General features: G+C 36.4%; 10 protein-coding genes across 29 annotated transcripts in view; 4 read left to right on the top strand and 6 right to left on the bottom strand.

Moving 5' to 3' along the window:
• Window positions 1-57851: 57851 nt before the first annotated feature.
• On the top strand, window positions 57852-69904 carry LOC126759645 (venom carboxylesterase-6-like). Its single transcript, XM_050474607.1, has 8 exons — window positions 57852-58162; window positions 66359-66502; window positions 66564-66903; window positions 66966-67168; window positions 67239-67586; window positions 67650-67815; window positions 67899-68034; window positions 69491-69904. Exons 1-8 carry the CDS (start codon window positions 57869-57871, stop codon window positions 69702-69704), a joined length of 1845 nt encoding a protein of 614 aa, XP_050330564.1. The 5' UTR covers window positions 57852-57868; the 3' UTR covers window positions 69705-69904.
• An 8037-nt stretch (window positions 69905-77941) lies between these two features.
• On the top strand, window positions 77942-81770 carry LOC126759649 (juvenile hormone esterase-like). Its single transcript, XM_050474612.1, has 8 exons — window positions 77942-78237; window positions 79666-79809; window positions 79879-80218; window positions 80288-80490; window positions 80551-80898; window positions 80962-81127; window positions 81192-81327; window positions 81400-81770. Exons 1-8 carry the CDS (start codon window positions 78019-78021, stop codon window positions 81611-81613), a joined length of 1770 nt encoding a protein of 589 aa, XP_050330569.1. The 5' UTR covers window positions 77942-78018; the 3' UTR covers window positions 81614-81770.
• Window positions 81771-84147: 2377 nt separating this feature from the next.
• On the bottom strand, window positions 84148-113093 carry LOC126759626 (ubiquitin carboxyl-terminal hydrolase Usp2). 4 transcript variants are annotated; one of them, XM_050474530.1, is made up of 10 exons: window positions 112962-113093; window positions 111197-111381; window positions 110567-111132; window positions 99469-99631; window positions 90271-90417; window positions 89996-90209; window positions 89614-89936; window positions 89400-89549; window positions 87816-87894; window positions 84148-87758 (listed from the first exon to the last, which is right to left on the bottom strand). In XM_050474530.1, exons 3-10 carry the CDS (start codon window positions 110963-110965, stop codon window positions 87686-87688), a joined length of 1548 nt encoding a protein of 515 aa, XP_050330487.1. In that variant the 5' UTR covers window positions 110966-111132; window positions 111197-111381; window positions 112962-113093; the 3' UTR covers window positions 84148-87685. The 4 variants fall into 4 exon arrangements, with proteins under 4 accessions (XP_050330487.1, XP_050330488.1, XP_050330489.1 ...); XM_050474531.1 differs by lacking the exon at window positions 112962-113093 and adding an exon at window positions 112797-112900; XM_050474532.1 differs by lacking the exon at window positions 112962-113093 and adding an exon at window positions 112350-112426.
• LOC126758052 (dentin sialophosphoprotein-like) lies at window positions 103694-110426 on the bottom strand. The gene is made up of 3 exons (XM_050472047.1): window positions 110379-110426; window positions 107477-108649; window positions 103694-103814 (listed from the first exon to the last, which is right to left on the bottom strand). Exons 1-3 carry the CDS (start codon window positions 110424-110426, stop codon window positions 103782-103784), a joined length of 1254 nt encoding a protein of 417 aa, XP_050328004.1. The 3' UTR covers window positions 103694-103781.
• Window positions 113094-114016: 923 nt separating the features above from the next.
• On the top strand, window positions 114017-118870 carry LOC126759640 (kelch-like protein 5). 2 transcript variants are annotated; one of them, XM_050474590.1, is made up of 8 exons: window positions 114017-114760; window positions 116174-116537; window positions 116603-116989; window positions 117051-117352; window positions 117417-117624; window positions 117680-117802; window positions 117866-118096; window positions 118536-118870. In XM_050474590.1, the coding sequence occupies exons 1-8, from the start codon at window positions 114513-114515 to the stop codon at window positions 118611-118613; spliced, it is 1941 nt and encodes a 646-aa protein (XP_050330547.1). In that variant the 5' UTR covers window positions 114017-114512; the 3' UTR covers window positions 118614-118870. The 2 variants fall into 2 exon arrangements, with proteins under 2 accessions (XP_050330547.1, XP_050330548.1); XM_050474591.1 differs by lacking the exon at window positions 114017-114760 and adding an exon at window positions 114791-116102.
• Window positions 118871-119377: 507 nt separating this feature from the next.
• LOC126759655 (dual specificity mitogen-activated protein kinase kinase dSOR1) lies at window positions 119378-121223 on the bottom strand. Of its 3 annotated transcripts, none has more exons than XM_050474622.1 (4): window positions 121027-121223; window positions 120054-120684; window positions 119666-119992; window positions 119378-119594 (listed from the first exon to the last, which is right to left on the bottom strand). In XM_050474622.1, the coding sequence occupies exons 1-4, from the start codon at window positions 121134-121136 to the stop codon at window positions 119478-119480; spliced, it is 1185 nt and encodes a 394-aa protein (XP_050330579.1). In that variant the 5' UTR covers window positions 121137-121223; the 3' UTR covers window positions 119378-119477. The 3 variants fall into 3 exon arrangements, with proteins under 3 accessions (XP_050330579.1, XP_050330578.1, XP_050330580.1); XM_050474621.1 differs by having other exon boundaries at window positions 120054-120693; window positions 121027-121222; XM_050474623.1 differs by having other exon boundaries at window positions 120054-120704; window positions 121027-121122.
• Window positions 121224-121903: 680 nt separating this feature from the next.
• LOC126759635 (ecotropic viral integration site 5 ortholog) lies at window positions 121904-206577 on the top strand. Of its 12 annotated transcripts, none has more exons than XM_050474580.1 (16): window positions 121904-122621; window positions 160074-160121; window positions 189425-190188; window positions 190261-190393; window positions 192299-192560; window positions 192665-192829; window positions 192947-193141; window positions 193342-193622; window positions 193703-193817; window positions 194106-194123; window positions 196110-196622; window positions 196699-196844; window positions 196913-197030; window positions 198266-198364; window positions 201018-201106; window positions 205772-205843. In XM_050474580.1, the coding sequence occupies exons 3-15, from the start codon at window positions 189975-189977 to the stop codon at window positions 201084-201086; spliced, it is 2328 nt and encodes a 775-aa protein (XP_050330537.1). In that variant the 5' UTR covers window positions 121904-122621; window positions 160074-160121; window positions 189425-189974; the 3' UTR covers window positions 201087-201106; window positions 205772-205843. The 12 variants fall into 12 exon arrangements, with proteins under 12 accessions (XP_050330537.1, XP_050330536.1, XP_050330538.1 ...); XM_050474579.1 differs by having other exon boundaries at window positions 189425-190194; XM_050474578.1 differs by having other exon boundaries at window positions 121905-122621; window positions 189425-190194; window positions 194106-194159.
• Window positions 166578-169638, bottom strand: LOC126759636 (sphingosine kinase 2). Of its 2 annotated transcripts, none has more exons than XM_050474582.1 (2): window positions 169177-169638; window positions 166578-169107 (listed from the first exon to the last, which is right to left on the bottom strand). In XM_050474582.1, exon 2 carries the CDS (start codon window positions 168838-168840, stop codon window positions 166837-166839), a length of 2004 nt encoding a protein of 667 aa, XP_050330539.1. In that variant the 5' UTR covers window positions 168841-169107; window positions 169177-169638; the 3' UTR covers window positions 166578-166836. The 2 variants fall into 2 exon arrangements, with proteins under 2 accessions (XP_050330539.1, XP_050330540.1); XM_050474583.1 differs by having other exon boundaries at window positions 169194-169638.
• Window positions 206578-216882: 10305 nt separating the features above from the next.
• Window positions 216883-245992, bottom strand: LOC126760330 (glutamine synthetase 2 cytoplasmic). 2 transcript variants are annotated; one of them, XM_050475895.1, is made up of 6 exons: window positions 245694-245992; window positions 242203-242387; window positions 218523-218863; window positions 218267-218458; window positions 218103-218206; window positions 216883-218018 (listed from the first exon to the last, which is right to left on the bottom strand). In XM_050475895.1, coding segments are annotated over exons 1-6 (1113 nt in total). In that variant the 5' UTR covers window positions 245696-245992; the 3' UTR covers window positions 216883-217729. The 2 variants fall into 2 exon arrangements, with proteins under 2 accessions (XP_050331852.1, XP_050331853.1); XM_050475896.1 differs by having other exon boundaries at window positions 245716-245992.
• A 24971-nt stretch (window positions 245993-270963) lies between these two features.
• The window catches only part of LOC126758130 (cubilin homolog), a 23471-nt gene continuing 6076 nt past the window's right edge, over window positions 270964-288358 (bottom strand). The window contains exons 11-23 of the mRNA XM_050472200.1: window positions 287090-287401; window positions 286014-287010; window positions 284911-285073; window positions 284258-284628; window positions 283731-283940; window positions 283163-283649; window positions 282926-283092; window positions 277561-281736; window positions 277309-277485; window positions 277025-277241; window positions 274272-274730; window positions 271272-271375; window positions 270964-271205 (exon numbers count right to left, since the gene is read on the bottom strand). Coding sequence (XP_050328157.1) covers window positions 271062-271205; window positions 271272-271375; window positions 274272-274730; window positions 277025-277241; window positions 277309-277485; window positions 277561-281736; window positions 282926-283092; window positions 283163-283649; window positions 283731-283940; window positions 284258-284628; window positions 284911-285073; window positions 286014-287010; window positions 287090-287401 — 7984 coding nt within the window. The 3' untranslated portion in view covers window positions 270964-271061. The remainder of the gene's footprint in view (window positions 271206-271271; window positions 271376-274271; window positions 274731-277024; window positions 277242-277308; window positions 277486-277560; window positions 281737-282925; window positions 283093-283162; window positions 283650-283730; window positions 283941-284257; window positions 284629-284910; window positions 285074-286013; window positions 287011-287089; window positions 287402-288358) is intronic.

The raw sequence follows: 288358 nt of genomic DNA, 5'->3' as shown, positions 1-288358 counted from the left end.
TCTTCCTTTTCGCTACGTGGCGCCAATTTGAGATTCCAGGTTCCAAGTGTAGCCAGGTCCTTATGCACCTGGTCTTTCCAACGAAGTGGAAGTCTTCTTCTGCTTTCCTGGCATAAATTGAGTCGAATACTTTCAGTGCTGGAGTGTCTTTTGCCTTTTTCTTTTAATTCGCTGAACTATGTCAATCTCGTCGTATATCGAATGCGATATTCGCCGTGGCCAATGCGCAAAGGACCATACATCTGTCGCAGAACTTTTCTCTCGAAAACTCACAACGTCGACTCATCAGATGATGCCATTGTCCATGCCTCTGCACCATATAGCTGGACGGGAATAATGAGTGACTTATAGAGTTTTGTTTTTGTTCGCCGAGAAAGGACTTTACTTCTCAATTGCCTACTTAATCCGAAGTAGCACCTGTTGGCAAGAGATATTCTGCGTTGGATTTCGAGGCTGACGTTGTTATTGGTGTTGATGCTGTTTTCAGGATAGACGAAATTTTTTACGACTTCAAAGTTATGACTGTCAACAGTGACGTGGGTGCCTAGTCGCGAGTGCGACGACTGTTTTTTTGATGATAGAAGATATTTTGTCTTGCCTTCGTTCACCACCAGACCCATTTGCTTCGCTGCCTTATCTATTCTGGAAAAAGCAAAACTAACGGTGCGGTTGTTAAGGCCAATGATATCATCTATATCTGTACACTCTTATAGCAGATGGTACCTTCTCTGTTTAGTTCTGCAGCTCGAATTATTTTCTCCAAAAACTAGGTTGAAGAAGTCACACGAAAGGGAGTCGCCTTGTCTGAAACCTCGTTTGGTATCGAACGGCTCGGAGAGATCCTTTGTGATCCTGACGGAGCTTTTGGTGTTGCTCAGCGTCAGTTTATACAGCCATATTAGTTTTGCGGAGATACAAAATTCAGACATCGCGGTATAAAGGCAGCTCCTTTTTGAGCTGTCAAAAGCAGCTTTGAAATCGACCAAAAGGTGTTGCGTGTCGATTATCTTTTAAGGGGTATTTTCCAGGATTTGGCGCATGATGAATATCTGGTCGGTCCATACAGTTTGTTGACGGTAGACTCTAATCTTTCACACAATAGGCTCCATAGAAACCTTTATGTTATGTTGAAGAGCCTATGAGGCTGATATACCCTTAAGTTTGTCTCAAAATTAATAACGCTTTGAAGGAAACGTCGATGACTCTGTGAAGTATATATAGAAATGATCAGCTTAACGACCAAAACTGATTTAGCCATGCCGGTACTTCTTTCCGTTTGTCTGTATATACACAAACTAATTCCTCGTTTTTTGAGAGATCGATCTGAAATTTGGACAAGTTCTTTTCTCTACAAAGAGTTTCCCTACAAGGAGATACGCATTTGTCTGAACTATTATCGGTTATAATTGCCATAAAAGCGGATCAAGCATTTGTATTGCAAACTAATTTATTTGAAAAATTATCTTCATGAAATTTAGCATACGCTGCCTTTTTTTGAGAATATAAGCGTTTTTAACCATTGCTTCGGACATCAAGATTACTTTAATGGTTTTTAGTATGGTCTGTCAGAGAATTTACTTGAGCAAGAGAGGTACTGGACTCGTATCTCATGTTTATGAATCCAATGGCTTTAAAGCTATACAATCAAGTCGTGAAAAAAGAGTGTTTCTGCCAAACCAAACAGTATGCTTAAGATAATATGCATCTTTTAACCCCTGAACAGGGCATATTAGCTTCCCACAAAGTCTTCCCAAAAAGGAAATGTCGGAGAACATAAAAAGTATACATATAAAAATGATTATCGACACGAGCTACGTCGATTTGCCATGTAGGTCTAACCATCTAAATCTGCGCGAAAATCGTTCTCTTAGCGAAATACTGAACTGAAATTTTGCACGTACGAGTATCCTCTTCTCACTAAGAAGCTGCTTCTTTGTCGGAATGGCTGAAATTGATTCCCTATAGCATATAGCTGTAATACAAACAAACCGATCACAATCAAGCTCTTATACGGATAACACATTTATTTGACAAGCTCTCTTTGTGAAATCTGACAAAGATTATTGTCCATCTGTAATTTTCGAACAGTATTAAGACCAAGATCTACAAGAAATGCACCTGTGAAGCCAGCAATCTTGTATTTATTTCGAAAAAGTATTTTTTTTTAAGCGTTCGGAAAACCCAACCAATATTTCTAATATATAATTAATGATTTAGATTTTTTTTTCGTCAGCAAATATTTATTACAATGTTTATATTCGTATCGATTAAGAGGCTGATGATCGCATTATTGCGATCTAACCAGTTGCAGTCGTTGCTGTCGCTGTTGGTGATGCCGCCGTTGTTGGTGATGTCGGCGAAGGTGAAGTAGATGTTGGCGATGGCGGTGTCGGTGGAGTAGTTGGTGTAGTTGGACTAGTAGGGCTTACCGTTACTGTATAAGTGACGGGTCCGGTCGGTGTTACTATCGGCGCCACCGTTGTAGTTGTACAATGACCAAGTAAGTTACACACCTTTTGCAAGCCAAAAGCGTCCGAAGAATGCATTTGTGTTGCTACAAGGAGCAACAGTAAGACTTTCAAAGTCATTTTTGATAAATTGTTTACTATTCCCCTGTATTTGTAGATTATAACTCGATTGTCATGCAAGACGAGTGGCTATAAGAGCAAACCATGTCTTGCACTAGTATTTATACTGGTGAGCTGGAGTAAAACTTAAGTTGGCAAAGAGCAAAATCGCTGGATTATTCGATGATAGTAGTTTGTTTCGTAGCGAGATACTATTGATCTCCTTGGTTCGAATATAGTGTGGTGCATTGTGAAATATTATATATGCATATATATTTAATACATATACTATATCTACTAAATACATACATATGTAAATGCTCCAATATTTCGAATAACTAAATTTCACTTCATTCATAAAAACTGCTGAAGAAGCAGAAACTCTCAGCGACCCATTTGTGTTTGAACAAGTGTGGACGGGGCACTTCGCGGCAAAACGCGTTTGCCACTTAGCTATAAAAGCTACAAGACGAACCGAATGCAGCATCAAACGCTCCGATCAATTGACGAGCGATCACCTAAAACAGACCGAAGCAGCTGTTTTTTTCCGAAATGTCTTCAAAGATTGTATACTTCTTGGCAGCGTTGCTGGCGATCCTTTGTTTGCTGCAACAATTTGAGAGCACTGCAGCCGCCAACACACAGCTCAGACGCGCCTTTTCGCGTGACACGCTTGCAGCACGTAAGCAACTGCAACAGAATACCCACATCAATCGATTGAATAATAATCAATACAACAACCAAAACAATGAGGACGAAGCTGATGATGATAATGATGATGATGCAGCGGTAGATGGTGGCTTTGCCGTCGATGAAGATGACACTGCCAATTCGGCTTTAAGGAACGTGAACGCGGAGAATGCTGCACAAGCACATGAACAAACCGAAGTCGAGGCGACTGAAGGTGAACTCGCCAACTCTGGGGATGGCGCCGATGATGGCGGCCGCGCACGTCGCCGTAGAAGAGGTCGTGGTAGAGGTCGTCGTCGTCGCGGCCGTGGTCGTGGCAGACGCCGTGGTCGTAGAGGTGGACGTAAAGTACGCAAATCGAGGCGCGGTTAGACATAAAATAATGGGAGTGGCTTAAGAAAAGGTTTTTTTTTTAATTAAATACAATATGCAAAATACATATATACATACACAAAAAATATCAAAGTCTCCTTCTTTTTCTTCTTCAATTTGACTCCAAGCTGTATCTAAACGAAGATCTTCTGTGGGTCTTTCCGATAGCATGTTTTATAAAATATTTGATTACCTATAGCTTTAATTGCAGTATCTAAGTAAAGATACTGCGGCTCTTTCCGATATCATCTTATGTAAAAGATTCGGTTATCTTATGATTTGCGTGAAATGAGAACATTTATTGCACTTTCCAAGATCAGACTAAGCGTATATCTGTACCTTACCATTATTATCAATATGAATTTTGAGAAACCCTGCAAGGTGTATTCACAGCGAAAGCATCTTTTAATATCGGTGAAATCTGCGGATTCGTAACAGTGGAACTTCTCATATTATCTTGAGTTTGTAAATGCTAAAGTCATTTATATCCATTGAAATCTCGCCGTTTTTTATCTCTTTTTAAATTCCCTGAAAGTTGAAGCTACTTAATATTAAACGGAATCGTCGATGAATGTTTAATAGCTATAATACTTAGTTCCCGAAGCGATACAGCTCCGATGTCTTTACTATGTTGATATGTTTCTGGGTTTAGGTCTATATACTATATCTATTGCGCTCTTTTCGAAAGGACAAAAGTCGAGTAAATTTGAAAAACCTGAAGTCTTAGGTATGAATTCAACTTTACTTCCGAGCGGCTGTTGTTTTGTAAAGGAAGTCTTCAAATAAGTTCAGACGCCGAGATGTAGATTTTTTGATAGATATTTCTAGCTCAATTTTCTTCAAAATAGTTATCTGCGAACATCACCATTTTTTTGGAACTAAGCTCCAAGCCTTTCGAAATAGAAAATTGTGGATGGATTATGAATTTTTTAGTTCCAATCCCTGAAATATGAAGGAATATTATCAAATGTCTATTCCAAATTTTCTTGTGCAGAAATCGCGTGAGTTCTGCAAATTAACTCAACGTACAGATTATCATTCAATTTAAAATTAATAAATAAGGCCTAGTAAAGAAGAAAAGAGAAATCCCTTATATTTCCAACAGATTGCCTTAGTAATGTGTAGCTTGCCTTGTATAATGCGATATATACCAAAGCCATCTCCATCCATCCAAGCTATATGACGATAGAAAGAAAAATTTCCGTACAAAGAAAAACTTCTCTGACGGTTTTATGACTGCTTAACTCATCCATGCTTGATCACGCCTAAAATTTGGACACCAGCAAAGGGAAAATACACAATCGTTTTCAGTCTGTTTTTTCAATAAAGGCGAGAACTCAAGACTGCGACTGAAAATGTGAATAGTGTTTAGGGATCTAATACTGTAACCTCAAATTACTCGCAATTTCTGTTTCGTCGCTTCCGTTCAAGAATATTTGAGGGGTCAGGAGGGTAATCTTTTTAAAATTTTTTTTTTTTGAATTTTCTGTTCCCTTATACCCTTAGAATTAATGTAGAAACCCACTTTACCATTGGAAGGTTTCGAAAAAGGCCCAAAAATAATAATACCGCTCGACGTTCGGAGCGCTCGGAGTGCACACCTTAAACTTTAAACGCGTTTTTCTCAAAAACACACTTTTTTAAACTGGCGGACATGATTCCGATCGAACTACTCAACCGATTTGCTCAATTTTTTTTTTAATGTTCACAAGACGCCTGGCTATCGTCCCTACTAGACTCATAATTTTTTATAATTTATTGACAATGTTATGACAAAATTTATGTAAAAAAAACATGGGAAAAATTAAAAAAAAAAAACGTTAATTACTTTTTTATTTATCAAGATTTTTTCATTATTCTAGTAGGGACGATAACCATTCACGTACTTTTTAAGAATAAATTGGGTTTTTGTGTTTCAAATGATCCAAACATGAGACATCGTGTTCTATTGTGGAATAAAAATTTCTATGAAAATAAAATGTCAAAAAAAAACAGGCCAGATTACCCTACGGACTCTTTAATGTACAAGATCGCCGGTCATGAAGTTTTTGCTATGTGTTTGATGGGTCTAACAGGGCAACATCCACCATAAGATGCTTCCCTGTGGTCAAACTCTTAACTTTTTTTAACCTTTTTATTTTAAATAACCCTTACATCGGCAACCGTCCGTACAAAGCCTTTCCTATGACACTCAGACCCGTGCTGTCAACAATTGAATCGTCTGAAGCAAGTAACTGCTCAGAAGCCGAACACTTTAGCCTATAGAAGAGGAATTGTACGCCAGGCCACACATATCGGTAATAATTCTACAGAAGCGCCGAGAGCTTAGTTGGACTAGCACCAAGTGATTGCTAATTGTTCCTGTCTATCGTGAATGGTTTTGTCAGTGAAAAATGCGGCTCAAGAAAAACTCTGAAAAATGAACTGTATAAGTTTTTTGCTAATGGGGACGATGATTTATATGATAGTGGTATTATTAAATTAGCTTCAAAGGTAGGTGACAATAAAGTATGGATCTCGAGATATCGATGCAAATTCGTCTGACTCGAAAGTACCAAATATGTAATTAGGAATGCAGGACGGACGATTATTGGTATTATTAAATTAGCTCCAAAGGTAGGTGACAATAAAGTATGGATCTCGAGATATCGATGCAAATTCGTGTGACTCGAAAGTACCAAATATGTAATTAGGAATGCAGGACGGACGATTATCATTTAGCTATGAAATATACTGCGGATACCTGGATCTACTCGGAGCCATGGACCCATGTTTGACAGTATTACGAGAATTGGAGAATTGGAATTCTTGCTTTCGGAGTCTGTACTAAGACCCTACTTTGCTAAAAACTAAAACATATAAAACATAAAACAGCGTTGATGGGGTTTTCCCATCTTTTGAGATATGCCAGTTGCCTCATTTAAGCGTTAGAATTTTTTCCAATTTTTATAACCTGAACGGGGCATATTAAGTTTGCCACTATATTTGTAAAAAACAGGAAACGTCAGAGACCCTATAAAGTACATATATGGTACATAAAAGACCGTTGTAACGAGCTGCGACGATTTAACAATGCCCGTGTGTATGTGTGCGAATTCGTCCTTCAGTTTTAGAGATTTTGTTTTGAAGTTTTTAGCTCGCCATTTTCTCACCCAAAAGCTGCTCATTTGTCGGAATGGCCGATATCGCACCACTATAACATATAGCTGTCATACAAACTAAATGATCGGACAAAAATACTGTTATGGAAAACTTTTTCATTTAACGAGACATTTTCCTGAAACTTCGCGAGGATTATTATTCCAACAGATCATTCAGATCGAGTCACTACAACATTTAGCTGCCATACAAACTGGCCGATCAAAGTTCTTGTAAGGAAGCTTTTGTGTTCGTGAAGGGTATTAGACCTGCAGTGCAAGCGAAGTTAACGTTTTCTTTTGTTTTTAGTACAACTATGTATATAAAATCAACAAAAATGAAGTGCTCAGGTATTTCAAATTTCGTTTTAAGATATCTGCTCTTCAAGTAGACTAATCTCACTTCGTACGTTTGGTTGTTGGTAATTTTATTTTTAAATAGATATTCGATTATTTGAAATTAATTTCATAATAAGCATTCGGCTTCTACAGTGAAAGAAAAAAGTTTTTCCAATTTGCTATGACGTCTGTACCGTTGACTCGGTCCAAAAAAAGAAGCTGCTGATGGAAAATGCACTAACAAGCATACATACATACATAAGTACACATATAAGCAACTGAAATACACGGCACGTGTACATACATACATATGTATACACTGCATACTTCATATGTTATATGTATATAGCCAAACTTGCCAATAAAATAAAAAAAACAACTACAACAACATGACACGTTAGAATAATCGATTTAGTACTCCCATCAAATCGCCTCAACTCGGTGGGTGGAGTTTTCCAATGTCCACAATACACCCATAAAAGCTTTGTATGCACACATATGTACATACATACATATATATTAAAATACACACACATATACAAATGCATATGCATGTGTATTTGCACACGTTCGTATTTACGCATATGCGCAACATCGCCAGCGCCAATGTGTAGGCGCTTATGTATCCACACATCGCTGTATGTGTGCGTGAGCTCCACGTATATATGTGTGAAGTCATTTATATGCGTGTATTTGTGGCGCATACACCCGGTGGGGCAGCAAATGTAGCGTCCAATCAGAATCGAAGTTGTACACACGCAGCAAGCGACACACTTTCGCCGACCCATCCCGGCAAACGCTCCCTACTCGGCAACTCATGTGGGAGTACACATGCTGTACCATATCATATACATACTATATTTGGTATATAAGTGACATTTACAAGCGAGAAAAATTCGAATATACCTATAATATATACAACAAGTGAAGCGTGCAACATATAAGACGAACGTGCGAATTGGAGAAAAAGAACTAATAAAAGAAAATCACAGAAAAGAGAAAGAAAAACTTGTATATTTATATAAGGTGTATAGAAATATACATGAGTCTACTTGGACTATGTACATATGTGTGGCAAGTAACAACTGACAGCACCCACATCCGTATGAGCGGCTATATGTAGATGCTGATAGAGAATTTCGGTGTGTACATGCCCTCCAGAGGATCCTATGCTTATTCGTGTGTTATGTGAATTTTAATTTAATTACAGCAATATCTGAATATACATACATATAGATAGATAGTGCTCTTAGCTAAGCCCCATTAATATATTTATAATTGCTTCTAAAAATTAATTGGCATTAATCAATAACTGATATTGTTATGTGTATACAAACTCACAAAGCGCTAAAAAAAGTTAAAAGAATTTCGAATTTTAATTTAATTACAATATTGCAATATCTAGATATACGTACATATAGATAGATAGAAATCCAGCTCTTAGCTAGAGCCCCATTAATATATTTTATAATTGCTTCTAAAAATTAATTGGCATTAATCAATAACTGCTCTTGCGCGATAATCTCAAACATAGCGCGTAATAATTTGGTAAAAGAGGGATAGAAAAAAGGAGAGAATGGAGAGGGAGAGAGACAGAGACAGTGAAAGGGGAGAACCTTAATCTTAGATATCTATGAAATACTAAATTTAACAAACTACGAAACAAAATTTCAACAATAATTGCATCCAATGGTGAATTCCATTTGAGGATGATACTCCAAATACCTTGAAAAATTAAATTTTTTTTGAAAAATAAAATTTTTATGAAAATATCTTTTCAGGCGTTGATTGTTTAATGGGTCAATATCTTCTTCAGAGTTAGTCTTTTCGACAGCTGTTACTGAAGATTTTAAACGAATTGATCGCCCAAGTCAAATGCCGTTCTTCCAGAAGGCCGACAAAGGCCGCACAATCGTCTTGCAGCGCTCCGCGAGATATCCCTCTTGAGGACGCGTTGTTCGGGAAGTGAGCATCAAGGAGCATCCGAAGGGTATTCTTGATGCTCGGGGCCTACTTCCTATTTGCGTCTTTATGATAAGCCGGAGATGCGCGGTTCCTTGCGAAAATACGCCTGAACCTAGAGCACTCATGGCAGGCCTCCACTTTTTCGCAGAAGCTTTTGCATGAAGTTCTCTTTGCTTTCCTTAACTTGCACTTGAACATATATTGCAAGTCCCGTTTTATACAACGTCTCATTCCTGACAGTTCTATAGCCTACTAGAGAGGTTTCTCCTTGATTTTCGGTGTATTCAGTGGACAGGAGCTCTCCAGCGCAGTTTTGCATGCCGAGCTGAAGGCTTCGACCAACCCGTCCACCATGTCGGTGGTGATAAATAAGTCTCCCCCGGCACGAGTGGAAGAGTTGCCAGAGCCAATTGCTCTACATTTCCCAGTTTATGTTCTTAGGATTTCTAAAATACTTTCTAGGTGGACATTCTCCGATTAGATTGAATCCGATGAGTTAATTGTGCAAAATTTATTAGCAACATAATACAAGGTCTGTCGCAAAAGATACAGAACTTTTTAAATATAACTGTTTCTGGTAGCGCCATCTATTGGTGGGTATTTGAAATAAAAAGTTTGATCTCTTGTTGACATTTCGTAAAAATTTTAAGACAATTGGATAACTACAATCGATGTTATCGATTAAAAAGTGACAGCAGCTTTTGGTCATCGGTCGTAAAATGCAAAGAGCAAATATTAAATTTTGTTTTAAACTTGGGAAAACGTTTACTGAAACATTTCAAATGATGAAAAAAGTTTATGGTGATCAGTGCCTATCCCGTAGTAATGTGCATGAGTGGTTTAAGCGATTCCAGGAAGGTCGTGAGCACCTCTGCGACGATCAGAAGTCGGTCGTCTTCAGAAGTCAAAAATAAAGACAATGCAGATTTGTTTTTACGATTCCGAGGGTATTGTACATCGAGAGTTCGTCCCACCTGGCCAAACGATTAATGCTGTGTTTTACCTTGGTGTTATGAAGCGTCTTTTGTCGCGCATTCGTCGTGCTCGACCACAATACCGTGAGGCAGGGTCCTGGCGCCTGTTGCGCGATAATGCGCCGTGTCATCGGTCGACGCTTGTCACTGATTTTTTGACAAAAAACTCCATATTAACCATTAATCACTCACCCTACTCACCTGATCTGGCACCCCTGTGATTTTTACCTATTTGGAAAACTTCATTTGCCCATGAAAGGACACTGGTTTCAGGACATTTCAGCTATCCAAAAGGCGACGACCGATATTCTCAAGAGCATTCCGAAAAATGACCTTAAACACTCAATTGAAATGCTAATTGACCGGGCTAAACGCTGTATCGAAGCACAAGGAAACTACTTTGAATAAAAAAATATAACTTTTGAAAAATATTAATTTTTTGTTGTTTTTTTTTTTTAACAGTCCTGTTTCTTTTGCGACAGACCTTGTATGTTAGTTCGGTTCGCGCGATACATCACGCTCTGTGTACAATATTCGTCGCCTTTTCATTCGCAAAAAGTCAGAGGGAATCATTGGTCCATATTTCTACATGATACATGCTATATAGCCAACGAAACAATTAATTTATTGAAGGAAACTTTTGCTCAACGCCTTACCTCTTCTCGTGGACCTATGGCGTTACCTAGAATATTGTGCGATTTAACTATTTTCTGTGGGACCACTGTACTTTTTTTTGTGGGATTATGTGAAGTCGCTTGTCTATGCAGATAAGCCCGAGATCTTTGACACGTAGGAAAAGAATATTCGACACTTTATTACTGAAATGTCATTTTTAAAACAATATAATAACTCTTATATTTTTTTAAAGCTAAATTCTTGACCTTAACATTAAATTACATGCACTTTATTTCTTCATGAAAACTACATGTCTCAAAAGAACACCCTTTACACAATAACATCAAAGTCTGCTAGAAAGCAAATATTTGATACTCCCGCATCTCTGAAGCGTGAAACCTATTCCATTTTAATACGAAGTCTTAATTTTGGTCTGCGAAATCCTTTTCTCCTTAAAAATAAAATTCGTAGACGTAGACGTTGTCGACTAGGAAAGTAAAAAAACCGACAGCTGATTTTCCTTCTTCATTAATTTTAGATTCGAAGTATTACAAAACAAAGAATCATAACTATTAAGGAAAATTTCATAGAGATGCGAGTAGCAAGTTACCTAGTTTATTGGTGGGACTAGGTCCTTTGGCCTACGGACCTGTCTTAAGGGGGTATTCTAGTCTAGAAGCATGAATTTCAGGTAATTTTTAAAGTGTCGTAAAAAAAGGCAATTAATATTTTTACTATCCATTTTTTTATTAGTTATTTGTTAATTTTAGAAGAGTATAGAAAAAAATTAAAAACTAAAAAAAGTAAAAAATTTCAAAAATTATGAGCTGACGAAGTGGGGGTCTCTAAAAATTTCCACGTGACCATACCCATGATTTCAACCCTCCTAGTTATCTGAAACCAATAAAAAAAAGATTATTAATCTAGATTCTAGAATAATGTCGCAATGGCCGGAACTACGGAAAAGCGGGAAAATTTTTTTTTCACAAAATGGCGACTGCCTGAAAAAAAAAGTTTTTTTGGATCACTTTTTCTGACTATTTCGAATTTTTTAAAAATAATAAAAATAAAAATTTGGCGATGGGGCTAGTTCCAACCATAGACAAGCCAAAAAAGAAGACTCTGTAAAAATTTCAAGTAGATCGGTCCAGTAGAACCTGAGAAATCGTGGGTATCGTTCCGAAAAAGTCAGTTTTGAGAAAAACGCGTTTAAAGTTTCGCGTAAAGTCTTTTGTTCGATTAGTTCCGGCCGAACCAGTTTGAATGCCGGATCAGAAAAATGCCTATATCTCTGAAAATAATTTGAATTTGGCAAAATTCCTCTTGTACACATATTCTTGAATAGTTAAAATTTGAAAATATAAAAAAAAAAATTTCGATTTTTTTAAATTTCTAGACTAGAATACCCCCTTAAAAATATACACGAGCCGCTTGCTCAAAGACAGACGCCCGCTGTAGCTGTCACTACCATGTGAACACACGCTATGACCTCCTTCGCAGAAGGATTGTCTTATGCTTCGGTACTCACTAACCCACATTTACAGATTTGGCGCTCCCTGCCAGAGGCTAAGCTACCGCCGACATTGCTCTCAGGATCATTGTACCTTTTTCGCCGCACGCTCTAATCGGTGTTAAAGAAAATACTATACCATACATATCTGGTATATAATCCATAAAAGCTTTTAAACCTCGTTAGTAATATAGTTGGCTCTCTGTTATGTAACACCAATGCAAATATGTATACGTGCATAAGCTCTCTTTGCTCTAAGCGGCAAAAGAGCACTCGTAAAAAAAAAGACAAATGCTTATAATATCATAAGCTCAATTATTTTTCCAAGTATTGCGAGGTTCTCCATAATTTTTCCTGGGATATAAAGATTCGTATAAATACTATTAATATTTTCTAATAAGCCATGTTATTGGCTCTTAAAAGATAAATAGACGAGGATTGCACCGCGACCTTAGATCTATTGTGCCGTCTATTGGATCTTATTTACTGCAAACCAGTTCAACGACTGCCTCAACAAAATTTGGAAGCAAGACACACACATTAAAGAAACAATAGAATTTATAAAATTTTTCCCAGAAACCAAAAACTAAAACTCAGAAAAAAGTTTAGTTTTCAAAGTCACGAAGAAGAAGCAACAGTTGCAATAACAGCGTCAGCGACCTTGGCTGAATCGCTGAGCCAGAGTCAAAGTTTGCGAATTCGACAGCATTCCGCCGCGGAAACCACCGCAAATTCATTACGAAATTCTTGGCTGCCAAATATACAAGGCGCCGCCCTAATATTTTTTAATTGTTTGACTGAAGTCTTGGATAATATCATCTACATCTATAAATATACATATATATGTTAACCGATTTATGGCCACAGCTAAAGTCAGTAGCGCCGCTACACCATTAGATAGAGGCAGCAGTGCCGTTGTCGCCGAAAACTCCATGCGTAATTTCGAAACTAACTTTTCGCCCCGGTTAGTGGGGGCACGAGACGCAATATAGCTTACCCTTTAGTGTTTGTAGCGCGCTTATGAAAGTTTATTTTATAACTTTTGTTGCACAAATTCTATTTGTGTCTTTAAAGACGCGCACACTCGCCAACACACTTAAAGAGTCTGGAAAATTGGTTAGCAGGCTGCAAAGTTGGCAACCATACCGCCAGACAATCGGCTGCTAGACAAGTTAGAAATTTTAAAACTCATTTGCTGCCGCAACGCAAAAAACATAACCGTACCGCATGACGTCACACGACCCGCATGATGCACAAGCACACGCACTTTACCGTTACTTTGGCAACCCGGACAACCTAATTTCGAATCAAAGTTTCTTTGTACCAGAACAAAGTTCGCTAACGGTTGGGGAAAAAGTGTGAAAACTTTAGGAGACACTAGTTCGTTGAACTTCACTTTCCAGCTTAAAGAGATGCTCAAAGAGTTTGCTGGAAGAAATTTAAAGCGCATGCGGAGGGACGGAATCGTATATAAAAGACTCAGTTGATGCGTTCAAAAATGACATCATGTCTCACACTTAACCGCGCATCATTTCCGCTAAACATTTAATATTCGTCGGTTCATATTTCTAAACGACTTGTTTGTAGGTTTTCGATAAGTAGTACCAGAAAGTATTAGATTAGTTTAGGTTAGATTACTCTAGTAGCTCGTGAGCCACGCACGTACCAATTTTATTCCTTAGCGATGTCAGATGGCGAGCCGTTACTTAGTTCACGAAAAGTAATCATCTCTCTGGATGCCAGCGCTTGACTTCTGTGGTTTCACTATTTATACCTCTTCCTTAGTCTCATACGGAGCCCCAAATGTCGGAAGCGTAGCCTTATTAGTTCGGGACAAATGCATAAGCGATGTCCCATTGTTTCCCTGTTACCTCCCTTTTGACTCAAACTGTGACCAGTGAGCATTTGGGTTTGTCAATGTGGGTCACGTTATTGGATGACGCCATACACCACTCTTGACAATCCCGTCCAGCATCTCATTACCATTGATGCCTTTCTGACCTGGTACCCAGTAGAAGTGAAATCACTTGTTCCTGACGAGACTCTTTACCTCTGCCCTGTTTCATAGGACCCTTCTGTCCGATATGCGAACTGAAGTTACTACCATGATTGCTACTTGCCTGTCTAGCTAGCTCCGCGGCTTTCCAAATAGCAAAGAAATCTGCTTAAAATATGCAGCAATGGTCCAGCAGCTGAAATGCTTGCCTTATGCCTAACTCTGAACAGTATATGCCTTCACCAACTCAGTCCTCCATTTTCAAGCCATCCGTAAAAATGTTTTATGTGTCGCGCGTAGCTAACATTCCTTTACGCCAATCATCTCTATTATAGTTACTTCAAACCTTCTTTCCCAATTGAAAAGTGAAATCATATGTTCCGTGCTCTCCAAACTGTTGTTACCCACTGAGCTATGCCCGAAGGTTCTATATGTAAATTCTACTGCAGCCAGCAGTAGTCATCCGCCGATTTTGTCTCGCAGTTTTCAGTGAAGAATTCTATAAGTGGCAGGTTTAGCGATGGGTCAAGAGCCAAATCGATAAATTTCGTGTACATTTTGGCAACATCTTTAGAGAGAATTGTTACCTTGACACATCTCACATAAACACAAAAAAACCTATCGACTGCGCTGCTAGATCTGTCTGACTTGATCTGTCAACCGCATATGAGTATTATCACTACGTTTGATAAGTATCGGATTCGGTATATATTGGATCTATAACTATATTCGTGCGCTTTTTTCGAAATTTGAACGTTTATTTACCAAAAAACATGTACAATAGTATTATTAGGTATTATTCAAAGTATTTCTCATCTGAAACTGTAACCTTTTACCATCTTTCTGCTAATTTGTGGACTCCATCTGAAAATACAGTGCCGACTTGCAGTAAAGAATGAATCAAATCAATCTTTGATACCATATTCTAATGTCAGCTGTATTCCAATGAGGGCATTCTGCATAGACCGGGATACAATGGTAGTCAGATGGAGCAAGATTTCGCTATACAGGTAAGGCGGATGATGCGCAAAATTTCGGACCGGTTCACTTATATACAGACGAGCATGGCTAAATGGACTCAGCTTGCCACGCTGATCATTTATATACAAATGCACAATATACGTATATAAGATGGTCTTCGATGTTTCCTTCTGAGTTTTACAAATTTCATGACAAACTCTATCTACCCTTTTCAACGTATAAAACGACCCACTTACTATCTAAATCGAGCATTTCACAGTTAGGTAGGATCTGCTCATTCTTCCGCTCATGACGCAGCACGTCGCAGTATGAAATCTATCATTATTGATTTGTTCCCTTCCACTTTAATATCAATCGCGCGAGCAACTCTTTATTTCCACAGAACAGGCTTCATCCACGCATTGTCCAACCTCATTCTCTCTTGTCGCAATTCAGCGATTGAATAGCTATCGAAACAACCGTTATGCAAACATACCGCAGGCGTTACACTTGTCAATTTGTTGTCTTTGTATTTGCTTGCCTGTCTGTTTGTTTGATTTCATCCGAGATCTGGGTGTTTGTTGGGTAAATAAGCGCTGTAATGCCATACGGTATCAATTGATGGCTTTAACTGTCACTTGCCACTTTTTTATTTGTCTTTGCTTTCTGGTATATTTCTTTGTTGTTGTTGTTGTTTTTTGGATGCACCATTGTTTCACAATTTGGATATGTCACAAGCTTAGTCACCTCAACACATATTTGCTGCGGTCTTTTATAGTATTTGATTAGCCCATATTGGACGCGCGTGTAAGGCGAGTAAATTGAAACATATGTTAGAAAGTAAATAGTTACAAAACTTTAAAAAACATTATTCTTCTTCTTCTCCATCATTGCTCAAACAATCTTGTACGTGAATGTGATAATACGGAAGACCTAATCACATCCTCTTAAGTGGCAACGGTCCATCTTAAAACTTATGGAGGCCATAATCAGCAAGTAATCATTCAGAATCCTTAATGTTTCGGCAGTCTTTAGGAAAACCAATTGTCCAAAATATCGATACCAAAAGAAAAATTGCACAAAAATCGTTTGGAACCTTTTGCTTAGGTTTGGCTGATCCGACCATCAGGTAAGTTTTAACTACTTACTGAATCTATTACGAGCTAATTCTATTTCATCATCTTTCAAACAGCTGATGCCGATCCGATCGGACAGTGTTCAGTCATAACTCTTACAACCATTGAAAGGTGGATCTTGCAGAGAGCGGAGTTCCTGAATCACCCGTTCCCATTCCGCAGTTATTGAGATTGAATTACCTGCTCTAACTAGCACCCAAACCCGGTTAATCATAAAAGAACTCGATGCTAAAGATAAGGAGTACAAGTATAGTCATCCTCTCACTAGTTTTGAGCGCACACTTAGAAGACTAAATATCGTTATCACAGTACATAGTCACCGCTCTGAAGTAGGCTGTATGGGAACTGGAAATGATGGAACCACGTAAATCAGATTGGATACGGAACAAAGGTCGATGTTTTCGCAAAAAACTGGATCGAATTTCCATTTGCTGCTGAATGGCAAAAAATCGATGCTTTTCTGAAACGTATGATTGCTGACAATCAAAAGAGAGACGGTCGTACTCGAATCGTGGTAAGCTAAGTCATCAATGAGCTGCTCTTCTAAGGACAAACTGTTAGTTGGGAATTAATTTGTAAGTTTTGCTTCGAATCTAGTCTACTATTTCTATCTATGCCGAAATATTATGTTAGTTAAAGCTTTGTTGTTCGAAAGCTTGTGAAAGTCGACTGTCCCAGCTTTTTTCACAAAGGACTTTAAGATAAGTTATAAGATTACCTGTAAACGACAGCAAGTTATCGAATAAAGTCCTAAATTGGATCATTCTGCGTTCAAGCTATCTGCATCCAATATCAAATACGAACTGACCAAAAATAATATCATAAATCTCCCCCAAAACTTTTCTCTCAAACATTCCTAAGACTCATCAGAAGATGCCCATGCGCACATGCGCACTTATACACTTGTATAGCAGGACAGGAATGTTGAGGGACTTGTAGAGTTTAATCTTTGTTCGTCGGAGGACTTTACTTTTCAATTGTCTACTCAGTCCAAAGTAGCACCTGTTGGCAAGAGTGATTCTGCGTTGAATTTCAAGGCTAATATTGTCATTGGTGTTGATGCCACCACTGTACACTCTCATAGAAGATTATATCTTCTTGATTAGGCTCTGCAGCTCGAATTATTTTCTCCAAGACTAGATTGAAGAAGTCGTACGATAGGGAGTCACGTTTTCTGAAACCTCGTTTGGTATCGAACTCGGAGAGGCCCTGTCTGATTCTGACGGAGCTTTTAGTGTTGCTCAACGTCAGCTTACGCAGCCATATTAGTTTTTCGGGAATATCAAATTCAGACATAGCTGCATAAAGACAACTCCTTTTCGTGCTGTCAAAAACAGATCGATCCTTTTTGACTGGTCTTTTCAGCAACACCTCCAAAACTTAGTTTCAGGTTACACAAATGAAGGCTCGTTGACCAATTTCGCTAAGAAAAAATTGCAAAATATTTATCTCCTTAGATTATCAGAGCTGTCAGACGGTCTTGTAAGCTCGCATGTCCTTGCTTGTTTGTCCAGTTATCCTTGTGTAATTGAACTGTCCACTTTAAGAAGGCATAAATGTACCTTTTTATGCATACAAATAAACACGATTGTAAAAGGTTGTCATGTGAATTGGAACAGCTGATTGGGATCGCAATCGAACTATCAAAAAATGCTGTATTACATAAGTTATTTATGGGCTGCAAATAAGCAGATTTTCTAACGGCTGCCTGCGGACATTATGGGTGGCAAACGATACCTAGAGCACAAAAAAGTACACCACCATTGGAATTAAGTCAAACATTTGACTCAAGCAAACAAATATAAATATATATTTACTTGTACCAATACCTGGCAGCGGATTTGCTGCTTAGCAAAAAAGGACACATAAAATTCACACATGACGGCGAGCAATTTTCTTATGCATGCAAGATAAGCGATAAGCAACAACGCTGCTGTCCCCTCATATGCTTATGTCTATGTAGTATAACTATACCACACATGCGTCTACAAGCTGAACGTTACTTACTGGTTATCCCTTACACATACTTAACCTCTAAGCCACTCGCTGGCTTCCTTTTCTACCTGCCAGCCAATTCTTTTTGCCGGCAGCGACTTTTAACTTGATTTATGGCTTAAAGATGAAGTGTGGATTTTGGGCGTCTATGCGAGTAAGTGCTGATAATCCAAGGGCATTACTAGTGCCATCGTTGCGGAGTGCATAAGAGCAATGTAAGAAGGTGATGGAATTTGTAAAAATTGAGGCAAAGAATATTTTTTTCGAAAGTTTAAACAAATGTATAACTTTAATAGTTTCTAACTCACTCTAGTATGCTAAATTTTCTGAAAATTTTTTGCATAATTTTTAAGATTTGAAATTGTAGACGGAAGAAATCGTATATATCAACTTGAAGTCTAAGTAAAAGCCAAACAGTTATCGGTTATAGTTTTCTAGATAATGTAATAATTTGCGATTCATCAGCCTTTCAAAAATATGCTTTGTTGTCAATTATTAGGTCTATTATAGAGGAAAAACTTTCGGCGCCTTAAAGTATGTAAGTTTATAAAATTCTGAACCTTTCTGAAGTATACTATTATCTGGATATTTTGAGCGAAATTGGACATGTCATGCAATTATAATTACTTAAAACTGAAGATAACATTCGCCTGTAATATATTCTTTAATCATTTCTGAGCGCCTCAAAGTATACCTCCATATAAATTCGGTTTAAAAATAAAAATAATTTTCACTAAATCAATAATTTATATTTTTTGTTGGTTTAAATGTTCTACCTTCCATAAAGTAGTTTCACACGCCTAAAGGTAGGCTTTAAAAACTCGCTACTACCACAAAGAAAGTTATTCCATTGGCCTGGCATGCGCCAAAAAACTGTAGTACACTGTTAATCTACCATTTTGATCAATTATAGCTATACAAAACTGGATTTTGCATTCGTCTCCAATATAATTTTAAATATTTTTTAGCGTCCAAAAGTATACGTTTATATATTTGAGTTAAAAATATGAATTATTTCCACTAAATCTCAAATATATATTTCCTATTGTTTTAAATGTGCTATCTGTCATAAAATACTTCCCAACGCCTAAATGTATGCTTTAAAGAATTTGTTACTACCACAAAGAAAGTTATTCCTTTGGCATAGCGTCCGCCAAAGGAATTTAAAACTCGTATACACTTTTAATCTACACATTTAGATACAATTTGCAATTATAATTATATAAAACCTAATATAACATATTTTTTAAATATTTTTAAGCGCCTAAAAGTATACCTACACATATATAATTATCATAATTCGGTTTAAAAACAAAAATACCTCACACTAAATCTATAATATATGATTCATTTGTAAAAATGTTCTATTTTGGTAAAATATTTCCACACACCTAAAAGTATGCTTCGAAAAATTCGCTACTACCTCAAGGAAAGTTATTCCTTTGGCATTGCTTCCGCCAAAGGAATTTAAAACGTGCAAATGTAGCAATAAATTCCAAGCGGAAGGCGTCAAAGGATACCAAAAACTATACATTCTCATTCACGCGCACAGGATGTGAGCATTACTTAATTTGACGCGCAGGAAAATGTGCAAAAGTCAGTTAAAACACAAAAAAAACTATTTGGTATATGTAGAAGATAAGGCAAGCAGTGCCACAGCTTAGCAACATAGACGGCAAAATAAGAAAATGCTAGCCTAAATTCAGTGGAGTGGGAAGTCAACCAGACAGGGCCATAAACGTGCACTAAGCAATATACAGCCAGGCACACACACACACATACACACTCTGACAACTGATAAGGATGCAAACAAGCAGAGCTTTCTGGCGGCCAGCAGCGGGGGTAGCGGTGGCGAAATGGAACGTCTTGTGACTTTGACTTTAATTACTGGATTTATAGGTCCTCGGAGATAATCTGCTTTGTCGTTTCGTGTGTGACGTCAAAAGCGGCAAGCGGATATGAAAAACATGAATGCTCACAAGCTAGTATGTCCTGTATGTATTAGTTTGTGTGTGTGTGTGTGTGTTTTGTTCTCAACGTTCTTTGTTTACAAAGTGATTACTGGTGCGTCAGCAGGACACTCATGCAGCAGCAGAAGTCAGCGCTTGGCAGGAGTAGCGAGCCACCGTGTGTGGGAGCGTCATGTTCATGCGCGCATATCGCAGCTTATAATAAAAGCGAGACGTTACAGGGTAATTAACATCAGCCACTATGCCATGAAGCGCAAATGCAGTGGCTGAAAATAAATATAATAATAATGCGAGTGAAAGCGAAATTGCAGTAGTAAAAACGCTGAGATATCTTTCGGCATTCGCAGTGACTAACTGTGGAGATGTTCGGAGTGAGTGAGTGTGGGAGGCGAGGTTGAAGTGGAAGTGGCGTAACTCATGCTATGTGCCAACTAATTGGTTGCATCTTATTACAACGCACACATGAATGCATTCACAGGCGGATGTGGAGATAAGTATCTATTATAGACCCTGTAGGAAAAACCATAACTTGCCTAGAGACCAGTAGTTTGTATGAAGGTAGACTGAGAATGTATTTTCCTTGCCTTCGTTCTTCGTAATTTGTATTTGAAATTTGTATAGGTTCAGAATGCTAAAAGCAATAGAGCCTTTACCTTCCTATTTCTGTATTCATTAGGAACCATTAAATGACTCCGATGTGTTTCTAAAATTCATTGTACCGACGTCTGCAAATTCGAAAAATCTCATTTGATCCTGGATTCTGACTTGTGGGAGGAGCTAAAGTGAATTTGCCGGGTTCTTTGTAAGCGTCCACAGCCACTTTTTTATTAAATATTAGTTTCTTCAAGTTTTCGAAAGACAATCATAAGCAGGAGTGTTGGAAAAGTTCAGGTTTGAGTTCAGTTTTTATCTAAAATTGTATCGTGGAAGTCATATAGAACAGTGTTCTTCTTGAGAACTGTCGAGTTATAATTTCAGTTAGGAAAATTCTGTATCAAGGCTTTAATATCTGGAGATGCCAATCATCTCACTATCGAAGAATGCATTGGATTTTCCTAATCAGATAGAGGAGTTTTCTTATGAAAAAAGTGGAATTTTGAGAGAAGGACAACTTGAGACGTACCTTCTGAACAAACCAGATTAAAATCGGAAGAAAACGGCAAAATCTTCTATTGGCACAGAAGTCTTACAGGACCTTAATAGTGCTCTCATTGCGTAAATTTACTCATACATATACATATGTATGCTAGTAGTTGTAGCTATGTCTATATATGTGCGCCTTTTACAGCGAACTGTCAACACGCATGACGTGGTGAGCAATGAAAGCGCGAATGAAACATGTTGACAGCTAAAAAGGATATGAAATCCCTACTCCGGTATCCTGATGACAAAGACTGACAGTAGTTAGCAGACAATCAAGCAGCAATGAAAGGCGAATTGCACGTTTTGTGACTCGACACATACATATGTATGCACATATAAGTAAATATATCATTTTATATCTAGAACTTAGGAATGTCCTTAAATTTTTTTTTTAATATATCTTCGTACTATATTAGTGAAAGTATTCTATACTCTTTCTATGTGAACTTTCCATAGTTAAAAGACTTCCATGAGTCATAGTCGTAACAAAAAAATATAATCTCAAGTCCCACTTCGCGAATCGGAACTCATTCGTATTACAAGGTGTTGCTTCCCAGTATAGTTTATCATTATAGACAGCGTCTTTTTCATCTGTGTCGGGAAATTCTTTGTCCCACGGATTACTTTTTCGACCTACAGAAATCCAATAAGCCTTCTTCGAAACGGATGAAGGAGATAGTAAAGAAGCGCGATACAGTTCAAGTGTTTATAATAACGATTAGACAAACAATGGTTTCGCTAATCTCATCATGGAACTTTTCCATCCACCGACATAAGAGGCGGTCATTCTTGGTTTTGTAATTTCCAGCGAAAGCTGTTATTGTTTCTACATGATTATCTACCTGCCGAGCAACATCAACTTTCACAAAAAAATAGGATACCCGAAGCAAGTGATCTTACCCAACGACAGTGTCAATCTGTGTCAATCAATCCGGAAATCTCCTTGGTAAAGCCAAGTTTTTGATATTATGTTAACCTAACCTAACTTGGTTGTTTTCAGAGAATGCTCAGATCTGTTTGCTAACATGTAGTGATGACGTTAAAGTAAAAAACAACAAGTAAGGAAGGGCTAAGTTCGGATGTCACCGAACATTTTATACTCTCGCATGATAAAGTGATAATCGAGATCTACGTCATTTACATATTTTTCAAATACCGTATTTTTGTAAAGTTTTATTCCGCTATCATCTACAGAGAAGGCATCAGATGGAATTCAAAATAGCTTTATATTGGAAGAAGGCGTGGTTGTGAACCGATTTCACCCATATTTCGTATGTGTCATCAGGGTGTTAAGAAAATATTATATACCGAATTTCATTGAAATCGGTATAGTAGCTCCTGAGATATGGTTCTTGGTCCATAAGTGGGCGGCGCCACACCCATTTTCAATTTTTAAAAAAAGTCTGGGTGCAGCTTCCTTCTGCCATTTCTTCCGTAAAATTTAGTGTTTCTGACGTTTTTTGTTAGTCGGTTAACGCACTTTTAGTGATTTTCAACATAACCTTTTTATGGGAGGTGGGCGTGGTTATTATCCGAATTCTTCCATTTTTGAACTGTATATGGAAATGCCTGAACGCAACGACTCTATAGAATTTGGTTGACATAGCTATAGTAGTTTCCGAGATATGTACAAAAAACTTAGTAGGGAGCGGGGCCACGCCCACTTTTCCAAAAAAATTGCGTCCACATATGCTAATGCGATCCTTTGTGCCAAATTTCACTTTAATATCTTTATTTATGGCTTAGTTATGACACTTTATAGGTTTTCTCTGTTGGGCCGATTTTGCCCATCTTCGAACTTAACCTTCTTATGGAGCCAAGGAATACGTGTAAGTTTCATCATGATATCTCAACTCAAGTTACAGCTTGCACGGACGGACGGACGTACGACAACGGACAGACGAACGGACGGACAGACAGACATCCGGATTTCGACTCTACTCGTCGCCCTGATCACTTTGGTATATATAACCCTATATCTGACTCTTTTAGTTTTAGGACTTACAAACAACCGTTATGTGAACAAACCTATAATACTCTCGTTAGCAACATTGTTGCGAGAGTATAAAAATAAACGAAAGGAAAGAAAACTTTGAGGGAAGATAGTTTGATCCGTAGCTAAATCAAGAAAAAACGTTAACTTCGTTTGCACCGAAGCTAAATACCCTTCACAGGTGCATTTCTGTTAGTAACTATGTATTCAGTATGTATCGAAGCTATATGCTATAGTAATCCGATCTGAATAATTCTTTCGTAGATTATATTGTTACCTTAAGCAGTAATTCATGCCAAATTTCGTGAAGATACCACGTCAAATGACCAAGTTTTCCATACAAGCCCTTGATTCCGATCGTTTGGTTTGTATGGCAGCTATATGTTATAGTATTCCGATCTGAACAATTTCTTCTGATATTACATTATTTCTATAAACAATAACTTATACCAAATTTCGTGAAGATATATCGTCAAATGGGGAAGTTTCCCATACAAGTATTTGATTCCGATCATTCCGTTTGTATGGCAGCTATATACTATTGTAATCCGATCTGAACAATTTCTTCGGAGATTACATTGTTGCCTTAGAAAATAATCTATACCAAATTTCGTGAATATATATTGTCAAATGTGAAAGTTTTCCATACAAGAACTTATACCTATATGTTATAGTGGTCCGATATCGGCAGTTCCGACAAATGTGCAGTTTCTTGAAGAGAAAATGACGTTTGCAAAATTTCAAAACGATATCTTAAAAACTGAGGGAGTAGTTCGTATATATCTTATTTCGACAAGATCATTTATATAAGTATAACTTTATAAGACCCTTCCTTCTGGGTGTTACAAACTCCGTGAATAGCCTTCAGGGGAATATAGAAAGAGATGCATGCTGCTTGGATCCCCTCTGTCGTCGCAAAATATTAGCCTTTCATCGGCCTTTCAAGCAAGGAAACAAAAAAAACAGATCGGGGCCACATCTGGGATCTAGGGCGACATCGGGGTAAGCCTACTTGATCATATCAAACGTCTCCGTGGCAGATTTACCGAATTTCACACAGAATTTAACCGCGTACCTCTGCTCTAACGAAAACTACATTTTCGGCTTGCACCACTCGCAGAAGCACGTCGAGCGAAAATGTTTGTCCTGACTCTTCAGCCAACTGACCAGCCACTCGTTCGTTAGGTAGGAACGCCCTCTACCGAATTTTCTATTACTTTCCGGACAAACCCTGTACAGTCAGAAAGAGAGACGAACATGGCTAAATCGACTAGGTTCGTAACACCGATTTAGATATCTATTTTATAGGGTCTTCTTTGGGTGTTACAAACATCGTGGCAAACTTAGTATACCCTGTTCCCGGTAATAAAAGAATGTCCTTAATAAAATAGTATACCTACAAAAATTTGGAGGCGGCGATATGTGACGGTATGTACACCCACTGCCTGTGTACGCTTGGCAGCAATTAAAATCAGATAAGTTACCGACTACTACACACCGTTTCGCAATATCCTTGTTGCATTCATAAACATTACCTTTCATATGAAGGCAAAAAAAAATTTTAGTTTCCCTCAAAAGTCGGAAAACTCCATCTGCCGCACATACACCAAAAAGTCATAAAAATCCTTTGCGAAAACAAATAAACAACAACAACAACAGTCGGCCATAAACCGAAAAATGTGACTAGTTGACACTCAATGAAATTTGCAAATGCAACGTGGTGTTAGGGTTGGGGTTCTTCGAGCCGTGTAGCATTTGTTCGCGCAGAGACGTGTGAATTCACCGCGTGTTATTGCTCACTGAGGCAGCAGCCAAGAGCCAACAGCCATCAACACTCGAGTGGACCCATTTAATCTGCATAATTTCCTTAACACCCCTTAACAGCCACCCTGTGCTCTACCACAGACGGATGCACACCGACCAACACACCCAATGTTTGTGGCTCGATATCAGGAAGTGTCGCTACTGTCGCCTGTCGTCGGCGACTCTTTTATTCACACGTCGGCATATGCGTTGGTAGTGGTTGTTGTTGCTCGTGGCTGTAAGGTCTATTGCCGGAGCGCGTGTGTGGGTGTGTCAGTGTCGCTGTCGCTGATGGTCCTTCAACCAAGTGTCAAGTGTCTGTTAACAGCCCTCATCTTTTGATGTGAATCTACAGTTTTTTATTTAAATAACGGTTTTTTGTGTTTATTTTTTTCTGATTTTTTTGGTTTTTTTATTGTAGCCGCTAACGCGGTGTGAAATGTGTTGGGAGTTTTGTCAACAGCTCAAGTGTTGATTTTTATGCCCTCTCATGATTATTGTTGTTGATTTTTTCTCATTGTTGCTTTTGTTCGTGATGAATTCTATTATTTGCGCTTAATTTTATGACCTTGTTGCATAAACATAAGGATGCTGGTAAAAAAAATGTCCATATAAATGCTGCTGATTACTGGAACTTGTTTTTTTTGGTTGTTTTCATAAGTTTGACTGGGTAGGTAGTGCCCCGCCTCCTACGCAAGTTTACTAATAAAATGAGTATCGAATTTCAAAACAAATCATAACGTTTTTGTAGAAAATATACAAACAACCCTCCCAAGCCCAACATCTCTACTCTTCCTTCATTCCAAGTCTCTTATAATATCTATACAACAACTATTCGCAGGGAGCTAAATCTGCAAAAAATTGTTTTAGTAAGAATCGTCCACAATAATCAAGTTTAGATTGGAAAAAAACAGTTCCCGGATTAATTTGGCAGATATTTCATTTAGAAACAAATCTCCTCCTTTTGTTGTTAAAGAAAAATCTGTATTTAATTTTTCCTACAATCTGTAAGGTATGTTAGGTTAAATGGCTGATCAAAGATCGCATGTGGCCAGTTGTATGTAGTACTTTGTGAAACCATAGCTCTTTGCTAGCTCATTAGTAATTTCCTGCGACTCCGCTAGGCCCTGGCACACATAAAAGTTTTATCACAAAGACACTCGATGCTATTGGTAGCGAGATTAGGCACTCTTCGTCCAACCCTGAACGTATTGTTAATGAGTTCAAGGCTAGTATCGTCGCTCTGCTATCTGTGTGAATGGTCACTTTTCTGAATGAGGCTGCACCCCGGAGCTGTAAATCTGCTGTTACCTTAGCGACTGCAACCTCGGCTTGAAAGACCATGAAATAGTCAGGAGGTTTGAAACTGGAATTTATCCACCAACCTTCCCCTCAAGCTTTGACCCATTTGTAGAAAAGCTCACTGACCTTCTTCTCCAACGACTTCTTCCCAACCTCAACTCACTCGCCGGTATATGGGCAGAAAAGGAGCCGCCAGAGTTCGGTTTGGCGACTCCACGATCCCAGCGATCCGGTATGAAGTCAAAATGTGTGAGGATATCCGAGTGTTCAGACACGTGTTCTTACAGGTACCCCAGGTTCTCTGATTCTGATAGCAACTTTCTCAGCCATACAACTTCCGCCCCGCCTGTTGAACACTTTCGATTTTCTTGCAAGTATGATATTTTCTAGAGCCCTTTATCCCATTAAGACTCCATCGATCATAATGGACTTGATTTTAGAGTTGAAGAGCCAGAGAACCGCTTTTGGTGAGCGACCTCACCTTTTGCCAACGGCTCCTCTACAGCAGTATAAGGAAATCGATGCCTTTTTATATCTCTCTTCGATATTCGGCATCCACGAAAGCTTCCTATCCAGGCTGAGTCCTAGATATTTCGCTGTTTCTGCCGATTTCAGACGGATGTTTCCTATTTGCGGCAGCGGTGCTACCGGGTCAACGGTTCAGTATCCATAACTCCATTGGAAATACAATATTTCGAGCAAACTCGTTGTAATATTTTTTCTTCAGGGCAAAAATCGCAAGACAAAATTTTTACGTCGTAAACAAACGGCTGTTAAAGTGGATCACTCAAATTGTATATGATGGTAATACACACATTTCTTCGATCTATTCGAAGTTTACCTTAGCCTTCACAAAAAATCTCCCTTCTTTTGTTGTTAAAGAAAAACTCTGCGCCGCTTACTTGATTTTTTCCAGACCCTAAACGAAATGAACACAATAAGTCAATATTTCTCTAATTCTAATCCACTGCTCTACGAAAAAGATAGCCGAATCGAATAAAATATTTGCTGCGAGAGCTTGGAGACCCATCGCAAAATCTTATTGGATAGTCTCAACAACATGGTAGGCAAGCAAAGTTCTTCCTTGCGACTTCAAGAAACTCAGACCCCTTAAGTAATGTTTGTCTCCTCAATTCAAACCAATATGCTCTACATTCACTCATACTGCTCTCGCAACACTTAGCGCTCTTGCTCTCTTCGTTTTCCTATTTTTTGTTAGAAATCTTAAAGGTTTTGTTACAACAGCTTGACAACTTGACTGAGCGCCCAGCTTGTTGGCGCTTAAAAACTTTCTAAGCCGATTGTCTAGCTACACCTTGCAACCAGCGAATACTCAAGCAAACGCACAGCATTCCTTGTTTTTGAAGATTGTAACCCCCCACCAAGGGCGGCACCAAGCAAGCAACTTAATTCACAGCAAAGATGAGAGATAAAAATATAAAATAAAATCAAAATATTGCGACATAAATAAAAATTTAATTTGAATGCAGCAGGCAACAAAAGACGAAGAAGAAGCAGCAGCAAAGAGATAGCTGCCCAACACAATACAATAACAACAGGCGTCAGTATGTGCGTACTGTCAACTCCATTGGCCTGCAACTAAGCGCTCGCTGCTTGTGGACTTAGCGGTGTGGGAGGAGGCGCGGCTGGACCGCACCGAGCTCACCGAGGGCACGCGCTATTTTTCTCCATTATTATTGTGTTATTACACCAAAGAAGTAAATGCGATTTTCTACAATTTTCATTTCAAGTACGCACACACACACACATACACGTATTTATGGATATTAAAAAAAAACAATTTTTTTTTGTAATTTTCAGTTATTTTGTTCACCATTTTGCCAAGGTAAATAAATTTATCGCCTTTGCCATGTTTCGTGGCGCTGGCGACAATGCCGCCGGGGTCACGTGACACAAGGAAGGAAGAGCTTAAATCGGACAAAAGTCGTGGGGTGCTTGAGTAGTTGGAAAGCGATGGTGGGGGGTAACGCAAAGTGCATGTAAATGTTTGGCAGGTGAGCGACCAATTTGAGTGGGACACTGTGGTGGTGAGAGGCCGCTTTTTCTTGCGGGGGGGTTGTCGCCGCGGACAGATGTCGCCGTGTGGTGCGCGAAATGAAATCGTAATGAGATTGCCACAGCCAAGATTGCGTAGCGCCGATGTTGTGAGTGCACGCGTTATGTTGTTAGTGTTGTTTTTGGTGTGCTGCGACCGGATGGTGTGTTTAAATTTGCCTTTCCTCTTTGCCACCTTCATTTTTTCCGAGCATATTTTCATTTGTTTTCCATATTTATTTCCCAGTTTTTTTCAGAATTCTCTATATACTTGTTAGTGTTGTTGTTGTTGTTTTTGTTGTCGCTGTAATGACAGCCAAACAAACACCAACTGTATTCATAATTGGATAAAGACGCGATGCTGCGCATTGTTGCGAGCGAACGTGTTGCTAACCACTAGCGTGCGTCTCGAAGCATTCGACTTTGGCGATTATAATTTTTTTTTTATTTTTTGAAATTCCTCTTACTCCCAACTTATTGGCAGTTGTTGTTGTTGTTTTGCTTGTACTTGGAAAAATTCAAACGGCACATTTAAGGTAAAATATGCTCCCACGGGGAATGCGCGCAGGCGTTTCTCTGTCGCTAATGAAACATATTATGCTATACGATTGCAACAACAACAAGTGCACGACAACAAAGTTCAGAAAAAAATGTTTACAATAATAAGTCTAAGGCACATAAATTCCAAGTGCTCAGCGGCGAATCCTGTCCCGAAAGTGGCTTAAAGTGGCCTTAAAGTGGCGCCCAAGTGGCTCGGCTCGCGTGGCAATAACATTTAAATTGGAATGCAACATTCAAACGGCCAGCCAGACGCACCGTTAGCCGAGTTGGACTAAACTAAGCGCATGATAATGAAAAAGCGCGAAAGAATTGCTCGGAAATAATGCGCGCTGTAATGAAATTGCAAATAAAATTTTGAATGCAAATTATTATGAGACTCGGTGGAGAGTTGTGACGTCCGTTACAAAAACAAAGAAATATTATAGACAATGTTTCGTATGTTTCTTAGTGGAAGAAAATGCATAAAATTTAAAATGCAAAATGTTTCAAAAAATCTGGTAATAAAAATAAATTGTATGCCTAAAATATGCAAGAGATTTTTATAAATGAGATTATGTCGTGAGGGATTTCCGAACAAAATGTTTTATGTGTCTACAATAACCACAGGCTGTTGCAAAAGAAGCTATCGTAAGCATCCGAATTTAATGTATTTAAGGTGTTACATGGGTTTTCTAGGACAGCTTTCTAACAGCCTTTTACAACAATTTTTTTCTCATATAAAAAAAGGAAATATTTTATTAGAATTTTTTATTGTTACAAACATACACTATTAACAAAAAAATTCTGAAATTTTTAAATTTTTGAAAAAAAAAAATTTATCTCGGCCATTGCGACGCCATTTCCGATGACCCCTCGGAAAAAAGATGCGCTCGCGTTGGCAGAATAACTCCTTACAGGATCATCTAAAGTGAAAAATACATGTCTTATTTAAACCTTAACTTCGAACTTGAACTGAAAATTGGATTTTCGGCAGATATTAAAAAAAAAACTAAAATTTCTGTGAAATTGTTGCAACATTTTTTTCAAATTTTCAAAACGATCGGTTGAGTAGTTCTCGAGAAACCTTACCAACCGACTTCAAAAACACAGCTTCGAGAAAAACGCGTTTAAAGACGGCGCAGTTAGCTTAGCTAGCCTTAAGCGCACAAGTTCTCAAGGCTGTACCTCCGAAACTAATACTCGGATCAACTTGAATTTGAATTTAGGACAATATTCTATAGTTGATATGGAATTTAATAAGGCAATATCAATTTTTTGAAACCCGCAAATCCATGTAACCCCTTAAATGAATACACCTTTAGGTGAAATCACATATGTATTTCCAGACCTACTTGACCAAATTTTCTATCCTCAAAGGTCGCTCTCATGGTTACTTAGCATTACATCCTACTTCCCACAAAACAACTTTAAAAAACTGATTTTGCCACCATAAATCGGACTGTTCAAGCGCCCAGACATCGAATATGTGGGCCACAGTGCCTATAGTTGACTTTTTACCGAAAATATCGATCAATGTGTCAGATATATATTTTAAATTCTGAGAAAATTCTTTAATGATGATAATATTTCTATAGACCAAAACATGGTTGAATCGAACTTCCGGCTGACTTCCTTCGGTATACATATATGTGACTTGGTCTACGGAAAGGGGGCTTAGGTGTCAAAAAAAAGGAGAACAATTATTTTTGAACAGCTTTTCCCAGAAAACTAGTTTTCGCACGTTAGCTCCCTTTTCGTAGACCAGGTTACATATATTGATCTAGTTTAGGTTAGGGCTGGTTTTAGCTGGTTGTTACACCATTTTTACAGGTTCTTCATAATGCCATATGAAGATGATGATTTTGTGTTTAAGTTTAATAGAAACTTGATATCTAATTCTTATAATTCTACTTAACCCGGTTCCTTGAAATGCAAAGCTTTTAAAAAGCTAAGCCAGGTTCTTAGTAAGGCCGGACATAAGCAGAGGAGATGTTCCAGCATCTCTCTCATGCCTACTTGAACTTTCTATACGTATCATCGTTAATAATGCCCTTACCACTTATGACCCGTGACTAGACCAAAAACCGTCCTGCTTTTCTTCCTTCCTTTGCACATGATCTTGGCAATCCTGCATCCCCATAAGGCATTCCATCTCACCAGTCATCCGTCTGTCAGCCCTTTCGGAAATTTCACGCAAGGACGCAAAAGTACTGACTTCTTCTCTACTTAGATTTTGTACCTATACTCGTACTGAGCTCCATCTCAGGTAGCCACCGCTGCATTCGAAACAATCTGAAGTGACAGTCTTGCAAAAGTTTGATAATGGAGGAGAAAGTCGATGTTTTGCATCCGAATTATGGACTTGCATCCGAAAAGATTTTTAGCCTTACCGTTTGGACAATGTCTAATAGGAACTCCCACGATTTCGGCATGGTAAGATTTGCTAAAGAGCAAGTAGTTCAGTGGATTTCCTGCGTTATACTATATTACAGAAGGAACTCGCAGTTGCTAGGAGCTAGTCATTGCTCAGCGTCTGCTAAGTTCACGTAAGGTTCAATGGATTGGTGCTAGAACGCAAGGGGTCAGCGGAGACCCAGCTCATATCCCTTATCGGTAGGTGAGCAAAAAAAAGCGAGCTGGAGTGGTTTCTGAGAACAGCGAACTAATTTTCCAGATATGCAATCCAAGAAGGAAAGAATTTCAATTTCATACTGTTCCTGTTGGACGCTTTTGTATATTCCCTTCTCTGACATACATACATACATATGTATATTCTATCAATGAACTTGTGTCTAAAATGCCTCTAAAACGGCAATGACTCATACGGCCTCTCTCTCGGGGTACAACTCCATTCCATACTTTTTCGGTATCTTCACTTAAGATAAATAGGTTCTTAAAGTTTTGCTAAATTTTGCAATTTTTCTCCCTAAAAATACTGCTTCTTCAGGGTTTAGTTAACTGCTCATTAAAATTGTCCGCGCAGCTGCAAATCTCATCAATATTGCAATCACCAGACAAACACTGAAAGCACTAACCAACTACTCAGTAGATTCAGCTCATCTTCCGATTAGCAATAATCCTGCAACCCCACACCCACAGCTCTAGCTGAGCTGAGAGGCAGCCAACAACCCCATTAAATCTTAAATACTCGTGCTTTGAAGCACATTGACTTGCTCGCCTCATTCATATCAGTTGTAAAGGAGAAAGTGCGGCGGGAAGCAGTGACAACACAATGCTTTAACGAAATAATCTTGTAAAAACACCACCCAACCCAACGCACAGAACCCTTCGAATATTTCTTCAACCCCTCTAGCCTGACAACACTTCTCCTGGGCATGTGACGCGAAAGCGTCCTTTTCAAGCGAAATTTGTGAGTTCTTTGTCTTTTCGCGCTAGTCCTACAAGCGCATGCGAGTATATGGTATATGTGTATGTATGTATTCATATATTCAGACATTTCAATTTTGGCATTTATTCATAACCCCAATGTTTAGATGTGGGTTCCTAGAGCATTGTCTCTCATACATCCATAACAGTGTAAACTCAAACACACATTCCCATATTCTATTTGGATGAATAGAGACGAAGTCAAATCAGTGATGACAGTTGGCGCGTCGATTTGCTGCTCTTTCCCCTCATCCTTTTTCGCCAATCTTCCCTTCACCACGTGAGTCCTCATGTCGTACATAGCCTTTATGTGTGTGCGGCTCATTTGTCAGCCCATTCGTTTGGATAATTGTCCTGTGATAAACAAAATTAGCAGCAATAAACGCGCGCCGCACAACAATAACAAAAACATAACCATACAACAGCAACACCTAAAGTTTTTGTCTTTTTGCCCTCTCGAAAACTATTTATTCATTATGGCGGCAGCTGTTTCAATCCATTCAGCGTACTCGGCGCGAGCTTCGGAGCAACTATTATCGCGCTGTCAGTCTTACTCAGACCACTGTTGTTGCCGGTTTTCGGAGACGCTGCGCTGATGAGTAGCAATTATGACAAATGCGCAATATGTGCATATGAAGGCTGGGGGGGATATGTGTCTAACTCAACATCGGAAGGAAGGTGGAGAGCGAGCGGTGTGAGTTGGACGAAATTTCATCGCTTAATATATGATTGGCATTGTCAGGCGAAGTAGACGATGTGGACTGTCTAAACGCCCGAGCATGTGTGGCCATTGATGAAATTAATGCATTTTTATTTAGTTTATGAGCTCCGCAGACGTGAGGCGATAAATTAGACTTATTCATATTTATGAATTAAACTTCCTTAACTTTGAATTGAAGACGAATGAAGGCATTAATTTGACATTGGACGCCCACTAATTAGCTTAATAATCACATGAAAACGTGTTCTTCAAACAATATATGTCGTCCACAAATGTAGTGCAAGATAACTGTGGCTGGCCATCTTTCCAAGTGTCTAAAGAAATGTTTTATGCGCGGCATAAGGCAAAGTCAATCTGTGGAACCTTCTAAAAACGGAGCTTCTCTAAAATCCATATGAGGCTACTTAAAAAATTTTATAAGAGTCCAATACTTTCATATAAAGCGAACGGCAATAGAAATTAGTACTGTGAGGATGAAATAAGTCAAAAAAAGCTAAGCATCTGTTCGTTTCCTGTGAGATCCAAACTAAAATTCAAAGAACCTTCTCTAAAATCCCGCCAATTAATGCTTAATTGATTGGCTGAAAGGGGAGTTTGAAAAGTAAGTTGGGTACTTACATCACCATGCTCATTATGATCCAGCCGAACTTAAACCAAACATCACTCAACAACTCGCTGGATTATATAACTAATTTCTAAGTTAATTCTATCTTTTCCGACCGAGAAATAGATATTTAGGGAGGAGGATATTCCGGATTTTCTCAAGTGGGTGAAGGCTGGGCATTGGCAGCAGAGGTATTGTTCTAAAGTTCTATCAACCTCAGTGCATGCTAGACATTCTATCAATTTCAACTTCAGTTTCTGGGCTGAGTTCTCATTAGTATGTGCTTTACAATCTTTTTCTTCTTAATTGGCGTTGACACCGCTTACGCGATTGTAGCCGAGTTAACAACAGCGCGCCAGTCGTTTCTTCTTTTCGCTACGTGGCGCCAATTGGATATTCCAAGCGTAGCCAGGTCCTTCTCCACCTGGTCCTTCCAACGGAGTGGAGGTCTTCCTCGTCCTCTGCTTCCCCCGGCGGGTACTGCGTCGAATACTTTCAGAGAATTCGCTGTACTATGTCAATGTCGTCATATATCTCACACAGCTCATCGTTCCATCGAATGCGATATTCGCCGTGGCCATAAATCTTTCGCAGAACTTTTCTCTCTAAAACTCGCAACGTCGACTCATCAGTTGTTGTCATCGTCCAAGCCTCTGCACCATATAGCAGGACGGGAATTATTAGTGACTTATAGAGTTTGGTTTTATTCGTCGAGAGAGGACTTTGCTTCTCAATTGCCTACTCAGTCCGAAGTAGCACCTGTTGGCAAGAGTTATCGTGTGTTGGATTTCCAGGCTGACATTGTTGTTGGTGTTGATGCTGGTTCCAAGACGAAATTATCTACGACTTCGTAGTAATGACTGCCAACAGTGACGTGGGAGCAAGTCGCGAGTGCGACGACTGTTTGTTTGATGACAGGAGATATTTCGTCTTGCCCTCGTTCACTGCCAGACCCATTTGCTTTGCTTCCTTGTCCAGTCTGGAGAAAGCAAAACTAACGGCGCTTTACAATCACCTTGTCATATAACGCAGTAATTTTTCCTTCTTAAACGGAGGCGTTTTTATCTGGCCAGAAATAATTATGGTACACTCTGCATTGGTTACGTTTCAAAAGCTAAGTTATTCCTCAAATACGCGTTTACATCGCTTCAACATTTAATGGAGCTGAACGGTTTGGGGACTGTGTTACCGACCGCGCCAGAACAGGCTAACTCGACCTTTTCATTTACTACTATGCCAGTATCACTTAGTGTCATTATCTGGTCCTGGAAGTTAGAGTTATAGCCATTGAGCGTCAACTGATTACTTTACTGATTTCCCACCTGCTTTATAGAATATAAATCGAGGATTTCAAATATTTTACCCAAATACACTTCTTCTTCTAATAATTCCTTTCCTTTGCAAATGTCCGCCAATTAAAAATAACAAAGAGGACCGGGCACCGCGTCCTTATCCTCTCCAATGCAGAATATGCTTTCTTCTTGCTCTACAACCTCATATCATTGAAAGCCTCTAAATCACGAGTACTATACAAGTATGTCCATTCGTGAAGGTTTAGGAGAAAATTGTTAATGTAGAACTATCTAGTTTGTGAAGCTGCAGTTCAGATTCAGATTCATATTTATTTTAAGCATATAAATATACAGAAAATAGCAAAATTAGCAGCACTAGCTCGAGGCCATCAGCTGTTGTTAAGCTGCAGTTCAAGTATTCGGGGCGTATTGAAAAGTATATTACGTATTGAAAAAATGTAGAGGCGTCAGTATCGCTGAAGAGCTACAAACAACTTTTAAAATTAAAAAAAAAATAAAATAATGGAAGCGTCATGCTGCCACTATCACAGTTTGTTTGAACGAAATCCCACAAAAGCACAACGTCCGGTGTGTTTAACGTGGGTAACTGCTGCCGACAGCCTTATCCCACGGACCGTACCAATTAGCAGTGTGTAATGGACACATTTACCTCATTGGTAAGGTTCAACGCCCATTAAAACCTTTGCCGTACTTTGGGTCCGGCACCCCGTTGAAATGCAACTCCACATTCAACCTCGTAGCCGAAACTACTACCAGTTGAGCTTCCATACAGCTCTGAACTGGTGGTCAGGGGTTGGACCCCTTACACACATCACATACACACACCACTCATACAAACGCTAACCCTAATTCCCAGCTAAACGCCTTCACCGCTTTAACAACTCACGCGCAAACGACCCTAACTGTCGGTATTTCGACTAGTGGAGATCACATCACTAACATCTAATCGTCCATCAGTCCAGCTAATCCCCATTCCACCCAGATCCCTAATGTCCGAGTACATCGGGCATTCTGCAATTAAAACACCGCCCCACAAAAATCTGATACAAAAATGCATTCAGAGGTTCATGTCCTGTAAGCAGAAAACTCAGACTCAGACGAAATTTGAAGTCTGGGTTATCCTCAACAAACCCAACGTCCCGAATGTACTCATAAGTCACTCGGTCGTTAAGACTCTAGCCCGTTCTTAGGGTGCTCCTAACAGAACCTGCGTAGCATCTGTTGAGTCGGTGCGACATACAGGCAAACATCATATAACGCTGAATTGAGAGGAGTTTTTGGGATCCCAAGACTGTCATGGCTGCTTCCCACCATACAGCAGCTACATATGTAAGTGGCACAGGCCAAAAACAAGCCACGTTATATGGTGCGGACAGCGCGACGTCCGAGACCCCAATCGCTCCTCAAAATGCGTCGTATTTTGCCAACGGTTGCCTACAGTCGCTCCTTTACATTCGCCACCCACAAAAGGAGAGACAATCTTTGTGTCAGTTTTCTCAACGCAAAAAGCTTCTTTTGTAGTTTTTTATTCTTTTTTTTCAAAACCGAGCTCAGAGTCCGCCGAATAGCCGTCAAATTATGCGACTATTTTTTCAACTATACATTCCTTATTTTCATTATATCCTTAAATTTCTCCGCGAAACATACATATGTATATTAAGTTCTATTTAACACCAAATCGGATTCGGTCATCAACTATTTAATATAACAAGCTGTGCATATCCTGCACTATACTTATTAGATTAAAGCTACCGTTACTTTTATGTAGTACATACATATTTATATAATTCAAGCAAACGGTGACGGACCGAAAGCTTTGCAAAAAACAAATTGATATGCAGCAGCTGTAGTAATTGGCTTGTATATTGGGTTTTAATGAAAGTGCCGGCAGTGGGGTGTTAAGTGGTAACAAACCCAGCAACAGCAACAACAGCAAAATCACAAGCAAGTATATTCCTGTCAATCGTTCCAGCAACTCTAGTTCGACAAGCTTTATTGCGTACACTGTGTGACGTCAGGATTAGCCGAGATGCGCGTTGTACACGAAGGATTAACACACTTGATTGGTTGGCACGGCATGGTTATTTGGTTACCGTTGGCTGATGCCATCAAAGATTTAACGCAAACGGAAATGGAAATTTTCCCTTCAGCTGATTTTGATTACGAGGTCACGAGCGTTAAGCGGACACGACGCGCAAAAAGAGCGTTTGGGTATTACTGAGATTAGTTTGCGTTAAGTGCGAGCCAAGTAAAACGTCTAAGTTTGTCTGTGCGTTTTTGTGTATCAGGAACCTCAAACGCACGTGCTGTCAATAACAAATTAAGCAGTAACCAGAGTCATGACCGCCCAAATGCACCGTTTTGAGTGCTTGCCAAATATGAGCAACAATTTTGAAGGAAAGAATTTTGGTATATTTAGATGAAGGCAAATCAGTTTGAAAGGCATTTAAAGACTTTCAATATCGGTTAAGTTTACAGGAATGATAGGACTGAAATCGCTAAGGTTTTAAGGTTCTCTAATCTGTCTCTGACCTCGTCTTTTAGGCAAGATTAATTCAATGTCGATTGTAACTTAATCTCAACGGAAGATAACCCAATTGCTATTATTATGTCTCTCGGTTATTTTTGACTTACCGAAATAAATCTATTCTTTTTAGCAGAAACTGTCTTACCAGATTTTGTAATCTGTTAAGTCTGTGAAATTTCGCAGCACACTGTGAATAGTTCAACACTTAGATAGGCTTGCACCTTGAATAGGGCATATATACGTTTGTACCACCTGAAAGGAAACGGCTGTTTTCAAGAATAAATCAAAATCCCGCGACTGGCTTGATTAAATTCCAGCCGAGAGGTCCAATTTTCAGCTACCTCTGCAGTAATGGTGGCCATTTTTCAGCAATTACACACTGAATATTATTTTCCAAGACGTCATTCACCTCCAACTTATATGCGTCGACAAGAGACTCACTTAAGTCCTCAAAAAATAGTCCAGCAATCCTAAATTGCTTGATTTGGGAGTCCAGGCCCAAGAAACAAGATAATGCTTTCACCAAAAGATTCCTTTAATAAATGGGTTCGTTGGCTGTATGGCATGTACGCTGTCTTGCTGTAACCAAAGGTCGTCGCCACCAACATAATTCAATTCCGGCAAGAAAAAAATATTATTCATGGCTCTATAGTGTAGCCCATTGAAGGTATCGTTATGGACCGGCTTCATTTTTAAAGAAATATGTACCAATAATCTATCCATAGAGGTCATCAAAGAGTAACTTTCTGGAAATGTGACGGTGTCTTAACAATGACTTGAGGATTATGATTACTCCCACTCAACCAAAACTGAGCTTCATCTCCAAACAAAATTGATATGTGAAAATCGGGATCGGTTGCAATCTCGTTTTGGACCTATACACCGAATTTAACCGAACCGGCTTCTGTTCTTGCACGAGCTGAATTTTGTAAGCCACGAAATGAAGATCTTTCCGCAAAGTCTTCCATAAAGTGGATAGGCAAAGCTCCAATTGTTGCGTGTGATGGACTCATTCAGGTCGTACTACTCCACATTAGCAATAGAGTCTTCGATGTGTATTATAGTAAAGGTGGTGCGAAACCGATCCATGGTTGCTCGAATTACCGACCCTGCTAGACGATGATGTCGACCGAATATGCACTCAGCTCGCGATGCGTCGCACGAAACGAAACATTATTATGGTATTAGATTTGCACGATTTGCAAATGTTGTTCTTTAGTATCTAAGTCTGTTTATTATGAAAGAACAATCAAACTGAGTATGAATCGAGTAACATATTCATACGTTAAAAAATACCCGTTATATTTTAGTATACCAAACAATTTCCTCTTTTATGATTCAAACCTTTATCAATCAACATTATCTTCGTTCCACCATATCTATCAGCTAGTGATAAGATTATTCTACGTCGGATTTTAAAACAGATATGCAATGATCATGCTACTTACTTCTAACACAGACTGATTTAAAGGGTATGACCCTTGTAACCTTGTTCATTTGTGAAAGAAAATAATTTGCTTGTACTCTTGCATCACTAGACCGATTCACTGTTGCTATTGTTCTGGAGATTGCTACTAAAGCTCAAGTCAAGTCAATTGTTCCCTCGGTCGACAACATAAATAGCAAGGCTCAATCAAGATTTGAGCGATTTTTCATTGAATTTGGTGATCCTTGATCTTAAAATCCATAGGACACAATTTTAAATACTGTACAGTGCATTCTAACACAGACCTTCGTAGGTTGGTAAATCAACATAATGAACTTACTACGCTTTAGTTGCTCCAACCAGGAAGTTACACATCTTCCAATGAACTACTCATCTCTACGAAGAAGCGCAAATGCCGATAGAAGACCAAAGTTTGTTTCTAAGCCACACTATACCTTTATCTACAACATAACTATGCAGATTGCCGAAGCTTCTTCGCCAAAGTAATAGGGCCGCAGGCAATGACATATACAATGTTACTTAAAAGGGGTGCCGTTACAACCGGAAATTAACTAATTTTGCGCTTCATTACATCAAATGTCAACGCACAAATGCGGCAAATCACGGCAATTAGTAATGCGAGGTGAAGACACAACCCTGATGATTTAAACGACAGCTGTTCAGTCCCAACAACATTAATCTTTGTATGTAAATGTAGTATACTAAATAAGGAATTTATGTAATAAGAATGTGGATAGATGCAGTAGGCAGTGAAATAGTTAAGTGGAATATTAAACGATTCGATTAAGCTGACTGACTCATTGTCAAAAATCCATACCCATAAGGCAATCTAGTTCGTTGGAGAAGTTCCCCTGTTATAAATTTCTGTGGAATACGTTTGGATTCCATTTGAATACGCTAAAGTCCCCAGAAAATTTTAATAGACCTGAAAGAATAACTTTAGAAAACTTACAAAAACTTCGAAGACGAATGAAACAAAAAACTGGAAGCACTTTCTCATTCGCTGCTCCGCATTTCTGTCTCTCTTAAAACGCCCAATTTTGTCAGTAATTTAATTAACTGACTGAAAATTTCGAATATAGTAATTCTTCATCGAAAATATTATTTTCTGTTTGAATTTATTTTGCTAATTACATTTTTTGCAATTTTTTCGCTTTTCCATAATTACCAATACCGCCACAAATACTCGACCCACACACAAGCACTTGAAGTGCTCAAGTGGCTTCTCCAATTACGAACCCCGATCTGAGCGCAAAAAAAAATCAACTTAACCATCGCCCTGCCATGCAGTCATAATGAGCCCTCTGAGCATGGAAATATGGGCACAAAAAGCGCAATCGACAGTCCTCCACATCCGCTCGGTTGCATATGAATGACAAACTAAGTGCTTCCGCTTCGTAGACAAGTAGTAAGTAGCACACCGCCGAGCAGTGGGCGGCACGCCAAAACGCAATGCAACGCCCAAGGAACGGCGAATTGCAGAATTCGCGAATTGCAAAAAGCAAAGAGCGCACAGGTAGCTCTTCTAGCGTGCTTATGGTGCACCGAAGCGTGAAACGGCAAAAAGGCCCAATAAAAAATTATTTGATGGGTGCGCCTGTAAGGCACAAAGGAACTGCAACATCTGCGAGTTTGCTGTGAAATTTCTGGAGCAGTGGCTCCATTTGTGTCTTCTTTGGCAAAAAAATTTCCTGCGTATAATGAAAACTTTGTATTTCGTTCTCAATTTTGCACAAAAAATTTACTGAAAGCTTAAAATATTTTTAGTTCACAAGTCAGACTAAGGTCTTGAATCGCGATCGGGCTAAAAATCATTACACTTCTTCTTAGAGTTTACAAAATTAATCCAAAAATTACTCAATAAAATGCAGTAGTCTAATTTTTAAGATTCCTTCAATGGTTGCCACACTTTTGTCATAATGAATGTTAACTTTTTTATAAAAACCCTGTGTCTTTAAACATGGCTGTCGAAAAGTAGTGAAGTTAGGTAAGATTATAACAGCTGATCCCCGATATTCCTCTTGGACAATTTTAATCATGGCTTTGTGATCCCATACAACTCAAACGATAGAACCAACAAATGAAATCCCTATCTTAGTTTATCACACCCCATCAGGATGGAAATGAGCCGGTGTTTCCCTGGCTTTTTTGAAGCTGGATCTATGGAACTCGCCGAACTTAGCAAGAGTTGACCAGCAACCAGCACATATGCAGTTGCGAAATCTTTCTCGCCTAGAGTAGAACGTATGAGATTTATTAAACCAATTGCTTTTAGAAAGGTTCAATGATATAAGTTCTAACTGGACGCAGTCCTATTGGTAATCACGTGGTGAAAATTTTGGAGGATGCTACTTGTCAAAGTTACTTGGAGATTAGATAGATAAACGGGGAATACAGAGAGGCATCTCTAGATCTCTAAAAAAGATTAATCGTATCTCCACAAATATCAGCCAGTGAGTCATTGAGTATATAAAGCACGAGGTTTTTGTTACAGACTCCGCTTTACAGACGACAAAACCTTCAAAAAGTTTATAAAACTTAAAGATATCTATTTTCTATACAATGACCTAACTATAAAAAACTAACAAAATTTCCTATAATCCAATTCAGATAAAGCTTTGTGAAGCCATATATTCATATGTACATACATGGTATACAGGTCGTATATACAGATTAAAAATGTCACATAAGCGTGGCACAGCGAAAATACGCTTTCAAGCTTCATCAGACGAGTAGCCTTAATAAATTTGTGGTGAGCTCTAAACGCTTCGTGATGTACTTAAAGAACTATGTAAGTGAAAGCTATCGATTTTGGATCATCCCTACGACTTAATCTAACCTAGGTGACAAATAATCCCACTAAAAACGTATAACACTTGGACGGTAACCGCGATTTTTCGCACATAGCACCATTGATGTTGCGTAATTTTCATCGGGGTGTTTTTTTTCACGTGGCGGGTCCCAAACTTATCGCAGAAGGGATGATTCGCCTTCTCACTTAAGCTCACCTTCAAACTGATGTTTTTTTGGCTACCTAGGGGATATTTGGTCTAGGACCACAAGTCGGGAGCTGCTTGAGCCATATGTAAAAGAATCGTTTCTTCAAATTTGAATGGCGATCAGAGAACTTTCCTCACAATCGTGAACTTCTAACATTATGACTCCATTTGCCGTCAAGCGAAGCAAATAGGTCAGGTAATGAACAAGGGCAAGACGAAATATCTCCTATCATTAAACAAACAGTCGAGGTATTCGTGACTTGGCTCCCACGTCACTGTTGACATTCAAAACTTCGAGGTAATAGATAATTTCGTCCTCGAAATCCAACGCATAACAACTCTTGCCAGCAGGTGCTACTTCGGACTGAGTAGGCAATTGAGAATTAAAGTGCTCTCTCGACGAACAGTCCAGAGTCACTCATTATTCCCGTCCTGCTATATGGCAGAGTCATGGACGATGTCAACATCGTCGAGTTACGAGTTTTCGAGAGAAAGGTTCTGCAGATCCTTTGCGCATTGGCGACGACGAATACCGGAGTCGATGGAACGATGAGCTGTGCGAGTTATATGACGACATTGACATTGTTCAGCGAATTAAGAAACGAGATTACGCTGGTTAGGTCATGTCGTCCGAATGGATGAAAACCTTCCAGCTCTGAGAGTATTCAACGTAACACCCGGGGGAAGCAGAGGAAGAAGAAGACCTTCACTCCATTGGAAATACCAGGTAGAGAAGGACTTGCCTACACTTGGAATCTCCAACTGGCGGCACATAGCAAAAAGGATAAACGACCGGCGCACTGTTGTAAACTGGACTATAACCGCGTAGGCGGTGTCTACGCCAATAAAGAGGAAGAAGATCCATTCCGTCATCAGCATATGGTAGATGGGGGAATGCATCAGATATTTCATTCAAGTCGTTATGTTCAAATATACTTCGGTCCATAAACATAAACGCCTTTAAAAGCGTTTTTTTTCAATTATTTATATGTATAATAAGAATTTCATCAAAAATTCTCTCACAGAGTTGAACATAAGTACATCAAACGCTTTTAGAAGCGCTGACCGCAAACTGTGAAACATTAAACTTTAAATAAAAACTCCAGTTTAATTTTGCGGCAAAAAATGCCTAAAAATGTTTGCACTTACAATCAACGAAATAAAAATAATTTTTAATACAAAAATGTGGCAAACAATTCGTTTAAAATTCATTACCCAAATGCCACAATTGGCTGTCTGACATAACAGACCGACCCCGACCACAAGCGGTAGACAGCACGCCCGTCCGCTCCCCCAGCACACGAAGGCTGATCACTTTCAACATTGCCAACCCAAATTTCCGCTAATCAGTCGGCCAACTGACTGGAAATTTAAACCGCGAATATAAATTCGCTTATGAATGTGCATATATTTGTGTGTATTTTTGTATACATGTATGTATATATGTATACGGGTATGCGTGTTTATTGCCGTATACCCTGCTCGCTTTACAAAAATATTTGTGATTTTGTTATGATATTCACCTGATCCTAAGTAAATACGGGCAAATAAACGCGAAGAAGTCGCGGAAAATGCAAAAACCAAACAACAACAACAATGGCAAGAGTATCAGAAAAATTCAACAAACCAAAAAGGGACATGGAAATATTTTTTTAATTAAATGAAACCAAAAGAATTGACCCGAAGGAAGTCTAACGATGAATTTTGCGCTAAATAAATAAGCGGACGGCGGCAAGGCAGCGAAAAGCGATGCTGTGGCCGGGGTGGCAAGGGAGCGTTGAGTTAAGCGCTAAGGAGCGCGGAAATATGGGCAAAAGCGCGGAATTTGGGAAAGTGAAGCAGCCATAAAGCAAGCCTTATTTTTGATTTTTCAGCCTGAAGAAGGCGAGAGCGGGGTCAGTGGTAGCGGCGAAATTTGGAATTTTGCTGTAGAAAAATATGTCGAAAGACCAAACGGCGGAAGGCCGCGTGAGCTCAAAAGACTTTTGCTGGAATTTCGTATATTTCATGTATATGCATGTATGTGTGTTTCAGCCTGCTGTTTACATTTATACCCATTGTTTTTACGACTTTTCCCATTGTTTTGTTATTGTTATTATTGTACACACACACACAAAATTTTAGCGAGAAAATTTGTTTATATGAAAGCACAATAAATATTTGGGCCGTCAATAAATCATGTTTTTCGCCAAAAAAAAAAAAAAAACAAAAACAAAAAAGCGCGAAATTCGAAAACAATGCGCGTAACGGTAAATGCACGAAAAAAACAACAATAATAGTGGCTGCTTTCAAGACGGTTGAGCGCCATTGAAGCGCCTGTTGGCTCCACTCCTCGGCATTTGTGTGTGTTCAGAAGGCCACTTGCCGTGAAAAGGGTTAAATTTGCTGTCGCAAGCGCCGCTGATTTATGTTATTTTTAATATGTAATTTCGAAACATTCGCCGGTAAAGTGAAATGGATTTTTTAAAGTAATATTAGCTTTGGGAAATTTGTGAAAATTCGAATTATAAATACAAATCAGCAACTTCGTGCAGCGAAATCTGTGCAAATATTTTCGTAACCAATAAAAAATGAATACGAAACGCATAAATTATTGCGAAAAGTTTCGCTGACAAGCTTTTCACAACACACACACATAAGCGCACATGTATGCAAGCCTCGTACGTGCCACACCCATCGAACACACCCAGCAGCAGCCGCACGCCCACTTGCGCGCCAAAGCTAAGCTAATAAAGTCAAATAGTAGCTTGTGTTAACTAGCCTTCGCCTGAAGTGACCAACCAACGCGCGGTCAGTTGCTCTACGCGTGTACATTTATATGTATATGTATGCATGTGTGTATGTGTGTGACATATCAATTTGTGGACGTGGCATGTGTTGACAAATCGCCACTCAACTGAATTAAAAACTAGCAAACTGATATGAAAGCCCTAAATCAAACGCGTTACATCCACACACGCACACACACAGCCTCACATATCCATATAGCGACTATATTTTCATACGTTGTTGATATATTACACACATAAATATCGGTAGTTGCTCTCCTCCCACTGCCAGCGCCATTTTTCATTTATATATGCACTCGTATGTCTGCCGTCCAATTAATTGAAATATAAAAGTTCTACTGGACAGCCAGGCCAGGCGGCGCACACATTTGGCGGGGTAGCCTAACTGGTGGCGCATAAATCAACGTTGAATGTTTTATTAAGTAAGAAGCGCTTGGTTATTATTCCGTTTACGGCCAGCGCCATAAATCCTCTCGCTTGTCAATATTTTATCGCTGCGCTGCAAAAGTCCAGCGGCAAAGAGACTGCTCTGTTATATTTATGATATATTACAAGCGTAGCGTAATTGACAATTGACAATATTATTTACACACACCCCTTATTAATTTAGAAATGCATACATTATCGAAAAACTATATATCGTCACCTAAAATGCAAAACAACGTATCTTCAAAAAAAAAATCGAAATTGCGTTTTTTGTTGCCTGCGACTCACTACATCATATTATTCGGCTTCCGCCGACAGCTATAACCAATATATAACCATTTTATAACGAAAACTCAAATTTTTTTTCCATATGAGTGGTTTCTATTATATCGTTTTTCCTTCGTCTGTCAACTTATGAAAAGTGATGTTACGTTATTTTGCATTTTAGTTGACGATATACTCTATTTTAAGATATATGCATTAGTTTTCAACGATATTGCTGGAACTCGTCGTTTTTGCCACAATTAAGAGACGCTTATTATTAGCAGATCACTCCTTCTCTCACTTCCTTTTTATCTCTCACAACCAAGATCACACATAATTTCTCCCCTTTCACTCCTTTGTCTCTCAGCATTTATCTGTCGCTCTCTCATTTGTAGGGATGGGCACGACCAAAAGCAAACGTCGCGCACTAAATTCATCTGCCGATCTATTTACGCCTTTTTGCTCACCCTTTATAAAATCAAATAAATTTCAATATTCTTTCTACCTTTCCAGTGCATTTATTATATATGAAGTTCTTAAAGTTCTGAACAGACTATGTTAAGTTTACCACGATGTTTGTAACACCTAGAAGAAAACTTCGGAGAGCTTCTAAAATATACATCTAAATGCTCGGTGTGACGAGCCTAGTCGATTTACCATGTCGTGAACTAGTCCTTCAGTTTTTAAGGCATCGATATAGAACTTTGTATACGTCCTTTTCACTCAAAAAAGTTGATCGATCAAACTCAAGTTTTTTTTTTATTTATGAAGGTTGTGTATTACAACTTCAGTGCAACCGAAGCTAACATTTTTCTTGTCAGAAATAGATCATTGTACTCATAAAAGTTACAACTTTTCATGGGATCAAGCTCATGCTGGATATTCTTGTAGTTTATTTGACCCTTCAGTATATTAGGAGCGGATTCAGAAATAGGTTTTGGGAGGGGAAATAAACATTTACTTGTAGACGGACGAGTGACATACTTTATGGCAATGTATAATACTATAGTCAGTTCGTATATTAAATACAAAAATTTCACAAAACAAAATGATGTGGGCCAAGTTTTCAAAATCTTTCGCCAGGCCGATCAATCTATCTTGACGAACATGCTGTCCTCAGCCACGTTTTAATGCGGCGAAGTGACGAAAAAGTGCATTCAGAGCTCGCATTTCTCACAGGTAGTGTGTAGTAGATGCGAAGAAAACTATGAATTATGGGGTATAAGTCTACATCGCAGTTCTTCAACGTTTCAATAGCAGTAGTCGGTAACTTGTTGTCTTTTAACTTTTGCTTCTGCTCCCAATGGCATAGCCAAGTTTACCTTTAAGCTTCAAACGTCGCATGACGTTGACACTATCCAAAAGGCCTTTGAATTTATCTATCAGGCAGTCAATAAGATTTTCCATTTCATTGGTTTTCAAAGCACATAATTTTTCTGGAAGCAGCAAACTTAGTTGAAATCCATTCAATACTTCTCTTGAAAAGCGCATCTTCAAATCTTCGCCGATTGTATCCAACAGAGAAGTGTACACTGAGACCATGTAGTATTCTTCTCAAGTTCTCACGCAAAACTTTTCGCGTTTTGTTTGTCGGCCGGAATTGCTTGGGTACTCTTCGTCAACTTTCTTTTTTTCGGGTCTGAATAAATGTATGGAAAATGTTCCTCAGCTTTTTGTCTTCGATTTCGGAACTTCCTTATCTATCATATTTGATGCCTTTACCAGATCGATCTGTTCTTTCGGAAGAATCACGCTGTTAGAGATAGAATATCACATGGGCAAAAAATCCCAATACACTTTATAACTTCAGTGGTATCATAGCATTGTTTATTAAAAATGGAGACAGTCTTTAATTTTGTTTCTGAAATAAAATGGCGAATTTCTGGATTATACAAGGTGCGTTCCAAATTAAACAGAATTAAAAAAAAACAGAACAAATGGTTTTTTCGGCAAAATCAATTTATTTTACTCAAAATAGTCTCCTTCTGCTTCAATACAGCTTTTTGCACGGTCCAAAAACATGTCGAACGAGTGTTTTAGCTCGTTGGCCAGTATGGCCGCCAGTATGCCGGTGCAAGCCTTTTGAATGGCCTCTACGTCTGCAAAACGCATTCCTTACATGGACAAATGCATTTTTCTGAAAAGGAAGAAGTCGCACGGTGCCATATCAGGTGAATAAGGGGAGTGGTTAATGGTTAAAACCTGATTTTTGGTCAAATAATCGGTCGAATGTTGGATTCTGAGCAATTTTTGGTCGTCAGTCAATTTGTGCGGATCAAACCGTGCACACACTTTTCGTAAACCCAAATGTTCGGTAAAAATCCTATACATTGATGTTTTGGAGATGTTCAATTCCATTTCCATGAATTTCAATGATAATTTCAGCTGATTTTTGATGAGGTCACGCACAGTTTCGATGGAATTTCCGGTGATCACGTATTTTGATTGGCCCACATGTTGATCGTCATTTATGTGCTCACGACCACTTTGAAAACGTTGAAACCACTCGTGCACTCTGCTACGGGATTGGCAATCATCGCCATAAACTTGTCTCATCAATTGAAGCCTTTCGGTAAAAGTTTTACCAATTTTAAAACAAAACTTAATGTTGGCTCTTTGTTCGAAGCTCATTTTCGCACCGATAACACAAACATACTGACACTTAAAACGCAATAACTTCACTTCCAATCAATGAAATGTCATGAAATTCTCACTGAACAATCGATAAAGAAAGCAGATTCTAACGCACCAGACATATAAATGGCGCTAGATTCAAAAAGTCCTGTTTACTTTGGAACACACCTTGTATTTCTGTTACTTAATATTTTTTCAGTGTAGTAAAATTACTTATTAGCCATTTAACCCTTGGATTTTCCCATTTTTCCCCTCTGAAACCGCTACTGAGTGTATACCATATATATAAATAAACATAAATCTGTCAGTGGGTTGGTAGGTGTTTATCGTAATATTAACTGTAATTACCCAATGTTATGGGAATGTTCACTGCGCGAGTATATTATTTTTTATATGAAAAACCTTTTTGGCACCGCAAACGCGGTTCAAAATCATCAAATTACTTGAAATCAAATAGACTTTCGGATGTGTGTGTGCAAACCAAAATTGCGATAATTTTTAAAGCAACGGGGATACGGTTGGCTTTCTTTTACTAAACACTTGAAGCTACTCTCTTTAAGGAAATCTAGTTTATTAGCCATTTTTTATGGAGAGCATAGATTTTAGAAGAAAGACAAAATCAATATATTGTCCAAAAAATGTAATTTAGAAAGTAAGTTCGCAAAACTTAGAAAAAAGTTAGATAAATATATTACGCTATGAATAAACTCTGAAAAAATAATTTTTTAATGTTACTAATTTGTCACCCTCGTTAGCCAGCAAGAAATGTTGAAATAATTTATTTATTTACTTGCAACATTGTTAACTTAACGAATTAATCACTTGTGGGTATGTACATATATAATAAGTATAAAACACACCTTTAAAATGTGTTTACCTGTTTAAGCCGATATTAGATATTCAATAAATTGTTAATTAGTTTTTAATGGGCCTTTCTGATACTAGTAAGATGATTAATTCAATCGTTGACATACGAACATGTGACAATTATCAAAATCAAATCTTTGTATGTATTGAAAAAATATCGATAAAGTTGTCAATAGCGATAGTAAAAAGACGCGCCCCAACTTAATTGGGAATTTGTGAATATTTGTTTATAAAAAATTAATTATAATTCTGGTAGAATAGAGTCTGAATAAAAGGTGGTAGGTATAGAGATAAAATAAATTTTGTTCTATGAGAATGTGTTCCACAGCTGTTATATTGCACATATAAACTGAAAAATTTTCGAGGATTTAAATTATTTCGTTCCTATTGGGGCACATAAGTCCCGACAGAGGTGTTCTCACTATAAATGAAGACTTTGCATTGTATTTATTTTAAGTACTACTGTGAGCAAAAAATATTGAGACTTTGTTCACACTAAAAATCTTAATTTATTCTTCAAAATTTATGTCTTTTCTTTAAAGTAATTCTCCTTGCCCCCAATACAATTTTATCGAAACTTTTTCCAATCCTCGAAACAGTTGTTAAAATCAATTTCCGAAATAGCCTTCAAAGTGCGTACCGATTCACATTTATTGTGTTCAATTGACTCAAAACGGTTTCTTCGGAGCGTGGTTGATTTTGCCGAATAGCCAAAAGCCACACGAAGCTAAATCAGGAGAATACGGTGGTTGCGGTACGATATTGGTTGAAAATTTCGCGAAAAACTCATGAAGAATCAATGCAGTATGCGACGGTGCTTTATCGTGGTGCAAAAACCAAGAATGGTCGACGCATAATTCCGACCTCTTTTTACTAATAGCTTCGCGCAAACGACGCATAACACTCAAATAGTAGTCGTTGTTAACACTGTAGCCGATCGGAAGGAATTCGGAGGGCACCACAACTCGGTAATCGAAGAAAACTGTCAATATAAGCTTTAATTTTGACCTGTCTTGAAGTTATTTTTTGACATTCTGGTAATGGGAAAGCATTTTTTCAGGGTGATTCAGTGATTTTGGAACAAATCATGCTTTCGCTTTTTCGCTGATCCTTCCGATATTCCAACGATGATTCTCAAGCACCAAATCCTTTATTGTATTGACATATGGATCATCAGTTGATGTTGATGTCCGCTCTGGACGTGGTTCGTCATCATCACGTTCTCGACCCTTCTTTGAATAATTTCCACTAATCAAGAACACTTGCTGCTTGGCAAACAATTATCACCGAACCTCTTTTCCAACACTTTGACGCTTTCTGTACCAGAAATTTGATTCCGCACACAAAATTGGAACTTCTTTACGGATTTATTCGTATTGAATAATTTCTTTTGTCGTAAAAATCGCCGAATGCACTCTATGTACTTCCGAGAGACAATGTCACTCGTCGTTCCACACGACAGTCCGAATTACTGCGAACGGCGCCGAATCGACTCTCCACGGTCTTCGTGTACACTCTCAGCTTTTGCTGCTATATTTTCATCACTGAGTGCTGGACGTGGTCTATTCGATCGAATATTATCCAATAATGAATGTTGGATCTCAAGTTTAAGTTGGGTGATGGTGTCGCGAATAGTACGCTCAGTAGGCCGAATGACGAACAATACTGAACAAAAATAACGTGACAGCTTGACACGACTCACACGTGATCTTTTAAAAAAGGCTATTGAAAAAGTACCTGTACTAGGATCACCCGTTATATCATATCAAAAAGATTATCTCTAACATAGATCAATGCATCACACATTACCGTTGATTCTGAAAGTAGTTTTAGTGTTTTTCGAAATCAACTTGACCTCCGCACACCAATGTGTAATACGCATTATGAAACACACCGATTATTTGATAATTATTGGCTGACAATTCAGACCGACACGTACTACGGAGCGCGGCATGGCATGGCACAACATAACAGCATGCAGCACCGACTTAATCGCCGACATCTACACAATTTATAATGAACCGGGTGCAATACAATGATTTCGCTGGTCAAAACAATCTCTCAATCTCTGTGCAACAAATGCAAGTGGCAATGCAACAATGTGTTTTTGGGCACGAACAGCGAACCGCTGTCATTAGAACGGCGTTTTTGGTAATATACGCGTTGATAACAATATACGTATATTATGTGTATGTGTGGCTGTGTAAAAATTTTGCACATAAAACATGTTGTTAAATTAAGTTTATGCTGTCAAGACTCTGTTGCTTTTGACCATTTTCGGTTTCACAGTTAACGGTCCACCGGTGAACGTCATTAACATTGAAGTTTCGCCGATGGCTTTCCATGCAACACTAGGTCATCGTGCGGTTGCCAACGTTTACGACCATACTCGCTAATGTCTGTACGTAAGTAGGTGTTGTGTCTGCCACAAACGTAAAGTCTTGGAAAACGTGTTTTTTCTTCTTTAGGCGGGCATTAAAAGTGTCAATAATGCCTAATAGTAATAGAGTTTTCAATTTTCTTGCGGTAATTATGCATTGCAATTAGCAGTCAACTCAAATTGATTTCGAAAACTATGGCAGTGAATTTTTCAAATATTTGTTCTTGTACAAGCACACATAATTACCTTTTTTGTTCACTGTGAAAAAGTGTTTGCCATGTTTTGTGAGCTATTAATATAGCTTGCCATAATAACCTCGTAATTATTGTGCAATAAAAACTGCAGGTGTTCAGCCGAGTTCCTCTCCCACTTTATGGTATGCGTCTTGACTACATGACTATGTTGATTGGTGGCAATATTCTATTTTTATTACAAAAAATATTCAAAACTTGTGAGTGTACTCTTCGAAGAATATAATATGTTATGAACTGATGTTTTTTGTAATATTTGGTAACCACTCTCAGCTTCCTGTGCATTAAATTCATTCCTAATTCTTGTCAAATTCAATATTTGGTATACTCGCTAGCTGCTTAGCTCGTTAATATCTTCACATAGAACTTAGTTAGAGTTGAGGTCCTCACACCTAGCCGAAAAATCTAATTTATGAATCCTAAAGGTGGCGGTAAATAGCTTCAAATAGCCTCTCAGGTTACGAATGGATCTGGACCTGCGGGTTTTACGACGTGTCTGATTGACATAATCGCCCTGCAGTGTCGGTAATTCGAGCAACCATGGATCGGTTACGCACCACGTTAACTCTAGTGGATAATGAGCATCCAGAGATGCTATTCAGTGTACACGCACAGTGTTGTTGCGGAGCAGAATATCGAAAAAGACCGAATGAGTCCATCCGCCATCGCGGAACAGTTGTAGTTGTGCCCATCCACTTTATGAAAGATTTTGTGAAGGAATTTTGGTTTGTGAGCTTATAAAATACAACACGTTCAAGAATTAAATCCAAACGGCCATCAAGCGCGCCGCACGTTCGATGAATAGAGCCAAAACGAGATAAGCACCGATCACGGGATTTACAAGAAAATTTTACTTCCCGATGAAGCTCACTTTTGGTTGACTGGACATCGAGCGTAAAAAATTGTCGCATTTGAAGTGATTATAATAGACTTGCCCATATTAATACGCCGCTACATCCTCGAAAAGTTACTTTCTGGTGTGTGTATGGGCAGAGACATTCATTGGTCCACATTTCTTCAAATATGAAGCCGTACAGCATCAGTTAATAGGGAACACTATAGATGAATGACTTTTTAACTGGATTGGAGGATGTTTTTGTGATCCTAACGGTCGCTACATGCCATACAGCCAACGAAACAATCAATCTATTGAAGGGAATTTTGTCGCGTCGTGGGCCTGGCCTCCAAAATCATGTGAGTTTAAAGCGCTGGACTATTATTTGTGGAGTTATAAGAAATCGCTTGCCAACGCAGCTTATCTGCGAGACGATTGACGCCTTAAAAAATAACATTCGATGCGGTATCAAGCAAATTGTAGACTCTTGGATTATTCCTACTTAATTTTTGTTAAGGTCGTAAGCTCAATCTTTAAAATCTTTATGGTAGTCTAAACATTTTAATACTGCGCTAATTTAATCGATGCTGCATAAAATTGTGCAAGGTAAGAAAAAAAACTTCAGGCTAGTACTCTGTAGTAAATAGCTCCCAGAACAAAAAGTTTAAAGTAGACACATTTTCTTTTTTCGATGGAAAGTTTGAGAGCACACATGTGTCGGGCCTCTGGTAAATGGAAAGCTGTCAGCGAAACGTCAGCTTATATATCAGCTTATTAGCCGTCAGTTTGTCCGTATGATAGATAAAAGATGGTTAAAGTTTTTCTCTCTCCCATGAAGTAATATTTAATCCGGTGGTTCCTTGAGAGAGATATGAGTTAGAAGTAAATAAGGTCCTACTCTAAAAAAATACACACTACCACTAAATTACCGACTATCAGAATTCATTGATATATTGATAAAGAATAAAATTACTATCTCTGTACAAAAATTGTCAAACTGCAGCTTTAACACATACTAGGATGTACAAGGTCTGTCGCAAAAGAAACAGGACTGTTAAAAAAAACAACAAAAAATTAATATTTTTCAAAAGTTATATTTTTTTATTCAAAGTAGTTTCCTTGTGCTTCGATACAGCGTTTAGCCCGGTCAATTAGCATTTCAAGTGAGCGTTTAAGGTCATTTTTCGGAATTCTCTTGAGAATATCGGTCGTCGCCTTTTGGATAGCTGAAATGTCCTGAAACCAGTGTCCTTTCATGGGCAAATGAAGTTTTCCAAATAGGTAAAAATCACAGCAGGGTGCCAGATCAGGTGAGTAGGGTGAGTGATTAATGGTTAATATGGAGTTTTTTGTCAAAAAATCAGTGACAAGCGTCGACCGATGACACGGCGCATTATCGTGCAACAGGCGCCAGGACCCTGCCTCACGGTATTGTGGTCGAGCACGACGAATGCGTGACAAAAGACGCTTCATAACACCAAGGTAAAACACAGCATTAATCGTTTGGCCAGGTGGGACGAACTCTCGGTGTACAATACCCTCGGAATCGTAAAAACAAATCAGCATTGTCTTTATTTTTGACTTCTGAAGACGACCGACTTTTGATCGTCACAGAGGTCCTCACGACCTTCTTGGAATCGCTTAAACCACTCATGCACATTACTACGGGATAGGCACTGATCACCATAAACTTTTTTCATCATTTGAAATGTTTCAGTAAACGTTTTCCCAAGTTTAAAACAAAATTTGATATTTGCTCTTTGTTCAAAATGCATTTTACGACCGATGACCAAAAGCTGCTGTCACTTTTTGATCGATAACATCGATTGTAGTTATCCAATTGTCTTAAAATTTTTACGAAATGTCAACAAGTGATCAAACTTTTTATTTCATATACCCACTAATAGGTGGCGCCACCAGAAACAGTTATATTTAAAAAGTTCTGTTTCTTTTGCGACAGACTGTATATGTATAAGCTCACTCTATAAATCAAAAGTTGTGGCAAAAAAATCTTCTGCCATTTTTATTTTAATTTATTGTGGGCACAGTCGTCGCATACCATTTTTTTAGTTTTTTTCTAAAAATATTTTGAATTAGGTATTCATACAGTATGAAATTAATTTTAGCCTCTCAAGTTGACTTTTGCAATGCCTTATTGGTCGGAAGCCAAGTATGTCTAGGTAAGCTAGCAAAGAGACGTCGCCAACTCTTATTGCAGCTGTACCATCTACCGTTACTTTTTTCCACTACTTAACCGCATAAAAAGCTTCAAAGTTTTACAAACATATAACCACTTGTGTTTTATGAAATTTTGTTTGTTTCGCTCATTCTTATTTCTCAAATTTTATATTTTCGTTTTCCTTTGAAATTATTAGCGCAATTGAAAGAATACGAAGAGACTAAGAAAATGTCAAACAAAACCTGCAATTTCGTAATTGCAACTAAAAAGAGAAGCACTGCGCAAGAAAAGGATGGATGGACTGTGTGTTATATCTAAAAGTTTCAGTAGAGAAATTAGGTCCAATATGTGTACTGCTTTCTGATATCTCATGACGCTAGAAGAATAAAGCTGTGATTATTTCATCATTAATCTGGAGTTTTTTTGGAAGTCTTTGAAATCATAATAAAGGAAAGGAAAAAGGAACCAGCAAATGTTTCATTTAATAAATAGTGTGTTTCATTGGCTGTTTGGAATGTAGCGCCGTCTTGTTGGAGCCAAATGCCGTTCACATCCTCCAATTGAGGCAAAAAAGTAGTCACTAGCCATGACCTAATACCGCACCCCATTGACTGTAACATTATCACCGGCTTCATTTTTCAAGATGTATTGTATGTACCAATGATCTTCTCTGGCCACAGAGCGCACCTTTTGAAGCTGTAACGGCTTCTCAGTAATGACAAGTGCATTATGATCACTCTAAATGCTGCGAATTTGTTTATTTACGTACCCATTCAATATTCATGCTTGTGAAAATCGGGTTCACTGGTCATTTCGTTTTGGGCTCATTCACCGAACGTGTGATGCGCTTGATGATCGTTCGACCTCATTGATTCCACACATGTACCTGAATCTCAAATATCCGATCCGGAGAACGAGTATGAGTTATTTCAGTGAATTAAAACAAATCCGAACATTTTATTATATTATTTCAGAAAAGGATTATCTCTGAATTTCAATTGTATATCCCATTTATTGACCGATATTTTCGGTTAAAAGTCAACTATAGACACTGGGGTCCACATATGCTGTACCTAAGGGCTTGGATAGTTTTGGTTGGATTTGAGCAATTTTTGCTCATAAGTTGCCATGCTTTAAATTAATTCTATCTACGAAGTCGACGAAGGACCCCGCATACCAAGTCTCATCCAGATATCTCAATTTTTACTCAAGTTACAGCTTGCAGGGACGGACAGATAGACAGTCACTCGGATTTCAACTCGTCTCGCCAAATTAGTTAAATTAGTCATATACAGCCTTAACTATATTAGCAGTAAAATCCAATCTCATATATCAATAGACTCATTCGTGGATCACTTTTGTAATAAGAATAGTTCGAGAAGAATGTCATTCTTCATATCAATTTATTGCATAACATTAAATACTGTTATCCATTATATGCCAGTTTCGTAATAACAACCCATTGATTTAAAATTAATATATTTAAAAATTGCTTTATATACTTTTCGATAAATAATTATTACGAACTCACAGCACGTATCACCATTTAACACCAGACTATAAAATTATTCTCAATAAGTAATGACGTTTAATAGAATTTAGTATGCCAGGCTTGTATAAATAGCAATTTAAAAATGTTTTTTTATCAGAAAAAAGCACAGAAAACCGGAATTTCATATAATATATGTAAAAAGCCTACAATCTCAGAGTATCATATGATAAAAATACTCATTAGTATAAATCAATCGGATGTCAGTGCACCTCATTTTAATAAAATGTGAAGCACGATTATTGATCGCCCGTTTTCTTGCTTTCCTTTTTGTATGTAAATTCTACAAATACTTATAATACTAATAAAAAATTACACAAGTAGATTCTTCAAATTTTTTGCCCTGCCCCCTTTTAATTATTAACGGATTAGGGTTACCACAAATCAGTTTTCAAAATTGTGAAAATGAAACTCAAGTATTGATACCCACTTTAACTTAGACCTAAATCCGAAATGTAACACCCAGAAGTAAATATATAAAATATATATACAAATGATCAGAGAGGCGAGCTGAGTCAATTTAGTCATATCCGTCTCTCAGTCTGTCTGCATATACGCGGAAATTCCTGTTATTTTTTGAGATATCGTTCTGAAATTTTTTATCCGTTCTTTTCTTCCCAAGAAGCTGTTAATTTATCGGAACCGCTGATGGACGGAGCGATCGGAATTAAACGCTTATTTGGAAAACCTTTTCATTAAAAGAAATATCTTCACGAAATTTGACATGGAATTTTTTTTTAAGACAACAAAGCCATCTCCGGCGAAATTGTTTAGAACGAATCACTATACATGTAGTAGTTGTCGTACAAACTGAACGATCGAAAACCGAGTCCTAAATTTTCAAGTTGATCCGAGTAAGTTTAAGAGACACAGCCTAGAGAACTTGTGCGCTCGAGGCTAGCTAGGCCAAGTGCGCCGTCTTTAAACGCATTTTTCTCGAAACTGTGTTTTTGAAGTTGGTTTGCAAGATTTCTCGAGAACTACTTAACCGATTTTCGTGAAATTTTGCACAGGTCTTTTAGATATAATTCTTAAAGGTTTGAACGAAAGATTTTTTTTTCGATTACAACTCTTTGAAAAAGAATGTCGCGAAGTTACCACTGAAATTTTCCTTTTTTTTTTTGTAAAAATGTCTGCAAAAATCCAATTTTCAGTCTTTTTTCTTTGGTCCAAGTTCTAATCTATGATTTTAACTAAAACACGTATTTTTCACTTTGGATGATCCTGTAAGGGGTTATGCTGCCAATGCGGGCGCATCTTTTTTCCGAGGGCTCAACGGAAATGGCGTCGCAATGGCCGAGTTTAAAATTGTTTTTTTCCAAAAATTTCAGAATTTCTCTTTTAATAGCGTATGTTTGTAACATTAAAAAATTCTGATAGAATATTTCAAAAATTGTTGAAAAAATACTGTTTTTTACCTGAGGGTTACCTTAATCTGGTCACCCTAAAAAACCGGCGACCGAAAAATCTCAGTTATTCCAAACCGAGTACGACTGTATCTATGCACGCATTCACACACAACACCCATACACTCAAGCCCAGCTTTGATACTGTCGCTGTAGTGACTTTTAACCAAACTTGAGAAATGCTTAAAATCGGCAACAATCGTCGCGATCGTTTCAGTACGCGCAGAAATGTCCGATACAAACGATCGTCAATTGGCAAAAGAGCTGCGAACGCGGCGACAGCATCGCACATGCGTCAACGGTTTATTCGGCGTCGCAACTTTAACCGTCGCGTTATTTCTATTTACGCTCTGTCTTCGTTTCGACACGAGCGCGGCGCGCACGGCGGATGTGTTGAAGGTGGAGCTGCCACATGGCGGAGTCCTGGTCGGCCGCCATCGCACCTCGCACAGTGGCCGACACATGCGCGCCTTTATGGGCGTGCCGTATGCGCTGCCGCCTGTGGGCGAATTGCGCTTTAAGGTGTGTTTCAGCACATTTTGTGTGTGTGTGTGTGTATATGTGGTAGTGAAATAAAGAAGGCGACAAAACAAAACTAATTAATTAATTACCTAATTAAAACAAAAGTTTAATGCAAATTGCGAACTTTTGCGTCGATTTCCAAATGCTAATGAAGTGGCGAAATATTTTTTATTAATTTTTGTTGTTTTTTGTGCCATAAAATTTTGTTAGAAATTTGCAGTCCGGTTTTTTCGAATGCTTCGATCAGTGAGTTGCGCACACGCGCTGTTTTTATGTTGTTGTCGTGTTGTTACGCTTGACAGGGCACTTTAATAACGGTCTGCCCAAAAAAATTGCCCACAGCAAATAGATGCTGGGACGTTTAAGGGCCTCCCAAGCATGTGCCAGAGATATATTTTCTGCTATCTCATTGCATTAGGAAAGCACAACAACAACAATAGCAATAACTACAACATTTTCTAGTAATTGTAATATTTTTTTTGCTTACACAGTTCGTTGAACGATAGGCATGCGCAAATATGGAATACATAAACTAATTCAGCAAGCGGTTAGTATTTAATTAGCGGATTTAACAAAAAAAGCATAAAACATATATACAAATTAGCATATTCGACAGTCCAAAGCTTGTGTTGTCAATTTGCGCTGTTGCAGCAAAAACAAACAAGTGCAAAACTACGGCCTAGTGAGTAATATAAGCACGTGCCAGCGCCGTGGGGTGGTCCTCATTTGCATATGCTTATATATGAATATAAACATACATATGTATGTACATATGTACATATGTAGATAGAGAATGAAAGTTTTGATTTCTAGTTTTCAATGGAATGATCCAATGTGAAATAATGATCACTGCATAAGCTTAAATGTAATGAACCAAAATTTTACGATTTTTTTCTTATGATGTTTTTAAACTTCATAAAAATGTTAAAATTTTTATAAAAATAAATAATTATGATTTCTTATAAAAATATTAATAATTTCAAAGATTAATATTGGGTAGTCGAAAAAGTCTTTTCGTATTTTGCCAATAGATGTCGTTGCAGTCGTATATCTCCAGTCCAACCAATCACATTGCGTCATGCCATATAGTGTTGGAAAGGTGAGATTTTAAGCTTCATTTAACCAAAGAAAATTAAATTAAATTCGGGGAAGTTGAAAAAAAAGTTACAGCTTTTCAAAAATAAGTGAAAATAATGAAGAAATACGTAATATTTTGAAATTTTTGTATAAAAAAGGGAAGAATACCAATAAAATTTGTGAAGTTTAGGGAGACGATGCTGTATGAGTTCGTGTAGCACAACAATGGTTCCTCGCTTCCATTCTGGCATTTTCGGTGTGAAAGGTGCACCTCGCTCTGGTCGACCTATCGTTGAAAAAGTCGATGAAATTATGGAAAAGATTGACCAGAAAAGTCACCTCCACAGCCATTCATCATCAAACGGTTTTGAACCATTTAAAAAAGGCTGGCTACAAAAAAAAGCTCGATGTTTGGTTACCACATGAATTGCCTGTGAAAAATTTAATGGACCGAATTAACATCTGCGATTCTTTACTGAAACGAAATTAAATCGAACCATTTTTGAACCGAATGGTAACAGGATACGAAAAGTGGATCAAATACGACAATAATGTGCGAAAAAGATCAAGGTCCAAGCGTGGTGAAGGTCAACAAATAGTCGCAAAGCAGGGCTTTACACCTCGAAAGATTATGCAGAGTGTTTGATTAGATTGGAAAGAAATCATCCACTACGAGCTCCTCCAACCAGGTCGAACGATTGATTCTACATTTTACTGTCAACAGCTGATGAGATTGAAGCAAGCAATCGAAAAAAACGGCCAGAACTGATCAACAGAAAGGACTTTGTCTCCCATCAGGACAACGCTAGACCACAAACATCATTGATGACTAGGCAAAAACTGGAAGAGCACGGCTGGGAAGTTTTGATGCATCCACCATATAGCCCTGACCTTGCACCATCAGATTATCATTTGTTTCGGTCAATGCAGAACTCCCTTAATGGAGTGAAGTTGGCTTCAAGAGTCGCAGTTTTTCGCCGAGAAACCAGAAAAGTTTTACACTGATGTAATAATGTTTCTAGCCGAAAAATGGCAAAAAGTGGTTGACTAAAATGATACATACATATTTGGTTAAAGTTAAAGTTCATTATAAATAAAAAACTAAGTTCAAGTTTGATTAGAAATACGAAAAGACTACCCAATATATAGTACGTGTATATTCACATACAAATATCGATATTACTAAAGAGCAAAATCTGCATTTAGAGTTATTTGCCAATGGAATTTTGCTTCGGAATCTACCTCATCCAGCACACCAATATAATACGGTCTCGGTCCACATTAGTAAATTGTCATCGGTCTGTTGACTGACTGCTACTAAGCAGTCTCTTCAGCTGAACTGTGTCGCTTGGCTGCTACCTGCTGGCAGTTCAAGCTTAAAACGTAGCAAGACTATTTCACCGCTTTCAGTGGATTCTGGGAGCTTCTTTGTAAGCTCCTCATTGATTGGCGGTTGCAGCTGCACCCTTTCCAGCAAGTAGGCAGCACGTCGCTACACCGCATACCTTACTTTCACTGGGTCATCGATCTTGAAACTCGGCCATTTCCTGACAGACGCACTAGAGGAGCCACGCTTTGGCTACAGGATTTGGTTTCGGCTGTCAATTGTATTGTTGCCTTCTTGTAGCCAGTCTTCACTTGAACTACCTTGCTAGTTTCACCCTTTCCTTCTAGACCGAGCTTGACAGCTTTGGCTGTTCTCGAGCTCCCTACAAACGCTGCCCTCTTCTAGGAACAACCAACGTAGCTCCCTCTGGCTTTTTTACAGGAGATCCGGACTCCTTTAAATTCTTTAAATTTGTGTTGTTTTCAGTACGGCTCATATTTTGAGACGCACAGGTATATGGGCGAATATTTCCGCTTACACATAGCTCACGCTACGCAAGTAAGAGCATCTTATTATAGAGGGCGCCCGGTTTCCTTAAGCTCTATTTTAGACTAGGCTATATAAGGACCCTCATCCAGGTTGATCTTCGGCACAGGTCGCATAATAACTTGATCCAGTCGTTTCTGGTTTCCTAGAAAGTACATATACTTTTGTTATTTTGAAAAGTTTATCTGAAACATAAACAAAGCTGTAATGGATAGAAATCTGAATAATTCATTTTTTTAATGTCTTAAAATAATAAAATACATTTCAAATTGTTTGCTTCCAAACACTCTTCAATTTCGTAACGTATGGTCTTATAACACTATATGACTCTCAAAGCTTCAATATTTAAATTCGGTTTAACATACTCCTTCTTCTTTATTGGCGTAGACACTGCTTACGCGGTTATAGCTGAGTTTACAACAGCGCGCCAGTCGTTCTTCCTTTTTGCTGTTTGGCGGCAATTAGAGATTCCAAATGTAGCTTGGTCCTTCTCCACCTGATCTCCCCAATAGAGTGGAGGTCTTCCTCTGCTTCTCCCGGCGCGTACTGCATCGAATACTATCAGAGTTGAAATCCATTCGGATGACATGACCTAGCCACCGTAGCCGTTGTCTCTTAATTCCCTGAACTATGTGAATGTCGTCGTATATCTAGTGAAGCTTATCGTTCCATCGACTGCGATATGCGCCGTTGTCAATGCGGAAAGGACCATAAGGCTTCCGCAGAACCTTTCTCTCGAATATAGTAGATACTATATACTCAATATAAAGAGCCCATGGTGAGTTTCCTTAATATCGGGTGATTTTTTAAGAGCTTGATAACTTTTTTTAAAAAAACGCATAAAAGACATATCATATTGGATTATGTTGACCGCGGCTGCGTCTTAGGTGGTCCATTCGGAAAGTCCAATTTTACTTTTTCCTTCTGCGGGTTGAAAAAGTTTTCCATACTAGAACTTGATTATAATCGGTCAGTTTGTACGGCAAATATATTCTATAGTGGTATCATATCGGTGGTTCCAACAAAAGAGCAACTTCTTGGGGAAAAGTATGTGTGCAATATTTCAAATCGATATCCCAAAAGTTTAGGGACGACTTCACAGACAGATGGACGGATAGACATACGGACTTGGCTAAATCGACACAGCTCCTCTCGAAGTTTATGTATAGATTTATACATTTTATTGAGCCTCGGAAAGTTCAATATTTCAAATCGATATCTTTTTGAGCAAAACGGAACATACGGACCTGGCTAAATCGGTTCGAAGTTTTGTTTACATTTTATTGAGCCTCGGAAAGTTCCTTATCTTTTTGAGCAAAACGGATTTTGGCGGGTTCAAGTTTTTTACAATTTTTTTGATCGCCTATGCTGTATTTTCTGTGACACCAGTCAGAATAATTACTGCGTAAAATAATGAGTTCGTTTCGTTCAGTTTTGAGGTTGAGAGGAATTACGACTTTCACTTTTGCATTTCGTTTCGATTAGTGTAATTCCCTTGTTTTGCTAAATGCAATTATATTGAATAATTTTGCATTCGATTACTAACTGGAAATTATAGTGAAGGCTCGTCGTGGCATCAGCATTAGTATATAAATACAGATATACGCAAACGTCAGTCCAGAAAAACAGCATTTCCGGTACAGTTACGTTTGAATAATATTTTGTAATGTTTACATCGAATGACGGTACTTTTTATTTTCCCTTTCAATGGAAAATTTACTCTTTATAAAGGCGTGGCCGATAAAATGGTAAACAATTCCTGTAAAGAGTCACATTTCATTCAAATTTACATATTTATGTAATTTATGGGACACTATTTTTTTTTTACTCAATGCGCCTGTAAGCATTAGCCACGTGATTCCCACACTCATTCATGTAACACATATTGTACAGGCATATGCATGGCCAAAATCAAATGATGCAAGTAATCTTAAAATGAGGTAATAACTAATTGAGAAAGAGACTGTTTTGGTACGTTATTACTGTTGATCCATTGGAACAGTAAAGAGGTGAAGTGCAGATTTCATTCATTAGTATTCTTACGTTTAATTACACTTATTAATACGAGTATTACGCGACACGCCTATTTCTCTATTTCCTCTACACATCTAAATATGCATATACATATATTGGCTTTATTTTCTACTTGGTTTTGCAGCACATATTTTGAATTTCTACAACTATGCAAATATTTTGTAGTGTTACAAGACACCTAGTTTATTTTTTTTAAATATCATATTGTCTTACATACGTTCCACATACAATACACATAAGACTTGCATATATTTCTTGCAGATTTTATGTTTCTAATTAATTATTCAACATAATTTCTACATTTTGTAAAATATCATTACATTCCACAAGCGATACACATGTGATATATGTTCCACAGCTGCGTAAATTTTTTGTAGTGGTACAACACACTTAAAGTTTGTGTTTATTTTTATTTTGTAAAGTACCAACTTGTTTTACATACATTCCACATACAATCCACATATGTTTTGTACATGTTTCTTGGCGATTTTACATTTCTAATAAATTATTCTACATAATTTCTATATATTTGTAACATATGAATTTGTTCCACATGCGATCCACATATTAAATATGTTCCACACTTTTATGGATTTTCTGCAGTGATAAGACATCTTGAGTTCAGTTATAATTTTGTCGAATATTAATTTGCTCAACATACGTTCTACACACGATCCACATCTTAAATTCAGCAATATTTTTTTTCAAAAAGCAATTTGTTCAAAATCGTTTAACACACGATCTTCTCATACATATGTTTCACGTATATTTCAGAGAGATTTCTTATATCTAATTAAATATTCTATATAATTTATTTCCTGAGCACATTAAGGCCAATATCTTTTTCGTTCCACACAAGATCCACATTTGTTTTACGCATATTTGAGATAGATTTCTTATTTTTAATTACAATCTACATAATTTATTTCCTGAACACATTGAGCAACCAATATCTTTTTCGTTTCGCACTTCTCTTTAGAATGAAAATGAAAGCAGACTGATTACGATTAATACATTTACAGTTAATACATTAACTCCTAAACGCACAAACGCATTATATTCAAAAAACGAAGGCAAATTATGAAAGCAGCTAGATCAAGTGTACTTGTTAATGCTAATTTACACCACATTATAGCAATAGACAAAATTAAATTTGCATAACTGGTGTTACCAAGCGGAATGCAAAAAATTCTGGCTACGATTTCAGTTTTTTTTAATTTTTGTTCGAATTAATTAAAAAAAATGTAAAAATCGCTAAGAATTTTTCAGTTACTCAATCCAACCAAAATTTCTCTAATACCTTTTTATTATTGTTTGTCAATATATTTCGTTCTAGTTAATTCTGCGAAGTTTATTCAATGTTAATGTATGCAAAATTATTCGTTATGCCAATTAGTGAGGCTTTTAACTTTGTTATTCTCGAAATGAAATGTCAATACCGCTGTCAATATGTAAATAAGTGAACCCATTACGAAATGATAGACTCTTATTTACGATATCGTTCCGAGATTATAAAATAACCCATTTACATATAATTTAATACATGTGCTCCAGTTATTTGCCAGTTAGAAAACTCAACTAAATATCCACTAAAGGTCAATTTTGAGGTAAAAAGGTCTTTAGCAATGCTTCATTACTGTACATTTACATATATGTTAGAAAGCAGCTTTCTGGAAGGATGTCTTATTGCCTCTAATAGCCAAACTAGGGTCTGCCAATATCGTGTTGTTGATACCACAATTCGAACCAAATGGTACATTTTTGGGAATGCAATTGCGTTTCCTGAATCTCACGATTAATTGACTCACCCCAATTTTAACAACAATTTCATTTTTTGGCGAAGCCATTAAGCCAGAAATGAGCCTCAACTGTGAAGATGATTTTTCGATGAACGTGAATTCGTGAATTTTTCTGAGAATATGAATTTGCTTAATAATCTTGGACAATTTCCAAGGGTAGAACAAAAGTGAAACGTGAAATGATCTGCTAACCGAAGTGTTCTCTCTATAAATCCATTGATTGATGCGATGTGTGGGAAGGTGCCACGTCTTGTTGAAACCAAATGTCCCCGAAATGACAAACTTCAATTTCAGGCATCCTAGCGCGATAATGGTCGCCATTGACGGTTACGCTCTCACCGGCATCATTTTTGAAGAAATATGGACCGATGATTCCACTGACCTACAAGCCATACCAAACCGTTATTTTTTTTTTTGATGAAATGGCTCTCTTGAATCTCTTCAGATTGCTCTTCGTCCCAAATACTGCAATTTTGCTTGTTGACATACTCTTTGAACCAGAAATGGGTCCCATCACTGAACAAAATTTTGCTCGAAAATATTGGAACTTCTTGGAACTTTTCAAGAGCCCATAGAGCGAAGCGTTGTCGTTTGGGAAGATCGAGCTGCTTCAGTTCTTGCTGAAACTGTATTTTGTACGCTTTCAATTTAAGGTCTCGATGTAAAATGCGCCACGTCGTTCCATGCGTCAGTCCGAGTTGCAGCGAACGGCGCGAAATCGACTCTGGATGGTGTTCGTGAACACTCTCAGCTACGGCTGCTATATTTTCTGGAATGCTGGGTCTCAAGATGGGTTGCGAATAATACGCTCAGTAGCCCGAAACACATTCTTTACAGAACGTGAATTTTCGTAATAAATTTGAACGATTTCTTAACGTTGTTCAGGCGTAAGACTTTCCACGATGAAATTCCGAACAATACCGAACAAAGACAACATGACAGCTTGATACGACTGAGGCGCGATTTGTCAAAAAAGGGCTATTGAAAAAAGTACCTCTACTTGGATCACCCGTTATATATTTGAACTACTGTCTAAGACCGTTATAAAATCAAAAATTGAGAATATTATGAATGAATATTATTAGTTGATTGAAAAGAACCCTAGAAATAAGAGTGACAGATCAAGTGGTACCAATTCTATGTACTTGTATTGGGGCGAGTGTTAATTCCGATCAGTTTCCGTAATATCCATATATTTATGGATCAAATACGAGCCGGCATTATTTACTGTGCTTGAGCTTCTAAAGCGCCGTATTAAAAATAAATAATATAATAATTCCACTTCATTAGTATTCGTGAAGTGAACCGTGACAAGCGCGAAACGTTTAAGCCGTTTGTTTCCTCTCGCATAACACACAAAACACTTAAAGTTATAATTAAATATAGCAATAAATTTAAAACAATTTAACACAGCCACCTGTACCGTATGGCGCATGGGCTGGAGAGAAACATGTCATTAAGGATTCACCAATTTGTATGCAGCGTGATCCTTATCGTCGTGATATGGAAATCGAAGGTAGTGAGGATTGTCTGTATCTAAATGTGTATACGCCGGAGGTAAGCTACAAACTTAACACTTTATATGTGCGTTACTGAGAGAACTTCGTACTCTTCACAGGAACACAATCAGACGGGTCCCTTGCCTGTCATGATCTATTTTCACGGTGGCGGTTTTCAATGTGGTTCCGGCGTTAGCAGCTTTTATGGACCGGAATTTTTACTCGATCGCGATGTTATTTTGGTGATCGGCAACTATCGTGTCGGCCCACTCGGTTTTCTGAGTACTGAAACGCTCGATTGTCCCGGTAATTTCGGTTTGAAAGATCAAGTGGAGATTTTACGTTGGGTACAGACAAATATCGCAGCCTTTGGTGGCGATCCACAAAGTGTAACGATATTTGGTAATAGCGCAGGTGGCGCCAGTGTTACATACCATATGCTCTCGAACTCTTCTAAGGGTAATGCTAACTTGAAATACTTGTGTTAATACATTAGAGGAATTTTACTGTCTATTCCAAAGGTCTCTTCCACAAAGCCATTATACAATCGGGCACATACTACAACCCGTGGGCGCAACCACAGTACGAGGGTATTTCAGCGAGGCGCACACGCCAAGCCGCACAATTAGTGGGTTGTGATGATCAAGCAAAGTGGCCGGAACTATTGAAGTGCTTGCGTGACGCAAGCGCCGAAAAAGTAGTTGCTACCGTCTACCAGTTGTTCGTGAGTTTGCGCATTCCATTAAAATAACATAACCGAATTTGATTAACGATTCATCCATTTAAATTCTAAGGAATGGGACTTTGATCCCATGGTGCCATATCAACCGGTTGTGGAGCCACCACATGAGGGCGCGTTTCTCACTATTTCACCACGCGAAGTTGAAATACCGCACGGCTTCTCGCTACCTATAATGATTGGCGCCACATCTGAGGAAGGCCTACTTAAGACTGCTCCGCTGCTTAATGTGCCTGGCGTTTTAGATGATTACAAACAAAATTTCGATTGGATACTACCAATTCAACTGCAATACGATCACCATGCACCAGAAGTACGTAAAGAGATGACGCGTAAAATTGTAGAGTTCTACTTCAAAGAAGGACATAACTATGACAAATACAATCACCAAAATATAACTGATGTAAGCCATTATCTCAATGATTACATGATTATGTAAACTCCTCGAATATTTGTTATTTGTTAGCTCATCTCAGATGGCTGGTTCATTGCGGGTATCGATGAGTACTTACGCCAGCGCGTGCTAGCCGAAAAATCTGTGAAAATGCCTCCCTTTTATGTGTACCTTTTCGAACATCGCAGTCCAGCAAGTTTCTCTGAGCTCTTCAAAGGCGGCAGAGAGGATTATTATGGTAATAATGCGATGAAAAGACTTGGTTTTATGTCATTAAAAGTACAGTTAATTTAAAAAAATTAAATTATATTTTCTCTCTAGGTGCTTGTCACGCTGAAGAGCTACAATACCTATTCCCTGTAGCTCTAGAGTTATTTGTCAGTGCGTCACCGACAAAATCTGATAGAGATCTGCGCGAAGCCATGCTCGATATGTGGGTTAATTTCGCAAAAGAAGGGTGAGTTTACAAGTTGTGGGTTTCCAGAAGTTATAGTGATATACATACATCGGTTCCATATACCTTTCTCGTTGTTGGTTGCCTAGTCTCGCGTACCTTTTAAGCTACCATTTGGAGCTTTTGGATCGAATACTTTCGTTGATGAAGGGTTGACACCAAGGAGATACCGGTCTTCAGTTCTCTTTGGTCTCTCCTTCTTCCTAGTTCTTCTAACCTCAGTAGTTCGCTTTCTCATTTTTCTCTAGCACTGTTCAGTAATTATTACTAGAGTAGAAAGAAAAACCTTACCAATGACAATCGAATGTCAATGGATAGTACAACATCGATAGGGTCCTCTACTCCTACAAATCTATTGAAGCTTTAAGGTTACGATTGTCCCAGATTTCTGGGTTTTGTTTTGTACACCCCTTGCTTGACATGACCCCATAAACAATTCTGATGAAGTCATGCCAGGTGTCCTTGTGGGCCAGTGAAAAATAGAGTTTCTTGATATTATCATAATTTGTTTTCAAATTTTCGTTGGAGATCCGCTATAACCGGTCTGGCTATGTGTGCAGTTGCTTCATCTTGCTGGAGCCAAACGCTATTGAAAGGTATACGTCTTCGGCACAGTTTTGGGTAAAAAAACTCTTTCAACATCTTTAAATAATGGTGCCCATTACCAGTTACTGTTACATTGTTTTCTTCAAAGAACTATGGCCCGACAATATACCTTGACGAAACTGTGCACCACCTAGTGACTTGTTCTGGATGAAGTTGCGTCTCGTGAATTATTTATGGATTTAATTCACTTAATATATGGCAATTTTGCTTGTTGACATTACCGTTTAGATCAAAATGTCTAATGAGGCCAGACATAAACAGGCAATTTATCAAGCTATTGTCTTCTTCGGTCATTTCAATCTTTTTTTTTTGGCGAATAGGCAAATCTAGAGAGTTTAACCTGCCTGTTCTTTAAACTTTGTACGTAAACAGGTTTAAGTCGTCATGAATTATTCGTTGTAATGACCGTCTGCTAACTCCAATTGCGCTGACAAGTTGCTAGTCGAAACTCTTGGATTTGCCTGAATTGATGATGCAATAGCCGCAATTGTTTCTTGAATACGAATATACGGATATCGATGATACGGTCTTCTTGCGATACTTCCAGATTCGGTAAACATTTTTACCAACCTCTTAATGGCCCATCTGCTCAGGGAAGAGCCGCAAAAATCCCGTCAGAATTCCTTTTGTACGGAATTGACGGACTGCAAAACATGATAACGCAACACTGTCCAAACCCTCTGTTTGGTAACCCAAGCACTCATTTTTTGTTTAATTTTAAACAATAACCTGCCAAAAAATTACGATTTGTTTTTGTAGTACGATTCGTGCATCACTCCGTAATTAGTACTATAAATTTTATAAACTTTCATTCAATAAACATATTCAAATTCTTCCTTACGACCTGAAACAGCAATCCAACTCCTGCTAACTCAAAACTCACACACTGGGACCCGACAACTGGCTATCCGGTAAACTATGCCCGCTTGGGTCACAAAACACCCGAGGAGTTCACCATCCTACAAATGGAACGTGACATTTATGCCGATCGCGTGGAGTTCTGGCATAAACTTAAAGCCCACATTCCAGCCGAGGAGCGCAAGGAGAACCTAAGAGATGAATTGTGAAGTAAAATTTCTACTAAGAAATAAATAATAATAATTAAGTGTAAATATAGCAGCGAAAAGTCTTCGTATAAGATAATTTCGAAATGTGTAAAACCAATATTCATTACTATGTACATATTTTAATGTAAATGAGATTAATAACTTTTTTTATAATTTTGTAAATCAACAGTAAAGTGTGTTAGTTTTTATAGTGGTATATACTCTTTTCGTGTTTTATTATAAATCCTAAAAAGATTTATGTAATATCCACGGTACTTTAATTAACGGTTTCAGTCTTCCTTAGTAACACTACGGTCGTGTGATAGATTCACCGAAATATCTATAAATATAGCGAATGCACATTTTTGGTTTATTTTTTTTTTTTAGAAAAGGAGTCCGCCAAATGCTATTATAACTCTTTTTGTTTACTATAAACTTTAGAGAAAGTAGAACTTTACTTTAGAAGTAATTTAGAAAAAATTGCTATTAGACCTTTCTTTCACTAAAAAATTAAACTGATGATGCTGCTATTCTAAACAAATCTACATGTCTGTTTCCTTTTGGGAAATTGCGATAACTTCGTACACACAGAAAACTCAGCGACTACTTTAGTTAATTATTAGTTATAGCTATTTCTTCGTATAGAATAAACTAAACATAACTAAAATATTACCTACAAATATAGGAACATTGTCTAATCTATTCTCAAATATAAAAAAAAACTCAAGTAAAACAAAAACACTGATAATTATTTGCAAAAAAATTCATTTTTAGACCAGAAGTGGAAAAACACATTGAACATCAACTTTGATTGTCACAGTTACAACCGATCAATCAACATCAACTTTGAAAATTTTTGTACTTTAAACTTCCGTATCAGATTTCTTGTTTTGATAAGAAAACTTTGTTTTAAAAACCCAACCCGTGGCCTGCCTACAGCAATTTCACGTGACTTCTAGTCGAAATATCATATATCAGCCAAAACTCATCCAAATAGAACTAACCTTGGCAATCTTATGTTGGCATAGGCGCGACTTCGGATTAAAACCACGCCTTATTCACATATACCTACAAGTAATATAATTTCAACTTCTATAAAAGGCTTTCACTTTACAATAAGTAAATAAGACATCAATAAAGATTTCGGAACAAAGTGCAAAATGTCTGCTTAAAAATATTGAGATCGGAATATATCTTTTCAAGAACAGATGGCGTTTTTGAGGCCCTTACTCCTTATGGTTGACTTTATATCGAAACTACAGGTACAAGATAACTTAAAGAAAATGATTGGTTTGTTGAAGAGGGAGGTCGAACTTAAGCAATTAGCTGGCCTATTCTGCTCCCAAGTAGTTTAATGAAGCTATTCAGCAACTCGGTGGATTTGATAAAATAACAGATTTTATTACACCCTAACTTATCTTCTAATTAGACACCATAAAGGCTGTTATAGCCGAGAATGATTAAAAGATTTGCTAGCTGCTATATAAATTCCGCGATTTCCTTACTTTTTTTGCTCTTCCAACATGTTGCTGCAGAATAGAATAGTTTTGTTCACCAGACGATTGTACATATCACCTAATAAACTAATCGAGATAGAAATAGGGTTATATATGTATGTATATATAAATGATTCTTAGTAGAAAAAAATTTCTAGTTCGTAGCTCGTAATCAGACCACTGCCACGCCCACAAATCGTCATTAAGCGAAAACATATAAAGTGCCATAACTAAGCACTAAGTTAATATATAGAACTGTAATTTGGCACAAACAAAATTTTTTGAAAAATTGACCGTGACCCCGCCCTCTAATTAGCTTAATGTACATATCTCCTAAACCACAAATATTGTAAGAACTCCAACAGTGTAAAAAAGGATGAAATCGAAAGATAACCCCGCTCACTCCCCATATAACGGTACTGTTAAAAACTACTAAAAGCGCAATAAAATATTAAATACAAGTAGCCAGAGACATTAAATTTAACCTCTGAGATGGTATGATAGGGCTTTATGGGAGCCGGTGTGAATTTAGCTCGTAACGACGGGCGAAACCACGCCTACTTCCCATGTAGCAAAATTTTAAATTCCATTTGATTTACTTTATCTTTAAAATTGCCCAAATCCAACCAAAACTGTTCAAGCCCCTAGGTACCGAATATGTGGACCACAGTGCCTATAGTTGACTTTTTTCAGTGTACAGGATATACAATTGAAATTCTAAGAGCATCTTTTCCTGACAATCTGTGTAAAAATAGATTAAGGTCAATACTTTCCTGAACCTCTATACCTAATATAAAGATTTTCGAAGTTCCGGGTGACTTTATTCTCCATATATCAGCCAATATTTGAACTATCTCAATGAAAATGAGAGAACGTGTTTTACTCACAACAGTGTATCTTTGTGCCTAAAATAGATAAAATTGGGGTAAAACTTGACCTAGCCCCCATATAACTAATATCAGGATTTTCGAACATCCGGCTGACTTTACTCCTTATGATTGGTGATTGTATGTAAGGTGGCTTAATAAAACCCAGGGAATTTATGTTAAATATGTGGCATGATAATAGTTAAAAGATAAAATCAGTCAATATATAACTTACATATTGACTGTGTATATAAAATTGCTTAGATTCCGATCATCCGTTTGACGTTTTTCACCTTAAAGTATTTCTCTGGTTTTGACGCTTGCAAGTTGTATACAATGTTCGGTTGTACTAGAACTCAGCCCTTCTCCACTTGTTTATAATTATATACGTATAAGCGCTTAATTGTACATACATTTGATTATTTGTAGGTAAGTAAGTACTTATTTGCAATAATTCGCTACAAAGCAATACATATTTGCTACATTCGTACTCCGCATGCATATATGTAGTACTATATAAAGGCGCCTGATATGTATTATTATTATATGTACATATACTACATACATATACTATCATATAGAATGTGTTTAGCATTTATTAGTTTTTTATTAATGCTTACATACATACTTTTACACCTACAACTAACATGTTAATTAAGGGGTCAGTAGGGTAATCTGGCCTGTTTTTTTTTGACACTTTTTTTTCATAGAAATTTTTATTCCATATCATGAGTTATATCGTGGAGTATATAAACAAATTTTTTTCGGAATTTTTTGATGACATCTGTCGGAGAAATGGCTGTATGAATGAGATGCGTTTTTTCACTGGCGGACACGATTTCTCATGTCTGGATCATCTGAAACACAGAAACCCAATTTATTCTTAAAAAGTACGTGAATTGTTATAGTCCCTACTAGAATCATGAAAAAATATTCATAAATAAAAAAGTGATTTACGTTTTTTTTTTTTTTAATTTTTGCCCATGTTTTTTTTTATATAAATTTTGTCGTAACATTGTCAATAAATTATAAAAAATTATGAATCTAGTAGGGACGATAGCCAGGCATTTCATGAACATTTAAAAAAAATTAAGAAAATCGGTTGAGTTGTTCGACCGGAATCATATCTGCCAGTTTAAAAAAGTGTGTTTTGAGAAAAACGCGTTTAAAGTTTGAGGTACTGAAAAAGCATACAAAGATGGGCACTCAGAGCGCTCCGAACGTCGAGCGGTGTTATTATTTTTGGGCCTTTTTCGAAACCTTCCAATGATAAGGTGGGTTGCTATATTAATTCTAAGGGTATAATGGAACAGAAAATGCAAAAAAATCGGTTGCACCGAAGCTAAATACCCTTCACAGGTGCATTTCTGTTAGTAACTATGTGTTCAGTTTGTATGGAAGCTATATGCTATAGTTAACCGATCTGAACCATTTCTTCGGAGATTACATTGTTGCTTTAGGAAATAATATATACCAAATTTCGTGAATATATCTTATCAAATGTGAAAGTTTTCCATACAAGCATTTGATTCCGATCGTTCAGTTTGTATGGCAGCTATATGTTATAGTGGTCCGATATCGGCCGTTCCGACAAATGAGCAGCTTCTTGAAGAGAAAATGACGTTTGCAAAATTTCAAAACGATATCTTAAAAACTGAGGGACAAGTTCGTATATATACAGACAGACAGACGGACGGACAGACAGACGGACATGGCTAAATCGACTCAGCTTGAAATACTGATCATTTATATATATATAATAATATATAATATTAATATTATATTTATAGGGTCTCCGACGATTCCTTCTGGGTGTTACAAACTTCGTGACAAACTTAATATACCCTGTTCAGGGTATAAAAATGGAAAATAGATTACCCTACTGACCCCTTAAAAAGTTCCCAGATTGACACATCGATAAATAGCGATACTAGAATTAAATCAATATGATTTTTAGTTAGCACCAACCTTCAAAAGGTGCGTTTATAAATTTGTCGGATCATTAGTTTGTGAATTATATGATTTTGAGTGAAGCCGCTTTTGTTACTGTGAAAAAAATTTATTAAAAGGAATTTCGCATGTTGATAAAATATGGTAATTTTAGAAGGAAAAAACTACAGTTGAAGCAAAACCTTGGCTTGATGACGAGTTTGCGGACATTGCCCCGGGAAAATCAACCATCACGAATTGGTATGCTAAGTTTAGACGTGGTGAAATGAGCACCGAAGACGCTGAGGACAGTGGGCGCCCTAAAAAGGCCGTTACCGACGAAAACATCAAAAAAAGTCCACAAAATAATTTTGGATGACCGTAAAGTGAAGTTATTCAAGATAGCAGACACTCTAGAAACATCAACGGAACGTGTACATCATGTGATTCAGTAATATTTGGGATATGAGAAAGCCCTGTGCAAAGTGGGGACCGCGCGAGCTCACTTTTGACTAAAAATAACGACGAGTTGATGACTCGGAGCAATTTTCGAAAATATTCAAGCGTAATAAAGCCGATCTTTTGCGTCGATATGGGACAATAAATGAATCATAGCCACATCGTTTTACTCCGGAGTCCAAACGACGGTCAACCGAATGGGCAGCACACGATGAACCCGCTCCAAAGCGTGGAAAATCCCAAGCGTCGGCTGGCAAGGTTATGGTGTCTGTATTGTGGAATACTCATGGAATACTTTTTATTGACTACCTTGAAATAGAAAGAACTATCAACAGCGATTATTACATAGCGTTATTGCACCGTTTGAAAGACGAAGTAGCCAAAGAGGCCGCAATAGAAGAAAAAGAGAGTGCGGTTTCACGCAGACAATGCACCGTTTTACTAGTAAGTGTATACGATGGCAAAAATCCATCAATTGGGCTTCGAGTTGCCTCAGCACTCACCCTTTTCTGCAGATCTGGCCATCAGCTGTTTTTTTTTTGTTCACAGATCTAAAAAGAGTGCTCGGGGAATGGAAAAAAAATTTCGGCGAATGAAAAAGTGATTGGCGAAACTGAAGCCAATTTTACTCCAAATTGGCATCGAAAATTTGGAGCATCGCTATAATCGTAGCACCCTTGAAGGGAACTATGTTCAATAAAAACAACAAATTTGCCAAACAAATTGCTTTACTATAGTAGGTCTAATTGAACTGTTATGTATCTTACAAAAGATAATAAAGATAACTATAAATAATGTGTAATTTACTGGCGTTAAGTGCATTCTTTGTATCCCCTTCGTCGGTTGCCTTTGATTCACAAGTGCATTTCAAATGTGATAACGATATGGTAAATAATACGATATTTGCTAACTCAATATACTCATTAAAGATTATATTCACGTATTTTTATTATACTATATAACCATATAATGCTAGAATATACAAGTAAACTTTTTGAATCTAGCGCCCCTGGTGGCGCCATCTACTTGTATATCATTGTACACATAAATATACATATATCCATTATCGTAACAATATTAACACCTGACATGTAACCCGGTTGAAATGCGCTCTCAGCTTCTCAAATGGCTCTCTTTATCACTGAATTTGCATTTATTCTATTTTATAGCTTAAGCTTAATTGAATTAATATATTTACTCACATATAATATATACGAGTATGTTTAATTTGTTTTTGCTAATAAGTTACGTTTTATTGCGATTGATAATCATAAACCCATAATCATAAGAGCCTTTAAGAAAGCGTACTGCGATCTGGCATTTCAGAATTTTAGTTCCAAGTTCATACGTTAGCGTAGAGGGGTTATCACAATTTAATCTTGCATGCAAATTCTCTAATCCATTATTAAACTTCACATTCCTCAGAATTATTCGACTTATTGACCTTACTAATTTGAAATTGACATTAATGCAAATTTAATTTAAATTTTCAGCTCAAAAAACTACATATTCACGTTTTTTAATGCATATTAACGCCTTCAAAATACGGTTCTAAGGCAATACAAGCCTGCCAACGCTTAATAAAATTCTCAATACACTTATTATAACCCTCGGCTGGGATGAACTTTAGTGTCTTCAACGAATTTTGTTTTTTTTTTCGAGTTTTGATTGTTGAACGGCTTCGATGTCACATTCATAAATTCAGCTCTTGTCACCAGTAATGAGGCGTTTGAAAATGGTCTCTAGTTACGTTGTCAAACATCTCTTTAGCAACCTCTCATTGCGGTCATAATTGCAAAACATTCAGATCTTCTGCACTGGCACATCATAACCAAAAGATTAACCATATTCGTTCCGCAAGAGATATTGTGATTTTCTTTTAGTTCTTTAAATCCAACACTATGATTTTCAAACACCTTTTCTTTCATTTTCAATCTTATAGTCATTAACAGAGGTGGATGCACCACACGCATGAGGCAAGCTATCGATGGCTTCACAACCTTCACTCTTCGATCGACTGAAAACGAGCTCCATGGAGCGGCAATTTTAGTTTGGTTAACAAGAAAAAAACACACGGAGCCAAATCTGGTGAATACGGTGGTTGATCGATGAATACATTGTGTTTTTGGCTTTAAGTTCGGTCACAATCGTGGCTCGATGCAGTGGTGCATTATCATCGTGTAAAATCCATTAATTTTTCTTCCACAATTCCGGTCATTTTCCAAGGATGTTCTCACTCAAACGCCTCAATACGGGCAAATAGAACTCCTCAACCCGCGAATATCGAAAAACCAATGAGCATCATCATGATTTTTACGCAGCTTTGGCGTGTTTTTTTTTTTTTTCTTTGGGCTCAGTTTTTCCCTCCATTCCGATGATTTTTGACTTGTTTGCATGTCAAACTCATAGGCCCATGTCTCATTGCTCTCCATGAATGTGAAATCGGAACTCCCAAAGTCTGTTTATGGTGCTCTTTTTGAAAAAAATTAGCTTTATTGGAACAGGTCGAGCAAGAACGCATTTCATACCCAAAATATCCACCAAAATCATTCGAACGGACTCGCAACGGATGTCGAGCTCTCATGTCATCTCTCTAACAGTTGCCTGATTATTTCAAGCACCATATCCTCCACTTTTTTAATATTTTCATCAGCTGAAGAGGTCGACGGTCGTCCAGAACGAGGCATGTCCTCAACAATCTCTTTGAAGGCTTTGATCCAATTGTAGGCTTGTGTTTTTGATGAAATTTTCTTTCCTTTTCCAACATTCGCAACGATTCCGCACACGAAATTTGGTTAGGAATACAAATTCTTTGTTCTACATTTTTATCCATTGTAAATACCGCAACGCACTAAGGAATTAAGCAGTCACTGTAAACAAACTACTTGACAGATCACGCTCATATTTTTTAATTAAGGACAGTCCTACCGCATTTTTAACTTTTTTAATAACAAAATTATCAAAATTTAATAATTACTGTAAAAATATTTAATTCATTATCAAGATCAGCGGATCCTCCTTTTTTGATCTGTAGTGCAATTAAATACAATAATAATAATCGCTGTCAGGCACAGTTTTACTTAAAACTGATTTTTTTGTATGAAGAAATATGTACCCTGTAGTGAAGCATGCCATATAAGTTGAGACTAGGAATATTCTATAAAGATGTAAGCAACTAAGGAATACATATTGTCCAAATCGAATACCCACGTAGAAGTCGCCTGACTGCGTTGCATTCCATTACAATCAAACTAGTAGAAAAATTAATACGAAATTTTACAGCTAGTACCAGTACGATCTGTGGATCCATGTACACATTTCAAGAAATTGTTTGTAATGAGCACATCACAGTTGCTTTACATGTACGGAAGAATCTTAACACTAACACTAACACGGCTCATTGAGTGTCTACTTCACATCGCTCTCAGCTATACTATGATGATGATAGCGGATCTAGGGACGGCGAATTTGGAAAACAGCACTGTTATTTTAAAAGCCTTTCAAGAGCCCCAACAAGTGTCAGTCGCTACCCGATCACCAAAGTGTTAGAAACGTTTGATTCAGTGTATGACTATAAAATAAAAAATGGCTTTGAAATTTTCAGTGTTTGCTGTAATTTTTCTGCTCGCTTTGAGTGAATTATACGTATTGATCGCGGCGCGTACATCGGAGAAGTTAAAAGTCCGTTTGCCACATGGCGGTGTGCTGGTGGGACGCCATTGGATCTCACATAAAGGGCGACATGTACGCGCCTTTATGGGTGTGCCGTATGCGCTGCCGCCTCTGGGCGATTTGAGGTTTAAAGTGAGTGAAAATATTCTGCCTCAAATAGTGGTGCTGTAAAGTGTATGTAAATAGGAAATTATCAGAGGTCACCAGTTTAAAAAATAGCCGTGATGTGTGCAGAAAGGTTGAGTGTTGAAAAGATTCGAATAGCGATCCAGACGAGAGTCAGGCCACAAATTTAAAAATCTCCATTCCCCGAGATGTATAACGTTTCAGCGTTCCAAACATTGTGCCACCGTGAAAATGTCGCTTAACACATGTATTGTTATCACCGATCTCTTACCGACCCCACTGGACCAGAAGGACTTTAAAAACGTCCTGCCAATTCTTGTCCTTCTAGTTTTGCAAATAGAGTTAAAGCGCTCTTATGCGCCTATCCTTGCAAATACAAGGACCTGTAGGACTAGAACTGTCCACATCTAATTAATATTTAAGAAATGTTCGTTTAAGGTCAAGCTAAATTTGGACATTCATTATTTCTTGTCCTAACACCAACGTTGTATAAAATAATCCGACCACAAATAAGGAAAATTCAGGATGTATTCTTGTTTAAGTGTTCTAGCTTTCAAGAGTAGAGCTCGATCTTTAATAGTTTTTATACTCACTGTCCTTTAGCCAGAGTATGTAGCAAAATTTTATAAAGGTTAGTTTAGGTTAATTTGGTAGGCCAATAAGCCGCCACGCATCGACCAGTTTTGGTTCTTTGCGATCCAGATGGAGCTCGATTCTAAGTCCATTAGGATAAGTTATCCTTTAGGATGCTTGCGCTTACTGCGAATTTTAACAGACTCTGCGGCCTGACTGTCGGTACCTCCTTCAGTTTATTACACCGTGCGGATCCCTGATGCTTACGGCGTAGACTTGCCAATGCGGGACAAGTGCTCCATTATTTCCCTGGTGTCTTCCTCCAGACATATCCTGCAGTCTTTTCGATCTGGCAGCCTCATTCTGCGGGCGTGTGTCCCCTCCAGAGATTTTATAGAAAAGTGATTTATATTTGGCAAGATAAATAAATTGTAGTATACGATGAAAATACTAAACAACACATTACTAATGGTTCCAAAAGCGCTTAAGATCTATTTTTCACTCTCCATTTACCTATATAGCATCCCTACATGTCGATTACAATATGCTTGTTCTTATATTTCGCTCACCTTCTTTTGGCAAATACGTCGCGTATCTCGCGCTCTCTCCCCTCATAGGGCTATTTGCAAGACTTCATAGCTTGAACAACTAAAACTTTGAACATGACCTTCATACATTTGACCCTTAAGTTTTTTGCTAATTCCTTTATCAACTTTCTAAACAAATACCGCACGATATGCCATGATAACAACAAATCAGTGTCTTTAAATAGACTGCATTTATTTGGCGCATACCTTCCGTAGCTCCTCCTCTCTTGTTTACTGATTTGCCATTTATGTAGTATATTTCTTTATTGCTTAGCCACCAGTACCGTATGGCTCTTGGTCGGGCGAGCGTCTCGCGATAAGAGATTCAGAAGTATGCATACATCGCGATCCATTCACACGCCAAACACAAATCGTCGGCAGTGAAGACTGTCTTTATCTGAATGTCTACACGCCAGAGGTAGGTTTAATCTTCACGCATTACGTATAATCAACACAAATCCACATTTTTATTGTTTGACTTACGAAGAAACCACGAACATCGAAACCTTTACCGGTTATGGTTAATATTCATGGTGGTGGTTTTATTAGCGGCTCTGGCGTGAGTAGCTACTATGCGCCCGATTTTTTACTAGATCACGATGTTATATTGGTTTCCGGCAACTACCGCTTGGGCACGCTCGGCTTCCTAAGCACTGAGACTTTAGATTGCCCCGGCAATTTCGGTTTAAAAGATCAGTCGCTCATTTTACGTTGGATACAGCAAAATATTGCCGCATTCGGTGGCGATCCGAATAGTGTTACGATTTTCGGCAATAGTGCGGGTGGCGCTAGCGTTACGTATCATTTGGTATCGAGCTTATCGAAAGGTAGTATACAAATTAGCATGCAATTTCTGCATATCAAATATTATACAACGGAATTTTATTTAACTGCAGGACTCTTCCATAAAGCCATAGCACATTCTGGTGCGTACTACAATCCCTGGGCGCAGCCAGAGCATAAAGGTACACCCGCAAAGCGTGCACGGAAGGTCGCAGAATTAGTTGGTTGTAATCCTGAGGAAAATTGGCAATATATATTGCGCTGCTTACGCACTAAAGAAGCCAGCGATGTCGTTGCTACGCTCTACGATTTCTTCGTGAGTTTTAGTTAAACTTATATATTGTGAACAACAAAACTTTTGTGTGGCTACCTTTAGGAATGGGACTTTGATCCCATGATGCCATTCCAACCTGTTGTTGAGCCTCCACATGAGGGTGCCTTCCTTACCGTCTTACCACGTGATGGTGGCATGCCACACGGTTTCTCCTTACCACTTATAATTGGTATTACCTCGGAGGAAGGTCTAATCAGAACTGTGCCCTTACTTACCATACCTGGGCTTTTGGCTGATTTCAAAAACCAATTTCAAAAGATTCTACCAATTTCTCTGCACTACGACCATCACAAACCGGAAGTGCGAGATGAGATTACACATCAAATAGAACAGTTCTACTTCAAAGAAGGACATAACTATGACAAACACAATCATCACAATTTCACGGACGTAAGTGCGCACACAAGTCGAAAATCTAAATTAGCTCCACTATATTGTATGATCTTCTGACAGCTTTACTCTGATGGCTGGTTTGTTGCTGGTATCGATGAGTACATCAAACAGCGCGTTGAAGCTCAAAACTCAAAACAGTTACCGCCCTTTTACGTATATCTCTTTGAGCATCGTAGTCCAGCCAGTTTCTCCGAACTTTTCGGTGGAGATCCTGAAGATTTCTTCGGTAAAAACTTTCTCTCAAAATATGTAGTGCCTTAAAGTAATTGGCAAAATGTTTTTTGTTCTAGGCGTCTGTCATGCCGAGGAATTGCAATACCTCTTTCCCTTGGGTCTTAGTCTCTTCGTAAGCTCATCCCCCACTGAGAACGATATTGAACTACGCGAGGCCATACTGAAAATGTGGGTGAACTTCGCTAGTGAGGGGTGGGTCAGAACCTTGAGTGGTCAACAATTTTTTTTTTATAATTTATTAAATTATTTAATTAATATTCACAGTAATCCAACGCCTGCAGGCTCGAACTTAACACCCTGGGCACCCGTCACGGGCTATCCCGTTAATTATGCACGTTTGGGTCACAAGACACCCGATGAATTTACGGTGCTACAAATGGAGCGTGATATCTATGGCGATCGTACAAATTTCTGGCGACAACTCCAAGCTCATATTCCGGCGGAACAACGGGAGAAGAAATTACGAGATGAATTGTAAAGCGGTTATAATCAGTTGGGATATACTTCTCATTTTCTAGGTCCTACTGTCGACTTGCTTTTTGCATATGTCTTTATAATTTGTATGTAACCTGAACTTCGTGGTTCCGTGGTTTTAATAAATTCTATATACTAGCTAGTTTGCTATATCATACATATATCCACTTTTTTCAAGAAGTCTCGGTATGATTTTCATGATATTGCACCCATATACTTATACATTCATTTACCATTTTTAACCTTAAACCATTTCGGACTTCATTTACTGAATTTGCGATCTTTTCTCCCAAATTAGCCGGATTTTTGATACATTGTTATTTTTCAGTTTCTTTTGTCCGTCAAAATAACACAATTCTTCTTTGCTTCAACGTTTCCCTTTGGTTTCATTCATCATTCTTATAAAGTTACTTACAGTGAATATTTTTTCTATTACCTCGAATTTAACAGTATATATTTAGGTATATTATATGATCAATTTACAGCTAAACTATCTCCAAGGTCCAAGTTTTATGTCATATGTCATCTGCGACAGTGATGTTAGGGGCTGTTTCTTGCTAATTTTGGATTGCTACAATCGAAAATGATAAGAAAATTTTCCTAACTCATAGGCTTTTTTATTGTAGTCAAGGGGTGAAGGGGTCAAACCAAACCACATGACCAAAAATAGCTGTCCCGTGTGGAAAATTTTTGAACTCAAATTCGTAATCAAGGCATCTCAAATGGTAATGACTTTTGGATCTTCCTACTGGAAATTTACATTAAGGGGTTACATGGGCTTCCTCGGGTAAAAAAAGTATTTTTTCAAGAACTTTTTCTCGTATAAAAAATGAAATATTTTATTGTTTTACGATTAACAAAAAAAATTCTGAAATTTTTGGAAAAAAAATATTTTAAACTCGGCCATTGTACTTCCATTTCCGGTGAGCCCTCGGAAAAAAGATGCGCCCTACGTTGGCAGGTTAGCTACATACAAGATCATCTAAGGTGAAAAAAATACGTGTTTTAGTTAAAACCTTAATTTAAAACTTGGATGAAGGGAAAAGCTGAAAATTAGATTTAACAAAAAAATTAAAATTTCACAACTTTTTTTTTCAAATAGTTGTAATCGAAAAAAAATCTTAGTCCAAGTCTTTAAAAATTGTAGCTCAAAGACCTGTGTAAAATTTCATGAAGATCGGTTGAGTAGTTCTCGAGAAATCTTGCCAACCAACTTCAAAAACACATTTTCGAGAAAAACGTTTTTAAAGACGGCGCACTTAGCCTAGCTAGCTTCGAGCGCAAAGTTATATCTCCGAAGCTATTACACTTGAAATTTAAGACAATGTTCTATAGGTGTTATAATAAGACAAAATTTGATTTTTTGAAAGCCATAAACCCATGTAACCCCTTAAGTTCCGAACTCAATGGAATAAGTCTCTTACTGTTCAATATGACATATAAACTAAATATACAGAGGTCAGTCAAAAATATTTCAGCAAAAAATTGCCCAACAGGTGGCGCTACAGTCAAGTTTTTACCAAGCGCATGTCTTCGCTGACTTGGCTCTTTTTTATTATTATTTCTATATTATTATCAATAGGCAGCGAGCTGCCGTTGCAAAAACGCAACATCCGCTAGGTGTCGCTGATGTAAATATTTAATTTTTTTTTTTTGAACTATTCATTTTTTTCAATCCCATCATGAAATTTCCTTGGAAATACCTTAAAAAAAATCCCTGAAAATTTGAGGCCTTAATATTAACATCAAAGACTGGACCAAGGCTTGTAAAAATTATCCATTGAAAATACGGGGCAATCGTGATTTTTTATCCTTAAATTTCTATAGCTCGAAGGCATTTTATGGCATCGCTTTGACTTTAATACATACTCAGAATTGAACACTCTACAAAAGTGCTTATTGCGACATAGTCGAAACTCACACCAGCGAGGTAGTACGGGGCTCTAAACCGGATTTTTGCACGAAATTCGCATTTTTTTGTATGCGAGTATATCTCGTAAATGTCAAGAGATATAGAGAAAATATACCTGACACACTTGTAGGAAATTTTATTTGCTACAAAAAAGAATCCGAGGTCAAAACGGCTATCATTAATACTTCTCGAAATATTCGGCTTTTTAAGTAAGGCTGTATGGACGTTTTATAGATGGTATGTAATAAAAAAGCTATGAAAATTCCATGGAGCATTAACCCTAATCGAACGGGATCAAGCTCTTGTAAGGAACCTTTTGTATTTTTGAAAAAAATCTCTTTTTTTATAAAAATCTGGCTCATTATGCACTATTGTGTTTAGACAGAAATAAAATTCTCCAAACGTATTATTCTTTAGTATTTTAAATATATATTTGATTTTTCAATGAAATGAAGACCATTTTTTCTTCATTTAGTTTCGTTTTTTTCTTATATTTCTTTTCTGATTTAAGTAGCAATTTCCTTAAAACACTAGAAATTATTTTTTTTTTTTCAAATATTTTCCATTTCAATTGCGTTAATTAAATCATTTTAATTTTTAACTATTGTTGCAGGCCTTTTATTTACTTTTTTTTACTAATTTTATATTTTACTTTTATTTGCTAATGTTGTTGTTCTCGCTTCGGATTTTGTATTTATTAAATATGCATTATGCATTTCTAGCAACACGCTGTTAGTATGAGAAATCAATAATATTATACATAAATACATATTTTGTGTTGTATTTCTTTGCATTTGGTATATATTTTTTTACTTTGAAAACATTTGTTTTTTATTGGTTAAATTTTTTTTTTTGTATTTTGAAAATATTTGTTCATTATGTTTTAAGATTTTTTGTTTTTTATTTTGAAAATAATTCTTTTTTAATTTTTTTGCATATATTTTAATAATTTTTGAAATTATTTTAATTTTTTTATTAATTTTATTTTTTATATTTCTAGTTTTTTAATCAAATATATATTTTTTTATCACTTGTTAATTTTTTATACACTCACTATCTAATTTTTAGCTGCAATTTGCCCGCCTACGCACACTATAACACACATATAAAAATAAATAAAACATAATAAATTATTGAAAACAAGTAACAAATAGTTTTAATTGTTGTAATTTTTTTTAAATTTGCATTTCAGATTTTTCAAACAAATAAAAATGTTTACATATACATATTTAAAACAAATAAAAGAAAAGTTGCATTTTACAAATAAATAAAGTTGACACAAAGCACATACACACACTTACACAAAATTTAGCGTTTAACAAAATAAATAATCTACATTTACATATTTGTATGTTAGTGTGTGTATGTGCATGCGTTTTGTGTATATATACAAGCGTATAACTGTATAACATATGTATGTATGTATTTAAAAGTAAATTAACAGCAGCATAAAATAAATAACAAAATTTTTGCTTGTGACACGCACTTTAATAACGATTTTAATTGTTGTTGTTTTACAAAGTTTTCTATACATTTTCGCATCTCATAAGTTACATGAATATTATAATAATAAGCAGCATTTTTATTATAAAATATTTTTTTCAATATTTCTTAAATATTTTTTTTTTATTTCTTTTTATTTTTTTTTATTGTTTGTGTAGTTGAAATTTACATGTATATAAGTGTTGTTTGTGATGTATGTATGTGTAACGCTTTTAGTTGCACGGTAAAAGCTCTTTTCGGTTTTGCTGGTCCACAAATTTTTTGTTGCTCTTGTTATTGTTGTTTTTGGTTGCATCAACTTCTTCCGCTCATTATTGCTTGACCAGCAGCTTCGCTTGTTCTTACTAATACCGTTTTTTTTTTGAATAATTATATTATTTTATTGTTTCTTGTTGTTGTTGTTGTATTATTAATTAATTACATATGCAGCTAACTGTATATGCGTGTGTTGGCTTACATACATAAGCATATAAGCGCCTAGTATTGTTGGTTTATTATTTGTGTGTAGTATTTTTAGTGTTGTTGCTCATTCATTTAGTACAAAATCCCGTTATATCTGCTCTCTCCACTGTTACACTACACTATTCGCAGCCATGCTTGCTTTGTTTTTGTTAAATTAAATTTATTAATTTCTTGTTTTACGTTTTGTAAAACTATTTTGCTATTAGCTTCTGCACTTAACCTAAAAGATTTGTTTTTTTTTGTTCTTTTATATTTTGTTTATTTTTTCACTTTCGCAGCTTTGCAGCTCTTCTGCGTGCCGCATATTTATTTGTTTAGCTACACTTGTCTGCCATAATAAATTTCTTTAGCAATAATAAATAGATTTTTACATTTTTTTTTTTCATTTTTATTTACTCTAATTTTATTGTGTTGTTGTTTTAGGACTAGCTTTCTCTCTTACTTTGTGTTATGCTCTTGTTTTTAACGCGTTAGCATACAATAAAAACTTATTTTTAATAGCAATATGGTTTTCGCTGCACATATCCATATACATATGTATATAAAATATATGTATGTACATATACTTGTGTATATTATTTAATACATATGTATATGCGCGCATGTTTAGTTAGTAGTTAAGGTATGTAAGTAGTTGTTTATACATTTTAAGGTCCGCCGGTGTGCTAAGTGCTATTGCAACATTCGCATACATGTCTGTATGTATGGATGCGTTTAATAAATATTATAAATATTCGCTTGTTAGATGCTTATTTTTTTTACTTAATAGTTAGTATTTAAAACAAGCGCACTCAAGTGTTAGCAGCGTTTACTTTTTGCAATTTTTCTTTACGAAAATATTAAGCCAAACATTACATAAAATAATAAATAAAACAGCTACATACACATATATGCTTTCATTTCGTATGATAAAGGAAGGGGTCGGCTTTAAAATATATGTATATACATATATATAATTCTTCTTTTAAAAAACCAATAACATAACTTAAGCGTCTCGCTCGGCACTCGGCTCCCGACTCGCGGCTTTAACGCCCACTCACTTAACTTACACATACAAATCGTGCAAAATGATAACAAATTTATATTTATACATGTAAATATATATAGCAAAACGATTCGTTTTGGAAAAAATCGCTTATACACACTGTTATTCGATTTAATCACTTGCTTCAACATATCTTTTAAATATATATCTTTTAAATACAACGGCATAAAATTTTTGTTGCTTTCGGCTCTTTTTACATTTATACAAGCAGTACAGTATCTATGTTATGCATGTATGCATATATATACACACATATGTATACATATTGGTACATATCTTTGGACTCGATCGAAAATTGTACATTTTTACATGTAGAGATTTACAGAATTTGGCGTGTAAAAATAATCAGCGTCACATTGTTGTTGTTGTGCGCCAATAGACTTATTGTGAATTGCATCTTTTGTTTTGTTTTGCTCACTTTCTAAACATGTTGCAAGTTGCATGCTGCACGCTGCATAATAGGAGTTGCAAGTGTGTGTAGTTGTAGTTGTAGTAGTAGGAGACGGCGTTAACTGTTCTTTCGATACATTTTTTTATTTTATTTTTTTTAATTTGCTATTTTAGTTGGTTTCTTGTGTTTGCTAGTAGTTAATTAGCAAGAGTTTTAGGTAGCAGCATAAATAGTTTTAGAAATTTACTATATGTATGTATGTAACTATGTGAGTTTTTGGGTTTAGTAATCATCATTTGGGTATGTATGTATGTATGCGTATATGGCCATTAGTATAAGGTAAAAAATAAGAGAGTAGTCATATTAGGGTTAAGTAGCAGTAGCGTGTGGGTAGCGTGTTGCATAAACAATGCGAATTAATGGCTGAATCACGTGTCTTGCTCAATTTGTCCCACTTCACTTCAACCGAACTGGTTCGCATAATTTCGATAGAATTTCGCATTTGGTTTGCCATGGCCGTTGCCGTTGCCGGGCATGTTGGTGGTCTTATGCAGCTTTGTTGCAGTTGTCATCATAGCCAGCTCCATTTTTCTACAGGTTACAGATTTTGTTGTTAGTAGGTGTATCCTTTTTTTGTTGGTTTTTTGTTTTGTTTTTTTTGTACATAAGACTTAAGTTGCAAGTTTGGCTATGAGTGTGTGTGTGTAAGCGTGTTAATGTGAGTATGTTTGCATTTAATTTCTTTACACGCGTGAGTTAGTTCTTACGCTCGCTCATAGAACAGTATATAGGCACTGGATGAAACTAGATTATTTTCGGAGAGCGTGTCGCTTACACTGTAAATAAAGGATTGATTAAAATCAAAAATTTTGAAATTTGTTGTAAATACATACACATTATCGTTGAATTCATGCCATTTTTTCGAGACCGGATGTTTACACAACGCCACATAATGACCACCAGCTGTGGAACCTGTAGGCAAGAGAGTTTTGAATTTTTATCAAACCGTTATTAATTTGTATAATAATACTACAGTAATATACATTTTCCAACATAACATAGAGTTGAAATTTATGCATAGGGAGTCAGTCACTCGAAAAACTATTAACTACAACAGGGCTTTTTCGTAGAAATTATCCCTGCAGTCACCTACTTGAAGCGGAATTGCCTCCTAGGAGCATCAAGAGGTCCCCCCTCAAATATACCGACGACATAAGACACCTCTTTCCCTAAGGTCCCAGCGGGGACTTAATAACCGTTGCAACAACAACAACTCCAAAAACATAAAGTAAAGTTTTGACATTTTTTCATGTTCTAAAAAATCAAAACTAGCTTGGGATTATTTCCAGAACCGAATATTTATACCTTTGACATTTTCATTTCATATTCTTAAATTTCGGGACCAGCTCGGAATTTTTTAGGGATCCCGAAAATTTACAAAGTAATTTTATTTTCATATTCTTAAATTTCGGTACCAGAACGGGATCCCGAGAACGCGATAATGAAAGAGATGCTTAAAAAATATGGAAACTATATACAATGTATAGTATACGTGGAAATTACTTTTCAATTTACTATATAGGTGTATTAAAAATCATATTAACATAAAAATCTCTCTCTCTCTTTACAACAAAGAATACTAGTTTGTTATTTAAAAATAAATAAATTTATTAATATAATCAAAAATAGATATCTATTACTTAAATTGATACAATAAAAATATAATTTTTGATGATTCAGGAAATTTTGAAACTAATACCGAAAGCTCTCCCCTCTCACTCTCTTTCTCTTTGACAAAAAATATGTATGTATGTCTAGTTTATTGTTCAAGAATTTATTAATATGATTCAAAATAAATATTCCTTAAATTGATTTAAAAATCTCAAGTGATCCGGAAAAGTTCAAAATTAATCCCGAAATTTCGGGATTTAATGTTTATTTTTAGAATTTAATACATTGATTAATATAATTAAAAATAAATACGCCTTAAACTGATTTAAAAAATTTCTCAAAGCAATCCCGAAAAGTTTAAAATCAATCCCGAAATTTCGGTATTCATAAAATGACAAACATTGAAATCATTGACTGATACATAAGAATGTTTTCAAATTTTATATTTTTTAGTTGCTTTTCCAACAGAATTGCAAAAGAGAAATTTTCAAAAAATGAGATTTTCCAAGGAAGAATAACACGACAGTATAAATAAAGTTACAAAATTATCTCAAATTAAATTATAACTGGCATGTTTACGAGAGAAATATGTTATAATATGCTTAATTTTTTCAAATAAATTGCTCTCTTTTCCCTATCTCTCTCTCTCCCACTTTTGTCTCCTATACTGATTTACTCAAAAAACGAAACTAGTAACGAGCACATATGTACATACATATGTATGTGTGTTTTTGTATGCAATCTGCAATACATTGCCTCGCCAAAAAGTATCGTTTCGAACAAAAACATAAATTCTCTTCACTCACCCATATGATTCGAAATCGCATACAGCGAATAATATATGCTCGTGCCAGGGTTCGAACCGTATGGACCCATATTCAATTCGCGTTCACCAGTCGGAAATTCGACAATGTTCGACAACTTGCTCCAGCGAGTCTCCGAGAAACGCTTCAAATCTTTAACCAAAAATTACATAAATTATTTAAAAAAAAATGATTATGCACCAACGTCAACACTTACGTATAACCAAATATTTGGGAAATCGTTGTATAGTGAAGCTTTTCGTGCACCTTCTCCTTTGGCGACATTTCGCACAGGTCGGCATCTCATCGCCATCCAACACCTCTTCGCGTATGAATAGATCGAGGCAAGATTCTAGCTTGCAGCGCGATGACGATGGCAACGAGACGCTCAAATCCCAAAACGGATCGAATGTGACGCTCGTATTGCCACAAGTGGTACAACGTAGTGTGCTCTTCAATTGGCCGACGAAGAGATCGCGTATGAGTGAGTTCTCGTGTCGTGTGTACCATTCCCACGTTAGATCGGCTTTTTTATTGTCGCTAAACAGGCGGAAGTATATATTATTATACAGAAATCCAAAATCCCATTGCGCACTCACCTAAGGTTATCGTCGATTTTCAAGTGTTCCCCCTTCACGCCCGTATTTAGTGCACTGTGCAGCGAATCGAGAAAGAAGCGCAGAAACTCTTGTGCATCCTGTTGGTTGTAATCACTATACATGCGATGTTTGGAGGAAAAGGCGCGCTTCAGGTCCATCGGCGTGACGCTGTGTACATTGCTAGTCCACATCTCGCGTATCAACTTGGCAAACTCTGTGGCGTTAAATTAAGAACAGTTAAACTTTCATCATCTCTCTTTTTAGATTTCACTCACCTTGTAGGATTTGTTGATCCTTCGACGATGTTGAGCGTATGCCATTGTGTGTACGCAAGAATTTTGTCAATTCGCTCGTGTGACTCAGGCACTGAATGACCGAGTTCATAAAACAAGTATTTCCGATATTTCTTAGCCCACATAGACCTGTTGTGAAGACGTGCAAGAAAATTTAATTAGCTCCATGTTTTTTTGAAAAATTGTTTTCTGTTAAAAAATTATTGTTTTTGTAAATTAATTGCAAGAAAGTTGAAATTTTAAGCAGATAAACAGCACACCAGGTTCGGCCCGAAATAACATTCAGAGGTAAACAAGAATTTGTACTAATGACGCGACAAAAGTGATATATTTTGACAAACTATCCGACAAATTTAATGACTGCCAACATTTCGGATTTTTTTAAGTGTATGACAAGCACAAAGAAAAGGAAAATACAAAATTCAAATAATTCCAATAATTCCAATATTTTTATAGCCAGGCTAGGGGTGTTCACAAAGTGATTATGGGAAAATTAAAGACCTTTAAAGCGTGTTTCAAAAGTTTATTTTTATTCTGAAATATTGTAAACACATGTAATGAAATACTTATTTGCAGCAAATTCTAATTTCGGGAAAAAAAATTTTTGAGGTTAAGTTTTAAAAAATTCAAAATCGTTAATCTTTTTTATGTATAAATTATTGCCGGTTACATTAAAACGACAAAAAAATTATTTTTTTGGTCAAAATGACCTTTATTAACAAACGTTCTGCTAAGACTAATTACAAATTTTCTTTATCCCTTATTTATAACTTAAAAATTACTTATGCTAGCACTATTAACTTATTTACTTGTGTCGCGTTGTTCCGCGAATGCCGGATGTTGATTTGCAATTGTTGCAATGCTTGCATTATTGTTGGTCAACCTGGCTGTAGTTTGACTGCGCGTGCCGGATGTTATTTGGTTAATTGCTTATCCAGCATTATTCTGCTTATGGCAGTTAACTTTAGTGTTGCTAACTCCTCCGCCGTCAAAAACGAACGTCCTCGTTTGTTCAAACTATTAGGGTTATTGGCACTTGTGACGTGGGAGTTTCCGATGTGTCTTCTTTGTTATTGGCCACATTCACGTTTACATTGTAGCTCGATGGTTCTATTAGTTTTGTCTTGCAATTCTTCATTATGATTGGTGCAGTGCCTATTGTTGCTAGACTGATCAGGCAAATAACTACTAATGAAAAATTTGTTATTAGAGCTGCTGTGTGGGTTGTCTGCAGTGTTTGTAAATGATTGGTGTTATTTATGTGGAGTTCCTTCATCATCTCAAGGCTGAGAATTTCTTCCTCTTTGTTCGAAGGGATATTTGACTGTAGGATTGCGGGTAATGGTTTGCTAGTTAGTATTTCATTAAAGGAGTGTTTTTGGTTGTCGATTAAAACTGTGGAATTGCGATATTGAACGGCGTATGATCCCACAAGATTTATTTTCTGATTATCAATTTGAATTGTGCCATTATACTGGTTTAATAATATGATGCCAGGGAAGATGTTTTCTATCGATGGTATGTGCTGGTTATTTATTTGAGTGCATTCTGCTGGTTCGCTTCTGAGTAGTTGCGGGACACAAGTAGTGTTACTAATATCTATCATATTCTTATAGTTACAAATTCTTATATGATTATTTTCATTACATTTTGTTTTTATTCCAAATACCTTATGTTTACTACATGTTACGATATCCTCATAGGGAATTTTATTAATATATTTATTTTTCTTTATGGGTTTGATTACAATTGAATCGCAAATTTCTTCGTTTATTAATGGTATTCCTATCATATAAAATAACATTGTTTCATTTGAGGCTACTTTTATATTCGCAAATTCTAGCGATTCTTCTACATTATTTAATGTGAAGTTATTTTTTATAAAAATGGATTTTGCTAATGCTAGTTCTTCATTTGATAAAATATACGAATTGACGATTCCGGCTTTGGCCCAATGAATCGCATAATCAATATTAATAATTTCTTCTTTTACAATCTTTAATTTATATTTTAACTCTATGGCAAAATTGCGTTGTACATCTTCATTAGATTGTACCGTTTTTAAAATCTTATTTGATACTCTCGTAATATTATTTATCCTATCAAAAATTATTTTATTTATTACTACTTGATTATTATTATTGTTTATTATATTATTTATTTGATTATCTAAAATTACTAAGTCGTCATGATCGGGATTTCCCGCGATCCATTTCCAGACTTTTCCTATTGTATCTATGGATTTTTTAAATCTTTTGGGTCGTAGTCTATTTAGGTAAGTTTGGGTAAGGGTTAATTCATTTATCAAGATGGGTAGAAAGGGATTTTCTGGTGTTATCTTGGTTTTAATAGTGTTGTCCATTTCGTCGAGTGTCATTTGAAATGCGTCTAGGTCTACTTTATGTATTATTCGGTAGGTTCCTGTTTGTATTCTTGTCAATCCTGTATCAAATGTTGCTAATTGTGAATTTGTGTAGTCTATTATTTTAAAATCTGCGTACACTAGGTGCACAAAAAACCTGCAAAGTAAAAGAAAAAAAAAATTTACTATTGTCTGATGTTGCTTTTATGTACCGTCCGTCCTTTTTCAGTGATTACTACACTGGATTTGTCTTCCTTAACTGTTTCCTTTCTATATTTTGCTGTAAGTTTTGACCCTATTCGTTTGTTTATTCTGACATAAATTACATCTCCAGGAGTATATATTTTCATAGGTTTCCGTGTTTTATTATGGTTTTCTAAATCTTTTGCTTGTCTTCTCCGAAGGGTTTCTATATTTTCCTGTCGTGCATTTTCATACTGCTCTGGGTCTACTGTAACACGTCTGCCAAAAAATGTCTCTATAGGTCGTTTCCCTGTTGCGGAATGTATGGTGTAGTTATATTCGTATGTACATCGGTCTAAGAGTTCTTGGAATGAGCGGTGTGTGCGTTCCGTTTGAAGGCAGCGCATAATTTCAGACAGGGTAGAGTGAAATCTTTCTACTTGTCCGTTAACTGTGCTTGTGTATGGGGGAGTTTTAAAAATTTTAATACCGAGTTGGTCTTCGACCATAAATTGTATGGAAGCTGAATTTAAAGATTTCTCGTTGTCGATAACTATTGTTTTGGGTATACCAAAAGCGAAAAGTATTTGTCGTAAAGGTTCTCTGATATCTTCTATTGATTTTGACTCTATTATTTTGACTTGAGCATATTTGGAGAATTTATCTACTGCTGTTAGAACTAATTTTTTTTCCGTACTGTAAATATCTATATGCACAATTTCTCCAGGGTATTGAGGTATTGGGGTTTCTAATAGTTGTGGTTTATTAGGGTTGCGATCATACTTGTTTTCCTTGCAAACTCTACACTGTTTAATTATATTTTCTATTTTTGCTTTCATCTTTGGAAAGTAACATCTTTGTATTAGTTGTTTTTTATTTTCGTCTCTGTTCCTATGTGCTCGCTTGTGTTCGTTTAATATTTCCTCGTTTTGTGCATCCTCGCTTGTTATGTCCTTTACTTCTGTTTGGGTGTAACGAATTTTATAATTACTAAAGTGAAGTGGGTAAATTTCCTGGATTTTCCCTATTATTTCTTCAGAGGTAAATATACCATTTATCACTGAGGGGTTAAGGTATCGTTTCAATAGTGAAGTTAAATTCTCTGTTGAAAAGTTGGGTTTGGTTATTATATGTCTATGGTAGGTCGGGAATGGTATTTTAAACTGGTAGCTGTCTTCGTCTGCTAACGAGATCCAAATTTGGTTTTTGAATGCATTTATGGGTCCTTCTATTGCTGGAATTAGATTGTGTGATGAGCTTTCGTCGGAATGTGTAGCAACTGATAGGGAGTTTACTTCAAAAGGCCTGGATAATGTATCTGCAACTACATTGGCTTTCCCAGGTTTGTATTTTAATTCATAGTTGTATTCTTCGAGTATGGCTTTCCATCGCTTTAGTTTGGAGTTATTATTTTTATTACTGAGAGCGTATGTAAGTGGTTGGTGGTCTGTATGTATTACAACTTTTGCTGTACCGTATAGATAGTTTCTAAATGAGTTCAGTGCCCATATAATGGCAAGCATTTCTTTTTCGTTGACTGCGTAATTTTCTTCGGCTTTGTTCAATGTTCTTGATATAAAGTTTATTGGTTTGCCATTTTGCTCTAAAACGGCGCCTATGGCATACTTTGAGGCGTCAGTAGTTAGGTCAAATTCTTTCTTGTAATCAGGATATTGTAAAATTACGTCTTTAGATGTCAGTGTGGATTTAATTTTGTTGAATGCAGATTTAGCTTCCTCGTTTAGATTTATTTGGATTTTTTTCGAGGTTCTTTTCGACATTCTTCCTTCCTCACCTCTAAGAAGGGATGTAAGTGGCTTGGCCAATTTGGCGTAATCCTTGATAAATCTTCTATAATATCCGGATAAGCCTAAGAATGATCGTAAGTCCTTGATCGTCTGGGGGTATGGAAAATTTAATATTGATTGTACTTTGGAAGGGTTTGTAGAAATTCCTTTGGAAGATACAACGAATCCTAGGAATTCGACCTGCTTTTTGAAGAATTCGCATTTATCGATTTGAACCTTCATGTTTGCTTTACTGAGGGTATCAAAAATTGTGTCTATGTGTTCGGAGTGTGATTTTTCGTCTTTACTAAATAATATAATTATCTCGTCTATGTATACATAGCATATTTTGCCTATGTATTGTCTTAGTATGTCGTCAAGCGTCCGTTGAAATATGGCCGGGGCATTTTTCAAACCAAACGGAAGTCGGGTGAACTCGTATTTCCCATTGTTCACTGAAAATGCTGTTTTTTCCACGTCAGATTCCTTAAGAGGAATTTGATGGAAACCGCTTTTTAAATCAATCACAGAGAAAATTCGGTTTTCTCCTAGTTGGGAGAGAACTTCATTTATTTCAGGTATTGGATACCTATCTGCAACTGTAACTGCGTTTAGCTTCCTGTAATCTATAACCATTCTAAATTTGTTTTTGCCAGACGCGTCCTCTTTTTTAGGCACTACCCATACAGGTGAGTTATAGGGTGATCTTGATTGTCGTATGATACCGTCGTCTAATAATTTATTTACTTGCTTTTCAACTTCCTCTTTAAGGCTAATAGGATAAGGGTAGGACTTGGAGTATATAGGCGTGTCTGAATTTGTTCGAATTCCTGCAACTACTTTTGTTGTGTAAGTTAGTTTTTCGTCCGGTTCCGAAAATAGGTTTCGGTGCTTTTGTACTAGTCTCCTAATTGCATGTTTTTCTACTGTACTCATGTGTTCGTCACGGATATCTATTACGTTAACGTCCTGTACACTATATTGTCTTAGATAGATTCTTTTCGTATTTGCTACTACCATGTAATTTTCTTTTGTGTGTATGATTGCTGAAAGTGCTTTTAGGCTATCGTTTCCTAATATGGCATGGAAAGTGGTGAGTGTTGGCAATAGGAAAAATTTTAATTTGCAATTTTCCAAATTGAAAAGATTTAGATATGTATGGTGAGTAATTTTTATTTTGCCGCCTACTGAGTTGGCTAGAAAAGGAGTATTGTTCGCTATTGCTTTTTCTACTAAGCTTGATTGTATGTAATTTTTATTGGATCCGGTGTCTACTAATATTTGCATTATTTCGCCGCTCTTCGTCCTGCATCTGAAATAAGGTAGCGAAGAGCTATTTAGTCTAAAAAATGTACGTCAGTGAGGTCGAGTGTTTCTTCAATTGTGTCCTTGTGATTTGGCTCATGGTATATTTGCTCATTGTAGTCGTATTGGTTATTGTGGTTGTATTGGTCATTGTAGTTGTATACGCTTTCGTTGTATTGGTCCTCTGGTGGTTCGTTAGAATTTATGTGAAAGTTTCTTTGCATTTTTTGTGGGGGTTATGTATCATTGAGGCGTTTGATGGTCTTTTACCGAATTCTTGGGGTTTTGGCCGATTTGCGTAATTAACGGCTCTTGTTCTTATACTCTCATCCACGTCCATCGGCTGAGGTGGTTTAGGGGGTCTTGGAGGAGCAATGTTTTGCTGTGGATTATATAGATTCTGGTTTTGTTGCCGATATTGTTGACTAAATTGATTTGGATTCCGATTTGAATGTTGTTGGATGTTAGGGTGATTAAGGTTTAGTTGGTTCCTATGGTAGTTTTGTGGGTTAGAATATGTCAAGGGATTTGGTAGATAAGCTAGTTCAGGATAAAATTTGAATGTAGTTTGAGGGTTTAATGGTTGATGATATCTGGGTTGGATGTATTGCTGTCGTGGCTGTTGCTGATTTATGAGTTGTTGACGAGAAGTTGATGGTGTGATAAAGGTTTGGTTATTAGCGTGAGAAGCTCTGAAGCTTTGGTTTTCTAATTTGAGACAAAGGTGGAGGGCTTCGGGTAGGCTTTTTGGTTCTTTAATGCCAAGTAGCCGGGGAAGATCACCAGAAAGTCCTCTTATAAAAGTATCGAGGGCTTTAGCGCGGTAATTCTCCGTTAACAAGTGAACTGCTTCTTCTCCTATCTCCATACATCCTATCTTGTTCAGAATTAAAGATAAGTGTCCATATACCTTTTGGTAAAATTCGTTAATTGTCATTCGTCCTTGTATGAGACATGTCATTTGGTACTCTAGAGTGCCTATGTCTCGTTTGTCTGCGTAGTGAGTGGTTAAGCAGCGGGAGATTGCTGTCCAGTCTAGGGGGGTGTTGTAGGATTCTAAGGCTATATCTGCCTTTCCAATTATCTTATTTCTGATGACATTTAAAATGCCGAAATATTTAGGTGTGCCTTTTGAGGGTTCGTAGATTCTTAAAATGCGTTCAACACTTTTTCTCCAGGAACTAAATTCTGAGGCATATGAAAAATGCCTGAAAATTCTCTTAGGGATCTCACAACATCTGGAATCTTATCCATTTCATTCATGTTGTTTTGGAATTGTTCGTCTATTGTTTGGTCCGTAATGACCGGGTTTATTTTATTATTAAGAATATTATGGACTACATTAGGTACACTTGCCTCTATTGCTAAAGTTACCATGTTTTTTATCATGTTCGCCAATTCTGGCGGAATTGTGTTATTAGGGCCTGACGGTTCTGTTGATGCAGCCGGAGGATTAATCCCAAGTACGGGGTGTCTAATTAGATTGTTTGGATTTGCCATTTTTAAATTTTATTATTATCTTTTCTTTCAAAATTTTTATACCACTATTTTAGTTTGAATATTTATATTTTTTGTTATCCCTTCTAGGAAGGGGGCTTTTTTACCCTGGAGGGTCCGGTCAACTCCTGAGTTGGCTACGGAATCGCAGAGTTAAGCAATATTATTTTCAGTTTAGTTTATGTTATTGGCTGTACAAGCCGTATTTTATTTTTTGGTTATTAATATTTATACTACACTATAGCTAAAACGATAATTATGTTTGGTTCTTGTTTTATTAATATAAATGCATAAAGTTTTTGATTAATTTAAAAATCTTTCCCTTTTGATTTTCGCAAAATTTACGTTTCTTTTACAATTTTTCTGTAGCTTAATAGTTTATTAAAATTTTCCTTTCACTTAATAATTTATTTAATATTAATAACAAATTTTTTCTAAACTTTTTCTTTCACAGTTTTTTCTTTCTGTTTTTCCTTATTAATAATTATATTTCTTATGCTACTTACACTACATATGTACAGCTTCATGATGATCCTCGAAACCGATGAGTGTGTATTTGTCCTGTTCCGTGTTTGTACTGAGGTACACCTTCTCACACTGTTTTTGTTTTGTAGGCTTTTTGCTGCTTTTCCTTGTCGGTGTCGGTGTCGTTGGAGCGTCCAGGAAGGATTTTCCTATCCTTTTCACGCTCTTAATGTGTTGGTTATTTTTTTATCCTTTAATCCGCTCGGCCTGTGAGACCTCTTGTCACCAGTTAAAGGCTAACCTTGTCTTTTTCGCGGCGTTTTTTTTTTTTTTTTTTTTTTTTTTTTTTTTAACGGCACTTTTAACTTTCGCGAACCGAACAAGCTTTTTCTTTAGCTCGGGCGCCAATTATTGCCGGTTACATTAAAACGACAAAAAAAATTATTTTTTTGGTCAAAATGACCTTTATTAACAAACGTTCTGCTAAGACTAATTACAAATTTTCTTTATCCCTTATTTATAACTTAAAAATTACTTATGCTAGCACTATTAACTTATTTACTTGTGTCGCGTTGTTCCGCGAATGCCGGATGTTGATTTGCAATTGTTGCAATGCTTGCATTATTGTTGGTCAACCTGGCTGTAGTTTGACTGCGCGTGCCGGATGTTATTTGGTTAATTGCTTATCCAGCATTATTCTGCTTATGGCAGTTAACTTTAGTGTTGCTAACTTATATGTATGTATATACATATATGGAATATATTTTCCTAAGGAGTTATATGCACTTGTGAAATTCAAAAATCCGAAATTTGAAAAAAAATATTTTTTTGAGGTTAAATTTGAAAAACTTCAAAATCATTAATTTCTTTTATATAAATGGAACATATTTTCCTATATTATTATTTTTTAACTTAATGTATTCGGTTTTCGAAACTTTAAACGCGTTTATTCGGGACGCTGTTTTCAGAGTCGATGAAGAAAACTTCTTGGAAACAGCAGGACCGATTGACTAGGAAATTTCCCACGACCTTCTTGATATATTGGTCAGGGAATAAGCGAAGGAATAAGTTTTTTTTTCATTTTTTAAATCATTCTGAAGAGCAAATTTTTCTCAAAAACTACTTTTTTTTTAGAAGCCGTCCAAAATGTCAAAATCATAATTTACACAAGTCCTACGATCATTACCTGTATTCATCTATTGTTACATTCATTTTTTTTTTTTTTGAATTCTAAGAGAATTTTAAGTAGAAAAATCTTCCTCGCCGCCAGAAACGTTTTTGGATCAGCTACGGGAACAAGGGAATATAACAGTTCTACTTCTTTTGCAAGAAGTATAATCTTTATTATATTTAAAATAGGAGATTTGTATGTAAAGCTTCGAAAGCTTTCGCAAACTTTCTATGGAAATTGTTGCATTTATGAATAATCAGATAACCGATGAATGGGTTATTTTAGGTTAGGGTTTATTCTTCATCATAAAACCGCATTCAATACCAAAACCCCATTTGACTAGCCACAATTATCTTCCTCGTTTGGCTTTCAAACTTTAGATTTTTACAATATGAAAGACACACACATACCTTCTGCGTTCTCATCCTTCGATTTGCTGGCATCGTCTATGTTATTAGACAGCGATGAGGATAGCACCGATGACGACGTTAAACGGCTATCACGATCCCGGTAACGTGATGCGGTCGGCGATGGCGGTGCTGGCGGGATACTCCGTAGTGCTGTGCTGCGGATCTGTGAGACGGCGCAGGAAGGAAAAAAAAAAACAAATAATAAATATAATTATTTTTTAAATATGTTTAAATTAAAAAGCTACACAAGAGCTGTTTTAGTAAAAGTATTGTGAAAAAAGCAAAACGCTTAGAAACAACAAAAAAAACTGTGAGTAAAGTACAAAGATTTTTGTCGGACACAAGTGAAGGATTTATATTTTTTTATAATTTTTGGGGGTTAATAAGTGGTTAATGGTTGCTGGGAACTGCGCTTGAGCAAAAATTATTATAAAATTGAAAGAAAGTTTGCGACTTACAAAAAAGAAAAAATAAATAAATTCGTCCAAGAATTCATATATAAAATACTGTTAAAGCCGATAGGATCAGAAGTTAGTTGAAAATCAAAATAAAATTAGATTAGGTTATAAAATGGCAGCGTGATTATTGCAACGTGCGTACAGTACATATATTTAAAAAAAAAGGTCTTGTTATGTAATAAAAGCATTAAAACGTAAAATGTAAAAACTGTTAAATCCTTTCACTCAGCTAAACTCGAAGCTGATTGATGATGAGTGAAAACTGATATTCAAACAAAAATTCGACGGCGTCACGTGAAAAACAAAACATAGAAACCCTTAAGATAGCTAACTGAGAGACAGATTAACTGAGAGGAACTGAAGAATTGCCAAATTGATGAGAATTCACGTCGCTTCTTGGGCGAGGCATGAGCAATTGGTGAGCTTGACGGTGCTAATTGTGTAGGTTTTGGTGTGGTGGGAGTGATTAAATGCTGGTGAACGTGTGTTTTTTTTTTTTTTGGGTGACTGATAAATTGTAGCATTTTGTACATTTGTTTTTCGCTATGTGTTTGGTGAGTGCAACTTACAGTTTCAACATCCGCGGCGGCGCCATCACAAACGCCGTTCGTTTCCGCGTTCGCGCATTTCTTTACATCGCCATTCGGCAATTTCATTTCGGCTTGCTTTAGCAGTGGCGATGATGAGGACGATGACGGTGTTGACGCCACATCTTTATGCAGCAGCGCGCTGGGTGAAGCACGCTCAGTAGCACGCAAAGCTGTTGCCTCCTGATGACGATTGATGGCGGTAACGGTAGTTGTATTGGTTGTGGCAGCCAAAACGCTGCCAAGACTTTTCGTTGGCAAACTATTTGTACTGCATGCGCCGCTGCGTATGGACGACGCCGAGGCACCAGTCGAACCGGTCGTCAAGGTCGGTGCATGCATTGTGGCAGTAACTTTGCAGGCGGTAGCCGGTGCGGGCGACACTGTGCGGTAGGGTGCACGCGTCAAAGAGCCGCCACCGCTTTGCGCCAGTCGCAAGAGACTACTGCTACCGGTGGCGTGATCAAATTCACTGCCACTATGACGATGATGTTGCAAATTGTTTGTACTACCGCTGCCGCCGCCGTGCGAACGTAGCGTCACCTGCGCGCCACGCTTCTGCTCGCTGAAACTATCGAACTTCTCAATGGACGCTCTTATGCTATTCGAGTCAATGCTGTGCCGCAGTTCGTTGCGACGCGCGGCCGCTGCTTCGGCGGCAAATTTAGCCGCGCTGCTACCGCCACCGGCGCTACCGTTGGCATACTTATAATTGTTGATCTTCTCGAAGACGAGATTGCTGGTGGAACAGATGATCGTCGATTTGGGACGCATGCGTGTTTTGAGCGACGCGCTGCCAACGCCAACGCCACCGCCAGCAGCAGCACCTGTCAGCGTTGCCGTTGTAGACGTCGCGCAATTGGTATGCGGACAACAGAGCTGCTCACAGCGCAACTGCGTTTTCCGCTCCAACTGTGCGCCGCCACGCGACGGTGTGGTGACCGTAGTAGCGCTGGCGTGCGCCGCCGCTATCGCTGCCGTTGTCGGCGCGTCATCACTATCGATGTACTTGATATCGTCGTGATCGAGCGTATGTTGCATACCGTTCGCGCCACTGCCGCCGTTGGTGTTATTGCTCGTGATATTGTTGTTGCTATTGCTGCTATTGTTGATATTACACACAATATTCACACCGTTATTGTTAATATTATTGTTGTTATTATTGCTAAGACGATTGCTATTGCTGCCGTAGCTGTTGAACAGTTTATTGGAGTAGGCGTTCACGTTGTCGCGCGCAGCGGCCGCATTCGCCGCCGCCACCGCAGTCGATGATATGGTGCGATGCACCAGCGGACGCACCAATTTGCTTTGACCGTTGCTCAACTTAGTCGCTGTGGCTGCCGCGTTGACACCGCCGCCAAACGTTGCAGTGCTGCTCGTTGTTGGCGCGCCCGTGGTTGTTGTGGTGCCGGTGAGCGGACGCGTCACGTTGTATGTATTATGTGGCTGTGTTGGTTTCGCACTTTTTGACGACGTCACGAAACGCCCACCACAGCTGGCTTGCGTTTGCGCGCGATTATTGAAGACAATGTCGACTTTGTGGACGGTGGTACCGGTTGTGGCGTTCTTCGCCGAGACGCTGGCGGCGTTGGCAGCGCTGCCGTTTGTACTCGTCGTCGCCACAGCTGCCGCTGTTGTACTGACGTGATGATGGTGATGATGTTGATTGATATTGACGCTGGCGTTGGCGCTACCGCCGCCGCTGCGTCGCACACCATTCGCTGTTACCGCCGCCACTGTTGCTGTTGCTGGCGCTGTTGTTGCTGTTGCTGTTGCTGTTCGCCTACTACTAATGCTCGCGTGTATGCTGTTAATGATGGCGTACGCGTTGTTGTTGGTTTTTTGGCTGTGATTGTTGCTGTTGCTGGTATTGTTATTGCTTTTGCTTGAGTCTCCGCTGTTGCGCCTGTGGTTGCCACTCGCTTGTTGGTTAGTTTTTGTGTTATTGTTGTTGGTGTTGTTCGCACTATTCTTACCACCGTCACCATTGGCTGTGGCAACTTGTTGTTGTTGTTGTTGCTGTTTCGGTGCCACTTGCGCATGCGCCAATTCACATTCCTCCTTCAGAAAGTTTTGATCCTGAAATTGCGGTACGAGAAAGAATGGCTTATTGGCGGCGCGCACCGGATTCGTGTCGTCGCTGCTGTGCGCCTTACTGTTGTTGTTGTTGTTATTGTTGCTTCTGGCGTTGTCGCTGTGTTTGGTGTTGCGCGTGCTGCCCACCGATGCAGCACGCCTACCAACGCCGTTGTGCAATTTTGTTTCCGCTTTGCCGTTGACACTTAATGGATTTGTTGTTGTATGTGCGCGCGTTTTTGTTGTGGTTGTAAACACGGTTGCTGTTGTAGTTGTTGTTGTTGTTCTTGGCTTGTGTACGCTCGTATAGTTATTCAAGCTGGAATTGGTCGGCTGCTGTTGTTGACGCTGCGCTAATATGACGGTGTTATCACATTTTTCTTGTAATGTTGGAAATTTTTCAAAACTATTGCGGCCTTTTTTAATGTCTATCATTATACTTTACGAATATTCGGGGTTTCAAATGTTTTTTCTGCGCCGTTACACTTCTTGTTTACTGTTTTTTCTGTATATTTTTTATTGACTTTCTTTCTATTTACACTTTTATCACTTTGTCGGCTTGATTTACGTATGTTTGTATGTATTTTATGCGTATATCTGCAAATATGTTTTATATTTAGGTTTCCTTACGCGCTATGTATGACATACAGCCGCTGTGGAATGTGGAAGGTATTCAATTAATTATAAGCCTCGTTAATTTGCTTTGTCGTTTGTGGGTTTTTGAGTTTATTTTCTTGATTTTTTTTTTTTGTTTTTGGCAAATTGCCGTATTTTGAAAGTGTTTTGTCACTTTTTGTTCCTTTTATTATTGTTAGTTTATTTATTTATTTGTTTTTGCTCGTCAGCCTTTCGTTCAATCTATTATTTTTTCGTCGCTGTTCGCCGCGTTTTTGCGCACACTACTAATTATTTCGAAATATCATCAATTCTTTTGCTTTCACTGTGAATTTTTGCCGAAATTTTCGCGTTAAACTTGTTGTTGCACACATCTTGTTTTTGTATATTTTTCTATACTTTTCCTGCTGCTTTCTTTTAGTTTTTATTTTTTATTCTATACATTTTTTTTGTTGCTGCTCTTGATTATTGGTTAGTAATTATTTTTGGTTTTGTTTTTGTTTCGCTTTTTCTTTTGTTTGTTTGTTTTTTTTGTGGGGGGTGAGGAGAGGAGTTCAAAAATACATAGGCGTTCTATTCAGTGACAGCAACAAGGCCTGCGAATATTCATCTAGAAAATACACAGAAGAGGAAACACAAACAAGTTACATGACGATGCTTTTGGTTAGTAATGCGTATGTATGTATATGAATATGACTGTATGTATGTATGCATTAGTATTGTATTTAGTTTGTTCGAAGGTGGGTAAAGGTTGATCATAATACTGAGAATGGCATGATGACGCTGTCGATGATGCTACCGTTCATTGCTTGTGGCGCGTTGCCTTTACCGAACATTCAACTTTATTTATACACTTATTTACACATGTATAGGTACATCCATACATGCCTATCTATGTACTTCGACATAATGTGGGCGTCGCAGTGTCGGCTAATTTGTTTAGAGATTTGGTTACATTCAGATAAACTATACTATATACATGTATGTATATGTATCTATCTATATTTATGAGTAGGTATGTATGTATGTACATTCCGCACTAAGACCTATTTAAGATTAACTACATGCATACATATGTATGTATGTCTGTGTGGAGGCGAGGCTATAAATTTGAATTAAAATTGTTGTCTATAATGTTAAGTTGTTGTTTTTTGTTGTACAGTAGACAAAGTAACAAATTTTGAATTAAAGCTTTTTCTTCAAACCGCCACTTGGGATTCTATTATTTAAACCTGGTATTTAGAATTATTTTTTATTTTCTAATTTTTTAATCCGGTTACCCCAAAAACACTTTTTTAGTTTTCCATTTGGTGTTTGGGATTAATTTGATTTCAATCAGGTAATTGGAAACATTTTTCTTTATTTTTTATTTAATTTTATATTTTATTTTTTAATTTTTTCTTTATTTTTTCTTTTTTTAATTTTATTTTTTACTTTATTTTTTTTTTATTGTTTTACTTTATTTTTAATTATTATTATTTTTTTCGATTTATTTTATTTTTTTTAAATTTACTTTTATTTTATTTCTTTATTTTTTTTATTTTATTTTTTATTAATTTTTTTGATTTTATTTTTTATTAATTTTTTTATTTTATTTTTTATTAATTTTTTTATTTTATTTTTTATTAATTTTTTTTTATTTTATTTTTTATTAATTTTTTTATTTTATTTTTAATATTAGCCCCAAATATATTTTTTCAACCAGGTATTTGAGATTGAGTTTTTTTAATTTTCAATTTGGTATTTGGGATTAAATTTTTATTTTCAAACCTCAAATAATATTATTATTTTTTTAATCAAACATTTGGGATAGAAACATTTTTCAAATCGGTATTTTCGATAAAAAATTGAAAATTTTCTATTTAACGATTTTCGGGATTACAAAATATAAAAATTCAAATATTGATTCAATTATTTTTAATGCATTATTTGCAACCCTGTATGCTCATATGTTTATTTTCCAATCAATCATATGTTTTATTAAAGAATAAACAGAGCTACTCAACCAAAAAATAAGTTTTAGGCTAAAAAACTGAGTTAATTATGATAAAGAATTTCTTTTCGCGAAGAATATTGAATTTTAAAAAATAATTTATAAAAAAATTATTGGTAAAAATAAAAAAAAAATATTTTTGGAAAATTCGTACAAACACCCTCAACTCAAGTTTTTTTCGGTAATAAAATTCTTAAGAATTTATGGCCTATTTTTATTATGTGTGTTTGAAACGATTTTTTAAACGAGAAAATATGTATTTGAAGTTCGCAACAAGTATCGGGTGATTTTTTAAGAGCTTGATAACTTTTTAAAAAAAAAACGCATAAAATTTGCAAAATCTCATCGGTTCTTTATTTGAAACGTTAGATTGGTTCATGACATTTACTTTTTGAAGATAATTTCATTTAAATGTTGACCGCGGCTGCGTCTTAGGTGGTCCATTCGGAAAGTCCAATTTTGGGCAACTTTTTCGAGCATTTCGGCCGGAATAGCCCGAATTTCTTCGGAAATGTTGTCTTCCAAAGCTGGAATAGTTGCTGGCTTATTTCTGTAGACTTTAGACTTGACGTAGCCCCACAAAAAATAGTCTAAAGGCGTTAAATCGCATGATCTTGGTGGCCAACTTACGGGTCCATTTCTTGAGATGAATTGTTCTCCGAAGTTTTCCCTCAAAATGGCCATAGAATCGCGAGCTGTGTGGCATGTAGCGCCATCTTGTTGAAACCACATGTCAACCAAGTTCAGTTCTTCCATTTTTGGCAACAAAAAGTTTGTTAGCATCGAACGATAGCGATCGCCATTCACCGTAACGTTGCGTCCAACAGCATCTTTGAAGAAATACGGTCCAATGATTCCACCAGCGTACAAACCACACCAAACAGTGCATTTTTCGGGATGCATGAGCAGTTGGCCACCAAGATCATGCGATTTAACGCCTTTAGACTATTTTTTGTGGGGCTACGTCAAGTCTAAAGTCTACAGAAATAAGCCAGCAACTATTCCAGCTTTGGAAGACAACATTTCCGAAGAAATTCGGGCTATTCCGGCCGAAATGCTCGAAAAAGTTGCCCAAAATTGGACTTTCCGAATGGACCACCTAAGACGCAGCCGCGGTCAACATTTAAATGAAATTATCTTCAAAAAGTAAATGTCATGAACCAATCTAACGTTTCAAATAAAGAACCGATGAGATTTTGCAAATTTTATGCGTTTTTTTTAAAAAAAAGTTATCAAGCTCTTAAAAAATCACCCGATATTTCATAATGCTTTGTTGTTATTGTATATAATAAAATGTGCTACATACATACATATTTTAAACAGCACGGAACAAATATTACAATATTACAACCATTTTTGGTCGACACGATAGTCCTCCTGACAATTCTATGACAGAGTAAAACCTACGTTTGAAGGTCTCCTAACTAGTTGTTTTAACTACAAAAGTTCTATGTGAAATGTGATTCCAAATTTAATAACACAAATTAATTTTAAAAAAATTTGAGTACCAAATTTTATTTGTTTATATTGAAAATATGACAATTTTATGACATCATGAATGTTAAATGATGTTTATGATTTTTTAATGAAAGTATATGATATGTAAGTCCACTTTGATTGAAACAAAAGCAATGCTTAAAATTCCAACGCAATCTTTGATAAAAAAAATTATTTCAATGAATTTTAAAATATTTTTTAAGGAGAAAAATATCTCATATTCAAAATAATTCATATTTTTTATCAATATCCCAAAAATTCCAATTTTGCAGTTAAATATTAATCTTGATACTACATCTTCCTAAAAAAAGTATCGACCTCACCGATAAAACTTTTCCTCGAACACACTGCAGCAAATAGCGAGCCATTGACTAGCGTCAATGTCCGATGAACTGATTGTGCGTGGATGTCACGTGGTGGTGGAGCGCATGCATTTCCTAACGGGATAATGTGTACTATAAGCGCGGTGCTTGCTATTCGAAAAACAAACCTTAAATACCTTAAACTAGAAGCAAAAATATCAAGTGGACTGCAGTTCTTCCCGCCAAAGTATCCCGATTAAACAAGTATTCAGTTTAGCCAAACATTGTGGTTAGTATTAGACACATGCATTAGCAAAGTGCGCGCTGCCCTTAGCAGGAGCAGCACAAGCTGAACAAGGCAAAGTTAGTGTGCAACGCAGCGGATAATGTGAGGAATAAACGCGTTCAACACAAAAGCACAGACATCTTAGAAGCGACCGCGCACAATACGGCGCGTGGCGTTTGTCGCCTGCGATTTACCTTCTTCGCCGTGATCGGTGTGTCCACCATTTGGAGCGTTGCACTGGAGCACACCTCAGCGCCGCCAGCTGCCGCACTGTTCGATTTAAGTTCGTATGTTGGGGCGCTATGATCGACCACATCCAAATTGTTAGCGCTGTGATTGCGCTTCAGTTCGCTATCGTTGTCGTTGTTTGAGGTAGTCAAAGCGCTGAGATGACCGCTGCTATTGCTGGTGCTGAGCGATTTCTTCGCCTGCAGCGGCATCGTGAAAGTGGTTATGCTGCCGCTACTGCTATCCTTATATAGGCCGCTGCCGCTGCCGGAGTTGGACAACTTTAGCTCCCTCAAGTTGTTTTCAAGGTCATTGGTGTAACTGTTGTTGTTGCTGCTGTTTAGGTTCGTTTTGCTGCCTTGTCGGCTGATGCTGTCACCCTTGCTGCTGCTGCTGCTGCTGGCCTTGTCGCCATTGTTGAGTGTTACGCCTTCCTCTGCCTTTGTCACTGTGGTTCTGGGTGTGCGATTGCTGCGCAAAGTAAATGTTGCGGTCGGCACATCGCCGCTGCTACTGCTATGACTCAGCACAGATGAGGCCGATGTGGAGGGCGCGAGGGCGTTGGCCTGTTGTTTTGCTGACGCTGCGGCGGCGGCTGCCGCACGTTCGCGGTAACTGGAACGGTGCGGCTTGGTTGCTGTAGTGCTGGTTAAGTCGTTATCATTTTTATTGCTGCTGCTGCTGTCACTATATTTGCTGTTGCTATAGCTGGAAGACTCATCACCGGCGCTATACAAGCGACTATAGCGACTGCGTGGTCGGTCCAACGTTATGTTTGTCGTAGTCTCGTTGCGTAAATCGTCATTGTTCGTTGTCGTCGTTGTTGTGCCGCCGATGGTGGATGAAACTGCGTCTACCTCAGCCTCAGTAAGCGCTGAGCTGGAACGTGGAAGTTCACAATTGGGTTTATAATTAGCGGGACTGTATTTTTCATAGATTTCCAGACCAGATGTCGCTACTAAACGTGCTAGGGATGAGGATGAATATGAGCCTGACAAGCGCTTGTTGCCCCCATCCGAACCCGAGGGCGGCTTCTTAGCGCCACCACCGTTCACATCGCTGCTATCATTGCTGTTGTTCGTATCTCTGTCCTTACGCTTGCGCAATGTATCGGATGATGTCTTGGGTGATTTAGGTAACTGAGGCGCGTATGTTTTTTACACGAATTTTCGTTTTATATTTTTTAAATTTTTGTGGAGATTTTACCAATTTTGTTTATGTTCAACATTTACAGATGCATTGAATTTGTAACGGTTTGCCCCATTAGATAAGTGATTTATGATGCAAATAGAAATATGAGTATGACAATGACCATGGCAATTGGACAGATATTGTTGTTGATTGTTGTTGTGATGGTTGATTTGATAGCGGTGTTGTTGTTGTTGTCGTTATAATTTTGTTTTTACACGTTCACATGTGCATTGGTTGTTGTGACAAAAACAAACGAATAAATATAACATAAATACAGAAAAGAAAAATATGAGTCACGTATGTACAAACAGACGTATGTGTGTACAGGTGTTGTTTTTGCAGCCAGTGTACATAGTTAAAGCAAAAGCTAAGGTGTGATTACTTATATATTATATGTATCTACATGTAAATATGTATGTGTGTATCTTTGCAGGTAATTTGTAGCCACATAAGCATATGGGCGCCAAATTAATGAAATATTTGCCTTTTTGGCATGGAACATATGTTTGCATCTATGTACATATGCATGATTTGGTTTATTTAACGAAAGGTTAGAACGAGCGTAACAATTATCACCATATGAGCGTTAATAGCTAGTGGAGTGTATAATTGATTAACCTTATGTAGTATTAAATTTTAGCTTTATAAGCCTCATATACATATGTACAAAGTGAAATAGTGCATTAAACTTTTTCAGACCTTTGGTAATCAGTAGTTTATAAATCACAATAATTTATTTTTTCGTTTTATTATCAACCATATTTAATAGTATTGCCCATAAGGAAGTGTGTGCGAGCTCATTTGAGGTTTTTGAGGTGTTAGAACTACAGATAATGTTCTTTATGTAATCATTTGAACTTTAAGCAACATTCCCCACCTACACATACCGATGATGGTTCACTTAGTTTTTATCATTTAAGGACACGTAAAGTTTATTGGAATTAAGGTATAACACAATTCCACTATTAATTAACACTGGCAAAATTAAATCACAATTAAATATTTTCGCAATAATAATAATACACAATTAACTTTATTATATTATTTAATTTCACAGTACTCTTTGTCGTTTTGTTTCGAAAATAAAAGTATACGCTTTTACACTACCTAACCTAAACGTTCCGCTTAAGCGTTCAAATAAAAACGTGTGACTTGGAATGTGAACGATTATGAATTTAACAACCAAACTGTATGAGTGACCATAGTATTAAGCACTTAAAGCGCTCGGCAAACTAATAGAAATTTTACAATTGAAATCTAACATAGATAAGATGTGATTATGATTGTCACACACGTACACAGTTAACACCAAACTTTTATGTGTGCTAAACATATTTTATAAATACTTTGGATAGCAGCAATATGGTATAAAAATTTACATTGCAATTTAAAGTCACAACTTGACTTGTTAACCAACTACTCTAAAAACACAAAACAAGAATCCCGCCTAAAGGTGTAAGTAGAGCAGTGGGGTTATTAAGCAAACGCATAACCCAATGTAAATACCACACGACAGTCCCAAGGGTTTGTGCGCTTGTACAGATGTGTGTGTGTGCACGAGTGGGTGTGCTGCAAATGAGTAATTGGTAAAAGGTTCACGCAATGTTTACATATGGATATATGTACATGTATGCATATGTTACATGCGTATAATGCAATTCAGCAGATAACACTCACAGCTACACTATTGTTTTTGTTTGCTAATAACACTACTAAATTAGACATTACACAAATGTCCAAAAATGCCCTAGACACTATATACATACTCAATGCATGTATTTATATGGTTTAGCAAAAGCATTTGAATAACACACATGTTGTGTGCTTTTATGTAGTAGTGGTTGTTTGTTTGTTTATCTACTCACTCCATATCTACTGGATGTAATTGGATCATTGCTGCCGGCTGACAAATAAGATGAACTACTGCGATAGGTTCCTAATCCAGAGGAGCCGCCGCTCAGGTACAAAGACGACAAAGAGTTACGTTGCGATGCTGTACGTGGCGAATACGATGACGAATTCGAACCCAAATAAGAGCTATAATAGTTGGGTGTATATTTCGATGCTCCTGACGACGATGACGACCACAATGAACTGCTTGGCGTTGTGGGTTTCGACAAGCTATTCGCACGATTCAAATACGACGATGCACTACTATATGCACTGGCGGTACTAGTGCCTGTACTGCCAGTTCCGGACGACGAGGTGCCGTATAGACTGCCACTGTTCGATGTCGATGATCTGCGTGGCGAAATCACAGGCATATTAGTAGATGTATAAAGAAGGCTCCGACCGTGCACACACTGTGTTGCTCGTTTTTATTGCTACGCTGTTCTTAGCTTTTGTTCTATTATTGTAAAACTATTTGCGGTTTTGTGATTATTTACGTTAATTTGGTTGTGGAAAATATTGAATCATTAATGCTGATCGACTGTAAAATATACAAAAAAATACAATAAGTTAATTTTTTAATTAGATAATCCAAAGACACTTACCTAAGTGGTTGGTACACTTGTTGTCCAGATTATTGGCATCAGTTCTATGCGCGCATCCATTACCTTACATAATTGGTACTAGCTAAACAAAAGCTATCTCAACTGCAATGTCACAGATAAGTTAAAAAGTTAGCAGCTGCCGTATAATTTTTTGTATTTTTCTCTTTCGCTTTACCAACGTTCAACTATTCGAAAAGAAATAAAAAGTAAGTAATTAATGGATCATCTTTTTTTCATAGATACGCGGAAATTTAAGAGAGCAAGTAGTTGATTGACTTAGTGCCATCCTAACCCCATTGTCTAATTTCATGTTTTTGATCTCAGCAATTTGGCTTAGGGACGAGTGCCAAGTAGTAATCGATAAGTGGTAGAAATCAGGGTTGCTCTCGTATTATAGTAATTGTGAAAAAAAAAACAAAAGCATAATGTGACTGATACTGCCACCGTTGCTGCGGTAATTGGCGCTAACTACATATTTAAAAGATACTACGATTTTCACGTGCACAAACGCTTTTCATAGTCAGTTATATCAGTTCATATCATAAAACACTTTGTTAATTTTAGTTTCTTTTTAGTTTACACCATTTATTTTCACTCAACAACAAAGTCATGGTCGGCATGTTCGCATACCCCAAGCCCGCAGAATAAGAATATGTAAAACTATAAGCAGAGTAAACGTCAATGACAACCGCAACGATAGCAGCGCAGTAGGGAGCAATGAAAATATCAACGACGACGTTGACGCATACGACAACAACATTTGCAGCATTTCGCCAATCGTCGTCAACAACAGCGATTACTCCGTTGACCTCGTCGTCGCCTCCTTATCGTAAAAGTGCTTCGGGGCCAGCACCACCCACATTTTACGAAACTCGCCTCACACCTCCACCTTTCTTCCACGAACGGATAGCCAGCTGATCACAATTGAGACTTGTATACGCACATATGTACATACGAACACAATGATACGAGTTGAACGTTAACTCTCATTCATTTTCTATGCTCCAGCCCAACAATTTTACACTTGTCCGTGTACAACACCACTTCGTCCCACTACCACTATTATCACGTTACAACTCCCAACTATCCCAGCCGCCTTGGCGTCGACACACTTTTTTATTCCTTGAATATATATTTTTTCGTCGTGTATTACCGTGAAAATGCGCCTCTATTTAAGATATAAATGCACAAAACGCGCACGAGAAAAAATGTCTCGAAAAACACAAACACAACAGCGTCGAAAGTCAAATCATCATTAAAAAATTCTATTTTTAAAAGCGCTGAATACACCAACCAACAAATCGACCAGTCAGCCAACAGCAATGCGACTCATACATAAAATAAACTACATAAATATTACGCAAAGTAAAATATTTTCCTCAAAATGGAAAGTGGAAATGTGGCGACAACGACGACGACAATGCCTGTGACAGTGGTTGTGTTAACGAGATTTTGTTAGCGTCAATAAGATTGGCTGCTATGGTATCAATAGTTGGCTACATCCAGCTAACCAAAAAAAAATTATTTACTTGGTTTGATTGGTTATGTGTGCTCTTGGAAATACGACATTTAAGGTGGAGGCAATGGGATTTGGGCTCACGTTAGGAAACGAGGTCGCAACGCCTCCTACTAGCATTTTTGACTTTGACTTTTTTCTACCGACGACAATTGACGGCGTTGCATCGATCGATTACTCCAGTAGTAATAGTTATTGAAAAACACTTCAATGTTAATATTTCAACACTTTAAACTTGATTTCACTCACTTTTCTAATTGCACTAACTCTGGGAAGGAATATTCGAATTTCTATTTATTTTTAGCTGCGAAAAAATTTTATAAGCACAGTGCGCTTCTGGCCAGCCTCGTCCGTTCGTCGTATTCGTTTGTAGTACTGCCAGATGAAGTTATTTCAGAAATATAACACAGCTTATGAAATCCACATATTAAATTCTGAAACAGAGCATATGCTCAGCTAAAATTAATCTTTATAAATATGTGTTTATGCGTTTTGAATAAGTTTCGTATGGCGTTTGTTGTATATAGAACAATCTATGCTTAAATAATTTATATAAAAACTAGTTATATTGTAAGAGTTAGTGAAGTTATTCAAGCCGGTAACACTGCGATTGGGAAATTGTCAGCCACTGAACTTTATTGCTGGATTATGTTACGTTAATCAAGATGCCATAGTGTTATGAATTAACGTTACTTAATTCATTTTGCTATAGACAGAAATGAAGATGAATTATTTGAATTCTAGCAAAATCATCCATTTAGAAGAAATACCAATCCATTACAAACGTAATAATTATTTTTTTTTTAAACACCGTGATTTTTTTTTATTAAATATGTTAACAACAATTGAATTACTTAGTGAATTATATGGTTCGGCAACGGTATTTATTTTGTATTTTTTTTTTGTTTTGAAAATTAGTTTTACAATTTTGTAGTTTTAACTTTACTTTTCAGAAATATTTTGTAAGACTAGCTGCGCCGGATATGTATTTTTCTCGGAAGTACATGTGTTGCCAAAGTGCTTCGTTTTTCCGCAATGGTGGCACCACCCTTTGAGAACTTTTATTTTCGTCGGTGTTTACTAGAAGAGTAGTTGCCCAATCTTTGCAATAAAATAGTTTTGATTTTAATCAACGCTATTCTAAGAAACTTTTCTTAATTTTACGTTAATTTCAGCATATTAAAAATCAGAAAACAATCTAAAAATTGTCACTTCACTTAAAGCTTTTTCAGTGATTCTGTATTTATAAAAACATTTCGTACTTATACGCATGTAATTGTTTGGCAACGTCGAATTCATTATTTTTGCACCTGATCGTATTTTGTGCTGGTTTTCGTACGCCATTTTTATCTTCTTACATTCTTCCTGCAACAAATGCAATTAAAAGATTTTAGTCCATATTTATGGAAGCAGGAGTAGCAGTTTCAATAGGTTTAGTTGCCTCAAAAGCAACGCACGTCCAAAATAAATACGCGCAACAAAGAGGTGGACCGTTTATTTGATTAACTCCAACGCTTTGTTAAGTGCATTTAATTGGCAATAAACGATTGGTTGCCATTCCGCTGCTGCAGTTTCAAAGTGTTGGTGCTCTTTTTGTTTACCCTACTGGAGTGCAATCCGGAATAAAGTACATAATAAAATTAAAAACGCAAAATACCATAACCCGTAAAGCAACTATTAAATCGAGAAACGCAAAACTTCTTAAGCACAATTTTTGCATTTAATTTAATTGAGAAACTGCGATTTTACTACAAATAAACATACGGATATACAATTGTTTTGCTCTACAGCGTCGTGAATATGTCTACTAATAAAGATAGCCCTAGTCGTGATTCCATGACATCCTCATCTGCGCCCATATCTCTACTGGCTGATGGTGATTCCCTAACCCGAGACTATAGTTTAGGCAGCCTTACGTCTGCCGTAAGTCAAGATGAATATTTCCGCTGTCGTGACCATGCGGAAAGTGTATTAAAGCGCTTGCAGTTATACTTGGACAGTCATCAGCTCTGCGATGTAGTATTAATTGCTGGAATCGACGGCAAGCGGTAAGTGTGTACTTACATACATATTTACTTATGTATCTCTAAAATAAAACTACAGATCATTGTCAATGAAGTGCATTTCCGGCGCCAGAAACAAAGACATTTCAATTATAAGAGTCTGTATATTATAAAAAGTGCCACGCGAAATAGACAGCTAAGGTCAGGTCGCTTTTTGCATGCAGCAAACAAAAGCAACGATCGAGGGGGAATGTTTATGTGCATAAAGAGTTGAGTACTGAATACTGCGTCACAAACAAATTGCCAGTAAACCGTATACATTCACTTTGCGCCGAATGCTGTTTGTCTATCATCTTCCCGTTTAAATATATACATATAAATATGCGAGTATGTGCAGTTTTTTTTACACTAATCGTAGTGCGCCTCGTTCTTTGTCTGCAAACTGCTGCGCTGTAGGAAAAGCCGCACCAAACAAAGAAGTGCTAGCTAGTACGACAATTGCATAGCCGCATTGCTATACACTTGTCTCCCCTTTTGCACATTTTACTACCCGTTCCATGTGAAATGACAGCGAGCTGCTACTCTATGTGATATATAGATGCCGACTCTTGTAAATTATAAATACATATACATATGTATGTTATAAATATATGGTGTGTAATGTCGCTACAGCTGTGCGTTGGTTGGATGAAGGTGAAGGTGTCGTACGGAAACGGACAAGCGTTTGGTTTCTGTTTTGTTTTGAATTAACTGTTGCTATTACCCGATAACTTGTGTAAATACAAAGGCATAAGTATATATTATATGTATATATACCATATGGTATGAACACATACTTATGATACCAACCAATACACATCGTAATGCTTAAACTCGTCAAAAAATTAATAGCACTATGACTAAACTAAAGTTTCTCCCCCACATTGATAAAATAATGGTGCGATAACGTAAAAAGTACTGTGATAATAAAATAAATAAACAAAATTTAAACTAATACGAAGATATGAATATCAAGTAAAGTCGAAAAATTGCTGACGTTTAGCAATTTCCCTGTAATCAACTTCTTCATTACAAAATTGCATACACCTGGAAAGTTATGCCTGGTTGACTTTGTTTATATGAATCATTAATTAGTGCATGGGGACTCAAAAGTTCATAGTAATATATACTAGGGCTAATATGTTTATATAATTATATATAAATTAGGTTGTTGACGTGTTGCCGATATGTTAATAGCGCGAAGAATTTCGTCAGGTGCTATGAATATAGAAATATTTCTAAAACAAGCAAATACTTTAACTTCGATTGCACCGAAGCTAAAATTCCCCAATAAAATTTTTTTCTTGCAATAACTTTGTTTTGATCGTTCTGCTTTTATAGCTGCCATGTAAGGATACGATCTAAACACCAACTGTGTATATATTAAAATAAAACCTTTATTTCCCTAAATTTGCATAGAGTGCCAGCCCATCGTGTAGTATTGTCAGCATCGAGCGCCTACTTTGCCGCCATGTTCACCGGTTCATTGCGTGAGACCAAAGAGCAGGAAGTCACGCTCGGCGAGGTGCATGGCGATGCATTACAAATACTAATACAATACTGTTATACGGGTTATATTGAGCTGCGCGAAGATACTGTAGAAACGCTCCTAGCCACTGCCTGTCTGCTACAGTTGAACTCTGTAGTCACTGCCTGTTGCAACTTCCTTGCGCGCCAGTTACACCCATCAAACTGCCTGGGCTTTGCCTTCTTTGCGGAACGACAAAGCTGCACAACGCTACTACGTCTGGCCAAATCCTACACATGCCAGCATTTCATGCAGGTAAAATGCGCCGATTTTCTTATCCATTTTACCTTCAATAAAAATTTGTTTTTATTTTTATACAGGTTTGCAAAAATCAAGAATTCCTGCAACTCGACTCCGAGCAGCTGGGTAAGCTAATTTCTAGTGATGATCTCAATGTGCCCACCGAGGAGGACGTAGTGCACAGTCTCAAGATGTGGGTGCAACACGATCCCGCCAGCCGTGAAAAGCACATTCCTGAATTGTTGGCGTTAGTGCGCTTGCCGCTGCTGAAACCCTCATTTATTATGGATCATGTGGAAACGCTGTGTAGTTCCAATGAATGTCAACAGCTTGTGATGGAAGCGCTTAAGTGGCATTTATTGCCCGAACGACGCAATTTGTTAGCTTTAATAGCTTCGGAGCGCACAAAGCCGCGTAAATCGACGGTAGGTCGTTTGTTGGCGGTGGGCGGCATGGATGCGCACAAGGTACCCGTAAAATATATGCAAGCACAAAATAATATTTAAAAATAAAATAATAATTTTACAGGGCGCTATAAGTATTGAAAGCTACTGTCCGTATGCGGACAAGTGGTCGGTGTGGAAGAATATGTCCGCACGTCGTTTACAATTCGGTGTTGCTGTGATGGATGATAAGTTAGTTATAGTGGGCGGTCGCGATGGCTTAAAAACGCTCAATACAGTAGAGAGTTTAGACTTGAATACGATGGTATGGACAGCGCTGAATCCGATGGGCACGCACCGCCATGGCTTGGGCGTGGCGGTATTGGAAGGTCCACTCTATGCGGTCGGTGGTCATGATGGCTGGAGCTATTTGTCCACTGTTGAACGGTATGTGCTGCAAAAATTAGCTAACAATTTTTTTATTATATAAATCTTATAATTTTGTCCACAGTTGGGACCCAAGCACACGTACATGGAGTTACGTGGCTTCGATGTCCTCGATGCGTTCGACCGCTGGCGTGGCAGTGCTTGGTGGTCGCTTGTTTGTGGTAGGCGGTCGAGATGGTTCGGTGTGCCATCGTTCGATCGAATGTTACGATCCACACACCAATAAATGGACCATGCGCGCGCCAATGAATAAACGACGCGGTGGCGTAGGCGTAAGTGCAAACACTTGAATATATGTTAAGACAAAGTTTACAAGTTTTCTCGCAGGTTGCTGTGGCAAATGGATTCCTATACGCGCTGGGTGGCCACGATTGTCCGGCCAGCAATCCCTCTGTTTGCCGCACCGATACAGTGGAGCGCTACGACCCCGCAACAGATTCTTGGACTTTGGTAAGCGTTGAAGTATTTTTTTTTTTTTGCGAAGTAAAGATTGTCACTGTATTATACTTGCAGATCTGTTCGCTTAACGTCGGGCGCGATGCTATCGGCTGCGCTTTGCTAGGCGATCGCCTTATGGCAATTGGCGGTTATGATGGCAATCATTATTTAAAAACCGTTGAAGTATACAATGCAGAGACAAACGAGTGGACTCAAGCTGCACCGCTGACATACAGTCGCGCTGGCGCAAGCGTTGTGGCAATACCGAATATCATACCACCAACACCACCATTACCCAGCGCAACAGTTTAGTTTTATATTAAATTTTTTTTTTTGCTCATCCTTCATCTATCTATATTTTGTTGTTGCGTTATTATGTGAAGTGGCTTATATATAGTATTTTAGCTTTGGAAAGTTGGCAAATAACTTGGTTTTGAAAAGAAGCATGTTAAGTTAATGAAAAAGTTTTTGGTTAATGTGAATACGAAAGAAGTGCGCTAACTGCATCCCTTCTAGCTTGCATATTTCGTTACTGCTGTTGCGCTCAAAACATTCCGTACGCATTTATGCATTCCACATATATATACATATATATTATATATACAATTTATATATAATACTTGAGTTAAGTTCGTTGTTTTCTTTAACTAAAAACACTGATCGTTTTTTCTTTCTTTATCTTTTCTTTATGTTTTCTCACATTGTTACGTTTTCTGATACCTTTTTTGGTCTTTGGAATTTGTAGAAGAAATGGAAACCGGTCAGATTGAATCCGATGTGTTACAGACGCACCGTTGAATTTGTCGATTATTACAACCTTTAAGCAACTACATACATACATTAATACAACAATACATTTTTTTATCATATTTTTTTACCAAACGAGTATTTAGATTTAAGAAGCAAAAAATCAAATTTTACTATTGTAATGGATTCTTACTTTACATACGCATATACATACATACATACATTATATATAAATAGGAATTATGTGTGCTCGAAACTATTTTTTTGAATTTACGAATATGAGTATTTATTTCTTTAATAAAATATACATATTTTGCATGTATAAAACAACAATGCGTTGTATTTCCGTTAACCCGTGCAAATAACAAGAAAGAACGTTAACTTCGGTTGCAATGCCGCTATAATACCCTTCCCAAACAAAAACATTTCCATAGAAAACTTGATTTTGATTATACGCGGTCTATGGCAGCTACATGCTATAGTGGTCCGATCTTTACAATATTTCCCGATATTGCACCATTAATTTCACAAAATTATCTCTTCAAATAAAAAAGTATCCCGTACAATAACTTGATGGAATCAATAAGTTTATCTGGCAGTCTTATCAATGTCCGAAATCGGCAGCTACGACAAATGAACAGCAAGGTGGGGAGAAAAGGCTTGCATATTAAATCTCAAAAACTATATACACAGAGACTCGACCCTTCTGGGAGCGAACTTAGCGGCAACTTAATATACCCTGTTTAGGGTATAATAATTACAGTTAGCTGATGAAATGGCCAATACCGAGGACTTCGGTTGCTTGATATAAAAAAATTTAGATAGATTTCGCACAGATGATTCGTTATTGAGTATATTTATTAGGAAGGATATATAAATAAAAATTAAAGCAAATGCACATTAATTATAATTATCAAAAATTAGTATTTATATATTTTTTTTATTGATTGGGCGATGTGTTGCGTTTCGGTGTCGATGGTGGCAGATCCATTGTTTTGCACACCCAACCGGCAATATCCACCTCCTCAACCTCAGCCTTGCGTATCCATGCGTGATCCTAGGCAAAACAAAATCAATTTTAATATTTATACAAATTTTAAAAGCAATATTAATTATATATCTGTTTACCAGTAGTGTTTTAAGATCAGCACGTTCATCGGGATTTTTCTTCAGACATATGTCCACGAAGTTTTTAAAGTCGTCGGTGAATATTTTGTGCTCCAACCTAGGCGGTGGTTCATTGACAATATAATCGAGAAGCTCAAAAATCGCCATCACTTTAGGTTCCACAACGGTTTGTTGTCCATCCTCTGGATCGTCATTGAAGATCGCTTCCAGTGTACTGGCGTCGGGTGGCGGTATCGGATACATGCCAATTGCCATCTCAACTAGTGACAAACCGAGTGACCAAATATCCGATTGAACCGAGTAGTGTGTACCCTGTAAACGCTCCGGCTGTGTGGAAAACAGAAAACTTTAACGCCTAAAAATAATATAGAAATACAGCGCTACTCACCGACATATAACTGCGCGTGCCTACAAAGGAATTGGCCATGGAATCAATTAGCTGTCCGGACACGCCAAAATCACAAATCTTTATCTCGCCACTGCTGTTCACCAATATATTACTCGGCTTCACATCTCTATGCATTATAGCATGCTTATCACGCAAGTAGCTGAGGCCCTTCAACACGGCTACTGTTATTTTGCCCAGTATTGATTCCGGTATGCGACCGGCACGTTTTAATATCAGATCCAAAGAACCACCATCCATATACTCCATACAAATACTGATTTCACCGTCGCTGTAGAAGGCGCCATAGAAGCCAACAATATGCGGGAAGTTACACTCATGTAACACTTTCAGTTCGCGTATTATTTGTTTTTTAATTGCCGGTTTCACCTCAAGGTGTATTAGTTTGCGTGCCATTATCAACTCGGTGGGTATGTGACGCACTTTCATAACTACACCACCATTACCGGAGCCAAGTTCACCCAACTTTTCGAGATCATCATCAGAAAGTTCACCGATTTTCTCTTTTTGGCTAAGAAACACCTTAATGCGATTTCGTGCGGAGTCATCCATTTCCAACTCTTCCAGTGTTTCCGTTAGCGCCTCGATGCTCGTCTTCGGCTTCCCCAGTAAACTATGTTTTCTTTAATTTAACTTTTTAATGAATTTTTGTGCAACAAAACGAAAAGCAAAAAAATTAAGAGAAAAAGATGTTCGATAGACAGGCATGGGAAATAAATACAATGTACAGCAGCCCAAATTGGCCGATTCATTGAATTACTCCATATAGCGAGATGTATAACATATTTAACAGAAACAAGATAACTTTAGCAAAGCCAACATCACACAAAACCGCTAGTCGGCGTCGAGATTTTTTAAAGCAGCAAAAAAGTTAAAGCTCAAATTAGAAGGAATCAACAAAGTGCTAGTGCAGGAAATGAAAAAAATCAATAGAAATATTTATTGGCATATTTACTCTGTTCCTGATGGTGTCTTGAATGGCGGTGTTGGTACAACCTGTGACGCGGCTACTGTTGCATCTACAGCTCCAGGAGGCAGCGTTAAATTTAACTTATTTTTCGACATATTCTATTTACCGTTGGGTGGACAAAATAATAAAAAGATACCTCCGCAAAATACCGAAAACTCCTCCTTGGCAGTGCTGTACTTTCACACTTGCAATTGCCAAAAAAACTTCCCAGAAGGGATTTCTGCAGTTGATCCTTAAAACTTATAACACATATCTAAACAAGTTTTCCAAAAATATATAACCCAAAAATATGTTAAACATAAATTAAATCTTAACGAAAACATTCAAATATATAACTATAATAATATATAAAAGGGGAATAAAGTTGGGGCTGCGGCCGAAAATTGAAAGTGTAGACTACACTGTGTTTTGCTGATTTCATCGACGCTGCGCTGTTGTTTTGTTATTGTGGAAAACAGCTGTTGCGTTTATTTAACTTTTAATTGTCAAATATATTTAATAATTAAAAAAAGTTTTAATATAAAACAATTTGCAACTTACAAAACAATTAAAAGTTCTAAAAGATAGGTAAAAGTAAAATTACAAAGGAAATTTATTTAAACCAACTACAACTCATTTCTAAATTCTGTGCAATGAACTAAGCTGTGTGAATATTGATATAAAAATAGTTTAAAAACAGTTGCAATAAAAACTGCTTTAACTGTATTTTTAATTAAATACAAATTATTTATAATATTTTTAACAATTCTAATGAATGATGATGGGTAACACTCTCATTGTTTTTGTGCCGCATGATGCCATTATGTGTGAAACGAAATGAAAATGGAACGAATCTAATTAGAAAAATAAAACGTCAAAATGAAATCTCTGATCAGAAAATGAATGTAGGGAAAAGAAAAATTTTGTTGTTTGAAAAAGTCAAAAACAACAAATCGGTGAAAACGAACAGATCAGACCGTCTCGCTTGTAAAGAAACGCGTATCGGAGTTTGTGAAGATTTTGTTACTATTTAATTCTTACAGTTATTTACTAAAAAGAAAAATTATGTGTTTAAGAATTTGCAAAGAGTAACACATTAAGAAAATTAGCGAAATTGAGCGAGTGTGTGTAATGCGCGAGTGCAAGTGTACGCAAAAAATACATACAGGAAATTTATTGAAGTTTACGGTGCATCAACGAATTGTGCTGAAGTGTTGTTTGTGTAGCAGAAAAAATTGGCTTCCGAATTAAATTATATGCATTTCAAAGTAATTTTTATATAAAAAAGTGTTTGTATTTTGCATATTGCTATATGTATGTAATTCTCACCAATTGGGAGCGGTGCAAGTGAATAGAGAAAAACAAACAAAAAAATCCATGAAAAAAGGGAAGGGTAATACAGGCCAATCAAGAAGCAGCATCAGCACTGTCGAAAAAAGCTTAAGTTGCTAGTTTATCTGTGAAATATCTTGTTGGAGAAAAATTACTGATTGGATTTACGTACTTATAACAGGTAGGCAGTGGTGTTGTTGGTAAATCAGTGAATAAGATTCTGCATCACCTGTTATAAACGACCGATGTGTACGGCAGCTTTAGAAAAGGTGAGTTGAGAAACATCTTAAATTTGCACTTCGCAGATATTATTGTCGTTCCTATGATATTAGTGAGGTAGATTCGTGTGATTTTCAAAATGAGGGTGTGTAAATTTAAAATTTGTTTGTTGATACTTCAAGTCTCGACAATTTTGCCATAAAAATGCTTATAAAACTTACTACTTTCTGCAATTTATTCGGACATAGGTATGCACATACATATGTACATACTAAGTCTATGTTCTGCCGCATAGTATGTTATTAATTTGTTGCTGCCTTAAATTTTTCAATTATTCATTCAATTAAAATAAGTTGCTGATTAATTTTTTTTTGCTGTTGCGTTTTTGTTGTATATGCGTATGCGTATACGTGTTTTATTTCTGCTTATTCAAAGTATTTAAATATGTCGTTGCGGTCGTTCGTTACAGAGAAAAATGCCAGTGAAGAGTTGACACTTTAATTTGAGCTTCTAGTTATTTTTATGGTCATCACACCATGTTCCTGCGCCTCACCAGTGGCACTTACCTTCCAGTGCTTTAGTTTGAAAACAATTTTATCTTCTCGTTTTACTCTCAGCGTTTTTACGGTTTTGCGAATTTTTGCTGCGGGTTGTTGGCATTTAAGACTCTGAAATATGTTTCGGTGAACACAACTTTATTTCTGCCACAACAGCGCGGCATTTGCTCCTGCGGTTATATTTTTTCGATTAATTTTTCCATTCCCTTTACTACTTCGGAGCCTGCCACTGCATCAACCAGCGACAGCGCTAATCTAATTTCTGTCCACAACTCGTGGTAGATGTTAATTCATTTTATTTACTTTTAGTTCCCCATAAACCATGCAGATGAGATACAAATTACATCCTTTGCTTATAAAACTCGAGTGTATTTTATCACCTGTCCATATTGCTGGCTGGTCCTAGCACCATCGTCATTTTTCATCATTTTTCAGTTTTCATATTTATTTTTTTTCACTCGCTTCTGCTTCAGATACCGCTGACACTTTGCTGCCATTGACTCCTTCTTCTTTGACCATACGGGTTGTAGGAACACCCGCTTTTAATCATTATATATACATACATACATACTTGTATATATATGTATGTACATACATACATATATGTATGTGAATGGGTGTAGATATTTATACATCACAAAGACCGTTATACACTCCTATGAATAGCGTGTGTGCACCTCGCGCTGGCGTGGATTGAGAAGTTAATAATGAAAACCTAAAGGATTGGCTACTTTGTGTTAGGAATTCACTTTTGCTTTGCCTTAAATAAATAAATGTTAATTCCGTTTGCACATGGAAAATTTTTGAAATGAAAAATGTGAAGCAGTCAGCCAGTCCACCTGTCGTACATTGCCTTACCGCTATTGTCACAAAAAAGGTGTGGCAATTATAGAAAATTTACTTACTTTTAACGATTTTTTGCAAACAACAACAATACTAGTTAAATGATAAATGGAAAAGTGAAATTTCATTGTTATTTTCATCGCACTCTTACTCTTTACTGTATTTCCTAATTAAGTGCGTACATATGTACACACATTTTTGTTGATTTGTAACTGCGTCTACATTGGCACATTGACCTCGGTGTCATTTAGTTCATTCATACTTTAAATGACAAATTTGTTCATAATTGAAATTGCGAATAGGTACAAAGAAATTCGTTGAACTCGACGCAATTGCATCTAAGCTATAATACCTTTCACAGCATTTTTTGTAGCATGAAAGCGTAAAAAGGTCTTTATCTCGATTTTGATAGAGAGGTGTATATGATCTGTTCCCACGACAGTCGGGTCTACGTAACCGGAACGGGCCCGGATTTGTATCCGGCCAAGCACTGTCAATCCAATCGGAACAATATCTTCGGAGATTGTACCTTTGCTTAGAAAAATAATCCATGCCAAATTTCCAGAAGATATCTTGTCAAATAAAAAAGTCCTCCATACAAGGACCTAATTTTGGTCGTTCAGTTTGTATACCAGTTATAATCTATAGTGGTCCGAAATCGATGATTACGGCTAACGAGTAGTCTCTTTAAGAGAAAAGACGTGTGTAAATTTCAGGATCGATATACATACGTATCAAAATCTGAGGGATTAATTCGAGTTCAAACTAGGGAATTTCCTTCAAAATGACAACAAACTATCGAAAAACAGTGCATATTTGACCTAAATCGTGTCATTATAACTATAAAACTAATTTCCCCATATGTATATATGTATGTATGTATGTACATACATACATATGTATGCATTCCAGCTTTCATTTGTTGTTGTAGCGGCAGAAAACATTCCTGAAGTAATTTCGAGGCATGGTGGTGACTAAGAAGTCATTGACCGGGTCCGTTCCTTCTACTTCCGGTCGGTTGCATGGTTGCATCTAGAAGGCAATGAGCTGAAAAAATTACTTAGTAGCCGACACCGAAAGGATAATTTCTTGGACATTTTCTACCATGCCGTATTTATTTTAGCTGTTGTTGTCCCCAAATAAGTCCGAGCGATGTGGTCGTATTAAAAGTCCTGAATAAAAATCCGGGTCCGCTCCGGTTACGCAGACCCGTGATGTGATGAAGAAGATCGTATTTGTTTCAATTAGTGCAACGGACGAAAGCCGCGGTTCTGGCAGTCTAATAGTGGATCTATAACCCTATAGGCATTGCTTATTCTCTCCATTGTAAAACTCTACACAGTATCGCTAGCATATAGTAAAAGCAAAATTTTTTTTATAAAGCCATAAATCGTATAAGGTGCCAAAAATGTGTTGTTTAAGTATCAGTTGTTGGAGTTAAGTATATTGAAACGTGGCCTCTGATGTCAGTAATAAACAAGTAAGTAAATTTTCTTCTTCTTAAATGCAAATTATAGAAACATAATCCCACATATACGCGCGCACGCATGCGCAGGTTTTTTCAAAAGCAACTGAAACTGGTCATCCTTGATTTAAGTGTGCTTCAACGCCTCTACGATGCGCTCTTTGTGCCACACAAATCTTAGAAGATGTGTCAGTAGGTGAGAATAATATGAAAGATACAAAATAAATAACACCAACAACTAATAGAAATATATAAAAAATATTGCCGTGAATAAAGCAAATCATATTGCTGAGAAATTTTTTATTTACTTTATTTAAAAGTGTGAACAAAGATCGCAAAAAAATATTTTGACAACAGAGGTTACAGAAGAGTAGGGCAAATATTAAATTTTGGGAAAATGCGCAAATATGTATATAAATAAAATTCGTAAATTGTCTAGAAAATAGTTTTTTACGCCTGTCAACTTTCTGACATAGGGTAATCGAGGTAAATTGGTCCATATTTAAGTGAATAAGTAAGATTTGATGAAGTTAAATGCCTATGTTTTCTCGCCCAAAATGAGGTTTCATGCCCAAAAGTTGATAAAATCAGATCGATCTTCCGTATACCTAATATACTGATTTCAGACCTACGAGTTGTCTTTACCATATATCGCATATATTGATCAATGTGTAAGATATCCTTAGTTAGGTTAGGTTAGGTTAGATGGCTGAACCAGATAGATCACACGTGGACTAATATATGTAGTTCTTTGTGTAGCCACAGGCATTTAATTTCCATTACCGTCAGTTCAGTGGAATATCTAAAGGAATACGCCCCAAGTATTTAAGCCTTGATATCCCAAACGCTAGACAGTCAAGAACGAAGTTTTGAGTAGTTTCACCCTCGTCTTCTTCCATACAGCTTTTGCAGATGGCATCTGGTAAGATTCCCAGTCTTACAGCATGGACGTCAATAGGACATTGACCTGTTAAAACCGCCACAACTAGGGATAGACTAGTCTTACAAAGAGATCACTAGATCTCTTACGATTCTGGGGTGTATTCCCTTGCTAGCTCATCAGATTTACAACTGCTTGGGTGACTTAACAGCCATACAAAGACTCGAAGCCATTGATAACGAGGTTAGGCACTCCTTAACAAACCCCGAACGCACTGTTAATGAGTTCAAGGCTAGTATCACCGCCCTGCTATCTGAGTGGATGATCACTTCTCTGAAGGAGGCTGCACTTCGGAGCAGTAAATCTACTGTTACCTTAATGTCCGAGGCTGGACTTGATAGAGGGCCTCTGACAGTAAAGTCCTCCACTAACCTTCTCCAAAAGCTTTGACCCATTCGTAAAAAAGCTCACTTCTCCTCTCCTCCAACGGGTTCTTCCCACTCACAACTCCCTTGCCGATATATGGGTTGAGAAGAAACCGCCAGAATTCGGCTACTCCATGATTCAAGTGATCCGGTACGAAGACAAGGTGAGAGAGGATTTCCGAGTGTTCAGACACGTGTTCATTTAAGAATCCAGATTCTCTCAGTCTCTTAGCAACTTTCTAAGACATACACCTTCCGACGATGCTTACGGGCTCTATTAAGCTAGCATTTATAGTGATTTAAATAAAGGGTGGCGCAGCTCCCACTCGCAGTCTTCTACTAAGGGAGGCTTTTCCCTCTTACGCAGGTTTAACTTCAGCTGCGTCCGGTCTTACCCTATCGTCTTCGCTCTCCTTCAGTACCCTCTTGGCTCACTCGAGTGTATTAGCATGGCTCTACCCACATCACATACTTGCGGGTTTTCGCCGGCTTCCCCCAACTGACTGCTTGTAGAAGGGCCTGATGTAAAACTTCCTACTGGGTGGTCCTTTTACTGTATTTCGCTAGCGACGTTTTCGTCGCACCAAGAGCAGCACTCGACCTCTCTTCATTTCCCTTCGTTACCTTTCCGTCAACGTTCGTGTTTTTTGATTCTTGTCAATGCAAATAGGGTTCCCTGCCAAAAGCGCTATTCGTCCCCCGGAAGGTAGTCGACCTTATGAGGCTATACGTTCAGAGCCGACTAGCGCAAAGAAAGAGTTGTCGCAACCAACACCCATCACGCCAACTTAGCGACAACAAGGGTGAACGTACTCTGAGGCCTGCCAGGGTTTTAATGGGACGGGGGCGGTTGCGACAATAGCCTGTCAGCCATTTCTGATGAGTCTCGCTCCATGATACTCAGGTGTCAGAATGCCGCAACCACCAGCCTAGGGCTTAACCAAAATCTTATAGAGCTAATTCATCTCATAATATAGTTCGTAAAGCCGCCCAGGAGTTGAAAGGCCGTAAAAACCGAAAGTCATTTAGAATAACATAGGATGCACCAACTTGAAGGCGACCTGCACTATATCCCAACATTGATGGGAACGTTTTCTTTTAGCCTACTTTAGTTGAATACCTTAGACCACAAATATACCAAATATATGTAGGTCGATATTTTATAACCTCAATTTAGATTAGTGAGAGAGCTATGAATGAAATAGAGTGAAAAGTAATGATATGGATTAATAATTTTCCCTGGACACTATTGGAATGAATTTAATTAATTGGATGAATTTAGTGATTTCTATTATGTAACATAATTTTAAAGTATGTAGTAATCGATTTTTATACTCTCGCAACAAAGTTGCTAAGGAGAGTATTATAGTTTTGTTCACATAACGGTTGTTTGTAAGTCCTAAAACCAAAAGAGTCAGATATAGGGTTATATATACCAACGTGATCAGGGTGACGAGTAGAGTCGAAATCCGGATGTCTGTCTGTCCGTCCGTCCGTCCGTCCGTCCGTGCAAGCTGTAACTTGAGTAAAAATTGAGATATCATGATGAAACTTGGTACACATATTTCTTGGCTCCAGAAGAAGAAGTTCGAAGATGGGCAAAATCGGCCCACTGCCACGCCCACAAAATGGCGGAAATCGAAAACCTATAAAGTGTCATAACTAAGCCATAAATAAAGATATTAAAGTGAAATTTGGCACAAAGGATCGCATTAGGGAGGGGCATATTTGGACGTAATTTTTTTGGAAAAGTGGGCGTGGCCCCGCCCCCTACTAAGTTTTTTGTTCATATCTCGGAAACTACTATAGCTATGTCAACCAAACTCTATAGAGTTCAGGCATTTCCATATACAGTTCAAAAATGGAAGAAATCGGATAATAACCACGCCCACCTCCCATATAAAGGTTATGTTGAAAATCACTAAAAGTGCGTCAACCGACTAACAAAAATTCGCAGAAACACTAAATTTTACGGATTAAATGGCAGAAGGAAGCTGCACCCAGTCTTTTTTTAAAAATCTAAAAAGGCATATCTCAGGAACTACTCAACCGATTTCAATGAAATTCGGTATATAATAAATTTTCCTAACACCCTGATGACATGTGCGAAATATGGGTGAAATCGGTTCACAACCACGCCTTCTTCCAATATAACGCTATTTTGAATTCCATCTGATGACTTCTCTGTATAATATATACATTAGGAAGCAATGATGAACTTTACACAAATACGGTATTAAAATATCTTATATTTTATATTCGGTTGCACCCGAATTTGACACTTCCTTAACTTTTTATCACTTTTTTTTATTGTTTTTTGATGGTGAAGCGCTCGTAAAGTGCGTATGCATGTACTTAACATTGTTGTAAGCCTTAAACGGTAAATAAAAGCCACCGTTTGGTGACCTTCACATAAATCGAAAATTATGCCAAATATTCGTTTTAATCATTTCGCGCCCCCGTGGCATAATTTGCACTTGAAGTCAGTTAACGCCTTCAACAAAGCCAAAAGACAGTTATTCGCGCAAAAGCTGGCTTTGAGTGTGTGAAAATTGCTCTCAAGCTGACAAAACTTGTTGTACGTCTGTATGTGCATGTTTGTGTAAGCAACATGTGTCCCATTTTACTGTAAACTTTATTTTGCTGACTCTTGCTGGAACTGATTACTGCAGTTGTTGGCGTTTTGGTTGTTGTTTTGATTGCTTGTGTTGTAACGGTGTCTGATAACCACTACTTTATCTGATATTTTTCGTTGCTTTTTTTTTGTGGCTTATTTAAATTTTTTATTTATTTCGTAATATTTATGCAATTTTTAATTAAGTCATGTTGGTGGGACCTGCTTCATGCACTTACATACAGACATTATTATTTACTTTCCTTATGGTTTTTAACAGTAATTTGCATACGCTGAATAGGGTGTATCAAGTTTGCCACGAAGTTTTTAACACCCAAAAGAAAACGTCGGAGATCGTGTAACATATACGTATGTATGTTGATCCATTTCGAGCTTCCCTATCTTTTTTTAAAGAAAAAGCACAAAAACTTCAAATTTAATCGGGAATATTTATTTTCATTCTAATGAAAATTCTTTGAAATTTTTTGAAGATTATCTCTTTCAAATGTTGGTCGCGGCTACGTTTCAGATAGTTCATCCATTGAGTCCAATTTTCGATTACTCGTTCGAGCATTTCGACTGGTAACTGGCGAATGTCACTCATGATGTTTTTTCCAAGACCTGAATCGAAGCAGGATTGTCCCCATAGACTTTAGACTTTATACATATATCCCTACAGGAAAAAGTCTAACGGTGTGATATCAAACGATCTTGGTGGCCAATCGACCGGCCCAAAACGTGAAATTATCTGCTCACCGAAGTGTTCTCCTAATAAATCCATTGATTTATGCGATGTGTTGGAAGTGGCGCCGTCTTGTCAACGAGATCACGAGCTTCAATTCCAGGCATCAAATAATTGGTTACTATGTCGCGATAACGGTCGCCATTGACGATTATGTGTTCACCGGCCTAATTTTTGAAGAAATATGGGCCGATGATTCCACCGGCTACACCAAACCGTATTTTTTTCTGGAAGAAATTCCAACTCTTGAATCTCTTCAAGGTTGCTCTTTGTCCCAAATGCGGCAATTATGCTTGTTTACATAGCCATTGAGCCAAAAATGGGCCTCATCGTTGAACAAAACTTGGATCGAAGACACCTGATCTTCTTGGATCTTTTCAAGAGCCAATAGAGCGGAGCGATGTCGCTTGAAAAGGTCGAACGGCTTCAGTTCTTGCACAAGCTTTATTTTGTACGCTTTCTATTTAAAATCTCGACGTAAAATGCCCCAAGTCGTTCCGCACGTACGTCCGAGTTGCACGGTCTTCGTTTACAATCTCAGCTTCGGCTACTATATTTATAATAGTACTTTATTCTACATATAATAAAGTTGAACTATTTGTAAACGTTGCTCAGGCGTCAGCCTTTCCATGATAATGTGCCAAAACAACGCTAAACAAGAATAACATGAGAGCTTGACACGACTTACTCGTGATCTGTGAAAAGAATCAATTGGAAAAGTACGCACCATTTCTTACTTGGATTATCCGTTATATAGTATATTAAGGTGACAACCTTAACCTTAACCACTGGAGCATAGGTACATAGCTTCCATACAAACTGACTGATGAAAATTATGACCTTGTATGGAAAACTTTTTAATTGGCAAAATATCTTCACGAAATTTGGCATGCATTATTGTTCAAAACAGCGGTACAATCTCCGAACAAAGATGAACGCCTTTTTATGCCCTTATATGCTATAAGAAATACACCTGTGAAGGGTATATAGCTTCGTTACAGCTATTTTTTCGTAATATTTATGAAATTTTTAATTGAAATAATTTTGAGGAGACTTGTTTCAATTACCTACACTCATACATTTGTACATATTTCTTTTCTTCATAGTTTTTAAATATTAATTTGTACATAAATTTTTTGTTGCCATATTAGGTAACAGTCGCTCTTGGTCGTTTATTATGCATGCACACTATTATATTGCTTTTGTTATTATTTTTGTATTTTTTCGAATTCTTGCAATTTCCAATTTCGCTACTGTGCAACTTGGCCATCGAAATGCCAATTGTTAAGTGCACAATATACTACGTATGTTTTATATATATGTACATTTATACATAAATATGTGTGTGTATATGCGTACTTGTTCAATTTACTGTTATATTCGATATCTTCAATTGATATCGCATCGAATGGATTTGTTGCCGCGCCAAATGATCGAATTTAAAATTTATTCTCACTTTACATTGCACGCCGACAACTCAAAGCTATGAAAATCAATCTACAGAATCGGGAATGGATGCCGGTGGCTGCAGTCAGCTTGATTGGCTTCGACATAGCAATTGCAAAGTGCGCGGGCACACACAAACACACACATAAACGCATATAAAAATACCATGCCGCACCAGATGCTTGGCTTGCTAGTTTTCTTGTCGTTGTTGTTGTTGCTATAGCCACCATAGTAGCTGGTCCAATAACTTGGCATGCGTTCAATAGCAATTCGCCGTGCAGCTTCCTTTATTGCTTTGCATTGTTTGTTGCATGAACAATTCCTCAGCATGCAACATTAGCAAGCGATATATTGATGGCGTTGTTGCTGGTTGTTTTTGTGTTGCTGATGTTTTCCCATTATCTATTTACTGGCTGTCAAAGGGGCTCAATTTCACTTCAGTCACTAGCGAACATCAGAGTTCAGCTCCAAAGAAGCTGCAGCTTGAAAATGTTACCGAGCGAAGCTAAATCTTAAAATGTAAGAAAGGCTTCACTTGGAAGGTCAATAACGAATGGTGGAGAATATCTGCAGCATGAAAAATAAATATCTCCATAGCCGATCTCTAAAGGACCTCCGAAAAATGTGTGCACTAAATCCAGAAAAAAAAAATATTGCTAAGGATGAATACAGATACTGATAGAAGGGATAGTCAAAATTTTGATTTTCGACAAAATGTCAGTCCGTTTTTGACAACAAATTCGTACTTCTGAGTGACTAACAAAGTGATTAAAATTGCTATCATTACCTGACAAATCTCGTGTCAAAACTTCATGTCGATCGGTCTAGCCCATTCGGAAAAATTTTGCTCACCGACTCTAAAAATAGGGTTTCGAGAAAACGTATTTTTAATTTAGGATTGATTACACTAAGTTATCATACTACTAACGTTGTTAGAAAATTCCTACAAATACAAGGTCTGTCGCAACAGAATCAGAACTTTTTAAATATAACTGTTTCTGGTGGCGCCACCTATTGGTGGGTATATGAAATAAAAAGTTTGATCTCTTATTGACATTTCGTAAAAATTTTAAGACAATTGGATAACTACAATCGATGTTATCGATCAAAAAGTGACAGCAGCTTTTGGTCATCGGTCGTAAAATGCAAAGAGCAAATATTAAATTTTGTTTTAAAGTTGGGAAAACGTTTACTGAAACATTTCAAATGATGAAAAAAGTTTATGGTGATCAGTGCCTATCCCGTAGTAATGTGCATGAGTGGTTGAAGCGATTCCAAGAAGGTGGTGAGGACCTCTGTGACGATTAGAAGTCGGTCGTCTTCAGAAGTCAAAAATAAAGACAATGCTGATTTGTTTTTACAATTCCGAGGGTATTGTACACCGAGAGTTCGTCCCACCTGGCCAAACGATTAATGCTGTGTTTTACCTTGGTGTTATGAAGCGTCTTTTGTCACGCATTCGTCGTGCTCGACCACAATACCGTGAGGCAGGGTCCTGGCGCCTGTTGCACGATCATGCGCCGTGTCATCGTTCGACGCTTGTCACTGATTTTTTGACAAAAAACTCCATATTGACCATTAATCACCACGTGAGGTACGCAGTGATAAAAATATAGTAACCGTAGCTGATAGAGTACATGAAGACCGTGGAGAGTCGATTCGGCGGTATGACGTATGGAACAACTTGGCGTTCCAATTTACGTGGAGATCTTGAATTAAAAGCGTACAGCTTTTGCAAGAACTGAAGCCGCTGGACCTTCTCAAGCGACAAAGCTTCGCTCTATGGCATCTTAAAAATTACCAAGAAAATCCGACGTTTTCGAGTAAAATTTTGTTCAGCGATTAGGCCCATTTCTGGCTCAATAGGTTACCAGTCGAAATCTTGAATTAAAAGCGTACAGCTTTTGCAAGAACTGAAGCCGCTCGACCTTCTCAAGCGACAAAGCTTCGCTCTGTGGCCTCTTAAAAAGTTCCAAAAAGATCCGACGTTTTCGAGTAAAATTTTGTTCAGCGATTAGGCTTATTTCTGGCTCAATAGGTTACCAGTCGAAATGCTCGAACGAGTCATCGAAAATTAAACTCAACGGATGGACCATCTGGGACGTAGCCGCGGCCAACATTTGAAAAAATCTTCAAAAAATAAATGCCAAATAATGTTCTTTCGAATGATAATAAACATTCCCCATTAAATTTGAAGTTTCTGTGTTTTCTTTTTAAGTAGGGAAAATTGAAATGGACCATCCGTTATATACAACTTCCAATTTTCAAAAAATTCGTTGTTTTGAAATAAATTTTATGAGATACTTTGACATATACATATACTGCGTGTAAACAGACCCCCCATTACACTCACTACCTCTTTGCACGCTCCGCTAAACCTACTTACTTAACAAGCCTCTGCCTCTGGCTCGACCCCATCCTGGACCTACCGCTAAGTGGTTTTAATGACAGTTGATTTTGCACTGCCCGCTGGATCAAATATAAGAATTTATCGAAATGAGATTGTGTTTGTGTATGATATGAAGTTTAAGGCTTCGTTAGCTCATAACCCGAAAACTTGGATTTTAAGTTATCAATTTTTTAATAACTTTCGAATTCACGACGAAGATAGTTTCGATACCATCTCAGGCTTATATTGCGGATAAAGTATGTGATAGGCAATAAGACAACCCTTGGAATCAAAATTATTTGAAAAATTCTCTAAACATCTAATTTCGCGCCCTAAAATCTCACGCTGTTGAATTTTGTAAATACCTTCTCAAATTATATAAGCCCTCGAGCATATTTTCTTTATTTATTTATTGCTGCAATAACAAATACAAATGGCTCTTCCAGCAGCTTTTGTTGTCTCTAGCCTTTGCTGTTTAGCTTCTTGTTTATTTATATTTATTTCTTGCCTCCGCTGTTTGTCTCTCCAAGTTATTTATGTTGCGAGCAAGTTGGTGTAGTAATTCCACCGCCAACAGACAAATAGACAGACGGACAGACAAAGTTGCAATGCCATTTATGGTAGTGCAATTCCATCCGTTGCAACAGCACAATGCAACCACAATTTACTACATATTGCACAAACACACGCACTCGCATGAGGTATATACATACATATGTATGTATCTGATGCCATGCATAGCTCGTCTCACTCGTATCTGGTATCTAGCGTACCTTATGTGCATCTTACATGGCCGGTCGTCCAATCCAACAGGCTGTCACTCACACACACACTTGCATCTTGTCAGCGCCAATTCCCAAAGCTCACTACAATTTAGCTTAGTGCATTTGAAGCTTGCCATCTGCCGCTCCGGCTGCTTCTGCTTCCTCCTCCATAGGCTTTCATCGTTAGAGGTATTCATATATTTTATTTCGTACTCTTTCATTTTTCCTTCGCCATTTTATGACTCTTGGTGCTGGCGTACGAAATTAACTGCAATTGCTAACCGTTATTGGTGTTGTTGCTGTTTGTGAAGCAGTTTTTATTTCTTCTTTTCTTTTTTTTTTGTTATTTTTGCTCTAATAATGCCTACCTTCCTCCACATGTTCAGTTACGCCCATACAAACTAGTAACATGTTCGTACCTGCGCCTACTGTGCACCCTGCTGTTGTTGTTGCTGTTATATCGACTATTGTTTATGCTATTAGCGCAAAATGTTGCTTACTGTGCCATTTACGGTTGTTTTTGTAATCTTTTGTTGTACTCTGCTGTGCAACTCCTGCTTATTTGTGCTCTTTGCTTCCTCTTTTCCTTTGTTTTTCTTCCATTTTTCTTAATTGCACAATAACGAAATTAACTGAAATGAGTTGCGGTGCCACCAATATTCCAAAAAATATCAAGAAACATAGTTCCATCTACCATTGTATCTCTTTTTTTGTTTTATGTCAGTAAATTTTCTGCTTGCATTTTTCGCTTGTTGATTTATTCGCTTCCTCAAGTGATGCTTCCAGCTGTAAGGCACTAAATATTGTCGAACTATACAGGGTTTGTATGGAAAGTAATAGGACTGAGTCGATTTAAAGAATTTATTGGACTAATCGTTACAATTCTTTAAAAGCTTTCAACATAGGCTCCTTCTGCGTCGATGCAGCGCTGCCAGCGCGATTTACAGCATTGAAGGCGTCACGGAAGCATTCTCCGGAATAGCCTTGAGAGCCGAGGTGCATGCTGCTTGGATCCTCTCTGTCGTCTCAAAATGCTTACCTTTCATCGGCCCTTTCAGGCAAGAAAACGAAAAAAGTCCGGGGGCGCACATCTGGGCTGTAGGGCGGCTGCGGAAGCGTTGGGGCGCCGGCCTTGGTTAGGTAACTGTTCACAAGAAAGGCGGTGTGAGCCGGGGCGTTGTCGTGGTGTAACTTCCAATCGGCTGCGATGTCTTGTCGGACCCGATTGACCCTTCGTTTGAGTCTTTTGAGGATTTCCACGTAAAACTTTTCGTTGACAGTTTGTCCAGGAAGAACAAATTCATGGTGGACAATTCCTTTGATGTCAAAAACACGCACACGAGACACATTGTCAGTGTTTGTCGAAGTCGCAGATCTCCCAGCACGGTCTTCATCAGCGACCTCTTCCCGGCCCTCTCAAAAGGCCTTCTTGCTAAAGCAACATCTGTGTAAGCCTTCTTGATCATATCAAATGTCTATGTCGCAGATTTACAGAGTTTCACACAGAATTTAATCGCGTACCTCTGCTCTACCGAACGCTGCATTTTCGGCTTGCACCACTGACAGAAATACTTCGCGAAAAAATATTTGTCCTAACTCTCCAGGTGCTCAGAGACAACTGACCAGCCGCTTGTTCGTTAGCTAGAAACGCCTTCTACCGAATCCAGTCGGTGCGCGTACGCTCCGAAGTACAGTCATGGCGGAAGAAAATCAGTGCTATTACTTTTAGTTTGTACTGCATATGTTAATTAGTGGGTTTAGCAGCTTTTTGGTTTCAAGTTTGCTTGAAATCTTGTATTTCCAATGAAATCACGACTACGAAATCATTGAAAATGTTGCAGAAGTATTTTTGGAAGTCTACTTTATCATACACCCAAGTTTTCGAATGGCACGAAGCATTCAGTGATGGTCGTGAAGTCGTTGAAAGCTTTCCTAACGCGAGCCAGGCATCCACCTCTGTTAATGACTGTAACATCCAAAAAGGTAAAAGAAACAGATCGATTTAACAATTTTAGGTAATCCTTTGGATATGAAATAGAGTTCGCAAAAAAATTGCTTGACATGGGTATATGAATATGACGTCGAAACTGTCCAACACTCCAAAAATGAGCCTAAACCGAAAAAAAAACTAAAAATATTTTCTAAAAGAGTTTGTTTACTTTGTGATTTCTCTGAGGGGTTCATACTCATCGACTCATGACATGTCCGTCGAAACTTTCATCATGAATAGAAGAAAATAACGCAAATCAATATGAGAAGATTAAAATATCTAAGCAATAATTTGTTTGAAAATTCAGTTAGAAAACAAAATTCTTGAAGTCAGCCACTTACAGTTAATTGTTAACATGACAGCCTATTGACGTCTAAGCTTCCCGAATAAATTCTTTGTGAACAATTTAATTATTCTATAAAGCAATGAATATTTTCTGGATTTGAGACCGATTTTTATATGTTTTATTATTCCGACTTTGTATTTGTAATTTCTTGTCTCGTCATCAGTAATTAAGTAGATGTTGAAGATAGTTGTAAATAAATTATTTTGTCGCCTTCAAGGTAATCCCCACCAGATGTAATACACTTATGCCAAAGATTTTTCCTCGAAACATTTTTCATAAGCACTTTTTGGGATGGCCTTCAGCTACTTCAATTTTGTTTTATCTCTTCAATCGACTGAAAATGGGTTCCACGAAGCGGCAATTTCAGTTTGGGGAACAAGAAAAAAATCACATTGTATTCATTGCGTTTTTGGCTGCAAATTCGGTCACAATCCATATTGACCGTCTGTCCCTCCGCAACAAGTTCATGGTGCACCAAACCACGCATATCGAAAAAGCAATGAGCATTATCTTGATTTTTGAGCGGCTTTGGCGTGGTTTTTTTTGGTTTCGGCTCGTTTTTTTTTCCTCCATTCCGATGATTGTTGACTTGTTTGCATGTCAAACTCATAAACCCATGTCTCATCGGCAGTTATAATGCTCTCCATGAATGTGGAATCGGAATTCGCATGATCAAGCATGTCCAAAGAGAACTTTTACGGTACTCTCTTTGAAAAAAAAGTTCAGCTTTATCGGGACTAGTCGAGCAAGAACGCGTTTGCCAAAATATGCACCAAAAAAAAAAAAAAAAACAAAAAAGCAAAATAGAATCGCGAGAGATGTCAAGCTCATCTTTCTTATACTTGCCTGACGATTTTCAAGCCTTATCCATATCCATATCCTTTTTTAATATTTGATCAGTTGAAGAGGTCGAAGGTCGTCCAGAACGACCCATGTCTTTAACGATCTCTCGACCGTCTTTGAAGGCTTTGTACCAATCGTAGGCTGGTGTTGTTGATTCATCGTAAGCCTTTTCCAACATTCGCAAAAATTCCGCACACGAAATTTGGTTAGACATACAAAATTTGATATAAATTCTTTATTCGATATTTTTATCCATTGTAATAACGGCAACACACTACTGAGGAGTACCGACTCAAGCAGCTGCTGTAAACAAACTGGCTGACAGATCGCGCTGAAGTTTGGCATAGTAATTAAGTAATTAAGGACAGTCGAACGAAACAAAATACATTTTTAGAAATATCATTTACCCGGAGAATTTAATTATAATTTCCGTGTGCTTTTTTGTCAGAATGTATATAACCTTGAAGTCGAGTTGAGGCGACTTAATAAGGATATATTTAACGAACATCTTTTGAATGATAGCTATAAACTATAATGATCCCAGCAGAATAATACGGTCCGATATTGTAGTATTATCAGTAGACCATAATCTAAGTCAATTCTCGTAAAGGTATTATATTTTGTGAGTAAACAGTTTTCCATACAAGAATTTGATTTTGATGGATAAGTTTGTAAAACAGTGATACGATATCGGCGGTTCGGAGAAAAGAGCTGCTTCTTGGCGAGAAAAGGTCGCGGGGGAACTTGTACAAACAAAAAAGAGCCAGGGATAAATAAATCGAGCTCGTTACGCTGATCACTTATATACTTGTATGTGCAAGCTTCATGGCAATATTCAGGGTATAACAAGTACAAAAACCTTTAAACCACACCTCCACACCTCCACGTTGAATATGGTGCATAATATTGCTCAAAGTGGTATATGCATCGATCTAATTACGGCAGTACGCGTTTCCTTCGAACATGTAATGCTTGAAATAATGCTAGAAGAGTTTTTCGTTTTGTTGGGTTAAGTCAAGTTGTCACTCCCGGAGTTTTATACAAACCAAACATAAAAAATCAAACGATTCGATCGTAAGATGATGAGGCCGATTGAGAAATGTTCGCCTCATTACATTTTGAATGTATAGTATGTAGCTACATATATATGTATGGTAATCAGCTAAGTTTTCCTAAGCTATTCAAATAGAACTTAACACCTTAACTACCTATAGTATTAGAGATAATCCCGAACGCCGCAGGTACGATCTAATATACTTACATATATAAATGTAATAAAAACAACTCCAAAGAGGTTAGTAAAAGTATTCGTAAAATATGTATAACAAATTGCCCGCATCAATAATGGCCTCCTTTCTCAACAGTTTAATTTCAACTTTTTCGCCACTTATTCGTAAGCATGCAATCTGCTTTTCTACAAACTTGGTCAACAGAGCTGCTGGTTTTTGTTTTACCAACTGTGCGCTACCAGTTAATTGTCTATATATATAAATATGTATGTATGTGCATATGCACATGTGTAAAAAGTTGTAGGTTCTTTCTTGGTTATCACAATTAAGCGGCGTGGAACTGACAGATCTGTGTCTTGGACTTTCTAAGAAAAATATTAAGCTGTCTATTTTTCTTTCAACTTATGAGAAATGTTGCAAAAAATAATCTCAACACTTTGGTGTCAAGCTGATTAAAGCTTGAGAGTAATAATTAAAGTAGATGAGTTTAATAACTCAATTTTATTTGTCCCACTTTGCTGGCCTATTTCTCAATTGCTTTCCTAAACTCGAATTTCAATTAAACCATTTGGGAACTTCATTAATAAAATAATTCATTGCTCCATAATTTTGCTTAATGTTTTAGTCTACATAACTTGCTCTATTGCTTATTACACTAGCAAGTTAAAATATCAGTATTTTTCAGTATTTCTGTTATATGTGCTCATATGATCTTGCTATAAGCGAATATTCAATGCTACTGTAATATGGCTTGAAGAATTGATATCCATCATATCGCTGTTAAATAAGAAATTGTTGAACAAATATTATATTTCTGCAAGATACCCTACTCCGAGAAGTTCTAAAGACAAAAAATTGATGATGAGGATCGTATCGGCAACCTGCTGGTATGTACCTAGAACAGAATCACTCTTATCAATTTTTAAAAGCAAATATTGTCAAGAATAGTTAAACGAATCAAAATACAGTGCCCACTCTGTCTAGATGACTGTCTATCTCCTTCTAACACTAGGAGATACTTGTTGCAAAGTCGACCTCTACATTGTTACTACTAAAGCTATAGTCTAAAATTTGGTGTCAGTTAAAGGTGTACACCATTTTAGAAAAACCGTGACTACCTGCACTTCTCCGCTTCAGCGATTTTCGTAGAAGGTATTGAAAACGAAGCTTAGTTTAACTCGTTGCCTTTAAAATTTTCGACGGTTTATTTTAGTGACAGCTTCCTTAGTATTCGGGCCCCGATATATAAGGTCTAGTAAAAATAATTGCATAATTTTTCGTATTAAACGATTTAATTAGCATAGTTAGAATAATCCCATTTACGTGAAATATGCACCATTTTGTTCGATAACTTGTTACCATTTTGAAGGTAATTCCCTAATGCCACTCTCATAGAAACCCTTGTGATAGAGCCAATTTCCACAAGCTTTTCTTGAGTCAAATTTTTCACCAGCAAATTCATTCACGATAGGTAGGAACAGCTAACAATTACTTGGTGCTAGGTCTGGAATATGTAAGTAAAAACCCCCATTCAAGCTTCTGGTGAGTCACTGTCGATGGAGTAGCCTGGTGATGCCGTGATGGAACACAAGTCGTGTCCTATTGGACAAAGCTGACTGCTTGTTGGCGATTGCAGATATATTGGGTGCCCAACCAGACATAGACACTAACATTTCTTTATATGCAACCTTACTTACGAAATCCTTTTTACAAAGTTTTGGACATAGCGATATTCTGAATCAGCTCAAAATAAATCTAAATAGATAAGACTATATCCTCCCAAGGTTGGATTTTAATAGATACTTCCAGGTGAGAATACTCTCTAGACGTGAATGGGGAAGAGATTTTGTAGGAGAAGATAATACTATTTAAATCTATATGGATTAGCCTCCAAAATGGACTGCTGAGTGAGGACAAGGGTATAGATAGATAGATAAGAAAATTTAGGCTTTGCCCTCCGTTATATCACATATGGTCACAAAGCTCCAGCATTGTAAACTATTCCAAGAGCCTGCTGGTCGCGACTGAGGTGACGTGATCCCTGTCGACCTAGATGGATGATTGCTGGGCAATCCAGAATCGGGTCGCAGAACCGCCTGTTTGCCCAAGAACTATGCCCATGTTAGACAAGTGCTTTCTGAGCCTGCAGTGCGCTACGCGGCAAGGAGCCGGAATTTGTCTCGGTGGGAGGTAGATCATTTCCTTAAACCTTGCAAGGTTGTACCCTCCCAGAAGTAACTTGACATGGCACATTTCTGTTGCCTTCTGACAATGCTATCCTCTTTCCACTCTTTCCTGCGTGCGGAGCAGCTCCTTTATAGTGTGGGAGAGAGAATACTATCTCAATCTATACGAACGGTCCAAAATGGAAAGAGTAAGTACAGGGGTATACTCCGAGGTACCTGATCTAAGCGGAAGTGCTAGGCATTGAGAAGGCCTGTGAAGTTCTACTAAATAACTACGGCAGGAGACAGAGAGCTGTCATATACAAAGATAGCCAGGCGACATTGCTAGTCGTCGCCAAAAATAAACTGAGCATGGTCATTAAATGTAGGAAGAATTTAAGCTGGAAGGTAAACTCTACTTGTCCATAATTTGGGTTCCCGGTCATAGGAACATTTGCGGCAGCAAAGACAAATTCAGATGATTTGGCCACTCAGCAGCCTTTCTTGACGAGCCTGGGGTGGAAAGACGGCAATGCCCGCTAGGAGCGATCAAGTGGGAGCTAAATACGCCATTTGAACAAATAGTTCATAACAGATGGAAAGCTACATACAAATGCAAGATAGCGAAACAGATATGACCAAAAAATGACAATACAAGAACTGAGGATTTGTTAAATAAGCCCAGGAAAAGTATATATAGACTAGCAGGCACGATCCCGATGTAGAACACTTTGAATCCACCAAGTATCAAACTTTGAATGTCTTATTGTGATTCGGACGACAAGCCGACAAGCCTTAGAGAACGTAGCCACTATACTCGTTCTACATACATATGTATGTTGTTGTAATAGTTGAAGCAAAGAGATAAAATGCAGCCAGCCAAATTTATCAACTACTTCATATCAGCTATGGAAACGATTCACTCATTATTTTAAATAAAATAAAACAGATTTCTTTGCTTGCAGTTTTTATTTTATATATATTTTCTCTATGCTGTTGTCCGCAGCTTTGGTACTGCAGCACTCCCGCAGATAACGAATAAAACGTTCCACGTTGCGCCTAGCACGCCACTATCACTCCACTTGTTTTGTATGCGCAGGTCCCTCGTTCGAAAAACAGCTTTGCTTTTGGCGTCAGCGGGCCACTCGAAAAGTACTTATTGCTTTTATTTGTTCCTACATTTTATTGTAAAATATTATTCAGACTTTTTTGTTGTTTTTAGTGCAGTTTTAGTCTTACGAAACTTATTTTTATTTCTATTTCATTTTTTAGTTTTGTTTTTTGCTCCACTTGTGTAAAGAAATCTTTATGTTGAACGCATTCTTACTGCAATTAAAGTTCTCTTTCTATTATTACGCCTCGCTCCGATGAATTAACGCGTTTCTGCGTTTGCTTATTAATTAAAGTGGCGCAGAAGTGCAATCACCCATGAAGTGTGGCCCGCCCTCGTGGCAAGCGTCTGGCAGGAGAAGAAGGCTGCGATAAGCTGGCACACTAATTCAATATCAAACTACTTGGACTTGTAGATATCCACTTATTTCTATATACAAACTATATGTACATAGCTTGCAGATATGCAGGCCTTTTTGTAACTTAAACGGCGTAAATTTCTTTCAAAAAGTCATTATGAAATAGTGTGCTTTCTACACATAAAATTTGTTGTATTTTACTTTATCCACACACGTCAGTAGACCACACTTTTTAGGTTTTTGAACCAACATATGTTTGTCTTTTAAATATTCCATATGAGTTGACTTGGCTGTATAACCGCAAAGGCATCGCAGCAGTACCGCAAACCGCCCAAGAAAGTCATTGAAATACTCAATTTAGTATTCGCAAGTAAATAATACAAACCTTGGAATGACCTAAGTTTTGCGAGAAGGAATATCTGTCGTTAGATGGAGACATATCAATGCGTAGGAAATTCCAACGAAAGCTCGGCCAAATAGAAATAGCTGTAAGTCCTAAATTATTAAATAAAAGACAGTCTTCGTAAGAGCGTTGAACTTCCATAACAACTGTGAATTATTTGATATTAAAAAAGCTCTATTCATTAAGTAGAGCATTTACTAAGGTGAAAGCTTTCTAAATTTTTCAAATTGATAATTTTATCTAAGGTTTCCAAAAGATACTTATTTACCACTTGTAATTATATTTTCGAATATTTAAAATGCTTAATATATAGAACACGATTTCCTTCTTGTGTCGTCAACAGCTCCCTTTGCTGTAGCCCATCTTGACAAGATTCCTAAGCTCTTGGATCCTCAATTAACTTCTCAGAAAAAGTATAATTTATAAAATAATTTTGATGGTCAATCGGCATCATGCATGAGGCTGACAGATTACCCATTTTGATGTGTAAAATATCAGAAAGATCGCTTAAGTCGGGGTCCAAAGTTATTAATGATAGCAATGATCAGTTCCGAATCGCACTACTATCATAAAAACTATAATTTACCCACTCAAATATATTTCTAATTCGAGATGGTTTAAATTCGAAATATGGATACTCGGTGGTTGAGATTTCATTCGAAAATAGATAATACTGTCGAAATTAAATAATATACTTAGAAAACAACTATTTGTTATAAATATGGTAATATAAGTCAACTCCATAAAGAAGTGGAGTTTGCTGAAACGTCGCTCTGTTTTGTGTTTCCCTGTTGCTTTGCTCTTGATCTGACAGCCCCATTCTGCAGGCGGGTGCCGCCACCAGGCATTTCAATCAATTCCTACAGACCCTTCGATCGAGTGCCAATGGAAACTTTGTACTATATATTTCCGATCTACCGTGTTTGACATGACTTTTTGCAGTCTTGGTCGTTCCATCATGTTTATATTTTCCTTGCCATGCTGCTATCCAGATCCTGGTTTAGGCAATGCATAGGTTTTTCAATCTTGATCCTGTTTTTAGGTGACAGCCGTATATCCACTATTTTATCGTGTCGTCCACTATTTTATTGCCGTCGGTGCCTTTGTGATCAACCACCCCGTGGAAATGAAGTCGCTTGCTTCTGGCAAAACGCCACTGTTGTCCTGTTTTTCAAGGCATATCTGGCCGTTATGTGAAACGAAGTTAAACCCTTGACTGCTGCTGGTCGCCGACGTAGATGTTTACTCTGGAGTTGTTTGCTGATGCATTAGAGGCCAGCTTCGCGGTTTTCCCAATAGCAAAGATCTCTGTTTAAAATATACTGAAGTGATCTGGCAGCTTAAAAGGCTGTCTTATGCCTAACTCTTGACAGTATATCCATGCACCAATTTCGTCCTCCATTTTCGAGCCATTTTGTATCACTATACCTTGGTTATAATCGCGGTTGTATACAGAATGCAATATCAATAATACTGGTTTACATGGAGAGTTTTCGGGGATTTACTAGAGGGGAGTGTGAAGCTTGCCGCATGGTGCAGCCAAAATTTGATAATAATTTTAAACTTTTGAACAAACAAAGTGATCGAATATTTCCGACAAAATACTTTACTTTTTGTGTAAAACAGGTGATCCAACTAGAGGTACTTTTTTCAATATCCCTTTTTTTGACAGATCACGCATGAGTTGTGTCAAGCTGTTATGTTATTTTTGTTCAGTATTGTTTGGCATTTCATCATGGAAAGACTTACGCCTGAACAACGTTTACAAAGCGTTCAACGTTCTGTAAAGAATGTGTTTCGCGCACTTCGCTCAACTTATGGTTAACATAATCGGCCTACTGAGCGTATTATTCGCAAAACCATCACCCTTCTTGAGACCTAGTATTCATTATTGAATAGTATTCGACCGAATAGACCACTTCCAGCACACTTCTTCTTCTTAATTGGCGTGAAGCTTAAAATATAGCCGAGTTAACAACAGCGCGCCAGTCGTTCATCGACGAGCGCCAATTGGAGAGTCCACTTGGTCCTTTGGAGGTCTTCCTCTTCCTCTTTCGGCGGGTATCTCGAATATATTTCAGAGCTGGAGATGTTTTCGTCCATGGACAACATGACCTAACGACTTGATTCGCTGAATTTCGATACGTCGTATATCTTAAATCCATCGAATGCGGTATTCGCCGTGGCTAACCATAAATCTTTCGCAGAACTTTTCTCTCGAAAACTCGCAACGTCGACTCATCCGTTGTTGACATCGTCAAAGACTCTGCACCATACAGCAGGACGGGAATTATGAGTGACTTATAGAGTTTGGTTTTTGTTTGTCGAGAGAGGACTTTGCTTCTCAATTGCCTACTCAGTCCGAAGTAGCACCTGTTGGCAAGAGTTATCCTGCGTTGGATTTCTAGGCTGACATTGTTGGTGGTGTTTACGCTGGTTCCAAGATAGACGAAATTATCCACGACTTCAAATTATGACTGTCAACAGTGATATTTCGCGATGCGACGACTGTTTGTTTTGACAGGAGATAGCGTCTTGCCCTCGTTCTGCCATTTAATGGCTTCCTTGTCCATGTAAACTAACGGCGCTGGTGTTGAGGCGATGATATCAATATCATCGGCATACGCCAACAGCAACTCTTGAAGAACTATTTTCTCCAAAAGCAGGTTGAAGAAGTCACACGAAAGGGAATCGCCTTGTGTGGCGAGGTATCAACGCTTAGTATCGAACGGATCGGAGATGTCAGTATACACAGCCGTATTAGTTTTGCGGGGATACCAAATTCAGACATCGCGGCATAAAGGCAGCTCCTTTTCGTGCTGTCGAAAGCAGCTTTGAAATCGACGAAGAGGTGGTGTGTGTCGATTCTTTCACGGGTCTTTTCCAAGATTTGGCGCATGGTGAATATCTGGTCGGTTGTTGATTTTCCAGGTCTGAAGCCACACTGATAAGGTCCAATCAGTTTGTTGACGGTGGGCTTTAATCTTTCACACAATACGCTCGATAGTGGTTTCATGTTGAAGGCTAATCCCACGGTAGTTGGCGCAGATTACTTCTCCTTTTTTATGGATTGGGCATAGCACGCATCAATTTCGTCCGACCATATTTTACAAAGAAGCTGATGCAGCACCTTACACTTCGCCGTGTTTGAGCAATATTTTAATTTTTGGTTCGGTCGAGTTGCTATTTGGACTTCTTCATGGTCGGGTAATGGAACGTCTGCTCCATCGTCATCGATTGGGGAATCGGGTTCTCCTTCTCCTGGTGTTGTGCGTTCACTGCCATTCAGCAGGCTGGAGAATGTTCCCTCCATAATTATGTCTATGCATCAGTGACTAGATCACCTTTGGGACAATACGCCTTTTCTTGAAATTTAGTAAGCCGCCCATTTTTTTAGAAGCAAAACCCCTGTCGGCCAGCTTATCAAGCATTCGTCAGCCTCTTTCTTCTTCTGTCGACAACTCTCAGTTTATCCCATCCCGCACGTGTAGTGGTCGATAAAAATAATGCCAAAGAATGTTCTTTCGAACGATTCTTTTGATAATAAATACTTCCGGTCTTTGACCAAGTATTAAGAACATCCGTTCGAAAGTTTTGAGAAGGCGAAACATTTTTGGGTTTTCATTAAAAAAACAAGTGAAGAGAAACTTCCAGCACACGGTGAAGAAAATATAGCAGCCGTAACTGAGAGTGTACATGAGGAGCGTGGAGAGTCGATTTGGCGCCTTTCGCAGTATCTCGGACTGACGTATGGAACGACTTGACGTATTTTACGTCGAGATCCTAAATTGAAAGCGTACAAACTACAGCTTGTGTAAGAACTGAAGAGTCACAACATTCTTAATCGACATCGCTTTGCTCTAAGGGCCCTTGAAAAGTACCATGAAGATCCGACGTTTTCGAGATAAATGAAAAGCAACCTGAAGAAATTCAGAAAAAACAACGGTTTGGTGTGGTTTATGGGTCGGTGGGATCATCGGTCCATATTTCTTCAAAAATGATACCAGTGATAACGTAACCGTCAATGGCGACTATTATCGCGCCATGACAACCGACCATTTATGTAGGTCTGAAATTGAAGCTCGTGATCTCGGCGACATTTGGTTTCAACAAGACGGCGCTACTTCCCACACGCATCGCATCAATCAATGTTTTTATTGAGAGAACACTTCGTTGAGCAGATATTTTAATTTTTGGGCCGGTCGATTGGACACCAAGAACACATCACACGGTTAGACTTTTTTCTGTGGGGATATGTAAAGTCTAAAGTCTATGCGAACAATCCCGCTCCGATTTAGTCCTTTAAGCAAAATATCACGCGTGTCATTCGTCACTTACCAGTCGACATTTTAAAGAGATAAAAATAATGCCAAAGAATGTTCTTTCGAATGATAATAAATATTCCCCATTAAATTTGAAGTTTCTGTGTTTTTTCTTTAAACAAGTAGGAAACTTCAAAGAGGATCACCCTTTATATCATTTTTAGATTTTGGTTTTCGTGTTTAGGAAATTACTAAATAATAACAGTAAATCAACAATGTAAATCTGAAAAATTCTCTCTTTAATGAAAAGTTTTATCAGTTGAAATACATGAGAAATTTTCAATTTGAACACCAGATGGGGAGTACTGAAATGATTTACAAAGCTTGATAATAATAGTACAAGTCTAAAATAACACTACTCAACAAATATGAAGGAAAAATTTGCGACTGATGTGCTAAGATGCCTGTAAGGTATTTGAGTTGTCCTGATTACGAATTTGAGTTCAAAAATTGTCACTTATGTCATTTTAGTAAATTGTGGTGCTTTGACCCCTACACAAAAATCCTACGTGTTAGCAAATGTTTACTATAATTTTCGGTTTTAGCAACCCAAAATTAGCAAGTACATCCTATAATATCACAGTCGCAACATGACTGTAAACTAGTGTAATTAAGCGGCATAGTGAAATTATACACCCAGACTTACATACGGATATTATGTATCAACATCCGTTAATTACCAAAACTCGCGAAAATATTCAGAACAGCAGATATTTCGTTGATAATAATAACTACAATAATTCTATGTGTAGACAATGGAATTAATAAACATGCCTTGACATATATTTAAATATAGTTATAGGTATAGAAATTGTACCAAAGCGTGATGTTTTAGCATTTTCATAAACAATAAATACATACATACAACCACATACTTACATATGTACAAATTCGTATGTATATTTGTATTGTTATACCAGATCGTATGTGTAAACATGAAAAACCTTTCGTATAACAATCAAGACTGACAACAAATGCTAATTGTAATTAGTTAGATGAGAAATTACTTGGCAAATTAGTGGCAGATGTGCGAGAAAGCGAACGAGCCAATGAAAATAAAAATCGAAATGAGCGAAATGTTCACGTCAAAAGTGACAGCCCGGTGGGTGGGCGATAAGGAGTACATTTGTATGTACATATGTAGCAGCGCTCAATGGAGCCTGTTATCACTCAGAAACTTTATATAAGAGCAACTATAATACACATGTATGCATATGTTTGCATATACATATGTATGAAAGCAAAAACAAAATGCTATTATAATTAACTAATTAATTATAGTAAATTGTTCTCGTACACAGTAAACATATGTAAGTTCAAAAGTGAGCAAATACATATGTATGTATGTATATGAGCATCAGTATGTAGAAAGCACAAAAGGGTTCATAGAAAAATAAACACACCCATTTAGCAATTTAGCTTAAAGTGTTTGCTAAATATTTCCGAACTTTCATTTTACTTGGATTCATTCTCAAATATAATTCCTCATAGAAATTTCTGTATTACTATTTTTTTATTTATATCTATTTCGATTCTCGACGGGTATCGAATACTTATAGGTCACTAAGAGAAAATTTAATCCATCATTAAGCATCCGGTAAAACTAAGTACTAAATTTTCTCTTATGTCCTATAAGGTGAAAGTAAAAAGAAACCTCAGTCATAGTAAAAAGAAATCCATTATCTTTGTGTAACTACTTTAGTAATCTGTATCTCGTCGCTCTATGGCGTTAAAAAGATAAGATTTCCTAAAACTTCTAAGACATTTTTGTGATAGTTTGACTCAGTATTGTTGAGCCTGCGTCAAAGATGATCACCTTGAAAAACATATTTTACAGAGTTTCTTCGATAAAGACAGAAAGGCAAGCCATGCATTTGAAAATATGCTTATAGTTTTTATACTGTAACAACCAATCATCCAGGGTTTGAAAGTATATAATAGGACTGAGTCGATTTAAAAAAATTAATTGAACTAATCGTTACAATTCTTTAAAAACTTTCAAAATAGGCTCCTTCTGCGTCGATGCAGCGCTGCCAGCGCGATTTCCAAGCATTGAAAGCGTCATGGAAGGCATTCTTCCGGAATAGCCTTGAGAGCCGAGGTGCATGCTGCTTGAATGCTTGCCTTTAATCAGTCTTTTCAGGCACAAGAAAGCCGGTGTGAGCCGGGGCATTGTCGTGGTGCAACTTTCAATTGGCTGCGATGTCTTGTCGGATCCGATTGACCCTTCGTTTGAGTCTCTTGAAGACTTCCACTTTGGATTTTCTCCGGTCTTCATCAGCGACACCTTCTCGACCCTCCAAAAAGGCCTGGTGCCACCTAAGCACACCTGTTCTTGCCAAAACAACATCTGGGTAAGCCTGCTTGATTATATCCAACGTCTCTGTCGCATATTTACCGAGTTTCACACAGAATTTAATCGCGTACCTCTGCTCTAACGAACGCTGCATTTTCGACTTGCACCACTCACAAAAACACGTCGCGCGAAAATGTTTGTCCTGACTCTCCAGGTGCTCGGAGACAAATGACCATCCGCTGTATGTGACGGTACATAATCGTGGTGCAAAGACCAAGAGTTGTCGGCCCATAACGCTGGCCTCTTTTTACCAATAGTTTCACGCAAAAGATACCTAACACTCAAATAGCATTCCTTATTGACAGTGTGGCCGGTCGGTAGGAATTCGAAGTGCACCACATCTCGATAATCGAAGGAAACTGTCAACATAACCTTGATTTTTGACTTGCTTTGACGTGGTTTTTTCAGCTTCGGCTCACCTTTGGTAAGATATTCGGCCAATTGATTGGTCGTAAGTATAGATCCAAAACTCATCGCCAGTAAAGCATTGCTTCACAGACGTTAACACCACGCTGTTTTTAGAAAAAAATTGAGTGATTTTGGAACAAATCGTGCTTTCACTTTTCTTAAACTAAATGAAACCTTAAATTTCATTTCATGGTATGACATGTTGTTCTTATTTTACTGCCTTTGGGGCTACATTAGTGCTGTATACTTTTTTGGCTAGATGTTAAAGAGCTTTACTCAGATAGTAGAGCTTTCACAGAGGTGAAAGCTTTATAAAATTTCGGAAACTGACTTTATCTCTTTTAAGGTTCGAGCACTTTGATTCCTTATAATTTCAAATAAAGCCATTTTAGGGTATAACTTTCTAAAAAGTTCGCGACATTTTCATATAAACTTTCCCCGATAGGCGAATTTTTTAAGTCATTTAAATTCATAATAAACTTAACTGTCCCATTCAACTTTCATACGCATTTTTTCGTTATTTTTCTTTCCTTTTTATGAGCATATTGTAATTCTTTTACAGAAATACAGTCTTACAAGTTCCGACCGGAAATAAAATCATTATCACATGCTAGAGGATTCTAATTAAATAATATTTTTCCGACAGATCTTAAAAACTTGTTTCCCTAAGAACGATATACAGAAGATGAACTTAACCGAACCAAATTTTGTGTTGGGAACTCAACCCTTCACTGTAGGAAGCTCATTAAAATTATGAATAAGTAATCCTTGTTACACCCCAACTATTTATGGTACAAAGCATAGAGCCTTTTGAAATTCTTTTTCTTTTCTAAGATATTTCAAACATTAATTTTGTTGCTTTAGCAGAATGACTTCACCTTTACTGAAATATTTATAATACACTTACTGAAACTTTCCGGCCTTTTCGGCATTCAGGTTAATGTGAGTGCCACTTAAGTCTATGAATTGCACTATAAGGAAAATAAGGCGGCGTAGGTCTTTCACGAAAAGGAGTCATTTGCTGATTCCGGCGACTCGGAGGCACAGAGCTTGCACATTAAACAACGCAAATGAATAATTATATGTAAGTATATGGGCAGGTAAAGCGAATAAACGAGAAAAGGACAAAGCGACTAGGAAACTAACGAAAATATACCAACATTTGTGTATATGGATGTGTGTATTCTTCTATGACTGTGACATGGGCATAAATAATTTTTGACATCATCCTTGACTTGGTTACACCAACACGTATTGAATGAGGCATTGCCATTTGTGTGCCGAATGCGCGTGCTTCGCTCTACTTTGGGCTTTTACGAGCATGTGCGCACAGCTTCTTGCCCACAACAGGCACACATTTATGTAGTTTACTTGCAGTTGTATCTGTATTTGTAACACACCTTTATTTCATGGCATGACTTTCGTATTCTGGGGATTGTACGGGACGTGCTAAGGCATATCAGAACCCAAAAATGCCAACATAAACAATTCCGGTCATTCAACGTGGAAAAAAGATACATATATATGTAATAAAGGGTGAACCATTTCGAGTTTCCCTACCTTTTTCAAGAAAAAACATAGAAATTTCAAATCTAGTGGGGAATGTTTATTATCATTCGAAAAAACATTCTTTGACATTTATTTTTTGAAGATTATCTCTTTCAAATGTTGGGCGCGGCTACGTCACAGATGGTCCATTCGTTAAGTCCAATTTTCAATGACTCGTTCGAGCATTTTAGACTTTACATGTCCCCACAGGAAAAATTCTAACGGTGTGATATCACACGAACTTGGGACCGACTCTAAACGTGAAATAATTTGCTCATCGAAGTGTTCTCTCAATATATCCATTGATTGATGCGATGTGTGGAAAGTGGTGCCGTCTTGTTGTAACCAAAGGTCGCCGAGATCTCGAGCTTCAATTTCAGGCATCAATTAGTTTGTTATCATTGCGCCGATGATTCCATTAGCCCACAGCAGCCCTGGAATCTCATCAGGTTGCTCTTCCACCCAAATGTGGCAATTTTGCTTGTTGACATACCCATTGAGCCAGAAATGGGTGTCATCGCTCGAAAGCTTCAGATCTTCTTGGAACTTTGGAACTTTTGGAGGCTATAGGACGAAGCGATGTAGCTTGGGAAGCTCGAACGGCTTCAGCTCTTGCACAAGCTCTATTTTGTATGCTTTCAATCAAAGATCTCGACGTAATATGCGTCAAGTTGTTCCATACGTCAATCCGAGTTGCTATTTAAAAAGTACCTCTACTTGGATCACCCATTATATATATGTATAAGAAAATGGATGAATACCATACAACTAGAACACATTGTACTGTGAGAGTAGAACCTTATTTACTCTTCCCAACTGAAGACTACTAATGTTTGTCGTGCCACAATGGCAAAATAGTACCTTCAATTACATATTTATTTACTAAAAGCACATGCGATACACTTGTACACACATAAGTATATGCTTAAGTAGGAATAATAATAGCAATTTGTTCTATAGTAAAGTCGCATGTAGCCGTGAAAGCGGCAGTTAAACAAGTAAATATAAAATAGAATAGTGAAACTGGAGAGAAAACAAAATCGACAAAACAAAAAATGACACAGAAACGGTACTACACATACACGTAAATAAATATATATGTATGTAGGTCTGTTTGCACATGTGCTCTTAAATAAACGCTGACCAGCCATGTCACCTATTAAATTTTGTGTGTACTTATGACTGTAATTGCACGAATCTGAGCATATGCTCAGAACCGAAATGAGCATTCTGGCTAAAAATGCTAAATTACAATTACAATTATAACATAAACAATATGAGCTCCATCGACGTCGAACGCGACGGTAAAAATATCGAAAATACAAAAAATCTTTAGAATGAACCAACCGAAATTCGACTTTAACCAGCAAAATGCTGTACAACATTTAATCACAGTGGATAAGTCAGTTGGATAAAATATGATGGCGGATTACCAGGCATCCTTATCAGGAGCACCAAGCTACTTTGTTATTCGACATTTTTTTGAGTGCTGGGTCACAGCGAAACCGCTGGAAACTGAAGACCCGAAGAGCTTGCTAAGGTCGTCAAGCCAATTTCTTAAGATTGGCAGCGAGGTACTTCTCTCACCTCTTGCGTTCTAACATTGAAGCTATGGACGCCCTGTGAGCTTGGGAAGCGCTGGTGAATAGGTCCATAAACGTCTTAATAAATTTGTGGTGGGATAAAAGCGCTTCGTCGATCTGTAAGGGTCTGTTGATCTATATCTAGGAGTTTTGAGAATCACAAAAACACGAGGTTTTCAATGAAGCAATACTTTTTTCGGAGTTGGTCTTTTTGACAGTTGTTACTTGATTTTTACTCAGCTTAGTTGGCCATTTCATAATGATCAGTCGATTTCTGCGACTCGATTTTGCGAATTGTGTTCAACGATGAAAGTCACTTTCGTCGAATGGGTTACGATGTTAAAAAAAATTGCCACATTTGGAGCGATGATAATCCACAATCGTTACATCCTCTAAATGTCACTGTTTGGTGCGCTCTATGGACAGAGGGAATATTTTGGTCCATCTGTTTTCCTTACTGAATTCTAAAATGAAGCCGGTCATGATGTTACAGTCATTAGAAAACACTAAAGAGCCATGATTAATGATTTTTTCGTGCGTGAATTCGAGAATGTTGATATGGACGACCTTTGGTTCCAAGAAGACGACGCTACATGTCATACAGTTAACGAAAAAATCAATTTATTGAGCGAAAATTTTTGTGAGCGCCTCCAAGATCGTACGATTCAAAATCGGTGTACTACTTTTTCTAGCGTTAAGTAATGTCGCCGTATAACTGAGCTGTACGAGTTATAATCGTTCCATCGATTAATAATGAGTGACTTACAGAGTTTGGTCGGCGATTGTTTTTTTGCTGACAGAAGATATTTCTCCTGCCCGCGTTCATTACCAGACTCATTTGCTTCGCTTTCTTATCCAGTCTGGAGAAAGCAGAACTAACGGTGCGGTTGTTAGAGCCAATGATATGTATGAATATCTTCGGCGTACGCCAGCAGCTGTACACTCTTATAGAAGATTGATTAAGCTCTGTATCTCGAATTACTTTCTCCAGAATTGAAGAAATCGCACGATAGGGAGTCGCCTTGTCAGAAACCTCGTTTGGTATCGAACGGCTCGGAGAGGTTCTTCTCGATCCTGGGGGAGCTTTTGGTATTGCTCAACGTCAGTTTAGACAACCGTATTTTTGTCAAATTCAGACAGAGCGGCATAAAAGCAGTTCCTTTCCGTGCTGTCAAAACCAGCTTTAAATCGACGAAAAGGTGGTGTGTGTCGATTTTCCTTTCACGAGTCTTTTCTAAGATTTGGCACATGATGAAAATCTAGTTGATTGTAGATTTTCAGTCATCACACAGTACGCTCGATAGTACCTTATATGCGATGTTGGGCACGCTTATCACACGGTAGTTGGCGCAGATTGTGGGGTATCCCTCTCTGTGAATTGGATAGACCATGTTAGGCATGCTTTTGTTCGACTATATTCTACAAAGAAACTGATATATTTGAACTTCTTCAAGGTCTAACAATGGAACGTTTCCTTCATCGTCATCGATTATGCTTTCACTGCCACTCAGTACTGCACTAGAGAAGTGTCTCCTCCATAACTTTAGTATGCTCTGGGCATCAGTCATGATAACACTCGAATCCCTACTTAAAGAGTTAGGCCAGTCTAGAACCCTAATTTGATATATTATTCTAGGAGTAAGAAAAAATAAATAAAATTTATTTCTTTGAGGCTTTATTACACATTTAATCGAATGTATAACATATATATATGTTATAGACATTTTCATACAAAGCCGAAGACAATCTTCTTTCCTAGTAATTGACAAGCAAAAAGTTCGCTTCGACTTAAATAAGTGATGTTCAAACGAAAACTATTTTACTTCAATTTCTGATTTAATTGCACCCATCTTTTGGGTTGAAAATATCTTTAGAAGAGGATTGGTGTTACAAACGGAGGAACGTCCAAAAATAATATTATAGATTACAAATGTTATGATTCGGTCATCAGGTAAACTATAATTAATTGCCTAGCACCCACATTGAGAAAAGAATACGTAATTTGTCGCGCTTTAGCTCATTCCGTATAATCGGGTATGTGAGTTATCTTACTAATATAATCGGTTCTACATATCTTCTTTCAAATTCTTGTGTTGGATAATTGATTTTCTGACGGTTATTCGTTAAAATCGTGTCATCTCAGAAAGAATGAAATATGCGAACGGAGTCTACATAAGAGAGTAATATATAGTTTTTACCTTTACATCAAATTTTCAAAAATGCCGGAAAGAAACAGGGTAAATTTTCCGGGAACATTAGCAGAAAATTATATTTGTAAAAAGCTGCAATAAAATAAAAAAATTCTACAAAAATCATTCTTCAAGTGGATTCGTATGAGTGCCTCCGAGTATCATTGCCGCCTGATTTGAAAAATAGTCTCGAGAAAAGCTAGTGTTTAAAGTTTTATATACTGAATTGATCCAAATTGAAAAAATTTTAATTTTCCGAAAATCTAATGCCGAATATACATACATACATATTTTTTTTTGTATTTTATCATTAATTTTTCCGTCATAACCCACTGTTCAGCCACAAGTCACATTCGAAATTTGCCAATATAAGGGCAATTAAAGCTCTGTTCTGTGTTGGAATTTCGGTGTCGATCCAAAACAGGTACAAACCAAATTGCAGAACATTCACACATACATGCACACATATTTAATTTTTTCATGTGTGCCTACACTCTTGTATATGAGTTTAACCGAATTTTTCGGCCAACTCGCAATACAACCCAGTTCAATTGCTTTGCCGGTGCAGCGGTGAATGTGTCGTGCCGACTTTATTTGTCTTGTCTCTGTTCGCCTGTGCGTATGTATGCATATATGCGTGTGTGTGTGTGCGTGTACAGGTATTTTGGCTTAAATTTGGTTTGGTTCAGTTTGCCTTTTCGAATATTGAATTTCGTGCCCAAATTTCTTAGCGCAACAATGACAACAGCAACAAAAACGTTATATGGAACAAAAAAGTGGCAGCAAAAAATCAAAAAAAAAAAAACAGTTAATATGCCACGGGCAGCCAGCAGGTTTATGACTAATCAATATCTGTTGATTTCTACGTACAACTACCTGAATGTGTACATACAAACGATGTAAAGTAATATACATATGTATGTGTATAATATATATAGTATATGCTTGTATGTAAGTACAGAAATGATATTTTGCATTCCAAATAGGCGCATATTATATACTATGTACATATGGTATACATATGTATAGAGTGTGTATGCATATGTAATAAAAATCGTATATAATATTATATTTCCATTTTTTGTTTTCATTATTACCTTTCACCTTTTATTCCTTTCAAAACACATTGCGCAAACGTTAATGTTTCGGGTAATTAGGTTAAAGTGCAACGTGCAAGAAGTTGCATTGAGACTTGCAGTTACTCCCGCGTCTACCACAAAAATAACAATATTTTTATATACACGGTGCTTTCCAAAGTAAACAGGACTTTTTAATATAGCGCCTACTGGTGGCGCCAGCTATATGGCGACTGGTGCGTTAGAATCTGCTATCTTTATCGATTGTCCAGTGAGAATTTCATGACATTTCATCGATTGGAAGTGAAGTTATTGCGTTTTAAGTGTCAGTATGTTTGTATTATCGGTGCGAAAATGAGCTTAGAACAAAGAGCCAACATTAAATTTTGTTTTAAAATTGGTAGAACTTTTACCGAAACGTTTCAATTATGAAACAAGTTTATGGCGATGATTGCCTATCCCGTAGGAGAGTGTACGAGTGGTTTCAACGTTTTCAAAGTGGTCGTGAGGACATAAATGACGATCAACATGTGGGCCAATCAAAATCCGTGATCACCAGAAATTCCATCGAAACTGTGCGCGAATTCATAAAAAATCAGCCGAAATCATCATTGAAATTCACGGAAATGGAATGGACGAAAGGTGTGTGAACAAATTGACGGACGACCAAAAATTGTTCAGAATCCAACATTCGAAGGACGCTTGTGACCGATTATTTGACCAAAAATCACATTTTAACCATTAACCACTCCCCGTATTCACCTGATATGGTACCGTGCGACTTCTTCCTTTTCGGTAAAATGCATTTGCTAATGAAAGGAAAGCGTTATGCAGGCGTAGAGGCCATAAAAAGAATTGCACCGGCATACTGGCGGCCAGACTGACTGAATTATCAGATAATTTAGTTTGAATTGACTTTACACTACTTTTGGACTGTTTATTCAATACGAAGACGTAAGTATGAAGAACTTGAAAGCTGGCCGGCAGGGGTAATGCTCGAAATTCTACGAAAATATTAGGTAACAAACGGCAGGTTTCAAGACTGGAGCATACTCTTGTAAGACCCAAAGTGGTGATTTAGTGGCTGATGTTCAGAGCATACTGAAGTTATGAAGGGAACACTTCTCCATCCTGCTTAACAGCAGTGAAAGTACAACATCTGGAGAAAGCGAACCCGATACGGCGAAGAACTCACAAGGCGCATACATTAGCTTCTTTGCATGATGTGGTCGGATGAAATAATGCCCGACGATTGGAACATAAGTGTGTAATGCATAAAAAAGGTGGGCTCCACAATCTGCGTCAATTACCGTGGGATAAGCCTCCTAGTATTAACACCAACAACAACGTCAGCCTCGAAATCCAACGCAGAACATGTACTACTTCGGACTGAGTAGGCAATTGAGAAGTAAAGTCATCTCTCGACGAACAAACACCAAACTTTACAAGTTACTCATCATCACCGTCCTGCTATATGTATAATGGACGATGACAACATCCAGCCGGCCTTAGGAATGTTTGAGAGAAAGGTTTGGCGGAAGACTTATGGACCTTTGCGCATTGGCAATGGCGAGTACCGCACTCTATGGAACGATGAGCTGCACGAGATATATAGCACCATTGACATAGCTAAGCGAATCAAGAGAAAAGACAGCGGTTGCGCTGGCTAGGTCATGTTGTCCGGATAGAAGAGAACACTCCAACTTTTTGATTCAGTTTCCGACGGTGGAAGCAGTGAAAAAGGAAGACCTCCACTCCGTTAGAGAGTTCAGGCAGAGAAGGACCATGGCTGCACTATGTAGGTATATCGAATTGACGACAAGTAGAGAAAAGAAGAAACGACTGGCGCTATGTTGTAAACTCTACTATAACCGCGTAAGCAGTGTCTACGCCAGTAAAGAAGAAAAAGTTTTTTTTTGACAATAAAAAATTAGCATTTTTTCATGATTTTTTTGTTTGCTCTAAGCTTACCAAGATCCGAAGATTGCTGTAGTTTGCATTATACAATAAAAAGCCTGGCTTGTATGGAGATATGGGGCGTCAGTCAATATGACCTCCTTGTGACATCGGAGCTCTGGCGAATTTATGTTGCAGAAACTGAACATTTTTAATGGAACACCGTCTTATTCAAACCCATAACTTTCAAGCCCATTTTCGCAATAGGAAATAAGATTTGATAGCATGCTATTAACTGTTTAGTTGTGTTAATAAAGCTAAGGTTCAACGAGGAACTTGGCGAAAACAGTCACTTTTTGGTCATACAGTGGCGTTTCATGTTTCTCGAATAGATTTTCTGTTTCACAAATGCGGCAGTTCTAAATCTTTCAGATTTTCCAAAGCTAAGTAGATTTTTTTCTTATTAGCCTACAAACATAGATTCTTCAATTAGATTGATAATTTAGCAGCATTGGGCTTATGTACCTTCTGATATTTAACTGTCGTACAAATTTGTTTTTTCTCAATAATACCTTTATTTTTTGGCACTTGGCAACACAATATTGCAATCTGGCAACTCACATCTTTATTGTGACATTTCTGATGTTGACATTTTGACATACGAGCGCCATTTATACTGTTTACAGTACCTTAAAATATTCGATATTCAATAATATTGAGCCTTGGAAATGTTTGGTTTTAAATAGTTTAATTGCAGTATAATTTTGCGCGATATTCACCGTTATCAACACATATGTAGGTCTAAAGCCTCTCTTAAATCCTTTTCTTAAAAATATGAATTACCCCAAAAAAGAACGAATGAAATATTGTAACTGAACGGTGTCTTCAATAGGAAAGATATCGCAGCGAATCGCACTGCCTGAAATATTTTGAGAGATATTTGCCAATTCTACCTCCAATATTTCTAACCATCAAAATCAGCCTACAAATAGATGGCGATCGCCGATTTCTTTTCGGGTATTTCCCAAAATCAGATTTGATTAGATATTTACCGACGGAAACTATTATGAACTGGAATGTTTTTCCTTTCCATTCACCGGTATATGTGGGGCCAATTCTTATATGAGCATAGAGTCATTCTATGAATCACTTCCTTTCATTCCACAGTTAACTTGCTTCGTCAGTTTTTCGACTGGGTTGTGGCCAACGACTCAACAAGCCTGCACGCGATCCCAATTTTTATTTTCCACATGTACGCACATCAAGATATACATACATACATTGCTACTCAACAAGTGCACAGACATAAATACTTTATTGTACTCATTGAGCATTATTATTTGCTATTACTAAAATACCATCAAACTCGTTTCAACGAGTTTATGTGTGAGTATGTACGTATTTATATATTTATTTTAGTGCAGTGGCTTAGTAGATAATTATTATGGAGGGGTAAAGTTTAAATTAGTAATGAAGTATATGTATGCTTTTGATATATTTTCATCACATTTCAAGAGAAACATAAATTAATGATTGTTTGTTGTCTCTTTCCAGGTTCTTCCTTAATTCAATCAATGAAATCGTCATCTGGCATAGCATTAAGTGAGTAAATAATAAAATATAAATTATATAATAATACGTTTTTCTTGGTTATTATTTTTTCGATACACCCGAAATAAATATAATCATTTATTCTTTCCTATTGCATAACAGTACAGCTCAAATGACCAAGTTACTTCCTTAATTTCTGAGGACGAACCTAATTTTTCTAAAAATTATATGCGGCTTCCGAATGCCTACTGGATTTAAGAGTTATACCCACTCGCTATTCAGAAAAAAAATGTCTGACAATGAGAAAGATTTTTCTGCCTTAAATTATCGCAAATCCAAAAACAAAAAAATCGTAGAGTGGCTTAAAAAACGAAATTGTCGTTAAAAACCTTATTTCTTCTATCATTTCTGACAAATATATGTAAGAAAGTCGTATAAAAATTTTAAATCAATCGGTTCAACTGTTGTGGGAAAATTTCCCCCACAGACCTTGAAAATAACGTGTCAAGAAGAAGCGTTTATATTTTTGGGATTAAATTACACTAAATTTTTTTTCAGATTTATTTGTTCTTTTCTCAAAATATTGCCTTCTAGTCAGAAAGGCGCAGCATTTTCTGCTTTTCTCAAAATTTAAAGGTGGGAGTGCTCAGGGAATGTTTATTTATCATATTTGATATTTATTTTTTTTTATCAAGTTTCCCTACTAATGATTATGGTTGATTGATGGTATTCATTGCGTTTTTGGCTTTGAATTCGGTCACAATCGTACTCTTTTTGAAAAGAATTCAGCTTTATCAACAAATATCATTCGAACGGACTCTCGAGAGATGTCGGACTCTCTTGCCATTTCTCTAACACTTGCCTAACGATTTTCAAGCACCATATCGCTCACTTCTTTAATATTTTCATCAGTTGAAGAGTTCAAAGGTCGTCCAGAACGAGACATATTTTGAAATATCGTTTACCAGGGCAAACTAATTACAATTTCCGTGTGCTTTTTGTCCCAATGTAAGTAAAAAAAATCTTAGAAATACGCTCAATTCTCAAAAAGATTTACCGGCTCAAATATATCTGCATACGATACATGTATGTATGTACATGTCATCGATTTTTTGAAATTCACACTGAATTAACACCTTAATGAGATCTTTTTCTGTATAGGAAAATATTTTAAGTTTTCGATTGCTTGTTCTATGTATTTCTCTAACCACGAAATTGACTATTTTGCAACGATTGGCAACAATTTATGACATTGAGGTCAAACCTTTCCCAATCTCATGGTATTCCGTCTCTTCAAGATATCCTACCATTATGAAAATTCAAAATTTTTTCGACAAGTAATCAAAATACCGTAGAACCGGGTTGATCAACATGCTGCTATTGCTTTAATTCACGCCTGAAGGCGGCATAATAAATAATCACAGTAAACTCTTCAGCTTTGATTCTGTTTTACAATAAATGTTTCAATTATTTTTCTTTACACCTACAATATGCTCGAGTAAACTTAACACTACGTATATAAGTGTGCAATTTTCCGAAAATATATTTTTGAACAACCAAAAATCAGTTAAAATTTCAACAATACAAAGAAATTCGTTTACACTTTCCTTACATTCTTAGTTAGGTTCAAATGTAATAGCGAAGACAATTTGAATAAATATTTTTCCACTTTTAATTGTGATGTGGACATATAGTCATCTTAGGCGTACCCCTTCCTAGCTACGCCCCTGTGTATGCATGACCACATGTATGTATGTATGTATGCCTACCTTATAAACGTCAGCTAGTCAGCACGGTTTCATATTAGTTGCTTATGAATGAATCAGACTGGAAATATGCACCGACATTGTCGCAGCCATTCTTTTCTACACGATCTCTCTTTCGAACATTTCGTTCTTCCGTTAGTTAGTTTAGTTTAGTTATTTTCAATAATTTAGTCAGTTTGATTCGTTAAACGCGATGTATCATTTCATATACATATTTATTCTTTTCTGCGGCGCTTTTTCACTCTATCCGCCCATCGGTCTGACCTAGTGATGTCAATTGTTCACATGTACATACATATGTACATAACAGGTGGTGGGTGGGATGAAAATTTTGCAAGCTAACTTAGATTTTTTTTTTGATAAAATCTGATTTTTTCATTCAATAGAAGATATCATCGAGGGACAGATAACGATTACAGTGGTCAAAAAATTTATCAATAACATTTTTATAATATATTTGCCTCAGTTTCTGCAATTACCCCTTCATTGTTGCTGAATTTCTTTCGCTTAAGGTCTGAGAATATGAACAGATCCAGAGAATATGGTGGAAGCCGAAGCAATTCGGACCCCAATTCATGAAATTTTGACATCGCATTCATTGATTTATGACATGGTGCGTTGTCTTCATGAAACAGTCCTTTCTTCTCCTTCTTCAAATGGAGCCGTTTTTCGTGATTTTGTCCTACAAATGCTCCAATAATGTTAATGGGGTTTCCTTTTTGAAGACAATTTTCCACGCTTTGGGGTCCGTTGATCATGTGCAGTCTTTTTGGCTGACTGTTACATCTATTGTCGCTTATCCACACAAAAATTTGTTTTATTACGATTAAAGAGCTTCAAACACTTCCCAAAATCAGCAATTCGTTGTTGATTTTGTTGGATTGTGAGCTTGCGCGGCAACTACTTTGTACAGAGCTTCTATATACCCAAATATTCATTCACAATATATACCAAATATTTAATACATACGTTCCTTTGATATCTTTAGAGTCTCAGTTCTCGCGAACAACTTCACTTTACGGCATTCAAAATTGTTTTGGGATTTTTTTTTATGTTTTCCTCGGTAACAGCCATTTTAGGGTGTCCACTGCCTTCGTCGTCCGCGGTGCTCATTTCGTATCGTTTAGCAAACCCCTTTTCACCGTTGATTTCCCTGGTATGGAATCTATAAAATGTTGATCAGTCCATACGTTGTTTTCAACAGTAGTTTCCAATTTTACCAAAAAGCAATGCCTTAATAACATACGAAATTCCTTTTGATGCATTTATTTTAAACTAACTAAGTTGCTTAAGCAAAATGTTATGCATCATAAACTAATTGTTCGACAGCTGTCAAATTTGTACACGTGTTGGTAGGGGCTGACTTAAAATCGTATGGATTAAATATTAGTAGTCTTTGTATGTGTCAGCCTACGAACATTTCATGCCATTTGTTATTTAAAGAAAGAAGAAAAAATAGTATTTAGAGTAAAAAAGTCACCGACTTTTTACACTGCCCCCGTAGGGTAATGTATAGTATAGCATAAATTTTCATTAGCAATCCTCATGGTGTAACGGTTTGCTCTTAGGTTACCCACGTGATTCATACCTGTCTGTTGACGTACTTCTCTATTGCGATAAAATTTAATCATGTTTGGTATGTATGAATATGTATATATAGAAGAGGAGTGCCCCGGTTTCCGTTTTCAATGCCTCGGTATGCAACTGACAGTTATGGAACACTTGCCAAGGCATTTCCGGATAAGAGAATCTATCAATCCAATTCTGTAATAAAGGTGTTTTATTTTAAATTTCATATATTGTAAATAATATGACGTGAATATACCAGATACGGATATTAAGTAAAGTATGTATTTATGTATAGTACTTGGGCTGAAATATCTTTGACTTAACAATTTGGTCTAAATTTGATCTCGACGTCCATATGATCCATGTAGTATAGTTCAGTACATACCCTTTGCTTAAGTGGGTATTCTGGTCTAGAAGCATGAATTTCAGGTAATTTTTAAAGTGTCGTAAAAAAAGGCAATTAATATTTTTACTATCCATTTTTTTTATTAGTTATTTGTTAATTTTAGAAGAGTACAGAAAAAAATTAAAAACTAAAAAAAGTAAAAATTTCAAAAATTATGAGCTGACGAAGTAGGGGGTCTCTAAAAATTTCCACGTGACCATACCCATGATTTCAACCCTCCTAGTTATCTGAAACCAAACAAAGAAAAAAGATTGTTAATCTAGAATAATGTCGCAATGGCCAGAACTACGGAAAAGTGGGAAAAAATTTTTTTCACAAAATGGCGACTGTCTGAAAAAAAAGTTTTTTTGGATCACTTTTTCTGACTATTTCGATTTTTTTTTAAATAATAAAAATTTGGGGATGGGGCTAGTTCCAACCATAGACAAGCCTATAAAGAAGACTATAAAAATTTCAAGTAAATCGGTCCAGTAGAACCTGAGAAATCGCGGGTATCGTTCCGAAGAAGTCAGTTTTGAGAAATACGCGTTTAAAGTTTAGGAGACAATTCTAGTGAACACGGACGCCACGTCACAAAATCGGCTGTATCTCCGAAAATAAGTCGAATTTTGAAAAACCCTTCCAAGGTCATATTTTTGAAAGTCTAAACTAAAAAAAAATCGATTTTTTCAAAATCCTAGACAAGAATACCTCCTTAATCTTTCAAGCTTCAAGTGAATATTTTTATTCCCGTTGCAATGGTATGTGAATTACTTAATCTTAGGTAATACCAACAGTTTTAATTTTAGCTCACTTTCATACCGATTTTATTGTAAAAATAGAATCACAACTCCAATTCACAATATATTTTGACAGATGAAACCACACCTTAGTGTCCGCATCTGCTGAAAATTTGACCAACAAGAAATATATAGCTGTATTTATTATTCATAAATATTTATTTTGTCGCCTTCAAAGTAATCTCCACCAAATGTAATACAATTATGTCAATGATTTTTTCAGTCCTCGAAACACTTTTCATAAGCACTCTTTGGGATGTTGAGCTCTCTTGCTATCTCTCTAACACTTGCCTGATGATTTTCAATGTGCATATCCTTAACTTATTTTTAAATATTTTCATGAGTTCGAAGGTCTTCTAGAACGAGACACGTCTTCAGCGATCTCTCGACCATCTTTGAAGGTCACAATGTATTTTAATATACATACATATGTATGTATGTGCTCACTTTTCCAGAGAGCGGCGATGAAATAGTAGAGATAGTAGTAGATAGTTTTTCACAAAGGAATTAGTTAATATAGTCTCGAGACTTCAGCTTGGTCAGTAGATTTTATTGTTTCTTGTTGTTAATGTCTATCTTATAGTGTCTCAGAAACTATATTCCGCATTTAAATATTCTTTATGACATAAATTGAATTTAGTTTTGTTTTTGATTATGAGTTTCAGTGAATAATTTTATTTCTAGTGTCGAGACTATACCATTCATTGTAAGATAATCATCTTGAAATCAATCCCGTCGGTTGATATTAGAGTTATTAGACTTAGCAGCTTTAATCTCATTGATATACTCGGCATATAGACTCTGCTTAGCCATTCACAGTAACAAGATCTTATACGACAAAAGCTACAAATTTTAAGCTCTAGCTGTAAAGAGCTCTGAGCCTAAAGTAGCGACACGTAAGATCTTTTCAAAAGATGTGTAACGCGCAAACCGAGGAGTTTCTGTGTTGTTTCGTTACCGTCGACGCAACATGGTATAGCATAAAAGCTAAGGAACATTCAGAAGAGTGAACCACAGCGTCGAACCTGCTCCGAAATACTTATTTTTCGGCAGGAAATTGAATAGCCACTGTTTTGTTAGATAAGCAAAAAACTGTCACAAAATTCTATTATGCCCAATTATTAGGCGAAGAAAAAAGTTCTCTTCCACCATGACCATGCAGCTGCACCATTGCTACAGCCAAATTTGTTGAATTGCCGCCCCATCTACCGTATTCTAGTTATTTTCATTTCCAAACGCTAAAAAGTCACTTGCCGGGCAGAAGGTCGAATGTATGTCCTTTTGCAGACTTCCATAAAATGTATACGAACGGTTACAGACGGGTTAATGAAGTCGTATGCAGCATCGCTGCGTCAAATATATCGAGTTAAAATGGATCTACGTTCAGAACTAAATCGCCATTTTTCCAAAACTTTCTTTCTTCCTATGTAGCCTAAATGTTTATTGAATCGCCCTCGTACCAAGACGGTATTATAATACTAATGCCTCTATGTACCAAACTTTTTATTTGGAGTCCTAAGCTAAGTGCGGCGGGTATACCACACTTCAGTTGTGTAAATTTGAATTTTATTTTAAATTCTATAACTGTTACGTTTTTTTTTTCTAATGAAAATGCTTAAATTATATCAAAAAGTTTGCATACTTGCAGGCGGTTTGAACAATCAATGAGCGTTTTTACACTATATGAATCAATAAATGAATAAATCAAACTGACAAATTAACCGTCCCACAACTAATTATAAAAACAAAATTTTACTGGAAAATTGTGCTTTGCTCTCTGATAAGCAAATTGCACATTCACAATTACGGTAGAATTGCATACTTTTTAACACAATCTTGAAAATATCAATCGCTACAATCTAATCTTTGTCAATAATAATAAACTTCGGCTGATTCGATCAGCCATCTGTTATCACCCTCCGATAGCAAGTGGAACAACGCGCTATTCGGTTGTTATGCAGTTCACACACATACGAACACATTTAGGTTAGTTGTAGCACATTCATGTATTTTATTTGATATTTCCATGTCTACATGTATGATTCCACATACAACATTCGTACATACTTAATAATATTAGAATAATTAACAATAAAAAAACTTATTACGATTAAAAACAAACCGAACTAGTTGTGGCCTTGGGAACAACAAATACTTGCCATGTAAAACCTGCTGAATATATTCTCCAAATACACACACATATGCATGTATATGGGTTTTCGGCGTCAACTGGAGCTATTTGTGCGCTAGTCGATGGCATTTCCATTCGGCACCATGACTTTGATCATGCCTGGCAATACTTCACCTTGCAGCGGACCATAGTCCACACGTTCGCCATCCACCGCCATAATGCCCTCTCTATCGGGACTCGGTTCGATGCGAAAAGCGCGTACCGGCACCACTTCAATATACTTATTCGGCTCCTTTGGCAGGTGTGTGCCTGAACTCATGCCAAGTAGGAAGTGCGCCAACTGCGAACGTCCAACGCCGCTACGTACTATAACTAGATAGATGATGCCATCGTTGAGACGAGACTCGGGCGCAAAGAAGCAATCTGCGGACAGATGTGTGGTGTAGGCTGCATGCACCATAATGTATTCACCCTCCTCGGTGTGCCAAGTATCTGTAGGTACTGGCAGATCCAATGACGGTATTGTGGATGGTGGGCGACGACTTTCGTATTCCAAATTGATCGATTCGAGGCGACTGAGTACGCTGCGACGCGAACGTAAGCTTTGGTCGGTGAGCGAGAAGTAAGCTGTGCGTTTCGAAACAGCCGAATGCCAGCTATCAGCATTTGAATGGAAGCTCATATGATCCAACGATATGGCATCGTCAAATTCATCGTCTCGGTTGGTGCCAGTATTTGTTGAGTAGAAATCATCTTCTTTGGCGCCCGCCGGCGTGTTTGGTATATCATGGAATTCCTGTACTTCGGGTGGCAAACGACGTTCCTCATTCGACACCGTGGAAACGCGAGTACCAAAAGCCTTACGGCCATCCTTACGGTCACAGCGTATATAGGACAATCTGCCCTTATAAGTGCGCAAGCTAATCAGCCGTCGTATAGCCCAAAAAGTGAAGCGTGATGCACCGATCGAACGCAAATGTTCACTCTCGATATCAACGTCAACGATTAAACCCCAACCGACCGATAGAAATGAGTACATCTCTGAGGCTTTACCCTCTTTGCCAATATCGATACGCACCAGATCCATCGGCGCCAACTTGCCAGCAATGCATGTCAATGTAGCATACAATATAGGCTTCGGTCCGTATGGCTCCTTATAAAGATATGCAATACTACGCGCCAGGCCATTACCCGAACCGCAGGGTACAATGCCAAGCGGCAACTGACGTGTAATTGCGCGCCAATCCTCACGTTCCATTATTCCGTTCAGCACTTCGTAGAAAAGTCCATCACCCGATGCGACCACAATGCCACTATAACTACGCAAGAGATCGCTATGTTTGCGCACATATTCACGTGCAAAATTATAATGTGCGGTCACGTGCAATTCATACGGCACATCGGCTTCCTTCAGCACGGGCGCCATTTGTTTATGGAACATTTCACGTCCCTTACCCGAACCGGATTTGGGATTTAGAAAAATCAGCAATTGTTTCTCGACCAATTCATTCTTGAGCGCCGCTTTATTAATGCGTATTGCATGATGCCAACGTTCGGCCACCTTCAAGTTCTCCTCATACGTATCGAAGGAACGAAAACGTAATATGCGCACGGTACGCTCTCGCCGCATCGAGTGCTTCTCGTTCTTTATATACGCATATATATGTAAATAAGCGCTAATGTCCTTTTTTGTCGCCTGCTCAACTTCGGATTCTTCATCTATGCGACGGCAGGAGGCCAATGAGACGCGAAGATTCTTCTTCAAACTCGGCCCACAACTACTGCCTATAATATCGTCCATACGTATGCGCTGTTCGTTGATTTCATCCACTTCGCCAGTTTCGCGGCGCAAATATATGCCCTCGGCATTTAGTTTCAACTCGACGGGGATGGGTGCTTTCTGCTTATTGTTGATGTAGAAATGTTCGCTGAGCTCGATGACACCCGTGGGCGAGATTTTCGTTACGCTGGACGTGGGTGTCAACGGACTGCTCACAGCACTGGCAGCCGTATCGTCATACACGAAGTGCGTGTCGGGCAAGTCGAGTGACATATTGCAAGGATCCATAATGGTACAAAACGATTTGCACGGATTTTTTAAAACTTTTCCTCTGCTCATGCAGCGTAGTGGTCAGCTTAATGGGTTCTATAAGTAGTTCGTTTAGTTAGTTTCTTTGAGGATTCTTTTGCGCTTCTTGAACCGAGGAAAATCATTTAATTATTCACAATACTAAGCCGCTGTTTTCGTGCCCTTTTCGAATTTGCGCAACACTCCCTTTGCACTTTGTTCGCTGCTGTGTTACCTGCGTGGTTCGCGCACAGCACAACACCGTAATTCACCGATTTACTTTACATACTAACACCTGTGCTGAAAGTTCACAATTTCCTGATAGAAATATTTTTATCAGTTTGTTTTCTTTTACTTTTGTTTTGTTGTTTGTTAATTTTTACTTACGACTCCCGATATTTTACCTCCAAATCTAATCAAATAAAACAGAACCGTTAGATATGTATGTATTCTTTATCTAACGCCAGCTTGGCGCACTGTAGTCCGATAAGAGTTGGCAGTTGGCTCGCTGTTCGTTGTTTGCTTCGTTGGTCGACTTTTGTTGTTTGACCACCAAACCAGCTACATACTCTTCTCGAATTTAAAGCGTCTCCTCACCGCTATTTGCCGTTGTTATACATACAATTGTATGTTGGTTGTGTCACACTTCGTTGCGCTCTTTGCGCTGCCAGTAATAGTTAGTCTTTGATTTACTATTTAACACTGTCTTCTGCACCATTATCTTCGTCTACCTTTCAACTTTTACTCTTTCACTTTGTGCTCATTTATATTTATCATTTATATATCCCCTTTGATTTCCGTATGATACCCGTTTATCTGTGAGCCAGTCAACCTGCCAGCCAGTTTACCTTCGTCTGATGAAGCGTTGCTGATCTTATGCGGCAGTAGACGAAATGCGGTACCCACGGAGCGTAGCTTTTTCCAATGTGTGATTTGTTCAATGTTTCACGCTAATATAAAGCTCGTAGTTTTGTTGTTAACTTTTTGTTTATCGCAACGCAGTTTTATTGTGCTGCTGTTGTTGTTCACTCATAACTGGAGAGCGCAAGCGTTTTCGTATATGTATACATGTCTATATACTATGTGGTTGTTGGCTATTGTGTTATACACTCCATGTCAAATGGTTAGAAACAATAGTAGAAGCGGCGAAAGACTCAGCAAAGCTTTTTAGAATACCTTTTGATGGGTGTTGTTTGTTTTATAGATCAGTTACTTTAACTTACTTGTGCTTGATTCATGATCCATGATCAATTAACTATTATATTATGTATTTTCGAATAGCATAATCATGGAATTTGGTTACAGTACTAAACATGAAAGAGGGGTTTATAAATAATCGGTAAGATATTTGTGAATCAGACAACCAAGCAAAACTTTAATCATTTCCGACATTCTCAACGAACTTTTAATTTTTTTTGTCAGTTAAATTCAACAAATAAGTCTATTAGCTCGTCTCAACTCTAGTATACTACTGTAATCAAATTGAAAGGTGAATTTTGTCCATTTCATCTCCTTCAAAGTAATCCGCTCCCGCTGCAATACACCAATGCCAACGAATTTTCCAGTTATCATAGCACTTGGAAAAATCCTCCGTCATGATGGTCTTCGAGCCTTCTTCGATTCAGCTTTTATATTCTCAATTGAGCCAAAACGGTGTCCTCGGAGTGGTCATGTGAATTTGCTGAAAAGCCAGAAGTTACACGAAGGTTAATCAGGCGAATGCGGTGGTTAGTTGAAAATGTGGCGAAATGATCACGAATAACCAATGCAATATAAGATGGTGCATTATCGCACTTCTTCGTTCAATAAATTCAGACATAGTAAAAATCGAAGAATTCACTTTTAGAGCCTCACAAAACGACGCGTATTTCAAATACTATTGAATATTTTGACGTGAAATTTAGCATAGATGTCACCAGCAGTACTATCAACTTACAGAAAAAAAATTTACCGATTCGAAAAACAGGCGAAGCATAAATTAAAAATTCGCCTTTCAATTTGGTCACCAAAAACAAAAACAGGAAAAAATGTTATATGCTATAGTCGTCCTGTGTGACGAATTCTTCACCTCCTATTAAACTGATCCTCCATCTGGCATTACTGAGGACCATTAGGTCGATGCATGGCGCGAAAGCCGGCCAGTATAACCTAACCTAACCTAACCTATATGCTATAGTGGTTGGAACTGAAGAATTTCTTCGAAGATTACACCACTTCCATAGGTAATAACCCACGCCAATATTCCAGAAGATATCTTGTCAAATGAAAAAGTTTGTGTGGCAGCTACATACATACATATGTATGTATATGCTATAGTTGTCCGATATCGGCGGTTTCGAGAAAGAAGCAGCCCCTTGGGGGAAAAAGGGCGCGTGTTAACTTTTCGATCTCAAAAATTCAGGGCATAGTTTGTTTACAGACGGACGGAAAGACGAGCATGGCTAATTCGACCCAACAACGTCACACTGATAATTTACATAAATATTGTAATAATATACTTATATATTATATTATTGGTTCTCCGATGTTTCTTTTTGGGTTTTACCATCTTAATATATATAAAAGCCATAAATTCGGTTTGTAAATTATTTTTATTTATTTTAAAGTACAAACTGTGTGAAAATAATCATAAATTAAGGACCAATTCACTTTTGCTCGATATGACCACCTTTTGCCTTAACTATGGCCTTGAGACGGTCAAAAAACGAATCGCAAGCTGCCCGAATGTGACTTGCCGGTATTTTGGCCCACTCACGGACAATGGCTTTCTTCAGCATCTCGAAACTGGTGTATTTTTTTACTTCGCACCATACTCTCCAAAATGGTCCCGAGAGAATAATCCATTCGATTCACATCTGGTGAATTCGAGAGCCATTGTGTGGTCGTAATGAAGTTCGGAACGTTGTTTTTCAGCCATTTTTGGTTCACTCGCGCTTTGTGAGACGGTGCTGAGTCTTGTTGAAACGTCCATGGTTTGCGACCGAAATGTTTGTTTGCCCACGGCTTCAAAGCAGCCTCTGGAACACTTTCCCGATAATATGTCGCATTTACTTTGACGCCAGGTTCGATGAAAACAATTGGAGAGCGCCCATTACACAACCCGACAAAATAAAAAAAATTTTTGCTTCTATGAATTTATCAACTGATTCTAGTTAATTTGGGCGCGCTGAATTCAAATCTGTAATCAGTTTGTCTCTATCAACTCTAGTTTTCATGATATAGCTTTTTTTATTTTTTTTCAGGTCATAAGTTAAGTGGAGGGTATTGGAGGGTGTTTTGTCAAAAGTAATATTCTGACTTTGAGGTCAATTTGTTACTTAAATTGTCGATCTTATTCATATATACCGATGTGTACTTGTCGGCACTTTTCTCCATCAAAATCGACTTGAGTTATTACTCGTCGTTTGAGTTAAGGTGTTTACGATCATTTGATGACTCGATCGTCTCTGTGTCGCTTATTTTCTATTTAGATACCGCTGCATGTATGTGTGTGTGCAATTTTGAAACGCGAGTACTTTTCAACAAGTACTGAGTACTGTGTTTATTGACTTTAAGCTGGAATAGTAATTCGAGTGCCGGAGTGGAAATTCATATGTACATACTTATTGGACGGCACTCGCGGCTAAATGGGTTCTGTCGGTTAAGGTCGCCGATAAATACACAAAGCTGTTCGAATACTCACATATGTATGTATATAAATATGTATGCGACCGTGTAATTATGAGTAAAATTCTGTTTAGACTACTTCGGCGCTGTAAGAACAAAGAGCGAAGAAAGTTATTGATTGTGGAATGAAATTTTATATGATTCAGTTTTTACTAAAATATTTTTTTTTTTAATTTACGATCATTTAATGTATTTAATCAAAAATTAAAAAAATTGTGTAAAAAATGAACTTTTAATGGAATCTCTCTTTTACTTTATTTTTTTTGTATTTACTCTTAAAAAATACAATTTAATTACGTTTCACAAACTTTAGGCACGATTGTTTATAAAACCCGGACACAAACACATTTTTATGTACATGATTCCATCAAATGGGAACCTCAGATGCCTATAAAATCCAACCGACTTTCCTTTGTGCTTGAAATAATTCCGTGACGTTAATAAACATTAATCACTGCTAAGCAAATTATGTACTATATTTTTAGTAAAACGACATTGCGTCATCCAAACAAATTGCCATTATTATTCATGTTTGATTTTCACATCATTGTTTTCGCAGCATTTTACTAATAGATAATCTATTGGTTGTTATATTTATATTCTCGCAACATGTTGCAACAAAGAGTATAATAGTTTTATATCTCCTAAAACTAAACAAGATATACATACATTTATAGAGTGATCCATTTCGAGGTTCCCTACTTTTTTAAAGAAAAAACACGGAAACTTCAAATTTTATGTAAAATATTTATTATCATTCCAAAGAACATTCTCTGGTATTTATTTTTTGAAGATTATCTCTTTCAAATGTTGGCCGCGGCTAGGTCTGATCCGTTCCATTTTTCGATTACTGGCGTGATGTTTTGCTCCAAGGCTTGAATGAAGTGGGATTGTTTAGACTTTACATATTCTCACAGGAAAAAGTTTAACAGTGTGATACCATACGATCTTGGTGGCCAATCGACCGGCTCAAAACGTGAAATATTCTGCTCACCGAAGTGTTATCTCAATACATCCATTGATTGATGCCATGTGTGGGAAGTGGTACCTTCATTGACGGTTACGTTCTCACCGGCATAATTTCGCTGGAATCTCTTCATTGGTCTTTGTCCCAAATGCCGCAATTTTTCTTGTTTACATGCTAGTTGAGCCAAAAATGTGCTTCATCGCTGAGCAAAATTTGGCTCGAATGCGTCGGATATTCTTGGAACTTTTCAAGAGCACATAGATTGGGGCAATGTCGCTTGCGTAGGTCGAACGGCCTCAGTTCTTGCACAAACTGTATTTTGTACGCTTTTCATTTAAGATTTCTACGAAAAATGCGCCAAGTACTTCCATACGTCAGCATGAGTTGCTGCGAACAGCGCAGAATCGACTCTCCAGGGTCTTCGTGTACACCTCACCTACGGCTGCTTGTCAATAATGAATGCTGGGTCTCGAAATGGGTGTTGGGTTTGCGAATAGCACGATCAGTAGGCCGATCATGTTGACCATAAGTTGAGCGATCCGCGCGAAATACATTTTTTACAGTTTTAGTAATGAAGTTGAACGATTTGTGTAAACGTTGTTCAGGTGTAAATCTTTTCATAATGAAATGCCAAACAATAGTGAACAAAAATAGCATGACAGCTTGACACGACTCACCCGTGATCTGTCAAAAATAGGCTATTGAAAAAAGTACCTTTGCTTGGATCACCTGCTACTTAGGTATATAAACGATCAGGACGGCAAGACTACTACTTTTAGTACTACATACTAGTTTTATTATAAATTTTTTTGGACAAATATTTTCCCAGAGACTTACATATATGAATATAGTAAACCAGAGGCTTATATAATATGACATTTCACTTTCTTCTTGATCCCCGGTAATATGTGTGCTCTATGCAATCAATTGCTTGATCACATGACAATTTGACTTAGCAAAATATGAAGCTCCAAAAATGAATTCAAAAAAATTATTAACAAAATTTTTGTGGAAAAAAATTATAATTATCGTAGTTACTTTATTAACCACCCGAAGATCAGGAATGCATGGCGGATGATCAATTTTTCTGAAGAAGTAATGAATGCTTGCATTTGGGTTTCCTTCACCATTCATCCAAACCCACAAGGAAATAAGTGTTAGTTATTATTCAATAAAAATACAAAAGTTGTGTTGTCATGGTATTCACAGTTGCCATATTTCTCTCATAGTCGAGCAAATAATTTTAATTTAAATCGTTTGATAATCAATGATATGTCTTATTTTAAAAGATATTCAATTAATATTTAAACAGTTTAAAAAAATATAGTAATAGATATTATAACATATTAACGGTATATAGAAAATGTAAAAAATTACTGTTATCAATTTTTTTCGACCTTGAGAGGAACGAAGACTTTGAGCTAGAATTGGAAATTGGCTTTTTTGTCAGCATATAAAAATGGCGTTTCAAGAAATCAAACAAATATATGTAAAGAGTAAATAATTCTCTTGCTTAAACACTTGTTAAGTGTGGTATGTCGGTAAATATTTCGTAAATATACAAAAGTATATGTTTATACAATTTACATCACACACTCAAGTTCAATGTTTCTAACTGATTAAGTAAAATATTGCATGTATACAAATATTCAACTATGTAAAAGTGTGAGGGTATACATATGTGTGTAAATCCCTACAATTTTCTGAATGAAACTTAAGTTGTTATTAAATAAATAGTCACAATGTTTGTATGAGTATACGTACGTACAGCTGTGTCCATGAAAATAAAATTTTAACTTATTTTTTATATTATAAATAAATAAACAAATATTTACCACTTTGGCCGACCTCTTTTTGCCATTTTTCCGTTAGAGACATTATTCCATCAGTGTAAATCTTTCACATCGAAATTTCCAGAACAGAAGCGAGCGAATCATTGTTGTCTCTTTTCTCTTTTTTGTACAAAAAATTCAAAATAAAGGGAATATCTTTATTACTTCCACTCATTTTTGAACAGCTGTAACTTTTTTTCAACTTCCCCGAATCTAATTTTTTATTTTTTTAATGAAGCTTAAAATCTCAGCTTTCCAACACTTTATGGTATGACACAATGTGATTGGTTGGACTGGAGATATACGACTCTTTTGTCAAAATACGAAAATATCTTTTCGACTACACAATATTTGCTTGTAAAGCCTCTATTTAAGGACTGTCCCGTAAAAAATTGACCCTTCGTTTTTCATTAATAACAAGAAATGTTGTTTTATTTCTTATTAATGAGTACTATAGAGATTACAAATTATAAATAACATTTAACAAATTTTTATTTTCTGTAAAAATTTCTCACTTTTTTCTTAAGGCGAAGGGCCTTATGTTTTGTACAGTGTTTTCATCGATAGTACAGTACGACCTTCGCCACTTATTTCTAAAATCTTGTAAATTTTTTGCAGTACCTTTACTCTTCCGGAGATTCGATTTCATTAGAGCCCAATATCTCTCAATAGTTCGAAGCTCTGGGCAATTAGGTGGATTCGCTTTTCTTGGAACAATATTGACATTATTGCTTTCATACCACTCCAAGGTAGCTGTAGAATAGTGAGAGGTTGCTAAATCAGGCCAGAACATTACAGTACCCTCATGTTCGAATAAACACGTTTTTTGCTAATATAAATTTTTGAATTGATTGTGCTCTGTGTTACAAAAAAACTGCTTCTCAAACCGCAAGTACATATCGCTTGCCAAACCATTTTCTGCTTGGGAAATTTAGTAATTTTCTTTTCTTTAAATTTTCTCCGTACTTGCCTCTTCTTCATACAGGTATAATATTCTTGCCCCGGTAACTGTTTGAAATCTGCCTTAACGTAGGTTTCGTCGTCCATCACGCAACAGTCAAATTTTGTTAGGTATCCTTCATACAAATTTCAAGCTCGTTTTTGAGCAACCAATTGCTTTTCATCGGAACGATCTGGCACTCTTTGAACTCTATACATATGTATGACTTTAGCTTACTATCACTCTTATCCTTTGTACAGTACTTTTAGAGGTACCTGCTTTAACAGCAACATCTCGTACTGAAGTGTTGGGATTCTGCTTAAAAACTTCCTTCACTCTTTTTGCCAAATTTCCTTCTGCACCTGCTTTTCTACCTGAACCTTTTTTTCGTATAGTAGGTACACCCTGTTTGTAATTCGAAACAACCCTTTTAACAGTACTTTCCGATGCTCCAGTTTTTTTTTAGCTATAACTGAATATTTTAATTCTGGATTTTCCAGGTAAATGGACAAAACCAATTCGCGCACTTTTTCTTGATTGCTAGACATCTTAATAGTTTTAAGTGTTGACACCAAATGTTATACATTTTGTTAATCGTCAGATTATAGAGAAAAAAACAAGCCCCATTGAGACTAATGCCATAAACAGTTACGTCATAATCTTAAGGAATAAAAGGGTCATTTTTTTACGGGACAGTCCTTATTAATACATCCCTATATAAACATTGCATGGAGTCGATTCCGTTTTTACAACGCTTCATAGGGATTTGAGCCCTTACGGCCTTGACTACAATCCAAAGTCAGGACATTACGTCGATCTTTTCTTATGCAAACAACTCCTAAGTTAGTTTGGTCGTATGTTTTGGGGTGTTATCCTGGTCAAACGTGCTTTTTATAGACATTTACAAACTGCAAATGGTTACATCTTTCAATTAGTTTGCATACACTGTTCGGGTCCAAGATGCCATAGATAGAAATCCTCAGTTTTATAATAGTTAACATTTTGTGTTCTTTCAGTTTCCGGAACCCACAGATTATTTTCACATTAGAGCTGTCATTTTCAAATGTAGTTGTAATTGAGAGAGCACATTTTAATAATAAGATTTATTATTAATTGTACGTAATGTGTGGTCTGAAATCTGATAGAAAGAGTCCACTCTACGGAATCACAGTGAATAAAGTATTCTTAAAAAATGCGAAGTGTCAACATAGAAATCCTTTGATAAAGAATTGAAACTCAGAAATGAAATGTATATATTTTTTCCTAGACACACATTGGAAATGCTGAGTATGAGAATGAGTAGTTTTGGGATTCAGACAGTTCTGAATTTGGAGTATTTGCATACATTTCAATGTATGTTCTATGATTGCTTACAATCTAACCTAGAGGTAAGTAAAGTCCTTCTTTTTCCTCTAAAAAGTTATATGGCAATAGGATATTTTGGTCCCCAAAGCAGTTTCTAATATTTTTGTTCTGAAGTCGAACACTTGTCAAGTATGGAATTTGACTTGTTAGCTGTGGTATATCCCCAAATTTCTGATAAAAACATAACATTTTAACCAACTCAAATACTTAGAAATATATTGTACATAAACCAACCAATGAAATGTTGTGTTGGTTTATTGGTTGGTATACATCATGAAATGACGTATTAATCATAAATTGAACACCTGGTGTAGTTTACCAGTACATACAATAAATTAGCAAGTAACATCTGGTTTAGCATTGAATAATATATAACAGGTCAATTGAAAAGTCCCCAGCCCAGCAAAATTTGTAGTTTTTTTTCTATTCAACAGAGTTACCTTCAAGGGTGATACACTAATAATAGCGATCCTCCAACTTTTCGATACAATTCTTATAGTACGATTTGTCCATTGCTTCAAAATATGCCGCAGTTTCAACGATCACCTCTTCATGCGACTAAAATTTCTGCCCAGCGTGCATTTTTTTAGAGATCTGAGAATATAGAAATAGTCACTGGGACCCAGAGAATACGGTGGATACGAAAGAAATTCGAAGTCCAATTTATGGATTTTTGTCATCATTTTCACTGACTTGTGACATGGTGTATTGTTTTGGTAAAACAGCAGTTTTTTCTTCAAATGCAACCGTTTTTCGGCGATTTCGTTCTTTAAATGGTACAATAACACTATGTAATAGTCGCTGTTGATGATTCTTATTTTTTCAAGGTAGTCAATAAAAATTATTTCATGCGCACCCCAAAATACAGAAGCCATAACCTTGCCATCCAATTTCCCATGCTATGGAGAGGATTCATCGTGTGCAGTCCACTCGGATGACTGTTGATTGGACTTCAGAGTGAAATTATGGAGGCATGTTGCACATTAACACATATCGACGCAAAAACATCTCCAAAACTGAATCATCAACTCGTCGTTGTTTTTGATCAAAAGTGAGCTACTTATACCCAAATATTCGTGAAAGAACACGTTCTGTTGACATCTTTAGAGTGCCTGCTATCTCGAACAACTTCACTTTGCGGTCATCCAAAATTATTTTGTGGACTGGTTTCTGGTGTTTATCGTCTTCGGTGTTCATTTTACCACTTCTAAGCTTAGCATATCAATCATTGATGGTTGATTTTCCTGAGACAATTACCGAAAACTCGTCATCAAGCCAAGTTTTTGCTTCAACTGTATTTTTTCCCTTCAAAAAGAAATATTTTATCAACACGCGAAATTCTATTTTATCTATTTTTTTCACAATAACAAAAGATGCTTCACTCAAAATGATATAGTAATTCACAAACTAATGATTCAACAATTGTCAAATTTATACACGCAGCTTTTAAAGGTTAGGGCTAACTAAAAATCATATGGATTTAATTACAATAGTGCCATCTATGTGTCACGCTGAGGTCTTTTCAATTGGCCTGGTAATTTCGGGAAATACTAACTATTAGCCAAAGAATTTCAAATCATTTTTGTTACAAATGTACCTACATATAACTGTTTTCTGAGATTCTAAAATGTATCTCTTCCATTACAAAGTTAGATATATTGAAAAACAATAATTTAATAATTTTATATAAGTTTATGAAACTTCAAAACAACTTTGGAATTCTTTGTGCTTGTCGTATTTTATCACTAACATACATATGTATGTACATAAGTGGCAGCGCCTTTTACAGGAAATTTAGTCCAGCCAATGACACTTAATCGTTGCTATAGAACCATTTCCGTGTGTTCGATTCGAGTGCAATTTCAGATTTTATTTTGATAAGAAAAATTGGCAACATTATTCCTTTGAGGTCAAAGATCACTTTTCTTTTATTTCCATCTGGTTCCATGGTTTCCATGTATGTTTCTCAAGTCGATTACACGTTTATTGACCCTTCAAATAGATCTTCCAATTGATTTCGAAAGCCTTGGTTAGTCGTTAAATTAATACTGTGCCCAAAAAAAAAAGGTGACATTGTATTAATTTTGAAAATTCTTTATTTATTCTTCCAAATCAACTTCATCCCCGCCAACGTAATCCCCTCCCGATGCAATGCACTTATGCCAACGGATTTTCCAATCTTCGAAACACTGGTTGTAGTCACTTTCCGGGATGGCCTTCAGTTCCGTCTTAGCTGCGGCTTGAGTCTCCTCTATCGTTTAAAAACGGTGTCCCGGAGCGGTTTTTTAGGCTTGGTGAACAGCCAGAAGTTGCACGGCGTCAGATCAGGTGAATACGGTGGTTGCGGAACGATATGGGTTGAGTTTTTGGCGAAATGATCACGAATTACGAGGGCAGTGTGGGATGGTGAATAATCGTGGTGTAAAAACCAAGAATTGTCTTTCCACAATTCCAAACGACGCATAACGTTCAAATAATATTCCTTGTTGACTGTTTGACCGGTTGGAAGGAATTCATAATGCACAACACCACGATAATCGAAGAAAACAGTCAACATGACCTTGATTTTTGAGCGACTTTGGCGCGATTTTTTTGGTCTCGGCTCTCTCTTGGCACGATTTTCGATCGATTGATCAGTTGTTTCGGGTTCGTAAGCATAGATCTAAGTCTCATCGCCGTTTCATGACACCCTGGTTGTTGGAAAGCATCGTTTCACACACTTCAACGCGACGCCTTTTTTCCAAAAAATTCAATGTTTTCGGTACCAGTCGAGATTTGACGCGTTTGAGGCCCAAAACATCCTTCAAAATGGTATTGGCTGAGCCTTTCGATATGCCAACTTCATCAGCAAGGCCTCTAATTGTTAATCGACGGTTTTTCAACACCAAATCTTTGATTTGTTGAACGTGAGCTTCGTCGGTTGAGGTTGATGGTCGCCCTGGACGCTCTTTGTCTTCGACACGTTCACGGCCGGCTTGAAACTCACAATACAACTTGTAAACATTTTTTTTAGACATAGCCTCATCACCAAAGGCTTTCTGCACCATCCTCAACGTATCCGCAGCAGAAAATTGATTCCGTAAACAAAATGTAATGCAAATTCTTTACTCAACAAATTTCGACATCGCAAAAAACGAAAAACTCACTTTTAGCAGCTCACAAAACGCCACGTATTTCAAACACTAATGAATATTTTGACATGAAATTTGACATAAATGTGACTGACAGTACTACCGCGCGCAGTTTAAATTCAAATGTCATCTTATGTTTTGGGCACAGGGTATATCTGCCACCAATCTAAACACGTTTTATTTCTATATTTTCAATTGTTCAAAGTCTACGCTCTGTTAAATGTGATCAGAAAACATGAGTATGCGTTCAAATCGAAAATACGTCGAATAAGAAAACTTTACTCTCAATTTTTATTAACTCAATATTGAATTTTCTTTTGCGCAGACAGGCAGGCAGACAATACATTTGCCTCAAGAGTTGATCACATTCATTTAATATTGCAAAAATTCTAGCAACCTTATTATCTATTTATCCAACTATTTTCGTTTAGTATCAAATCTCTTATGTAAGTATTCGCAAAAAATAATGAGCACTTTTTTGACGCTTGAATTCTTTCTACCACCCACATTCAAATTAGCGAACCCTCGTTCCAAGTGATCGAGCTCTCAATCATTATGCATACGTATGTATGTTGCCTTTTATATTTCGAAGTTAGGGAAAAAAACAATTATTAATAATCGAAAATCGCTTTATTGTATTACAAAATATTCTCCAATAAGATATATGTACATACATACATACTGTACATACTTTTACATGCGTTTGAATCAATTCTTGCAGCAATTTTGTCACTCTGATTGAGATATCTCCAAAACATGCCTTTTTAACCGCCTCTTCGGGAATAAAAAGAAGTCATTCGGTGATAATACAAGACTTTACGGTGGATTATTCAAAATTCATCTATAGTAATACTGAACTTTTTTGGTTATTGGGTTTGAGGACTTTGAATTTTGAGCAGAAAAATCTTGCTCACCATCTTTTTTCTTTTTTTCCTCCTATTTTTGACTTGTAAGTGCATAATACCACTTAAATAATGAGGGGCCACACAGTAGCGCAGGCGTCGGAAGCATGTTAGCGCAGGGTTGCAGCGTAAGTGCGTCCATCTTGTTTGAACAACTGATATATAAATGTCAAAATATTTTTTTTTGACAGCTGATTTGCCATTTTCCCTCTAATAAATTTTGTACCTCTAACAAAAACACCCTATAAATATTTCTTTGTTGAAATATATTTCCTATTACACTCAATTTCTTTTTTTCTCTACTATAGGGAAGCTATCCGTACTATATTATTTGCAAAAACTACTCACTTCCTCACTCATATACTCATCGGTGTGTATATAATCGAAGTTGGTAACGTCGTCACAGCCAGTAGCTAAAGCTAAACCAGCAATTATCAAATAACAACAAATAAACAACTGCACCAACACCAACAAGATCAGTTTCGAAACCCTCTTATTGTTGCGCTTGCTGCAATGCCTTACTTTGTTTTTTTTTATCGCTTTGGAGTGATCAGTGCCAGCTGTAAATGCTATTACCTCAGCTCTGCTATTGAGTATTACTCGCTGCTTTTGTTGTTAATAGACCCTGCATGGGATTTGTTGCTATTTATGGGTGTAATTGCAGTCATGCTGGTATCGTATACTATACTATATACATATGTATGTACATATAATATATATGTATTGCGTTAAAGTTGATAGCGTCTGAGTTTGTCAATTTCAGCAATTGTTAATGATAAGCAGCGTTATTTATTTATTTTTTTTATTTTTGTGAACTGGTATTTCTCCACTCTCCGTTGTATTTTGAAATTCTCAACGCTGCTTGCTCTCCGCTTAACAAAGTCATGTATCAAATATGTCTATGTGTGTGTATTCATTTATTAATTAATTTTTTTGTTTTGTTATTTTTTTCTCTTTGCTGTTTTCGCTTCATTTTAACTTTGTTCATCAAGTTTGTTGTTGTTTGAGTTTTCGCGTTTTTTGCCGTGTTGGCATTCACTTTGGTTTGGCAGTCAGCTGCGCACACACGCATACTCAAACCTATTCATACATATACACCTGCACATGTCTAAGCTCTCTGCTCGTCTCTGCTACACCGCTTGACGCTCCACTCTTTCTCCGCCACTGCTGATTGACTAACTGACTTTCCGTTTGCTTTTTGCCTATTTCCATCGGCTGACTGCTGGCTTAGTTGTTTAGTTGGCCATTTGGCTACTTGGCTGTTAGTCCGTCCATTCGCTGCTGCAATTAACTGTTATTATCAAAATTTTCATTTGCATTTTCCCGCAAAATCAAACTAATCGGTCTATTGCCGCTACGAGAGACAGTGTAATACAGCGATCTGTCGCTGCGTGGCAGCTTTCGATCAAAGATTGGAGTGTTAAAAATGAAATTAAAAAGCTATCTCTTTGGTGAATGGTGAATTTATTAGGCCTTTGGTAATGCTGCAGTCAAGTGTTTTGTTTTGCGCTTTGTTTTTGTACTGACACAATTTTTGTTTTGCGTGTTTTTGTGGTTGGCTTGATTTTTGTGTAAGAAACTGTGTTTAACCAGCCGCGAAGATTGTCGATGTGCATTAAAAAAATCAAGTACAATTGTTTTTGTAATTAATTTGTATTAAATTTTACTTCGTCTCCTCTTTTGTTTTCATTGCTTTTGCTCCGGTCGTGCGCGGTGAAAGTGTACTAGTCATCAAATCTGTAAAATAATCGCAAGCGTAATGAAAAAACAGTCGAAAATATGTGCTGCGTTTTAATTATGGCTTAAAAGTGCTTTGACCCAAAGTAAACAATGAATGAAAACCAGTTTTATAAAAATTAATTGCCATATTCATGCTCGCAACAGCTGTTACGGCTTAAAACATTAGTGATTGCAATAATCATTTCACAAAATTGCTGAAAATATCTACATTTAGTCGTAAAAGTAATAATAATTACTTTCAAGTGTAAGTAAAAAAAAAACAATAACAATTAATCTCACTATTAATCACTTACAAACCTTTCACCCAGTGACATTACGGTACAGTGCTTAATGAAAGCAAAAGTACATCGCTCTCCGAGTTCATTAATTTCATAACTTGTCATACGAAAAAACGGTAATAATTAGGGACAACAATTAAATATTGTACTGAAAGCACACATGTCAGAAAAAAACCTTAAATAGGCTTAAATGCATCCAATAGGGAAGGTATTTATTAAATCTCAAGATGCAAATCTCTCAATAGAAAGAAATTTTTAGCTTAAATTTTTACAAGAAATTTTAAAGAAACTTGATTTGTTCAGTCTCTTTATGGCTTTTGGTTTTGAGTTTTTTCCTACATTCCGTTTCAAACTGAGTTAGATCATCGAAATAATAGCCCCTTGGACTAATAAAATTCGGATAATTCCGGTTACGTAGAATCGACTGTTGTCTCAAACCCAGCTAGCTAATTAATGGCATATACGCACACATTTCGTCCAAAAATGAGAATATTCTAGTTATTTTTTGCATTAAAAAGTTGTGTTTCTTAACGATTGTGATCATACAAGTATATGGGCTTGAATAGTTTTGATCCGACTTGGGTAATTTATCATAAAGTGGCACACCTCAAAGGCACTACTCGTACAAATTGATTGGTTCTTGATTTGCATAATGGAAAGTAAAGGCATAAGATGAAATTTAAGATTATGTTATATGGGAAGTAGGCGTGGTTTCTAATGAATTTGGTTGAAATCGGTTCAGTAGTATTTTTGACACTTTATAGATTTTCGTTTAATGGTGTTTTTGTGGACATGGCTGTGATCCAATTTTTTTTTGTCAAGGACCACGTTGCAAGAGTATAATAACAAGGAAAAACATAATTTCTGTGCCACTTTTTACAGGGGCGTTTCTTATGTTGTATAAAAGTATTAAAAAAGTATTAGTAAGCCGGTTTGAATGACAGTTATATGCTATATTAGTCCAATGTGAACAATTTCTTATGAGATTGTACAATTATCTTGGGGAATAATCTATGCCGAATTTGGTAAAATACTTATACCTTGTCAAATAAAAAGGTTTTCATACAAGAACTTGTTTTTGATCCGTTAGATTGTATCACATCTATATGCTATAGTGCTTCAATTTGTTCGGAGATTGTACTAAATTTTGTGAAATTAATTTGTCACATGAAAACGCTACAACAAACGCAAGTCTACAGTTTTCCTTGATGTCCGGACTTTATGCCAATTATACTCGTATATTCAAGTTAAAGCTATGCCTTACCATTTGCTGATAAAGACATACTTGCATAATCGGACCTTTTACGTCAGTTGCCGTAATGCTGAGACGGATCTGAGACCTATGTACTGGTGCACCTCAGGACAGCTTTCTTGCACCTATGATCTCCATTCTTTACACAGCTGACCCAACAGTGATTAACTCTGAAAACCTATGGAAATGACATTGCATTGCTGGAGTTGAGCAGCAAGACTTTTCAGGTGTATGCCCTAAAGGGGCCCGGTGGTCTAGAACCCTCAAATTAAGGGTGTTTTCTGGATTTTTTTAAGGTTAAAAAAAAGAGCAATCAATTTAAAATTTTTACAGTTTATTTATACACTTATGAAAAGTGCAAAAATACTTTTTTGTTAAATATTAAATGTTTAAGAATATTAAAAATGGCGTCCAAAAAAGCCGTTGTTGATTTTGACTCTTCTGAACATCTGAAACATAAAAACCAAATAAATTATTAATCAATAGGAGTGCAGCTATCGCTGGGACTACAACCAAAAAAAAAAATTTAAATTAAAAAAATTTCGCGCTTTTGAAGTTCAGATTCTGAAAACAGCTATTTTTGGACCAGTTTTAGATCGAAAAAAATCGAAGTTCTTAAAATTAAAATTTGATCGTAGTCCCACCGTTAGATATTGATCTCATAAACACCATATTAAAATTTCAAGTGATTCGGATGGATAGTTTTTTTTTTCATCAACGGCACGCCGAAAAAAGTAGTTTTCAGATAAATGAGTTTAAAGTTTAGAGTGTCTATATTTTAGAGACCGCGCCACCTGCTAAAACGGCTGTAGAAGCTGAAATAATGTGAATATCCTTCCAGTTTTTACAGTATATTCTTAAGGGACTATACTTTCGAACTATCAAAAAAAAAAAATAGATTTTTTTTTAATTCTAGACCACCGGGACCGGTACCCCTTAAATTATAATCCTTAATACGTTTGCGGTCGTCATCAAAAGGGGGGTCTCATCCGAGGCTGTTTTTTTCATTGGGGGTGTCTTTTGGCTAGTCCCAAGTGAATAACGCTCAGAAAACTTTTCTCACTTGCATGAACGTGGCTTCCATCCTCCATTTCCTACATCCTGTGTTAGAAAGAACATCATTTTAAGGTAATATTCTAATCTCGGAAGAAATTGTTCAGATGGGATCGCGCTATGGATTAGCTGCCATACGAGCTGAACAATCGGAATCAAGTTCTTGTAAGGAATATTTTGTATTTATAAAGGTTATTTAACATAGCTTCGTACCTATGTAATTCTAATATAGAATAACTTAAATGTCGAAAAAGTAATCCTTTGCTGGATGAAATGCAAATCAGTTGCTCACAGCTGAAAATTGTAACGTTTGGTCATTAAGAACTTAGAAATAATAATATAATAAAATAATAATCTAGTTTTGGTGCCGAAAATGAAGCATAATTGTATTTATATCTAGAAGTCCTTTGTTAAACACCTTCTGCTTGTATTCTTTCTATTATATATGTACAAAAAGCGTTTTATAACTATCTATGTGTTCCTGACCTACATCAAATAATTACAGCTAACTGTATAATTATATTGATTGACGTTGAATTTTGGCGGTTCCATAACACGTCTATGTACATATGTCCATAAAAAGCCGGCTAATGCAAATATATTTTTATCGTCATCGCCTAAATAAGCCATCCTACCATTTTTGTTTACTCCGCGAAATTCCACATTCTAAGTTGTTTTGTTATTTCATATTTGTTTGCTTCTTATATTTTTCATATTTATTTCCTTTTTGTTCCGGTAATCTTTTGACTGTTTTTCTTCCTTTGACTTTTTGTTTTATGTCTTTGCCTTTCTTTCGTAGAATTTATTTTTATGGTCAAGGCTTTATTGTTTATTAAAACAAATACATTTCCTATATTTGTTACACACACACACACACACACACACACACACGTACCAGACAGTCCGCTTTGCTTGTGAGGCAGGGCAGTGACAGAAGGCGTGCATCAGGTATTCGCTGCATTAACGAGCGTTTTAAGTAAATATTGCCTAAATTGTTTAACGATTTGGGTCAAATGTTACTGATAACGCGATGAATGGTGAACACGAATATGTCTATGTGTACATTTTTGGAAATTAAGCGGGCGCATTTTTTATTTTGAGTCTCAAGAATTAGGGCAATAATGTCGAACATGTCGAAGCTGTCATTATAACAGCAACTGGCGCCTGGTGTGCAGAAGATAGTGCTTGTGATTGAGTCAAAATAAAGTGTTGAAATAGTTCGGTAAAAGTAAAATTTATCCGCATTTAAATCTAAGTGAAATTGTTTTGCATATTTTGTGATTTTAATCAATGATTTGAAAAATAATCATAAAAAATATTTGAAAAAAAGAAAATTGCAATGAACTTCTTTAAATAATATTTGTAACCATTCATAGCCGTATGTTTTTCTTCATTGCCGCGGCTTAGGTGAGAAAATCTGTGGCGGAATGTCTTAATTTTCCTTTTTTTTCGGAAAAATATTATTTTTGAATTCGAAAATTTTTAAGATAATAACATTAAATGCTCAAAATAAGAACTATGATTATAGAATAAAATAACCGATAAATTGTGGGCATTTTGAAAGTAATTTTATAATACCATTTTTAATGAAAGACAATTGACCAAAAATTGGGACAGTCGTTGTCCTTCTTCTTTTACTTCTTTACCCGCTCACGCGTTTATAGGCGAGTTAACAACAGCGCGCCATTCGATTCTTCTTTTCGCTATTTGGCGCCAATTCGATATACCTAGTGCAGCCAGGTCCTTCTCTACCTGATCTCTCCAATGGAGTGGAGGTCTCCCTTTTTCACTGCTTCCACCGGGTGGTACTAAATCGAAAACCTTAAAGCTGGAGTGTTCCCTTCGATACGGACAATATGGCCTAGCCGCGCACTCGCTGTCTCCTGATTCGCTAAACTAGTCGCCGTATATCCCGTATGGCTCATCGGTCCATCGATTGCGCTACTGGCCGTTGCCGATGCGCAAAGGACCATAAATTTCCGCAAAAATTGTATCTCGAACATTCCTAAAGCCGACTCATCAAATGATATCATTGTCCATGCCTCTGCACTATATATCAGGACGGGAATGAGGAGGGACTTGTAGTGTTTGGTCTTTGTTCGTCGATAGAGGACTTAACTTTTCAAATGCCTACTCATTCCAAAGTCGCACCTGTTGGCACGAGTGATTCTGGCGTTGACCTTATGGCACATAGTTCCTTTCCTACTGGCCAAAGTTGGCCACTTCTGCGACTGTTTAATTCAGCCAGTCCAATCATTGACAGTACAGATGCGTATTAAGAGTTTGACTGTAGGAAAGTAGCTCTCAGTAGATGATTCCCTGCCAATCCCACCAAACACACGAGAAAACCTTTTTGACTGTCAATAATGGCTTTGATACCGTTTCCCACCCGTTTACACGACCCGTTTTCATTTGACGTTATCGTGAGTGACTCAGATAAAAATTCGGTCCATGAAGTTTCGTTGCGTAGCTCCTAGTCGTTCGAATCGGTGCTTGCATGACAGTCGGACTCAACGATTACCTTTATTTTATCGATATTTTCGACAATTGACCTTTCAAATCTTTGACATCAAGAACACCGCAGTTGTCTGACTGTCCACTACTACTTAACCCAAAATAACCCGTACGGAATCATCCAAACCGAAATTGCGCGTAATTAGCTAAACTATAATATCAGGACCATAAACATATTTTCAGCCGTCTGGCTTGCATTTTCACCTTTATCGAAGAAAAACAATAAAATATGGCGTATTTTGGTGTGGATTATTATCTAAGACATTGTTATAATATCCAAAAAATCAAACCACTGTAGCATAAAGCTGCGGATGGGCCATTTTTACGAATGGGTCAAAGCATGGAGGAAGGTTAGGGGAGGAGCTCTGTGAGGAGTTGTCATTAACGCTATCGGTAGAATGGGAGCGGGTCGGTACTCCCGTATTCCCTTGTGTTCTACTGCTTGATATCTGGGCTTCGCGGAAGCTCGGCGCTGTCGCAAAAGCCTTTTGGCCCAAGATCGATCACAAGAGATCTAGTGATCTCTTTGTCCTCAGTAAGACTAGCCTAACCCTACTTGTGGATCTTTAACAGGCCATTTCTCTGTTGGCCTCCATGCTGTAAGGCTGGAAATCTTACCAGACGCCATCTGCAGAAGCTGTATGGAAGAAAATGAGGGCGAAACAACTCAACACTTCATTCTTGACTATCCCGCGTTTTGGAGACTTAAACACTTGGGAGAGCATACCTTCAGACATCCCACCGAACTGACGGGAGTGAAAATTAAACGCCTGTGCAAACCGGAGTTCTTTTTTTCTATGGGCGGGGAAAGGACTACATACAGCAGTCCATGTGCGATCTCTCTAGATCAGACATCTAATCTAACCTAAACTTTAGTCCAAAATAACCAAATATCCATATTTTACCAACTCTAAACCAATTCTACAACTTGTCATACATGAATTAACACAACATTTTGTAATGACCACTTGCACGTGCTATTTTCATAATTCCAGAGCTGCTTAATGTCCCAAATGGCATTATGTCATGTCAGTGAATATATAATTCGTCATCGTTAATGCTCGCATAAAAGAAAGTTCAGCAAAACGGCGGTGGACGTACAACTACAGCAGCTGCTCACTTGGGTGTACTTGTTGTGGCACAACCTGAGCCCAGCAACTCGTGTCAAAGGCCTAGAACGGCAACGACAGCAGCAACTCGACCGTGCGAGCACCACTTCCAACGCCACGGCTTCTTCAGCAGAAACTTCGTCATTGTCATCATCATCAAGAAGCATAACAACAGCATCTTTAATCGGCGAATACGCTAATCATCATTATAATCCGGTAAAGCGTAAAGAAGCCATTAGCCAAACTTAAGTGGTTGTCACGACGGGCGCATACACTTACATCCATACATACACATTCACTTTCGCCACCCGCGGACGAAGTCGCTGAAACGGGGCAACATTTGTGGCAATAATTCGCTTCCGCATATTTGCCTCTTCATCTTTTCGCTTTTCACCGACAACGTTTTCAAACGGTAAGTGACAGAGTGGCGGCGGCAATGACCCTAACCACTGCTACACAACCGGAGAGTAGCAAAAAAATGGATGCCAAGTGTGCGGCTGAGGAGAATTTGCCATCATCAGAAATGGATCTATTGGCCAAATTGGAGGCCGCCAACAAGCTCATCGAGAGCGATGCGAAAAGTTTGAATTCGTTGCATTCGACGCATAGCCGTAAGAATTCCGACACCAGTCAAATCAGTTTGAATTCAAGTAAGTGTAAGTAAAATTTCGAAAATCAAAAATTATATGATTTTGAACGATTTATTAACTTTTTCATGTTAGCTGGCAACTCGAATGCTGAAGAAGACATTTGGACGCAATGGGCGACCATATTGAGCGATTGGGAGGGTGCGCTGAAGCGTAAAAATCCATGTGTACGCGATCTGGTGCGTCGCGGCATACCGCATCACTTCCGGTAAATACGAAAACATCATATTCACACATTAAACACATATATGTATGTGTATATATACATCCATATATGTATGTATATATAATATGTATATATACATATATGCATATGAATATTAGGTGTTTGAAATTGGCAATAAGTAAGCTCAAATTCTCCTAACATGAAGGCCAAAATGATAATGCCTGTTTCCATCGAAATAATAATTACAATAGCAGCCACGCATGAATGATTGAAAGTCTCTTTTGAATGAGAGCTTTCATTATAATTTGGAGTGAAAATCCACAAATTCAATGTTTTGAAATAAAAATCGGGTAACAATCTACTCCATGATTTAAAAGGTCTAGTAAAAATAAATAAATTATTTTTGCATTAAACTGCGAGATTCGAACAATAGCTAACAGCATAGATCCGAATTAAGACTTTGGCTGAAACAAAATCTTCCTGATCAATATCAATTCTAGATGATCTTGTCAATCCTGGATTGACCACCATTTGCATCGGCTCGCCGCGTTTCGACCACGACCGTTTTCACTTGACGTTGGCGCAAGTAACCTAAGTGAAGACTCGGTCCATGACCCATGTTATGCCCTGAACAGGGTATATTAATTATTATTATTTGCCACGAAGTTTGTAACACCCAAAAGGAAGCGTCGGAGACCCTATAAAGTACCTATATATATAAATGATCAGTATGTTAAGCTGAGTCGATTTAGCCATGTCCGTCTGTCTGTATATATACGAACTAGTCCCTCAGTTTTTAAGATATCGTTTTGAAATTTTGCAAACGTCATTTTCTTTTCAAGAAGCTGATCATTTATCGGAACTGCCGATATCGGACCACTATAATATATAGCTGCCATACAAACTGAACGATCGGAATCAAGTTCTTGTATGGAAAACTTTCACATTTGACAAGATATATTCACGAAATTTGGTATAGATTATTTTCTAAGGCAACAATGTAATATCCGAAGAAATTGTTCAGATCGGCTCATTATAGCATGTAGCTGCCATACAAACCTAACGATCGAAATCAAATTCTTGTATGGAAAACTTTCGCATTTGACGTGGTATCTTCACGAAATTTGGCATGGATTACTGCTTAAGGTAATAATATAATCTCCGAAAAAATTGTTCAGATCGGATTACTATAGCATATAGCTTCCTTACAAACTGAAGATATCGTTACTAAAAGAAATGCACCTACGAAGGATATATTAGCTTCGGTTTTTTCTCGTTTTTTTTTTTGCGTCAACTCGTGCGAAACCCGAACATCGAGCTTTATTTTGTTTCCAGCTATGTTTAAATGGTTCCAAGAAGGGGGGGTGTACAATGTTTAGCACCTGGGCTTTCGAAACAGTGCTTACATGACTGTTGGACTCGGCGATTTCCATTTTTTCATCGATTATTTTCGGCACATAGCCTTCCAGAACCTGGTAAAGCTTTGACAGCTAAATTACATCTATTCTCCACCTGGTCTTCCTAAACGAATGGAGGTCTTCCTCTTTCTTTGCTCCCCCGGCGGGTGCTGTGTCGAATACTCTCACAGCTGGAGTGTTTTCATTCATTCGGACGACACGACCTAGCCAGCGTCGCCCCTGTATATTAATTCGCCGAACTATGTCATATATCTCGTACAGCTCTTCCTTCCATCGACTACGGTATTCACCATTGCCAATGGGCAAAGGGCCATAAATCTTCCGCAGAACCTTTCTCTTCGAAAACTCGTAGCGCCCACAAATCAGATGTTGCACTGAATTATTGATGGTTAAATAACTAAATATTATGCCTGAACGATCACTTAAATAGAAAATCTTCAAGAGTTTCACTTCTACAACATGAGTATATTAATTTTATTTTATTCTGCTGTGATCTCTTCACATTCATACATATTTTATTTCTCTGCAGAGCTATTGTGTGGCAACAACTATGTGGTGCCTCTGATACCGACAAAAAACAGTATGCTGACTACATTAAGGCTACCTCGGCCTGCGAGAAAGTCATTCGACGTGATATTGCCCGCACTTATCCGGAGGTGGATTTCTTCAAAGAGAAGGATGGTCCTGGTCAGGAGGCGCTCTTCAATGTGATTAAAGCATATTCGTTGCACGATCGTGAAGTGGGCTACTGTCAGGGTTCCGGTTTCATTGTGGGATTGCTGTTGATGCAGGTGTGTAGAAAAAGAGTAATGAGGTTTTGGCATAAACACAACTTAGATGTTATATAATATATTTAAGATATATAATATTTAATTATAACCTTGTTTTTGTGTAGATGCCCGAGGAGGAAGCTTTCGCTGTGCTCGTACAAATCATGCAACAGCACCGCATGCGCGACATGTTCAAACCATCCATGTCGGAATTGGGTCTGTGCATGTATCAACTTGAGAGTTTGGTGCAGGAGCAGATACCCGAGATGCACATACACTTTCAACAGCAGGTAAGCACGAAGAAATAACCGATTACTTTGATATTAAGTTATGCAATTCGTAAATATTTCAAGTTGTAATTTTTTCTTGTTTTAAACTTTTTCATATCTCTTTCTATCTTTCTACAGGGTTTCCAAACAACCATGTACGCTTCCAGCTGGTTCCTTACACTTTACACCACTACACTCAATCTAAATCTAAGTTGCCGCATAATGGATGTATTCCTTAGCGAAGGCATGGAGTTTATATTCAAAGTGGCGCTGGCGTTACTTCTGCTGGGCAAGGAGACGCTATTGTGCTTGGACATGGAGGCGATGTTGAAGGTTAGTATTAGTAATATTACATGTTTATGGTAGAATATCGGTGAAGAAAATTGCACCGAAACGGTTGGAGATGAACTACTGGATCAAAGAAACCCAAAATTTTGACTTTTTACCCAAACACAGTATATTTTCATTTTGATATTATTCCTTTTGACTCACAGCGCTTAATTCAAAACTGTTTGCTCTGCTTTATCTTGTAGTTCTTCCAAAAGGAGCTGCCCGGTCGCGTCGAAGCCGATCCTGAAGCATTTTTCAATTTAGCTTACTCCATTAAAATCAACACGAAACGCATGAAGAAAATGGAAAAGGAGTATCAAGACTTGAAGAAGAAGGAGCAAGAGGAAATGGTAGAATTGCGTCGTTTGCGACGTGAGAATCGTTTGTTGAAACAGCGCAACGATTTATTAGAGGCTGAAAGTGCCGAATTGGCCGATCGTCTGGTGCGCGGGCAGGTCTCACGCGCCGAAGAGGAGGAAACTAGGTATGTGGCTGAGTATGGAAATTTATTTTAATGTTTACAACGCATTTGTTATTAATTTTACGCATCGAATTACTTTTCAGTTATGCAATTCAAACAGAACTGATGCAACTGCGTCGCTCATATCTCGAAGTGTCACATCAGTTGGAAAATGCCAACGAGGAAGTGCGTGGCTTAAGTTTACGTTTACAGGAAAATGTAAGTTTTACCACCTTATTAATGATTCAATTTATCATATATATTGTGCCTAATCATGCAACATGTTGCTAATCAAACTGAAATTGTCAATTAAAAAGTATTTCTTATATTATTTTTTTCTTATTGCGGTTTTTTGGTGTTTAACAAAAATTGAAATTTACACTCTCTTTCGAACAAATAAAACACTCACTGAAATATCAACAAAAAAATTAAAAAAAAAAATATTAAATTATAAAAAAAAATAAACTCAACAAAACTCACACATAAATTCTTGCCTCCTCTAAACAGAATGTATCCATCGATAGTGTAAGTAATGCGCAGCCGCCGGTGAAGGAAATAAAGGTTAATGTTTTTTCTATCCCTCTTGCTTGCTAACATCAAATTTATAGCATGTCATGTAATAATTACAAAAAATTAACAATTATTTTCTTTTAGAACTAACATAAGTTGTTATAATGTCTATTAACTTTTAACACTGGTTTAATTTTTTTTTTGTTTTAAATTTAAGATATATGTTTCAGCAGAAGGAAGATAAGTTAAATATTAACTTCTATTATATTTTTTACCCTATATAAGGCATATTTAGTTTGCCACGAAATTTATAACGTCCAAAAGGAAATATGTTAGACCCTATAAACTATTTAACGGATTTTTCAATAAGAGCGCTACAAAAGTTTTTTTTTTTAATAAAACAAAAACGGTTTGGGATATCAAAGAATGAAGTTCATCAATCGTCGCTGGTTTGTTGGAATAGACAGACCATTGACTTGACTTAACCCCACAGGAGATAGTCTAACGGCGTCAAATCGTACCGAGGTTTTCAACACATATTATCCAAGTCCATAAATATTCGGTTATCATTGTACCGGTAGCGATTTTCATTCACAGTAACGTGACGGTCTTGATCATCACAGAACAAGAACGGCCCAATAATGCCGCCCTCCCATAAACCGCACCAAACCGAAATTTTTTCGGAATGCAATGGTGACTCATGAGTAAATTTTGCTTATTGACGAAGCCATTTTTTTGATAAAAATTCTGCTCATTTTCAAATTGTTACTCAACCCAATTCACGAACATACGATGATTCTGTTGGTCAAGCGGCTTCAGTTCTTGCATCAATTTGGTCTTGTAAGGATGCAGGCCAAGATCTTTTCGTAAAATTCGCCACAACGACGTCACAGAGATACCCAACGATTGAGAACGACGTGTGAGAGACTGATTTGGGTCTTCTCAATTGATGCGCTAGCGGCAGCAATATTCTCGATACTACGAGCACTTCTTTGTCTCACTGACATTGTAACATTTTGTACTGTGCCTGTGGATTAAAATTTTTTCCACTAGACGCTCAATTATTGATCTGACAGTACCATAACAGTCATAAATTGGACGTAGCGCTCTTAAAGTTGAGGCCACTGACTCCGAATTTTGGTAGTAAATTTTAGTAATTTCGACTCGTTGTTGGATCGTATATCTTTCCATGATGAAATGGCAAGCCTTACTGAATGGAAATGTCAAAAGAGCGGCAAAAATATGGCGTCGTTTGCTGTCCCTATCGGTCTACTTTTGTAGCGTCCCTATTGGAAAACCACGTTAAATATATAAATGTTCTGCCTGACGAGCTGTGTAGATTTAGTCATGTCCATACGCGAACTAGTCCCTCAGTTTTTGAGTTAACGGTCTGAAATTTTGCACACATCCTTTTCGCCATAAGAAATTGTCCATTTGTCTGAGCATCTGATATCGAACCACTAGAATATATATAGCTGCCTAACAAACTGTGAGCGATGAAAATCAAGTTTGTAGGGAAAATCTTTTATTTATCAAAAAACGATAGCTTCGAAGCAAACCGATGTATTTACTTGTTATAATTATTTTTGCTATTCACCTTTTTTATTTAATCAGAACAAAATCTCAAAAAAAAATTTTTTCCTATTTTTGTAGTCTATGTTATTTATGTTGAGCTTTTGAATTTCAATTGAAACATTTTTTTTACAAATTCATTACCTTTAAATTCCATAATCCAAAAGTAAAAATAGTCAATATCCATATCATTTCAGCGAACAAATCATATTATGGTCTCAAAAATGGCATCAAATCTCATTTTTAGAAGTTACAATGTTATAAATTTAATTCTAAAACTAACACTTGCATGCGTAGCTAGTACTGTAATGAAGTGTTTCATACAAAAACTAATGCATGTCTATTTATCCAACATTTGATTAAGCACATTTTTGTAATGCAAGCATTTTACTTCTCTTCTTCCTGCCTTTTAACAAAAAAAAATCACAGAACAATTCACGTCAATCATCCATCGACGAGTTGTGCATGAAGGAAGAGGCGCTTAAGCAACGCGATGAGATGGTCTCATGCCTGCTCGAAGAGTTAGTCAAAGTGCGTCAAAGTTTGGCCGAGAGTGAAGATCAAATACGCAATCTCAAGTCGAAAATCGAGGAACTCGAAGAGGACAAAAAGACGCTACGTGAAACTACGCCCGACAATTCGGTTGCACATTTGCAAGACGAACTGATTGCCAGTAAATTGCGTGAAGCCGAGGCAAGTCTCTCACTGAAGGATCTCAAACAACGCGTGCAAGAGCTGAGCACACAGTGGCAACGCCAATTGCAGGAAAACCGCAACGATCACAGCCAACAGCCTGTTGATTCGACACCAAAGAAATTGCTTACGAATTTCTTCGATACTTCCAAGTCGAATGAGCATACGCAACGCTTGGAGGAAGAGTTGATGACAACACGCATACGTGAAATGGAAACGCTCACAGAGCTGAAGGAGTTGCGCTTGAAGGTTGGCTTACACGCACAATTGTTATTAATTTGCAGGCATTTCTTTAATTCATTTACTCATCTTTATATTTTTTTAGGTTATGGAACTCGAAACACAAGTGCAAGTATCAACAAATCAGCTGCGTCGTCAGGATGAGGAGAATAAAAAATTGCGCGAACAACTTGAACAAGCTGTAAGTCGCGAGAAAGAAATGGCCAACAAAGCGCGTGAGCAACAACACAGGTATTTTTTTTATTTTTAACCATTTTATATAATATCATCATCTTAACGATTATTTAAATGTTACACAGATATTCCGATTTGGAGTCTCGCATGAAGGATGAATTGATGAATGTGAAGATTAAATTTACTGAACAAAGTCAAACTGTTGCTGAACTGAAGCAAGAAATATCGCGGTTGGAAACAAAGGTATTTAAAATTTAGTTTATCTTTATACCCAGAGCAGGGTAACGTGTGAGACTCTATAAAGTATATACATATATATAAACGATCAGGATGACAAGCCCTGACGAGTGAGCTATGTCCGTCTGTGGTGTTTTTTTTTGTAGCGGTTATGTAGTTCCCGCTTAAGTGGTAAGGTTCAGGTTGATTGTCATCGAAATCATCAAACAGTAGGCCCAGGGAATATGCTGTTTCGGCAGGGTTAGGTCATAGGAAGAGGAGTGGTAGAAAAGAGGGGCATACAAAGAGGTGTTAAGAGTCATGCGACGACTCCTTACATGCGTCCAGCATCCATATAATTGGTATATCGTGGGCGTTTCTGAATAAGTAGGATTTTAACCTACTACAGTATCCAGAACGAAGTTGTGCAAGGTGGCTCTAGATTTTCTTTATTCTTTGCCAATGTGCTGTCGGCTAGTGACTTGATGATTTTTTTGCACCTCTGAACTTTGACAGTTATCGCGGTCGTATGAGGAGTGAAGAAGCATAGGGTGTCGAATGTAACACCTACGATCTTTTTATGGAGGAGAGTGGAAATTTCCTTGCAGAGAAGGAGCGAGAAAGAACGGAGATATAGCTCTTTACTTACGAACACACGCGATCGACTCCATTGCTTGACGTCAATATCGTACAATAATCTGTGTATGAGGTGATGAAAATTCGCTCTGGTGGTTAAGGGAGTTTCGTAGTATAGACAGTAACGAGGAGAGGGCACCATCCTGCGGAACTGCTCAAGTGTATTCACTACTGCGGAGGGTAGTGTTATCAGTTGATAATTCTTTGGTTGGATGGTTTTCCAGGTTTCAGTAGTGCGACTACTTTCCACATATCGGGTATTAGAAGTGTGGTCAGCGACAGGTTGAAGACCCGTCCGTTTGTTCCTTCTGGGTGTTGTTGTTGTAGCGGCAGGAAACATTTCTGAAGTAATTTCGACGAATCGGGTGTTAGAAGAATGGTCAGCGCCCGGTTAAAGATCTTGGTTACCTACGTCCGTCTGTCGAATAATAATCCTGGTTCAGTTCGGTGACGCAGACCCGACTGTTGTGGCAACGGCCTCTGGATGTTACAACTTGTGTAAAACTTAATATTCCCTGTTGAGGGTATTAATATTTGCCTTTTACTATGTATTATATATTCTATTCACCACTAATTACATTCTAATGATTTATGAACGTATTTAACTAAAACAATTTTTTTTACAGAATTCGGAAATCTTAGCTGAAGGCGAGCTGCGTTCCAATTTGGATGAATCAGACAAGGTGCGTGATCTGCAGGATCGTCTGGCTGATCTCAAAGCAGAGGTAAGTTGCTATTCTTATTAATTGGAAGCAAACAAAGCAGTAAATATTTTTTCTTAATTAATTTTTTGTTTATTAACAAAAAAATCTGCTGTAAATATTCAAAATTGTTGAAAAGTTCATCAAACATTAATATCATTTACATAATTGCCGCGCGCTCATAACTACGCACAGAGTGACGAAGCAGACAAAATAAATATTAAAGAATGGTTACATACATACAATATTTTCTGTGTTAAAAAAATGTCTAGAAATAATCCCTGTAGGTTCTAATAATCTACTAAAAGTGCGATTTATCGTTTGTGAGCTGTGAGGATTTTCGTTATTGTTTTCGAAAGTAAATATTTTTCTTTTGTTTTTGTTTTGTTTTTTGTTTTTGTCTTTTTTTTTTATTATACGAATTAACACTCATGTGTTTGGAAGGGAAATGCATCTAAAAATTTCTATGCCTATGCTGTCTGGCTTTGTGCGCCCATTTATAGAGAGAACAATTGCCTGTAACACTCATACACACACATACTTGCATAATTGGAATTTTTGCTATCGAGCAGTCAAAGCGCTGCTCATAAGAACATTTTGCCACACACACAATTATACATTATATGCGTACAAACGCCCATGTGTATGTATTAGGGTGAGCCAAAAAAAATTAATATTTTTAGTTTTTCACTTTTCAAAGCTTAAATTGGGTTGAAAAAATCCCCTGAATTAGATTTTTTGGAAAATTGATTTTGTCATTGTATTCGCCGTTGGTAAAGGACTTGTAGAAAAATCTTTCGCAGAACCTTCTCTCGAAAACTCGTAACGTCGAAATTAAGACTCAGTGATCAAGTCGCGGATGCGACGATTTGTTTGACACAGGAGATTTGTCTTGCCCTTCTTCATTATCAAACCCATTTGCTTCGGTTTTTTGTCCAACCTGGAGAAAGTAGACTTAACAGCGCGGTTGTTATGACCAATAATCGATGAGTGACTTATAATAGAAGATTTGGTCTTTATTCTTCGAATATTTTGCCCACTCAGATTGAAGAAGTTGCAAGTAGCGCCTATTGATAAGAGCTATTCAGCGTTGGATTTTGAGCCTGACGTTGTTGTTGGTGTTGATGCTGGTTCCAAGATAGACGAAATTATCTACAACTTCGAAATTAATCCTGGTCGAGACCAACGGTCTGATACACTTAGTCGAGACCAATGGTGCTTGGCTTTCTTCTTTCTCTCCTCGCTCTCTTTTTTTTGCAAATACGTAAGGAGCTTGAAATACCCTCTCACTGTTCCCTTATACCGATTTGCTAACGAGTGCTTTCAGAGAGTAGGAGTGAAAGTCGAGCAGAAAATCGTTCGGCTGTCTGTTGTAATTGCAGCTTCTCGCTGTTGAACCTTCCTTGTATTTGTTGACGTGCGTCTTTTGCTGCACAGAAGCGGGTGCGTATATTGTCTGCAACAAGATAGTGGTCTGAGTTAATGATGAGACTATGGAACGTACGCACGTCTAAAACACTGGAGACGTGTCTTCCGTTCATCACAGCATGACCGATCTATTTGGTGGCTGTTCGATCCGGAGATAATCCTCCTATGATTGTTTTTTTTTGGAGCTCACCCTAATATGTACATTAAGGTGTTTTTTTTAACCATTAATTTTTTTCAATCCCATCATGAAATTTCCTTGGAAATACCCTAAAAAAAATTCCCTGAAAATTTGAGCCCTTAATATTAACATTAAGGACTGGACCAAGGCATGTAAAAATTTTCCATCGAAAATACACGACAATCGTGAATTTTTATCTTTAAATTTCAATAGCTCAGTGGCATTTTATGGCATCGCTTTGACTTTAGACACATATTCCTCAGAATTGAACACTCTACAAAAATGCTCATTGCGACAAAGTCGAAACTCACACCGGCGAGGTAGTACGGAGCTCTAAACCTGACTTTTCCACGAAACTCACATTTTTTTGTATATATCTCGTAAATGACAAGAGCTATAGAAAAAATGCACATGACAAACTTGTAGGAAATTTTATTTGCTACAAAAAAGGTTCGAGGTCAAAATCGCTATCATTAATGCTTCCCGACATATTCGGCTTTTTAAGTAAGGCTGTATGGAATTTTCATAGATCTTTTATTACATACCATCTATAAAAATTCTATAAAGCCTTACTTAAAAAACCGAATATCTGGAGAAGTATTAATGATAGCGGTTTTGACCTCGGATCTTTTTTGTAGCAAATAAAATTTCCTACAAGTTTGTAAAAAAAACACCCTAATCTACATACATATGTACGCTTTCAGTTGTTCAGTTTCATTCAGTTTACTTAAAAAGCTTTGCGTTCATACTTGCATACAAACATACATACTTACATATATATATGCAAATTAATCCAAAAAATACATTTTTTGACATGTTCTTCCGCTACCTCGTATGTATGTATGCGCTATTTTGTTGTTATTCCATTATATATTACAGGAAATTCTTGATGAACCCTCTTTTATATAAAACAAAATAATATACATGTTTTGTTTATGGAATAAATGTTTTTCATAATAATTCTCTGTTGCTTTTGTTTTGGTTAATTTGTTTTTCATTTCTCTACATACAAACTTAAATTGAATTACTCACATTTCAATATCAATTATTCACTGTATATGTATTTTTTAGTATCCCACGCCAATAACAAGCCCCGATACTGAACCATGGAAGTGGATAAGCTTAATAAACAAAGAATGAAAATATTAATGAAAAATCAGGTCATTACTAACCAACCAACCAATCAATTTACATAATTCAAATATTTACTGATTTTACGAAAATGTACTCTCATGTGTACAATACAACTGCAGAGAACTAATCATTAAGCGCATTAGAAATCAACAACAAAAAACATCATGTTTCGCAAAAATAATCAAAAAACAAAAAAAAAATCTGAAAAATTATGCTCTGGTAGTACAAATTTAATCACATAACTACATACATATATTCCGTTGCATGCCGTTTCTTTAATTAATTTGCTAAAATAATAGCATTTGCATGACTTGAAAAATATTTTGTATTGGCAACTCAGTATACATTTAAGTATTGGAACTAAAGTTTATAGAATGCATGATTTTTTTGATGAAAATAATATTTGGTATACTACTGTGCGCAAAAAATAGTAAGACTTTGTTCATAATTTTAAAATTCTTAATTTATTCTTTAAAATTTATGTCGTCCCACTCAAAGTAATTCTCCTTGGCCCCAATAAACTTGTGTCAATGTTTTTTCCAATTCTTAAAACAGTTGTTAATGTCAATTTCCGGAATAGCCTTCAATGCACGTAGCGGTTAACATTTCATGTCTTCAATTGACTCAAAACGGTTTCTCCGGAGCGGTCGTTTGAGTTTGCTGAATATCCAAAAATCACGCGGAAGTAAATCAGGCGCACACGGTGGTTGCGACACGATATTGATTGAAAATTTGCCGAAAACTCACGAAGAGTCAATGCAGTATGAGACGGTGCATTATCGTGGCGCAAAAAACAAGAGTTGTCGACCCATAATTCCGGTCTTCTTTTACGAATAGCTCCGCTCAAATGACGCATAGCACTCAATAGTTTTCCTTGTTGACAGTTTAGCTGATGTGAAGGAATTCGGAGTGCACTACACTTCGTTAATCGAAGAAAACTGCCAATATAACCTTGATATTTGACCTACTTTGACGTGGCTTTTTCGGTTTCGGGTCACCTTTTCCCACGATTAATTGATCTTTGTTTCCGGGTCGTAAGCATAAATCCAAGACTCATTGCAAGTAGTAATACGTTTCATGACATCCAGATGGTCGGAAAGCACTGTTTCACAGACGTTAACGCAACCCTGTTTTTCGAAAAAATTAAGTGATTTGGAACAAATCGTGTTTTCACTTTTCTTAAGCCCAAATGATCTTTCAAAATGGTTTTCATTGATCCTTTCGATATTCGATTTTGTAAGATCTCTGACTGTTAATTTTCGATTCTCAAGCACCAATTCCATTATTTTATTGACGGTTTGATGGCCTTCCATCACGTGGACGTGGTTCATCGTCAACGCGAATAATTTATACCAATCAAAAACACTTGTTCGCGACAAACATTTATCACCGAAGGCCTTTTCCAACATTCTGAGCTTTCGGCACCAGAAGTTTGATTCCGTACACACTTCTTCGTTGAATAATTTCACTTATCGTAAAAGATCGCTGAATACGCTTTATGTACTTCAGAAAGATAAACGTAGATTAAACACTATTTGTATGTGACATTTGCCATAGATGTCACTGACAGTTATACCAACCTAAGAAAAACATATTTCGACGAATGGGTTTTTCGAGCAAAATTTATATTAAAAGGTTTCTCTATTTTTTGCCCACAGTTGTGCTAATTTATATTTTTTATTTACTAGTTCTGACCTTAAAAGAGTTTCAAGTTTACTCCAATATTAATTTAATATCTCAACATGTGACGTACATATGTACTTAAATATATATTAATCGATTTAAATTATAATTTTCATTTTCTTCAAACGACTATTCCTCTTTGATGTTCCCATAACCGACAAATTACCGATATGGCCGACTTGGCGTCAAAAGATCGATTGTAGTTATGTGCAGCGGCGGATCCATGGGGTGGAACTGCGGAGAGTTCCCCCCCAAGGGTTAAATTTTATACGTTATTTCCATCATAAGTGACACTCCGAGAAGAAAGAGACTTGGAATTGCAAAAATTATATAGTACTCCCCTCCCACCCAAAATTCTACTCTGGATCCGCTTCTGGTTATGTGTCATACATACTGCGAAATTTGCTGTAACCAAAGTTCTCCCAAGTCTATTATACTCGTACTATTACAACTTGTTTGTTATATCTCACCTTTATGGCGTTATATCCACTTGCAAGTCGGAAAAATGCGCTTTTTTGAAGAGGCATATTATTTAACAAATAAACACAAAAAGGCATATTTACGGAGTTTAATGTATTTTAATAATCAGTGATTAATTTTGAAAAAAATTGGATTCTCTTGATTTTATAGGCAATCTAGCAATGTCTTATAGTAATCTAAAAAGGTCGTGTGAAAATTTTAAGTCGGTCCGTCCTACCGTTTCGTAGAAAATTTCCACACTGACCTTAAAAAGCATTATCGTTCGTGAAAAACGGTGTTTAAAGGTTTGGCTGCTGAATAGACAAAGTACAAAAAATTCTTAAAAATACCCTCCTATCTACGAAACTATATGCCGGATCAATTTCAGATTTTCCGCCAATATTCTTAAATGTATGTATGGGTATTCGATAGATAAAAAAAGGAAAATTCATTTTCACGAATAGCAATTTTCTAGTTTTATCAAATCAAAAGAAGTTATAAATTTGGTATTTCATTCATTATTCTTAAACTTGGATCTAGAAAACAACAGTAATTTTTTTATTTTTAGGGCGCGGTTGAATATACAATTCCCAATTCGATATAGTCGAATTCTTAGGAAGAGATTTCACCTACATAACTGATGTTTATAACTCCAATTTTGACTAGACTCAAATTATTTTATTTGAATAAATAGCAAGATAAGTATTTAAAAGTTTCGAATATCTTATTTCATGTCATCATCCCAAATCTTAAAAAAACACTACTTTTGGTAAAATGTGTTTAAACCCGACTTAGCGGCGTTTATATTCAGAGGGGACCAGATTTGGGGCTCGATACCCCGTAAACTAACATGTAACCAACAAAAAATAGTCCAAATCTTTTTTTTTGATGTTAAACGGCAGTAATCTTTTCTCAAGACACTCTTTTATATAAAATCGAGGACGTTACGAAAGTACGACTTTAGCACAGGAAAATTATCTTTAAAACAATAATTTTTTTTTATTGTTCTTCGAATTAATCCAAATAAAGTGAAATTCCTAAAAAAAGAATATACATTGGGACAAAAAAGCACCTGGAAATTGTAATTTTAATTTTTCCGGTACTTAACTTGTATTTTTGGCGCGGTCAGATAATTTTTTTAATTGAGGTTAGTATTTCCTTACTAATTCTAGGAGTGCTCCTCTTTTTACACACAATGCTCAAAGTATTTTTGTAGAGTTTAATTACACTATAAAGTTTTGGACAATTTTAATTTTTTTTCCAATTTTTGAACCTGACCATGTCGGATTTGCTATAAATTCGTTCACTATTAATTTTCGATTAGCGTACTCCATTTCACATTTAAAAGCCAACTAAGCAAGGTATTGAAAAGTCCTATACATAACTTACTCAGATGATTTTGAAATTTGTAAAATAACGGAACATAGAAAAATGAACAATGTATTTGCTAGCGGCGTTTATATTCAGCGGGGACCAGATTTGGGGCTCGATACGCCGTGAACCAACATGTTCGATCCAATCCTTTCTAGGAAATCTTTAAAATTAGAGCATTACATACATTAGAAATATTCTAAAAATAGTTTTTTTTTTTTAAATCGAGGAGGTAGCAAAATTATCTTTAAAACAATAATTATTTTTTATTGTTCTTTGAAGTAATCCAAATAAACTGAAATTCCTCAAAAAAGAATATAAGTATGTACATTCGGACAAAAAAGCACCTGGACGAGAAAATGTATTTTGTTAAGTTGGTAGGATTGTCATTAGCGCGATCTGTCAGGCAGTTTGCTTACAGCAGCTGCATAAGTCAGTGCAACTCAGTAGTGTGTTGTGATTTTTAAAATGGATAAAAATATCGATCTGTGGAACCCGTTTTCAGTCGATCAAAAAGATAAAACCAAATTCGCTGAAAGAGCCGAAGGCCATCCCAAAAAGTGCTTATGAAAAGTATCGTTGCCATAAGTGTATTATGCGTTTTATATACAATTTCCGAGTTCCTTTTTGTCACAATGTATTAATAAATTGTCTCATAATAGTACTTATCTTTTTTAGACTACTTTATTTTAAGTTCAGGAATCTTAGTTGCAAACTAGTGTTTACCCACCATTTTTACTCCAGTCTGAAGTTTTATGTTTTGAACTAGTTTTTTAATTATTATATGCATTACTTGAAAACCGTTACAATGTTATATCGGTGTTTTCATTTTGTATTGTTCAAATCTTTCAAATAATAAAATATATTTACATATATTATATATATACATATTTACATGTACTTCGCTCCTTCACCCCATACCTCATGACTCACTGCCACACAGTAGAGTTATTCAAATTGGTTCGTATTCGTATTAGAATTCTGTAATATTGGTTAATGAAATTTATTTCAAATTATATATTTGTTAATATTTCCACGTGTATGCATGCGCATTAAATATACTTATATATGTACAAACTTTATGTATATAAATATATCAAACAGTTGTATAGTGAACTTAAATATTTTCGACTTTATCACGCATTAATTTCGAAAAATTATTTCAACATACTTTACAGTTAACCGCCATTCGAAGTCGTGGCAAATATCCAATTAATAAACTGCGCAGCTCATCGATACAGTCGATCGAATCCAACGAGATCGACTTCAACGAATTGAATATGCGACGTGAGAGCGCCGAATTGTCAACCACATAATACATAATGCGGCTGCGGAGAGAGGAGTTAGCACACAAATTGCGAGACACCATTGCACGGTTGTCCCGTTGATATTCTAATTTTTCATGTGGATATTATGTAGACAGTTATTGCGAGCATATTTATAACGAATAGGAAAACAACACACACACACATACTGCTATTATATTACGCAAGTAGAAAATTCCAAATTAATAATTAACTTAAATTAAAATAAATTATTTTATTTAATTGCTTATTATGCCTTTAGATGTAAGTAAGTTTATGCATGTGTATATTATGCTTTTGCGGCGATTATGTTGAAACCCATATTACTATAATAATTATTATTAATTAATTATCAATAATTTTTATTTGAAATATTCTAAATAATTTGCTTGCTGCTTGCATGCCAACATTCATATAGTCTAGTATATAATATGTATTAATAATTTATTAGTAATTTGTTATAGCGTCTATACCAATTGATGATTATTATATGATTATTAACTATTAATATATTTAATTGTTGTAATTTGAAGAGCAAAATATATAAATAAGTGTATTTGTCTGCAATACGCTAGTGCAGAAGACTAAACGTTTTAACTGCGCGCTTAAAAGTATGCAAACATAATTATTATTTAAACATTTTTTTGTGGTTATAAATCTAAAGACATTTTCTAGCGTATTTAAAAACAAAAAAATTTTAATTATTTAAAAATTTTTTTAAATTAAATTAACTTTTTTAATTAAAAATATTTCAAATTAAATTAATTTTTTTTATTAAAAACATATAAAAAATATTTTAATTTTAAAAAATATTTTAATTAAATTAATATTTTTAATTAAAACTTTTTAGATTAAAATATTTTTTTTTAATTTCAAAAGATATTTTATTTAAATTAATTTTTTTAATTAAAAGTTTTTGGATTAAAATATATATTTTTTTAATTAAAAATATTTTAATTAATATATTTTAATTAAAAAAAAAAATTTAGTTAAAAAAAATTTTAATTAAAAAAATTACTTTAATTAATATATTTTAATTAAAAAAAATGTAATTAAAAAAATAATTTAAATTAAATATTTTTTAATTAAGATTTTTTTAAATTAAAATATATTAATTAAATTAATTTTTTTTAATTAAAATAATACATATATATATATTAATTAAAAATATGTTTAATTAAAAAAAGTATAAAAAAATATTTTAATCAAAAAAATTTTAATTAAAAAATTACTTTAAATAAAATATCTTTTAAAATTAAAATATTTTTTTATATGTTTTTAATAAAAAAAATTTATTTAATTAATATATTTTAATTAAAAAAATTAATTAAAAAAATTAATGTAATTAAAATGTTTTTTTAATTTTTTTTTTAATTAAAATTTTTTAAAAAATTTAAAAAAAAATTAAACCCGCACACACAGACATTAAATTTACAATACAGATAAAAAAGTGTGTTTACATTAAAATTGATATACAAATTATAAGTGAAGCGTATAAATAATTATGAAAGATATCAAAAAATATAAACCACTAATTGCCGATTAACTAAGCTGTCGTAAAATAGTAGCTAAAAGGAATTTCGCAAACTGAATTGCAGCGAAAAAGATTTGTCTCAAACTGAAAATGTTTTTATACATATGTACATTTATGACTTTTTCATAAATACATACAAACATACATACATATGTAGCGTTAGTTTATACAAATATGCATTATGTATTATTACAACAAATTATGGCAATGAAAAACTAGAGTGTGAAACTAGACTACAACAACAACTATGATTATAACTTAAACTTAGCTAAAAACTAACGGCATTGAACGAGTAGAAATGTCGGTGGCGCATAACGAATATTTGACCACACATACACATACAGGCATAAACTTATAATACGTAAAGTAATCAACATATTTTTGGCGGGTATTCACTGTTGAGTGAGAAGGTACATTGAAATAAGTGGTTGACATGGCAGAAAAGTTGAGAATGCCAATTGAAATAAAGCGAAAAAGAAAGTGGAGCTAAAAACATGCTCGCAGGTTTTAAAGACAGAAATTTGATTTTTTTTTGATTTTAGTATTTTTTTTTTAAATTTTTGTAAAAAACTCATCTTAAATTTAAAATTAAAAACTAAACCAAATTTAGCTCACCACCCTCTTACTTACTTACAAAAAAAATTCAACATTTCAGTACACAACTCAATGCAGTGAATACCGCCATTAAAATTTTAATATAATAGTGTTCCATATTAACTTTTACAAACAGACATAAATCATAAATATGTACTATTACAGGTATTTTCTGAAACACATGTGGCCAAAATTAAACAAATTCAAATAAAAAGGCAATTATACTCTTTGACAAAGTTGGTAGAAGACGCGAAATTATGAATATATTAAAAGTTTAAGCAAAAAAAGGCAGACAACAGTCAATATACATATAAATACATACACATAATTAATTATAAAAGGCTATCCATATATAATTCGATATTGTTTTTGTTAAAAATGCATGCAAATGATATTAAGTGACTGACCAAAAACACGCAAAATATTCGATTTTTTTATAAAACACATTTGCGGGTTTATTTGTAGTAAAAAGTAGTTATATTTGAAGTGAAACAAAAACTAACCTAAAAGTTTTAAACAGTTTGTCGTGGCAGTAAGAAGTCTTGGCTTAATCAAAATCCATTACATGCACACAATTAAATACAGAAAGTCGCTGGTTAAAGTTATGTTTTATAGTGTTTTTAAAATTCTACAAATGCAACAACAATTTGCTAACGAAAAAATAAAAAATATTATTAAATTGTTTATGCACAAAAATTCGCGTTTATTTCAAATTTATTTTTTATTATATTTCAAAAAATTGGTTTGAGAGAACAGCCTAAGAAATCCCGGCTCAATAGCTATATACTAATGTTTATTATCAATACAAACGTATATTATGTATATTAAGCCGCAGTTCCACAATTTTTTAGCTGTACGATTTTATGATTATTATTGCTATTATTATTATAAATACTATAATTACTATTATTATTATTATAATTATTGTTATTTTAAAATACTTTATTTACTTATATACAAACATACTTGATATACTTGTAATGTGCAATATCAGTCAGTGACAAAAACACAGTTTAACGAATTTTTGAGTTTCTTGTTGTTTTAAGTAATTATTAGTATTAGTTTTTTTATAAACTTGTTGAAGCAAGTAACTGCCACAGCGATAAAGTATTGAAGGCATACGAGTATAAGCCTGCATAAAAGCAGTGAAATTAGGATGTACATATTTATAATTTTAGCGCAAAAGTAGTATTTTAAGTTTGCGTATTGAAGCATAAGAATTTAAATAATTTTAACTAAAGCGAAACTTTTGCGAGGTCAACTGTGCGCTTTGGGCGAACGAGAAAGCACAATTATGTTTAATATAATTAACAATTTTATAAAAAAAAAAAGAAGCTTATTCAGATAAAAAAAACGAACTCATGCGTGCATGTGTATAAGTACTCCATATAAATATTATGTATGTATGTATATTCTAAAATATTATTTAGATGATTTCTATTTTTTGAATTTAAAATTTTATGTATTTTTAAATTTTTTTTTCATTTTTTAGTTATTTTCATTGTTTAGTATTTTATATTTTTTTATTTTTTTTAATTTTCTTTTTCTGTTCCTCCTCTTTATCTTTAACAATTTTATGTATGTATATACTAAAATATTATTTAGATGATTTCTATTTTTTGAATTTCAAATTTTATGTATTTTTAATTTTTTTTTAAATTTTTTAATTATTTTCGTTCTTTATTATTTTATATTTTTATTTTTTTTTAATTTTTTAAGTATTTTTTTTCTGTTCCTCCTCTTTATTTTTAACAATTTTCGATTAATTTTTCAAATATTTTTTCAATTTTAATGTTTACATATTTGAATTTTTTATATTCGTTTATATTTTTTCAATTTTTATAAATTCTTTTACATTTCTTGTTTTTTTTAAATTTTTTTTCTGTTTTCTTATTCTTTTTCTTCCTTTTTATCGTTAACATTTTTCGATATATTTCTCAATTTTTTTAATTTTAATATTTTCGTATTTGAATTTTTTTATTTTTATATTCTCTTAAAATTTGTTCATTTATTTTTTTAATTTGTTTTTTTTTTTTTACTTTTTTATATGATTTTCGATAAATTTTAAAATTTTTTTTTAATTTTAATGTTATTATATTCGAGTTTTTTAATTTTTATATTCTTTTAAAATTTTTCATATATCATATTTTTTTTTTTAATTTTTTAATTTAATCTTTTTATGGTTGATACTTTTAATTTTTTTCTTCTTTTTTTACCTTCTGTTTTATTCTTAACAATTTCGATAAATTTTTAAATTCTTACTTATTTGATTGTTTTTTATTTTTTATATTCTCTTAAAATTTTTTTTATTTATTTCTTTTCTTTCTTTATTTGTTTTTTTACTTTTTTATAACAATTTTCGATAAATTTTTAAAAATTTTAATTGTAATGTTATCGTATTTGAGTTTTTTATTTCTTATATTCTTTTATTTTTTATATTTTATTTATTTTTTATATTATTTCAATTTTTTTTTAATATTTTTTATTAAATTTTTTTAATAATATTCTGTTTTTTTCTTTTTTATTCTTAACAATTTTCGGTTAATTTGTTTAAATAATTTTTAATATTTTTTAATTTAAGCACAGATGTGTAAAATTAGTCGTTTAAGGGGCTATATTCCAAAACAAAAATAACGTGTTTTTTGTGATTTTTGTTTTTAAGAGAAATTTGAAGTATTTGACAACTAAATACAAAAACAAACAATAACTAAGATCATATACTTAAATAATTTTTTTTGAAAAATTTTGAATTTTTGAACCCTTAACCGATCATCAGGATGAATTCCGAAAAAGGGAAAAGGCTTTTTTTGCTTAACATTATCTCAAGTCCAAAAACCGAACATAAATATTAGTACAATAAATAGATACAAATATCTAATGATGAAAGGACTTTGATTTTTGATAAAATGGCGGCTTCCAAAAAATTTTTTTTTTGTTATTTTATGAAAAAATTTGCACTTCAGAGTTACTTGATAAATCGAAATTTTTATCAAAAATCTGATTCCTTCGATGATTACCACTTAAATATATGTATCTAGAATTGTTTGAAGTGGACCGGTTCGGCCTTTTACGGAAAAATTTCTTTCACTGACTCTGAATACAATGTTTCGAAAAAATCGGATTTTTGATATTTACTAGTCGATATAACCCCTTAATACCGAAAATCTGCAAAAGTTGTTAGTTCACCAGCGCTATCTTGAATACGATATATCGAAATAAATGCTGACTAAGCGACTCATTTTACATGGTTGCACGGTTTCCAATTTTCGTTTTCTTCTTTTGACAGCAAACAAATGCTTTATTACCGTTATTTTGTGTAAGTTTTTGGTTTTATTTTGATTTTTTCTTTAATCAAAAATATTTCGCTTTATTTTTGTTATAATATATTTTGATGTGTTTTTTTTTATAAATATAACCTCTTATTATAATTTTTATTAATATACTTTTATTATTATTATTTTTTATTATTGTACTCTTATTTTTGTCTACTTTTGAAAATATAATATTTTATTATTATCATTTTGTTACCTTGCTCATTATTATTTAACCGTTATTATTATATTGATTTAGTTTTTAATTTTTTCTAATATTATTATTTTTTATAATATTGTTATTTACATCCCAAAATACGTCCACTTTTTAATTTTTATTATATTTTAGCCATACCTACATATATATAATAGCTACCTAGCTGTATAAGTGCATACTCTTACTCAGTCAAAATTTGTATTGTACTTACACTAATTAAAAAATTTCACTCAAAAAAAAAATATATATACAAGTACATATAAAAAATCCAAAGAAAATAAAAGAAAAACTATAACATATCTGAATACTTACCACTTAAAATTAAAAAAAAAAGTTAACGAAAATTTATACAAAATACGAATGCATACAAGATCTTTGTGAGAAATTGCCCCAAATCTGTATTGAAAAAATTACAAAACATTCCTAGTAGCTATTTAGAAAAAAGAGTATTTGAAAAGCCAAAAATTTTCAAAATTTCCAAAGCTTTTTTCAAATTCAATTTTCGACTTTAAAAGCGCAGAGAATTATACATTTTATTATAAGCATTTGAAAAACTGTTATTTCATGCACAATGTTGTTGGTATTGCAATTGTTGTATTTTTTATTTTAATTTAATGAATTTAAAGTTCTTAATTGTTCTTTAGTATTTTGTAAAAATAATTCGTCAACAGTTTCCTGAAAGCAATTTTTTGTACTACCGTTATATGCGTAAATATACAATATTTCGCAGTGAAAATCAACCGTTATAAATGTTCAATATTTCGCAATAGTGAAAATGCCAAAAATAACTCCTGTGACTAACATTTCTATAACAATAAAATATCCCACAGTTTTTTACAGCGAACAACTCACCACACCACTTTGACCACAGTGACACACAGACAGACATCGCCACTTTACAAGTACTCGAGCACTTAATATAATTAATATATACATACTTACATTCAAAAAGAAACTTATAGATCTAAACTTAAGTTAACTTAACTTACCACAACCGATGCTGAATAGCTGTTACGAGTACCACATACATACATACAAACAAGTGAAAGCATGAACGCTAGGGCATGTTTCCTTATTGTAAACTGTTTTTAGCCAACGTTTTTAAACGACATAATATTAGCCACTCTCATAAATAATATTACGAGACACAACCAACACACAAACACGAGCGTATACGCGAAGCAAACAGATATTACCGAAGACAAGCTAAACATTTTATGAAAGAATTATTTGTGTATTGCCAGTAAGCGAAGACTTTGAAATTGCAAACGAAATCAATGTTTAATTAATTTTAGAAATATGAAATAACAACAACAAAGAGAAATTGTGTTATTAAATAAATTATGCAAAGAAAAATACTTAAAAACGTTTGTCATCCACTTACAATTTAGTGAATGAATATACTGTACTTTGATGACGAAATACAAAAACAAATACATAAATTATAAAAATTGCGAATAAAACCCTTGAAATCAATTAAGCACTATTGTATTATTCTCCACAAAAATACGTTATAGTGAGTATTGAATAGCAATAACAACATTCCAAAGCAATTCTACTAAAAATGGTCGAATCACGGAATATTATTAAAATTTCTATCCTGTTTTTGTTGTCCAACTGAAATTTTTTAATGCAGAAATATAGCGCAAGCGATGCCCTAAACAGTGCCACTTTCAGATCGAATTTCCGACCACCGGTTTCCGAGATATTCAACAAAAACCGGGTGCATATCGGAAAAAACCGTCGATGTGACACCAAAATTTATTTTTTCTGGGCCACCTATTTTACCTAGGTCAAAATTTTTGATGCAGAAAGATGCCCCAAGCGATAACACTGGCCATACAATTTACAGAAAAGAAATTCCTCCAGCGGTTTCCGAGATATTCGACAAAAACCATTCCGCGGCTACCTACTATGCACTTCTGGGCGCCTAGTACAAATCCTGGAATTAGCTGCAAATTTTCAATGTTTCTGACGCGCTCGGTGAGTATGGGTGAAATGTTTAAATGCAGAAATGTTGCATATGAAAGGGGGCAGGATGTGGACTACTTGGAAATTTATTTTCTTTTCCGGCTACAGACCAATTGCGTATGTATTGTAAAATTTGCAGGAAGTACGACGAAAATAGACATTTCTGACGTACCAGTGGGGGCTATACAAAAAAAATTTATACTACTGTATTGCCCAAGTCCTGGGGCACATTATGCCATTTTCAAAAATTCATTTCCGCTTCCGGTTGGAGAGCTATTTCAATAAATCTGCTAAAAATTCTCAAAATTTGAAAGAATGGTAAAAATTTTTAACCATTTTCGCAAGTAAGGTCAAAATTTTTGATGCAGAAATATAGCCCTAGCGATGCCCTAAACAGTGCCATTTTCAGATCGAATTTCCGACCTCCGGTTTCCGAGATATTCAACAAAAACCGGGTGCATATCGGAAAAAACCGTCGATGTGACACCAAAATTTATTTTTTCTGGGCCACCTATTTTACCTAGGTCAAAATTTTTGATGCAGAAAGATGCCCCAGGCGATAACACTGGCCATACAATTTACAGAAAAGAAATTCCTCCAGCGGTTTCCGAGATATTCGACAAAAACCCTTCCGCGGCTACCTACTATGCACTTCTGGGCGCCTAGTACAAATCCTGGAATTAGCTGCAAATTTTCAATGTTTCTGACGCGCTCGGTGAGTATGGGTGAAATGTTTAAATGCAGAAATGTTGCATATGAAAGGGGGCAGGATGTGGACTACTTGGAAATTTATTTTCTTTTCCGGCTACAGACCAATTGCGTATGTATTGTAAAATTTGCAGGAAGTACGACGAAAATCGACATTTTTGAAGTACCAGTGGGGGCTATACAAAAAAAATTTATACTACTGTATTGCCCAAGTCATGGGGCACATTATGCCATTTTCAAAAATTCATTTCCGCTTCCGGTTGGAGAGCTATTTCAATAAATCTGCTAAAAATTCTCAAATTTTGAAAGAATGGTAAAAATTTTTAACCATTTTCGCAAGTAAGGTCAAAATTTTTGATGCAGAAATATAGCCCTAGCGATGCCCTAAACAGTGCCATTTTCAGATCGAATTTCCGACCTCCGGTTTCCGAGATATTCAACAAAAACCGGGTGCATATCGGAAAAAACCGTCGATGTGACACCAAAATTTATTTTTTCTGGGCCACCTATTTTACCTAGGTCAAAATTTTTGATGCAGAAAGATGCCCCAAGCGATAACACTGGCCATACAATTTACAGAAAAGAAATTCCTCCAGCGGTTTCCGAGATATTCGACAAAAACCCTTCCGCGGCTACCTACTATGCACTTCTGGGCGCCTAGTACAAATCCTGGAATTAGCTGCAAATTTTCAATGTTTCTGACGCGCTCGGTGAGTATGGGTGAAATGTTTAAATGCAGAAATGTTGCATATGAAAGGGGGCAGGATGTGGACTACTTGGAAATTTATTTTCTTTTCCGGCTACAGACCAATTGCGTATGTATTGTAAAATTTGCAGGAAGTACGACGAAAATCGACATTTCTGAAGTACCAGTGGGGGCTATACGAAAAAAATGTATACCACTGTATTGCCCAAGTCATGGGGCACATTATGCCATTTTCAAAAATTCATTTCCGCTTCCGGTTGGAGAGCTATTTCAATAAATCTGCTAAAAATTCTCAAATTTTGAAAGAATGGTAAAAATTTTTAACCATTTTCGCAAGTAAGGTCAAAATTTTTGATGCAGAAATATAGCCCTAGCGATGCCCTAAACAGTGCCATTTTCAGATCGAATTTCCGACCACCGGTTTCGGAGATATTCAACAAAAACCGGGTGCATATCGGAAAAAACCGTCGATGTGACACCAAAATTTATTTTTTCTGGGCCACCTATTTTACCTAGGTCAAAATTTTTGATGCAGAAAGATGCCCCAGGCGATAACACTGGCCATACAATTTACAGAAAAGAAATTCCTCCAGCGGTTTCCGAGATATTCGACAAAAACCCTTCCGCGGCTACCTACTATGCACTTCTGGGCGCCTAGTACAAATCCTGGAATTAGCTGCAAATTTTCAATGTTTCTGACGCGCTCGGTGAGTATGGGTGAAATGTTTAAATGCAGAAATGTTGCATATGAAAGGGGGCAGGATGTGGACTACTTGGAAATTTATTTTCTTTTCCGGCTACAGACCAATTGCGTATGTATTGTAAAATTTGCAGGAAGTACGACGAAAATCGACATTTTTGAAGTACCAGTGGGGGCTATACAAAAAAAATTTATACTACTGTATTGCCCAAGTCATGGGGCACATTATGCCATTTTCAAAAATTCATTTCCGCTTCCGGTTGGAGAGCTATTTCAATAAATCTGCTAAAAATTCTCAAAATTTGAAAGAATGGTAAAAATTTTTAACCATTTTCGCAAGTAAGGTCAAAATTTTTGATGCAGAAATATAGCCCTAGCGATGCCCTAAACAGTGCCATTTTCAGATCGAATTTCCGACCTCCGGTTTCCGAGATATTCAACAAAAACCGGGTGCATATCGGAAAAAACCGTCGATGTGACACCAAAATTTATTTTTTCTGGGCCACCTATTTTACCTAGGTCAAAATTTTTGATGCAGAAAGATGCCCCAAGCGATAACACTGGCCATACAATTTACAGAAAAGAAATTCCTCCAGCGGTTTCCGAGATATTCGACAAAAACCCTTCCGCGGCTACCTACTATGCACTTCTGGGCGCCTAGTACAAATCCTGGAATTAGCTGCAAATTTTCAATGTTTCTGACGCGCTCGGTGAGCATGGGTGAAATGTTTTAATGCAGAAATGTTGCATATGAAAGGGGGCATGAATTCTACTACTCAGAAAAATATTTCCATTTCCGGTTGCTGGGCAGTTGCGTATTTATTCAAAAATTCGCCGGAAACGCGACGAAAATTGACATTTATGGACTGCTGGAAGGAGTTATGTGAAAAAAATGTATACTATTATATAGCCCAATTGATGGGGCACACTATGCCATTTTCAAAAACGCATTTCCGTTTCCGGTTGATGAGTTATTTCAGTAAATCTGCTAAAAATGGTCGAAATAGAGAGAAATATAAAATTTTTTGTCTAATTTTTGTTGGCTAGGTAAAATCTTTTGATGCAGAAAGATAGCCCAAGCGATAACACGCACTATAAAAGTTTTCAAGAAATATTTCCTCAACTTGTTTCCGAGACATGCGATGTTTCTTTTAACGATATTTCATATACAGATTGACTGCGTCGTAGGTGTACTTAAGGGTTTCCGCTGTTACAAAATATTCAGTAATTATAAATAAATATCATTAATTTTGTAATTGTGCATATGTGTTAGTACTTATAAGAATTTATTAATCAACAGTATCATAATGTCGCGTATTAGGTAATAATATTTGGCGTTTACAATATTGCACTTGATATACATATGTATGTGTAAATGAAATCTCGTTGCCTCCTACATACTCGTACAAATGTCTGGATGTATGCACAAATGCATCTTAATTCCTAATGCAATGTTATTTGACTAAAACTTAAATAATTGTCTTTTTCATATTGTCGTCCGTAGCATTGTCTTGCCGCAATATTAGCCGAAGTGTAATTACATTTTCGCATTGTAAATAAATGTTGGTACATAGATTAACTGTATATATATGTGTGTATATGTAACAATAACAATCATATGTGTGTATGGGGTATGCGTATGTGGATATTCAAAGGTTAGAGTCAGCAATGGCTGACACACACATATGCAGATTAGTAGTCATCATTTGGCCATCCAACAATTGGCTAACTTGTAGTACACATGTATATGTATGTTTGTAAGCATATACATATATATATACTAAATTCACTTATGACAAATTGAAAGTTTAAATTAAAATACTTATGTAACACTACCTTTCCCTTGACTAAACTGTTGCTGTTTTGGCTTTTTGTTTTTTTCGTTGTCCCCAATTATAAAGTGTCTCCGGTGTGTGGCTTAAAACTAAATGAATATTTTATTGTCAATTTTATTCGCTTCCCTTTGGTTTCGTTTCACTTTTCCAGTAACTCGACTCATTGGCACTTTAGAGAACGCTCTCGTCTAGTACTTTCGCTTGCCGTCTGTGTGTATGTGTGTGTGTGTGTGTGGATGGGTGGGTGCAACTGCGTCTACTCATCCAAGCAGATAGTGCGTAGAATGGCCTCCACCACTGAGTAAGGATCACAGTTGGAGCTCGGGCGACGATCTTCGAAATAGCCCTTGCCATCATCGTTCACACCGCGCGGTATACGTATGGAGCAGCCACGATTGGCAACGCCGGCGCTGAAATCATTGATCGAGCTCGTCTCATGCTGACCGGTAAGACGACGTGCATTGTCCTGACCCTGTTTGGGATCGTAGGCGCGAATGTGACGCTCGTGATGCTTTGAGAGTTTCTCAACGGCATTGAGGATTTCCCTACGAATACGAAAATTAATGAAAATGAATGTAAAATAAAACCTCACTTAATGGAAGTATATATGAATGTGTGTGTGTACTCACTTGATGCCGCCATCCTCACGCATTTTCTTGGTGGAAACGTTGGTGTGTGCACCGGCGCCATTCCAATCGCCCGGCATGGGTTTGGGGTCCAAAGTGGCGACAATCTGTAAATAATATTTAGCTTTTAACAACATCCAGTAGTATAAGCTGCTGCCAGTACTTACACCAAACTCCTCGGATATGCGATGCAAGAGGAAACGTGACATCCACAAATCGTCACCAACTGAAATACCGAGACAGGGTCCCACCTGATATTCCCATTGGGCGGGCATCACCTCAGCATTGGTGCCAGACACTTTGATGCCGGCATACAAGCAGGCGCGGTAATGTGCGTCGACAACATCGCGGGCATATACCTTTAGAAATAAAAATAAAATAAAATTAAGTATATATTTTGCTGCTCATCTATTTTTATCTTACTTTATTGGCGCCCACACCACAGTAGTAGGGTCCTTGTGGTCCGGGGAAGCCATTTTTGGGCCAACCCAATGGATGTCCATCAAAATCGAGGAATGTATACTCTTGCTCAATGCCGAACCAGGGCTCTTCGTCCTTGCACTTATTCACTACTTCCTGACACGATTTGCGGTTATTGGAGGCGGTGGGTTCGCCGTCGAAACGGTAGGTATCGCACATCACCAAAATATTATTGCCACGTCGGAAGGGATCCTTATAAATTGCGACTGGATACAGGTAGGTGTCCGAGTTGGAACCCTCGGCTTGATAGCAGGAACTGCCATCGTAATTCCAAATAGGCAATTCTGGAAAAAAAAATTGGTATTACTTAGTAGCAAGAACTTCAATAGCAAGATTGGCAAAAAAAAAGTTTACAAAATAAAAGTTTGGACCATTTTAGAATAGTTCCTCTGCTTTTGTTCTATTTTAGCTCGACAGATTTTGAGATTCCTAGCGTTTGTTTCAGTGTTAAATTGGAATTGAAGTTTTACCAAAGTTGGTTTGGCGTTGCTTACTATATATAATATGCTCCTTAATTGAAACCTAGTATTTCCGAAAGATTATGTGCTAAGGATTAACATTCTAAACGTAGCCGAAGTTTGTTTCGAGAATCTGCTGTATAAAAGTTGCAACTCCAAGCTTGGTAGGGTTTTAGACCATCTATAAAAGATGTTGAGACGTTGAATATTTTTGGTTGAGGCCATCTATACAGAGATGAATATGGTGAATATAGGTAACGATTAAAAATTACATCGAATGAGTGAAGGAAATTTCGCCTGGAACTCAGAGAGTTGCCGTAAAGTTCGCAACATATCTTACAGATCGACTAAAGACTGTGAATTGTCAGGTAGAGGTGGTAAAAAAGATGGTGGTCATCGGGACCCAAACTAAAACCATCACTCAGCGACCTTATGTGCCAGTTTTGCCTCACTGTTCGTATTTTCTAAACACGAAAGACAAACTTCCACTTCAATAAATGTATTCAAATGAAGTCATACGAGTATAAATGATTTCGGCATTAAAGCCATCAAAAGGCCCAAATGCATGCAAAGTGCCAAGGTCGAATAAATTATTTCAATGAATCAACTTTGTTTTTCTAGTCTCTGCTCTAGCAGTTAGTATTCTATAAATCGCAGATATCTCAATGTATACCAAGAAAGCAACGAGAGATTGTTAACAGACATCGCTTAAAAGCTTTCCCACCGACTACAAGATCTATTAACATATTAAGACTCAGCACAATTATTTAAAAGTATCCTCTTCGACATCAAGATATATTTAGATCCGTAACAAACATTAGGGTGCTACATAATTTAAGATTAAAAAAGTCAGTTTTTTAGAAAAATTTCGGACCATTTTAATATTTTTTTTTATATTTCATAAGATTGCACCTTCAAGGGGTTACATAGGTTTAGGGGTTTCAAAAAATCGGTTTTTTATGGTTCTAAAACATATATATATATATATATATATATAATATAACAATATTGTCCTAAATTTTCAAGTTGATCCGAGTAATAGTTTCGGCGATACAGCCTTAAAAACTTGTGCGCTCGATACTAACTAGGCTAAGAGCGCCGTCTTTAAGCGCTTTTTTTCGAATCTCTGTTTTTGAAGTTGGTTGGTAAGATTTCTCGAGAACTACTCAACCGATCTTCATGAAATTTTACACAGGTCTTTGAGATACAATTCTTAAAGACTTGGACGAAGGATTTTTTTCCATTACAACTATTTGAAAAAAAAGAAATATCGTGAAATTTTCACTGAAATTTAAATTTTTTGTCAAAATTTCTGTCAAAAATCCAATTTTCAGTTTTTTTTTCATTCGTCCAAGCCTAAGTTAAGGTTTTAACTAAAACACCTGTTTGTTTTTTGGATGATCCTATAAAGAGTTATTCTGTCATTTTTTTCTAAAGCGGTTACCGGAAAAGGCGTCGCAATGGCCGAGTTGAAAATATTGTTTTTTTTTTCAAAAATTTCAGAACAAAAAAACAAGTGTAAAAATTTATAACTTTACGATTTTACGCTGCTTTACGACAGGTTGTGAATTGAATAAGTGTATATTTGTAGCAATAAAAAAATCCAATAAAATATTTAATTTTTTGTATGAGAAAAAAATTGTTGAAAAAAGGCTGTTTTTTACCCAAGGAAACCCATGTACCCTTAAGATAAAGATAATAATAAATAACAAAGATTTTTTTTTATTTCAGACCGTTATAATATTTTTTTATATTTTAATGTGTTAATACCTTTAAAAACAAAAATTTCAAATCAATGTCTCACATAGGTTTTTTGAATTAAAGGCTTCTAAAGTGTAGCCGCTCAGTTCAATCAGCTCAAACATTTTTCAAATTTGCTTGAGAGAAATGATCTGATGACGATCAAATTTTTTCTGTATGTTCTGTATACGCCATAGTACTCCATACAAGTTTTGGCAGAACAAAAACCTCAAAAGGTTTGAAATAGTCTGTTTTTTTTAATGTAGCATTTAGTCAAGTTTTGATTTTTTACGGACAATATCTTCAGTCGAATTTTGTTTTTTGTGTTTCATCCATGAAGAAGTCCGAAACCACTGCCGCAATAGGCTATCAACTCGAAAACTATTTAATGTTTTGTTTTTTAATAAATTGACTGTCTATACTTAGAATGTGTATAAATATAACTAAAAATTTGATAGAGTATTTTTTTCTGCCAAAAATCGCTTTTTGTTTTATATACATATGTACATTAACATCATATTTTACATATTATTACTGCCGGCAAGCGGAACAAAAATTAATTAAATTGCAGCTAATATCAAAAGCGGCTAGGTAAGACACCAAGCGGGGGTGTGTAACACATTGTAAAGTGTGGCGCGCATCAAATTGTCTAGAGACCACCTGATCCGGCTGGCGCATACATATGGGCAAATATCCGAATGCTTGTGTGTAGATGCATGTGGCTGAAGGTCGTTGAGGTTGCCAAACTTGGCGGAAAAGCAACACATGTACATTTACACACATGCATATATGTATGTATATAAATTTACATTAACAATATATATATTGTATATATATATTCATATATTTGTTTGTTTGTATGCAAGCGGCTTTTTGCTTCCCCCAGCTATTTAATACTTGGTTTATTTCGCTTTTAACATTTGCTACCAACTGCAACTACCGGCGTCAGTGAATGAAACAACAAAAATAACGACAACATTGTTGAATGCAATTCGAATATACTTATACTAGGTGCGTTTCAAAGTAAACAGGACAGCAGAACAAATGGTTTTTTCAGCAAAATCAATTTATTTTATTCAAAATAGTCTCCTTCTGCTTCAATACAGCTTTTTGCACGGTCCAAAAGCATGTCGATCGAACGAGTGTTTTAGCTCGTTGGCCGGTATGGCCGCCAGTAAGCCGGTGCAAGCTTTTTGAACGGCCTCTACGTCTGCATAACGCTTTCCTTTCATGGGCAAATGCATTTTTCGAAAAGGAAGAAGTCGCACGGTGCCATATCAGTTGAATACGGGGAGTGGTTAATGGTTAGAATGTGAATTTTGGTCAAATAATCGGTCGAATGTTGGATTCTGAGCAATTTTTCGTCGTCAGTCAATTTGTGCGGAACAAACCGTGCACACACCATTCGTATCAAATGTTCGGTCAAAACGCGAAAATCGATGTTTTGGAGTTGTTCAATTCCAGTTCCATAAATTTCAATAATGATTTCGGCTGATTTTTGATGAATTCACGCACAGTTTCGATGGAATTTCCGGTGATCACGGATTTTGATTGGCCCACATGTTGATCGTCATTTATGTCCTCACGACCACTTTGAAAACGTTGAAACCACTCGTGCACTCTGCTACGAGATAGGCAATGATCGCCATAAACTTGTTTCATCAATTGAAACGTTTCGGTAAAAGTTTTACCAATTTTAAAACAAAATTTAATGTTGGCTCTTTGTTCGAAGCTCACTTTCGCACCGATAACACAAACATACTGACACTTAAAACGCAATAACTTCACTTCCAATCAATGAAATGTCATGAAATTCACACTGGACAATCGATAAAGATAGCAGATTCTAACGCACCAGTCGACATATAGATGGCGCTAGATTCAAAAAGTCCTGTTTACTTTGGAACGCACCTTGTACTTATATATGCATATATATACTCGTATATGTACATTCATGTGTGTGTGTATGTATTCACTTGTATATATGCACATATATTTGTAAATGCATATATGAATCACTGACTGACTAGCTATGTTAGTTTTCGCTGACTTGTTAATATCATTGCATGACACACACACATGTAAACACCCACACATATTTGCATGTTGCTTTGTTTTGTTTTTCCTTTCTTTTCTATTTTGCTCGAAATTCACATTTGCCTGCCTTTCTTTGCATCTTATACCTAAGATAATTTGTTTTGCTACGCGATTCGCTTAAACACCTACATATATACATATATAAATAGTTATATAGTATACATATAAAAATTTACATACATATATACATATATACGTGCATAGTATATTCACACATTTGCGCGCTATCTTTTGTGTCATTTCCACATACTTGTGCATATATATTTGTTTGTTTACGTTCAACAGCTGATCGAGGTGACATTTGTTTTACACTTCTTTGTTAAATACAGCGCAAACACGCGTGCACAAGTGGAATATTATAAGATTTCAGTTCACAACGGAAAAGTCAGCGGATTCAGCTTAAAAAAAAAACAACAACAATAATGAAAATATAACAAAGGAGCAGATAATTGCTTTCTTTGATCGCAGCCGTACTTTAGATACACACGCAATTATATTATATTAATTATACTATATGTCACGTGTTCACTTAGTTGCTGTTCTACAGCTTGCTTTATATTCGAAAAGCTTTACTTAAGGTACGTACACTTTTACTTTAAAGTAAACCGGTTTAAGAGACATTCGAAATTAGAGAAATGAGAGTATTCAGCAAATAAGACGGAGACAGGGTTAAGGTGTGGATTGTTAATAAACTTGTTTAATACAAAACCACAATATACTACTAAGCGAAATAGTTTTTTTAAGATATCCACCGTTATATGCGAAAAAGCTAAACTAGCCGTTCCCATGACAGTCGAGTCTACGTAACCGAAACGAATCGAAACGAAACTGTCAACTCGGCAGAATTCTGCCGCTACAGAAGCAACAAAACTAAACCGGGTAGCGTAGAGATTCTCAAATTTAGATCCGAGTTTTTATATATGAAGAGCATTACTTATTATTTACTTCCGACATCATTGTTGTTGCTTCAGTAGTCTATTGTGTTGATAGCTTAACTGATAACATTCAAAACTGCTAACAATGGTTCGTGGTTGTTCACTAAAAGTAAACAGTAACACGAACATTGTTCTATCTTAAGGGGTTAGGTGGGTTTGCAAATTTCAAAAAAATCGATTTTTTTTTTTTTCTTTGTCTTATTTCTCTGAAATTCATAAATTTTCAATATTCCTCTGGTATATTGTCTTTAAACGCGTTTTTCGAAAGGATTTCTGATGAAGAGCATTACAACTTATTTTTTTTTTGTCTGAGAAAAAAATTAAAATTTTAACTTTTTTTATTTCCTTCGTTCAAAATCGAGATTTAAATATATTTTCTCGGAATAAGTTTGGTTTTTTAATTTTAGAAGAACCAGTAATAAGTTATGCTGCCCACGGCAAGAGCACTTTTTTTGTGAGACACCCAGAAGTCTCAACGGCTGAATTTGCAACATTTTTATATCAAAACTTCAAGAGAAATTTTTCAAATATGTACCTTTGATATGCCATATTATCATTTTCAAATATATCATTGTTTATATTAAAAAAAATCGTCAAAATTTTTTTTTTATCTCTGAAACCCACCTAACGTCTTAAAACGAACTCTCATTCAAGCCTGCTATATCAATTTTGTGTTATAGTATATGATTTTTTGAAATTGTGTTGGATGCATATTATGTATACAAAGTGTGTTCAAAAAACAACGCCAATTTTTGTTGTTGGTAAGAAATACCTATTCATTTGTCTACATTAATGTTGCCGCCTTCAAAATAGTCCTCATTTGATATTACGCACTTATGCTAGAGCTTCTTCCAATTATTGAAACACTGCTCTAACTTGATTTTTGGTTTAGCCTTTAGCTCTTTCAGCGATTTTCATCTATCTTTTATTCGAATAAGCCGAAATGTCCTAGAACTTACGTCTTAGCTTAGCGACTACTTTTTTGAAGGTCCTTCAGAGGCATTATATCAACACAATAAAAAATTTTGAAAATATAACACTCGAATTCCGCCAAATTAAAAATTTTGAAATTCTTGATATTTTCCGAACAAAACTCATATTTGTATGTATTTTTTGAAATAGTGTTGGCTACATGAAAACAAATATTAAACTTTGTTAACTCAGAACTTGGTGGACCTGCTAATATGGTGGTATATGTATAAAATATGAATATAACCAGATTTATTTACAATTATTATAGTAGGATAAAATTTTGCACTGATAGTTCTTTAAAGTATGCCACCTTATGACCAAAAACTTCAAATCCAAGAAAAATTGTTTAAGATCCTAGGGACCCCAGTACCTATAGTTGACTTTTGATCGAAAATATCGATCAATGTGTGAGACATATAAATGAAATTCAGAGATAATCATTCTCTGACAATGGTATTGGTTGAATCAGGGCAATACTTCCCTTAACTCCCATATACTTAATATTAGCGATTTTCGAACTTGCAGGTGCCTTTGTATTGCGTATATCGGCCAATATGTGAGTTATCCCAATGAAAATAAGAGAGCGTGTTTCACTCATTTGTGCATAAAAGAGATAAATTTGAGCGAAAACTTGACCTAGCTTCTATATAACTAATATCAGGATTTTCGAAGATCCAGCTGACTTTATGATTGGGGTCTTAGTATGTGGCATGTTAAAGTATGTGTTCATATCTCTGGCAAGGTTTGCTGTAATAAGTATATATGAAAGTGCAACATAGATTATGGCAACAAAGTATCACATGACTTAAACCACTACTAAACACTTCAGAATAGAAGTGCCCTATTCAAGAATCAATTAATTACACAATGAAATTAAAAATGTTACAATATAACAATTTCCTTCATGTAGTCACAATGACTTACGAAATACACTTAGTAAAAGTATTATCTATTCGATAGTCGTTTCAATGTATGTATTTTGAAATTCACGATCGCATGCGTGAAAAAGGCATGTTCACACACACATACACACACACTAGTATCCATATCAGTTCCGTCAATAATATCACTTAAGTGCATTTATCTCGCGGTGTTAAAATGCAACCAATAAATTGATAAAATTGCGAAAATTACAGAAAATGCAATAAAAAGCAATTTATGTTGTCAATGTGCAGTCATTTGCCTATTGAACATATATGAAAATATATTACAGAAGAGTAGCACTAAAAGTGTATCTTCACTTTCGAAAAGTTGCTTGCATTGCCATTTAGCGAAAGTACTTTTCAGTATTCACTTGCAGATATCTCCGCCGCTTATCGTCAGCGTTTATCCAAAATGCAAAATGTCAGAATAACACTATAACAGAAAGTGTAAAATAAATAAGAAAAAATGTTTGCTTGTTACAAAGCCCCACAGCACATTACCTAGATTTTTAAAGCGCTTGCAGAAAGTAACTTTTTTACTTTTGAGTTCCTAAATTTTCTCGCATAGAATTGGGCGCCACATGCACTGCTGTGGATGTGAAAGTAACTTTTTGCAAACGCTTTAAAAACCTGGAAAAATCTCTAAAATAGCAAATTATAAAATATTAAACAATAATAGTTTAATTTTTGCTGCAGAAAATGTATACTTGCTAGAGCCATATCAGCAAACTGATTTTCAATTGGATACTTATAGATAAGGTAGTAACAGTATGCTTGCTTACTTTTGATATTTAGGACTGACAAATTAAAATCTACTTTCTGACTTGCTTTTCGGGCTGCAATTTCTTAAAGCAGAATTATTTGGAAAAGTACTTTTCAATGCTATGTCTGCAAGCACCTTAATTGCCGCAACAAAAGGGAGATTGTTTTACATGGAAAAATCTGTATAAGCGATGGCAAAAAAAAAAACAAAAAACAAAAATAATGATGGATGACAAATATGCAAAGCAAGCAAAGCCAAACAACAAATCCTAATTGGGACCGAATAAAGTCTCTAAATTAGCAGCAAAATCATTGTCAATAAACCAATAATTAGTACGGAAATGTGATAATGAGATACTTAATTGCTAATTTTCTATGAACACTTCATTAAAGTTTATGCGTCAAAAGATTCCCTATGTATTGATAAATGAACTTTTTCAACACTTTAAAACGTTTTAGGTGGCACTTCTAGACTGAAAAATGAAAAAACACAGTTTTTTTCATATTTTGATAATATATACCTTTAAAAATAATAATAAATACCTTCAAAAGTAACATACACGTACGAAAATTTTAAATCTATATCTGAAATAGTTTTTGAGTTAGAGCCTTCTAAAGTGTAGCTGCTCAGTTGAGTCAGCTCTATAACTTTATTTTCAAACGCGTTTTTCTAAAAACAAAATTTTACGAATTTCCGATCACTGCCAAATTTTTTTACTGTTATAGTTAGTTCACCATACAATGCTCTACCAGTTTTTTGGTCTGATCAAAAATCGAATTTCGGCAGCTCGAAAAGGAGCAACATACATTTTGGGTCAAATTCCACTTTTGCAGTTTTGGTAAATACCGCTATTTTGTCAATTTTTGATATTCCTTTCATCCGTATGTCATTCTACGGATAATATCTTCCAGAGAGAGAGTTTTTATTCTCCAGGTAGAAAGTTGGAATTACTACAGCAGGGAAGTACTTTTTTAACACCGTCCGAGATCGCGCGAAATTCGAGAAACCTTATTTCACTTAATGCGCTTAAAATTATTAATTCCTACTCAATATTAAATCGAATCTCATTCTAATTAATTAAAATGCGAGCAATCGCTTGATTACGCAATTAACGCAAGCATTACATGACGACAATGATAATGCGAAACGGGGCGAATTGATTAATTGCAACAGGTGCAGAGATGCGCAACTTTATTATCAGCTACTACACGCTGCTCACTATGTGCGTTATACATATTTAAATACTTAGGCTAGGCGCACAGTAAAGCGCAGACGAAGTATAAGGCGAAAGATAATGAAATCAAAAATTCATATGCGGACTTTGCTGGCATAAATTCATTGCATATTATATGAACATATTTACATACATATGTATATTAGTATACGCCCAGCTTAGGCTTTGACATTTGTATATTTTAAGGTTCACCATCAATCATATCACAAAATTGACTGTTATATATGGTTTGAGTCCCGAGTTTTGTCTAAGAAACATGCGGTTCACTCATGCTTATACTCGGTTGCCTCCAATTAGTCTCGGCACTGCCCACAACAACACTTTAGTATGCCAAACAAATGTATATATAAACATACATATATATGGAATATTTAATGCATTTTCTAGCTGCTTATCTTTCTATCTGCCTGGCTAAGCTGTGAGCTGTCAATTGGCCGTCTAAAAGTGCCACTGAAATCGAGCAGCTACTGCACTGCGCGGTGCTGTGCTCTGGCGGTTACAGTTCTTGCGGTTTGTTGTTGTGTTGTATTTAATTAAAATATTAAATAGTATTCAATTTCATAGGAAAGTGGCGTCCCACAGTGCGAAAATGCACAGCGTGTCTAGTTACGAACACGCACACACACACACATGCATATGTATGAGTAAGTTTATTATTTTATTCGCCATTTGCGCCTAAATGTAATTTAATAGCGCAATTGTAGCAATTACTTTACATGTTTTACATGCAAAAAATAATAAGAATAATGAAAAATTAAATAAAAGTGGAAATAATCGCAAACTATCAATGTCTTTGCTATTTGCTTACTATACTCGCTCCTTTTCTATGGCATGGAGCTGCACGCGCCTGATTGATTATATACTTACATACATACACACGCTGTGTATGAATGCAAGCACCTTATTTGAGTGTTCCAAATTATCTGGGCACTTTCATGTTAAATTATATTTCATTGACAATGCAAATGATCGCCTGTCAGATTGGCCGTGCGTCCGTCTGTCATGCACACAACCATGCAGGCGCGTGAAGCGTTCGTAAGCCTTCGTTTCCGTTTAAGTAAATTGCGACTGAATTGAGTGGCTCTCATGAAATAATTTGTGATTAAGTGCGTTTATAAACCGTTAGTGGAAAATACTCGTACATGTGCGACTGACTTTTTGGAAGAGTGTTTTGCAAAACAACACAAAATGCGAAAGAGTCTTGGAATTAATGACGTTGAAGACATTGCAATTAGTGGACTATTTTTTCATAATTAATAAGGACAATTTGAAATGTGCGTCAATTTGCTATGAAATATTTGCGTTTCTCTATTAATGGCAGGGTGTTGATGTATAGAATTTCATAGCGCAATGGAAAAAAATTAATATATTATATTTTTTATACATTAGGGTGGGTACAAAAAATATATAATTTTTGTTTGCTTAGAACAATGATAAATAGGTTCTTAGACACCGTTGCCAAAATCTCTCCAAATAGGAGCTCTTTATAGTAATAGGGAGGTCCTCCGGATGCGAGTTTTCTAGTTTTTCTTATTATTAGTTGAAAAATTTATATCTCGTTTACAACTACTTGAAAAATAAACCATTTCATAGATTTTGTAGGAAATTTAATGGTCTACAAAAGAGGTCTCTCACGATTTTTTCATAAATCTAACCATTTAAAAGTTATTAATGGTTGAAAATTATTTTAACGGCATTTTTTTCGTATAAAAAAACGAAAAAAATTATTATAATTGGAAAACTCATAAATTTGTAGGAAATTTACTGCTCCACAAAAATGATTGCTTATAATTTTTCGAATAAGTTAAGCGTTTACGAGATATTTGGCGTCCAACATCAATAAAAAATCATAATACGTAATAATAAAAAAAAAATAAAAATAAATATAATAAACAAAATTATAAAAAATAAAATATTTTTGTAGAGCATTATAAGAACCTCATTTTTCTGAGTACCAAGCGAAAAATATTCGTAATTTTTGACCCACCCTAATATACAAACATAAATAAATAATTATTTATATATGTAATGTTATAGCTGTAATTATCAAAAATTCCATTCTTGTGATATAAATCGTTTGCGAGATATTTAGCGTGCAACATCATTATAAAAATAATAATATGTTGTAATAAAAAAAAATAATAATAATATGTAATAATAAAAAAAAAATAAAAAAGAGACTATTTTTATAGAGCAGTAAGAGTTAGTTATTAATAGGTTCTATTTTTCTGAGTACCAACCGAAAATAAAAATTGTCGCTATTTTTGACCCACCCTAATATAAATATATAATTAGTTATTTATATAATATGTTGTAGTTGTAATTATCAAAAATTCCATTCTTGTTATATAAAGTATGCTTTCAATGGGCTTTTATCGCGTGAATTGTGTTACTTAACTAGAAACTACTTCAATAATAGCGGCGATATCAATTTCAAGTATCCAATTGTCTCGTGAATAATTTCCATGACACCATTCGCACAAAAAAAAAACACTTGAGGACGCTCGTTTATGGCAATAATAATAAAATTTGTGGTACAAATTAATGCTGTGTCGTAGGTTTGCCATAATTTGGAGACTATTTTGGCGAATGAAGTCGAAATAAATAAAGAAAAAATAGCTCATTATTTTTTAATTAGCGTCAATAACGACTTATTTAAAAAAATTTAAGAATATTAAACCCTTCCACTTCAACAATTAATTTGCTAATTTGAAAGTACATATTTACTTGTAAATTTGAAAAAAAAATCGATTTTTTGTTTGACATGCATACATAAGTATGTGTATAATGAATGTTCATATATTTGATAATATTTTCCGGAAATTAGAAGTTGAAACGGCATATAGTTTTGAAGGTATGAGCGTAATTGTAAAAATGTGTAACTTAATGTAATCGGCACACCGAAACCTTTAAGCAACTTTTTCTCAAAACGCTGTTTTCAGAGTCAATGAGAAAATTTTTTGGAAACGGCTGGCTCAATCGACTTAAATATTTAACCCGATCTTCTTTGTAATGATCAAAGCAATAATATTTTTGATAATAATTTCGGTTTAAATTTGCAAATTTTCAAAAATTAGACTTTTTTGAAAAGCCAACATTTCGTCAAGCATCAAAAATATGACTAATTATTCAATTATTACCTGAATTCATCTATGACAATATTACTATTTTTGGGTTTTGAAATAGCTTGAAGTAAAAAAACTGTCTCATCCCCAGACACTTTTTTCGGAGGCCCTCTGAGGATTTTTTCGAACCAATCACCGATTATTAAAGTAAATACCCCGAAATTCGGGGTATATTGATTTTATTTATTTTTGTATTTCTTTTAAAGTAAAATCTACCACACCTATGAGGCTTACATTGGAGAAATATTCCATGGATTTCCATATTACAATGACTAACTAATTTACTATTTCTACTTTCAACGCAGCGTTTCTAAGCCAGTTTTTGAGATGGCGAAATGAAATTTCGCACACGTACTTTTCCCACCAAGCAATTCCTCATTTGACGGAACCATTATAGCATAGTATTTGTAGCTGCCATACAAACTGACCGATCAAAATCAAATTCTTGTAAGAAAAACATTTTTATCTGATCGATTATGGTCCAAGGAAACGTCTCAAGTTCCAAACATCTTGTTAAGAACGAACCACTATAGCATATAACTGCCATGCAAACTGACCGTTCAAAATTAAGTAAAAATCGTTTATGCTATAGGAAATGCACTTGTAAAGTGTATCAAAGCCTTGAACCGAAGATGAGGATTTTTCTTTTTTTTGTTTCAATTCAAATTTGAGGTGAAGCATTTGCTTATAATACAATGTCATTTGAAGGATAAGAAATTTACCGAACATTATCTGTTAAACTTGTATCAGGCGAAATTGCTTAGTACCTGTCTAGTTTTGCATAAATTAAAACAGCTCTAAGCTAAGTCATTGTGAATATAGTATAGTTCTACGAAATTACGAAAAATAATTAATAAATTATAATATTTCAGTTCGTCTATTGTGGTAAAGCTTTGAAGCTCGTGAGTTATATATTTATGTACATATATACTCGTATCACTTTGTAACAAGCGAGGAAAAATTATCTAAGCAAAAAATAAACAAATCCGAGTATCAAATTAATTCATACATAAATGTGGGCAAATGATTAAAATCAAACAGAACTAATTTACATTTATAATTGTATGGATAGTGTGGTTATACGGTACTCACAATAAATATTCCGATATTAAATCATATCAATGTGAAACAAGTATTACACTACTGATGTTATGGCTATACTTATGTATGTATAAATGTATTAATGGAATATTGTATTTATTAGCACTGAAAAAAAGAAAAGATGATGACAAGAAAAATGTGACGAAAAATCACTCATACGCCCTGCCCACACAAAATATTCTTCACTTATCCATAGTCGCTGTCTGTTTTGCGGTCTCTTTGAAACGCTAATAAAAAAACGTTTAACAGACAAAATGACAAAATTTTTCCGATGAAACAGAGTACTTTGAATATTTTAATAATATGTAACTCTTTGAAGAGCAGTGTTGACAGATTATACAGGAGGGGGAGCAGTCCAATTTCTTGAATATTTAACAAAAATATTTTCTCTGACGATAAAATTGCAAAGTGGTAAAAGTAAAAATAAAGTAAAATCCAAAAACCATTAAACAAAAGCATACAGATAAATATGGTTATTTAGCAACGAAATGCTGGCATTCATATATTTCAGTAAATAAATTACTCATACGCAGTGTGCCTTATGTGAAAACAAATTTTCGGACTGGTGGACTTTAATTTTTTGTGCAACTTTTTTTTTATGTTTGTAGGAAGTTTGATCGCCATGTGTCAATTTGTGTGTGTTTATTGACAATCCGAAAGCTTTGTCTGGCGATTTTTGAGCAAAATTTCATTGAGAAAAAATTTAACAACAAAATTGCCTTAAATTTTGTGTTTCTGATGGCATCATGGCTACGAAATAATTGAAAATGTTGCAGAAGTACTTTAGGGGGTTAGAAAAACAAGTACTTGAGTGCAGTGAAACGAAACATTCAGTGGAACTCATGAAGTCGTCGAAAACTTGCCTCAAGCGTGTCACAGCCATCTCTGTTAATGAGAATTATAGCGAAAAGTTAAAGAAAAAGGGTTTGAAAATAGTAGTATTGACAGCAGAGAGATAGTAGAGGATATCAACAACTTTTATGGAAGCGCTCAACAAAGTTTTGGTTAATGTTTTTGGTATGAAGTGTATCAATGCAAGACTCATACAAAAATATGGCAATCTTTTAGAGGTAGGAAAAGTGATGCTTGACAACATAGCTGAGGAGCTTACATTTATCAAATGCATTATTATTGATGTTGAAACTTGCATTTATGAATATGACGTCGAAACGGTACAATAATTTAGCGAAAAGCGCTTCAAAAAATGAGTCGAAATCGAAAAAACTAACATTCACAGAAAGCACTGAAGGCCATCCTAGTCGAAGCTTATAACAAATGTATGGAAATTAGATTAATTGTTGGCATGTTTGTATTGACTGAGCAGCATATCTTGAAGGCACTAATAAAGATTTGTATGGAAATACGTGCAAATTTTGTTTCTTTTTTTGTTGTCAGTCCGGGTCAAATTTATAGTTCTGGTTTAGCAATATTAACTTTATTCAAAAATATATTTAGCTTGTCAAAATATTGATTTAGGTTGCTAAAGTTAAATCAATATTCAGTTTCAGTGAACGCAGAAGGGCATAACACGCGGCCGAAAAGAAACTTAAAATAGAACAAAAGATTAAAAGCGAACATAAGAAGGCAATAAAAAGAGCATTCAAACCGACGCCAAATTTTTCGAAGCTAATCTCAAAACCTCTTTAGTATTGCTCGTTTTATAAGCAGTTCAAAAACTTGCTTGACAAATAATCGGAATAATCTTGTTGAAGATAACGGATCACGCATACGGCACGTTAATTGCGTGTAGCAAATGATATGTGCACAAATTCGAGGGCCGCTGATTAAATTCACTTTTTTTTAAGCCTAGACATTTTAGTATCAGCATAATCATCGTCGGGTAGTAATATTAATAGACAAAGGTCGTTGTGACGTCAATAAAAAAGATGATTTTAATATAGACTTCAAATTAATGATGCTAAAAGTGCACAGATGTATGAAAAAATGGGTATATAAGTATGTATATACATATGTATATGTATATAGTACATGTGTCTAACTGGGAGATAACTCATAAATATTAATGAATAATTATTAAGTACTTTCCTAGAAAAAAATTTTTTTTTTTTTTGTAATAAGCGGCAAATTAATTTTATAAAAATAAAATAAATTTATGTGCATAAAATCAAACAGACTAATGTCTCAACAACTATAAAGAAACCTAAAATAAAAATGTAATTCACCAACTATGAATTATTAACTAAGTATATGTAGCTCTATGGGTGTGTCTAGTACATACTTACATATGTATATTGTCACCTAAAATGCAAAATAACGTAACATCACTTTTCATAAGTTTACAGGCGACGGAAAACCTTAATATAAAAACCACTTATATTGAAATAAAATTTGAATTTTGGTTATAAAATGATTATATTTTGGTTATCCTACACTCATATTGATACAAAATCTGAGTTTAGGTTATAAAATGGTTATATATTGGTTATTATATCTGACAGCGATTTTCGATTTTTTTTTATGATATGTTGTTTTGCATTTTAGTTGACGATATGTATGTACATATATACTCTAGTATTGTGCATAGACACAAGTGAGAACTGCAACGACGCTTCCCATAAACTACTATCACGCTTCGTATAAAATAAACAAAATTAAAATTAGCTGTTTTGCTAGTTTGTGGTTACATTGTGAATGATATAACGGGTGCATAAGCTGCGCGCATTGAAAGCGTGCGCATTGACGAATGTTCTGTCATGCACACACATAAACATACTCATATACACATGCCAGCGCATTCCCACTCATTTGTATGCATATTTATGGAGATGATTTGGCATATTAGCACATAACGGTTTTCATGGACAATCATACGGCAGGGCACTTAGAAATTTTTACAAACACGCTGATTTGCAGTGCATTCAAAGGCGCAGCGCTTGTTTGACTTTTGTCTAACGCATCACATCTGCTGCCATAATTGTGTGACTAAATATTGTATGCACTCTTGAAATGTGCAAAAAATTGCTATAAGCGATAAATGCAAGCGCTTATATAGCGCATACACAGACATAAATATTTGCGCTAAGCTTAGGGTGATATGCTCAGCAAAGTCTCTGCTAATGATTATAGGCACTCGCTGTAAAATTGGCAGAGGGGTGACTTTTTGTTACGTGGAATATTAAAAGAATGTTTTTGCAACTAATTTTTATAATAAAGTGGGAGCAAGCGGATTATTAAGGTAGACAGGTGACCCACAAGAAAAATACAGTAGGGTGTACTATAGCAAAGGTACTGTTAACCAAGAAGCTAGCGGTGAAATTTAAACTAGTTAGAAGCGAATCTGATCAAAATGCTTGAGACTCGTTGTTCATATACACGCAGTGGATAGCTATAACGCCGTGCCGTTTATTTTTCAAACCGGTTTTTGTGTTTAGAAATTTGAAAATTATTTTTAATTGAGATTTTCAAAATTACAAAGTGAAAAATATTTAATTAAATTAATAATTTAATATTTTTTAATGGATTATTTATTATTTTTCACCGGCAATTTCGAAAACTCTAATTGTCATTGACTCGAGTCAGGTCGACGTAACCGTAACAGACCCCGATTTTTATCGACCAAAGGACTATCAAGTGGACAGCATTTTTTCAAAACAAGGTGAAGCAAATTTAATTGACAGCAACAGCAGTGAACAACAGTAGCTAGCTAAGCAGCAATAGAGGCAATAAATAGTAACTGTAACTACGAAAGAGACCAGCTACCAGCATGCACTTTTGGAATTTCGCTTTCAACAGGCGAGAAGAGTAGAATCGATAAGATTAAAAAATGATGGTGAATGACATTAAAAAAATTCTTCTTCTTTCCGATCTGAACAATATTTTCTTAGATTGTAACCGTGAATTGGGCATTAATCTATGCTAAATATTGTGAAGCTAAGTTGTCATATAAAAAAATTATGCCTACAAAGGCTTTATTATGATCAGTCAGTTTGTATGGCAGCTATATGCTATAGTGGCCCGATCTGAACAATATTTTCCGTGACTGTAGCCTTGCTTTAGACAATATTCTATGCTAAATTTCGTGAAGATATCTTGGCAAATTAAAAAGTTTTTTATACAAAGAGTTAATTTTGATTGGTCAGTTTGTATGCCAGCTATATGCTATAGTGGTCCGATCGGAACACTAGATTCCGAGATTGTAGCCTTGCCTCAGACAATACACTATGCTAAATTTCACGAAGATATCTTGTAAAATAAAAAAGTTTTCTGTTCAAGGACTTGATTTTGATCGGTCAGTTTGTACAGCAGCTATATGCTATAGTGATCCGATTTGAACAATGTGTTTCGAGATTGTAGCGTTGCCTTGGAAAATACTCTATGCCACATTTCGTGAAGATATCTTGTAAAATAAAAAAGCTTCTCACACAATAACTTGCTCTGGATATACCGGACGTTGCTTTCTAGGTGTTAAAAACTTCGAGGCAAACTCAATATACCCCGTTTAGTGTTTAATGAGGTCGAAAATAAAGCAAATAAAATAATAACAAAGAATACAATGGAAACTAGTTGTGAAAATGCGATTTGGATTTAGTAAAATATTTCACGTTTTGACGTCACAAAAGCGATGTGACTGAATAATTAACACACAAATGACAAAAAATAAAAAAATGTGATTTTTTTGTATGCTTGGCTGTGCCAACCACACTTTTTGAAGTACTCTAGCAGATGTTTTCCGATAGCTGAAGTATCCTACAATTTTAAGTGAACTCTAAACGGTTGAAGTGTTTTGAGAGAAAGGTCAGGTTTTACAGAGCAAGAAAGTGTGAGAAATACGCACAGTGTATGTGCGCTATTGCCTGCGAAGAAACGACTGCTAAAGCAACTTTTTCATTGATGTTTACCGTAAACTGAGTGGAAATACTAGTATTAGTGACAGTTGCGATCTAAAATTTACATTTTAAGGTAGTTTTTAATACGGAATAGAGTATCAGTTTTCCTAAATGCTTGAGTTCGTTTTAAACTACGTAAAACTGGTAGTGATAAACCAGTCGCATTCCAATGAACTTATGTCGTCGCTTAAAATGCAAAATAGCATAACATCACTTTGCATAAGTGTACAGTTGAAGCAAAAAACGAACTAAAACAGATACTGCTCATATTCAAGCCAAATGTGAATTTTGGCGCTAACTTGGTTATAACTGAAAATTTTGTGCGTGTATAGAATATGCTCTAGTGTATTGTAATCAATGAACAACACAATTTCGTATTGTTTGATGATACGCTGTTTTGCATTTTAAGCGATCATATGTATTTAAGTGCCTGATTAACCTTGAAAACAAATACAATTTGAATTTAATAATATCACTTCCCCCCAAACGAATTGTAGCATAGCAAAGTAAAGCAAAGGAACTCTGCTGCTTTTGGTCAGACATGTGAATTTTTTATAAACGCGCATGCTCTGTGCATACAAAACTAATTAAAACTTCATCGCTAGACGTGTTAAATTCTTTAATAAGTAACACAAATAAACCGCGTTCACACATGAAAGCAAATATTGAACATTGTACGTAGCTAATCTGAGCGGTTACTGAATTAAAACTGAACTGTGTAAAGGCGCTAAAATATCTACTACATTTAACTTGACTAGGAATTACGGCCATAAAAGCTGACGTGAACGAGTTTTAGTTTAATTTGTTAATTAGTATGAAGCTGATAACGTTTTTTTTCACAGTTAAGCGGACACTTGGCGAAGCGTGCTCAAGATTTCTGTCTTCCGCTAAGTGTCTACATATGTTCGCATAAATATATTTATATTTATATACACTTAACATAATATACATCTGATATTTATCTAAAGATAGTGCGACGCAAGTTAATGCAAAGCAAAAGTACTTTAAGGGGGCTTTATCGGTAACCGCAAGTTGCAGGCATCATAAAAATGTGTAAATTATATTATAAACATATCCGAATAATCATATGAAATAATACAAAAAAAAAAATAAATAGTTAAAAAAACCGTTAGGCGTCTTTATAGGCTGAAGCAAGAATACGAATAGTAAAGGAATGAGTAGATAATATGCAGAAAAATTGTCAATAATAAGGCAGAGCAAGCTGGATAAAACAAAAGCTTTTTTTCATTCGATAAATAAAAAAAGAAAAAAAAACGGTTAAATACCTTTCACAAATACAAAATATGCCATATAGCCCCCAATTTGTTCGAAGATTGTAATGTTGCCTTGTGCAATGATTCATTTCAAATTTCGAGAATTTACACTCGTGGCCACGCAAACCTTACCACTCAAAATTTTCAAGTATTGTGAATATTTGACTACATTTTATAGCTGTACTTTTTGTGGTATAGAATTTTTTTATTTAGAAATAAGTTAATGGCATGTTATTAATCAAAAATATTATAAATTAAAAACAAAACACATTCAGCTATAGATAAATCAATTGAAAGATAGTGAACTTTACAAAATGAGCTTGAATTGTAAGAGACTGGCATGCGATGAAAAAATGATATTTTTTATTTTTTTAATTTAATTTCATTTACACTTTATTTGAAATTAATTTTTATTTTATTTTTTATTGAAACACGAAGTTTAGTAGGTGCATCACTTTAAAAATAATAAAATCGGCCACTTTTGTATAAGAACAGAAAAACTAATTTGTGTTTTACTAATTAAACGTAATAAATTAAAAACTATAATTATAATTAGATAATATAATTTAGTTTACTTATGATTACTAAAAACATAAAAAAAAAACAAAATTGAAGAAAACCCCGAACGAACGAAAAAGTCCAAAAAAAAACATGTAAGAAAAAGGTTTGCGTGGCCACGAGTGTATATAGTATATAAATATTGGTAGTCGAAAAAGTCTTTGCGCATTTCTAATCAAACTTCATCTAATTTTTTGTATACATATTAATAAATAAATAAACAAATATGTACCATTTTGGTCGACCACTTTTTGCCATTTTTCCGCTAGAGACATTATTACAACAGTGTAAATCGAAATTTCGAGATTACCAAAACGGAAGCGAGCGAACCATTGTTGTGGTACACGAACCGAAACAGCATCCGTCTCCGTAAACTTCACAAATTTCATTGGTGGCTTGCCTGGCATTTTTCAAAATACTACAAAAATTTCAAAATATAGCGAATTTCTTCATTATTTTCACTCATTTTTGAACAACTTTTTTTCAACTTCGCCGAATTAAATTTTTTTTGGTTAAATGACACAAAATGATTGACTACCCTATATGCAGACAAATTGTAAAATTTTTCCATACTGTCCTTGGTTTCTTGGAGTAAAAAAGGCGTGTGCCAAATTTCAAATCGATTATAAGATAATTTGATATAATTCACATACACTACTCAACAAAGCTGAAGTAAAATTTTGCGACTGATGTGTTGAGATGCCTATGTTGTATTTGAGGTGTCTTGATCATGAATTTGAGTAAAACAAATTCCCATCACATAGTTATTTTTGTAATTTTTGTAAATGGTGGCGATTTGACCCTTACCCTCCTTGACTACAACATAAAAAAACCTACGTGTTTGGAAATTTTTACTATCATTTTCGGTTTTAGCAACCCAAAGCTACAAAGAAACAGCCCCCAAAATTACAGACGCAAAATGGCTGTAAACTAGTGCTGCCACTGAAGCATCCTATTATTACAATATTTCGAGAATTTTCAGCAACTTGAATGTTCGAATAAATGCTCTTGGAGTAAGTAACTTACTTCGAAATTTATTCTTATTTTCACTGCTGACAAATCAAATATAAACATTTATGGGCAAATATAAACGATAAGTTGACTTTAATGATTACTAACAAATACGCTACGTGCTTTATGTGGAATATTTGAAATTTCTCACTGAAGCATATTAAGCGAGCGTTGAACTTGCAAGCCGAAGTTCTCCCCTTCATTTGAGTAGAACACTCTCTACGCTACAAATAATTTCAAATCCCTTTTCAGTGAGTTATTAAGCATATCGTTTGAAACGTAACATGCTAAAAATTGTAATAAATAAAATAATCACGCGATATGTAAAATGAATCGTTCAATGTCTTGCCTTTGAACTCGCTTCTGAAACATCACAGATAAGAGTCTATTGAACATACTATACGAGTATTACATATTATCGTTTTCCCTACCTCTCCAACGCTTTTTCGAAACAAATTAATGAATGCAGCTAATAAACAATTTTTAGAGCATACGGCGATAAGAGCTCAGCTTTTAAAATTACAGAATGCTTTAGTGTTTCCGTTAGTCTTTCCTAAAACTCTATATAATCGAAATGGTATCACTAAACAAATGGTTAGTACCACAAAGTAAATCGAATTGAGGATATTAAATGACGGCTACCGAACTTATAAACTGAAGGCAAGAAAAATTACCAGAAATGCAAGGATTCTGTAAAGAATCTCTGAAAACTGCTGGTATTTTTTTTTCTATGGTTATCTTTTTTTTCAGGCAAACTATTTATTTTAGTCAGATAAGGCGAAAGATAAGTCTAACTTATATGGATGTCAAACTATCAGTAGTTAGATAGTGGCTTCAAATCTAATCTGAGGAATCTGAAACTATATCTAGTGTTTTTTTTAAATGACGATCATCTTTCAGCTTTTTTTTTCTTTTTTTATAATGCTATAATTTTTAGGTTTTTCTTACTTAGAAGACACTAAGCTAAGCATCAAAAAACGAATATGATTGATTATATAAAGTTATATTGGTAAACAGTTTCAAAATTCTTTGCGGACATAAATATCCAATCAGATTTTCAGCACATTCATAAGAAGTTTAAGAACTTTTTTCTTTTTCTTTTAAGTCTGGAAACAGAGATTCAGGCTTACATATGAATATATAATCACATTTCTAAAAAAAAACTTTTTCTAAAAGCTAACCTTTGCTTCTAAACAATTCGTAAGACAGCCTGTGTAGATAACAACATACAAAGTAAGAAAAATTCAGTTAATAAACTTTTGTTGGAAACATTACGTAAAGTAAATAATAACAAAAATTCTGCGTCAAGAAATCATTATATTTTTCTATCTACAGTCTACTTAGCATGCACTTATGTTAAAGATAGTGATCTGATCGAATACAGTGGTGTTACGCCATATATTTCTTACACGATTAAAATGCTATTAAAATGTAAGACAGCTATAGGAGTAAATATTTTGTATATATATAGAACTATGTACATGCACTGAAACACATACAATATGTATATATATAATTACTACTAGAAATAACTATTGAAGTCGCTGATATCGTTTTCACTAGACTAATCAATTATATTCCTATCAATCTATAAAAAAAATAAAATAAAATAAAACAAAAGCACTGAGGAAAGCTCGCATAAGCACTTTGTATTTATACAATTCAACCGCAAATACTTGGGGGATTTTCGCCTCGTGCATGGTTGTAGGATGTGTGTACCTAATATAATTGCACGGTGCAATGTAATTATTTTCTTCCAATGTTGAGTAACAACAAAAAATGCTAAGTAATCAAACCACGTTCGCATAGATTTTTAATAAAAAAAACTGTCGATTGAGAAAAATTACTGATAATTTATAGCCACAGACAATTATATAACAAAAATAATTATTATGAACCTGTTTCGAAGTGGTTCTACTACATTAGAAAGTTTCGTACTGCTTTATTTTAAGAAAAAACTCGTTTAAGAAAGTCAAGAACTGAAAAAATTTAATAGATTGCTATTCGATTACCCAATCAACTGACCCAGTAGGTGAATTGAATAAGCCATCTGAAGTGACGCTGGACTAGAAAAGCTTAATTATGGATTGTAAGAGGAAAAGACGAGTTCATAAAGGAAACACACAACCTGCCTGAACGAACTTCTACTTGTGTGGCTAACGGATGCTTATTTTCAAGAACCATTCAATTTGAGATACTTCATACAAAAACTAATGGAACGTAAGCGCTTTTGACTTTTTAAGGACTTTTATCTGCTATTGGATTATTCAGCAAAATCAAATCGAGGCACTGAAGGCACAAATATTCAAATCAAATTGAGTCACTGAAGTTTTGTTCACAGTTCAAAAAATATATAATGAAATCAACCAGACTTTTAGCGTTAATCTTTAAAGCACTTTTGTTACACTTCTGTCTGTCCATACTAATAATAACACTATTCACTATTTGGTATTTTCGCATTAGAACTTCACTTTGCTGTATTTTTCCACACACCCAAGCCACATTTAGGCGGGCTTTTTGTATAAAATAACACTTTTATTATTTTTTTTTGTGTTAACGATAGAAAAATTGCTTTATTGACTTACCTTTGGGATCTTTGGGTATAAAATCTAGTGTACGATCCTTGCAACGCAAATCTTGACCGGTACCATCGATCCAGACGTAGGTGGCTTGCACAATATTCTCCTTCAATGGTAGGTTGCGATAACGCTCCAAAATTGTCTTATCGAGTTGAGCATTTGGTGAATCTTCTAAAACGCGAGACGACATCCTGTAATTGAAGAAAAGATATACATATATATAAATAAATATTAATATAATTACATAATATAGGTATTGAAGTTGAAATAATGGAGCAAAAACAAACTAAAAGTTTCTACACAAAAATTTTACTCTTCTAACAATATCCTAGCAATACACTGAAACTTAAGTATTCAATAATATATCTCAGATTTGTTAAACTAATATAAAAACCGCTTCGAATTAATAATAATGGATTGCTAAAATATCAGGTGGAAATGAGCACTCTTCCATATTTAATACTTTAGTGAGAGATAGAGACCCCAACTCAATGAATAAATTCACTATACAAAGCTCTCTCCGGCAAGTCTTTAGGAAGTTTCCTACTGCTCGGTTCATTTATGTCAAATTCACAAAAAGTTAAATAAAGAAACAGGGTTTCTTGGTATCGCCACAAGCTTAAGAGATCTCAGTACTATATAAATAAGAACCGAAGTAATTAAATCATTCTAAAGAAACACAGAAGTTTGCAGCTTCTAGATAGCTTTCGTCAATCATCTCATGTTTGTGGGTTGTTCTTGCTGATTTCTTGTTATTGTGGTGACGTTTCGAGAACACATATTACGCACCGTTCGCGATATTTATACCCAATAGTGAAATGTCTTGATTAGCAGTATTTTTTTGCGGCTCATCATATAAAATAACTTCTCTAAGACGTTGTTGTTTTAATGGGTGAGGTGGGTTTGAAATTTTCAAAAATAACAATTTTTATTTTTTTGTCTTATTAAATAGTACAATATTTTTAAAATATTCTCCAAAATTCTAAGAGATAAACCCTTCAGAAGTTCCGCCCATCAGGCTACATCGGTGTAGCGCACCGCTGGTATAATGAGTTTTTCTCAAAACTACATTTTTGAAGTCGGTGGACACGATTTCTTGAAACGCTATGGATTTAGTTCGAATTGTGTACACATCTTAAAAATAACATTATCATGTTATTGAACGACGAATTTTTTTTCATTACATCGTATTTTTTAATCCAATAAATGGCGAAAATTTTGGAAAAAAATTAGATTTTTTGTTCAAAGTCTGAGAAAAAATTAAAATTTTATTTTTTTTATTTCCTTCGTTCAAAACCGAGATTTATATTGGTCAAATATATGATTGTTGACATAAAAAAAATCGTAAAAATACCTTAATATTGTACTTCTGAAACCCATCTAACCCCTTAAAGCTTATAAAATAGCGGCTGACCCCGAACAATCGTTGTCGAAATATCGATTTTATTCATTTCATAATAATCTCAAATCCCTTAAAATATTAAATCTATTAAATTTAGAATCATTTTTATGAACATCGACTAAATGAAAGCAACAATAAAAGTAGTCGGAAAAATCTCATTATATCCTGAAAAGCGTATATTTAACATATGTACATATAATATAAATAATCAGCGTGACAAGTTGATTCCTCTCAAGGGACAAACTCAGGCTACTTGTCGCCGTTTACACTGACCATTGTAAGCACAAGTAGCACTTATACATATAACATGGGCCTAGCTTCTTGTGCGAATTGCCGGTTCTGCGACATGGACCCTAAAACTCCAGAACACCTGCTAATTGACTTTATAGTAGTCTGTAGGCGTAGATAAAACGTCTTTGGATCCATGTTTACAAAAAGGACTCACATTGCTTCAATAGCATCTAGCAGTATTTCGAATTTATCAATATGCTGGGGTTAAGTGAGTCGTTGTGACTTGAGAGAGAGCACAATAGACCTTAGATCCTCATTTATTTAACTAATCTAATCTAATCTGAGTCGATTTAGCCATGTCCGTATCTAAGTATATACTAGTTCCCTCAGTTTACAGTTTTTAAGATATCGATTTGAAATTTTGCACACGTTTTTTTCGCCCCAAGAGGCTGCTCATTTGTCGGAGCCGCCTATATCGAACCGCTATAGCATATAGTTGTCATACAAATTGATTGGCCGAAACAAGGTCAACCTTTTTACTTATGAAGATATCTTAACGACATTTTTAATGGATTATTGTCTGAGGCAATGTCAAATTTGTTCAGATCAGGCCACAGTAGCATTAACTTAGCTTCCATACAAACTGATCAATCAAAACGAAATTATTGTATAGAAAAGACTTTATTTGTGAATGGTATTATAGCTTCGGTGCAACTGAACTTAACGTTTTTTCTTCTCTTTCCTTTCTCTTCGTTTCTGCGTTTTAATGTTATGTAACAACTGAAGTGTGCATACATATATGGAGTTAAATAGCCTAACAGCGAAACTCACTAATCTACCAAAGCACACCAAAACTCAATAATCCAGGCAATAAAATAATATCCCGCCCATTTTGTTGTTATATTTTTGGTTTTTCAATAATTTCAGCGAAACTCGTTGATCTAATTATTTTTTATCAAAAATATTTCTTTATCTATAAGTTTTAAGCCGCAACAGACTAACAGACAGGAAAGTTTTTATAACAATAATTTTCATATCAGAAATATACACAGGATTGATGAGATAAGCATGTCGAAAACGGAAAAATTTATTAAAAAAAAAATAAATTTTCTTGTAATTTGAGATTTTGACTAGATTTGAACTCAAATCACGAGCCAGACAAATAGAAGTAATATCGAATGTAAATGCGGTCCATATTTGATTATTTAATATGCACATATCAGGCAACCGAAAAACACTTTTCGTATCCGTTCTGGAAATTTCGATTTACACTGAAGGAATAATGTCTCTAGCGGAAAAATGGTAAAAAGTGGTCGACCAAAATGGTACATATTTGTTTAAGTAAGTTAAAATTTGATTAGAAATACGAAAGGACTTTTTAGACTACCAAAATTTTATTAATTTTATCTTACAAGTTTTATTTCGTATGTAAATAAAGCTGTCAGACAGACCGGAAAAACAGCTCACTTGTGAGTTGGACTACTATAATTTTACATGAAACAACAAGAGAAATTAGAACTGAACATTGATTACAAAAATATTTCAAAATTATCTGATTCGATTTTTTTTACATCATAAAGAACTATTTTATTATAAGAATCTATATTTTTAGTTCACTTTAATGAATTAAAAAAATATATTTACAAATTAATTTTTCTCGATGCATTTTTGTATATTGCCAAGGAATAATAGTTTCATACAGCTGTGCATTTAAAAACTTTAAGTTTTATTTTTTAATACTTCAATATTTTTCTCAGTTGCTATTCCAACACAAATTATGCCAGAACAAGATTTCTATAGCTAGTCTTTCGATTCTTATTAACACATAATAAAAAACTGCAATCATTTGTAAATCAAAATCCACATCAGTTTTCAAACACACCAACCTGCTGAGTTTTTGTATAAATTCACAAGTCTAAAAATTCGGAAAAAATATATTTTCTTTTGGAATGAACCGCGAGATCAGCGTACGACGATCAGCTACGATAACCGGAAAGCGACGATAAAATAAAGGCGCAGGATACACTTGTAGGATACTTTTGAAATATATGTATGTAGGCGGCGGACACGAGAATTAACCGTTTGCGTTCTTTGTTTCAGAACTCTTCTGTTTCGAGAAATGAGCGCAAACGTTGCTGGAATGCAACTAAACACAAAAACGCTGTTTCAAGTCAATTTATAATAACAACAAATAAGCTAAATTAATTTAACAGTATATGTGTACACAAGGCGACGCTGCGCAACACAAAAGCTGCGAGTGTATATACACACACACACACTCACACACACCTACACGATCTGTTATGTATTTGTGATTTTTGTTTTGTTTTTACATTTCACTTTGTTTTATTCACGTGCAAAGGCAAATTGAGCAAATGCAAAAAACAATATCAAAACACACTTCAAAACTAAACAACAACAGGAACAACATTTGTATACTATTTAGATTAGGCATGTATTAGGTAGTTTGTAGTTAGAATAGTGGTGGCAATAAAAACAACAATGGACATTCGTTTTTAAGCACTAAAACGTTTACAACAACAAGCGGTTTGATAATTGTTTTTGCATTTGGTTGTTGTTGGTTGTGTTTCGACTATAGAGCACGAGAATCGAGAGCGTCAGCAAACAAAAGCGGGGGAATGTTGTGAAAATTGCGAATTTTTATTTAGCCGCTCGTGAGTGTTTTGAGAGTCCAGTGACGTTGTAGAAATTTGTAGCCGGCAATTCGTTTTATTAGACCAGCACTGTAGTTACAGTGGTACGATTAAGGAAATTCTATTGCAGAATTTTACGTGCGTGTCCAGTACATACAATGACTTTACTGAATTTTTTAGAATTAAAAAAAGAAAAAAAAATACCTTATAACGACCAAAAGCTAAAACCTCTTATTGGATCAAAAGATTTTAAAGAATATTTTTAAGGAATTTACAAAACGATTCGAAAAATTTATTTTTTTCAGTATAGATTGAGACAAAAAAGAACCCGGAAATTGTAAAAAAACAAAAAAAAATATTATTCATCAACATTTATTTTGTCGCCTTCAAAGTAGTTCCCACCAGATGTAATACGAGTACACTTAAGCCAACGATTTTTCCATTCCTCGAAACACTTTACATAAGCACTTTTAGGAATCGCCTTCAGCTCCTTTAGCGAATTTTGTTTTATCTCTTCGATCGACCAAAAACAGAATCCACGGAGCGGCAATTTTAGTTTGGGGAACAAGAAAAAAACACACGAATTCAAATCTGAAGAATACGGTGTTTGAACGCTGGTATTCATATCGTTTTTGGACCAAAGAGACCTGTTTACGGCAACGTTTTTTTGAAAAAAATTCAGCTTTATCGTGACGAGTCGAGCAAGAACACATTTCGTATCCAAAATATTCATCAAAATTATTCGAACAGACTCGCGAGAGATGTCGAGCTCTCTTGTCATCTCTCTAACGCTTGCCTGATACTTTCAAGCACCATATCCTTCAAATTTTTAATATTTTGATCAGTTGAAGAGGTCGAAGGTCGCCCAGTACGAGGCATGTCTTTAACGATCTCTCGACCGTCTTTGAAGGCTTTGTACCACTCGTTGGCTCCTGTTTTTGATAAAACTGAATCACAGTAAGCGTTTTCTAACATTTACAACAATTACGCACAGGAATTTGGTTAGAAATACAAAACTTGAGACGAATTCTTTGTTTGATATTTGTATCCATTGTAAAAATCGCTACGCACTACTGAGGTGTACCGACTTAAGGGGGGAGATACCTTTAGAATTTTCAACAAACTAAACAATTTTTTCGCTCTAACCAATTGAAAAACTATTAAAAAATATAGTCTCGAAGTTTCATTGCTTTACTCCGAATTTTTTTTTGAAGAAATAGGCCGTAGAACCATTGCACTTCATGCTGCGGTCTATACAATCGGAAAACTTTGAGGCTCGCTTCCTCGAAACTAACTTTTTTCATCCGGCCGTCAAAATTGCGAGCGAATTATTTAACCGATTTATTTCAACTAAAGCGTATTTTATAGACAATTTTATACTGAAGCGTGTGATAGAACGCGTTTCCGAGAAAAATGGCATTTTGACAGTTGTTTAACTATTTTGATGTCGAAAAACACAGGTAAAAATGGCACTTTTTACAAAGTCCTGGCCTCCATCGCCAATTTTTTAAATTCTCAAAACCCCTCTACTATGCACTTGGTAAAAGCTTCCAGATTAAAAAAAAATCCGTTTTTCGCTTCAGATAAGAAGCCTAGCCAGGAAGTTGACGGCCGCAAAAAAATATCAATCAATGGGATCGTTGATATTTCCGCCATTGTGTTTTTTTACATAAAATAATCTTTATTTTGTAGTTCAATAATACCGCTTAATATATATGCAGAGAAATCGGATGTGATCGGTTTTTATTCTTTCATAATAAAATTGGAAAAAACTATTTTTTTGCCGGTACTAAAGGTATCTTCCCCCTTAAGCAGCTGCTGTAAACAAACTGCTTGACAGATCGCGCTCATATTTGGCATAATAATTAAGGACAGTACTACCAACTTAGCAAAATATATTTTTTTGAAATATCATTTACCCGGAAAATTTAATTACAATTTCCCGATGTTTTTTTGTTTTAATACACCGTTGTATTATATTATTATTATTTTTTTTTTTTAATTAAAAAATAGGTTAGAAGTTTTTAAGAAGAAGGTAGACCAGGGTAGATAACTTTTGAAAACAAAAAATAAATCATAGTAGGTTGAAACCCATTGAAAGCAAAATATAGAGAAAAACAAAAATTAAAGGAAAACTAATTTACAGGCGATATGAGGTCGGGAAGAGGAAAGGAAGAAGTGTGGTTGAATTTTTAAGAGTTAAAAACGGTTTATATCGATTTCCAGCAAGAAATAAAATTACTATTATTTTTCACATTATTCTTGTTATTATCTTTGGCTTCCAACGAGTTTTAGTCTACTATGAATTTGGTTAAGTTTTTACCATATTCAAAGGCTTCTTCACCGATCTATATCTCCAACCATAAGGGAAAAAATTCCACATGTAATTTAAATGGAAAATAGAAAGCAAGGAACATACACTTCGAGCTTCTTAAACTCGAAAGGTTTTAAGTAAAAAAAAGTTAGCTGAAAATGGCACACGAAGCACTTCTTGAAAAGAATCAAAAGATTTACATTTAATTTAAACTACATATACATATGTATGTAAGTTTTGAGTCAAAATTAATGGGTGAGTATTGGTTACCAGGGGAATAGAATAAAAAAAAAATCAGAAAGGAAGGGCTAAATTAAAACGCCAAGTTTTACGTGGAAGTCCTCAGGAGACTAAAACGAAGGGTCAACCGGGTCCAACTAGACATCGCAGCCGATTGGAAGTAATACCACGACAACGCCCCGGCTCACACTGCCTTTCTTGTGAACAGCTACCTTAACAAGGCCGGCAGCTTCTGCAGCCAGCCTACAGCCCAGATGTGGCCCCCCGGACTGTTGTTTCTTTGCCTCGGCTCAAGGATATTCCGGAGAATGCCAGAAGGAGCCTATTTTGAAAGTTTTAAAGAATTGCAACGATGGCTTCAATAAATTTTTTTAAATTGACTCAGTCCTATTACTTTCCGGACAAACTCTGTACTATTATCAGAAAAGTATTTTCTCCGAATTTCTATAATATATCTCAAATTAAACAATTTTTGGACACAAGGTTGTACACTTCACTTCACTATGTGTGCAAAGTTATATCCATATATTGCATGCCTTTTAATTTTTTTTACTGAAATGTGAAAGAATAAGAAGGAATTTAAAATTGTGATATACTGGAAGTAGGTGTGGTTTTGTCTGATTTCTCCCATTTCCGCACTATAATGAAGGAATGTCAGGATAACGTCATCTTCCCAATCCCGAGATATGACTTTTCACCTAAATGTGGGTGATGCAACGCTTTTTCTCTTATTTTGACACCGGCTCATATAAAAACCTTCCTTACAATCTCGGGTCTCTGGCATTATTTATTGATTTATAGCACTTTTAGTAGTTTTTTGGGGAGTAAGCGCAGATATAAACTGATTTCATCCATTTTCACACTGTCGGTAGTGGTGGATTTGTCCTGAGCGAATTTGTTAATGTGTCTGAAGTGATTTCGCAGATATTTACATTGAATTTTTAAATTTCTAATCCAAATTTTGAACTTAAAAAAAGCAATGTATCCCAAAATGTATTTTAAATAAAATCAGATTTTAAATTTTTAGCCCCAAGATCAACAATTGATAGCTTTTAGGCTTTGTATAGAACTAAAGTAGCGGGTGGCAGCGGTTTCGCTTGAGTTCTAACTATCCTGTTGTGCAACTTGAGTTCTATTATTCGCCGAAGATTATATTAAAATTGATGACAATTTTTCTAATCACGTTTCCGTGGCAAGCAAGGTCAAATATCCGAGTGTTTTTCAGATATGAAAGAGTTTCTTATAGAAAAATAATTTGCGACTCAAATACTGCTTTCATTTGAAGTGCATTACCCACAATAACTCGTAAACCTTTTCATTTTAAGTTCATTTTAATAGCATTTTTTTAAATGTTTTTTGTTTCAATCCATTTTGTGTAAACAATATATGTACATATGAACGAGTATGTAAATTTATTAACTTTCCACCAGAACTTACATGATTTTTTTCATTACACAAATTTACTCTTATTAAAAAATTAGAATACTGTTAGACTATAAATATCACACTAAACGCTTTTTAATTCACAGAATGCGCACTTCCGCTTATCTCAATGAATGAATTGGGTAACTTTAGCACCTGCAGCCGTATTATATGCGTTTTTATAGCCGATCTTTCTGCAACGATTTTCACACTTAGCCAACTCATAAGATAAAATGCGCAGTTAGAGAAATTTCGGAGCATGCATACCCTGCAGGCAAAACAGGCGGAACACAAACGTATGTTTTGACCGTGGTTGGTCCGATATTGATTAGAGAAGGTGCAAATTTATGGTTATATTAGCTGTACAATGATAACCGCAACTAGAACCAAATTTATTTGTTTAAATTTCTACTTATAACTCTTTCTCTGCCTAATTCAACAAATAAGCGAATAACAAAATGCTGTAATCAAAATGATATAATGACTTGCTGGTCTATTTCTCTTATATTGGGTAGTCGAAAAAATCTTTTCGTATTTTGTCAATAAATATAGTTGCAGGCGTATATCTCCGGTGCTACCAATCACATTGTGTCATATAGTGTTGGAAAGGTGAGATATTAAGCTTCTTTTAACCAAAAATATTTAATTCGGGGAACTTGAAAAAAAAAGTTACAGCTGTTCAAAAATCAGTCAAAATAATGAAGAAATTCGCTAAATTGTGAAATTTGTGTATAAAAAAGGGAAGAATGCCTCGCAAACTACCAATAAAACTTATGAAGACAACACTATTTATTAGTATAAATATAAAAAAATAAGTTGAAGTTTGATTAAAAATACGAAAAGACTTTTTCGACTACACAATATGAGGAATGATACTAATATTGATTTTTTATAAATGCTCCAGTTAAGAAGAAGTACAATTTCCAACAGGGTATGTATGCACAATTACTTTGAAGCAATGTTGCAAAGAATGCATTGAGAAAATCAAATTCAATTACCATATGAATAAAAAAAATCATTTGTAATCCGGTAAATCCTAATTAAAAAAAATTATAACTTTTTAAATCTAATTATTGGATTGAAAAAAATATATATATTCAAGTATATATATAAAATGGGATTAAAGAATATAAAAATAAGTTTCTTTTGTAAAAATTAGGTTTTCAATTTTTAAAATTATATTTTTTAGCTCAACATCTCAGAGTAAAACTTAAAATTTCAATTTTTACTTCTCATATTGGGATTAAATATTGAAATTCTAATTTTAAATACAAAAGTTTTGAATTGAAGTACTGCGCAACCCTGCTTGTAGATGTATATAATATTGGCTAAAAGCAAGTTTTTTGGCTTATTTTAATTTATTTTTTCCATTCATTGGTGCTAATTAAAAAACAATACAAACTATCCACATTAATGGCAAAAGGAAAGAACGAGTGGATTGTTAATTGAATTGAAGGATGATAATTGCTTAAGAAGTTGTGAATGAAAGTTTATTAACAGCTTAATGTGAACACGAAATATTATATCCTTAAGCATTTATTAATTGGAAAGTTTATAAAAAAGAAATATAATCACTTGCAAATGCAAATAATCTAAAAAATCTTTCTATGAAAATTTACACTGCGCAATTATTCACATTACAAAAGTATTAATAAAATATTTTAAAGTAGCAGCTATTATTCAGCAGTTAGACAATAGCTTCGATGATGCAAGCTCTATTTTAGAATGAACCAAAAACAAGAACTAGTAAGGAAGCGCTAAGTTCGGGTGCAACCGAACATTTTATACTCTTACAACTTGCAGGAATCACAGCCAGGGAAATACTTTGAGGTGTAAAACATCAACCAGAGGATCGAAATCCAAGCAATTTTATATATGTATACCTATTCCATATATAACACATACACTGGCGGACATATTCGGCATTAGGTTTGTTAGAAACTCGAAAATCATTATATGTAGTATATGAGAGTTAGGGTAGTATCAACCCTATTTTAGCCATTAAGTATTATCATGCCACGTACTATTATTAAAAATGTTCCTTGGATTACATTAAGTACCTTACATACAATCATCAATCATATTGCTTATAGTCAGTCGGATTTTCGAAAATCCTGATATTTGTTATATGTGAGCTAGGTCAAGATTTCACCCAATTTAATCTATTTTAGCCTCAAAGATACCCACACTCTCCCAATTTTATAAACTTTACTAACGTATTGGCCGATATATGGAGTATAAAGTCACCCGGAAGTTCGAAAATCTTTATATTAGATAAATGGGGGCTAAGGAGAGAATTGGCCCGATTCAACCCCTTTTTGGATACACAGAGTTGCCATTATCAGGAAAAGATTCTCTCTGAATTTCAATTGTATATCCCATACATTGACTCCTATTTTCGGTCAAAAGTTAACTATATATACATATTCGGTACCTAGAGGCTTGACAGTTTTGATTGGATTTGAACAATTTTTGGTCATAAGGTGGCATACTTTAAGGGAGGGGATACCTCTAGTACCGTCGGAAAAGGTAATTTTTTCCAATTTTTTTATGGAAGAATAAAAACAGATCACATCCGCTTTTTGTGCATATACATATATTAAGATATTATTGAACTACAAAATAAAAATTATTTTATGTACAAAAAAAAAAAAAAAAAACAAAATGGCGCAAATGTCGACGACCCCAATGATGGATACTTTTTTGCGGCCGTCAACTTCCTGGCTAGGCTTCTTATCTGAATCGAAAAACGGATTTTTTTTTTAATCTGGAAGCTTTTATCAAGTGCATAAGACGTTTTGAGAATTTCAAAAGGCGAGCCTCAAAGTATTTCTTCAAAAAATTCGGAGTAAACCAATGAAACTTCGGGACTATATTTTTAAATAGTTTTTCAATTGGATGGAGCGAAATTTTTTTTTTAGTTTTTTGAAAATTCTAGAGGTATCTCCCCCCTTAAACGAATGATTAGTGCAAAATTTTATATCGTTGTAATATTAACTTCTGGATTTGTGTACTGAAAAGTGAAAGAATCAAGTGGAATTTAAAATTCTCATACTATCTCGGAGATAAAATTAAATATCTCTGGTATATTTGGTTATTGATTTGTTGCGTTTTTATTAATTTTTAACATTACCGTTATTTGATTAGTGAGGAGGGTTATCTACCGATTTTATCCATTTTCACACCGTCCTAGGAATTCTTATAATATTTGTGTTGGGCGATTGTGGTTATTGTAGCTTAAAGTGAGCAGTCTTCAATCTGTTTACATAACTACATACAAACATAAACCGTACATAAACCGGGAAGAAACAGAAGTAAACGGGCGAAGATATTTATTTTATTTTATTTTTTATTGTGAGACTATGTTTAGCTCCTGGACAAACTGCTTATCTGACGATCGGACGCGACGATTTCCATGATTTTATCAATAATTTTCGACAATTGCCCTTCCAAAGCTTGGTGCATCTTTGACATCAGAATTACCAGAACGGAATCGACGAGACCGGTTTTGTGGATAATTGTTTGTTAAATCTATCTAAACTACATATATGGCGTATTGTCCCTTTGCTGGTGTTCATCTTTGGCGCGTGCTCAAACAATACGGAATATATATAGTACATCTATACACTGTATATACATTCGTGGCCGCGCAAAGCTTAACACTCAAAATTTTCAAGTGCTGTGCATATTTGACAGCACTTAGAATTAAATTAGAATTAGAATTAAATTTATAAATGTGTAAGTTAAAGACATGTTTCTTAACATAAATATTAAAAATTAAAAACAAAACACATTCAGCTATAGACAAAATCATTTGAAAGTTAAACTTAAAAACTTCACAAAAAACAATATTGAAGAAACTCCCGAACGAACCAAAAAGACCTAAACAAAATTTAAGAAACTATAGTGGTAAGCTTTGCGTGGCCACGAGTGTTTAAAAGTTTTTTTATACTCTTGAAAACTGTTGCTACAGAGTATTATAGTTTTGTCCACCTAACGGTTGTACGTATCACCTAAAACTAAGCAAGATAGATATAGGGTTATATATATATAAATGATCAGGATGAAGAGACAATTTGAAATTTGGATGACTGTCTGTCTGTCTGTCCGTCGTGCAAACTGTAACTTGAGTAAAAATTGAGATATTATGATGAAAATTGGTATGCGGGGTTCTCAGTACAAAGTAAATTACGAGTTCGTAGATGGGCATAATCGGACCACTGTCATGCTCATAAGACGTCAATAACCGAAAAGCTATAAAGTCGAATCTTATCTCTAATAAGAGCGTTGAGCGCAAATATCATAAGAACTTCTATCGACAGTGTGAAAATGGATGAAATCGGAAGATAATACCGCTAACTCCCCATATAACGGTACCGTTCTAGACTACTAAAAGCCGAATAAATCAATAACTAAATATGACAAAAATATTAAATTTTACCACCGACCCTTATGGGAGAAGGTGCGAAAATTGGACGATGGAAGTGGCACCGCCCAGTTTTTGGTGAAATCTCATATCTTTCGACAAAATTAAGTACGTGGCATTCGTTTTCTTAAACTCCTATTGATTCTTTCAGTACACGAAACAAGAAGCAATTAATACAACGGATAACATTTTTCACTAATAGTTCCTTTAAAGTATGCCACCTTATGAACAAAAATTGTTCAAAACCAATAAAAACTGTTCAAGCCTCTAGGTTAGGTACCGAGTATTTGGACCCCAGTACCTATGGTTTACTTTTGAACGACAATATCGGTCAATGTGTGAGATATATAATTGGATATATCTTCCTGATAATTGCATGTCTGTTGTCAAAAATTGATTGAATCGGACCAATATTTCTCTTAGTTCCCATATACCTAGTATAAAGATAATCAAACTTCCGGGTGACTTTGTACCACATATATCGGCGAAAATGTGAGTTATCTCAATGAAAATGAGAGAGTGTGTTTTTCTCATAACAGAGTATCTTTTTGCTTAAAATAGATTAAATTGGGTGAAATCGTGACCTAGCTCACATACAAGGTGCTTTCCAAAATAAACAGGACTTTTTGAATCTAGCGCCCCCTGGTGGCGCCATCTATATGTCGACTGGTGCGTTAGAATCTGCTATCTTTATCTTTATCGATTATCCAGTGAGAATTTCATGACATTTCCTAGATTGGAAGTGAAGTTATTGCGTTTAAGTGTCAGTATGTTTGTGTTATCGGTGCAAAATGAGCTTCGAACAAAGAGCCAGCATTAAATTTTGTTTTAAAATTGGTAAAACTTTTACCGAAAGGTTTCAATTGATGAAACAAGTTTATGGCGATGATTGCCTATTCCGTAGCAGAGTGCGCGAGTGGTTTCAACGTTTTCAAAGTGGTCGTGAGGACATGTGGGCCAATCACAATCCTTGATCACTGGAAGTTCCATCGAAACTGTGCGCGAATTCATAAAAAATCAGCCGAAATCATCATTGAAATTCATTGAAATGAAATCGAACATCTCCAAAACATCGATTTATCGCATTTTGACTGAACATTTGGGATTACGAAAGTTGTGTGCACGGTTTCGAATCCAACATTCGAAGGACGACTATTTGACCAAAATTCACATTTTAACCATTAACCACTCCCCGTATTCACCTGATATGGCACCGTGCGACTTCTTCCTTTTCGGAAAAATGCATTTGCTAATGAAAGGAAAGCGTTATGCAGACGTAGAGGCCATTCAAAAGGCTTGCACCGGCATACTGGCCAACCAGCTAAAACATTCGTTCAACATGCTCTTGGACCGTGCAAAAAGCTGTATTGAAGCAGAAAGATACTATTTTTAATAAAATAAATTCATTTTGCCAAAAAAGCCATTTTTTCTAATTTTCTTTAAAAAGTCCTGTTTACTTTGGAACACACCTTGTATAACATTTTCGGTTTTCTAACAAATCTAATGCCGAATATGTCGGTCAGTGTATGAGTTATATGAGGTTGTCAAATACCCCCTTCCGCTTTTTTGCTCTTTATTCTATGCTTTATAAAAAGTGTTACAGTGATCGGATTTAGTTCAAATGCGCCGTTTCGTTCGATAATCTGTTTCCATCTAGACGGCAACTTCATAATACCCCCCTCGTAGAAGTCCGAATTCTTATTTGCGAAGAATTCGGACAGCCACTTTTCACAAGCCTTTTTTGAGTTCAACTTTACACCAACAACGGGGTTCGCCATGGACAGGAACAGGTGGCAATCACTTGGCGCTATATCCGGGCTATATGGTGGATGTGCTAAAACCTCCCATCAGAGCTCCCGTAGCTTCTGACGAGTCCTCAACGAAGTGTGTAGTCTGGCGTTGTCCTGGTGGAACACTACACCCTTCCTATTAGCGAATTCTGGACGCTTCTGGTCGATCGCCTGCTTCAAGCGGTCCAGTTGTTGCTCAGTAGATGGTAGAATTAAGCGCCTGGCCATATGGGCGCAGCTCATAGTGGATGATTCCCTTCCAATTCCACCAAACACACAGCAAAACCTTCCTGGCCGTCAATCCCGGCTTGGCCACTGTTTGGGACGATTCACCGGCCTTCGACCACGACCGTTTTCGCTTGATATTATCGTATGTGATCAATTTTTGTCGTCGCCAGTCACCATCCGCTTTAAAAATGGGTCTAGTTCGTTCCATTTCAGCAGCATATTGCAGGCGTTGATTCGGTCCAGAAGGTTTTTTTGCGTCAAATCATGCGGCACCCAAACATCAAGCCGTTTTTGTTTATCCAGCCTTCTGCAAATGGTTTAAAATGGTTTGGTGACTAACTCTCATCTTCTGGGCAATGTCACGAGATGCCACATGCCGGTCTAACTCGATGTTTTCCATGATTTGATCGGTATACGTCGACACAGGTCTACCGCCGGCTTATCCATGATGTCATTTTCACCCGCTCTGAATCGTCGAGATCATTCCTCCGCAATTCGAAGTGACAGAGTAGCATCCCCCAAAACACCATTAATCTCACGGAACGTGTCTCTAGCGGATTTGCCTTTAACGTAGGAAAACTTTAAAATAGCGTTGGTGAACTCCATGTTTACACGTCTATAACTGTTGACGCAATATCCAAACTAATAATGCATAGCGTCGTTTTGTAAGTTATGTCAGGACCTTTTAAAGATGTATAGTATTGCCAGATACGAGCTCTGTAGCGCTTTATAGTACATAGCCGCGAAATTCAAAAGACATAAAAGCGGAAGAGAGATATTTGACCACCTAGTGTAGTATATGTATATACAAAATTGCTTGGATTTCGATCCCCTCGTTGGTTAAATTGTTCGGTTGCATTTTATTTCCGAAACCAACTTTCAAACAGTATTTATAAAATAACTACTCTGTTTGCTTTGGTGTTAATGGTGTAACAGCGAAAGAACAAAACGAAAGTATTAACAAATATGTGAAATGTTTTTAAGGAAATTAGATTCAATCATTAGACCAGAATAAGTGTGATGCGCTGGCACGTGCTCTGCGTAGAACGATAATTCAAGGAGAAAGTGTAAATGAAGGTTCATTCGCACGGCCCTGCAAACACGATTTATTAGTATTTCCCAAATAATTAATTTAAAAACATTCAATAAACGGCGACAAGTATCGTGTTTACACACTTGGCAGACAGTCTGATGACGCAATAACATTTTTTTGCGAATTTTTGCTAAAATTTATTGTGGAAAAAAAATGCTGTGAACAACCAAACTGCGCCGATCTCTAGATCTTGGCGTATTAAACGCTTTTTATGCGCTAAAATAATTAGAACGTGTTTTGTTTAACAACATTTTATTGAACTCCAAAATTAGTGCACGCTAGAAGATCCAATCATGTTGGTAGAATTTAAATTTCGCAATTGCAATTGTACAACTTCTCTTCTGGCTAAATGTGGCGTGACGAGATTGTCGATTAAAGGCGGACTATAGGTTTTAACAAGTTTATGTTATTAATTAGCTAAAACGTGCGGGAAATACGTGCTCGTAAACCGGGTGTCTCATGGAGTAGGAATTGCTATTGAGTATTTCTTCCCAATACGAATATAAATCTTTCAACTAAAATTAATTTTACTGGTATTTAAAAGGAGATTGCTCAGGAAAATAAAAAGGCAGTCATGTAATTGCTCTATTATCCAAATAGTTTTAAATGGGTATTCTGGTGTAGAATTTTGAAAAAATCGATTTTTTTTGCATTTTTTGAAAGTTTAGACTCTCAAAAATATGACCTTGGAAGGATTTTTCAAAATTCGACTTATTTTCGGAGATACAGCCGATTTTGCGACGTGGCGTCCGTGTTCACTAGAATTGTCTCCTAAACTTTAAACGCGTTTTTCTCGAAACTACTTTTTTTGAGGTGGTCGACATGATATCTCAAGTTCTACTGAACCGATTCCTTTGAAATTTGGTATATATTTTCTTTATACAATGCTCTATCGTGTCTGCCTTGGATTCCCAAAAATTTTGATTTAAAGTATTTTTTAAAAATTCGAAAAGGTCGAAAAACGGGTCTAAATAAAATTTTTTTTTCAAGTCGGCACTATTTTTTTATTTTTTTGAAAATGGTCAACCCGATAACGACATCCTTACTAATGAAGAATCTTCTTGTTTTTTGTGTTTTAGATCTCTACAAGGGTTGAAATCACGTCAACCAGGACGCACCGTTTTTTTTGAAGCCCCCACTCCACCGGCCCGTATCTCGACGAATTTTGTTTTTTTTTTCTTGCAAATTTTTTTTTAAACTATTAAAATGTCAACAAAAAACATATAAAAAAATGGATAGTAAAATTTTTTTCATTTTTTTTTCAATGTTAGTTTAAAAAATGCCTAAAATTCATGTGTCTAGACCAAAATACCCCCTTAAAAAGGGTTTCCCTTCAAAGGCATGTGAAAGTTGAAACAGGTTTCACTGTCGCTCATGTTTAACAGTTTGTGCTGCAAAAAAATATATTCGACAATTTTTATTGTTACTATACAACAAACTACATAGCCAACTAGCTTAAATCATTCGATTACGATATCGTAGAAATCCGTCTATCATCATCTTTGACCTCTTATAGAGCATCTGTCATATAAGCTTCACCGAAAAGTGTTATACAACATGAAATAAGAGGAATATTAACTATAACTGGTTTTCAATAGGCTCAATTTCGAAATTCGAAGGCAAATACTTCGATTTTGTAGGCTAATTTCAGAACAAGGAGAAAAAACCCTTTTTTTTATTTATGACATTTTTTTTTTTTTATTTCGAAAAGTCGATTTTCTTCATTTCCCATAAACAATTTTCGACTTTGCTGGAAGAAACACCCTGTAAGTTTCCAAGTCGAAAGCCATATTCGAAAATTATAGATCACTCAGTCGGCGCATGACAATCAAGCCGCATACAAGGTAAGTAGTAATAAAACCAGCGCATGTCTGGAGATTATATTAGTTAAGTAATCAAATTGCGTATGAGTGCTTTATTGGCAGTAATGTGTCAAATTCCATAAGTTGCTCATACGCCGGGTTGGTCCAATAAAGATATTGGTAAATTTAACACGCGAACTCTTTTTATATACAACGGAAATGCTAAAATAAGCCAATAAACGAACCAATTGAATATATTTGTTTATGGTTTTTACAGCAGAGGCGTCTCAGTACGAACTTGAGGACTGCCCCACTAAGGGTAAAAGTTCGCTAAGATAATTGCTTTTTAATGACATTGACTTGATAATGTCGTATGAATGAAATAAAATACTCGCATGCTTCGAGATATATGTATGGTAGATAAGATCAAAGGTATTTATCATCAGTAAAGGTCGTCATACATATAGCTAAAATGATATATGCATGTAGGTAGCTTTCATTTCGCTTTAGTGAGTGATTTAAAAGCTGCGAGCAAATCGCAAAAAGCAGTTTCATTTGGTCTAATCGTCGTAGCTGAGGAATACAAGCGGAAACTTCCAAATCGAAGAAATGACTGCTGCACTTTGGTGGTCTTGGCTACAATTGTCGACAAGAGTGACTAGGCCGGTAAAAAACTTAAGGTTAGCTGATTAGGAAGTCTCATTTAAGCGGTTATACCAGTGTAACGCATGAAAAATTAGGCGATTTTTATGAATTTTTTAAGAGAAAGTGCTCGATTGAATGTTTCGAACTTCTTTGGTCGTAATAAGGTATATTTTCAGCTATATTTTAAGATTTTTTTGCTACCAAAATATTGAAAAATAACAGAGTTATGTGCTGTCTTCAGAGGTACCAAAAAAAAAAAAAGTGCCTCAACTGTTGACATGATTTCGGCCGAATGGGTAGCTGAAACCAAATAATTCAAAAAGTTTGTTAAAAACAATGATATTATCTATACAATGACCTACAATCTTTGAAAAATATCAAAAATTAACAAAATGGCGTAATTTCGAAAAAAAAAAATCGTTTTTTTAGGTAAAAAATGGTCGTGTTTTTAATGCCAAATTGACAATTTTCAAACAATCAAAAATATCGTAGGTCATTGTATAGTAAATGTATTCAACAATATTCAATTTTAATTTGATCGATTAATATCTCGTTGAGTTATGATGTCAGCAGTTTTGCAAAACGAACGCTGCCATCTAAAAACTATTCAAGATACGAGCTTGACGATTTCACAGAACATTTTTGGAAATATAAACTATCGAAAAAGTAAAAAAAAAAATTTTTTTTTTGAAAGTGTCACACTGCTATAGCCCCTTAAGTAGTGACAATCACAAAAGCATAACCTGCGAATCAATCCGCCACTTGTCTAAAGAAAACTAGTAAGGAAGGGTTAAGTTCGAGTGTAACACAACTTTCTGTACGTTTACAATTTGAAGAAATGTAGCGAAATAGTGAATGGATTACAATCAAATTTGGCATCTTAATAACTTATTTTGAAGGTTATATACTCCAGTTATTGATTTGTAACAAAAGTAAAAGAATAAGAAAAAATTTAAAATTCTGTTATAAGGGAAGTAGGCGTGGTTTTTGTCTGAAATTAATTATTTTAGCTTTAGTGGTTTATGAGATATGTACATTAAGCCGATTAGAGGAAATTACAGTTTTATATATTAGTTTAGGACACTTTTGTAGAGTGTTCAATTCTGTGGAATATGTGTCGAAAGTCAAAGCGATGCCATAAAATGCCTCTGAGCTATAAACATAAATTTAAAGATAAAAAACCATGATTTTCGCGTATTTTCAATGGAAAATTTTTTACATGCCTCGGTCCAGTCTTTAATGATAATATTAAGGGCTCAAATTTTCAGAGATTTTTTTTAGGGTATTTCCAAGGAAATCCCCACATGAAGGATTAAAAAAATGAATAGTTCAAAAAAAAAAAAAACACCCTAATATACATACATTAAACTTATTCGAAAGCGGAACGCCAACTTTTTTTAAAATTTTTTGCCCACTGGTGTCGCTCACTTCTGCCAGCTCCTGTACAAAATTGCAGTTTGATATCTGAATTTGGAGATTAGTTATTGCCTTTTATTGGTTTTGGCTGAAGGGTATTTTGGGGATGTGGACGAACAGACGAACCACCGAATTGCTTTAATTAAACATATTAAGGAAAATTTCTTGTTTTTTATACCTCGAGTATGATATATTAAGTTCCCTCGCTTTCTTCAAAAGGTTATACATTTGTCGAAATCTCTGATATTGGACTTCCATAGAATATAACTGCAATACAAACCGATCGATCAAATTCAAGGCCTTATGCTGACAATTTTTTTATTTGACAGGATACAGGGTTCGTCCGGAAAGTAATATGCCTGCGTCGATTTAAAACAAGAAAAAACGTTAACTTCGGCTGCACCGAAGCTAATATATCCTTCACAGGTGCATTTCTTTCAGTAACTATGTTGTCTTGTACGGAAGCTATATGCTATAGTAATCCGATCTGAACAATCCGGAGATTATGTTATTACCTTAAGCAGTAATCCATGTCAAATTTCGTGAAGATACCACGTCAAATGCGAAAGTTTTCCATACTTTAATGAGCCGATCTGAACAATTTCTTTCGATATTAAACTATTTTTATGAACAATAATTCATACCAAATTTCGTGAAGATATATCATCAAAGGAGGAAGTTTCCCATATAAGCATTTGATAACGAACATTCACTTTTTATGGCAGCTATATGCTATAGTTAACCGATCTGAACAATTTCTTCGGATATTACATTGTTGTCTTAGAAAATAATCTATACCAAATTTCGTGAATATATCTTGTCAAATGCAAAAGTTTTCCAAACAAGAACTTGATTCCGATTATTCAGTTTGTATGGCAGCTTTATGTTATAGTGGTTCGATATCAGTAGTTCCGACAAATGAGTAGCTTCTTGAAGAGAAAATGACGTTTGCAAAATAACAAAACGATATCTTAAAAACTGAGGGACTAGTTCGCATATATATAGAGACAGACGGACAAACGGATGGATGGACAGACAGGCTAAATCGACTCAGCTGAACATACTGATTGTACTGATACTGAACATCTCCGATGCTTCCTTCTGGGTGTTACAAACTTCATGACAAACTTAATATACCCTGTTCAGGGTATAAATATTTATTGAACCAATCCTTACAATTGTTTAAAAACTTTCAAAATCGGCTCCATCTTCATTGAAGGCGTCACGGAAGGCATTCTCCGGAATATCCTTGAAAACCGAGCTGCATGCTGCTTGGACCTCCTTTTATCGGCCTTTTCAGGCAAGGAAACAAAAAAACGTGCGGGGGGCCACATCTGGGCTGTAGGGCGGCTGCGGAAGCGTTGTGATGTCGGCCTTGGTTAGGTGGCTGTTCACAAGTAAGGCAATGTGAGCCGGGGCGTTGTCGTGGTGCAACTTTCAATCGGCTGCGATGTTTTGTCGGACCTGATTGACCCTTCGTTTGAGTCTCTTGAGGACTTCCACGTTAAACTTGACGTTGGCGGTTTGTCCAGGAGGAGCAAATTCATGGTGGACGATACCTTTGATGATTTACTCATTATTCCCTTTTTTGGGCGTGGAGACGCCGGCGTGTGCCACTCGGCAGATTGTCTCTATTGTCACACCACTTCTAAAGCAACATCTGGGTAAGCCTGCTTGATCATATCAAACGTCTCTGTCGCAGATTTACCGAGTTTCATACAGAATTTAATCGCGTACCTCTGCTCTAACGAACGCTGCATTTTCGACTTGCACCACTCACAGAAACACGTCGCGCGAAAATGTTTGTACTGACTCTCCAGGTGCTCGGAGATAACTGACCAGCCGCTCATTCGTTAACTAGGAATACGAACTACCGAAACCAGTCGTTGCGCGCACGCTCCGAAATACAGTCGCGGCGGAAAAAAATCAGTCCTAGTACTTTCCGGACAAAACCTGTATCTTCCCGAAATTCGGCTTGGATTATTATCAAAGCAAATGCTACAATTTTCGAACATATTTTTCAGATCGTACCACAGCATATACATAGCTGCTATACAAAGTGTCCGAATGAAATCAAGACAAAAATATTTGTATGTCTTTTATACTATAAAAAATTCATCAGCTATAATGCCCAGCTTTGGGCAGTCGAAGTTAGTTTTTCTCTTATCTTAGTTAATTTTCGTCACGAGATTTACAAATTCATTTTAACAATTTCAGTTAAGTAAATTTCGTAATTTAGCAGATAATTTTGAAAAATAGCATAATTTCTTCGGTTTGAATTAAGAATAATTGTGAGATTTTCCACATTTATATGTGTGAGTATTTGCAAAAACACGCCACATTCAATTTACCGTATCAAATTGTTGAGAATAACGTCAAAGACTTATTTGACAAAATTATGACCAATAAAGGTCAGGGAGTGACGGTAATCAACTTAAGCATTTGACATGCAATTGAATATTATATAAGAACCTCGTTTGTTAGAATAATAAAATGTACGTATGTATGCACTTATGAATAACAATTTGCACAATTTATTATTTATGCAAAAATCAAAAAAAAAAAAATAATAATTTTAATAAAACACACTTAAAATATACAGATATATTGCTGTGTTTGTGTATTTGCACTCTCATGAAAATATTGCGAATTAAATAATAACGCCAATAAAGAACAATGATAGACAACCCCTTAGTATTTGCCCCCAAATCCCATGATGAAGGTGAAATAAATGAAATGTGACTACTGAAAACAATCCCCCTAGAAACACCCCCACACACGAAACGAAAGTTTTTCTATGTGCCTATGTTGTGCACCAATTTACCATACATACTATACATACATAAACACATTCATGCGAGTACATATGTACATATGTATATGCATTTAGTAGAAATAATATACTAGAGCACGATTAGGTGTATGGGGCATTTGAGCGTTCAATGAAAGGTTCGTTGCTTCACATTCTCGTCACGGTCATCAATATTCAAAAAATTCAGGTCATTTCAAACAGAATCCTGTTGTTGTTATTATTATTATATAAAGGATAAGCGTTAAGTAGACCTGCCTGGGAAGAAGTATGCTTGTTACTAATGGCTCGTACCCATTACTGTATGGAAATTAAAAAAACCAAAAATTCAAAAGAAAGTGAGGTTAGTTTTAATAATTTCACTTTCACTCGGAGGTTGCGCAATATTAGATATAAATTCTTTCAGACCAAAATGAGCACCAAACTCTCAAAATGCAAAAACATGTCATCCAGATTTTCTAACACCGTTTCAAACCGCATTAGAATATCGGAATATCCAAAGATAATAAGCACAGTAGAAGTCCAAAAGTGTGATACAGATGGAAAGGTCCAAAAAATTATTCAACAAAGAATTTCCATTAAATTTTGTGTGTGGAATCTAATTTCTGGTGCCAAAACGTTCAGAATGTTGGAACAGGCCTTTGGTGATAATTGTTTGTCACGATCAAGTGTTTTTGGTTGGTACAAATTATTCACAGAGGGTCCAGAACGCGTTGACGACGAACCACGTTCAGGGTGGCCAGCAACATCAACTGTTGATCAACAGTCAACGTCATGTCACGTCAATAAAATAAAGAAATTGGTGTTTGAGTATCGACGATTAACAGTCTGAGATCTTACTGACATCGTTGGAATATCGGGGGGATCAGTGAAAACCATTTTGAAATATCATTTGGACGTAAGAAAAATGAAAACACGATGGTTTCCGAAATCACTCTTATTTTTTCGAAAAACAGCGTTGCGTTAACGTGTAAAACAATGCTTTCCGACTACTAGGTTGTCATAAACGTTACTGACGATGAGTTTTGGATCTATGCTTACAACCCGGAAACAGACGATCAATCGATCGAATATCGTGGCAAAGGTGACCCGAAGCCGAGAAATTCAAGTCAAAGCAGGTAAAAAAAAATAAAGCTATGTTGACAGCGATTATCGAGATGTGGTGCACTCCGAACTCCTTCCGATCGGCCAAACTGTCAACAAAGAATAATATTTGAGTGTTTGGCGTCGTTTGCGCGAAGCTATTCGTAAAAAGAGGATGGAATTATGGACCGGCAACTCCTGGTTTTTGCATCGTCGCATGCTGAATTGATTCTTCGTAAATTTTTTACTTCATTTTAAACCAATGTCGTGCCGCAACCACCGTATTCGCCTGAATTAGCTCTATTTGACTTCTGGCTATTCAGCAAACTCAAACGACCGTTTTGAGTCAATTGAAGGAATTAAACGTAATCGCTACAGGCGTTGAAGGCTATTCCGCAAGTTGGCATTGACAACAGTTTCGAAGATTGGAAAACACGTTGGCACAAGTGTATTGGGGCCAAGGGGGATTACCTTAAGGTGGACGACATAAATTTTCAAGAATAAATAATGAATTTTAAAATTATGAGCAAAGTCTTACTATTTTTTTTGCTCATAGTAGTACAATTGGTACAGCATTTTTTGAGAAAAAAGGGGGAAAAAATATTCAGATTGATATCTCAAAAACAGGAATTTGCGTATATACAGACAGACAAAGGGACAGACGGACGGACGCAAGACTGAACTCATAATGCAGATAATTTTTATATGTATAAGTATATACTTTATAGGACCTCCAACTTTTACTTCTGGGTTCTACAAACTTCTGAGCAATCTTAAACCACGGAAGGCTACTACATTATAGATGCTTAACGGCATTGGGTACTGAAGCAAGATTGTTATTTGCGGAAGGCTACAAAAGTCAGTATCCATGAAAACGCAAACTAATGTAGAACTCTGCTCTTGAGCAATTTCCTGATTTTGACACTTCTACCTACAATAATAAGCGTTAATAGTAATCGATAATATAAACAATTGTCTCTGGTAGCTAGACGATATTCTCTCGTAAAGTTCAATTTGGTATTTTGTTGTCGAATGGCAGCTGTACACGCGCGATGAAAGTATAGCCAAAGTAATTGAACAGAGCATCAATATAATGTAAAAAAATTTTAACATTTCCATTTGTCAATGTCCTTCCAACGGAGTGGAGGTCTTTCTCTTCCTCTGCTTCCCCCAGCGGGTACTGCGTCGATTACTTTCAGTGTTGGAGTGTTTTCGTCCATTCGAACAACATGACCTAGCCAGCGTAGCCGCTGTCTTTTAATTCGTTGAACTATGTCAATGGCGTCGTATATCTCATACAGCTCATCGTTCCATCGAATGCGATATTCGCCGTGGCCATATATCTTACGCAGAACTTTTATCTCGAAAACTCGCAACGTCGACTCATCAGTTGTTGTCATCGCCCCAGCCTCTGCACCATATAGCCGAACGGGAATAATGAGCGCCTTATAGATTTTGGTTTTTGTTCATCGAGTAAAGTCCTCTATTTTTCAATTGCCTACTCAGTCCGAAGTAGCACATGTTGGCAAGAGGTATTCTGTATTGAATTTCCAGGCTGACATTGTTGGTGGTGTTTATACTGGTTCCAAGATAGACGAAATTATCTACGACTTCAAAGTTATGACTGCCAACAGTGACGTGAGAGCCAAGTCGCGAGTGCAAAGACTGTTTGTTTGATGACAGAAGATATTTCGCCTTGCCTTCATTCACTGCCAGACCAATTTGCTTTGCTTCCTTTTCCAGCAGAACTAACAGCGCGGGTGTTGAGGCCGATGATATCAATATCATCGGCATACGCCAGCAGCTGTACACTCTTATAAAATATTGTACCTGCTCGATTAAGTTCTGCAGCTCGATTTTTTTTCTCCAGCAGCAGATTAAAGAAGTCGCACGACAGGGACTCGCCTTGTCTGTAACCTCGTTAGGTATCAAACGACTTGGAGATGTCCTTCCCGATCCTGACGGAGCTTTTGGTGTTGCTCAACGTCAGTTTACACAGCCATATTAGTTTTGGGGGATACCAAATTCAGACATCGCGGCAGCTCCTTTAATTGCTGTTGAAAGCAGTTTTGAAATCGACGAAGAGGTGGTGTGTGTCGATTCTCCTTTCACGAGTCTTTTCCAAAATTTGGCGCATGGTGAATATCTGGTCGGTTGTGGATTTGCCAGGTTTAAAGCCACACTGATAATGTCCAATCAGTTTATTGACGGTGGGCTTTAACCTTTCACACAATACGTTCGATAGAACCTTATAGGCGATGTTGAGGAGGCTTATCCCACGGTAGTTGGCGCAGATTGTGGGGTCTCCTTTTTTGTGTGTGTTACATATTTACATAAAATCATTTTTCATATAGGTATATTTGTGCTAATATTGTTGAACTCACGCAACTGATTTACCTCCAAACCGAAAGTGGGCTGCCACCCCAGCACAATTTCATATATTTATGTATATCAATGTATACCGGTATATATATGTAAGTATGTATGTAGTAAGATAATCACATGAGATTGCCTTTGGGTGTACTCAAACCGGCTGTGACAATAACAATGTTAAAAGGTGGCGAAAAACACGTCACTGCAATGCTCATAGTTAGATATAGTTGGAGCTAGTAGTTAGAGCAAAATACTTGATATATATTTACACATACGATTATTTTCAATTGTTTTACACGCGCAATCCAATTTAGTGCTCAATTTATGGTGACCATTAAAGAATTAATAGCACATTATAAAATATTAAGATAAGCCATTCAGATATAAGCTCCCTTGACTTGGCAATAATTGAAATTCTTCTTACATAGGAATTACTTTTAAAAATTTCTTTGTTTTTTAGTTCATTTTGGTACCGGTTGTTTCCGGGCACACTTTCTTTCGTTATCAGTATCGTAAAATCAAAGAAATTGTTGTCGGAACGCACTTTGAAGTAATTCTAACGAGTATTATATACATATGTATAACATATGTATGTATAGTATGTATGTGCATCTACAATGCAGCAAGGTAACTAACTGTTACAATCGATAGCTAAGAAGGGCTAATTATGATTTACTATTCCGATACCTTTATACAAGAGATAACGCCTATTATGTAATGCATATAATGGGTGTTTCAATAAAGATGTATAGATAAAATAAAGTAAAAAATCAGTTGTTTATAATGTTATAAATTGAGCTCCATATATTGAAATAAAGGCTGCTTTTTAGACAAATCACATATTTAAAACAAAATAACACCCTTTATTTTATTAAATATCACGCAAAAATAAAACGCTCATAATTTAATATTGGTAGTCGAAAAAGTCTTTTCGCATTTTGCCAATAGATGTCGTTGCAGTCATATATCTCTAGTGCTACCAATCACATTGTACCATACCATATAGTGTTGGAAAGGTAAGAAATTAAATCCGGGGAAGTTGAACAAAGTTACAGCTTTCAAAAATGAGTAAAAATAATGAAGAAATTCGATCTATTTGGAAATTTTTGTATAAAAAAGGGAAGAATACCAATAAAATTTGTGAAGTTTAGGGAGACGATGATGTATCAGTTCGTGTAGCACAACAATGGTTCGCACGCTTCCGTTCTGGAAATTTCGATGTGAAAAATGTACCTCGCTCTGGTCGATGAAATTGTGGAAAAGATTGACCAGGACCGTGGCATAAGCAGCCATGACATCGCTAAGGAACGTAACATTCATCATCAAATGGTTTTGAATCATTTAAAAAAGGCTGGCTAGAAAAAGAAGCTCGATGTTTGGGTACCACATGAATTGTCTGTGAAAAATTTAATGGATCGATTTAACATCCGCGATTCTTTGCTGAAATGAAATTAAATCGAACCATTTCTGAAACATATGGTAACAGGAGACGAAAAGTAGATCAAATAGCATAATAATGTGCGAAAAAGATCATGGTCCAAGCGTGGTGAAGCGTGGTGAAGCTCAACAAATGGTCGCAAAGCCAGGATTGACGCCTCGAAAGGTTATGCTGAGTGTTTGGTGGGATTGGAAAGAAATCATCCACTATGAGCTGCTTCAGCCTGGTCGAACGATTGATTACATTTCACTGTCAACAACTGATGAGATTTAAGCAAGCAATCGAAAAAACGGCCAGAAGTGATCAACACGGCGAACCTGTCTTACCATCAGAACAACGCTAGACCACACTCATTTTTGATGGCTCGGCAAAAACTGGGAGAGCTTGGCTGTGAAGTTTTGATGCATCCACCATATAGCCCTGACCTTGCATTATCGGACTACCATTTGTTTCGATCAATGCAGAACTCCCTTAATGGAGTAAAGTTGGCTTCAAGATAAGCCTGTGAAAATTACTTCATTTCAGAAGAAATATGTACCAGTTATTCCCTTTGCCCACAAATCACACTAAACATTAACTTTTTGAAAATTTAACGGCGTTCCAATGGCTTGCTTATCATCGCTCCAAACGAAAGCGAAAATTTTGTTTATTACCGTGAGATTCAACAGTGAATAAAATTTTCTTGTGAACAACAGGATCAATAACAATCTCATTTCGGGGCCATTCATCCAACGTGCGCTCTTGATTTTTGCTCGGCTTCAATTTTTGTACGAGTAGAATTTTGTAAACCCGCAACCAAGATTATTCGCGAAATCTTCCATGAAGTGAATTGCTCTGAATTTTTGAGCGTAATGGCGGATGGACTTATTCGGGTCTTCTTCGATACTCTGCTAGCGTCTTCGATGTGCTCTGTATGACGTCTCGGAGGACGATCATTGTCCACCAGAACGCGATACCGATTCATGGTCCGAATTATCGGTTCTGCTGGGCGATTATAACGAGCGAATATGTGAAGCAACGCATGTTGCGCGAACCGAGAAATTTTTTGGGTAATAAATTTGCACAAAAAAAAATTTAAATACAAACACTTGATTCTGATTGCTCAGTTTGTAAATCAACTATATCGTCGATTCTGACAAATGAGTATCTTTTTGAGGAGAAAAGGACGTGAGCAAAACTTCAGATTGATATCTGGATAAGCTGGAAGACTAGTTGTCGTGTGTGCACACGGGCAGACGGGCAGACAGATGGAAATGGCTAAATCGACTCACGTCGTCATGATGATCATTTATATACTTCATTTATTGCGTTCCCGATATTTTCTTCTTCGTGTAATAACGGTTTAAACGTTGGAATACACAACCAAGCGATTTGATTATATTTCATTAAAACACATGGCAATTACAAATGAAAATAACTTTATAACCAATATATTTAATACTTATTTGCTTTCATTTTACACTTCATTAAATTACACTTTTGGCGCCCGCTCTCCTGATTTACAGTAGCATATAGTCAGGGATTTTGTAATTAGCAAAAACGCCGCTGAAATTTATTACCCAACCAGTGCCGTCGTAGTTCACTGTTTTATGGAAGCGAATGCTGAGCGAACTGCGTGTGCTCTTATATTTCTTGGGATTATCCTAGAATAAGAAAATTACATGTGAATTACAAATAATTTATAAGGAGCTTTTGCACAAATAGCTTACCCCACCACAAAAGCGGCGCACAACATCCTCCGTGCCGTCGTCATCGCGTTCGATAACCTCCAAATAGTCGGAATGACAAGTGTTTTTGGTACCGAGATCGAATTCTGTATTGAATTTTGGATAATTTTTTGTATTATATATAATTGTAAATTTCCACTATTTATTAATAAACAACGCATGCGTGCCACAACTGGTTAATTATGCAATGATCTTGCGATGATTTGATTTGGTTAAACAGATGAAAAATGAATTTCATATTTATTTATTGTTTCTTTTAATGAAAAACACATAATGAAGATATCGCCCTAATCCTTTAAGGGATCGTCTCAGTGTGAAATTTACGAGAAATCGTTTTTTTGTGCATTATCGGATAGTAACACTGTAGTAAACATTCCCTCAAATTTTGAAATCGAAATTCAAATTATTACGGTCGCTGCAGCGTTTCTTGTAGAAAGGGAACAGAGTGGGGAACATGGCGACTCCAATCTTTAAACGCGTTTTTCTCAGAATGAAGTTTTTCAAAACGGTATTCACTCTCAAAGAGTTTTGAAGATATCTAGTTCCAATTTGGAGAAAACATTCTTTACGTCATTCGCTATCGCGTTATGGAAGGTTTTATTTTTAGAATTAGTCGTATATTTTTCTACGAAAAACTGTCGAAAAAAAGGCACAAATTCGATACTTTTGTTCAAACCGCCGCCAATTTGACAAATTTAAACAAAAAACAAAAAAAAAAAAAAAAAAAAAAGCTTTCATAGCGCGATTAAGATTAAATTACAGATTAACCATCTTTTTGAATTTTTTATTTTAGACCAAAATTGCGGCCGCGATCTTGGACATGGTACAGGACATTTTTTTTACGTGTCATTTCAACAATTTATTATACACCCAATAAATAAACATTAAAAAATAAAAATAATAAAAACGATCGTATTTAACGCTGCGTTATTCTATAGTTTATTAATTTAATACTCCTATCAAAGGTGGTATATATGATTGTGCTAATTTTTTTCATCTTGAGTACTTGGTTATTCCAAGTGTTCTACGTAGTCACCATCCAGTTACTGTAATGCTTTGGCGACGGTTAGGTCCTATAAAGCTCTTACACATGTGAAAAAGGAGTTAAAAACGGCGAGAAATCGCACCGTACGAAGTTCTAGAAGGTATGGTAAATCAGTTAAGGGACTTTTTTCAATAGCCTTTCTTTGACAGATCACGCGTGGGTCGTGTCAAGCTGTCATGTCAGTATTCTTCAGCATAGTTTTGCATTTCATAATGAAAAGACTTACTTTATTGTGGAAATTTACGTTCTGTAAAGAATGAGTTTCGAACACACGCTAAACTTATGGTCAACCTAATCGGCCTACTGAGTGTACTATTCGCAACATCATCAGCCATCTTGAGACCCAGAATTCATTATTGGACAATACATATTCGACCGAATAGACCACGTCCAGCACGCAGTGAAAAAATATAGAAGCTGTAGCTGAGAATGTACACGAAGATATTGGAGAGTCCATCCGGCGCCAACTCGGACTGACGTATGGAAAACTTGACGCTTTTTACGTCGAGATCATAAATTGAAAGTGTACAAAATACAGCTTGTGAGCCGGTGGAATCGTCGGTCCATACTTCTTCAAAAATGATGCCGGCGAAAACGTAACCGACAATGGCGACCGTTATCGCGCCATGATAATCGACTGTTTGATGCTTTTGAAATTGAAGATCCGATCGGCGATTTGGGACAAAAAACAGCCTGAAGAGATTCAAGAGCAGCCATTTCATCAAGAAAAATAACGGTTTTGTGTGGTTTGAGGTAATCGTTATGTTAAGTTATGAACTTCAATTAATATAACCTTTTCATTAGTTCATTAGTTACGGAAAGCAAAAACCACCATATTCTTGACATGCATATTAATATATGGTTTATGTACTATTGGTCGGAAGGAAATATTTATAATATTGGATATCTACACATATGAAACTCAAAGACAATACTTTCGAATTTTTCTAGTTATTCATATACGGAACTGAACACAGATTTTTAGAGCTTTCCTTTCATGGGCAAATGCATTTTTCCGAAAAGGAAGAAGTCGCACGGTGCTATATCAGGTGAGTACGGGGAGTGGGTAATGGTTAAAATGTGATTTTTGGTCAAATGATCGGTCAATATTGGCCGATCGATGAGAAATTTGGTCGTAGTCAATTTGCGGAACAAATCAAAATGCGATAAACGATATTTTGGAAATGTTCTCCATTCCCATGAACTAATGATTTACCTGATTTCTGATGAATTCACGTACAGTTTCGATGGAATTTCCGGTGATCACGCATTTGGATTGGCCCACATGTTGATCGACATTTATGTATGTCCTCACGACCACTTTGAAAACGTGGAAACCACTCGTGCAATCTGCTACGGGATAGGCAATCATCGCCATAAACTTGTCTCATCAATTGAAACCTTTCGGTAAAAGTTTTACCAATTTTAAAACAAAATTTAATGTTGGCTCTTTTTCGAAGCTCACTTTCGCACCGATAACACAAACATACTGACACTTAAAACGCAATAACTTCACTTCCAATCAATGAAATGTCATGAAATTCTCACTGGACAATCGATAAAGATAGCAGATTCTAACGCACCAGTCGACATATAGATGGCGCCACCAGGGGGTTAGATTCAAAAAGTCCTGCTTACTTTGGAACGCACCTTGTATATCTGAATCAGTGAGAGATGTGCGAAAAACCCGAAGGATCGCAAAAATTCATAACCGAATTCTTAAGAGATGTTAAGAAAAAATAAAATCAGACGCCAGCGGACCATAATTTAATAATAACTTTTTTTATGAAACATAAAACTAAGACTCATTTAGTTAACTTTTCTGTCAGACAAAAAAAAACTACAACACTATTTGAAAAGCAAAAAATCTCACATCGACTACTTGAATGATAAATGAATGCACTTAGATGACTACTAAAAATGTATGAAAAACTTACCATCAAAGGATAATAAGATATGTAGATTCGCAGGCACGCGTATATTCCAACGGCAATCGGAGTTATTTCGCACATTGTTGGGATAAAATGGATTGACGATAGTACCACGTGTATTATATATATTACCACCACAACCGGGTCCATCCTGGCTAGCCAAATAAGTAAACTCGAAACGCGTATAGTAACCGCTCATTTTCAAATGGATGCGCAACTTATTCGTGTTTGAGAAGAGCGCCTTGTCATTGCCGGTATATGAGCAGATCTTTTGCAGTGAACTATTGGTGTGAGAATCAAACACTTCCACATATTCTTTAACACATTCATATTCAGCAAAAATGACATCGCTATAGTAGAGACTGAGTGTGTAATTTTGTGGTGCTTCGATGTACACATCACACTCATCCGTTGTATCGGCGAGTTGCACGAAGCCTTGCGTGCCGGTGAAGTTGCGGAAACAGCCTGCAGAAATTGGAGAAAAGAATTTTATTTATTGATTTTTTTTTATTTTTGTTTTTTTTTTTGTAAGGTGTAGTTATATTTTGACATTTATCGAAAAAATATATATTCCAGTTTCAAATTACTAACATTACTAGAGACTTGCTAGAATAACTTCTTTGCTTTTCCTAGCACTTTTAAGCGGAATAAATTATGGGGAATTTAGGAAACTAGTTGAGGTATTCACATTAGAAGTCCAAGCTCTCCGCAGTCAGTCAAACGCATCCAAATAATATACATGTATACTATATGTGGACATTTTTCTGAAGCACTGTATTTATTTTTATAATTTTACATGCATTTTTAGGCGAACGTGCACCACTAGAAACTCCACCAAAAATTATGCAAACACCAACAAACAAATTGAAGCCCCAAGCACTGCGAGTCTCGGTCTTCTTGCACGAGTTCTTGCAAGTCTTTTGCGCAGAATTCAAGTTCGTCTGGCTAATGACGTTTTTCTTATGTTAAATAATCACTTGGGCGGAAATAATGCAACTTGTCGTCGATTGAATCTTTTCCTGCCACACACTAATGACTTTCCCACAAAGGGCAAGAGAATTTTTCTTTGGTAATAATATGCAGTGGTACCAAAAATTTATAAAAATCGGGTTGTTGTTATTGTAACGGGTACCTCATCCCCGTTAAGATGGTAAGGATCGACATCATTCAACAGAAGGCCCAAGAAACGTGCTGTTTCGATGATGTCGGACCGAAGGGAGAGGGTTGTCAGACGAGTAGGGTTAGTGGGGCATGCAAAGAGGTGGCCAGTGACATGCGGAGACTCCTTGCACGCAGGACATATATTAGATATGTATGTCGGGGTCTATTCTGGATAAGTGGGAGTTTGACCTGCTACAGTATCCAGAACGAAGCTGCGCAAGAGTCACTCTCGTTTCTTGCAGCAACTCGAGCTCCTCGTCTGCAATGGGTGGTTTGACTCCAAGTACGCAATTTACTGAGGGAGTCTATGAAGGTGATGATGGCTCCACTGTGATTGACGGTCAGTGCTTATCGAAAATTATCCGAAGTCTGGTCGGCGTCTTGTCTGATATCGTCGACGTAGTTGAGGAATGACTTCTTGATGTTCCTAGGAGGCGGTTCCTCTCCAAGCAGGTGACTGCAAGATGATTTCTGCGAAAGCATCCCAGCAGGAACTGCCTGGAGAAGAGTTCATTATGCTCCTTAACTGAGAGCAAACGGACCTTACTATGCAGGTGTTCGACGAGGCATCCTGTCATTGTTCAGAGTGCAGTGTTCTGACAAGTTTGTATTGATGCGGCGTAGTTAAGGTCCGGCTGACCGATTGCCTGTAAGTTGCCAATAACGTTTCTTTGTCCTTTCCCCATATGCCGCCGGCTAGCGACTTGTGGATTTTGTTGTGGCTCTGTACTTTGGCGATAATCGCGGTCGTATGAGAAGTGAAGAAGCACAGATTGTCAAAAGTCACACCTAAAGTTTTAAGATTATTGAAAGTCGGAATCTCAACGCCTTCGACTGCAATATTAAGGTCAAGTCTGCACTGCTTTTTTTGCTAGGCTCAGGTGGTGCGCGAAGATCGGAAGTAAGAACGTCTCAAGTGTCTTTACCACTGGGGAGAGGAGAGTTATCGGACGATATAACCCCCCTTTGTTGACGGGTTTTCCAGGTTTCAGTAGTGGGACCACTCTTCCCGTTTTCCGCACATCGGGTATTCGGAGAGTGGTCAGCGACAGCTTGAGGATCTTGGCAAGGAAGCTTACTCCCGTCGATCCTAGATGCTTTAGCATCAGCATGTTATACCATCAGGGTCAAAGGATTTGGACGATTTTGCCTTGTTGATGACACGCTGAACCTCGTCATCGGTAAAAGTAAGTGGTACGCAGTCTTTTGGCATTTTGCGCAGCCGTCGGGTAACACATCGTTTGGCTTTGTCTACCGAAGGGTGCAGTGTAAATTGCCAGCTAAAATAGCTCGTGCACTTCTTTGGGCCCGAAGAGGCATGACCGATACTACCTCCGGACCCTATATACCTAATATAAGAATTTCAAACTTCCAATTGACCGATATTTAAGCAATATGTAAGATATCCTAGCAAAATCAACAGAACGTATAATATAGGAAACACTATAGTTGAATGCTAAAAATGTGTGAAATCAATCCACCAATTACCCAAGCGCCCTTATACATACTATATTAATGATTTTAATTAGTCTAGTAGACTCTATATCGAATATATTGGTCAATATGAGAGTTCTCTTAAATTACTTGGTCCAACATACCTTCTACTGCATAGGCAGCCAATGTAAATCCTGTCTTCTCGATTTCATCATCAGTTTGGAATTTGATAATCAACGTATTGCCCGTGGAGTAATAGTCATCCGGTAATTGGTTGCCGCAATAAACATGATTGGTGGCATAATTACTCCATTGACCGCCACCCATTTGGCCATTGTGAATCACTTCAGTGCCGTAACCACGTTCCACTTCATATGCGTCCTGAAATAAGAAAACCCGAAAATGATGATAAGTAGCGGTAACGCCGGTGCACGCATTGAGATGTTACCTCTTTATTATAGATTCTCAGTGTATCACCACCACATTGGCCGGTGACATTTGAGCCTTCCAAATCCATATGTTCGAACTTCAAATGTATTGTTCTCGTGCTCTTCAATTTCCACAAACAACTCAAATGTTTGCCATAAAGCTGCTGTCCGGTGTTAGGTGATTTCAACACCAGTTTCTGTGTAAATATATATAAATTTGTCATATTTTTGTATGTGTGTGAGATGAGCACTTGATCCCTTAACGAACTCACCTCTTTACTCTTGACCTCCAATTCCATATTGCCACAGATTTTCGGTGTTGATGAAATCTTCAAACTAAAGCCGGCGCTTGTCTCCGCCGAATCGCTCACGAAACGCATAAATAACGCATTCTGCGAGGACATCATGCGTGCTGGCACAACATGTCCGCAAAATTGGCCAATCAGGTCACCGAATGGACCACCACCATCACGCATTTCAAGGAAGTCATCTTGACACTTTGCGCTCTCCTCCACATGAAAACTATTGAAATCGGCAAACAATTGGCGTCCGCTTGTTGTGGTGAATATATAAGCACAGTCCAAGTTATTCGCATAACCATTGGCGTATTTCGTAAAATCATAGGTGGCATTGTTGGCGTCCAGATGAATCTTTTGATCGCAATTAGGTATGAAGGTGATTAATGCCTTGAAGCCCACCGAATTTATGCTACGATCCGAATAAGTATGTATTAGACCACGATTGCCTGGAATATGTAACGGTGGTATGATACCAGTTAGGTTACCGCAGAACTTCGCAATGCGCTCGTTTTCCACGGGATATAAGGACTTATAAATCTTGACGCCATCAAAGTCACAATTTGTATCGCCCTCATAGTCGAAAAATTCAAACTTGATGAGTATTTTATAGTCGTCCGGCGCCGTTAAATTCCAAAAGCATTCGGTATTCGGTGGAAAAGTGCCATCCGTAAATTGGCGCGGCGTCTCGATCATCGTTGTATTGCGTACGGTGTAGCCGCAGACATTGGTGCTGTAGGCCAACTTGAAGCCACGCGAAGCAAACGAATGATCGGTGCGCAAGATTACGCTCACTTGATCACCACGAAAGCCATGCGCGCGCTGCGTACCACAATGCACCGTTTCCGCGATGTTACCATCGTTCTGCGTGTAAACTGTAACATTGTCGAAGAGACAACGCGTTATTGGCGGTGACTCGATTTCGAAGTCTACGAAATCCACCAAAACACCAGTTTTGATAGGCTCCTTTGGTATCACAGTGTAATTGCAATTGAGATTGTTAGGATAGCGCACCGGATAGCCGGGACTGACGATATATTGCTGTTCGGCTGTGGCATATAGTATGCCACCACAATTGCGCTCGAAATTCGCGGTAAAGCCATCACCCAGTGTGTCAGCGTCTGTGCGGAAAATCAGACGCATCTCTGTGGTGGTGCTATTCACCGATTGTGGCGGTTCACGTCCACAATAACGACCCAAATCTTCCCACGAGCCATTTGTTGTCTTCTGTTGCACAAGTAAATAATCTTTGGTGCAATTCTTACTCGTCTCAATAAAGAAGCGATCGGTGAAATGTAGGCCAATATGAAAACCAGCCTCAGTGGAAAGTGTCCAAACGCATTCGATATTATTCTTGTACTGATCGCTAAATGTGATCGGTCTAAATGGATAGGTGAGTGTGCCACCGCAACCGCTGCCTTGTTTCAGTGTTAAGTTGAACTTGGATTGTGTTTCGTAGTTGCGTGTGTAGTATTCCACAAATACACCACGCTCCACCACCATATTTTCCATGGATGATTGCGTGCAAAAACGTCCGAGATGTGGGAAATTCTGATTTGGTCCACCATATACTAATAGATATTGATCCTCGCAATTATCCTTGAAATCCGTTGACAATGAGACCTCGATCTGCGTACCCGCTGCCCAGTAATCCAGATCGTCCATATCATCTACGCTAAACTCATGATCCGGCCACACGGCCCAAGCGCACTCCAACACACCGCTATAGTTGGCCATTTGTGGCTCGGTTATGTTGAGGTCGTTGTAAATGGAGCGTATGCCGCCGCACTCATACACTTTGTACTTAAGTTCCAAGTTGGTTAGACGATTGCGTCTATTGCCCATTAACTTCATCGTGACGGGGTAGGGTAGTCGTGCAACGGCATGCGTTTCATTTTTACACAGCAACTCGGGCAGTATCTGTTGCGTGTTCAATTCCAATTTCAATGGCGACATATAGCCACAGAATGAGACATACAGCGCTGAGGTCGCATTTCGTTCATATTTCTCGACTGCCAGCGTTAATGTTTGATTGTCTTGCATTTTCAGCATGTAACTGCAGTAGATGTCGGAATCGTTGTTACGTCGGAAATGCATTACACCCTCGCCATTCGCTAATCGAACATTATGTTGACATACCTGTGAGTCTTCATCGGAAGAGAAGCGTAGTCTGAAGCCGCGATGTTGTGTGAACGAGAGTAGAAAGGCATCAATGGCCATTATGTTGTCGGTGGAGTAGACCGCGGCCGGTGGATTTGTGGTGACACGTGTAATTATCGATTGCATTTCAAAGTCATTGGCAAAACTGAGGCGTCCACGGAAAGAGCTGCTATGTCCGAACGAGTTGGTTACATTCAAGCCGGCGCCGATGTCAAAATCAAGTATTTCCACTTTAACACGTTTGCCTTTCGGTACGCGTATCTTCCAAGCGCAATGTGTGGGGCGTGTAACGCCCTGTGGATAGCCGGGCGTAAATAGTGTGCCACGTGGTGCGGTAATTGTCTCGCCACAACGCGTACCGATTGATGTATATGTGAGTTTGAATGTGTGTGTAGGTCTAAACTCTTTAATGTGATAGCGTATAACCAGTTTACTACTCTCGACGACGTAATTTCTGTTCTTCCGACTGCCGCAGATGCGCAGTGAATCAGTAACATTATCTGCACCATCATATGAAACGATCTCTTGTAATTCCAAATTGCTATCTGTGCTGCAACCTTCCGTGTCCGGCAATTCCATTTTCTCCACTACCAATTTGATTGTACTGCCACGCTCGACCTCGATTGTATATACACATTCAAAGTCATGTGCATCTTTCACTAGCGTACTATCGGGTGAGACGATTTCACCGTCGGGTTCATAATAAGAACCACCGCAACGACCGATCGACACAACGGCCTGGAAGCCGACATGCGGCTCTGAGATATCGGTATAATATTTTACACGCAACACATTGCCCGTCGTAAACTTCGTATTTGGCTTTGTTTTACCACAAAACAGACCGATCATCGGCATCAGTTCGGTGGCGCCATCGTTTAACTGCACATATTCGCGATCACATGTGCCCGACTGACTGTCGGATGGCACCAAATCGAAGTCGTCTTTGAATTCAATTGCTATAATGTGATGCATGGGCGCCGTCACACGCCAAATACACTCCGTATGTGGGTTCGGTATGTTGGGATAACTTGGAGAATTTATTGTTTTCGTACGATCGGCAGGTGTGTCTTCACTTAAAACCAACATATCGGAACATTCATGCGTTATTTCTTCGTAATGAAAAGCGGCCTTGAAATTTGGTCCGAGGTTGATGCGTGATAATTTTATGAATGCACGGTTCGAGGTGGTCTCCAGCACATCTGCGATGTTATTCTCACAATATTTACCCTTGCCGAGGAACGGTGAATCTTCGGCCAAGCCATTGCGTAGCAAAAAGTAAGTGCGACAATTAGCCACTTGATTATCTGGCGCCAAGTTAGATTCCAAAAATCGTATGCGTATACGTCGACTTTGGCGTACGTTTATCTTCCACACACATTCGGTTTGAAAACGATTGCTGCCTGATAATATTTCAGTGAGATTGACTAAAGCCTGTCTGACATTCATTACGGCACCGCATTCAACGTGTGCACTAGTTGAGAAACCAGTCTTATTTACACTTGAATCGGTGACAAAGGATAGTCTAAGATATGGGTTACCATGGTAGTCTTTAAATTCTTGTTCCTTCTTGTTGCAAAATCGTGCAGGCTCCTCCCAATTTTGCATGTCACTACTGGCCGAGATCGTAATGTAATCAGCCGAGCATTCCGATATATCTTCCAAATCTACCTTAGCTATTTGTAGCACGACATGTGTAGCGGGATTTTTCGGCATGAGTACCCAGCTACAGTTGAGCGAGGGCGCGTAACCATCGGGATAACCAGGTGAATTGATAAATATCGATTTGTCTATAGAATATGAATTTCTGCCACAAAGCGCTGCGTTTTCTTCTAAGGTTTGATTATTTTTGAAGTCTTCCTTTGAAATGGTTGACCAATCAATTTGGAAGGGTCCACGATATGACTTTATGTAAACTATATTTGTACTGGAGTGCACATAATGTGTATTAGAATAATCTATTTGAAGTCCTATATCTGAATAGCCATCGTAGATCTGTTAGGCATAAATTTAGCAAGCAAATGTATAAACAATATTTTGAGGTTAGTTTCATTAGTATAGGCAGTCATATGCTTCTACTAAGAGTAAAGTTTTTAATGATCCATAATAACTGTCAGAAATGTATGATAAATGGATTAGGTCAGAACTAAGAATAAACATTAACTTCGGCTGCACCGAGGAAGATCAAATCACACCCGAACTAGTCCTTAAAAACGGCACACGCAAACCGAATCGATAAATATTTTTTGACAGTATATGAATCTGAACAATTTCTTCGAAGATTGTAGCATTGTCTTCATGAAACTGGAAACTAAAATCAAGAATTGTCCAAATTCGTAGTAACCAATACTTTTCTGTACCGATGTTGTTGCCGTTATAGCAGCAGAAAATATTGCTGAGATAATTTAGAGGAATGGTGCGGAGTTGACAATCCTTGGCCGGATAAAAATCCGGGTTCGTTCCAGTTATTTAGACCCGACTACCGTGGGAACGGTAGAACCGATCATTAGAGGCTGTTGATGATGTCTACCAATTCCACTTTTACTTTTGTAATGCAACAACTCATAACGTACGGTTATACGAAAATAAAACAGTAACATTAACTTCGGCTGCACCGGGGAAGATCAAATCACACCCGAACTAGTCCTTAAAAACGGCACACGCAAACCGAATCGATAAATATTTTTTGACAGTATATGAATCTGAACAATTTCTTCGAAGATTGTAGCATTGTCCTTATGAAACTGGAAACTAAAATCAAGAATTGTCCAAATTCGTAGTAACCAATACTTTTCTGTACCGATGTTGTTGCCGTTATAGCAGCAGAAAATATTGCTGAGATAATTTAGAGGAATGGTGCCGAGTTGACAATCCTTGGCCGGATAAAAATCCGGGTTCGTTCCAGTTATTTAGACCCGACTATCGTGGGAACGGTAGAACCGATCTTTAGAGGCTGTTGATGAGGCCTACTAATCCCCCGCTTACTTTTACAATGCAACAACTCATAACGAACGCTTATACGAAAATAAAACAGGCGCGAATTTATCTCCAGATGTGGACTATTTCCTCAGCAGTATTTTTAAGAGTTATTTCTAATTTGAATTTGAACACCACTACCTCAGTGTCAGCTTAACTATGATTGCCCGTTTTGTAAGTCAATGATCCCTACAACATTTTCACTTACCTTAATAAATGGCATATCGACATCTATTATATGACTCAGCAACAGTAGGAGCACATATTCTTTGTCGACAGTTATACGCCAGGTGTATGGTTCATCAGTACGGAACTTGGTGGGATAATGCGGCGATTGTATAGTGCCATTTTTGCCATTTAACTCATTGTGTGTTGCTTTAAAAAGAGTAAAGGCGTCAGTACTACAGATTATAGTACAAAACAAAGTTTCCACATCACAACTTACCATAATTGTAGGATGCGATAAAGCCGTTGCCTACAACGTCATTATCGCTGCCAAACTTAATCCACACTGTTTGAAGGCCGGTTATGGGTGATGGTATGTTACTGCCGCAGAACAATCCCATCAAACGGCCACTTTCCGTGGACTCGCGCACTTCCAAGTAATCTTTATTGCAACCGTCTGACAGTTCCGTATCGAAAGCTTCAATTGTGAGCACAATCGAATTGCCTTCACTCGCCACAATATACCATTCGCAATCGATATTCACCGGATATGAGGACGGATAATAGGGTGAGGCGAATTTGCCGCTTAACGACATGTAATAGCCACCGCACCAATTGTCCGTCAATTGGTAGTAACCTTCGAATTCCGTTGTTACATTCATTGGCACCGTGATGGTGAGCGCATGTCCGTTGGAAATGACATTTGCGGGATGAGTTTTGCAAAACTTGCTGCGCAGCGGTGCTGTGCGATCCACGCCATCATATATCTATTTGTTTAGGTATTTTGAAGAATTTTGAAAGGATTTTAGAAAATAACGGTATTTGAAAATTGTTTTTCAAAAATGTACCTTGACACCTTGCTCAATACAGTCTTCTTCAAGCATTGCCGACAAGGATATTAAGGGGCTCAACTGAACGTGAATGGGTGTGAATTGTACGTGTTTGCTGAGATCCTTTGCCACCAAATGCCATTCGCAAGTTTCATTCGTTACCGCATTGCGACTAATTGCCAAATAGCCAACATCATCGTCAACGAGCAAAATATTTTGTCCACAGTTCTGTGTAGGAAATAAGCACAATTATATGGTCAGTAAATATGTATATATGATTAAATGTGTGCAGAGGTGTGCATTTTTTAATAAAAAATTTTGGATTAAAAATTACATTTTAAAATTTTTTCTCAATTATGGGGTTTTTGGGTTAAAAAATTATCTTTTCATTCCGTTGTGTCTGATAAAATTTTTTCGATCCGGGGTTTGGAAAAAAAAATATTTAAAAATTATTTTTAATTAAATTTTCGGCACTACAAAAAAAAAAAACAAGGAAAAACGTTGACTTCGTTACGAATACAAAAGATTCCATAAAGAATAATTACCTCCTTGTAGGACAATTTGAAACCCTTCTCTTGCATGCTATCATCACTTTCAAATCGCACCACTGCTGTATTGGTGGTGGTCACCCATTCGTTCTGTGTTGAATCCGAATAACCACACTCCTTGAATAATAGCTTTTCTTGCGCTTCTTGCGCTGGACGATCACTATCGCTGTTGGCACTTTCGTACGCTTCTACAAAGTCCATTTCGCAAGAGTAATAGTTTTCCATTTCAATTTCTTCCAAAGTCAATGTGATGGTATGATGAGGGTTTACTTCGATGGTCCACTCGCACCTTGCGTCGGGCGGATAATTTAGCGGATAATTCGGTGATGTAATTACACCGTTTTTACTGGCCAGCACACCACCACATTCTATGAAAACAAAAAAAAATGTTTCATTATAATCGAAAAAACATCTGTTCTCTACTTTTGGTCTACAGATGGAGGAGGTTCTTATAGTTTTTGGAGACATTTGGACAAATAAGAAAGTGCTTAACTTCAAAGAGAAGCTGTTAAATAACATAAATATCTTTTTCAATTGTTCATAAAGGAGTTCAAACGTACAAGACCTTCCATTTGAAGCACAACCTTAATACGCATACAGGAAATAGGAGAACAGGTTCAGTAAAAACAAAATATTGTAATAGTGCTTACGTGATTTCAATATCTTATAGCTAGCCTTGAAGCCTTTTCCATTGTGTTCCTTGTTGCTAATAAAACGCACGTATAGTTGATGACTCGAGCTTGTGATAACTAAACTATCCTGTCTGCCACAATGTCTTTCTTTATTATTAGTGCTGTTCATATGACTGGATATCTGCAATTACAGGTCGATTAGGTTATGTTTTGAGGTTTTACTTTTTTGAATCGCAAACAGTTTGTATTTTTTTTTTTTTACGATCGCAACATATAAAAAACGGAACGCAAAGTAAAATATTTAATATATAGTATATTGCGGCAAAAAGTACCCGCAAAACGTAAGTAAAACGCAAAGTATTTAATTATTCGATCGACTGAAAACGCGTTCCACTGAGCATCAATTTCAGTTTAGGGAACAAGAAAAAAACACACGGACCGAAATCTGGTGAATACGGTGGTTGTTCCATGGTATTCTCTGCGTTTTTGGCTTTAAATTCGCTTACAATTGTACTCTTTTTGAAAAAAAAAAAAATCAGCTTTACCGGGACGAGTCGAGCAAGCACGCATTTCATACCTAAAATATACACCAAAATCAATCGAACGGACACGCGAGAGATGTCGAACCCTTTTGCCATCTCTCTAACACTTCCCTGACGATTTTCAAGCACCATATCCTCACTTTTTTTTAATATTTTCATCAGTGGAAGAGGCCGAAGTCATTTATCCGGGGATTCAATTACAATTTTCAATTTGTTTTCCATGCAAGCATTTGCTTTTGATCGACCAGTGTGTATGGCAGCTATATGCTATAGTAGTACGATATCGGTGGTTCTGACAAATTAGAAGCCTCTTGAAGCGAAAAAACGTGTGAAAAAATTGATGTCACAAATTGAAGGACCAGTTCGCGTATATGTATACAGACAGACGAACATGCTTAAATCGACTCTTCATCTTAAAATTATTTATATACATTTTATAGGTTCGCCGACGTAGCCTTTTCGTTACAGCGTTTAAAAATATATGCAACAAAAAATGTACTAAATTCACATAACTGTTTTTTGGCAATGTACAAACTTTTATCGGTCTATTGACAATTACGACAAACTACTTGCACTCACCACCAACGCATCATGGGTGCAATTAACCGTTTCCTCAATATCCAAATCCGTTATCGTTAATTCAACACCTTGACCGGGCGTCGTTTTGATTTCCCACATACACTCTATGTCATTTGGATACGGTAGTGGATGATTCGGCGATTCAAATTCACCGGTTGCACGATGGAACACTTGTACACAACCGAACATGGCATATTCCAAACGGAAATTCATCCAAGTAGTGTTCTGTATAATGTTAAGTACATTGCCCGTTGTTGTGTAGTTCTCATTTAGCGATAGTAGATGAAATAGAGTTTCATTCTTGCCAGGCTCTTTGAAGGTAAGATCATGACCTCCCTCACTTTTTTCATAATGTGAAAATTGTAGTACAATTTTATTGCCCTTGGGCGCTTGAATGGTCCACGAACAATTGATGGGATCTTTAAAATAGGGATTACCGTAGTTTGGACTTTCGATAACACCAGTAATATCGGTAATAGTACGCGAACAATTCGTATAGTACGATAAAAGGAAGCCACGTTCTCGTTGTGAGCCGTCGGTGCGGAAACGCAATAACGCTTCATTGCTTGTGGTATACAACTGTTTGGGTTCATCGCGCTCAAGCTGGCATAATTTCGCCAAAAGTGGATGCATATCGTTGCGTCCATTGAATATTTCCAAGAAATCATAGTGACAGTTGAACAATTCCTCAATCGACAGATCTTCAATAGTGAAATGTATGGACGAGCCTTTCGGCACTTGTATATGCCAATCACACTCAGCATTGTGTGGATATGGATTGGGGTAGCGTGGTGAGGCGATTACACCGCTGTCAGCATTTATATTGCCACCGCAGCCGTTCGAGTATACAGCCCAGTGTATTTGGAAACCACGTGCATTGATGAAATTATCGCTATGAAAGTGTATGCGCATCTGATGGGTGAATGATGGTATTTGACGTGGTATGAGGGTGCCGCAGTATTTGTTGATTAGCGGTGATTTCTCGGAGCCACCGTTACTATAAGAAAACATACAATACAATTTTATTAAAAAAAGGGGACTTCAAAAAATAAGAAACTTAGTTTTTCGAAACTTACCGCACCTCCAGCCAGTCATTTTCACAATTATCGCTCGCTTGCAGCTCAAACATATCGAAATCTAGTTTCATTTGCGTATTCTCTGGCGTATTGATTACCCATATGCAGTCCACACCATTTGTGTAGTTGGATGGATAGTCCGGCGAATAGAGGCGTCCGGTCGAAGAGAATATTTCTCCACCACAATGTTTGCTAAGGTCAAGGAACTCATAAGTAGCCTCGAAGCCCGCATCGCTTTCGGAACTATCTGAGACGAATTTGAGTGTTAAAAGACGCGAATAGCTTGAGAATGAAGGCGGAGACTCGCAGTATCTAATAAACAAAGATATACATGAAGATATTGTAAAAACGGTTAACTTCGATTGCCCGTAGGCTATAATAGTCTTCACAAGTGTATTATAGTAGCATAAGAAGGTATAAAAATATTGTTATCTTGATTTTGATCGGTAAGTCTTAATATCATTGGCCTTAACAACCGCGCCAGAATGGAAAAGGCAGCGAAGCAAATGGGTCTGGTGGTAAACGAGGACAAGACGAAATATCTTCCTTCTGTCATCAAACAAACAGTCGTTGCACTCGCGACTAGGCACCCACGTCACTGTTGACATAACTTCGAACTTGTAGATAATTTCGTCTATCTTGGAACTAGTATTACCACCAACAACAATGTCAGCCTCGAAATCCAACGCAGAATAACTCTTGCCAACAAATGCTCCTTTGGACTGAGTAGGCAATTGAGAAGACTCTTTGGTCCAAAGACCAAAATCTATAAGTCCATCATTATACCCGTTCTGCTATATAGTGCTGAGGCATGGACGCTGACAAATCTGATGAGTCGACGGTAAAATTTTTCGAGAGAAACGTTCTGCGGAAGATTTATGGTCCTTTGCGCATTGTTATCGGCGAATATCGCATGCTATGGAACGATGAGCTGTACGAGATATACTACGACGATATCGAATTAAGAGATAGCGGCTACGCTGGCTAGGTCATGTCGTAAGAATGGACGGAAAGAACCCAGCTCTGAAAGTATTCGACGCAGTACCCGTCGGGGGAAGCAGAGGAAGAGGAAGACCTCCACTCCGTTGGAAAGATCAGGTGAACAAGGACCTGGCTACACTTGGAATATCCAATTGGCGATAAACAGCGAAAAGGAGGAACGACTGATGCGTTGTTGTAAACTTGGCTATAACCGCGTGAACGGTATCTACGCCAACAAAGAAGTTTATAAAAATTATCAGAAAGTTGGCTTTAAATCGAAACACCTCT

This window comes from Bactrocera neohumeralis, chromosome 5 (assembly GCF_024586455.1).
Source record: "Bactrocera neohumeralis isolate Rockhampton chromosome 5, APGP_CSIRO_Bneo_wtdbg2-racon-allhic-juicebox.fasta_v2, whole genome shotgun sequence".
Lineage (NCBI taxonomy): Eukaryota > Metazoa > Arthropoda > Insecta > Diptera > Tephritidae > Bactrocera > Bactrocera neohumeralis.
The sequence above is the reverse complement of the archived record's forward strand: the minus strand, read 5'-3'. Positions and strand labels throughout refer to the sequence as shown.

What these genes read in the sequence shown, in the direction of transcription:
- LOC126759645 (XM_050474607.1), top strand. Translation starts at nt 57,869, where the DNA reads ATGTCCGATACAAACGATCGTCAATTGGCAAAAGAGCTGCGAACGCGG. An exon ending in ATCACCAAAATATAACTGAT is followed by an intron (nt 67,587 to 67,649) that starts GTAAGCCATTAT and finishes GTTATTTGTTAG; the next exon opens with CTCATCTCAGATGGCTGGTT. An exon ending in GTTAATTTCGCAAAAGAAGG is followed by an intron (nt 68,035 to 69,490) that starts GTGAGTTTACAA and finishes GACCTGAAACAG; the next exon opens with CAATCCAACTCCTGCTAACT.
- LOC126759649 (XM_050474612.1), top strand. Translation starts at nt 78,019, where the DNA reads ATGGCTTTGAAATTTTCAGTGTTTGCTGTAATTTTTCTGCTCGCTTTG. An exon ending in CTACGCTCTACGATTTCTTC is followed by an intron (nt 80,491 to 80,550) that starts GTGAGTTTTAGT and finishes GGCTACCTTTAG; the next exon opens with GAATGGGACTTTGATCCCAT. An exon ending in AGATCCTGAAGATTTCTTCG is followed by an intron (nt 81,128 to 81,191) that starts GTAAAAACTTTC and finishes TTTTTGTTCTAG; the next exon opens with GCGTCTGTCATGCCGAGGAA.
- LOC126759626 (XM_050474529.1), bottom strand. Translation starts at nt 103,024, where the DNA reads ATGATAGACATTAAAAAAGGCCGCAATAGTTTTGAAAAATTTCCAACA. An exon ending in CCGCCGCGGATGTTGAAACT is followed by an intron (nt 99,632 to 100,495) that starts GTAAGTTGCACT and finishes GCCGTCTCACAG; the next exon opens with ATCCGCAGCACAGCACTACG. An exon ending in TCCCAAATATTTGGTTATAC is followed by an intron (nt 89,550 to 89,613) that starts GTAAGTGTTGAC and finishes TTTTGGTTAAAG; the next exon opens with ATTTGAAGCGTTTCTCGGAG.
- LOC126758052 (XM_050472047.1), bottom strand. Translation starts at nt 110,426, where the DNA reads ATGTCTAATTTAGTAGTGTTATTAGCAAACAAAAACAATAGTGTAGCT. An exon ending in ACAAAAACAATAGTGTAGCT is followed by an intron (nt 108,650 to 110,378) that starts GTGAGTGTTATC and finishes TACGCGCCTCAG; the next exon opens with TTACCTAAATCACCCAAGAC. An exon ending in CACCGATCACGGCGAAGAAG is followed by an intron (nt 103,815 to 107,476) that starts GTAAATCGCAGG and finishes TGTATTTTCTAG; the next exon opens with ATGAATATTCGCAGGCCTTG.
- LOC126759640 (XM_050474590.1), top strand. Translation starts at nt 114,513, where the DNA reads ATGTCTACTAATAAAGATAGCCCTAGTCGTGATTCCATGACATCCTCA. An exon ending in TATTTGTCCACTGTTGAACG is followed by an intron (nt 117,353 to 117,416) that starts GTATGTGCTGCA and finishes TTTTGTCCACAG; the next exon opens with TTGGGACCCAAGCACACGTA. An exon ending in AACGACGCGGTGGCGTAGGC is followed by an intron (nt 117,625 to 117,679) that starts GTAAGTGCAAAC and finishes GTTTTCTCGCAG; the next exon opens with GTTGCTGTGGCAAATGGATT.
- LOC126759655 (XM_050474621.1), bottom strand. Translation starts at nt 121,136, where the DNA reads ATGTCGAAAAATAAGTTAAATTTAACGCTGCCTCCTGGAGCTGTAGAT. An exon ending in AAGACACCATCAGGAACAGA is followed by an intron (nt 120,694 to 121,026) that starts GTAAATATGCCA and finishes GTTAAATTAAAG; the next exon opens with AAAACATAGTTTACTGGGGA. An exon ending in CTGATCTTAAAACACTACTG is followed by an intron (nt 119,595 to 119,665) that starts GTAAACAGATAT and finishes TGTTTTGCCTAG; the next exon opens with GATCACGCATGGATACGCAA.
- LOC126759636 (XM_050474582.1), bottom strand. Translation starts at nt 168,840, where the DNA reads ATGAGCAGAGGAAAAGTTTTAAAAAATCCGTGCAAATCGTTTTGTACC.
- LOC126759635 (XM_050474570.1), top strand. Translation starts at nt 189,975, where the DNA reads ATGACCCTAACCACTGCTACACAACCGGAGAGTAGCAAAAAAATGGAT. An exon ending in GGCATACCGCATCACTTCCG is followed by an intron (nt 190,394 to 192,298) that starts GTAAATACGAAA and finishes ATTTCTCTGCAG; the next exon opens with AGCTATTGTGTGGCAACAAC. An exon ending in TGGCTGATCTCAAAGCAGAG is followed by an intron (nt 198,365 to 205,771) that starts GTAAGTTGCTAT and finishes CATACTTTACAG; the next exon opens with TTAACCGCCATTCGAAGTCG.
- LOC126760330 (XM_050475895.1), bottom strand. An exon ending in GTGGTGTGGGCGCCAATAAA is followed by an intron (nt 218,459 to 218,522) that starts GTAAGATAAAAA and finishes TTATTTCTAAAG; the next exon opens with GTATATGCCCGCGATGTTGT. An exon ending in CGTGAGGATGGCGGCATCAA is followed by an intron (nt 218,019 to 218,102) that starts GTGAGTACACAC and finishes TCGTATTCGTAG; the next exon opens with GGAAATCCTCAATGCCGTTG.